At 42.4% G+C, this 256,997-nt stretch overlaps 4 protein-coding genes, 1 long non-coding RNA gene and 2 pseudogenes across 19 annotated transcripts; 3 read left to right on the top strand and 4 right to left on the bottom strand.

Moving 5' to 3' along the window:
- Nucleotides 1-13,893: 13,893 nt before the first annotated feature.
- On the top strand, nt 13,894-54,235 carry LETMD1 (LETM1 domain containing 1). 6 transcript variants are annotated; one of them, XM_058308224.2, is made up of 9 exons: nt 13,894-13,972; nt 46,084-46,235; nt 47,884-47,999; nt 48,612-48,694; nt 50,529-50,715; nt 50,839-50,940; nt 51,045-51,197; nt 52,102-52,198; nt 52,551-52,858. In XM_058308224.2, the coding sequence occupies exons 2-9, from the start codon at nt 46,157-46,159 to the stop codon at nt 52,745-52,747; spliced, it is 1,014 nt and encodes a 337-aa protein (XP_058164207.1). In that variant the 5' UTR covers nt 13,894-13,972; nt 46,084-46,156; the 3' UTR covers nt 52,748-52,858. The 6 variants fall into 6 exon arrangements, with proteins under 6 accessions (XP_058164207.1, XP_004453734.1, XP_004453737.1 ...); XM_004453677.5 differs by lacking the exon at nt 13,894-13,972 and adding an exon at nt 45,397-45,547; XM_004453678.5 differs by lacking the exons at nt 13,894-13,972; nt 52,551-52,858 and adding exons at nt 45,400-45,547; nt 53,167-54,235.
- A 682-nt stretch (nt 54,236-54,917) lies between these two features.
- CSRNP2 (cysteine and serine rich nuclear protein 2) lies at nt 54,918-69,933 on the bottom strand. Of its 6 annotated transcripts, none has more exons than XM_058308221.1 (6): nt 69,628-69,879; nt 65,203-65,395; nt 64,799-65,035; nt 63,314-63,573; nt 59,900-60,196; nt 54,918-58,348 (listed from the first exon to the last, which is right to left on the bottom strand). In XM_058308221.1, exons 3-6 carry the CDS (start codon nt 64,947-64,949, stop codon nt 57,425-57,427), a joined length of 1,632 nt encoding a protein of 543 aa, XP_058164204.1. In that variant the 5' UTR covers nt 64,950-65,035; nt 65,203-65,395; nt 69,628-69,879; the 3' UTR covers nt 54,918-57,424. The 6 variants fall into 6 exon arrangements, with proteins under 6 accessions (XP_058164204.1, XP_071074987.1, XP_058164206.1 ...); XM_071218886.1 differs by having other exon boundaries at nt 64,799-64,873; nt 69,628-69,875; XM_058308223.1 differs by having other exon boundaries at nt 65,271-65,395; nt 69,628-69,875.
- A 7,559-nt stretch (nt 69,934-77,492) lies between these two features.
- On the bottom strand, nt 77,493-199,220 carry TFCP2 (transcription factor CP2). 4 transcript variants are annotated; one of them, XM_058308218.2, is made up of 15 exons: nt 198,378-199,220; nt 126,183-126,334; nt 125,579-125,655; nt 108,228-108,333; nt 105,970-106,076; nt 104,788-104,940; nt 103,838-103,948; nt 103,246-103,334; nt 85,325-85,385; nt 84,850-84,943; nt 83,884-83,974; nt 81,471-81,592; nt 80,872-81,014; nt 79,381-79,432; nt 77,493-78,995 (listed from the first exon to the last, which is right to left on the bottom strand). In XM_058308218.2, the coding sequence occupies exons 1-15, from the start codon at nt 198,497-198,499 to the stop codon at nt 78,958-78,960; spliced, it is 1,518 nt and encodes a 505-aa protein (XP_058164201.1). In that variant the 5' UTR covers nt 198,500-199,220; the 3' UTR covers nt 77,493-78,957. The 4 variants fall into 4 exon arrangements, with proteins under 4 accessions (XP_058164201.1, XP_058164202.1, XP_071075003.1 ...); XM_058308219.2 differs by having other exon boundaries at nt 85,337-85,385; nt 198,378-199,200; XM_071218902.1 differs by lacking the exon at nt 104,788-104,940 and having other exon boundaries at nt 198,378-199,200.
- LOC131280592 (uncharacterized) lies at nt 80,254-82,042 on the top strand. The gene is made up of 2 exons (XR_009188239.2): nt 80,254-80,348; nt 81,461-82,042. It is a non-coding gene; the product is annotated as an uncharacterized lncRNA (long non-coding RNA).
- LOC139440193 (glyceraldehyde-3-phosphate dehydrogenase-like) lies at nt 91,078-94,684 on the bottom strand (annotated as a pseudogene).
- LOC139440192 (uncharacterized protein C6orf62 homolog pseudogene) lies at nt 95,240-99,603 on the top strand (annotated as a pseudogene).
- Nucleotides 199,221-202,730: 3,510 nt separating the features above from the next.
- Nucleotides 202,731-232,252, bottom strand: POU6F1 (POU class 6 homeobox 1). Of its 2 annotated transcripts, XM_058308216.2 has the most exons (11): nt 232,010-232,252; nt 221,613-221,700; nt 219,587-219,782; nt 216,450-216,571; nt 215,462-215,687; nt 214,672-214,934; nt 213,994-214,122; nt 213,208-213,411; nt 208,619-208,760; nt 207,909-208,077; nt 202,731-206,244 (listed from the first exon to the last, which is right to left on the bottom strand). In XM_058308216.2, exons 2-11 carry the CDS (start codon nt 221,658-221,660, stop codon nt 205,899-205,901), a joined length of 1,845 nt encoding a protein of 614 aa, XP_058164199.1. In that variant the 5' UTR covers nt 221,661-221,700; nt 232,010-232,252; the 3' UTR covers nt 202,731-205,898. The 2 variants fall into 2 exon arrangements, with proteins under 2 accessions (XP_058164199.1, XP_071075002.1); XM_071218901.1 differs by lacking the exon at nt 232,010-232,252 and having other exon boundaries at nt 221,613-221,722.
- Nucleotides 232,253-256,997: the final 24,745 nt, after the last annotated feature.

Genomic DNA, 256,997 nt, shown 5'->3' with positions numbered 1-256,997 from the left:
GTTCCCTAAAACTTGACAAACAGTACGTATAAGTCCCAAAGATTTTAAATCAAAGATACCTACCAACACTGAAGCATTCACATAAAGTTTAACACATTCTTTTTTTAAAAAAAATCACTCTTGCTATGTGAAGAAAATTAAAACTAATCACTATTTAAGACACTTAAACATTCTTTAAAAATATTGTAATTTCCAGAGATAGAGAGACAAGGTGGCAGCTGAATAAGGAGTTCCAAGAGTCAGTTCATCCTACAGTGCAGTTAGTAATCACCCAGAGCTATCTAAAGCACCTGTTTGGGAGACCAGGAGACCAGAAGAGTATCCTGCAACATCCTAGAAAGAATAGAAGGAGAAGATTGCCCATCTGCAGGGAAGATTCATGAGCAGAGCACTCCAAACCACAGAGGCGTATGCCCATCCCCTGCTGGCAGCAAAAGTTGGCTCAGGAGCTATTCCCTGGCTGGGTTGGAAGCTATGTTTCCCAAAAACAGGGGAGGAAGAGAACAGTTGGGTACCAATTTCAGCAACTGATTAGTAAATTCAGCTGGCTAAACTCTAATCCTAAGAACTGCTAAAATTTGAATCTCTCCAAGTCAGAAAAAGTCCAGTAGCCTCCATTTTAACTCTGCCCCCTTCATGAGGGGAAGTGGAGTTGATTGAAAGGCACAGTGACAATAGAAACAAGTTTCTTTCCACCCAGGTCAGATTGCAGCCCTAGCCTAGCTCCAGCCCTACCTCCAGCAGAGAGGAAGCTAGGGTGGCAGGGTTCTGCACCAGCCCCTCTGGGCAGCGTAGTCCCTTTTGGCCTGCACAGACTAGATTGTTGGGCACCTGTGGCTACATCCCCACTTCCTGATAGGATAGGAGGGGGGTTGTTTCCTCAACCTCTCTGGGCAACTGCAGGCACTTTGGCTTGCATGGAATAGATTGTTGGGCACTCCTATGTTTCCATCTCTGCCCCTGAAAAAGTAGAAGGGACATGTTCCCTAAGCCTCTCCAGGCACCTGCAGCCACTTTTTTTTCTTTTTCTTTTTCTTTTGTCTTTATTTATTTATTTTTTTTGTCTTTATTTTTTTAATGTTACATTAAAAAAATATGAGGTACCCATATACCCCACCCTTCTACCCCCACTCCTCCCCCCATAAAAACAACCTCCTCAATCCTCATGAGACATTCATTGCATTTGGTGAATACATCTCTGAGCACCACTGCACCTCATGGTCAGTGGTCCACATCATAGCCCACACTCTCCTGCAGTCCACCCAGTGGGCCATGGGAGGACGTACAATGTCCAGTAACTGTCCCTGCAGCACCACCTAGGACAACTCCAAGTCCCGAAAATGCCCCCACATCACATCTCTTCCTCCCACTCCCTAAACCCAGCAGCCACCATGGCCACTTTCTCCATACTAATGCTACATTTTCTTCAATTACTAATCACAATGGTTCATGAATAGAATATCAATAAGTCCACTCTAATCCATGCTCTATTCCTCCATCCTGTGGACCTTAGAATGGTTGTGTCCACTCCACATCTCTATCAAGAGGGGGCTTAGATTCCACATGGATGCTGGATGCAATTCTCCTGCTTTCAGTTGTAGGCACTCTTGGCTCCCTGGTGTGGTGGTTGACCTTCTTCACCTCCATGTTAGATGAGTGGGGTAAGTACAATAAACCAGAGCGTAGGAGTTGCAAGTCTGTTGAGACTCAGGGCCTGGCTATCACATGGTCAGTTCAGAGATTCAGGTTCCCTGGGTATACATTAAACACCAGCACCAAATACAGTTCCAGTAAAACTAACAGGAGAGACTTATGGACAGAGATCGCATCTGAATCCAGCTCCATCACACAGAAACACAAACTCCAAAGCAGGGTCAGCTGACATGGCACTGAATTCCATCTGCCATGACCATAGAACCTGTGGGTCTCTGTAGCCCTCAGAAGAACCAATACCTGGGGTTGTATTTACTTTAGCTGTCTCTGGGACTCTGCTGAGGTGTGCATAAGGGCAACCCCTCTGATAACCTCCCAGCTCTTTTTGGAGACTCATAGCCATATAAACTCACTTGTCCTTTCCATTTCCTCCTTTTATTCAGGTCAAAAAACATTTTTAACTCCTGGTATATGTAAACTGAGATATTCTGCTGGTCTGAGTTGACCCTTTTATTCAAGGTCATTTTCTAGTTACATCATCAGCTGGTACTTGGTAGTAATCCCTCAGTGCCAGGGAGGCTCATCCTGGGAGTCATGTCCCACAATGGGGGGAAGGCAACACATTTACATGCTGAGTTTGGCTCCGAAACTGGCCACACTTGAGCAACACGGAGGCTCAACTCTAGGCCTTGTTCTTATTTCAGGTGCACAGGCTCACAAGCATAGTCATTAGGATCAAGGGCTCATTGTTGGACCTTCCTTCTTTTTTGGTCTTTGCCGTTGCACTTGGGGGATTGTTGCTGTTCCTTTAGGAACTGTGATAGAACTCCCCTGGCTAGGAACTCAGCACTCCCTCAGTTGTTGTTTTTAATTGTAACCACTATGAAAACATCCAAACATTTTTATGTACCCTGGATATATGCCCTGGAGAACTCCCTGCCAACCATGTGTCCCTGTCAATAACATCCCACACCAGTATTCCTCCCCTGCCATTGTTGAAACTCTTTGTGATCCAAAACTTCTTCAAAAGTGAAGCCCAATATATTGCCAGGTTCCATTAATAGTAAAATGGAATATAGTGATTAGTTTAAAGGTTAGATATAGAATACATATTAATTTAGAAAAATTAAGGTAAAAATAAATTGGGGTATCAAAAAATTAAAAAATGCAAAAGCTTTGTTTTTGATGTTTTGCCTTCCATCACTGCAATAAGTGTAGCCCTGTATGCAAATTGGCAAGGCAACTACTTCCGTCTTTTCCTCAGTGTCTACATCCTTTCTTTTTCTACCTGCAGCCACTTTTGCCCCACAGGGACTACACTGTTGGACACATCTGTAGCTCCATCCTTGCCCTGATAGGAAGGAGAAGGGATAATGCTCCCTCAGCCTCTCTGGGCAACGGCATTTGCTATTGGCCCACATGGACTAGATTATTGGGCACTCCTGAGGTTCCATCCATACCTCTGGCATTGGAGAGGGGGGATAGTACCTTGTCAGTCTGCCTGGGCAATTATGTCAGTTTTGAACCACATGGGTTAGTTTGCTGCCTACACCTGCAGTTCCATCCCTGTCTCAAGCAGGGAAGAAGGGGTGTGGAGCTTCATCAGTCTTTCTGGCAACTACAGAAGGTCTTGACCTGCAATGGATTATAGCACATGCCTGCGGCTCTGTCTGTTGGTTTCATTGGTTCCTAGGCCAACATGGGAAGCTTCAGCCTCATAGCTCACAGTACCAACCACATCCTTGGATTCTACTATGCAACAAGAAAGGGAGAAATGACAAGAAACAGATGAAAAAGAGCTGAAAAAATTCAGATTGGCTAACCATCAGCCACTATAAAATTCTAAATTAAGTTCAGCTAAGTATCAAAGAGGGACTATACACAAAGCCAATCAAATAAGAGCACAAGACTAAAGAATAAATACATCTAGTAAATCACCCACAAAAACTTATAATCCATACCAAGAAACAGGAAGATATGGCCCCATCAAAGGAACAAGCTAAGCCTCCAGATGACATAAAGGAGTTGAGAAAACTAATCTTAGATGTTCAAACAAAGTTCCTTAATATATTCTACGAGATGGCTGAAGAGAGTAAGGATATTAAGAAGACACTGGGTGAACACAAAGAAGAAGTTGAAAGCATACATAGAAAAACAGCAGATCTCATGGAAATGAAAGGCATAATAAATGGAATTTAAAATACACTGGAATAAAGAAAGGAAAAAAGGAAAAATAAAATATAAAAATAAACAAAAAACAAAAACAAAGAAAGAAAATTTTAAAACTCAAAAAGAAAATAAAAGAAAAAGATAAAATACACTGGAGTGGAATGGATGTAGCTCAAGCAGCTGAGAGTCTGCCTTCCACAGGGGTTTGGTTTCCAGTGCCTCCTGAAAAAAAAAAAAAAATACAAGCAAAACAAATGGTAAAACCAACTCACAAAAGCAGATATAGCTCAGTGTTTGAGCACCGGCTTCCCTGGTTTCTGGTACCTCAAAAACAAAAACAAACAAACAAAAACACTGGAGGCTTACAACATCAGATTTGAAGAAGTAGAAGAAAGGATAAGTGAGCTTGAAAACAGAGCCTCTGAAGGTGAGCACACAAAAGAATAAAGAAAAGAATGGAAAAAATGGAACAGGATTTCAGGGAAATAAATGACAGCAAGAGATATGCAAATATATATGTTACGGGTGTCCCAAAAGAAGAAAAGGGGAAAGGGGCAAAAGGAATATTTGAGGAAATAATGGTAGAAAACTACCTAACCCTATTGAAATACATAAATATATGTGTCCAAAAAGCACAACATAACTCCCATCCAAATAAATCTGCATAGGCCTACTCTGAGACACATACTAATCAGAATGCTAGATGTCAAAGATAAAAAGAGAATCCGGAGAACAGCAAAAGAAAAGATGTATCACATGCAAGGATGCCCAATAAGAGTAAGTGCTGATTTCTTATCAGAAAACATGGAAGCAAGAAGGCAGTGGTATGATATGTTTAATATACTACAAGAGAAAACTTTCAGCCAAGAATCTGGAAAGATCATTGAAGTTTGTCTTTCAAAACTCAGGACCAGTTTAGAATATTCACAGATAAAGAGAAACTGGGAGAGTCTGTAACCAAGAGACCAGCTTTGCAGGAAATACTACTGGGAGTGTGTGATGGTTAGGCTAATGTGTCAACTCAGTCAGGTAATGATGCCCAGTTGTTTGGTCAAGCAAGCATTGGGATAATTGTAATACAAGGGCATTTCATGGACTTTAATAATCGGTGAGTTGACTGCATAGATGGCTGGTTACATCTACAATCAAATGAGGAGATTGCCATCAGTAGTGAGCGATGTCTCATCCAATCAGTTAAAGACCTTAAAAGAGGAAGTGATTTCAGCTTTTGGGGAGAAAATTCCTCTCTTTACTTCAGACAGACAGCATCTCCTGGGGAACACAACAAGGACCTTCATCAGAACCCCTGGTTTGCAGCCTGCTCTTCTGAATTTGGACTTGTGCATCCCATGGTTGCATGAGACAATTTTATAAAATCTCATATTATTTACAGATATCTCTGGTGAGTTCGGTTTCCCTAGAGAACCCCAACTAATACAGTTTGGTACCAAGAGTGGTTCTTGAGAAACAGAATCTTAAAGCTGGGATTTCTGAATTGGTTCTGGAATTTTTGCAATTGGCTCTCTACTCTGATTAGATTCAAGGACACTAATGACTCTCTTTCCAATAATCAAGAGGCCACTGGCTGTCCATGGCAAGAATTGGCAATAGAGATATGCAAAATATCACCACTGGATATGATTGCTTCCATGCTTATAAGAAGCTGCAGGGAAGCTGATGTGGCTCAAGCAATTGGGCTCTCATCTACCATATAGGAGGTCCAGGGTTCAATACCCAGGACGTCCTGGTGAAGGCAAGCTGGCCCCTGTGGTGAACTGGCCATGCGAGGGCCGCCCCACACAGGAATGCTGGCCAATGCAGAGAGCTAACACAGCTAGACGATGCAACAAAAAGAGACACAGAGGAGAGACAATAAGAGACTTAGCAGACCAGGGAGCTGAGGTGGCACAAGAGAATGATCGCCCCTCTCCCACTCCAGAAGGTCCCGGGATCAGTTCCCAGAACCTCTTAATGAGAATACAAGCAGACATAGAAGAACACACAGCAAATGGACACAGAGAGCAGACAATGGAGGGGGGTGGAGAAATAAACAAACAAATCTTTAAAAAAAAAAACTAACAAGATCATTAAAAAAAAAGTGGGGATCTTGGTGAGACTGTTGTTTAACTTAAAAAGGTTTTGCGGGGTTAAAAGGTACAATGGTGTTGACTTGCTTTTCCTAAATATGATAGATACAGCTACAAAAGAAAAGGATGAGCCAAAGGCTTCAAATTTGCAACTTAAGTACTGCATAAATAATGTGAAAGTTTCTATGTGTGCTCTGAAAAAAATTGTCTAATGCAACTGCAGACTTGAGATCTCTGAAAACAACTCATGTATGAGTAGCAGAGTCTCCTGTGTGAGTAGCAGAGTTACAACAGCAACTAAAATCTCAACCTTGCAGGATGTCTTCTGTTAAAGTGAGAGCATTGATTGAAAGGGAGTGGAACCCTGAGGATTGGGATGGAGACATATGGGTTGATGATGATATTGGTGGGTACATTGAAGCCCTAAATTCTGTTGAAATTTTGCCAGGTAAGCGTGTAATGGTCTGCTTGATAAAGACCAACCAATGTCAGGCTTGCATCACCCAATCTCTAGCCTGCCCTGATGCAGGTACCACCCAACCTCAAGCCTGCACTGCCCAATCTCCAGCCTGCCCCAAGGAATCTGACTTCTTCCCTGCCCTGACACAGGTACCACCCAACCTCAAGCCTACAGTATACAATCTCCACCCTTCTCTAAGGAATCTGCCACCCAACCCTTCCTGCCTGAAGAGATTAATCCTGTCTCACCAGATGAAATTGCAAGGGAATGTCATGAGGTAATCAGCTTGCAAAACACTTCTAATTCTTCTCCATACCCACCCCACCACCTCTCTTCTCTTCCAGGCCTATCACTAGACTAAAATTACAACAAGCCCCGAAAGGTAAACTCCAAAATGAGACCCAAGAAGAGGTATGCTACACTCTAAAAGAATTACATGAGTTTTCTAATTCATATAAAGAAATCAGAGGAATATGTGTAGGAATAGATACTAAGGGTATAGGATAATGGTGGAAGGAATATAAAGTTGGATCAGGCTGAATTAATTGATATGGGTCCACTAAGCAGGGATTCTGGATTCGATGTTGTAGCTTGAGGGGCTAGAAAGGGCTCTAATGGTTTAGCTGGGTGAAACATGGACCAAAGGATGGCCTACAATGCCTGAGGTTGAGATGCCCGATTTACCTTGGTATACTGTAGGTGAGGGGATCCAAAGGCTTAGAGAAATTGGAGTGCTAGAGTGGACCCATCATTTACCTGCCCACCCAACCCAGGAATGTTCAGAAGACACAGCTTTTACCGGGACTGTGAGGAATATATTTGTGAGAACAACTCTATCTTTCCTGAAGAACTCTGTATTTGCTCTTCTCTATAGATCAGATATTATTGGGGGAACTGCTGGCATGGAAATAGGATCCTTAAACACTATGGGAGTGATCAGATCCCTGGCAGGAGCAAAATAGCAGTACTTAGTCGCCAAAGACAAGGTGGGTGTGGCTATCACAACGAAAGGCAGACTCAAAGCAGCAGTCAAGAGTCTGAGTACCATAGACATATGGCATTGGCTAATGGATCATGGGGTACAAGAAGTAAAATAGATGGGCAGTCTACTAAATTCCTACTTGATCTGCATAAGCAGAAGTGTTCTAGGTCGAGTGAACAAAACCCTAACTTGAACTACAGAAATACAGAGTCACGGCCCCTTAATCAATTCCCAGACTTGAAATAGTTTACAGACCCAAAGTCCCTTGAATAGGGGAAGGCCAGATCCCCCTGAAAAAGGATCCTGTTACACTGCCAAAAATTTATACTGTTATCTTCCTCCCTGCTTTCCCCAAAGAGACCTATGACCTTTTCCTGGGTAACTGTGCATTGAGCAAAATGAAGTGATGAGACATTTTGAGGATTATTAGATACCGGCCCAGAAGTGACATTAGTTACAGGAGGCCCAATATGTCACTGTGATCCACCAATCAGAGTAGGGGCTTATAAAGGTCAGGTGATGAATGGAGTTTTAGCTCAGATCCATCTCATAGTGGGTCCAGTGGGTCCCTGACCCATTCTGTGGTTATTTCCCCAGTTCTAGAATGCATAACTGGAATAGACATACTCAGCAACTGGCAGAATACCCACATTGGCTCCCTGACTTGTGGAGTGAGGTCTAGGAAAGGCCAAGTGGAAGCCAAGAGAGTTGCCCCCTACCTAGCAAAATTGTCAATCAAAAGCAATACTGGATTGGGAAACAGACTTGGCCCAGTGGATAGGGTGTCGGTCTACCACATGGGAGGTCCACAGTTCAAACCCCGGACCTCCTTGACCCATGTGGAGGTGGCCCATGCGCACTGATGCACGCAAGGAGTGCCATGCCATGCAGGGGTGTCCCTGCGTAGGGGAGCCCCACACGCAAGGAGTGCACCCCGTAAGGAGAGCCGCACAGTGCAAAAGAAAGTTCAGCCTGCCCAGGAATGGTGCCCCACAAACGGAGAGCTGACACACAAGATGATGCAACAAAAAGAAACACAGATTCCTGTGCTGCTGACAACAGAAGCAGACAAAGAAGAACACGCAGCAGATGGACACGGAGAACAGACAATCAGAGGGCTGGGAAAGGGAAGATAAATAAAAAACAAACAAACAAAAGCAATTCTGGATTCCTGGAGGAACTACCACCAAGGATGTAAGGGATACAGGGGTGGTGACTCCTACCACTCCCCATTCAACTTCCTACTTGGCCTGTGCAGAAAAACAGATACATCTGGAAGCATGACAGTAGATTATCATAGACTTAACCAGGTGGTAACTCCAACTGCAGCTGCTGTTCCAGATGTGGTATCATTGCTTGAGCAAATTAACACTTCTCTTGGTTCCTGATATGCAGCTATTGATGCAGTAAATGCTTTTTCCTTAATTGCCATTAGTAAGGACCACCAGATTCAGTTTACTTTCAGCTGACAAGGTCAGCAATATACCTTCACTGTCCTGCCTCAGGGGTATATCAACTCTCCAGCCCTCTGTCATAATATTTTCTGCAGGGAACTTACTGCCTTGCCCTCCCACGATACATCACACTTGTTCATTATATTTATGATATCATGCTGATTGGACTTAGTGAGCAAGAAGTAGCAATTACTCTAGATTTATTGATAAGGCATTTTCATGAGAGTGGATGGGAGATAAATCCAACAAAAATACAGGAGACTTCCACCTCAGTGAAATTTCTAGGTATCCAGTGGTGTGGGGCATGTCAAGATATCCCTTCTAAAGTGAATAACAAACCGTTGCATTTGGCCTCTCCAATGACCAAAAAAGAGGCACAATGCTTAATTGGTTGCATTGGATTTAGAAAATAACAATTCCTTATTTGCATGAGTTACTCCATCCCACTTACCAAGTGTCCAGAAAAGCAGATAATTTTGAGTGGGCACCAGAACAAAAGGAGACTTTGTGACAGGTGCAGGTGGCTATGCAAGTTGTACTGCTACGTGGGCCATATGATCCAATAAATCCAATGGTGCTGGAAGTGTCAGTGGCAAATAGAGATGCTGACTGGAGCCATTGGCAGGCTCATATAGGAGAATCACAACACATACACTTGGGATTTGGAGCAAAGCCCTGCCATCTTCTGCAGATAACTACTCTCCTTTTGAGAGACAGCTTTTGGCCTTCTACTGGGCTTTAGTAGAGTCTGAATGCTTAACCATGGGCCACCAAGTTACCTGGAGACCTGAGTTGACTTTCATGAGCCGAATATTGTCTAACCCACCAAACCATAAAGTTGGGCATGCACAGCAGCACTCTATAATAAAGTGGAAGTGGTATATATAGGGCTCAAGCAGGTCCTGAAGGCACAAGTAAGTTACACGAGGAAGTGGCCCAAATGCCCACGGTCACCACTCCTGCCATGTTACCTTCTCTTTCCCAGCCCACAGCTTTGACCTCTTGGGGAGTTCCTTACAATTAATTGACTGAGGAAGAGAAAACTCGGGCCTGGATTACAGATATGCACAATATGCAGGTACCATCCAAAAGCAGACTGCTGCAGCACTGTAGCCCTCTTATGGGACATCCCCAAAGGACAGTGGTGAGGGCAAATCCTCCCAATGGGCAGAACTTCGAACAGTGCACCTAGTTGTTCATTTTGCTTAAAGGAGAAATAGCCGTAGGCATGCTTGTACACTGATTCATGATTGTTGCCAATGGTTTGGCTGGATGGTCAGGGATTTGGAAGGAACATGATTGGAAAATTGGTGACAAAGAGGTCTGGGGAAAAGGTATGTAGATTACCTGTTAAGACTGCTGTAGGGCTTTTTACTCAACTATATCATTGAGGCATGACTCGGGTTGAGTTCCCACCCCCTTGCTGCATCTGATATAAATGGACTCACATAGATGGACAGAGAGAGGAAAAAAGGAACTGCCATGTTTGATCCTACTGTGTAAGATGAGGCCCCAAGAGGCTGGGCCGATGGAGGAACTCAAGAAGAGATGAGCCTTATGCCTGATGATTTGCAGCTGAAATCAGAAATAAAGCAGAGCAGCTGAGCCTGAGATAGGAAGCCCGGAGGGAAAGGCAGAAACCTCAGCAGAAAGCACATGCCTGCCTTGCTTCACCTCACGGCAACATGCCAGAATCAACAGCTGACTTTGGTGAGAAAACACCACTTGAGGCGCCATGAGTTGGACTTTTCATGGCCTTGGAACTGTACACTTTTACCCCAAATCAATACCTTTTATAAAAGCCAACAGATTTCTGGTACTTTGTATCAGCAGCCCTTTGGCAAACCAAAACAATACGATGCCTAGAAAGTCCTGAAAAATCTACAACAAAGCTACTAGAGTTAATAAACAAGTTCAGCAGAGTGGCAGGATACAAGATCAATATGCAAAAACCAGTAGTGTTCCTATACACTAGTAAGGAGCACTCTGAGTCCAAAAAAAATTTCCATTTACAATAGCCGCTAAAAGAATCAAATATTTAGGAATTAACTTAATCAAGGACATAAAACCCTTGTATTCAGAAACTAAAGTGTATTGCTAAAAGAAATCAAAGAAGACCTAAATAAATGAAAGGACATTCCATGTTCATGGATTAGAAGACTAAATATCATTAGGATGTCAATTCTACCCACATTGATATATAGATTCAATGCAATCCCCCAAAAATTCTAACAGCCTTTTTAAAAGAAATGGAAAACAAAATTATCAAATATATTTGGAAATGTAAAGGACTCCTATTAGCCAGAAACATCTTTAAAAGGAAGAATGGAGTTGGAGGACTCTCATTTCTAGACTTTAAATCATGTTACCTAGCTACAGTGGTAAAAAGAGCATGGTACTCAGACATTGTGTATCCTCCCATGACCCACTGGGTGGACTGTGGGAGAGTGTGGGCTATGGTGTGGACCATTGACCAAATGGTACAGCGGTGCTCAGAGATGTATTCACCAAATGCAATGAATGTCTCATGATGATGGACGAGGTTGTTGTTATGGGGGGAGGAGTGGAGTGAAGGGGGTGGGGAGTATGTAGGGACCTCATATATTTTTTAATGTAACATTAAAAAAATAAATAAAAACCAAAAAAATAAATAATAATAATTTTAAAAAGCATGGTACTGGCATAAAGTTAGACAAATAGACCAATTGAACCAAAATGATTGTTCAGAAACAGACCCTCACATCTATGGTCAAGGGATTTTTGACAAGGCTATCAAGCCTACCCAGCTGGGACAGAACAGACTATTCCAACAAATGGTGCTGGGAGAACTGGATATCCATATGCAAAAGAAAGAAAGAGGACCCCTATCTCATACCTTATACAAAAATTAACTCAACATGGATCAAAGACCTAAATATAAAAGCTAGAACCATACAATTCTTAGAAAAAAAATTGGGGAAACATATTCAAGACCTGGTGGATTTTTAAACCTTATACTGAAATCACAAGCAGTGACCAAAAAAGTATAAATGGGACCTCCTCAGTTATAATTCAAAAGACTGCCAAACAGTTTTTTTAATTTAAAAAAAGACTGTCAAAAGGTGAAAAGGCAGCCAATTCAATGGGAGAAAATGTTTAGAAACTACATATCTGATAAGGGCTTGATTCCATGCTATATAAAGAGATCATACAACTCAACAATAAAAGAGCAAGCAATCCAATTAAAAAATGGGCAAAAGACTTAAATAGACATGTCTCCAAAGAGGAAAAACAAATGGGAAAAAAGCCCATGAAAAAATGTCCAATATTATTAACTATTAGGAAAATGCAAATCAAAACTACAATGAGGGGGAAGCAGATGTAGCTCAAGCAATTGAGCTCCTGATTACCACATGGGAGGTCCCAGGTTCGGTTCCTAGTACCTCCTAAAGAAGAGGAACAAGACAGCGAACTGATGCGATGGGCTGACACAACAAGATGATGCAACAAGAGATACAAGGAGGAAAACATAATGAAAGACATAACAAAAGTAGGGCGTAGAGGTGGTTCAAGGAATTAGGTGCCTCTCTCCCACATGGGAAGTCCTGGGTTCAGTTTCCAGTGCCTCCTAAAAAAAAAAAAAAAGACAAGCACACAATGAGGGGGTGGGGGAAATAAATAAATAATTTAAAAATCAATAGTTTCTAAAAACTACAGTGAGATATCTCACACCTCACAGAATGGCTATTATTTTAAAAAAAACAAAACAGTAAATGCTGGAGAGGATGTGGAGAAACAGGAACACCCCTTCACTGTTGATGGGAATGTTGAATGGTGCAGCCTCTGTGGAAAACAGTTTGGTAGTTCCTCAGAAGCTAAATATAGAACTGCTGTATGATCTGGCAATCCCTTTACTAGGAATATATCAGAACAGAAAAGAGTGATGCAAACAGACTTTTGCATAGCAGTGTTATTCACAATTGCCAAAAGATGGAAACAACCCAAGTGTCCATCAACCAATGAATGGATAAAATGTGGTATATACATATGATGGAATACTATGCTACTGTAAGAAGAAATGAAATTGGGACACATATAATGACATGGATGAAGCCCAAAAATATTATGCTGTGTGAAATAAGCCAGCTATGAAAGGACAAATACTGTATGGCCTCACTAATAAGAATTAGTTACAAAAAATAAGCACATAGAGTTAAAACCTAGAGTATAGGTTACTAGGAGATAGGATGAGGGCTGAAAAGGGGTAGTGATGCTAATATAGAAGTTTTAATTGGCTTGACTGTAAAAGTGTGGAAATAGGATGATAACACATTATAGTGACTATAGTTAAAACAGCTGGTTTATAAATGGGATTGTGGCCGAAAGGGGTGGTCTAGGGTTGTAAATGTCAATTGAAAGAAAGCTAGAGAATAATCTAAGGACTGAATAACATAGTGAACCCGGGTGGATGAGGACTGTAGTTACGTATAAATTCTACTTACTATCTAGATAGTCAAAAGTCAGAAAGAATTACATGAATTGCAAGGTACTTTAACTTACATGTGGCCATTAAAATCCAGTAAGTTGGGAAGCAGATGGTGGCTCAAGTGATTGGACTACTGTCTACCATATAAGAGGTCCTGAGGCCTCCTGGTGAAGGTAAGCTGGTCCGTGTGGACAGCTGGCCTGCACAGGAATGTCGGCCCATGCAGAGTGCTGACCTGGATAGCGTGCTGGCCCACACAGGGGTGCTGGCCTGTGCAGGAGTGCTGGCCCACATGGAGCGCTGGAGCAGCAGGATGACACAGAGGAGACACCATAAGAGACACAGCAGACCAGGGAACTGAGGTGGCACAAGAGATTGAGCACCTCTCTGCTGCTCTAGACGGTCCCAGGATCGGTTCCCAGTGCCTCCTAAAAAGAAGACGAGCACACAAAGAACAGACACAGAGGGCAGACAGTGAGCACAAACAATGGTGAGGAGGGATAAAAAAATAAGTTTTAAAAAATGTCGTTATAGAGGATTGTGGGAAGACAGTGGAACAGGAAGCTCCGGAATTCAGTCGCTCTACCAGAACAACTACTAAACAGGCAGGAACTGTCTGAAGCAACTATTTTGAAACACCAGCGGCCAGGAGAACACTGTACAGCATCCAGGGAAGAGAGGGAAGAAGAGTGAGAAATTAAGGTAAAGACGAGTAAAACCTTACATGGCGGTTACCAGCACCTACCCCCTACTCTTGTGGCAGGCTACCACGGGGTCTGTCCCGTGACCAGCTCCCTGGTGACAGAAAGGGACTTTTATGTCTTCTCCAAGACCAAGGGAGGGCACAACTGATTGCTGATCATGGCTTTTTTTTTTATTTTTTATTTCTCTCCCCATCCCCCTCCCCCAGTTGTCTGCTCTCTGTGTCCATTCGCTATGTGTCCCTCTGTGACCGGTTCTATCCTTATCAGCGGCACCGGGAATCTGTGTTTCTTTTTTTGTTGCATCATCCTGCTGTGTTAGCTGTCCATGTGTGCAGTGCAGTTCTTGGGTGGGCTGCACTTTATCCACGCTGGGCAGCTTTCCTTATGGAGTGCACTCCTTGTGCATGGGGCTCCCCTACATGTGCCTGTGTGGCACGGCACTCCTTGCGCGCATCAGTGCTGCACATGGGCCAGCTCCACATGGGTTAAGGAGGCCTGGGTTTTGACCCGTGGACCTTCCATGTGGTAGGTGGACGCTCTATCCACTGGGCCAAGTCCACTTTCCTGATCATGGCTTTTGATCAGCAACTTCAGATCACTGAGGACCCAGCATCTCTGAGGGCAGTTATGGTTTCAACCACCCCAGACAAAGGTGGCAGAGGAGGAGACTTAAAGATCCCACACTTGCTCAGAGCTGTGAGGGACAATTAGCTGAAAGGCTGCCTTTGTTGGGCAGGTATAGAAAGCTTAGCTTTGGGGACCCAAGGAAGAAGCTTTTGGTGCCTTCCCTGATCTTTCCCTCTCCCCCGGGCACTTTGGAGCCAATCTGTACTGATTTGTGTATCTCTGGCCCTGTTTGGGTGAAGAAAGACTGACTTGGGAACTCCTCTCCAGTGTTCCCCCTTCCCAGAATTTACCTTCCAGACAAAAGCAGCTTGAGACAACGAAAGGAATGTTAAACTATGGAGGCAGACAGTCTGGGGCAAAGGCTTGTCTGCTTTAAACACCCAGGAGAGGAAGGTCTGCCTCTTAGGAAAGCGAGGGGGCATTCAAACTCCTGTAAGCAGGGGAATACCAAAATGATGAACAAGGACAAGCTCAGGACAAGTCACAGGCCCAGAAAAACTGGGGGGACTCTGCACACTGCGTTTGCCTTGGGTAGACCTCCTTGACAGGGCGGGTGAAGTTCAAGAAAATCTCTGTTTATTAACCAGCTGGTTACAAAATCAAGAAACAGACATATCCAGGAATAAATCTCAGGTTATCATTTTAAAATATTAAAATGTACAGAGTGCAATAAAAGAATACAAGAAAATTGAAACAAGAAATGTTGACCCATCCAAAAGAAGTATATAAAAATCTAGAAATCATCAATAAAGACAAACAGAATGTGGACATACCAAAAAAAGACTTTTAAAAAACAATCTTGAAAATACTCAAGGAGATAAAGGAAAATACAGAGAAAGAACTAAAGGGTATCAGGAAAACAACGAATGAGCAATATGAAAATCTTAGTAAAGAGATAGAAATTTTTGGGAAACGGACTTTGGCCCAGTGGTTAGGGCGTCCGTCTACCACATGGGAGGCCCGCGGTTCAAACCCCGGGCCTCCTTGACCCGTGTGGAGCTGGCCATGCGCAGTGCTGATGCGCACAAGGAGTGCCGTGCCACGCAAGGGTGTCCCCCGCGTGGGGGAGCCCCACGCGCAAGGAGTGCGCCCGTGAGGAGAGCCACCCAGCGTGAAAGAAAGAGCAGCCTGCCCAGGAATGGCGCCGCCCACACGTCCCATGCCGCTGACGACAACAGAAGCGGACAAAGAAACAAGACGCAGCAAATAGACACCAAGAACAGACAACCAGGGGAGGGGGGGAAATTAAATAAATAAATAAATCTTAAAAAAAAAAAAAAATCTTAAAAAAAAAAAAAAAAAAGGGAAACGGACTTTGGCCCAGTGGTTAGGGCGTCCGTCTACCATATGGGAGGTCCGCGGTTCAAACCCCGGGCCTCCTTGACCCGTGTGGAGCAGGCCCATGCGCAGCGCTGATGCGCGCAAGGAGTGCCGTGCCACGCAAGGGTGTCCCCCGCGTGGGGGAGCCCCACGCGCAAGGAGTGCGCCCATGAGGAGAGCCGCCCAGCGTGAAAAAGAAAGTGCAGCCTGCCCAGGAATGGCGCCGCCCACACTTCCCGTGCCGCTGACGACAACAGAAGCGGACAAAGAAACAAGACGCAGCAAATAGACACCAAGAACAGACAACCAGGGGAGGGGGGGAAATTAAATAAATAAATAAAATCTTTAAAAAAAAAAAAAAAAAAAAGAAATTTTTAAAAGGGACCAAAGAGAACTCCCGGAATTGACCACAATAACTGGAATGAAAAATCCCCAAGAGGATTTAAAGAGCATTTGGAGCTGACAGAAGAAAGAATCAGTAGACTCGAAGACAAGACAATTGAATTGGGCTGAGGAGCAGGAAGACAAAAGAATTATAAAAAGTGAAAATATCCTAAGAAACCTCTGGGAAATTATAAAGTGTACCAATATAAACATTATGGGAATCCCAGAAGGAGAAGAGAGAAAGGAGCAGAAAGAGTAGTCAAAGAAATAATAACCAAGAATTCCTCAAACTTAGCATAAGACGTGAGCATGTACATCCAATAAGCCCTGAGAACACCAAACAGTTTAAATATGAAAAAAAAATTACATTAGCCATATATTGATCACACTATCAAATGTAAAGGACAAGGAGAGAATTCTGAAAGCTGCAGGAAAAAAGTAACACGTTATGTACGTGGGAGTCCCACTTTGATTGAGTAGTGCTGATTTCTCATAAGAAAACATGGAAACAAAAAGGTAGTGGGTTGAAATACTTAAAGGGCAGAAAGAAAACAACTACCAACCAATAATTTTATATCTGGTGAGAATTTCTTGTATGAGGTCCTGGGTTCGATCGCTGGTACCTCCGAAAAACAAAACAAGCAAACAAAACAAACAGAACAACTCTCATTGGGAAGCCAGTGTAGCTCAGTGGATGAGCACTGGCTTCCCACATACAAGGTCCTGGGTTCAATCCCTGACCCCAATACCTCCAAAAATATATAAAATGAAGGAGAGATTAAAACATTTCCAGATTAAAAAAAAAAAAAAAAAGCTGAGAGAGTTCATCACCACTGGATCTGCCCTACAAGCAATGCTAAAAGGAGGTCTTTAAGGCATCCTTTAGTGAAAGGAAAGGACTCTAGAAAGTGGTGCAATGTGGCATAAAGAAATTAAGACCAATGGTAAATGTAATCACTTAGGTAATTATAAATGCCAGTATTATTGTATTGTATAATTTCATATGTAATTACACTTCTTACTTCCTACAGATATTAAAGTGCAAATGCATAAAAAGTAATGATGTATCTATTGTTTTGGACATACAACGTACAAAGATATAAGTGGTAATAAGTACAAAAAATGCAATGGGATGGAGGGGTATAGGACAAGTATGTGTGTGTGCTAGTGAAGTTAAGTTGTATCAAAACAAAAATGATTACTATATATTTAGGGTGTTAAATTTTAACCTCACAATAACCAAAAGAAAATATATGAAAAATATATCTAGATAGAAAAGAGAAGGCATTCAATGTGGTACAACACAAAAAATCAAATAAATATGAAAGTTGGCATTAATGGAAGAATTGTGGGACAAAAAATGCAAAGAATTTAAAAGACTAAATAGCAAAACAGCAGAAGAGAGTCCTGCATTATCAGTAGTGACTTTAAATGTAAATGGATTCAACTCTACAGTCTAAACACAGACACTGGCAGAACAGATAAAAAAGCGTGACCCAACTAAATGTTGTCTTGCAGACAGCCACATTAAATTCCAAATGTATAAGCAGGTTGAAAGTGAAAGGATGGGAAAAAATATACCATGCAAGTAGTAATCAAAAGAGAGCTGAGGTAGCTATAATAATATCAGATAAAATAGACTTCAAGTAAATAACAGTTATAGGGATCAAAGCTAGTCAATATATACTGATAACGGGGGAAATTTAATAAGAAAATATAACAACTATAAATAAACAAACATCTAACACAGAGCCCCAAAATATACGAAACAAAAATTGATAGATTTAAAGGGAGAAATTGACAGCTCTTCATTAATAGTAGGAGAATTTAATACACCACTTTCAGTAATGTATGGAACATCTAGTCAGAAATACTGTAAGGAAAGACAAGGCTAGAATGATACTATAAGCCAACTAGACCTAACAGATATAGAGAGAACATTTCACCCAACAAAAACAGAATACATATTCTTCTCAAGTACACATGGATCATTTTCCAGGACAGACCATATGTTAGGTCCGAAAACAAGACACAATAAACTCAAAAATAAAATCACACAATATATCTTCTCTGACCACAATGGAATGAAGCTACAAAACAATAACAGACGGAGAAATGGAAAATTCACAAATGTGTAGAAATTAAGCAACATATTCTTTTTTTTCAAGATTTTTATTTTATTTCTCTCCCCGCCCCCGCCAGTTGTCTGCTCTCTGTGTCCATTCACTGTGTGTTCTTCTGTGTCCACTTGTATTCTCGTCAGCAGCACTGGGAAACCGTCTCTTTTTTGTTGCGTCATCTTGCTGCTGCATCTTCTTGCTGCGTTAGCTCTCCGTGTTTGTGGTGCCGCTCCTGGGCAGGCTGCACTTTTTTCGTGTGGGGTGGCTTCTCCTTATGGGGAGCACTCCTTGCACATGGGGCTCCCCTATGCAGGGGACACCCCTGCGTGGCAGGGCACTCCTTGCGTGCATCAGCACTACACATGGGCCAGTTCATCACACAGGTCAGGAGGCCCTGGGTTTGAACCCTGGACATCCCATGTGGTAGGCGGACACCCTATCAGGTGAGCCAAATCTGCTTCCCAGCAACATATTCTTAAACAGCCAGTGGGTTAAAGAGGAAATCACAAGAGAAATTAGGAAATATTTTGAGGAAAATGAAAATGAAAATGCAATATACCATGACGTATAGGGAGCAACAAAGTCACTGCTGAGAGGCAAATATATAGCTCAAAATAGAACCATCAGAACAGAAAGATATAGATCAAAAGGTTCTATTAGAGATTACTTGAAGATGAAAGTGGCAGAACAACTAATAGGTCTGAGAAGAGTTTATCACATTTGATAGATAAAGATCTTTGCAATTTCTCTGGGCCAAAGCTTCAGGGCCATCTTTGCATTCTTTTCTTTCTCTACCTTGCATTCTATCTCTCAGCACATCCTAATGATTTCAGGCCATTTCAATCATTGCCTCCAGTTTCAATTGCTTTTTCCCCACTTATTCCTAATTTCCTTCAAGATTTTGCACATATATCTTCTTTTTTAAAGTTAGAATTTACCTGTCCTTTTTTTAAAAATTGCAACTTATTTTCACTTTGGAAAAACTAATGCACCGTATCCCATCCTACTCTTTCCCTTAGCAATTTTAACCTTATAAAATCTCATGCAATGCCTTTATTATTTATGATTTGGTTCTGTCCCTCACATTAGAATTTAAGCTCCCAAGAGTTAGGAATGTTTGATTTCTCTGTTAACTGATGTATCTCAAGTGCCTAGAATAATCCTGCTGATCTAATATATTCTTAATAAATATTGATTCGAAACCATTTGATTCACTGGAAAATAAAGATTTTTTAAAATGAAAAAAAATGCTTACATTAAAAAAGAAGGAAGAATTCAAATCAAAGCCCTAATGTTAAAACTGGGGGAACTAGAAAAAGAAAAGCAAACCAAACCCAAAGTGAGCAGAAGGAAAGAACTAATAAAGATTAGAGCAGATATAAGTGAAATAGAGAACAGATACACACACACACAAAGAAACAGCAAAGTCAAAGTTTGGATCTTTGGAAAGATCAATAAAATTGGCAAACCTTTAGCTAGACTGACAAAGAAAAAATGAGAGAGGATACAAATAACGAAAATGAGAGGGGGCATTCCTACCAACCTCACTGAAATGAGAAGGCCTGCAAGATGGAACTATGGAAATCTATACACCAAGATAATCTAGATGAAATGGAAAAATTCTTAGAAATGCAGAAACTACCTACATTGACTCCAGAAGAAGTAGAAGATCTCAACAAACCAAGAAAGCCAATAAAGAGATTGAATCATTTATCAAAACATCCCAACAAAGAAACCCCAGGACCAGACGGATTCACAAGAGAATTTTAACAAACATTCCAAGAAGACTTAACTCCATTTCTGCTCAAAGTCTTCTGAAAAAGTTGAAGAGGACATAACACTCCCTAAGTCATTCTGTGAGACCAGTCTTACCCTCATACCAAAGCCAGATAAAGATACCACAAGAAAAGAAATTATAGACCAATATCTCTTATGAATACAGATGCATAAATCTTCAGCAAAGTACTTGCAAACTGAATCCAACAGCATATTGAAAGAATTATATACCAGGATCAAGTGGAATATATGCAAGGTTGATTCAACATAAGAAAATAAATTAATGCAATACACCACATTGACAGAATGGAGGGGAAAAAACTACATGATCATCTTAATTGATGCAGAAAAGGCATTTGACAAAATACAGCACCTTTTTTGGGGAGTGAGATACCGAGGATTGAACCCAGAACCTTGTACATGGGAAGCAGGCACTCAACAATTGAGCTACATCCACTCCCCAGCACCCATTCTTGATAAAAACACTTAGAACACTAGGAATAGAAGGAAACTTCCTCAACATTATAAAGGACATAACATCTTACTTAATGGGGAATGACTGAAAAATTTCTCTCTAAGATCAGGAATAAGACATGTCCACTGTATTAGTCAGCCAAAGGGGTGTTGATGTACAATACCAGAAATCAGTTGGTTTTTATAAAAGATATTTATTTGGGGTAGAAGTTTGCAGATACCAGGCCATAAAGCATGAGTTACTTACCTCATCAAAGTCTATTTCCACATGTTGGAGCAAGAAGGCTCCTAGGTTCAGGCTTCCTACGTTCTTCCCATCCAGGGTTTTGCTTCTCTCTGGGTTCAGGGTTCCTCTCTTTCTGGGGCTCCAGCTTAAGGCTTCAGCATCAAACGCCTTCATCAAGATTCCAACATCAAAAACCCCCAACTCTGTCCTTTGCCATGCCTTTTATCTTTTATCAATGCCCTATTGGTGCAAGAGGTTTACCTGATTACTTAATCAAGTAAACCTATGAATGCAATATAATCTAATATGCCCAGAGAAAAAGATCAGTTTACAAACATAATCCAATATTTCTTTTTGGAATTCATCAATAATATCAAGCGACTATATCCACTGTCACCACTTTTATTCAACATTGTACTGGAGGTCCTTGCCAGAGCAATTGGAAAAGAAAAATAAAGAAAAGGCACCCAAATTGGAAAGGAAGGACTAAAACTTTCCCAAAGTAGGGAGAACATGATCCTATATGCAGAAATTCCTGAAACATCTATAACAAAGCAACTACAGCTAAAAAATTAATTGAGCAAAGATCAATACCACAAAGTCAGCAGTGTTTCTATTCACAAGCAATGAACAATTGAAAGAAGAAATCATGAAAAAAATTCCATGTACAATAGTAACTAAAAGAATAAACTTTCTAGGAATAAATCTACCCAAGGATGTAGAAAACTTGTACATAGAAAACTACAGAACACTGCTAAAGAAATCGAAGACCTACATAAATGGAAGAACATTCCATGCTCATTTATTGGAAGGCCAAATATTTTGAAGATGCCAGTCCTACCCAAAGTGATTTATAGATTCATTTCATCTAGGTTGTCTAATTTGTTGGCACACGGTTTCTCATAATATCCTCTTTATAGTCATTTTTATTTCTGTGGAGTCAGTTGTAACTTCACACCTTTCATTTCTGATTGTATTTATTTATATCTTCTTTTGTCAGGGGTTTGCCAAGTTTATTGGTCTCAAAGAACCAGATTTGGGTTTTGTTAATTTTCTGTATTGTATTTTTGTTCTCAATTTCATTTATTTCTGCTCTAATCTTCATTATTTCTTTCCTTCTGCCTGCCTTTGGAATGGTTTGCCGTTCTTCTTCTGGCTTCCCCAGTTGTTCAATTAGATCTTTGATTTTTGCTCTTCTTTTTTAATGTATGCATTTAGGGCTATAAATTTCCCTCTCAGGATTGCCTTCTCTGTATCCCATAAGTTTTGATAAGTTGTGTTCTCGTTTTCATTCATCTCAATTCATTCATCTCAAATCTTACTAATTTCACTTACAATTTCTTCTTTGACTCACTTTTGCAAATTTGCTAATTTAACTCTTTCCTGCCTATTCTTGATTTCCAGTTTCATTCCATTATGATTTGAGAAGGTGCTTTGTATAATTTCAGTCTTTTTATATTTATTGAGACCTGTGTTGTCATCTAACATGTGGTCTTTCCTGGGGAAAGATCAATGAGCACTTAAAAAGAATATATTACCTGCTGATTTGGGAATTCAACATTCTGTATATGTCTGTTAGGTCTAGCTCACTTATCATATTGTTCAAGTTCTCTAATTCCTTGTTGATCTTCTGTCTAGTTGTTCTATCTAATGATGTTGAGTGATGTATTGAAGTCTCCAACTATTATTGTAGAGATGTCTATTTCACCTTTCAGTTTTGCCAGAAATTCCCTCATGTATTTTGGGGCACTCGGTTAGGTGCAGAGATATTTATGACTGTTATATCTTCATAGTGGATTGTCCCTTTTATTAATATATAATGCCCTTCTGTATCTATTATAACTTTTCATTTAAAATATGTTTTGTCTGATATTAGGACAGCTACCCCTTTCTTTTTTGGTTACTGCTTGCATGGAGTATCTTTTTCCAACCTTTCACTTTCAGCCAATTTGTATCCCTGAGTCTAAGGTGAGTCTCTTGTATGTAGTATAACTTACGTTTTTTAATCCATTCTGTCAACATATATCTTTTGATTAGGGAGGTTAATCCATTCACATTCAATGATATTACTGTAAATGCATTATTTACTTCCACCATTTTATTCTTTGGTTTTCATGTCATATCTTATTTTCATCTCTTTTTACTATTTTGGTTATCCTTCTGCTATTTTTTCTTCTAAGTTCTCCTGAAAGCCTGTCTCCCCAGTCTTTTCTTTCAGGCCATAAGCCTTCCTTTAATATTCCCTGCAAAGGTGGATTCTTTTTTACAAACTCTTAGTTTCTGTTTGTGAATATTTTAAACTCACCTTTATATTTATCTTTGGTGTTTGACATTCTGAATAGTTTGTCTATTTGGATTTATTCTCATTGGGGTATGCTATGCTTCTTGGACATGTAAGTTCATTTTTTTTTCATGGAAGTTGGGAAATTTTCAACCATTATTTCCTCAAATACTCTTTCTGCCCCTTTTCCCTTCTCTTCTCCTTCTGGAACTTCCATAACATGTATGTAATTGCATTATCATTCAACTCTCTGAGCCCCTGCTCAATTTTTTCCATGCTTTCTTTTCTCTCTTCAATTTCCACTGTTCTTTCTTCTTTCATTTTGAGTCTGCTGTAGTATGCCTCTAATTTTCTTAAACGGTACCAGGGATTGAACCTGGGACCTTGTACGTGGGAAGCAGGTGCTCAACCACTGAGCTACAACTGCTCTCACTAATTTTTTTTTAAGATTTATTTCATTTATTTATCACCCCCACCATTGTTTTGTGCTCACTGTCTGCTCTCTGTGTCCATTTGCTTTGTGTTCTCTATGTCTTCTTGTTTTCTCTTTAGGAGGCCCCGGGACCCAAACCTGGGACCTCCCATGTGGTAGACAGGAGCTTGCTTAATCACTTGAGTCACATCCACTTCCCCCACTAATGTGTTTTTTATCTCAACTATCATGCCCATTATTGCCATGTGTTCTGTTACTTTTCTATTCAAGTTTTCAGATTCTTCTTTGTACTTGTTCAATGTCTTCTTGATGTCCTTTATTTCTTTAGCCACATTGTCTTTCAATTCATTAATTTGATTTTGGAAATTTGTGTGCATCTCAGTGATTAGTTGTCTCAAATACTCTGTCTCTTCTGGGGCTTTGATATAATCCTTTTCTTAGGCCATATCTTCCATTTTCTTAGTGTAGCAGTTTGATATGGTTATGAATTCCAAAAATAGATATTAGATTATATTTGTAATCTGGTATATTACTGGGCATGATTGATTTATGATTAGGGCTTTGATTGGACCATGTCATTAGAACATCGAGATAAAAGAAAAAAGGCATGGCAAAGGACAGAGTTGGAGCTTTTTGATGTTGGAGTTTTGATGTTGGAATTTGATGCTGAAGCCTTAAGCTCGAGCCCCAGGAAGTAAGCTCACAGAGGAAAGAGAAGCCAGCCCCAGGAAGAGCAGAACCCTGAACCCAGAGAGAAGCAAGACCCTGAAAGGGAGGAACACAGGAAGCATGAACCCTTGCAGACGTGGGCAGCCATCTTGCTCCAAAACGTGAAAGTAGACTTTGGTGAGGGAAGTAACTTATGCTTTATGGCCTGGTATGTAAGCTCCTACCCCAAATAAATACCCTTTACAAAAACCAGCCAATTTCTGGTATTTTGCATCAGCAGCCTTTTGGCTGACTAACACACTTAGTATGGCTTGTAATTTTTTGCTGATATCTAGGCATTTGATTCTTGGTTCAACCTGTTCTGGGTCTTTGGGATTGTCCCTGTTAGTTGCTCATCCCTGGACCCTTAACCCAGAAATGGGCTGCAGACCTACTTCCTAGGGCCTTGGGGAGGGAGGCTGTAAAGGCTGGCAAAAGCCTCTCTTATTTATTTACTTGTAGTTTCATCTCATATACTTCCTTGGTCAGACAGCAGATTACGCTCTTCAACAGCCCTCACAGTTGAAACCGTGGTTGGAATGTGTTTGCTGCAACATGGGCCTGATCGATGTGATTGAGAATGCTGCCTGGAAGCTAAGAGCCTCGTAATTCAAATTTTCTCCGAGACCATCTCCAATCAATTATAAAAATGTGCTAGTGGAAGGCTCTGGGTTCTGGGCTTTCAGGTTCTGGCTTAATATCACATAAAAGAATTTAAGGACGGGAAACGGACTTGGCCCAGTGGTTAGGGTGTCCGTCTACCACATGGGAGGTCCGCGATTCAAACCCCGGCCCTCCTTGACCCATGTGGAGCTGGCCCTCGCACAGTGCTGATGTGTGCAAGGAGTGCTGTGCCATGCAGGGGTGTCCCTCGCGTGGGGGAGCCCCACGCGCAAGGAGTGCACCCCGTAAGGAGAGCCGCCCAGCGCGAAAGAAAGAGCAGCCTGCCCAGGAATGGTGCCGCCCACATTTCCTGTGCTGCTGACAACAACAGAAGCGGACAAAGAACCAGGATGCAGCAAATGGACACAGAGAAGAGACAACCGGGGGAGGGGGGGAATTAAATAAATAATCTTTAAAAATAAAAAAAAAGAATTTAAGGACATGCCATAGGGCAGGCAAGGGAGTAAGCGTTTATTAAGAAACAAGAGTACACTGTCCTAGACCTGCACCGCAGTTGTGCTGCAGGGTGAGTCGTGTGCGTGGGGGCCCAGGTCATTCCTCTCCCTTCCTAATGCTGGGGAGGGGCCCCAGCTGTTTGCTGCTCTATTGGGTGCCTTATGATCTCTGCCTGTTAGCTCTCAGGGGCTCCATGAGGAAGCCTGTTTGGGGTTAACTGGGGCTTCTCGACTCCGGAAAGAGTTCCAAATGGGATCTCACGGCCAGGGGCTCACAGGACCCCTCAGAGGAGTTTTCTGGGGCGGGGTCTTGTGGCCATGTTTTCTGCCGGGTCTGCTTAGCCTTCCCTCTTTTCTCTATACTAACCTGCCTCAGAATGACGAGGAATTTTAACTACAGCTAAAGCGTTTGCTAACAGTATAGCTTCTAGCAATTCTATAACGTAAGAGCTTTTCCCCTTTCCTCCATTGGAGGTTTAAGACAAGCTCTTTGTTTCTGTAACATTTCAAAATCATGAATAGCCCCAAAGGCATATCGACTATCAGTGCATATATTTGTGTTTTTCCTTCTGCAAGTAAACAGGTTCTGGTGAGGACAAAAGGTACAGCTTGCTGGGATGAGGTGGCATTGGGTAAGGAACTTCTGTTATTTGAGGGTTAGAGGTATTAGCACATCCAAAATGATAGATTATTGAGTTGTCTTTAAGGAAGGATGTGTATACCAGATAACATCAGCATTATTGACTAAGGTTTCTCGTAAATCTATTTGAGGGTTTCACAATTGTCCAGTTAAAGCTATGCAGTCATGAGGAATTTTGTCTGAAATAGTAGGAAATAAAGTAGCAGGATTAAGGTTGTGACAACAAACAAAGGAGACAAGAAAGAATTTCATAAGAAGTTAATTTGTTGGTAAAAAGGGATTTAACAGAATGAGGGACATCAGTAGTTAAAGGAGATCCCATAATTACTTCTTACTTGATTCTAAAAGTTTAGCTGTCACAGCAACTGACCACATGCAAGGGGGGAGTTCCTTGACCTCGCTATCTAATTGCTGGCTGTAATATCCTAGAGGTCAATGTTGGTCTCTCGGTTTTTGTGTAAAGAAACCTAAGGTATCCCTTCTCATTCATAGACAAAGAGGAAGAGGGGTAATTTGTAATTAGAGTGTCTCAGAGCAACAGTGTTGAGCAAAAAATGCTTTATTTCCTTACAGGAATTTTTATTAGTTCATCCCAAATAAGGAGCTCAATTTCTTCAGCCTTAAGAAAGGCACATAAAAGTTAAACCATCCAAGAAAAATCAGGAATCCAATTTCTACTATATCCTGCAAGGTCTAAAAATCTTCTTAATTGATGTTTGGTCTTGGCAAGAGGAAAACTGAGAATGCTTTAGGTTAGGACAAGGTCTAAGAGGAGGCGGTGGGGGCAGGGAGAGGCGGGGCAGAAAGAATGAGGTCCGGCGCGTATCAGTAGGTGATGTAGACCATAAATGGGCTGGAATCGTATCTAAAAGAGGGTGGTGTTTAAATTTTATTTCCTTCACTAAAAGGGTGGGAATATGTATGGGATTTAATTCCTTCTCCTGGTCTGTTGAATTTTCCAAGAAGGCAGAGATTAACAGCAATCGATGAGTGCCTTGTAAAGTTCCTAATTTAAATGGAATTGGAAGGGATTCAAAGATGCTCCTGGATTTATGGGAGACTTTCACCATTTGAATTGTTTCTGTACTCTTGGGAGGAGGGTTAATGGAGGGTGGGGCATTTAAGACAGAGAAGGTGGCTCCAATGTCTATTAGAGCCAGTGTACCTTCATTTCCAATTACCAGGTCTATTTTGCCTAAAGATGTGATATGGACAATTGGGGGGAAAATCTGTCATACCCCTGGAGCAGCCCTAGCAGTGGCATTGAAAGTCATCTTGCTTTCTTAGAGAGCAAAGAGCATTTGGGGGCTTCTACTGGATTTGGATAGTTTGAGGCAGTTCTCTTTTATAAGGTCCAGGTTGTTTGCAGTAATTATTAAGTACTGGCGCCCTAAACTCTGGTGCCTAAGTGTTCATTGGGGGCTGATTTAGCTGGTCTAATTGGAAACTCTTGGTTTGTGCTAATTATATTTGCGCTGTTTTAACTTGGGAGGCTTTCTCTTTTTTTCAGCCTTTTAAATGTGTGGTCTAATTGAGCGGCAAGATTTACTGAATCATTAGGTCCTGTTGTGGTCCAATTTAGTTTAAATTTAGAGTGATGCTTAATTCTTCTGAAGGCCAAAACCAAAAGTAGAATTAAATAGAATTACCAGATTTTATTTAGGTTCTTGACTATACTGCAGAAATGAATTTCATGAGCACATCATGTGAGGTAGGTCAGGAATTTATTCAGGCATAGAGGGAAGAGAAATGGGAGAAAATAATAGATCAGGGGTCCCAGGTAGAGAGAAAGGGACTGAAAAGTGATAAAAAGGACTGATTTACAGGCTTTAATTTCACATTATAGGTTATAAATGCCCCGGTTTTACTTGCGTGGCCACATGGCAGAGGAAAAGTGGTGAGAGCAGTGCACAGAGGGCAGGAACGGGTCCACAGGTGAGAAAGAGCACGAGTGAGAACTCAGGCCTGGTGCCTGCCTTTTTGAACTGTGGATTATCCCACCCCTTTGCTAATGGCAGGGGAGGTGATCCAGCTGTTTACTGTTTTGATTGCTTATTTTTCCCATCAATCTCCCAGGAGGGCCCAATGATAAAGTCCTTGGGGAATATCTGGGGCGTCTCCTGGCTTCCATAGAAGTCTTCTTCTGAGGGGCTGAATCCTGGGGAGGGTCTGCTAGCAGCCATCTTGGGGTTACTGATGTCCACGTGGACTTCTTGCCAGGTTCCAGATCCGTCTTTTGATTCCCTATCTTACTAGGCTGCTTCAAGTTTCATAGTTAATATGGTCAAGGCCTGAGAATGGTTTAAAGTTTTTTTCAAGCCTATTATAATATTCAAACATTGGCTTAACAGGTTTCTGGGTACATTGTTGGATTTTTCTCCAATCAATCATTTGGGGGAAAACTTCAGGTATGACCTTATGACATTCCTTAGCTAGCTTACATGCTTCTGTTTGTCAGTAGGTTTTCATTTTGAAAAGTCATTTAAGGGATCTTTCCACTACCTTTGTCTGTCCAGATTTTGGCATGACCTTTACTGGCAGTCATGTAAATTAATTAGTAAAGGTCTGAGTATCCAGGCTTATAAGTCTGAATGATGAGACTGAATTCTTTTGCAAACCCCCCTGGATCTTCAGTAGGATTTGGGAAATCTTATTCTAGGAGGGGATTTTGGCTAGGTTATAGAGGAGGACAGGAGGGGTTTAAAGGAGAGTTAGAACAGTCAGGGTCAGGAGTTTTGGATACTTTCTCAAGCTTGATAATGCATTTAGACATGTCTTTCTTACTCTTTATCCATTAGTATTTGTTTCTTGAAAAGAGGTAATTTTAGAATTAGCTATGTTACTTAGCAATGCCCAATGTACTCAAATACCAATTCCTGAGATACTGAGGTCTCAAAGAGAGAAAGAGTTTCTCACCAAGTGTGAAGCAGGAGATCAGATGGCCTATCAGCCTAAAATCTGTCTCTCTGAACTGCAATTAATTCTGATAGTTTTATGTATGCCAATGAGTCTATTGGCTTGAGATGATGAAGTTAGAAATGATGTAATTATTGAGAATGCACAGGCCAATTTCGATTAGATCTAGCTCTTTCTAGTAATAGTTTAGGAATTGGGGTGGGTTAGTTCTGGACTGAATCAAGTTCCTTTGTTAACAAATATTAGGGGGCTATCTAGTGATCATAAGGATTCAAAGTTGTAAAACAGGATAGAGGGGGTACAAGTGGGTGTCAGTCACAAGGTTTTAAAAATTACGAGATAAAGGTTATATTATTTTACAATCATTACAAAAATCAAGGCGTCTGGGTTCCAGTTTAGTGAGTTGCAGTATTTTCAGGTATTTACTTCTGGCTATTCCACAATCTGTTAGAAAGTAAAAGTCATAATCGTGTTAATTCTTTTTAAAAATTGTTTATTATTAAACTTTATTTCAACCTCAAAAAATAATAACAGACAAAAGGCAGTTAACAAATTATGGAAACATTACTTTTAAAAATCCTGTCCACAGTGTGGAGCTGGCCCACGCGCTGATGCGCAAGGAGTGCCCTGCCACACAGGGGTGTCCCCGTGTAGGGGAGCTACCCAGGGTGAAAGAAAGTGCAGCCTGCCCAGGAATGGCACCGCACACATGGAGAGCTGACACAACAAAAAGAAACACAGATTCCCGTGCCATTGACAACAACAGAAGTGGACAAAGAAGACGCAGCAAATAGACACAGAGAACAGACAACTGGAGCGGAGGAGGAGGGGAGAGAAATAAATAAATAAATCTTTAAAAAAAAAGAAACACAGATTCCTGTGCTGCTGATAAGGATAGAAGTGGTCACAGAAGGAAACACAGCGAATGGACACAGAGAGCAGACAACTGGGGGTGGGGGAGGGGAGAAATAAATAAAAAATAAATCTTTAAAAAAATCCTGTCCAGTTAAATTTGTTTTATTTAATCCTAAAAACAAATTCAATTATTCCTCCAATTTTCCAAAAGATGAATAACTGAGCACAGATTGGTTAAATGACATGACCAAGGTTCCCCTTGTTTTTCATTTTTTAAAAAAGATTTATTTTCCACCCCCACTCCCGCATCGTTTTGCTCTCACTGTCTGCTCTCTGTGTCCATTTGCTGCTTGTTCTTCTGTATCTGCTTGTCTCCTCTTTAGGCAGCACTGGGAACCGATCTTGGGACCTTCCGGAGTGAGAAAGTACACTCAATCTCTTGCACCACCTCAGTTCCCTGGTCTTCTGTGTCTCTTATTGTCTCTCCTCTGTGTCTCTTTTTGTTGTATCATCTTGCTGTGCCAGCACTCCATGTGGGCCAGCACTCCTGCTTAGCCCAGCACTCCACATGGCCCAGCTCTCTGCTCAGGCCAGCTCACCTCACAGGTCAACTTGTCTTCACCAGGAGGCCCCAGGAACTGAACCCTGGACCTTCCAATGGTAGACAGGAGCCCAAATGCTTAAGCCACATCTGCCTCCCAAGGTTCTCCTTGTTAATGAAGAAAATGAAAGAAAAAAAAAGCTTAATCATATTCACATCTCATAAAACTAACTCCCTTATTCTGTTTTTTACTTTTAGCATTTTTTTAAAGAAAATTTATTTATTTATTTTTCTCCCCTTCTCCCCCACCCCGGTTGTCTGTTCTCTGTGTCTATTTGCTGCGTCTTCTTTGTCGGCTTCTGTTGTTGTCAGCGGCACGGGAATCTGTGTTTCTTTTTGTTGTGTCATCTTGTGTCAGCTCTCCGTGTGTGCGGCACCATTCCTGGGCAGGCTGCACTTTCTTTCGCACTGGGCGGCTCTCCTTACGGGGCACACTCCTTGTGCCTGGGGCTCCCCTATGCGGGGGACACCCCTGCGTGGCAGGGCACTCCTTGCGCGCATCAGCACTGCACATGGGCCAGCTCCACACGTGTCAAGGAGGCCCGGGCTTTGAACTGCGGACCTCCCATGTGGTAGACGGATGCCCTAACCACTGGACCAAGTCCGCTGCCTACTTTTAGAATTGATATAGTACTTTCTTTGCCTTTGCTAGAAAAATATTACAATATTATTTTTCACTATGGTCTATAAATTACATTAGTTGTATTTTTCCTATATATCACCATATTTTTTCTTTTCTTTTTTTTTTAGGAGGTACTGGAGATTGAACCCAGGACCTTGTACATGGGAAGCAGGCACTCATCTACTTGAGCTACATCCATTCTCCTCATCACATTCTTTTTTTTTTTAAGTTTTTTAATTTATTTCTCCCCACCTCCTTATTGTTTTTCACTTGCCATGTCTGTTCATCTTCCTTGTTTTAGGAGGCGCCAGGAACCGAACCCAGGACCTCTGATGTGGGAGAGAGGTGCCTAATTGCTTGAGCCACCTCTGCTCCCTGCTTTGTTTTGTCTCTCATTGTGTTTTTCCTCCACATTTCTGTTGTATTATCTTGCTGTGTCAGCTTACTGTGCCTGCCTGTCAGCTCGCTGCCTTTTTTCGGAGGTACCAGGAACTTCTGCTCCCTGCTTTGTTGTGTCTCTCATTATGTATTTTTCTTTTTGTGTTTCTTGTTGTGTCAGCTTGCCACACCTGCCCATCACACCAGCTCACTGACTTCTTTTGGAGGCTCTGGGATCTGAACCTGCGACCTCCCATGTGGTAGTCAGGAGCCTGGTCGCCTGAGCCACATCCACTTCCCACCATATTCTTAACACCTTGTATTAGAGGAACATCCTTGTATTTGTATTAATAACCACAGTCCTCATCTACTTCTGAAATCACTATATTATACAGTCCCTAGACATCCACTAGCTGTATTTCTGTTAACATTAGCCTCCCTAGATTACAACCCTCTCAGCCACAATCACATTTATAAATCAGCAGTCTTGGTTATACTCATTATAATGTGCTACCATCAACTCTATCCATTTCCACATATTTATAATAAACCTTATTAAATATTCTGCATACATTCAGTATCAGCTCCCCCCTCTCAATCCACATTGTCTCCTACTAACCTATATTCTACAGCTTAACTCTATAGCTTTACTCATCGTATTAGGTCCTATCAATGGACATACAGTATTTGTCCTTTTGTGTCTGGCTTATCTCACTAAACATACTATCCTCAAGGTTCATCCATGTTGTCATATGCACCCAAAGTTCATTCATTTATTAATTCTTTTTTTTTTTTTTAAAGATTTATTTTTATTTATTTATTTCCCCTCCCCTCCCCCGGTTGTCTGTTTTCTGTGTCTTTTTGCTGCGTCTTGTTTCTTGTTTCTTTGTCCACTTCTGTTGTCGGCAGCGGCACGGGAAGTGTGGGCAGCGCCATTCCTGGGCAGGCTGCTCCCTCCTTCGCGCTGGGCGGCTCTCCTTACGGGTGCACTCCTTGCGCGTGGGGCTCCCCTACGCGGGGGACACCCTTGCATGGCAAGGCACTCCTTGCGCGAATCAGCACTGCGCATGGGCCAGCTCCACACGGGTCAAGGAGGCCCGGGGCTTGAACCGCGGGCCTCCCATGTGGTAGACGGACGCCCTAACCACTGGGCCAAAGTCCGTTTCCCTCATTTATTAATTCTTAACTCTTAGTTACAGTTATACATTTGGAAACTTCCAAGTACCAATTAAGTTAATTGGTTGCTTAGTTTTAGAGTCTATTTTTTAGTTGAGCGAGCAAATATACCAATTTCCGCATAACGAAAGGTCCCTATTGTGGCCATTACAATGAAAGATTTTCTCTAGTGTGTAAGATCCAGCAGTATAAGATTTTATATGAGGCAGGATCATAATTTTTGTACATGAAACCAGCTGGTGTGCTAGATGGTGATGCACCATTAGAGTTCTTGATGGATTGGAATACATTCTTTTAGTTAATTCTGGTTGTAAGCAATCCTGATTCCTAAACCTGAGAGGAATTATCCAGATTTTGGATAAGTGTGATGTTTTACAATATGCCTTTCATGGGATACTTGTTTTACCTGGCAGCCTGTGTTCTAGATGTCCGGCTTGGGCACTAGACCAGTTGTCTCATCTTGAGGGTAGAGGGTAACACCTTGTGTTAGCCTAGCCCATCCTTGAGCACCTTTCACAGGAGTCTTGGTCTTCAGAAGTTGAGGCTTTTCATCAAAAGATGATGGGCACTCAAGAGAGTTTTAAGTGCTCATCTTATGCTCACCAAAATAATTATTTGACTGCTCACAGTCAGAACAGAGGTCAAACTAATTGTTAGAGAGGCACCCCTCCACTGAAAAGAGCTCAATATGAAGTGGGAATTTTTAAAGTCCCATTTGAGTATTCACCAGACAAGGAAAGGTGCCTTGTGTACCCAAAAGGGAAAACACAAAAGGACTGCTGCCATCAGCCCAAACCAGGAGAACAAAAGTTCAAATTCACAAAAGGACCACTGCCACCAACCCAAACCAAAAGTTCTGAAGTTCAAATTCCCTTTACCAGAAGGCTCCTGAAGAAAGGTGAGAACCTCAACCAAGAAGAGGGAAGTTTGGAATTGAAAAGACTCACCTACAGGAACCCAGGGCCATCAAGAAATAACAGATCATAAGGGGCTCTTGCAGGTACCTGTGATTGAATCCAATAGCAGCTCCAGAGTCAGGTCAGTGGTTGCTTCAGATCCCACCTCTGCTGACACCATGTTATGTCAACTGAGGAATAACAAACTAAGCTACAAGGCAAACAACTCACAGCTCAACCTCTCCTTTTGCCTAGTCTTCCTTACTTTCCTTCTCTTCCTTCCTTTCCCCTCCTTTCTTTGCTCCTCCCTCCTCTTCCCCTTCCTTTTCCTTGGTATAGATCCCAAGATCACTTCCTAATAAACCTCCTGCCTTCTCAGAGACTGCTTCCCAAAAGATAATTTACTTCTTACTTCTTCCTGTATCCCAAAATCTAAGTTTCTGAGAAAACAAAACAAACAACAATGCTAATCTGTATTCACTCTTCTTCCTTACCACTCATTTATTTTTCCACCCTTTGCAATCCTCTCTGGAAATCACTTTTTCATTGACCAAAGGAGATTATCATTAGCTATTGTACCCACGTCAGAACCACCTGACTTTTCAACTTTCACTATATTCAAAATGTTATACCACTCCTCTTACAACTCCATCTTTCTTGGCTTCCATCATACTGTGCTCTCTTGGTAGTTCTCTTTGTAATGCTCTTTTTCTTCTTCCTTCATTTGCTACTTTTCCTTCTCCTATTCCTCAAATGTAAGCATTCCTTAGGTTCAATTCTTAGTCCTCTTCTAATTCTACATTACATTATTACATTATACCCACTATTAAAGGAATTCATTTGGCTGGGAAGAGTAATGGAAAAAAACTGTAATGGTTAACTAGACCAGGATCCCAAGCCTACCAGCTGAGAAACCCATGGGTAAGTTAACAAATCATGTTTCATTTCTTCTTCTGGGAAATGGGTATGATACCAATCTCACAGAGATACTTCCTAGGTTTTCAGTTCTCCAAATGTACTGTGCTCTCTCTTGCCTTGTCTTTTCACATGCTATGCCTATCCTGGAACATTCTTTCCCTGTCCATTCTTCCACTAGCTAACTGCTACCCATCACTGAGGTCTTAGATGTCCCTTCCTCCAGGAAACCTTTCCTAACTCCGATGGCTCGGTAAGCCTTCCATACAGTCCTATAACACACTGTACTGTACCGTACTCTTCCATTTCCCCACTGTCCCACTGAGTTGCTTTTGCTGTTTATTTGTCTGTATCCCTTTTTCAGGGCTAGAACTTGGTCCTGCTCACTGTTGTGTATCCAGGGAGGACTCTGAGGCTGCAGCCGCCCTTCACTTCAATGGCACCATTTCATCTTCATGACCATGACTCCCAAATGGCACTCTGAAGCCTTTCTCTCTAAGCTACAATTGCCTGTTGGGCTTCTTCCCTTGATGTCCAACTGGAGCATCAAAATTGGTATATCCCAAACCATCCTCCTCTCTACTCAAACCAGCTTCTTCTTTGAACTTACCCTTGTTCCCTGTTTCTGGGACTTCAAACCTGGATGTCACCGTGGACTCCTTGTTCTCCCTCACATCAAATAATGCCAACTACTAGAGAGTTTTCCTACACAAGGTTAGTTGTCTCTATTTCCACTGCTACCTTCCTGTTTAGGCCACCCCACCCCCCCCCCCTTTACCTCGACAACTATAATACCCCCCTAATCAATCTAATCATTTCCCTTCCCCCCTCAGAAACTTTCAGTGACTCCCTATTGCCCAGAGTTTCTGGACGATGTCTCAGGGTTTCTGGACTATGTCCCAGGGGCAAGAATTGTCATAGCCTCTCCTGACTTCCACTTCCCACTGCAATTGCTAAAGGCTGTTTTACTCGTAAAAATACATAAATAAGGAGCCGGGAAACATCACTATAATACAGATGCATTATTTCAGTCAGTAGATTATTTCAGTCAGTAGATGACAAGCTCTTTGACAAGAGAAAGCAAATCAAGCAAACTCTTTAACCTTACGGTCAGGAAGAGCCAACCCCTACTCTGAGCCCCATTCATTCCAGGAAATCCTAGGAACAAAGAGAGAGACTCAAGTCTCTACCCTTAGGGAACTTAAATGCTGTGGGGGAGACAAATAATAAACAAGTTGTTTTAGTTTGCTAACGTTGCTCAAAGCAGATACCATAAATGGGTTTGGCTTTTAACAATAGGAATTTATTAATTTATAAGCTTAGTTTTAAGGCTGGGGAAAACGTCCAAAACAAGGCATCATCAAGGCGATGCTTTCTTTCCAAAGACTGGCTGCCCATGATTCTGGGCTCCTCTGCCCCATGGCAAGTCACAGGGTGCTGTCTCCTGGTCTCGCCCTTCTCTTCTGGGTTTCAATGCTCTCAGCTTTTTGCTTCTGTGGCTTTCTCTTTTTCTCTCCTTATTCATCCCATTGATAAAGGACTCTACTAAGAGGATTAAGACTCACCCTGAATGAAATGGGTCACATCTTATGTTAAGATCCTACTTACTGGTGCCACTAGTGCGTGCTTTACATATTTGGTTGTGTTACTGAAGCAACTCGACATGCGCAATCAAGGGGGTTGTGTTCACACTAACACCGTGCCCACGTCCCTGCCTCTTCAGATTTTAATTTTTGTTATCCCCACTTCCCGTTAATCCATTTCTTATATTGGCCTACCTTAATGAGGAGGGGGATTAAAATTAAATTTAAAAAAAAAAAGGTCCTACTTATAATAGGCCCACACCCACAGGAATGGATTAACCTTAAGAACTTATTTTTCTGGGGTACATACAGCTTCAAACCATCACACAAGACACTAAATATATGTTAGGGAGTGATAAATTCTATTTATAAAATAAGTAAAGCAGGGTAAGGAGTAGCAAGAGCCACAGGTGGGGGATAAGGACTGCCTCAGGAGGATTGTTAGAGAAGACCTCATTTGTTTTGAAGCATAAATTTTACTGAAGTGAGAGTGCAAATCACATGAATATCTATCTGGGGGAAGAACTTCCAGGCAGAGGGAACAGCAAATACAAAGACCCCGAGACAGGGTCAATCTCCCCCTGGAGTAAAACACACACTTGATATTTATGTTCTCAAGTGTATGTGAATATGTTAAAGTGTCTACATTAAAACAACCAAAACCATAATTTTCTTTCACAGTGATAATAGACTTTAAAGTCCTTGTAGCTTTCTAACATTGATTCAGCTAGATAAAACACTTATGAATCTTACTATGTGTGCAAATGTGCCTAGATTGAGAGTACCCTGAGGCACAGGCTTCCTTTCTCCTGTAAGAACCAAACGGGAGGCGGGTGCTCAATGACCATGCACCACAGTGAACATCAAGACAGATGGCAGAGGACAGGGTGACCCTGCAGAGCCAGGTGGGGAGAACTTCCCTCCAGGAGTTTCCTGAACTCTGTCCTTTTGCTCTAATTGCTGCGGACGTGCCAGGCAGCACAAAGTGGCTCCTGAGGGTGGTTCCTGCTAACGCTGGGTAAAGGTCCCATTATTCTGAGCCACGGACTAACTCAAAGAGAAAATTCCTCTGATCTCAAGCCTTAACAAGAGTTATGTTGCCTGGGAGGGGAAAAGTGTGGGGTGGGGCATGAGTGGGGAGGGTGAAGGGAGGTGAGAGAAGGCAGAAGGCAATGAACTTGGAACCCCTATAGTCAATTACCACTAGGAACTGCTCTTCATACAGTGATGCCCTTTTCCTTGAATTGCACTGACTTTTGATGTGTTTGATGTTATTCCTTTACTTTTTACAGTAGTTCTAGATTGGTCTACTCTTTTTATTGTCATATGGCTATGTTCTTTGTTTACCAGTTTACATTAATTTTCCTAGATTGTAAATTCTTAGACCATGTTCTTATACAATGTCTTCTAAATTTAGTTTAGTGTCTTTATCTTAATAGCCTTTTACAAACAGACACTTGATGGAGGCTTTTTGATGATTACTATGACTACAATGATTTATGCCAGAAATTAAAGGCTACTTCTTGAATTTTGGAAAACTGCTCCTCTGGAGATGCTGACCTCCTCTCTCACAATTTTTCTCTCACAAATTGGTTTGAGCTGAACTCACCTGACAGCCCTTTCAGCCTGATGGTCAGGAGACCTGAATTCTAACCTTACATTCACCAACTTCTTTGTGACTCTATGCCTTAGTCTCACAAACTCCTACTAAAAGACGACAGATAGAAGGACCCAAAAGGGCTCACAAATAGGGGGAGTGAAGTAAAATTAGAAAGTAGATGTAGTAGAGCTTTAAAAGTAAGACATAGAAGTCGGGTCAGAAGTATATACCTCGTTCCTCTCATGGGTAGCCCTTGGACACACTCCTTTTCTCCTCACAAGCATAACTTTTCTTCCAGGATTCTCAGGTTGCTGTTGTGAAGGATGAAGAACCACCCTTGGGTATCATCTTTTGCAAAGTCCTCCTGGAAGACTCTTTCCCTCCTTCTTACCACTTAATTTTTTACAGGCTTTCAGAGAACCACTCCTCTAAGCTTGATCTATCATTTATGTTCCCATTCCGTTCTTTCCAAGAGAAAGATTCTGAGGGAGGAGGGCAGGATGCCTAGAACACCAGAGACAATTACTAGAGTGAGAGAAATGGTAAAGAGTTACATAGTGAGCCCAGAAGTTTCAGAAGACAAAAAGGAAGGGGAAAAAATTAATTCCAGGTGAGAAAGACCTAGAGTTGTAAAAACAGCAATAAGAACAACAAAAACTTCAAAATCATCTGAAGAAAATACAGAATACCTTTATCATCTTAGGATATAATTTTTAAATCAAATTATGAAAAAACAAATCAAAGAGGAAATTTTTATTCAATTTGACAATAAATTTTAAAAAATTCTATACAACAGAAGACGTCTTAAACGAGGTTAAATTACAAATGACAGATGGAGAAAAGTACCCACAACATGTATATCAGAAAAAGATTGGTATCTGGTATTTGTAAGGTAGTCCTACAAATCAATATTAAGAACAAATAAGAGACAAACCACCAAATAGAAAAATGGGCAAAAGTATGAACAGACAATTCATAAAGTCCAAATGACCAATAGTACATATAAAAATCGATTTCATCTCCTAGTAGAGAAATGCAAATTAAACCAACTGAGATTCATTTCACATCTATTTTATTATCAATAACTTAAAACAATCAACATTTTAAGTGTTGATGAGAAGCTAGGATTTTCATACTCTATAAAGTTGACATAACCACTTTGGAGAGCAACTTGACAATATCTATGCAAGTTGAAAACACACATATTCTTTGGCCCAGGAACTCTACTTCCAGATATTTACTTTAGAGCAGTATTTTTCAATAATGAATAGGTCACAAAATCAATTTAGTGGGTCATGTCCAGCATTTTACAAAGATAAAATAGAACAGAATGCAACAGAATAAGGACTAGAGGACACAAAGAAAGGGTATTTTTGCTAAGCTTTTATTTCATATATGAACTGGGTCCTGGTATTTCTGAATTGAGATTTAAAAGAAAAAAAAAAACTCTAAAAACACTGCTTAAGAAAAACTCTCATACATAAGACCAAGGAGACCTGTTTGAATATGTTCCCTGTAATACATGGTTTGCAATAATGAAACACTGAAAACAATGCAAATGTCTGTGAATACTGAATAGTGACTGGATAAACAAATTGGGGTATATTCATGTGATGGAACACAACACACTAGTTAAAACTAATGACCTTAATGTACATGGACGAATTTTTTTAGATGAATTTTTAAAACATAAAGTTGACGGAAACAAAACAAGGTGCAGAATATTAAGTGCTGCATGAAACCAATTATGTGAATTTTTGAAACATTAAAAAAAAATACTATACTCTATGTGGGTACATATATATGTAGTCAGGGTATTAAAAGTGGCCTGACATAAAAGGTATGACTTATGGGAGAGAGGAAATGTGGGTAATGGGACTTTGAAGGAAAAAATTAGTATGACAGTGCTTATTCATTTTGGGTGATGAATATGTAAATGAATGTTATAGTATTCCTTGTATTTTTCCTTTTAAGAGATTCAGAAGTTTTTGTTTTTTTTTTTAATCTTAGAAGTCTGAGAGTATTATAGAGTATCATTCCATTTCTGGAACTTTTGGGCTTTTTGTTGTTGTTTTTGAGTGCCTTGGGAAGAACAATCTGCCCCAAAGGAGCCTGTCAAACTCAATGAATTATTATCTAAAGGTGGCAAATCACTATGTTATCTCTGCTGGCAAAACAGGCCCCTGAAGTTTCATTCTTCCTTATCTCTGCAAATGCTGTTTCCTTGTCATATAAAGCACTTCTCCCCAGTACCTGTCTGCCAGGCCTCTCCAATATTTTCTCCAAGATCTAGTTCAAACACGTCTTCTCTTCACCTGGATGCCCTCCCCCACCCCCAGAACTGATCAATTTATTACTCCTCCTTTTAACTCTCCGCGGGACATTTGTACATCATGTATCACATGATAACACAATTATTTTCGAAGGTCAACCTTGTCTACTACACCTCTGAACTTTTTATTTCCCTGGAACCTAGCAGAGTAACTGCAGAGCAGGCCCTCAAAGCTTTGCTGAATCAACAGCAAATGCTGATGACAAGCCCTATAGATGACTAGGGAAATGAGCCATGGACTGTGGTGGGGGGCACATACTTTGGTTTCCATTTATTCACCACAAATCTGGGACCATGGGTATAGAGAGTTTGTAAATTTTTGAAACTTTTAAATAATAAAAAAAATCCTCATCATGTTGGGGCAGTCTGGTGGTTCCTCACCATTTCTTATCCAGATCCTTATAACCTTACTGGTATCCAGTCTCTTCCCACTTTAATACCTCCAGAAAAAATTTTCTGAAACATCACTTTCATCTTGTTATTCCCTTGGGAAAAATGCTTTAGGGTACCTAAAAATCCCAATCAAATCAATCCAAATCCCTAGCATCTTGACTCCCTTTAGTATTCCAAACATATTTCTCAATCATTTCGAAATGTAGTCTAGAGCCACAATCTTTATCTGTCCAATCTTTTATTTATCCTAAGCAACAAGAAGGTGCTTAGCCAAGGGCAAATGCTCAATAACTGGGGGATTAATGAAAACATGAACTATCTCTAATATGTAACAATTTGTTACAGTCAAGCTAGTTTTATTCTGGTTCTCCACATGGACCAAGCTGATAGCACTCCTTATTTCTGTTCCCCACAACACCTAATAAAATATATTGCACATTTTTATTTTTGTGGTCGAATATAAAGCAATGCCTTGTTTTCCCAAGAAGAGTTAAGAAGTAGTTTTTGGTCAATCTGAATATATATTAAGTCATCATATGTCTACTGTGCTTAATAATTTAGTAAGAATTCTATTTTATTTAGGATTACTTAGCAACATATTTAAAATCACATGTAAAATATTAATTCAGAGATAATGCTTTTCACTCAAAATTTATAACACAATTTTATTAAAGTTTTACTAAAATGTATCCACTTTTATCAAGTATGCCAATCTCCAGAAGATATCATCTTCTTTCTAGATCACATCATCTTCATAAATATCTAAGTTGTTTCAAGGACTGGCTGCATAACATGAAGATGGTTGTTTTGCCTTTTTAATTCATGCTATACTTATATTTTCCTGATTGTCACAATATAACCACTTCCTATTGCTTAAATTTTTTTATTGTGGTAACATACATATAACATAAAATTTCCCATCTTAACTATTTTTTAGTGTAGTATTAAGAATATTCAGGGAAACGGACTTTGGCCCAGTGGTTAGGGCGTCCGTCTACCATATGGGAGGTCCGCGGTTCAAACCCCGGGCCTCCTTGACCCGTGTGGAGCTGGCCTACATGCAGTGCTGATGCTCACAAGGAGTGTCGTGCCACGCAAGGGTGTCCCCCGCGTGGGGGAGCCCCACGCGCAAGGAGTGCGCCCGTGAGGAAAGCCGCCCAGCGTGAAAAGAAAGAGCAGCCTGCCCAGGAATGGCGCCGCCTACACTTCCTGCGCCGCTGACGACAACAGAAGCGGACAAAGAAACAAGACGCAGCAAACAGACACCAAGAACAGACAACCAGGGGAGGGGGGGAAATTAAATAAATAAATAAATCTTTAAAAAAAAAAAAAGAATATTCACAATGTTGTGCTACCATCATCACAATGCGTTACTAATACCTTTTCATCACCCCCAAACAGAAACTCTGTACCCACTATTCCTAATGCTTTTTTTTTTTTAAGATTTATTTATTTATTTAATTCCCCCCCTCCCCCGGCTGTCTGTTCTTTGTCTTGTTTCTTGTTTCTTTGTCCGCTTCTGTTGTGGTCAGCGGCAGGGGAAGTGTGGGCGGCGCCATTCCTGGGCAGGCTGCACTTTCTTTTGCGCTTGGGGGCTTTCCTCACGGGGGCACTCCTTGCGCGTGGGGCTCCCCTACGCGGGGGACACCCTGCGTGGCAGGGCACTCCTTGCGAGCATTAGCACTGCGCATGGCCAGCTCCACACGGGTCAAGGAGGCCCGGGGTTTGAACCGCGGACCTCCCATGTGGTAGACGGACGCCCTAACCACTGGGCCAAGTCCGTTTCCCCCTAATGCTTTTTAAAAGGCTTATTTACAACAACATCTTACATTTGAAATTTTAAGGTTCTAACCACAGAGTAAATCACTAAATCTGCTTTAAATTGTTTTGCCTCCTTTGGTTTTTAACTCATTTCATCAAGTGACCTCCAAAGACTCCAAAACTAGCATCAGTTGAATTATTTCAGCTGCAGCTTCCCCAAATGGTACTTTGATTCAAAACAAAATATCCTACCAAAAAAAAAAAATCAGGCATAGACTGGAATGGGAGATTTTATAAAATATCTCAAAATATAAGGCAACTCAAAATATAAGGCAACTTCTTTTTCTGAGGGATTACTTTGAAAGGAAAAATATTACCTTATATTCAGGTATATACGGTATTTATCCATTTGATACCTTTTTTTAGGAGGTACTGGGATTGAACCCAGGACCTCATATGTGGGAAGCAGGAATTCAACCACTGAGCTATGCCACTCCCCTCACCACATTCTTAATACCTTGTATCGGAGGAACATTCTTGTATTTGTATTAATAACCACAATCCTTATCTACTACTGAAATCACTATATTATACAATCCCTAGATTATCTACTAGCAATCTTTCAATTAACTTTTTTTTTTAGGTGGTACCAGGCATTAAACCCATGACCTCTTACATTGGAAGCAGGTGTTCAAACACTTGAGCTATATTGCTCCCCTTGACACATTTTGAAAAAGCACCTCTTATGTTCCAGGTACTGTGCTGGGAACTAGAAATACAATGTGTGTCCTTTGGTGAGCATAACTTTAGATAGAATCCAATGGAAAACACGGTCATTAAATGTGTAATGACACAGCTAATTAATCATGATCATGCTAACTACTATGAAAAAGATAAATTTAGCTAGCTAAAGATGCGTAAGCCTGCGGGGTTAAGAGTTTCCTGTACTTATGCTGTTTATATAGTGCAGCAGTAATTAGCAGTAATTTAATTCCAGTCCGCCTGTGTTCAAATCCTGCCTCAAACATTGAGGTTGCTTAACTTCACTGTTCTCACTTGTGAAGCAGAGAAAACAATATTATCTGCCTCATGAAGTTATGGTGAAGATTAAATGAGTTAATATGGGTAAAGCACCAAGAACAATGACAACACATACTCTGTGTTCAATAAAAGTTAGCTATTATCATTTCAGCTGGAACCTGAAAGACAAGCAGGAGTTAGCTAGAAGAGAGGTAAGATGGAGGAAAGAAACTCCACAGAGAGAGTAATGTGCAAAAATGTTGAGGCAGAAAGTTGTTTGGCCCACTGTAGAACTGAAAGGCAAAGATTCTAAGCATAGAGAGCTAAGGGGAAATGACACCATGAGATGAGGTTGGAGAGTCTGGCTGAGGTCAATAATGCAAGGCCTTGTAAAGGCCAGGTTAAGGAGTCTGACCTTTATTCTAAGAGATAGAAAACATGAAAGGTTTTTATAAAGGGGAGTGACAAAGCTCAGACTTGCCATTTTAAAAAGCTCTCTCCAGCTGCAGCATAAACTGGTTGGAGAGAGGCAAGAATAGATGGCAGAGAAACAAGGAAAGAGGCCATCAGTAATCTAGACCTGAGGCTAGTAGCCTGGACTAGAGAAGTGACAGCGAAGATGGAAGGAAACTGGCTGAGTGAAGAAACAGTTAAATGGGATTAACCAATAAGACTGTGTGTGTTGGGAGGAAGTGGCAGGATGGGGAGAGGCAGCGGTCAATTATTTGAGAAAGGAATGAATGAATTCCTGCGTTTCTGCCATATTCTTTTACTGCATGGAATGCCTTTCCTCTTCTCCAGTTCTCCAGGCACAGTTCCTTCCAATTTCCTCCACAAAACTGTCCCTTGATTGATCTTGCCCTCTTCTTCCCAGGATTGTTCTACAATTTTAGAGCTGAACAATCTTGAGACATACATAGTTTAGAGGACTTGGAAACTGCCTGAGGACAGAGACCTTGACTGAACTTTTCATCCCACCTACCTAGTAGAGACTTTACCATTCCCATACTTACAAAAATTATGGAACGATCATAAAATAGCCATGCTAATATCTGTGACCCATGAAACACTATACAGATGTGCGAACTTTCACAACAATTTTCTTCTTGGGTCCTCACAGAACTCCTTTAAAATTGGTACTATTACAGAGGAAATAAACTCAGGGCTAAAGTGACATGTCCAAAGTCACACACACTGAAGGAAATGGTAGAGCTAAGATTTGAACCTAGATCTGGTTCCAAAGGGGACGGTCTTTCTCCATGTCGGTTAAATATTCCTATGTACCCAAGAGGACTGTCCATTCTTGAAGGCAGCTAAGACCCAGTTCCTGGGAATCCTTCCCAGTTTCAAGCATTAACTAATTTATTTAAAAAATGTTCACCGAGTACCCACTATGTGCCAGGCATGATGCTAGACCTAATGTCGGAGGAAGAGCAGTAAGCAAGACAGAGAAGGTGATTGTCCTCAGCCTAGTTGAGGGGGCCGGCCGAACAAGAAAACAAATGAATAAACAATATAAATGATAAGAGCTATAAAGAAAATACCCAGGGTTACATGAGACAAAGTGTGTCCTTCTGGAGGGTGCCACTTATGATAGGGTTATTAGAAAAGGTCTCTCAGAAAAGTGATATTAAGCCAAGATCCGAGCTACAGTTTCAGGAGGCGCTTAACGAAAGGCCTTCTCCCGCCGACCTAGTTCGGGAAAAGTCAACAAAATGAAAAAGTGTACTTAGGCCGCACGGGGGCCGCTCCCAGGCCTCCAACCTCCGCCGCCAGGATGTGACTGGGATTCCCTGCCTAGTGAGGCTGCCACCACTAGAGGGCACCGCGGGTCCTCCCAGACCCCAGGGGGCGCCACGGCCTGAAGAATTGCCAAACTGGCACCGGGCACTTAAGATGAAAGGGATCAAGGCCCCGACGACCCGGGTATGGGCGGGCGGAAAACGGCGGAGCTGGGAAGCTCTGAGACCCCAGGGAGTCGCGAAGGGTCACGAGGCTCTTGAAGGAGGGGACGTCCACGGGATCACACGACCCACCACTGGCATACACCCTCGCTCCGTCCGGGACAGCCCATTTCCGGCGCCTTTAATCCAGGACGTCCAGGCTGTGTCCAATCCTGGTTCTTCTTCCGCATTTAGTACTTGAGTCCGTCTCTCGCCGGGCTTGCTTCTGAGCCGAGAGGCCTATGGCTACCAATCAGCAATCAGAAGAGGCGCATGCGTCTTCGAAGGAACGCGACGCACGGTGAACTTTGACCTGAAAACAACCTCGCCTCACCCCCTCCTTCTCTATTAAGATGGCGCTCTCCAGGGTGTTCTGGGCTCGCGCTGCTCTGTGGGACTCGGCGGTCATCCCTGGACTTTTGGTCACCCGGAGGCTTCAACTTGGTCGCTCTGGTCTGGCCTGGGTGGGCCCTCGGTGAGGGACCTGCAGAGAGAAAAGCATTTTTGACTTGCAGACCCTTCCAGGGGCTTAACCTTGCTTGCACGCTGTCCAGAGCCCCCTTAATTCTCCGGGTTCTTCGGCCGGGCCCGGGATTTTTATTTTCCTGCTTATGATTCGCACCCTGGTTCCGGCTAATAACCTGGCCTTCTAATTCTCAGTACACCACATTGTCTGATTCTGCGCATGTCTTGAACTCATCTTTCAGCCTCGCGTTTTTCGGCTCAGGTTATTGTTAATATCTCGCTCCCACCTCTCTCTGGCCTTAGCCTGCGACCCAAAGTGCCCCCCAGGCCTTGCGCTCTCTCCACACTCAGAGCACTCCCTGACACTGCCTGAGTCTCCCTCAGTTTGATTGCTTATCTCTCCATGGCATCATGACCATCTTTGGATTTCAAAAGTTTCAGGTCCAGGCATACATTCTTCGAGGCTGGTGTTCTACAGTAGGGATTTGAGGTCTGAGAGGGCTTCCAGGGCTGGTTCCCAGACAGTCTCTCTGATCTTCCTTGTAGGTCTTCAAAGCTTCATCTCTCTCCAAAGGCAGACCAGAAGAGCTGGATTTCTTATGTCGTGACCAAGACAAAAATGATTAATGAGAAATACCATCGTTTCTTGGATCGTCATTTCCCCCGCTTCTATATCCTGTACACAATCTTCATGAAAGGTAAAAACAAATAAAATAGAAATCCCTTGAGTCAATGTCAGAGAGTTAGATTCTAAGTAAGATTATTTGCAGGTTCTGCTTTGGGGGTGAGAGCTGGAATATCTTCTGCTTCATAAATGCTTGAACAGTAAACTAATCCTTATACTTTAGTGCTTCTTGAGGATGTTTCTAGAAAAATGTCATGGGAAACAACTGACAACACCCCTGGGGGCAATATAGAATATAGGTTATTCTCGCATTTAAGTTTTCTTAACCATACATTTGAAACCATACATAGTAGAAATTGTAATGCACGGGCAGGGATCCGTGGCTGCACAAACCTGCTCTGTGATCTGTCAGTTGACTGGCCCATAAAAAATTTGGTTTGCTTGTCACAAATCTATATCCTATTGGTGGAAATAGTGCTGCATATATTTGACTTCTGAAGGTCTTGGCTCAAAGCAGAGTCCAGCCAGTTACTAGGAGATAGTACAGTGTTGAGTGTCTGCTCTGGAGCCTTACTGCCTTGGTTCAAATCCTGGCTTGTTACTGGCCGTGGAATTGGACTAGTTACTTAACCTCTCTGTCCATTGGTTTTCTTATCTGTGAAATGGAGATAATAATAGAATCTAGCTCTAATAGTAGAACAAGGCTGTGAGAATTAAATAAATCAATACATGTAAAGTTCTTAGAACAGGTCCTGGTTCATAATAAGTGCTCAATAAATGTTAGTTATTAGTTGTTATATTCTATACTTTTTACCATAGCACCAATTACAATAAACTACTACATTGTGAATTCTGAATATTATTATAGTTATTACTAGTTTCATGCATGCACAAATTACTTATCCTTAGCTGTAAAGTAGAGATAAGAATGCCTACTTTTCTGCTCCCATATCTACCCCCAAGTTTGTAATTTAGGATCAAATGAGAAAAGAGTCTGAAAGCATTTTGGTCAGTTTGTTTTTAACCTTTTATTATAGACATTTTTTGAAAGTATGCAAAAGTAGAGAATATATAATGAACTTCTGTGTGCTGAATCTCACTTTAACAATTATCAACTCGTGGCCACCATTCTTGTTTCATCTATATGCCTGCCTTCTGGATTATTTTGAAGCCAATCTAGATACCATAACATTTCATTCATAAATATTAAAGCATTTTTAAAAACTAAAGTACTAGATAGATGTACGCATCATCATGAATGATGATTTAATATGCAAATCATAGAAATATATTGAATTACAATAGTTATAAAAATATTCCAGAGAGGAGATGAGTAAATGATATTTAGTTGGGGAATACATAGAGTTAATTGAGCAAGGCTTCCTGGGGGTAGGGAGTTTTGAATCTTGAATTTTAAAAGTGAGTGAGTAATTAATGAATCAGAAGAGGGATGTCATTCCAAAGTAGGTCACATAAGCCTAATCTGGCTGGAAGAGAGGTGATGTACTCGGGGTGGACTGGGGTGTATGAAAAAAGAGATACGGGTTGAAGTCAGAAGAATTTCAAGTTACCTAGTTTGAAGCTTTAATTTATTTTATTAAGAGTAGGGTTGGGGAGGGACAAATGTGTGTGTGTGTGCATGTGCGTGAATATGAAGTAGGAAGCTGAGGTAAGATTCAAACTGGGATAACATCACACTCTGCTCTACTTTAATGAGGCAGGATTGCAGATGTTATGGGCTGATGCCAAAAAGGCTAGAAGAATAAAGACAAATATGTTGAAGCACAATATAAAGTTTCATCAACTTTCATACCGGGAGATGGAGCATTTGAGACAGGTATGGGCCAGGGAGCAGGTATCCAGAAGTTCATGGTGAGATAAATAAAATGAATGAGATCTCAAATTTTTTCTTTCCTCCATTGTTCACTACTGATAAGCTTTTGCTTTTTGCTGTGAGATCAAAGTATTGAACTGAATGAGAGCTTCAGATCGTCAGAATTGGGTTAATTCAGAGTTGTAACCCTCCATAGAAGACCTCAAAAGAGTTTCTGGCACACTTCATGAATGAAAGTATAAACGCTTAAGTGCAGTTGATTTCTATACATATAAAAATCTGGAAGGATTCAAAGGGCAGCAGGAAAGTAGTATTTGGTGGTGACTTGGTGGATAGTTTTGGAGCTGCAAGTAAGAATAAAGGACACATTTTGCAGATCAGAAGAATTCACTGAGGGATTTGGTTTGTCCAGCCTACTTCTAGACATTATTTGGGATACAAAAGAGAATAAATCAGAGTTCTTTCCTCAAGGAATTTACTATCTAGAGGTAGATAGAAATAACCTTGATCCTTTTGTGGGTTTTGAAAGAAGTTTATTGCACATCGGGGTGGAGGGATTGTCCATGGTTTTAAGAGCTTACCTGGTTTAAAACTGCCTCTTTTTTTTTTGCTTAGTTCCGCCGAGACGTTGCCAAGTGTCTTTTCCTAGGTATCATTTCCATTCCACCCTTTGCCAACTACCTGGTCTTCTTGCTGATGTGAGTACAGACTTTGTTCTCCCCAGCATTTTGAAGATATATAGCTTTTTTGTTAAAAATTATTTTAGGAAGAGCTCTTCATTTCAGGAGCTAGGCAGAGATTATCACACTTCCCATTCTAATCTTGTCATTATCTCAAGGTTTGTAAATGCCACTAAGTAACACCTGGGTGACCGGGATATATCACAGCCATAGATACAGAAGGCTAGATTCTCCCTATCTTTTAGCTGCCCTTGTGTGATGTGAAATAAGATAATGACCCTCTCTGTAATCCCTAGAAGCAGTAGTCTAACCCCTGAGGGGCATAGCAATTTGAGACAAAGGTTTTCTTCAGGAAAAAAAATGCATTTCATATTTTGATAACTTATATATCTTTATTATTATTCTTCATATCCAAAGGTGATACTTCTAAACTAAGACCTCATATATTGTTCCACTTATAATTTGTTGCATAACAACTCCAAAGCTTAAAAGCATAAAACAGCCACCATTTTCATGATTTTGTGGGTCAGGAATTTGGGCAGAGCTCAGATGGATGACTGATTTTTCTTTTCCATGTGGTATTTTTTTTTTTAAGATTTATTTATTTATTTATTTCTCCCCTCTACTCCCCTCCATCCCAGTTGTCTGTTCTCTGTGTCTATTTGCTGCATGTTCTTCTTTGTTCGCTTCTGTTGTTGTCAGCGGCATGGGAATCTGTGTTTCTTTTTGTTGCATCATCTTGTTGTATCAGCTCTCCGTGTGTGCGGTGCCATTCCTGGGCAGGCTGCACTTTTTTTTTGCGCTGGGCGGCTCTCCTTACGGGTGCACTCCTTGCGTGTGGGGCTGCCCTACGCAGGGGACACCCCTGCATGGCACGGCACTCCTTGCGTGCATCAGCACTGTGCGTGCGCCAGCTCCACACGGGTCAAGGAGGTCCGGGGCTTGAACCACGGACCTCCCATGTGGTAGACGGACGCCCTAACCACTGGGCCAAGTCCGCTTCCCTGTTTCATGTGGTATTGACAGAGGTCCCTCAGTGGTATTTAGCTAGTGAATGGACCACCAGCCTGGGGGAGGGGTCCAAGGTCATGCGTATGTTTCGTGCATTTGGCTGGAAAGACTGGAAGGTTGGAACTGTCCAGAAAAATGCCTACATTTGGCCCCTTCCATATGGCGACCACAGGGTATGTGGACTTTTTACCAGACAGCTTAGAACTCCCAGAGTGAGTGTTCCAGTGAATAAGAGAGAAGTTGCATGACCTTTTATAATGAGCCTTGGAAGGTATGTAGGAACCACTTCTCTTCTCTTCTGTTGGCTGAAACAGTCACCCAGATTCAAAAAAAGGGTACATAGATTCCATTTCTAAATAAGAGAAGTGTCATAGCATTTGTGGCCATGTTATAAAACCATCACACTTTGGATCATTTTGTTTTAAACAGATTTTTTATCTTTTCCATACTGAGTATTCATAAGGGCTCTGCTACAGTTCGAGATGGTCAGCATCACATTCAGTGTCTAGCTGTGTCTGCAACTCTGCCCAACTCTGTCCAAAGCATGCTCTGCACTTGCTTTAGTTCAGAAGGAGTCATTTTACCTGATTGTGGCATGCCAAGGTGTTCCACTACTGCTTTCTTTCACATACCTCAGCAATGTTGCTGGAAATTGTGTTTCAGTGTATCTTTAGACTTTGTCTGAGACTCACTTGGGAAAAAGAACAGTGAGACAGAGAGCTAGTGTCTCCATCTCTTCTTCCTAGTATTCATGTCTGCCAAATGCTTTCTTAGCTCACTCTGAAAGATGCCACTTTGAGCAGGAAAGTGTGATTCCTTTTCCTTTTCCTTTTCCTTTCAGGTACCTGTTTCCCAGGCAACTACTCATCCGGCATTTCTGGACTTCAAAGCAACAAATCGATTTCTTAGATATTTATCATGCTCTCCGAAAGCAGTCCCACCCTGAAATCCTTAGTAGTTTAGAAAGGGCCATCCCTCTCATTTCCGATGCAGGACTCCGGTGGCATCTAACAGAGCTATATGCCAAGGTATTGCCCTAGCTAACCACTCCTACAAAACAGGAATCGTGTTAGATCCAGCTTGTACTGAAACTAGGTAAGAGGGTTAGTCGAGACCTTCCTAACATCTAACAATCTTTTACCTTTCCTAAGCTCCAGCATGGTACCCACCCAGCAATAAGTGATATCCTGGCTCTGAGAGAGTGCTTCTCCAATCATCCTTTGGGCATGAACCAGCTCCAGGCTTTGCAAATGGTGAGTGCTTTGAGACCTCCTTTCTACACAGCATTGCCTTGCTTCACACCTTTGCTTGAGATAATAGTATGTTGACTGTCTCCTCCTGTTCTGTTGGGTCACAGAAATCTTTGAGCCGGGCCATGCTTCTCACACCTCACCTGCCTTCTTTCTTGTTGAGACACCGTTTGAAGACTCATACCACTGTGATTCACCAACTGGATAAAGCTTTGGCAAGGCTGGGGATTGGCCAGTTGACCGCTCAGGAAGTGAAATCAGTAAGAGCTTGAATGTAGCATCACCCCTCTACTCTTGGTGGACTTTTTAGCTTAGATGAATCTGGACTCCTTGTCTTGCTTGTTATATCAAAGCCCAAGCTCTTTATTCTCTCTCCTCATTGCTATGTCTTTTTTTCAATGACCTTAGCTAGTGAGAGGGAACTTCCCACAGTAATTTTGGTTTGTGTTTTTTCCTTCTGGCACTTCAGAAACCAAAGAGACTATATTTTAGATTATATAGGCTTCTTTCCTTGTCATTTCATCCATTGCCAGTTCGTGGACTCTGACTCCAATGTTTGAGCAGTCAAGGGAAACTGAAACCTTTCCAAATTGCCATGGTGAAAGTTTTCTTGTGGGGATGGGTGTTTTAGTTTCTTAGGCTGCTTAAAGCAGATACCATGAAACGGACTCGGTTTAAACAATGGGAATTTATTAGCTTACAGTTTGAGACCAAGAAAATGCCAAAATCAGGGCAGCATCAAGGTGATGCCGACTGGCTGCTGGCAATCCTTGGTGCCTCTGCTACATGGCAAGGCACATGGCAGCATCTGCTGGTCTCTCCCTTTTCTTCTGGGTTTCGTTGCTTTCAGCCTCTTGCTTCCTTGTCTCTCTCTCTCTCTCGTATTCATTCCATTTATAAAGGACTCCAGTAATAGGATTAAGTCCTATTCTGAAAGAGGTGAGTCACACCTTAACTGAAGTAACTTCATCAAAAGATCCTCCTTACCCCACAGGAATGGATTAGATTTAAGAACGTGTTTTTCTGAGGTACATACTGCTTCAGACCTCCACATTGTGCTTGTAATTTTTTAAAAGGAGATTTAGGATTATATGTGAATTTCTTCTTTCTTCCTTCGCATATTCACTCTGTGGTTATTAAGGACTGTTTCTTCTGGGCTTGTAGGCTTGTTACCTCCGTGGCCTGAATTCTACCCATGTTGCTGAAGACAGGTGTCGAACTTGGCTGGGAGAATGGCTGCAGCTTTCCTGCAGCCTGAAAGGTAAGACAAATCCCTGTGGTTATGCCACTGAATTCGAACCGTATTTCATTCTGAATAATTCTGAGGTTATTTGGGGGGTTTCTGTTGAGTACTTGTGAGGCCCTGCCTAACATGTGTCTAATTGGAGTGGTCAAGACTCCCATGCTTAACAGGGGCTGTCAGGTAACCAGTAGACTCTAAGACCAGAGGGAGTGGTGGGAACTGTGGGGAACCAAGAAAGAGGCCATGCTGGTTGAAAGCAGTTTCTCAGCCTAGCACTACTACTGACATTTTGTTGGGGGGCAGGGGGGTGGGGGTTGGTGCCCAGTGCATTACAGGATGTTTAACATCATCTATGCTCTCTACCCACTAGATTTCAGTAGCACCCATTCATCTCCAGTAGTGACAACAAAAAAGGCTCCCGACTTTACCAAATATCCCCTGGAGAATGGGGGAAGAAAGCGGCAGGCAAAAGTGCCCCAGTTGGCAGTCACTAAAGGCATGCAATTTCAAAAGAAAACAAAAACACTCTATTGGCTAAATAAAACAGTATCTGAGTGTTGGTATTAGGCCTGTGTGTCTCCTGAGTACAACCTTTGGCTAGGTCTTAATGTTTTCTAACCCTTTGGGCATCAGGGAAGGCCTCCTAATCTCATTGGAGCTGAGAAACATCCCCAAAGCACCAGCCTCTACCAGAAGAAGTGCAGTGTGACAGTGGTGGTTAGTGCCATTAACATCTCTGAGTTCTCTGTGCCCATCACATGAGAATCAAAGAATAGAGGATGAGCTGATATGAATACATAGTAGAAGGAAAGGAAGCAAGCACACTGGGGCTGGAACGAAGCAGGGAGACTTTGAGAGCAGTAGCCTCTCATTGCCACACCTCCCCGCACATGGCTTCCTGCCTCCAGTACCAAGCCCTGTACACCAAGGCAGTTAGAAGGCAAACTACTCCCTGGCCAGATCACTAACATTGATGGTGTTTGCAGAAGCCGAACTGTCCCTTTTGCTGCACAACGTGGTCCTGCTTTCCATCAACTACATTGGGACAAGGCGCTGAATGAACTATGGAGTGGATGGCATTGTCCTGCAGTCACATAGTTATAGCAGCGTGGGACCAAACAGCACTTGTCAGCAGAGTCTGTGTGCGTTGCACTGTTAAGTGTGTGGGAGGCAGAGGAGCAGGTGCCAGTGGCCTCACAGTGTGGTACCTGTGTGGGAGCTGTAGGCATTCCCCTCATAGCTAGAGAGTGAAACAAACCCTCTTTCCAGGGGTGGCCCACATGAGCTATCATTTCATCTCCCTCACAATTAGCTGGAGCTAGCAACCAGTGTCCTGCGAGTTTACTTTGTGTTAAGTTCAAGTCCTAGGACGTGAGCTTTTTCCCCAGGTGGGGATCCTTATTTGGCCTAGGACCATCACTGCCATGTGCTTTACAGCTGTGTTTGTTAATGAGCAGTTTTGGCTGGTGAGGGGAACAGCTACTTAAAGTGGGGCACTTACATCCATGCATGTACTTCGATGCACCCCAGTCCTTTGTAATATGACCAAAAATAGGGAATTTTCTGGTCCCCCTCACTGGCATGAGATAACCACTTCCTTTCCTTTCCAAATCCTTTAAACAGTATGGTTAACCTTGAATTTTTTTTTTAAAGTTCATAACTTGTGGGAACATTCTACTAGAACAGAGAAAAGGAAGGATGAGTGCTTCTTGAGCCCTCCCCCAGTGTTTACAGCCTTTACTCCTCTTGTCTTAACTTCTGGGCGCAGTACAGCCCCTTTGGATCTTACAAATTCTTTGCTACCTCCACTGTGTTGCAGTGAGCCAGCTGTAACTGTCAGTGGCTGCCTTCTTTGGGCCATGGATCAAACTCGTTAGGTACGAACTATTGTGCAGCCCGGTGAGACTGGAGAGGTCTGCATCAAGAGCGAGAGAGATAGTAAGTTGGGTTTAGCTTTTGTATGTGTACACCAATGACTTGTAACTTACTGTAAATGCATGAAACACTGTTTTTAAACCTAAGTAAAGACTGACTGGAACCAGTTGCTGGAAATTACTTATGCATACTCTAATCATTTTGCTAAGGCTCCTTTTACAAGACTGTTGTAACCTAACTCATGGGAAAACAAGTGGTTAGACTAGAACCTTCTGAGGGGTTGGCAGTTATAAAGGAACTGATTTGAAGTTGAGCCACTTGATGGACATTTTAAGGTGTTAACCAAGAATGGAGAACTTCATGTTTTTGAAGTAAGTGGAATTACTAAATGGAAAAGAGTAAGGACTAAAGATAGGGCAGAGCTCGAACAGGAGTGAAGCCTGCCTAAGCTGAAGAGGTGAGCGACACATGCACAGGCCAATCAAGCAAGTCAAGCTCTTGTCTCCAGAGACTATTGTATTTTTCCACCATAAAATGGATTATTCACGATTTCTATTTTAACTCCTAACTGAGTTAGTTTTATGTACAAAGCTGGAGAAGCATCCTTTCTCTAACACAAGGGTTCTTAACAAGGGGTCAATGAGCTTGAATTTAAATTTTTAAAAAACTATTTTTCTCATGGGGGTGTGTTGGTATGGGTGTGATATATTTATTAAATAATACACAGGATAGTGTGGACTTAGTAAGGGGTCCATGGTTTTTACCTGACTGGCAAAGGGGTCTATGGAACAAAAAGGTTAAGAACCCCTGCTCTAACAAGTAACTGAACTGTGGCCTGCCAAGATAAAGAATAACACATCAATCTTTTGAATATTTCTTTAATATTACATTTAAATATTCTCTTTTAAATACAGCATTATCACAAAGTAAAGGACCTAAAAGGCAAAAAAAAAAAAAATTTTTTTTTTTTTTCAGAGAACCAGACAAGCTTTGGATTCACATTGAAAATACTACCTGTATACAGTATGTAAGAAAGGAAATAAGAAAATAATAAGAGTTGCAGTCATTTCTTTTATCTAGACAGAGCAGGTTGAAGTTATCTGCTTCTGTGGTCAGTGGCCTAGCTTCCTAGCAACCATGAGCTACAATTCTCCTGTCCAACTCAGGTAGCACCAGAACTGAGATGGACTAGGCTGTGAAAAAGGCCCTTTGCTTGACAAGACAGTTAATGCTAAATATTAATATTTAGCATTCAAAAGCTTGGGATCAGTGTAAGTTGCAATTATGGTTAATGAAGAGATGGACTTACATTAAGAAATTAGTTTTTCAGAAAAATCAAAAATATCTTGTGAGTTGTAAAGAGATCTAATAATTACAAATTCAAACTCCTGGTCTGATCTCAAGGCTCATGGCTCTTGCTGAGCAGCTGGAATCCACTGTCCGGGAGTAGGCTGGAGCCTTACTGAGGCAGCGCTATGTAGAGCTCAACAGCCCCTTCCAATGCAGACTTTCAAAAAGATTTGAGGGTACCAAGCTAAAGTGGGGGAGTATAACTCAGTTTGTAACAGCATCTAAATTTCAGGTGTAAAAGCACAAAAAAATCTGTTTTGTGAGGCTTGGGGATGGGGGGAGATAAAGACCTATGTCCTTAAGAACTTCCCTGCAAACATAAAACCAATCAAAAACAGGAATGAATAGGAGGCAGAGAGGGTTGAAAAAAGATTTGTCTCTATTAAGTACAAGACCTTCCAGGCTCAGAGTTTAGAGATCTTATAGATGAAATGCTGCTGTGACATACACAAATGTTTAATGTACCAGGACTTTACTATCCCTCAAGAAATGGCTTTATGAGCAAGATATATAGGAACAATTCTTTCCCCCACTCCCCCAAAAAAAAGATTTTCACTTTTTTCTTTTCTGATTAAAAAGCCATACCAGAAATGAAGCACGATATAAAGGATGATGAAGTATTTTGCTCCCTACTACACCCAATTTAAGAGAGGCAAAGATAACTTTGCTAACAAAAGAATTCAGTGGTATTCGATGGAACAGATCCTTGAACATAAGCTGGACACAAGGACAGGAACCATATCCTCCCTGACAGAGGTAAGAGCTGAATTCAAGTCCCATTCTATAATCTTCAAAGGCTATAGTCAGATTTGAATCGTTTGGGACCTGGAAGTTGCATGTGGGATTTTGGAATGGGTTTGGCCTCCAGTTTTTAATATATCATCAGGGTGTAACAAGTCCAATAAACATTTGCAAACCGCCAGTTCTTTGGGATGAACTGGAATAGTTTAAGGATTCTCTAACCCTGTATATCCAAGGACTGTGAGGGTAGATAAAGAAAAAACCATAAACTAGCTGGTAACCTTGACTGCCATATCCCACATTCCATTAAAGCTCAGATCTCCTGGGGGAAGGGCAACAAAAAAACCTGGGTGGAAAGCAAACATGGCACAAATAAAGGCATCCTCTTTCCAGATGGCAGCCTGTTCCTGCTGCCTCCTTTGGACATAGATTTTAATGCTCCAGTAAGCCTCCCATGGGATGTGTGAGCCCCGACCTGAAGCTGCCTGACAGCTTGTGTTAGACACATACAGAAGACTCAGGCTCTTTATGCCACATTCCCATCCAATTTCTCTCTCTCTTCAAAGGATAAAGGACCGGGAGTAAAAAGACAAGTTTAATTCTAGTACCTACGAACATGTGAAAGAAACAATTCAAGTTACAGACCAGGAATCCCCACTGTGGGGAACAGGTCAGAGAACACCAAACATGTCAAATATTAACTTATTTACCAAACAGGGCGGGAGAAGGACAGGTTCTATTTGTATGAATTCCTGGAAGCTTTGTACAGAAGCAGCAACCCTTCCACCCCCCTCCCCTCAAGATTCAACTAGATGACATTTCCACTTGTATACTGTGATACTCCGAAATGGGCTATCAGAGTAACCACTGAGAAAAATGTGCTTGTACCCCACCTGGAGCTCAGGAGAGGAGAAGGGATGTCATGCTGCCATGCTGTTCTTCACGTTCTGGTCCCTATGTAAAGAATAGCTGCTTGAATTACCCAGCTTCTGTGAGATCCCAGTTCTTTGTTCCAATGGCCCAGAAAGAGTATCCGGCACTCTGCAGACTCATCTGCCCCAAGATCCTGCCCCCAGACCAGAAATGGGGCCGGTCTCCTTGGTTCTGTATCCGTTTTAAAAAATACTTGTACAAACAATCCTTTCCCACCCGCTTCCCATAGACCCCAATAAAATAACGGGAGCAGCAGCTGCTTCTACAGTTTTGTTTTGAAATGGCGTTAGATAAAATAAGGGAATAAATAGAGAAAGGGTACGAGGCTGAATCTCCATTCCCACATCACACTGTCATAGGGAGTCCTAGGGAGGTGTCCTCGGGGGGCCGGTCCTCGCTCTGCTGTGAGGTCTTCTCTACCCCACAGCCCTCTTCATTGTCCGTGTGGAAGGGAAGGTTTGAGGGAGCCCAAGAGGAGTGGAAGTCATCATTCTCAATCTCCTCAGGGTTACAATCTTCAGGCAACAGGGCTTCCAGAGTGGGGCTTGTCCCCACCTCTGATTTACAGAGGGCAGCTGGGTCTGTGGGGCTACAAGCCACCAATGAGGTAACAGGGAGAGAGAAGACACTCAGATCCTTCTCTTTGGGGAAAGACGGTGGGACTTCATCTGTAGCAGGTTCTCCTTTCACCCCCAAGACTGGCCTCTGCTCCACCTGATAATAGACCAAGGGCCCACTGTTCAAGTAGGATGGGCTGTTCACCGTTGAGGCAGCTGGGTGGTCTGAGTTCTCAGCAAAGCACAGGACGGAGGAGCCTGGGGGCAGCTGAGCCTGGATGAGAATGGGGGCTGTGAGACCTGGGCACAGCTCTTCAGGAACTGCCAAGGGCTCCTCCAGGATGCACACACCCAGGCTCTCAATGCTAGAGTCCAGGCTGGCACTAGAGCCGCTGGAGTCTTCCTCCGCCTTGAGCCGCTCCAGTTCCTCTGCACTCTGCAGGTGCATTACTGCTGTCTCATTTTCAGCAATGAACTCCTGGAAGTCCTGCGTCTCAGAACCCTGTGCTCCTGTGAGGCTGCAGCTGGCAGCAGGTGAGGGCTCCTCGTCTGGGGCTGGCGGGCGGCTCACCTGCCGCTTGCTCTCCAGCTCCAGCTTCATGATGGTGTGGAGGTAATGAGTCCGGACCCGGATTGGGTTAAATTCAATGCGCCCAGCCATGTTCCCACAGCCATCGCGGGAGCAGCCGCATGGAAAGGACATACGATCCACCTAAGGAAGGAGACAAGGGAGTTGAGACGTTCGAGATTGGAGACATTAGCTGGCAAACAAAGGCAGATGGGATTGGAAGTCTTTTAAGAAGAGAAGCAACCAGTTCAAAACGTAACATGCAGAGCACTAGATGGGCATTATCAAACCACTTGCATTTTAATTCCAGCTCAGCCATTAATTAGTGGTATGGCCCCAAGAAGGTCATTATCTTTCTGGGACTTGGTTCCTCTTCTAAATAAAAGGTGGGCAAAACTCAGGTCAAAGGGCCCTTCCAATTAAAAAGTCCAGGGATAACCACTGAAATTGAATTGCCTCAGAGACCTTTCCAGAGCTTAACTGGTTTACTGAGACGAAACAAAAAGGCTGGAGCCCAAACCTACTGTCATCTACAATCACAAGCATGGCAAAGTGTCTGGAAGATCTTGCTAGTCCAAAGCAAAACATTCTGGGGGAACTAAGCAGAAGTGCCTTAGTTTGCTAAAGTGCTAGATTGAAGGTTCAAACAAAGTTAACAGCCAGCTTTTCACTACCTGTTCATTTCTTCACTGAGGGTTGACGAGGGCAGTTTATTTCTGAAACAGTTACCAAGAAAATTAGCTTGCAAACTAGAGATATCTGGAAAGAAAATGCTTTTTACCACCTTATTTCCCTTTTGGATCCCCAAAACAGAAAGAATACACATACCAAATAACAGTATTAAAAAACTGAGTAGGCAAGTAAGCATGTACAATTACACAATGTCTTCCTACAACATCAACTTGTAGAACTCTCCATTCCAGTTCCACCAAGTCTTAGGACAGTTCTCAAGTCTGTGTTTAACAGACTGATTCATTAAGGGACTTCAGTCTGAAAAGCACATTTGGCCAGATCCACTATAGCTATTTGTTACCTATCTAAAAACAAAAAGAAAAGGTTGGTTAGGATAAATTCAACCACAAGGAGTCAGCATCCTTTTCTAAGACATCCTCAGTATAAAAGTTCCTGATAAATTTCATTCTTTAGGATGGTACTGCTGATTTCAACTGAAATAGGTCCTCTCCCCTTGCCAGAAGACTAGCAAAAGGGAGATGATTTCTCTCTTGCAGGATACTATGGATGTAAGCTCTGCCAGACCAAGTGTGATTCTGAATTATAGGCTCTGAAAGCTATTGTGATTTCACAAAACTGAAGTAGAGGCACTGTGAATAAATGTTTGCAGATAGAATCTATAGGCCCACCTCATTCTTCTATACTTCCCTTTATATCAAGGAGTCATTGAACATTTAAGGAACAGCAACGAAATGTTAAAGGTACTAACCCCTGTTCCTTCATTTGCTGACAGCTGCTTCCTATCACCCCAGAGATGTGAAATGCAGAAAAGATAATAGGTTATCTCCACAGCCTGACAATCCCATTTTCTTTGTTGGTGAAGGAGGGCTGTGGAACTGGGGAGTGAGCAGTCACAGTTCTGAGGAACCCACCCCTGGATGGGTGGCCTGTGTGCTCATTAGCACCCCACCACACTGCTCTGACCCTGGTTCAGCTCTCCCTCTCAGGCTGCCTTGCACTTACCTGGCATTTAATCCCAGCCTGGCTACAGGCACACGCTTCTGGGTCACAGTACAGTCGACAGTCACAGCCACATTCTTCCCGTGACAGGCGGATGGCGCGAAGTTCTTGTTTCTCTTCAGCATCAATGCGGTGAACCCCAGAGGCCCTCAGCAGGGCCCGTCGCCGTTTAGTGGGCAGAGGTTGCAGGAAGAAGTAATCATCCACCTCCACGTTTTCCACATCGATATCTTCATCTGAAACGTCATCCAGGGTCAGGCCATCAGCCTCCACTGACTCTACTGTCCCATTCTTGGTCAGCTGACAGGAGAAAGGAAAGGTTAACCTGTGGACAGCACAAGCGTCCTCATGGTGCTCTAGAGCAGCAGTGTCCCACGGGCCGTTCTGCTACAGTGGAAGTATCTGGGCTGTCCAGTACAATAGCCACCAGCCACATGTGGCTGCTGAGCACTAAGATTGTGGCTAGTGCAACTGAGGAACTGAAATTTTAGTTTTTTCAGTTTCAAACTTCTTTTTATGGATAGAAAGATCAATATTTTAATATCCTCCCCAAACTTAGTTTCTTTTTTTTCCCCTTTATTTTTAAAGAAGATTTAGATTACATAAATGTTATATCAAAAATATAGGGGATCCCCATATCCCTTCCCCCCTCCCCCTCAATTAAACTTAAAAAGCTGCATGTGGCTCCTGGCACCCTACTGGATGGCACAGGTCTTGAGCAGGAAGAAGGAAGTCTTGTGCAGCTCTAACACCATCGACCAAGAACATCACCTGAGTCTAAGTTTCTCAAACCCCTGCCTCATCTTCCCTCTCAGACGATAATCTATACCCATAAACGTATCCTCTACTCCTGGACTTGTCTCCCTGAGCTTAGGCTCACTTGCCCTCACCACAGGGAGAAGGTGGTATATCACCTGCTGGATGCTCCTCAGGCTGCAAGGTCAAGGGAGGATTTTGAGGAAAACACCCTTCAACCTGTACCTTACAGACCCCCAACCACAATCTGGGGAAGAAAATGGTACCTTCAAGTGCAATACAAGGCACCAGATTTTCTTCAATGACACTGAATCCCTATAGTGTGAACAACTATCTGTACATACACATAAAGAGCTTCATTTTATTGGGGGAAAATGCGCCAATTATTAACAGCTATCAAAGACCTTGCTTCTAACCCAGGGCCTGGAAAAAAACTTACTCTTTCTCCTTTCTAATCTTTTTTTTTTTTTTTAATTTCAAAGAAAAGCTGAATCTGAGTGTAGGGTATTATATATAATACTGACTGTACTACGTACAGGCATAATTCTGGGTTTTCTGGGCTAAGGTGGATAGAGAAACCTGGAGAGGGAATCTTAGTGAAGGTCAGGTTGAAGACAATCTATGGCTAAATGAGTTTTGAAAACTCACTGGAGAATTCAAGCACAGAAAATGAGGCCTCATAATCCCCAGAGTTCTGGAAGCTACAAGCAGGATAAAGCCAAGTGACTAGAGACTTTGGTCTATTTCATCAGACAACCACAACGTAGTGCTGGTAAAGGAACAGTTCCTGGGAGAGATGAGATGTGATGCAACAGACCTGGGTAATAAGCTACACACCAGGGTTTTGTTTTTTCGGTTTTTTTTTTTTTTTTTAGGGAAATGGTGAAGAAATGAGGAAAAGACTAAAGCAGGGTTTCTTGGGGTTTCCCGGGCTGTTATTTCTATCCCACAGGCTAACTACAAGGAGCCCTTTTGTAGACTTAGAGTTGGTTCCTGTCTGTCACCAGGGTGGGCCTCCTCTGGATTACCATCTCTCCTGTTAGCCTCTCAAAGGAAAGAGATTAGAGATGCAAGAGAAAAAAGTCCATGTAGACATGAAAATTTAATATATCATGATAGAGGTGGCATTGCAAATCAGTAAGGAAAGAGTCTTTTAGCCATTGGCAATACCATTTCAAGATTCTTTTGAAAAGAAATAGATTCTCAATTCATACTACTCATAACAATGAATTCCATATAGATAAAAGGCCAAAACATAAAAAAATAAAATAATATTAGAGAAATTTTAGGTAACTAAACTGTAGAACATCAAAGAGGAATTGGTGGTGGCAGCCCAAAAGAAAAATAAACAGATGGCATATGAGATGTGAATATGTATTTTTCAGTCCGACTGCCTCCCCTACAGAGTGCTATAGATAGGAAAAATTTTAAAGAAGAGAGTAAACTGGGCCTTGGGAGGACAAAGTAAGGGTTTTCTCTTGACATAAAAAGATATGTTAGATGTTGCCATAGCTGCTGTTGGCTAACTCCTGTAACTCAGTCTGGGTTTGCCTGCCTTTGCCCCTAGTTGGTATCCTGTTTTGACAGGTCATTCCACTACCAGATTTAGGAGATTGGATGTTTCTTCTATAAAAAGGAAAGAAAGCCTTCACTGCAAATGATGAAACAGTGTTCATTTGCCCAGCTGTTGCTATAGCAGCAGGAAGGTGATGGCATCAGGGATGGAATTTCTCAGACAGAAGTTAGGGAAGCCTGTATGTTCTTCTAGTTAGAAAAACAGGTGTAAGGCTTTAGGAGTAGGTTGAGGGAAGCAGACATAGAGCTCTCCAAGGGAGAAAGGAATGACATCTGGCTAGCTTATAGCCTGTACCTCCAGTTCTCCAACCCTACCATCTTCTGGTGTATCCATCAGAATTTCATCCAAGACCCTAGACAGGATGCAGTCAGCTGTTTTAATATGGGTCAGCATAATCTGGGCCCCAGAGAATGTTGGCCAGGCCTAAAGCAGTGCTCTCTAAAGTTGGAACCAGGAATTCTGGGGAAATTTTGGGGGACTGGTGAACAGTGGTAAAATGGCAAATGGGCAGCTTATAAAGTGCCTTCTGAGAAGCTTGATCTTCTCCCAGCCCCTTGTCCCTCCTAACTTGAGGAGTTGGCACTATACCAGATGGCAGGCACAGTGCTACACAACTCTTAACTACTTAGTAATATTGTTGCACCTAGAAAGAGATTATCTAGAGTTGATGAGGGTTATAGAAACAATAGGACCCCTTCAGAGAATGTAAAAGATCTAAAGCTTGTTCTATGCATCAGGGCAGTGGACAAATATTTGACAAGAAATTGAATGTGCTTCCTCGAGTTCCAGGAGTGGCAGACTTAAATGCCTTCAGGTATTCACACTGATACTTCTACAGATTTTGTTGGCGGGAGTAAGGGTAGGGAAATCTAGGGAAGCCATTTTGCTATCTCTGGTAGACTCCCTGCCAGAGACAACAAGGGAGCTCTGGATTGAGATTTGATTCCAAATCCCAGACTCCTCTTTAGAAAAACCTGGGTGGGAATCTCTTCATGCCAAGGACAACAGTCAAATCAAAAGACCTGAATGGTTCCCCTCTGTATCCTGGCACGTGGAAAGGACTAAATCCCAGGCCCCTTAGGCACCTTCATCTTCTTGGCATGCAGTTTCTCCTCTTTCAGGTGCTCCCGAAGAATCTCCCGATGGTTCACCTCCTGCTCTTGCGCAAACTCACAGAGTGTATAGCTCCGTACAGAGTTATGGCGCTGGGCCATGCCCAGAGAGCTGCCACCCTGGCTGGGCACGCTGGTGAATCCCTGGCGCCGGGCAAAGTAGTACACAGTCACCTGGTCAAAGCGTACATTCTTCCTCCGCAGCTGCTTCTGCCGCTTCAGGATGGATGTGGCTGAGAGGAAGGGAGCAATAGCAGTGTTACCAACCCAGAAACGGCCTGTTTGGGGACCTCCCTCTTTCTCGCCCACCTAGGCTCTCAATTCTTCTCCTCCAAATGAGCTCCCTGTACCTACAGGCCTTTCTAATTTTCAAAATCATAAATACATAGTTGGTTAAGACCTGGAACATCAGCGGCTCCATACCCCTGCCTCCAGACTGACTTCTACTTAGATGACCACGACAACTACTATTTTCAGACATCAGCTGGGAAGATGATCTCTAGGGAATCTTTCCAGGATATAATAGTATGTTGCTGCACCATTCAATACAGTAGCCAATGGCAGTTTAAAATTAAAACTAAATAAAATGTAAAAATTGAGGGAGTGGGTGTAGCTCAGTGGTTGAACGCCTGCTTCACATGTTTGAGGTCCTGGGTTCAATCCCCAGTTTCTCCTAAAAGAAAAAAAAATTTAATTCAGTTCCTCAGTCACACTAACCACATTTCAGGTGCTCAACAGCATATATGGCTAGTAGCTCCACAGAGGACAGTACAAATACAAAACATCTCCATCACAACAGAAAATCCTTTCGGACAGCATGAATCTACCACAAACATTTTCTAAGGGGCCAAAGCTTTTTTGGTTAAGATTTGGAGGCCATAAGGTCTCTGTTGCAACTGTTCAACTCTGCTGCTGTAATGTGAATGTAATCACAGACAATATGTAAACAAATGGACCTGGCTATGTTCCAATAAAACTTTATTTACAAAAGCAGGCAGCTGGCCAGATTTGGCCTGCAGGCCAACCCATGATCTATAATATCAGAAGTTCTTTCCAAGAATAAATTGAACCATAAGAACTAAGAACTCTGGAGTTGCCCAGTTATCCAGGCAGTGAGCATTTAAGTCCTGCTAGAGCTACTATTTCTAGAACTCTATGGGACTCTAGTGGGAAAGGGTAGAGCCCCAGACTCCTTCTTCAACTGAATTCAACCCATTCAGACACCCACTAACCACAGCACAAGTAATATCAGCTGGAATAAATCAGGCTCGAGTTCATATTAGAGCAAAGAGGTCCCAGAAAGCAGGATTGTGCTAAGAGTAGGAAAGATTATGGTTAAGGCCAGATCCCCAAACTGGGTAGAAACTGTCTCAAGGACCTACAGAATTAGAGTTACCAGCTGGGCTCCTGATGCTTGGGGTATATGGGTGCGGACAGTAGGGGGAGCAGCTCACTCACGCGTGAAGCTGGCAGTCGTAGGAGGGTTGAGGCTGTCGCAGCTGTCAGCACTGTCGCTGCTGGAGATCTCATCATCTGAGTTGGAAACCGATGAGCCCACATCCACATCATCAAACTTCCTTTTGAGACCCGAGCCCGTGAATGCATCCATTGGTTTCAAAGGGGTTTCCTTGGGGAGCCCACCACGTTGGCCCCAGAGCCCCTGCTCACCACCAGCTAGCCAGGCGCATTAGGACTCTGCCCAGGGGAGAAGAGGAATCAGGATTCCTGTCTTAGGAGAGTCCCCTCCCAAGTCTACACGCATGCTCTCTAACTGAAGAAAGCAAGCACCTGAGCTAGCACTGACGCCTGGGTCTCTGGAGACTAGGTCATTTCTCTCCTGACTGCGGCCAACATTCTCCTACCTTTTGTTTCCCCTCAGCCCCTCCAGTCTCAGTCACTCTTAGAATAATGAGATGAGTAGCAGCACCACCTCTCCCAGAGGATTAAGGCCTTTGGTTCCAAGCCAGCTGGGCTCTAGGCTTCATTAGCCCAGGGATACCAGTAGCTGCTCTTCTGATCACACAGGAGATCTCTCCAAGGGGCCAGTAGGAGGAACTGGGGATCAAAGGCAGAATTAGGATTTGCCTAAACCTAGACTAGACCCAATTATATTTCCTGATAATATAGTCTGGCAGTTCCCAAAGTGTATACCTTAAGCACACTAGTTCCACGGATATTAATAGCTTCTCCATGGAAATAGGTCTGTGTCAAAACAGTAGAAAACTGTTTATGGCAGAACCTCTTGAAAGTCTTTAAATTTACAAATGAGCATGTGAAGGGTGAGGGGAAACAGAGGATGCAAGGTGTCAAACCTGAATATGGAACCCTTTGTTTCCAGGGTGTCTTTGGGGGCAAATGATTCCTGGAGTACACTTTGGGAAATACTGCTCTAGGCTCTCAATTTCTAAAGACAGCAACAGCCAGGAAAATTCACCCAAAGCTTCACAAGTGTAAAGTATCTCACCACACTCCTAAAAAGGTCAAGTTGGGTACTAAAGAACTGATGGAAAATTAGAATCTGCACTGGCTCAAAACCCAGAATCCTTCCCAGTCTCGTACCTCTCCATAAAATAGGGGCTATCATCATCCTCTGTGCAAATAAAAACTTAGCTTTATAATCCTAGCCCTCTGCGAAGAGACCAGGAAGGGAGAACAAATAGCAAAAGAATGAATTTATTCTGGCTGCATCACTGTGGCAGGCGGCGTTTTCAACGTGTGGTCACACCGTCACGGAGCCTGAGATCGTCTACCCCCGAGGTACAAATCTTTCTCCTCTATCTTTGGATTTAAGTTCGAGCAGGACATGAATCTGCTCCGCAGAAATGCTGTCAGAGCTGGAGCCATGTGTGATGAGGTATGAAGCCTCCCTAGCTTTGCCTCAGTAATGCCAGAATCTCCCCAGACAATGATCTCACTAGTTGCTAATTATGCAGCAGGAATAACAACACTGCCCAGAAAGAAAGGGCTGCATTACTGCAGAGCAGCTACCCAGAATATACTGTGGTGTCAAGAGATGCCTGCTACAGAGCTATTCTTCTGGATTCTCTCTCCTGGAAGTGATTTACCTGCTCTTGGCTCAACTTGGACCTAGTAAGTGCTTCAGAGAAGATATTTCCTACCCTAATCCATCTATGCAGATTTCATCAAAATGTACCTAAGAAACCTCAGCCAGCATAGGTCTCAGTCAAGCACATTCCTGAAATCTGGCCAGGAAGGAAAAAATAATCAAGAATTGTAATTAAATTTTAAAATGAGCCCAAAATACCAGTTTTGTTCTTCAGGTTACTGAGCCTACGATCAGAAGTCAGATTCCTAGGACATGGTAAGAATGGAGAGAGCCGAGGGCATTTTCATGGGCTACAATTTTAGCTGGATTTAAAACTTAAGATTTCTCATTCCATTCTACTACTGGGGGAGGGGCTTGCATTTTCGTGCATATATATGGTGGGATTTTTCTCCCCCATTTAATAGATACCTTGTTAACCACATGAGAACTCAGACTGAGCTAAAAATCTGCTTTCCCAGAAAGGGTTAAGTCACTGCTTCAGTTTTAACTGAGCTCCAGTTAGTGTGGCTACTAGGAAAGGGGCTCCTTCCTCAGTCTGGAAGCACTCAGGGACTTATGATTGCAAGCAAATGTGCACGCCTGTAGTTTGTTCAGGTGTCCTTTGCTTCCAGTAGTGTGTGGGTCCCCTTTGAAAATTTCTATTTAAGACCCAAATGAGCTTGGGTCTGGTCCAAAATCACCTTTCTTGCTAAATTTCTCTGCTGTTTTAACCCAGTTGCCCTCAAAACTATAATTTCTCTCGAGGTTACTTTTTGTGCACTTTGGTGCAGCAAAGGATTGTTGACTGTTTGTTCCATTCTCCTCGTCCCCTTCTTCTATGTCTTCCCTACTTAGACTTCTGGAATAGTGGTTTCTGGACAAAAATAGGAGATAGGCGAGAAAGAAGAGAAAAAGAGAAAAAACGATGTGAAACCTAGGGAAAAATTTCCTTAAACCGCCTAATAAGCTGAATCTATGGCTATATGTGTAAATAATGGGCATGATGTCCTATGATCTAACTACTCCCTTAACTTAGATGCACACAGGAAAATCCTCAAGGAGACCTCACTGCTCTAGGTATCTCTCCGTCCTACCCAGGAGCACTTTTTCTGTCATTAATCCCATGGGGGGAGCAGGGATCTATTCTGCCCTGACAACCAATGTAACTGTAACTTCTAACCCAGCTCTCCTTGTCCAACTCTCTGATGTGAACTTGTCTCGTTGGATAAAGATGTTCACTGGGCACCACGTACAACAAACTCCCATCCACTTCCACAGTGGCCTGAAGAGATCTTTCTCTGCAGTAACTAGAATAGGTTTTACACTTTCTACTTGACCAAATTAATCTTTTTTCAAGCCACAATTAGAAATCAGTCCTTCTTTCTTCTCTTAACTACATTTGTAGAGGGATCAATGCCTGTGTTCAGAGATACACTTATCACAAGTTATACTCCAAGCACTTAAACTCATATAATCAAGGTGAAACTAGGGGTACAGGTTATAACTGACAGTTAACTGTCAAAATGACCAGCTCAACAAATGCTTTTGTAGAAAATGATGCAAACTTCGATAAAAGGTTTTAAATGCCAGTGAAAAGAAAGGTCAGCTGACATTCCTGGCTACATGCCTTATGGTCTTTTCTCAAGTGCTTCTAGCTGAACACGTCCCAAGGTGTACGAAATAGTTCAGACCCCCAGTATATAGAAGACATTAGGCCAGCACCACATGAAATACATCTGCCAGCGCCTCTGTATTTTAGGACTAGGTCTACGGTTTGTTTCTTTTTTCAGGGTGAGGTAGATTCCTGCAACCATTAACAAGCATCATAGGAAGACTAACAAAGGGATACACTATATGAAAAGTTTAGGTAATGTAAGTGCCTCTCTTACGTGAGTCCAAAATAATAAAACAAGGTCCATCTCTCAAGAGAAGGCCTCTCCACTGGGCTGGAACCCAATCTTTTACTAAAGGTCAAGGGACCAAAATCTCTGAAGATCATCAGGGCTACCATATTTAGCTGGGTTAGAGGAAGGAAGACTTACTAGGTGTTATGATAAACCTGAATAAAATGAACTGTCCTGGTTCTCCTTTTATAAGACACTGAGAATCAAATACTGAGAATTTCATAGATGCATGTGTCCTTGTGATCCCCATATTCAAGAACTTACTAAGCACTCAAGTGAAAGCATCCTAAGTTAGGTATTTAGAAAGCCCTCTCCTTCCCATTTTATCTATTCCAACACAAGGTTGGAATTGGCTTCCCATGTCTAAATACAACCGGGGGAACACTAAGATGTTGGTGGGAGAACTGAACATGCTGCTGCAGGAACACTGACTCTCAAGGAGATCCAGTCATTTATAACTGGCACACACCAACATCCTGGCTTTGGAGATTTGCAAGATGGAAAGAAAATTAGAATCAACTATGGGTTTACCTTGAACTGAAAACTACAGGACAAGGGGACAGTGTGACTCTTGGGGACTACTTCTAACGTGTCTTACTTTAGAATGATCTGTGTGTCAAACTGCTACTCTAATCCTCATTTAAAAGAATGAATCAAGACCAGGGCACTAAAAGGGATGGATGGCAGTCGGCTGCGTGTTAGGGCCTGTGAAAAAAAGATCAAGCTAGCAACCAGGGTAAGTGATGCTTTCATTTTCCCACACAACGCCAGAAAAAAAATGGGAGACGTCAGGAGCCTGAGCCGAAGGGACATGTCAAGTCACCAGTTCCTTTCAATGGACACCTCTGCTGAACCCTTCAGCTCTCGGCCCGTTTTCCTTTGATTCCTGCTCACCTTCCCGCTCACTCCGATCGTCTGCAGCCCCTACCCAGCTTTCCTCATCCCTTCCTGCTGCTGCTCACAAATTCCCAACCACTCCTCCCACATTTTCCTCTACTCCCCCTCCCCTTCCTTCACTTCCCTCCATCCTACATCATCTCCACTTCATTACGACTCGACCCTCTCCGCAATCTCGCCGGCTCCCGAGCCGCCCGCGGGCGTCCCCGGGCTGCCCCCGCAGCCTCGCCCGCGTCCCCGGTGCCCCTCGTTCCCACGCCTCTTCCCGGCTCTCTTCCTTCCCAGCTCCCCGCCCCCCGACCGCTCCCGTCCGAGCCTCCCCGTTTCTGACCCCTCCATCCGCAGGGCTCTGGGCTTGACCACTCCTCCACGGCCGCCAAGGGCCGATCCCGAGAAAGGACGAGGCGGCACCCTCCGCCCCGCACCCCCAGGCCCATTACCGGCCCCGCCGCAGCTGCCTCCTCCCGTGACGGTCTCGGCCGCCCCCGCTGCCGCCGCCGCCCTCGCACGGGTGGGCAGGAAGGAGGACAGAGCGTGTCCCGGCCCCGCGGCGACAGTCGGGGAGCTCCCAGGGCGGGCGGGCGGGCGGGGAGGGCGGCCGGCAGGCGGCGGAGGAGGCGGGCGGCTCCGGCACCTCGAGCGCCCCAGGCAGCAGCCGCCCAGAACCGCCCCGGCTCCGGCTAACAATAGGCTCCGGCTGCAGCGCTCTGGCTCTTATAGGCGCCGGCACGTCTCGGCCGAGCCTCGGGGCAGGCTGGGAAATGGAGTCTACGTACCGACCCTGCGCCCCGCGGCATGTCGGGAGTTGGAGGCGGCGAGGAGCGCAAAGCCTAGAACCGGCCGGCAGCCGGCTCAGAGGGCGACGTCACTGCTGCAGTGGACCCTGGGAAAGCGAGTTTGGGGCCGCTGCAGCCTTTTGAAGGGGAAGAGAGGAGACCCTCAGCTATAGATCTTCAAAGGACTAAACGAATTCTCATCTGAAGCTCCCATTTTCCTTTCCCCGGGGCATCGAGCTGCACTTCCTTGCCTAAGGAACAGAATCCCCCTTGTATCTTCTGGGGTCTTAGTGTTCAGCTTAGTCTTGCTGCAGCCTGCCCAAGATATATAGAGAAAAAATTACAAGCAACTGTCATTTATTGAGTAATCTCAATAATGTGAGACATTAAGTCTCTCATAATGTGACAGACTGATTTAGATGTTTTCTTTCAAAAAAAATTTTTTTTACACATTATCTCATTTTCACAACTTTGCAGTCCATTCTTGGGGACAACAAAGACTCAGATGTGGTAAGTTATGTGTGATTTGCTAAGAACACACAGCTTTGGTTTGTTATCTCATTCAGACTAGACGTGTATGTTCTTCCTTGATTGTAAGGCCCTATAGGATCTAGGTAAAACCGTCTAACTCCTCACCTCATTCCTCATCCTATTGGTCATCTTGCTTCCTTCTACTTCCCCTGCCCACATCCTGCTTCAACCACACTGGCCCACTGACCTCCTTGCAATTCCTTCAACAGACAATCATGTTCTTCCCTCAGGGCCTTTTCCCTGGAACACTCTTTCACCTATGAGCTGCATACTCACTCCCTCACTTAATATCTGCTCAAATGTCCTTATCAGACTTTCCTTGACTATTTTTTTTTTTAAGATTTATTTCTATCCCCTTCCCCCCCCCCCCCCCCCCCCCCCGGTTGTCTGTTCTCTGTGTCTATTTGCTGCATGTTCTTCTTTGTCCGCTTCTGTTGTAGTCAGTGGCACGGGAGTCTGTGTTTCTTTTTGTTGTCATCTTGTTGTGTCACTTCTCCGTGTGGGCGGCACCATTCCTAGGCAGGCTGCACTTTCTTTCGCGCTGGGCGGCTCTCCTTACGGGGTGCAGCGCATGGGGCTCCCCTACGCGGGGGACACCCCTGCATGGCAGGGCATTCCTTGCGCGCATCAGCACTGCGCATGGGCCAGCTCCACACTTGGGTCAAGGAGGCCCGAGGTTTGAACCACGGACCTCCCACGTGGTAGACAGACGCCCTAACCACTGGGCCAAGTCTGCCCGGCCTGACTGTATTTTCTAAAATGTTGCTTTCTCTCTTGGTTTCTATTCCCTTGCTTCATATTTCTTCTTAGCACGTACTACCTGACATATATTTGTTTTCAGTCTTCTCTTGACTAAATTACATGACAGCAAGGAATTATTTTGTTTACTGTGTCCTCAGCTTTCAGTACAAAAACTGGTATTTGACATTTAGGAGCTCAGTACAAATTTATTGGATGGATAGAAGGATAGATGAATAGCAGGATGTGAAGTCATGTTAAGCTAGTTCCAAAGCCTGGTGTATTTGCACTGCAACAAAGAAACCATGGAGCGAAATCTACTGGTTACAAAGCCATCTCCATCTTGGTTATAAAGGTTGGATAGCTTCGGAAAAAAAAGCCAAGAATTCCAGTCCTCTCCCCGTGTGACATCAATGACTCCAAGAACCCAGGTGGGAGACTACACTGCAAAATGAAAAAGCAGTGGGTCACAAAAAAGCAATTCATAGGGTGCCATGAAGAGTTCATCTTCCTATCTGCTGAAATTTAGGATGATATAATGTGAACAAGACCATGGGCCTTGGAGCCAGACTGCCTGAACATAAACCCCAACGCCTCCACTCATTAGCTGTATGACCCTACGCAAGGTACTTAACCTCTCTATCTTAATTTCCTCATCTGCAAAATGGGGGCCATAATATGTATCTCACAGGGTTTTACACAGATTAGTTAATATATTACAAAATGATTAAACACAGTCAATGCTGTGTAACCTTTAGCTATTTTTATCGTTAAGTGTCTTGTTCATTTGTTCAAGAGATTCTGTTCTTACTGGACACAAATAAAATAAAAAAGGGAGAGAAGGGAAGCGGATGTGGCTCAGGTGATGGGCTCCCACCTACCACATGGGAGGTCGCTGGTTCAGATCCCAGAGCCTCCTAAAGAAGACAGGGAGCTGGCCTGACGGGCAGGTGGGGCAAGAAAACCCAACAAGATGATGCAACAAGAGACACAGGAGGAAATACAAAAATGAGAACTACACCAAAGCAGGGAGTGGAGGTGGCTCATGTGATTAGGCAACTCCCTCCCACATCAAAGGTCCCAGGTCGGTTCCTGGTGCCTCCTGAAACAAGATGAACAGACATAGCAAGTGAAAAACAACAAGGGGGTGGGGTGAAATAAATTTTAAAAAAGGAGGCCTCAGACCACTTTACAATCGATGGTGTGAGTGACAAAAAATAAAAAGACAAAACACTTCCAACAGCCTAAAGGCCATGTTGGGAGGTTAAAGAAGTGTCTCAGATGACTGCACACCCAGTTTCAGCAGCTGTGGAAGACCCTAATACCCGAACTCTGCTGGTTAGTGCTGCTAAAGCAGAAGACAGCCAACCAGGGTTAACACATCCTTGGAGAAGACAACAGAATACAAATCGACAGTATGCTTTGGATTAGTCAGAAGATGCGAGAACAGTGTAAATGTCGAAATTATAGGGCTGTGACATCTGGACCTGTAATGAACATTGCCGCTACTTATTCCATATTTCATTTTCATGATAGAATCACTAGGTGAGTTATCACAATGTTGCCAGTTTTCCCATAATTGAAATTCTGCTCCAGCCTAAGCAGGGTCTATGGAGGGCAAATGTCAGGCAGTAGTTCTCCAGGAAGCTCAAGTGCAGTAGAACAGAAACTCCAAAGAAAAATGAGAATAAATGCTAATAATATTGATAACACTGGATGTCTGATCCCAAATGTTACTGCTCTCAGACCATGTTGCAATATATGCATGGAGCAGCTCAGAATGCACAGATCATGGACGGGTGGTTTGTTTTAGGACAGAGAAGTCAAAGCAGAGTAGGAGGAAGAGATATATGACCAAGAACAATCAGTAGCTGCAGATAAAAACCAAAGGTCAGATTTCATGCCCTGGGCAGTGTTTATACATCAGTATTGCGGTTCTGTCTGCCTGTGGAAGTAGTCTTACAGGTAATAGGTAATAATCTCTTGGACCTACAACACCCCCTCTGCAGTCACAGTAAAGTGTGCCATCAGGAGACTGCAGGAACTCAAAGACCAGTAGGAGCACCACAATTTGGACCATATCTAGCCTGTAATAAATGGGTTAAATTATGTAACACCAAAAAAAAAAAGTATAATCTCTTTTTTAAGGCTTGAGAGATTATTTTGTACAAATTCACCTCCAGAAAGAGCAAGATCTGGGATCTGAACACAGGCCTATCTGATGTCCAAGTGTATACTATATCAACTACTCTTTCCCACCAAAAGAGAAGAATACACTTTCCATAGTGGTGAAAATAAATAGGACAGAATATTATGTGCTGAGCTTCTTAGCGAAAAATGTTAAACTAGCACACCTTTAATTTATAAAATAAACAAAGGCGTGTCTTACAATTATTGTCAGCTGAAGAGAGCAATGATATTTTCCAAATCATAGCACTGTCATATGCTTGCTCTGAAATCTTCAGATTCTTCATCTGTACATGAGGATACACTGCCTCATAACAGACAAAATAGTTATAAGTGAGAAAAATACACTAAGCATAATGCCTGACACGAAGTATTTTAGCTGTTATTATTTTCCAGCTTTACATTTTCATACTGGTGGAAAAATGAAAGAGATTTGATTATAGAAAAGACATAAGGTTAAAAAAAAAAAAAAGGTAAGATAAAACTCTTTAAAAAAGAAAACAAAAAACAAAAAACTAAGGCATAATATTTGTTTTTCTGGTATGGAACCTATAGATTAAGCCCTGAACTAGCATGTTACTTCACTGATTTACACTTAATTATATTCCAGATCTAGAGAGAGAGGTACCTCTTTGTGACTAATTCTACCCTATCAGAAAGAGTTCAGTATGTACAAATCTGGGGAAAAGACGGCACGACAGCAATCTTGAAAGCACAAATAACAAAGAAGCTGTATTAGTGGCAACAAGAAAGAAGTGGACAAAAAAGACATACATAAATTTACCTACATAAGGAGGCAGACTTGGCCCAGTGGTTAGGGCGTCTGTCTACCACATGGGAGGTCTGCGGTTCAAACCCCGGGCCTCCTTGACCCGTGTGCAGCTGGCCCATGCGCAGTGCTGAAGTGCACAAGGAGTGCCCTGCCATGCAGGGGTGTCCCCATGTAGGGGACCCCATGCGCAAGGAGTGCACCCCGTAAGGAGAGCCGCCCAGCACGAAAGAAAGTGCAGCCTGCCCAGGAATGGCGCCACACACACGGAGAGCTGATACAACAAGATGATGCAACAAGAAAATAAACACAGATTCCCAGTGCCACTGATAAGGATAGAAGCGGTCACAGAAGAACACAGCGAATGGACACAGAAGGCAGACAACTGGAGGGTGGGGGTGAGAGAAATAAATAAACCTTTTTTTAAAAAAAAAAAAGAGTTCAGGGACAAATTTAGAGAGGGCAAGGTAAATAAACAAGAGGTGAAAGAAAATCTGAAGCAAAGTTATAAAGGTGTCAAGGGAAAGATGTTAACTAAATCCTTCAATGGAAAACCATGCAACAGAGCTGAGGAAGAAAACAGGAATCTGCATTGATTAAAATGAGGAATTTTAAATGCTCATCTTAAGCAAATATATAATAAACACAGTTTCAAATAAGTAAACCACTCATGTTCCAAAAGACTCCATGCCGTTCAAAATGGAGACAGTAGCATTATTTTAAATAGCAAGTTTTCTAATAATTGCCATTAATCCAATTGAAAAAATTAATTCATATGTAACTTCTAAACCTTTGCATTTCAGAATGCAATTAGACCTAGTTGCAATTGTGAAGGTAATATTGTTGAAGATTTTAGCTTATGTCTATGTTAATAGGGAACAACTTAGAGGAAATCTGAAAGTGAAGAGGAAAGATGTAGGAAAAAAACAGAAGTGGAAATACATGGAAGTTCAAGGTCAAAAGTAAAATACAAAGTCATTAAAAGAAACAAGGAGAAATTAAATATTCATGATTTAGAAAAAATAGGTGCTGACAGCATTAATTTCAGGTCACACAGGGCACCTTTTCCAGCTTGTTCTATTTTACAATGGTACTATACTCGTCTCCCTGTAAGTCTTAGAGTTGGTATAATGAAACAAAACAAACCACAAATTAAAAATAACTATAAGCCTTACCCCCACTACTCAGAAAACAGCATTACAGGAGAAGCAGAAAATTGATGCAGAATTATATGAATTAATATATAAGTGATATAGCAAGGTGGGGCATCTATACAGTGCCTTTGAGAATAGAGTTCTCATAACAGACCAGAAGGGGCAATCGTAGCTTAAATTCCTAAAGAGGAACAATCCACGGCCAAGGAAGCAGACTAATGATTCAGGAAAAATATAAATAGCTCCAGTTCCAAACTATCTGGAACTGTTCGACTCTGGCCAGAGGAAAAAAGCTGGAGAAGAGGGAGAAGCTCAATCCTAATCGCAAATACTTGCACTCGTAATCTGTGTTATTTCCAAAGCTGAATGCAGAAGCTTTGTTACTCCTTCAAGATGGTTTGCAGGGTAGTCCAATTCACTGCAGCAAGTTCTTTCTCAAAGAGCACTCCTTAAAGCATAATCAGAAACGGGTGGTTCAGTTATCCCACACGTTCTTCATTGCTAGTCTTCTCCATGCCTTTAGAGGCTACACTGCTGCTCTAGATCAGTGTGGAGTCCAGTCCCGCTCTGTCCTGGTAACATACCCAGCGCCTGCCTGATGCCTTCCAGGAATCCGGCATTGTCTGCCCCCTCACGTGGACCTCACTTTCTCAGGTCCTTCACAGATTTTGGGTGTCCGTTATTTGTTCTACTGTAATCTCTTTCCAGACAAGACCACCCCTATTTCTCTACCTTTTAAATGGCTTCTTAATTCATTTAGTGGGCAAACATTCTTGTTGGGCAATAACATTGGATGAACAATCTTATTACTTAATAACAGTATTTCATATAGTAATTAACCCTCAATCTTTAGAGCTCTGCAATCTTTAGAGCCCCCCTGCCATCTTTTCTCTGATAACTTCCTTTTAACTATAAGGTTGTTATGTAGCAGATTCTTCTATACAGAACCCATTATACTTCAAGGGAATATTACAGAAATACTAAGTCAAATAGGATGCTACTCCACTTCTCAGGAGGGCCCAAAATCTAACCATTCTGCTCCTCTTATACCCACATTTTGAACAGAAATAGTAAATATTAGTATTTCTTTTAAATGTCAACTATCACATTGTTAAATAGGAAAAAATCCAGCAATTTTTACTTCTAGGAGTATGTCTTAGACATATGTACAAAAAACGCATGAAGATGCATGTACTAGGACGTTCAAAAGGACCCAAACTAAATGGCACCCATAGGGGATGGACATTAAAAAAAAAAACTGATGTAGAATTCTAATAAAGAAAGATACTCAAAATATGTTAAATGCAAAAAGCAAATTGCAGATCACTAGTTTAATGTGAGTCTATCTGTGTATTTGTATGTATGTGTGTATTTGTGATAGGAGAAGAGTGAAACATTTTGCAGTGATTATCTCTACACAGTGGGGCTAGGAGGTAAGGAGAAGAAGTTATATCCTCTTTCTTGTTTGAATGTGTCACTTTGTGTATTGTTTTATAATGAAGAAGCTAGTTTAAATTTTTCATTTAATTGAAAGGATCATATGCAAATTTTAGAAAAGCAAGTTGAATCATTACAATGTTCTATCACAATACCAATTCTTATCAATTATATAGCATTGGCAATATAAATATTTTTTTTGGAGCTAAAGAAAGCCTGAGAGACTTTCTAGTAAATTTAAGGTTCTGTGACTACAAAGTTATGTAAATTTATTTCCATAAATTTGAAGACTATTCTCCAAAAATCCTGACTCTAAGTAAAAATTAATAAATGTAATTCATAGTGAATAATTAATATTCTGTGTACCATTTGCAGTAAGCAAGAGTTACATATTTGCAGATTTGGAAAGGGACCTTAAAAGTCATCTATCCCCACCCTCCTAACCTATCATTCAGACAGAACAGGGGAAAAAAAAAGTAAAAGCAGCCTATTGAGCAGAAAGCTGACTTCTCAGAAGCCAAGAACCATTCCTAGGAACATAATTCAACTAGAAATGTCCCCCCAAAATGGGGACCTCTGGTAATCATCCACTGAAAAGGTATTTTTTGGCTTAGTATGTAAAGTTGTCCAGATCAGTTTTAGACAAGTCATTGACCTACTTTAACTTTAAAGTTTTTAAGTTTTCAATTTGTTTCAAACCAAGAAGAATTAGACCATGTTGCAGGCTGATTTTAATGCACAAAAATCTCTGTATAAAAACATGTAAGCTTTATCAAATGCTTTAAAAACACACACACGCATACACACAAATCCAAATCCAATACAGAGTCTTTGAACATTATCTTTTTTCACCTGAACATAATCTGTAAAAGGATTTCTGGATAAAACTTTACATGTGAAAAAAGAAGACCCATGGTCTTTTACACTTACACCACACACATATATGCACACAATTATTCTTGAGGAAGAACGAAAACAAAGGGAAAGAGTATGAATAGGTTCGGAATGAATTTCTTGTGAAGCTTAGATAAAGAACACTACATGAGTGAAAATAACTTTCTATAACAAGAGGATGCAGAGAGCGGAAACAAAGCATGGGTTAGCCTAACTCATTCATAAATAGTGTAAGAAAGTCATTCAAGAACAGTGAACTTTGGGAGTTACAGACAATCCCTAATTTTCATCACCTCAAATTCTACAAAGCTGATAACTGATGTTTAGAAAAACATCTATGCTTTTATTTTTTAGAGGTCTTGATTTTTTCTTCATTGTATAGGTGTGGTTTGTACCTTTCAGTGGTTGATTCCTCAGTTCTCATTCAGTGTTATGTCCTCCTCATCAGAAGAGCCACGGTAATACACAATGGCGAGCACAGGCCACACAGGGTGGCAGCGCTGTATGGTTAGGAGCCGATGGCCTGGGTTTGGATTTCAGCAGCAATACCTGCTAACTGCTTGTTACTTAGCAAGTCACTTAACCACTACTGTGCCTCAGTTTCCTCATCTTCCATTAGGGATGATAATATCTATTTCATATAGGGTTATTAAGAGAATTAAACAAGATAATCCACTTAAATGAATTTATCACACTGCCTATCACAAGTAAATGCTCAATAAATGTTACCTAAAATTACTATTAGTAGCAGTATTACAAGGGAACCAAAAGAAAAATTCTATCTGTATTTTTCTTCTTTGATGAGGTTCTCAGGGTCCAATTGTGGCAAAAAGCAAAGATGTCTGTTTGATGCAAAAGGGATTCAAGAACTAGTTTTATGAATATAGATTTTTGTTTTCATATTAGAAAAAAATTAGATGGCTTCATATCACAAAATTTAACATCTTTCCATTAACATCACACAATTTCCATCATCATTATGCCCTACATACATCCTAACAAATGATGTGGAGTTTTATTGATATTGAACAACAACAAAGTCCAGAAACTATAACTAAGAAATAGCTGCAGAACCGTATGTTGGACAGTAATTTGTGGGTGTCACAAGAGCTGGGGCCAATACAGAGGACTGGGGTTCCTTCTCCACGGCCCAGCCTCCCCCACACACAGTCAGATGGGTCAGATTCCTGCAGACCTTCAAATCTCCATTCACGTTCCACTGCAAGAGGGGAGTTTCCAAAAAGTGAAGGAAGCAGCAGCTATGCAGCATCAAATGCCCCACTCCTACTTCAGTATGATATGGTAGCTATCATTGGTTTCTGCTGTAAAAAAAAAAAAAAAGAGAGAATGATCTTTACTCACCCCTAAACCACAGTAGAAGAAAAATATGTATATTGTAACCTTGCGGGGAGAAGGGGAAAAAAAAAACAAACAAAACAGAGTAGGACAAAGGGCAGCATGTCCCGATTTCTTTAGTTGTTAATGGAAGATGAAAAAGAATGGTAGAGAGTTATCAGTTACATGCTGTCTAGTCTGATAATGGCAAGAAACAAACACACACACACAAAGGAACAAACTCTAACAGTGTTGCTTTCAATATCTCAGATATGGTGGTTGATACTGTCCCTATCTTTCCTCAAAGAAGTACAGTACAAAAAAAAGCCTTTAAACTTCTTAGAGAAAGGTGTTTATCTTATTATTAGTTACCTTTCATTGTGTCCAGAATAAAACAGGCTTCTTCCTGAAAATTTTGTATCATCTGAAAACAAACACAATCGCCAATTATTAAAAACTTTGATTTTTTCCACTTATTTTGACTATGTGGCATTTTATTATATCAGATTTAAGTGAAAAATAATTCCTCTCTAGTTCTAAGTTCCTGAGGACTATCCCATACCCAGATAAATTTAGATAGGATGTTTTACAGATCACAAACATAGGATTTTATGGATATCACATCAATTTTTTTCTCCCAACTTTAAAAAGTATTCTTCAAAAACCTGTTTTGGTTTTGGCTCCCCCATCTCCACTCCATGTTTGATTTTTAAGTTTTAAAAGCTGAGCAGTCTAGAACAATGACATTAAAATGGGAACATGCATGTCCCTGGGTTAAGCCTAAGACTTTCCAAGGGGTACAGGGACACTGCTATTCCCATGCAGGAGATCTGATTTCCAGATCTTCAACTTCTCTATGCATCCTTTGCTAAAACTGCCTAAGAACCTCATCCTTCTTCCCCTTCTCAAATCCCCTTTTTCCATTTTATAAATAATGCATGCGTCACCTTCCTGGCATCCTACTAAGGTGCCCTGCCCCGTTGTGTAAAAAGCTTCCAGAGTACCAAAGTATAACTGCAAATGTGGGCTCTAATCACTAACAAATCCTTGTGAGAGTCACCTGGTTTCTAATTCTTTCCTTTCACCAGAATTGAAGAGTGGCCTAGTCAAAAACTGTGAAATGATAAATGGTACAAAATTTTTGGTAACATCACTATGTAATTTTTAGCATATACTCAGAAGTTCAAAAACCGTCCAGTGATGCTGCTCTAACAAAACTCAATTTACATGAATCTGGTTCCACAGCATTTTTCTCTAGGAGGAAAAACGTAGAACTCTATTTCACTCTCCCAATCAGCAGGCAGCATTCATGTACGGATGACTGTGTGAAGGGAGTCCAGGTAAGGAATGGGACTATCTCGTTTACAGAGGCACTTTTTTCCTTATGTTGAATAATTATATATCAAAATCTGTGGTATATTTATATTGTTTTAATCAATTGTATAATAATCAATTCTTTTCAGAAGAACTAATTTTTCACTTTATAAACAAATTTGTGTTATAAGGAAGTATGATAGGATAATCAATAAAAGATGTTCTGGCAAAAAATATGTTACAATAAAATTCTATGGTGGAAGTGAATGGAAATGAGTTCAAAGAAACCAAGGAATGATATAATATTTCTCGTAAAGAAAAGTGTTTTCATACATATTTTTTTAAATTGGATGATGGTGGTATTAAGTTGCTTTTGTATTTAAGTTCCATGGAATACAATTAGAATAGTGATGTTACCGTTTCATTTTTAAATGTCATAAGATATCTTCAGAAATGGCATCTTGTCCTAATAAAGCTGCTCTTATCCAGTCACATGCCCTGACATATGAACTGAATCATGTGGTGATTCAGCTGTACAGAAAAATCTACCTCATCACTGATGAGCACATGGATTCCCGTTGGCCCCTGTTTGTAGATCTGGCTGATCTGCCGAGGGGAAATGCTGAAAAGCTGAGCAATTTTTTCTGTCAGCTCAACAGCTGTTAATTCTTCTAGATAGATGGCATGATACACTGCGAAAGGGAGAAAGAGCAAGGCAGTCAGTACATTTCTCCACTCTAAAAGTAATCTGATCACAGGGAATGCCCACTTTTCTGAGCAAATGATAAGTCAGGTTGCCTGACTGCAAATCCTGGCTCAACCACGTGCAAGTCATGTGACCTAGGGTAAGTCACGTAACAGTCATGAGCCTCATCTTCCTCATTTAAATACTGGGGAGAACAATAAAATTGAATGCAAAGAAGAGGTAGTTGTAAAAATTAAAGCATTAAAAGTGCCAAGGAATACATAAAATGAATCTTTAAAAAGTGCTGAGGAGTGCCTGGCATATATTAGGCACTCAATAAATGAGCGATTACCACTCCTTCTAGTAAATGCCAAATCTGCTGTTTGCTGGATCCCTATCACACATGCTCATAAGTCATCTGTTCACCTCTCTTCATCTCTCCTGTGTGTCCAGAACGACCTACCGAAGAAAGTACCATTTGAGTCTCCATCCTCATGCTTCTGCTGCTGCTGCTGCTGCTGCTGCTGCTCCCTCAACTGCAAGGATTCTTGACAAACATAAATGGTTAACCTGGGACGCACCATCCTAGGGGGAAAAACGGCCTGTTAGCCTCGTATTTCATGATAAGCACATTTTAAGGAAGAACTTGTGTGTCTACATTAATAGTATAAAGCAGGGCAGTGCATGGGCCAAATGCAGCTTTATTAACTCTCCAGTGGTGTATTTAAAAAGAATCAGTTTCCATAGGAGACACCATGTAAACCTCTGAAGTTCTGGCTTTCTTGAACAATCAAATCTGGTGATCTGAGGCCCACATTTTCACATGAAACTGTCAGTTGCTCTCCTTACATGGTGCAGGCATTCTTCAGTACAACACAGATGTGAATGTCACTCACTTACTTTACCTATGTGGCTTCTATAGTCATCTGAGTTTGTGACCATTGGTGTAAAGGTTAGAAATACTCAAAATGTGTGGACTACTGCTTTATGGTCAGGTTACTTAAAATCTAAAATATAGTACACTGGAATATCTTATTTCCCTCATTACCTTTTCCTGAGTGGCCTAAGCTTTCTTTCTTTAAGCAAGGGTATTCAATGACTTCTTGATCTGATCATCTTATTCTTTCCTACTGCTAAACACTCTTAAACAATATACTGACAATGGAAAATCCATTCTTTTTTCCCCTGAAGCCATCAACAGCTGAATTTTCTGAGATTATAGCCTGCCTGATTCATTCTATCTGGTGATGAACACAAACAGAAATACTTCAGTCTGTTTTATTATTTAGTCACTGATGTGGCTCTGTTGCCATTAACCTCTGTGTTTTTTCCATCAGTATTATTACTTCCTATATGAAATGATAATCCAAAAAAGGAAGGGACTACAAATTACTTTGTTACACTTGCAAGTGGACACTTAAATAATTTTTACCCAAATTTAGGAATGACCTTTTCTTCAATTAAAACTGATTCAGGGGAAACGGACTTTGGCCCAGTGGTTAGGGCGTCCGTCTACCATATGGGAGGTCCGCGGTTCAAACCCCGGGCCTCCTTGACCCGTGAGGAGCTGGCCATGCGCAGTGCTGATGCGCGCAAGGAGTGCCGTGCCACGCAAGGGTGTCCCCCGCATGGGGGAGTCCCACGTGCAAGGAGTGCGCCCGTGAGGAAAGCCGCCCCGCGTGAAAAGAAAGAGCAGCCTGCCCAGGAATGGCGCCGCCCACACTTCCTGTGCCGCTGACGACAACAGAAGCGGACAAAGAAACAAGACGCAGCAAATAGACACCAAGAACAGACAATCAGGGGAGGGGGGAGGGGAAATTAAATAAATAAATAAATCTTTAAAAAAAAAAAAAAAAACTGATTCAGGGCCTTTGCACTTGCTGTTCTGCCTGGAACACTCTTCTCTCATATGACCCCACAGCTTCATCCTTCTCACAATCACTTTAAATATCCCTCCCCAGAGAATGAGAGAGGACTTTGCTGACCACACTTCTGGGTACTCTCTAGCCTACAACCTTTGTTTTGCTTATTTGTTAGTTCTGTTTTTCTTCCAAGCACTTATCACAATCCAAAATACTTATTTACCTATATCTTTACCTTTCTTATCATGATAAAGTAAACTCCACTGTACTGGGTACCTTGTGTATTTTGCTCACCAATGTTATCTTCCCAGATCCTAGAATAGTATCTGGCTCATAAGAAGGATACTGGGTATTTGCTGAATTAAAACCCTACCTAGAAATGGAAAATGGGAGACCATGGGGAATTCCTTGGATCAAGTGTAAGAAAGAATATTGGGAAGTAGATATGGCTCAAGCACTTGGGCTCCCGTCTACCATATAGGAGGTCCAGGGTTTGATACCCAGGGCCTCCTGGTGGAGGCAAGCTGGCCTGTGTGGTGAGCTGGCCCACATGGAGTGCCACCCAGCACAGGAGAGACGCCCTGCACAGGAGTGCCGGATAACACAGCTGATGCAGCAAGATGACACAACAAAAAGAGACACAGCAGATAGACAATAAGAGATGTAATAGAAAGGGAGCTGAGGTGGCATAAGAGAATGATCGCCTCTCTCCGACTCTGGAAGGTCCCAGGATCGGTTCCTGGAACTGCCTAATAAGAATACAAGCAGACACAGAAGAACACATAGCGAATGGACACAGAACAGATAAAGGAGGGAGGAGGGAGAAATAAATCTTTTTTAAAAACTGGCTTAAAAAAAAGAAAGAATATCTCCCATCTTTGTTTATTTGGTATATAGCTGGCATTCTAAAAATGTTTGGAAAAGGTATATTTAGTTGTGCGAACTGAGTTGTGAAGAGGCCCTGAATCCAAATCCATTTGAAATCCAACTGATATCATGACAATAATTACATACCGGCCTTTTAATGCATTAAAAAGTCTGATTCCATCTGCAGGGCCACAGATTTGGATCACATCATCTCTAGTTAGTTTCAGTAAGTCTGCCCCTAGAATAAATAAAAGAAAATGAGTAAGGCAAAGGTTTTCTTTGACACTATTAAAATAGGCTCTGTTACAAGGACAGCTCATTACTAGTATATTAGGGACCATAATCTTTTGCCTGGCATACAAAGCCCTGGCCCCTGCCTCCTCTCCAGCCTCAAGTCCCACCGAATTAATTTCTCCTCTTAACCCTATTCTTTCATCACACTGATACCTGAACCTCAGTGCCTGATGAGATATTGTTCCTCCTGCCTGAAATATCTTTCCTCTATATGACCAACAGAGACTCCTCCTCATCCCTCAAAATTCACCTCACACATCCCACATGTTCCCTAACACCAGATCTTTGCCCAAACACCTCGCCTGGTACACATCTCTGTCATAACACTTATCTACTGCATCACAACTATTTGTTTATCTGTTTGGGGCAGTTTAGTTTGGTTTGATTTAGCTTATTTTTTTGATACTAGATGATGGATGAACTATTTGATCAGGAATCATGTCTTATCTATTTGTATATTCCTACCACACTTGGTATTAAGAAGGAACTAAATAAAAGTGGAATGGATAAGTAAAACACAATATGGTGATATGAAGTAGAAGATTTGAGACTACCTTTAAAGGCCCCTTGATAAAATACTGTATGTAGTATGTATTTTAAAGACAGTCATATTTTAAAATTAAAGTGAGTTTAATTTTACAAGATCTTTGTTTTTCAAGTATTTCATAGCATAGTTGCAACTGATGGGAAATTTTGATGGGCTCTATAATTAATCTAATAAAAAAGGACTAAGATCTCACCAAAAAATATCTCACATAGATACCAAAAAGCCCTAGAATGCAAAGGAATACACCATGCTGGAGGGGGAGGAAATTTAACCTGAGAAGTTTGTGAAAAGCCTTGTGAATGTAGAAAACCGGTTTCGGTGTAACCACTGCTGAGCTTCCTGAGGTGTGGTTGTTGGCAAGAGGTTCTGAAAGAGAAAAAGCATTTTTTTGGGTAAGTAAATAGACTCATCTATTACCTTATGAAGTAGCACACGGCCAAATACACCCACACTCAGACAGAACTCCTTTGCGTTGGGGCTGTTTACATGGGCGCTCTTCTCCTTCTAAACAGGCGAAGCCAGCGGAGCTCACGCCAACTTCCCCGCTGGACTGGAAGCTGCTCAGACGCACGGGCCCTGAATTACTTGTTTCATTCCCCCTGTTCCTACAGCAGTATCTGTCTGGTTCATAATGAAAATTCAAAAATGTCTACTTAATGAATGAATATTACTTCCCAAAAGTTGGGCATTTCTACCAAATTGCGTAGTCACAAGTATTATTAGACACTGCAAGTAACTGACATTCACCTTTAGACTTACGTCTGTGACTGGAGCAGGTGGTTCTGGCTGGTGATTTGGTGAACCATTTCTAAAGAGACATTTAAAATGAAAGGATGAGTCCATGACACAAAGTTGGAACTTGGAAAGTTCATTATCTCATTCATAATAAGTCTGAATCTAGAGATTTAAAAGAATCTGTGTTCTCGCATAAACAATTTTCTCTTCTGCTTGCCCCAATACTTCTGAATCTATTAAACCTAGGAGAAGAAGTGGCATTTACTTCATTATTTATTACTAGGGAAAGTAAAAAAAATCTAAATTTCAATAAGTTGAGACTGGTTAAATGATTATTTTTATGAAAATAAAAATATTTAATGGGAAATTTCGAAAATAAACTAAAAATATGAGACTATATCGGGAAACGGACTTTGGCCCAGTGGTTAGGGCGTCCGTCTACCATATGGGAGGTCCGCGGTTCAAACCCCAGGCCTCCTCGACCCGTGTGGAGCTGGCCATGCGCAGTGCTGATGCGCGCAAGGAGTGCCGTGCCACGCAAGGGTGTCCCCCGCATGGGGGAGCCCCCACGCGCAAGGAGTGCGCCCGTGAGGAAAGCCGCCCAGCGTGAAAAGAAAGAGCAGCCTGCCCAGGAATGGCGCCGCCCACACTTCCCGTGCCGCTGATGACAACAGAAGCGGACAAAGAAACAAAAGCAAAGAAACAAGACACAACAAATAGACACCAAGAACAGACAACCAGGGGAGGGGGGGAAATTAAATAAATAAATAAATCTTTAAAAAAAAAAATATGAGACTATAAAAGTATATAAATACATTACAACTGTATTAAACAAAATATGCACATACACTCAGGATAAAACACTGGAAGAAAATTAATGTAATGCATACACTTTTAAAATGGAAATTCTTATTATTTTTAAAGCAGTTTCAAAAATTAGTGGTGGGAAGTGGATTTGGCTCAAATGACAGAGCATCCACCTACCATATGGGAGGCCCAGGGTTCAAATCCAGGGCCACATGCACAGTGCTGATGCACGCAAGAGTGCATGCCACGCAGAGGTGTCCCCCCGCATAGGGGAGCCCCATGTGCAAGTAGTGTGCTCCTGCAAAGAGAGCCACCCCGCGTGAAGAAAGTACAGCCTGCCCCGGAGTGGTGCCGCACGCATGGAGAGCTGATGCAGCAAGATAATGCAACAAAGAGAGACACAGATTCCCGGTGCTGCTGACAAGAATGCAAGCAGACACAGAAGAACACACAGCAAATGGACACAGAGAGCAGACAACAGGGGGCGGGGGAGAGGGAAGGGGAAGGAAATAAATAAAAATAAATAAATTTTAAAAATTAATGGTAACTTGTCATCTAAAGGCCACCTGCATATTGATGGTTCTTACTTATACTTCCTTTTGCTATATGGATTGTCCCTCTTACCTAATGCTTACTTCTTCTATGGAAGATAAATTTGAGCCTAAAAATGAAGTACAAAGAAGTAAAAATTTGAAAAACACAACCCCTTAAACCCTTATATAATATTTAAAATTGCCTATAAGTAGAATGCATCAGGCCCATGGATGATAAATTTCTTTTTACAATTTGCAAAAACAATTTTTATTGTGGTAATATATATACAGTCTAAAATTTCCCATTTTAACCATTTTCATTTGTACAATTCAGGAATATTAAATACATTCACCATGTTGTCCTACAATCACTACCATCTATTAACAAAACTTTTTCATTACTCCAAACAGAAACTCTACTATTTAAGCAATAACTCTCCATTTTCCTACCCTACTAGCGCCTAGTAAGCAGTAATCTTTCTGTCTCTATGTATTTGCTTATTTTAAGTTATTTCATATAAGTGAAATCATACAATATTTGTCCTGTTACATCCGGTGCCTGGCTTATTTCACTCAACATGATGTCTTCAAGGTCCATTTATTTTGTTGCATATATCAGAACTTCATTCCTTTTTATGGTTGAATAATGCTCCATTGTATGTAAATACGACACTTTATTCATCTGCTGATGGACACTAGTGTTCTTTCTACCTTTTGGCTATCGTGACTAATGCTGCTATAAATATGGATATATAAATATCTGTTTGTGTTCCTGCTTTTAATTTCACTATTTCTGAACTCTGAATTCAATTCCATTGGTCTATAAGTCTGTCCTTGTGCAAGCACCATGCTATTTTGACCACTGTAGCATTGTAGTACTTTTTTTTTTTAATTTAAGCTTTTATTTATTTATTCTCCCCCTTGCCCCGTTTTCTGCTCTCTGCGTCCATTCACTGTGTGTTCTTTTGTGTCTGCTTGTATTCTCATTAGGCAGCTATGGGAACCAATCCTGGGACCTTCCAGAGTGGGAGAGAGGTGATCATTCTCGTATGTCACCTCAGTTCCCGTTCTGCTATGTCTCCTATTGTCTCTCCTCTGTGTCTTTGCTTGCGTCATCTTGCAGCACCAGCTCTCCACGTTGGTCAGCACTCCTACGCAGGGTGGCATTCCTGCGTGGGCTGGGACTCTGTGTGGGCCAGCTTGCCTTCACCAGGAGGCCCTGGGCATCGAACCCTGGACCTCCTATATGGCAGATAGGAGCCCAACTGCTTGAGCCACATCCATGTCCCTGTAGTAAGTTTTAAAATCAGGATGCGTGAGTCCTTCAACTTCATTCTTTTTCTTTTTTATAAAGAAATCAATTTTATTGATAGATATTAATAAAGCATACAAGTCATCCAAAGTGTATAATCAATGGTATTTGGTATAATCACATAGTTGTGCATTTATCACTTCAATCACTATTAAAGCATTTTTAAAATTTCAATAATTCATTCTTTTTAAGGAAGGTTTTGGCTATTCAGGGCCCCTTACCCTTCCACATAAATTTGATGATTGGCTTTTCCATTTCTGCAAGGAGGTTGGGGAATTGTGACTGGAATTGCATGGAATCTACAAATCATTCTGGGTAGCATCAATATCCTCGTAATATTTAGTTTTCCAATCTCGGAACATAGTATATCCTTCCATTTATAAAAATATGTTTTAGCAATGTTTTGTAGTTTTCAGTATATAAGTCCTTTACATCCTTGGTTAAATTTATTCCTTGATATGTGATTCTTTTCGTTGCTACTGTAAATGATTTTTCCCCCCTTAATTTAGTCTTTGGATTGTTCATTACTAATGTATAGAAACACTACTGATGTTTGCGTGTTTTAATTCTTCCTTTCCAGTTTGGATGCCTTTTATTTAATTTTCTTGCCTAACTGCTCTAGCTAGAACTTCCAGAACCAGGTGGAATAACAATGTTGACTGTTGGCATCGGTGTCTTGTTCCTGATCTTAAACGATGTTAGCTTTGGGTTTTCGATATATGTTCTTTATCATGTTAAGAAAGTTTACTTCCATTCATAGTTTTCTATATGTTATTATCAAGAAAGGGTCCTGGATTTTGTCAAATGCCTTTTCTGTATCAATTGAAATGATCACATGGGGTTTTTTTCCTTCATTCTATTAATGTGGTATCTTACATTAATTGATTTTATGTTGAACCACCTCTAAATACCTGGGATAAATCCTACTTGATCATGTACTGCTGGGATCAGTTTGCTAGAAATTTGTTGAGGATTTCTGCATCTATATTCATAAGGAATATTGGTCTATAATTTTTAAAAAATTAATTCTTACATCTTGTTGAATTGTTCACTTTATCAGTATGTAATGATCATCTCTGTCCCTCATAGTTGTTTTTGGCTTAGTCTATTTAATCTGATATTAGTATAGCTATCCCAGTTCTCTGTTGGCTACTAATTGCATGGTATATTTTTTCCCATCCTTTCACATTCAACCTATGTGTATCTTTGAATTTAAGGTGAGTCTCTTGCAAACAGCATATGGTTGGATCATGCTTTTTTGTCCATTCCGTTGATTTCTACCTTTTGACTACAGAATTTTTTCTATTTACAATTTATATGTCACTACTAATAAGACAGGACTTTCTTCTTCCATTTTAATATTTAGCCTTTGTAATCCTTATACCCTTTATCTTCCTCACTTCCATTAATGCCAACTTTTATATTTATTTGATTTTTTGTGTTGTACCATATTTAATGTCTTCTCATTTCTATCTGGATATGCATTCCATCTATTTTCTTTGTGGTTATCATGGGGTTAAAATTTAATATCCTAAATATGTAATAATCATATCTGGTTGCTACTAAGTTAACTTCAATAACATGCACATGTACTTTTCCTATTCTCCACTGTCCTCCCTACACCATTTTTTTAAACTTGATACCGCTTCTATCTTTGTACTTTGTCCATAAACAGACTTGTCATTACTTCTTATGCATTTGCATTTTAGCAGCTGTAGGAAATAAGAAGTAGAGGTACATATCCAACAATACACTGCAATAACACTGGCATTTAAAATTACCCAAATGGTTATCTTTATTGTAGGTCATTATTTCTATATGCCACTTTGAACCACTGTCTAGTGTTCTTTCGTTGCACTCTGAAGAACTCCCTTTAACATTGCTAGTGGTAATGAATTCCCTTAGCTTTTGTTTATCTGAGAATGTCTTGATCTCTCCCTCATTTTAGAAAGAAAGTCTTGCCAGATACAAAATTCTTGGTTGATAGTTGTTTTCTTTCAGTACTTTAAGTATTTCATCCCACTGCCTTCTTGCTGCTTTGGTTTCTGATGAGAAATTGGTATTCAGTCTAAGTGGAACAGCTGTAGCTGCCTTTGTCTGGGGTAGGTTGAAATAATAGCAGCCCTCAGAACCGGGCTCTCAGCAATCCGAATTCACTAATCATAAGCTATCATCAGTGATCAGTCATGCCCTACCCTGTTCTTGGGGAAGAGGATATATTTTTTTTAAGATTTATTTCTCACACACACACACACACACCACTGTCTGCTCTCTGTGTCCTTTTGCTGTGTGTTCTTCTGTGTCTGCTTGTATTCTCATTAGGCAGCTCCAGGAACCAATCCTGGGACTTATGAGAGAGGCGATCATTCTCTTGCGCCACCTCAGCTCCCTGTTCTGCTGCGTCTCTTATTCTCTCTCTTCTTTCTTGTTGCGTCATCTTGCTGCGCCAGCTCTCCATGTCCACCAGGACTCCTGTGGGGGGGGGCACTCCTACGTAGCGTGGCATTCCCGCACAGGGTAGCATTCTCACATGGGGTGGCACTCCCATGTGGGCTGGCACTCCACGTGGGCCAGCTCACTACACGGGACAGCCTGCCTTCACCAGGAGGCATCAAGCCCTGGACCTCCTATATGGTAGACAGGAGTCCAACTGCTTGCACCACATCCATTTCTCGAGGAGAGGATTTTTATGTCCTTTCTGCCACCAGCAGCTAGCCAGGGGCTGGACTCCATGGTGATCTGCTGTATAAGTGGGAGTATGAGTATCAGCAGCCACAATGCACAGAAAGTAATTTACTATTCTTTACCTTAATTTATCAGCTTCTTCCTTCCGCTCATCCTTGGATGCTGTACAGTGTTCTTCTGGCCTGTGGAGATTCAAAATAGTTGTTTCCAAGAGTTGATTCTTGTTTAACATTCCTTTGGTGGAAGGACTGAGTCACAGCACTGCCTGCCCTGCCATCTTCCCACAATTGTCCTGGACTTTTCTTTGTTGGAATGTTTTTGATTCTGATTCAATCTCTTCACTTGTTATTGGTCTGCTGAGATCTTCAATTTCTTATTTTTCTTTTGGCTGGGTACTATGTATTTTATTGATGGTACATGACAAGGTGGAGTCCTCTGAGGCCCTCCCCTTTTTCTGGGGGTCTGGGACATATTTTCAATATTGGGGGAATCGAGTTGGGGCTAGGACATCCCAGCACCTGACTGCCCCTCTCTTTCTCTCATGCTGTTTCTAGGGCAGGTGTTCCAAGCAGTTCTTACTCCTTGGAGGCCATGTGGACCATAAGGTCCATCACCCTGTTACAGTAGCAAAATTTATTTTTGTACCAGGAAATGAAGTTGACAAAGTGGTTGTTGAGGGCAATGCCAGCCCAGTATGGAAAATGTTTAAGAATGGGTGTCACTGTGAAGGCCACAGGAGACAACCTGGTCCTCGGCATAGCCCAGAACGCCCTTCAGGGGGCCATCTGATGCCTCTTTACCCCTTCTTGATGTCACTGTATTTGGTTGCTTTCTCCTGATAGCAAGTCAGATCTACAACAGACCCATTGGGGGTGGGGACATGGAAGGCCATATCAGTAAGCTTTCCATTCAGCTCCAGGATAACCTTACCCACTGCCTTGGCAGCGCCAGTAGATATAGGGATGATGCTCTGGGCAGCGCCATGGCCATCATAACACATTTCTCCCAGAGGGGCCATGGACAGTGGTCACGAGGCCATCTATGATGCCAAAGTTGTCATGGATGAACTTGGCTGGGGGGGCGGGTAGGCTGCTGCCCATCTTCAGAGAGCTGTCATACTTCTCATAGTTAATGCCCATCACAAAAATGGGGACATTGGCTGAAAGGGTACAGATGATGACTCTCTCTCTTTTTTTTTAAAGATTTTTAATTTTTTATTTATTTCTCTCCCCTTGCCCGCCACCCCCAGTTGTCTGTTCTCTGTGTCCATTTGCTGCATGTTTTTCTTTGTCTGCTTCTGTTGTCAGCAGCATGGGAATCTGTGTCTCTTTTTGTTGCATCATCTTGCTGCGTCACTTCTCCATGTGTGCAGCGCCATTCTTGAGCAGGCTGAACCTTCCTTCGCGCTGGGCGGCTCTCCTTACGGGGCGCACTCCTTGTGCGTGGGGCTCCCTTACGCAGGGACACCCCTGCGTGGCAGGGCACTCCTTGTGCGCATCAGCACTGCACATGGGCCAGCTCCACATGGGTCAAGGAGGCCTGGGGTTTGACCTCCCATGTGGCAGAGGACGCCCTATCCACTGGGCCAAGTCCGCTTCCTGATGATGACTCTCTTGGCACCACCCTTCAAGTGAGTCCCAGACTTCTGCAGAGGCATGAAGACACCAGTGGACTCCATAACATATTCAGCACCAGCATCACTCCATTTCATGTTGGCAGGATCTTGTTCCTGGAAGATAGTGATGGGATTCCCATTGATGACAAGCTTCCCATTCTCAGCCTTGATGGTGTCTTTGAATTTGCCACAAGTAGAATTATACTGGAACATGCAGACCATGTAGTTGAGCTCAGTGAAGTGGTCATTGATGGCAACAAGTTGCACTCTGCTGGGTTAAAAGCAGCTCTGGTGACCAGGTGCCCGATATGGCCAAATCCATTTATTTCAAGTTTTACCACTGCATCTCAGGGATGTAGGCAGCACTGCACCAGGAGCTGCGGCTATCTGTCTAATGGGGAGGAGCAGAGAGCCTTCTTTCTTCTTTAGTCAGTTTAAGTAATTTGTGTTTTTCTAAAAAATTTGTCCATTTCATCTAGATTATCTAATTTGTTGACATACAGATGTTCATAGTATTGTCTTAAAATCCTTTTATTTTACTGAGTGAAATAAGTTGGCACGAGACAAATATTGAATAATCTCACTGACTGGAGATAATTAGAAGAAGCAAACTCACAGAGTCAGATTCTAGAACACAGGTTAACAGGGAACAGGGTAGGGTTAGGAAATGGGAAATTATGGCTTAAAATATACAGGGTTCCTATTTGGAATGATGGAAATGTTTAGGTAATGGATAATGGTGATGGCAGAACAACAATGTCTACATAATTAACAACACCGAAATACTTATCTGAATGTGATTAAAAGGGGAAATGTTATTCTGGTAACACAACAAAAAATTTTAAAAATCCATGGAACTACACTACACAAACAGGCAACCCTAAGTTAAATCATGGACTATAGTTAATTATACAATTACAATTACAAAAATGTACTATCATCAATTATACCAGATATTCCAAGCCAATGCAAGGTATTAGTAAGAGGGTGGTATATTTTATGCTTAATTATCCAGTAAACCCATAATTTCTCTAATAAAGAAAAAAATTGAAATAAATATATGATTTGAGATCTTCCTTTTTTTTGGAGGGGGGGCAGGTACTAGGGATTGAACTTGGAACTTGGTACACGCACTGTAGATGCTCGACCACTGAGCTACACCTGCTCCCCTCTTCTTTTTTAATGTAAGCATTTAGGGCTATAAATTTTCCTCTCCGCTAAGTCTCCTAATTTCTGTTGTGTTTTCATTCTCATTTGCCTCAAGATCTTTCTGGTCTAGCCTGGAGAATGATCTAAATGCACTAAAGAAGAATGTATATTATGCTACTATTGGGTGAAGTGTTTTATATGTCTGGTAGGCCTAGCTGGTTTAGAGTATCATTCAAGCCTTCTATTTCCTTATGGATCTTCTGTCTACATGTTCTAACCATTATTGAGAGTGATATATGGAAGTCTGCTACTATTCATGTAGAATTGTCTCTTTTTCCCTTCAAATCTGTCAATATTTGTTTCATGTATTTTGGGCTCTGCCATTAGGTGAATGTATATTTATAATTATTATGTGTTCTTATAGAATTGACCCATTTAGCAGTATATAGTGACCTTCTTTGTTCCTTGTAGCTGTTTTTAACTTAAAGTCTATTTTATCTAATATTAGTATAATTACCTCAGCTCTTCTTTGGTATATTTTTTTCCATCCTTTCACTTTCATCCTATCCATGTCTTTGAATTTAAGGTGAATCACTTATTAGTATCATATAGTTGATCATGCTTTTTATCCATTCTGCCAACCTCTGCCTTTTGAAGAGAGTTTAAACTATTTACACTTAAAGTAATGACTGATAATGCAATACTTTCTTTTGCCATTTTGCTACATGGTCTGTAAGACTTATACCATTTTTTTGTCCCTCAATTCTTTGGTGAACGCCTACTTTCATAGTCATTTGATTTTTTTATATTGTACCATTTTGAGTCCTTTTTTATTTCTTTCTGTATATTTTTCATATATTTTCTTTGTGGCTCTCATGGGCCTAAACTTTAACACCCTCAATCTGTAACAATCATGTTTGATTTGCATCAATTTTTTTTTCTCCCCTGCTTCCCCACCCTGCTATTTTTGCTGTCTGTGTCCATTTGCTATGTGATCTTCTATATCTATTCCTCTTTTTTGTCTTCTCTTCTCATCGTCCTCCTCTAGGATTCACCGGGATTTGATCCTGGGGACCTCTGATGTGGAGAGAGGTTCCCTGTCAATTGAGCCACCTCAGTTCCTGGTCTCTGCTGTGCTTCACCTTGACTCTCCCCTTCTCTCTTTTATTGCGTCATCATCTTGCTGTGTAACTCACTTGCGCGGGCACTGGCTCACTACAGGGGCACTTGGCTTGCCTTGTGGGCACTTGCGTGGATACTCGGCTCGCCATGTGGGCACTCGGCTTGCCATACAGGCCCTCACATGGGCACTCAGCTCACTGCGCAGGGCACTCAGCTCACCATGAAGGCACTGGCATGAACACTCGGCTCACCCTGTGGGCACTGGCTTGCCGTGCAGGCACACTCTCTCTTCTTTTTCACCAGGAGGCCTCAGGAATTGAACCCAGGTCCTCCCATATGGTAGGTGGAGGCTCTATCAGTCACTCGAGCCACATCTACTTCCTGAACCAATTTAACTTTAATAGCATACACCTACTTTGTTCTTATAACACTCTGTCTCCCTTGCTTCTATTTGTAGTTGTTACAAATCATATCTTTATACTTTGTATTTCCCAAGCCATGGAGTGCACTGTACCCCTATCAGAATAAATCCGAGTAGACACATACTATTCAGAATGGAAAAAGTCAAAGATAAAGAAAAAATTCTGACAGCAGCAAGGGAGAAGCAAACAATCACATTCAAAAGATGCCCAGTAAGACTCAGTGTAGATTTCTCATCAGAAATCACTGAGGTAAGAAGATAATGCTATGATATAATTAAGACAATGAAAGAGAAAAATTGCCAGCCAAGAATTCTTTATCTGGCAAAATCATCCTTCAAATATGAAGGTGAGTTTAAAATATTAAAAAATAACCGGAAATTAAGATTCTGTAAAAAAGAATTTGCCTTTGCAGAAAGCATAAAAAAGACCACTACAGGTCAAAAGAAAAAACAGGAGAGAGGGGTTTGGAGGAGAGTATAGAAGAAAGGAGTAGAAGAAAAGATAACCAAAAGAATAAAAAGTGTTGGAGAGGATGTGGAGGGAGAGTAACACTTAACTCACTGTTGGTAGGAATGCAGAATGGCATAGACACTATGGTAAACTGTCTGGCAGTTCCTAAAGAAGTTGAATATATTTTCCACGTGACCCTGCAATACCACTACTGGGTATATACCCAGAAGTACTGAGAGCAGTGACATGAACAGACATCTGCACACCTATGTTCATAGAAGCGTTATTCATGATTGCCAAAAGTTGAAAACAACCCAGGTATCCATCAACCTATGAATGGATAAACAAACTGTGATGTATTTACACAATGGAATATTATGTAGCTATAAGAAGAAATGACCTGGAGGACATTATGTTGAGTGAAGCAAGTCAGACACAAAAGGACAAATAAGTATGATTTCACTAACGTGAACTAAATACATTGTGTAATGCATTCTATGAGTCCATTTATATAAAATGTAAATATGAATCAATTTGTAAAGATAAAGTTAGATTATTGGTTATATAGGACTGGGAAGGCATACTACTAGATGTGAATTTTTTCTTTTTGGAGTAGTGAAATGGTTCTAAAATTTTTTGTGGTGATGAAGGCACAACATTGTGATTATACTAAAAGCCATTGATTATACACTTTGGATAGATTGCACAGTATGTGAACAAATCTCAATAAAACTGCTTAATAAATAAAATAATTGTGCAAGAATAGTCAGAAATGGTAGCTATGTAGAGCAGGGGAAACAGAGAAAATGAGAGGTGAAGATTTTCTTGTTTTTTGTTTATTATTATTATTATTATTGAAATAGTGGGCGGCAGACTTGGCCCAGTGGTTAGGGCGTCCGTCTACCACATGGGAGGGCCGCGGTTCAAACCCCGGGCCTCCTTAACCCATGTGGAGCTGGCCCATGTGCAGTGCTGATGCGCGCAAGGAGTGCCGTGCCACACAGGGGTGTCCCCCGCATAGGGGAGCCCCATGCACAAAGAGTGCGCCCCGTAAGGAGAGCTGCCCAGCGCGAAAGAAAGTGCAGCCTGCCCAGGAATGGGGCCGCACACACGGAGAGCTGACACAACAAGATGACGCAACAAAAAGAAACACAGATTCCCGTGCCGCTGACAACAACAGAAGCAGACAAAGAAGATGCAGCAAAATAGACACAAAGAACAGGCAACCGGGGTAGGGGGGGATGGGGAGAGAAATAAATAAATCTTTAAAAAAAAAAATAGTGAAAATATTCTAATAATGACTGAAGTGATGAATGGACAACTATGTGATTATACCGAATACTATTGATTGTAAAAAAAAAAAAAAAAAAAAAAGACACTATGAGATACCATTTTATACTTACTTACCTACTGGACTAAAATAATTAGGAATAATTAGGAAGTCTGATAATAAACTAAAAAAAAAAAAAAAAGAAAAAAGAAACAAAAAACTGCCCTGCCACTTTTGCCCAACACAGTTTGGAACAATGGCCTTCCTCAGTGCTGGGCCACTGTCAACCTGAGGCAGCTGATCAAAAGCATTAGGCAGTGATCCGACTGCACATTCCCAGATCTTAGGGAACTAAGTCTTTATACTCCACCCTGGCACCAGCAAGTTGCACCAGGAGCCCAGATTGAAGATCCCACTGCTGCCTGCCATGAGGCTGGGGGATGGGGGTGGTGGCCACTGCAGGAAGAGTAAAATTTACTGGTATTTACTGCAATTTACTCGCCTCTTCCTCCAACTCTTCTCTCAATGCCACATAATGTTCTACTTAGATTACAGAGTTTCAAAATAGTTGATTCAGTTAGTTCCTGCAAGTTCAATAACTCTTTTGGTGAAGGGACTGATTGCTGGAGCTTCTTACTCCCCTATTTTAACACAATCTTCTATATGCAACTTCTTGATAATGTCCTTTGATATTCAAATTTTTTATTTTGAGAACTTCAATATATGTAATTTTCTTTTGGTATAAAGTCCAAGAATCCATTGTCTAATAGAAGATCCCTATGTTTTCTTCTAAGGGTTTTATGGTTTTAGGTCTGATATGTAGGTTGTTGATCCATTTGAATTAATCTCTGTATATATGGTATAAGGGAAGGGTCTAACTTCATTCTTTTGCATGTGGATATCCAGTTTTCCCAGCACCATTTGTTGAAGATACTAACCTTTCCCCAGTGACTAAACATGATGTCAAAAATCATACAGGAACTGGGCACGGGGGTGGGGTGGAAGGCAGGTGGTCCCCAGGCATTGCCTGGGATTTGGGTGAAGAACCGGCCACCTTTGCCTCAGCAATGCTCACAATAATTAAGAAGATAAATTGCACTCCCCATGTGGAATGGGGGCAAATTCATTGAGAAGACTTCCTAGAGGAATGCAGGACTCATTGTAGGACTGGAGGTGCTGGGGTCCCAGGCATTAATCCACATAATGTAGCTAAAGAGCTGCAATAATCATTGTATCATATTATATATCCCCTTTCCCTCTGCCGTTACGATTCTCCTTGGTAGCAGCATTAGCAGCTGCCTGAAGGTGAAAATGGGGGTGATGGGGAAACTGGTAACGATTTCACTGTTTCTTCTCACGGCTCCTTTAGGTCACAGCTGCCTGAACCTGGTAAACACTACCAGTGTTTGCAGGGAAACCTCTCTCCCTTTCCTTCTCTACTGATTTTGTACTTTTCCCTCTACTCACCACCAAGTGTGATCAATAACAAGCACTGACAATATAGAGCAATAGTGAAATCTAATAACTAAAAATTAATTAGGTACTACAGCCACAGATTTGGATGGATATTTCAGTTTCATGTACCTATGCTGTTTCAGTGTATTTTGTTTTTGTTTTGTTTTGTTTTTTAATTTGGAAAGCAAGGATCACACTTCTCCCTCCCCATTTTTTTTCATAACCCCTTGTCTAAAAAGAGTGGAAAAAAATACAGATGGATTTTAAGAATTGGACTGGTGTCAGCTGAATTGTATTGCATACCTAAATCCTGACAATAGGCTTTTCATTCCCCCTGTTCCCAGCCTCTATTTTGGCAGTTAAGCCAAAATGTGTTTTCCAAAAAGAGTTAGTTCAAATATTTTCTCCTCTTTCTTTCCTTCCTCCCCTTCCTTTTTCCCACCCAACCCTGCGCATTACTATCCAATATGACTGAATAGCAGCTTTTTGTTTCTTGACCCTGTAATATAAGTTTGCTAATATAGTCAGAAGGTACAATTTTGGGGTCAGAGTCGAGATTTTAGCTATTCAATTGTATCAGCAAGGGAAAAAAGACCTGTTTCTGTTGTACTTAAGTCTTAAGAAAAAGTGCCCATAGTTTAGTGATAATTTCCAAAGGATTTAGTAGCACCTGTATGTCAAAATAGGGGATCCGAACTCCCAGAAGAAACAAACTCTGAACAGACTGTGCGCTCAGCTTAGAAAGAAAAAATAACCTCTAGCTGGCCAATTACTTCAAGATGTTTATTACCTTAGTATTCAAGGAGAAGAAGAAAAAAGCAGCACTTTTTGAAGTGTGAGATTATACCAGTTATGCCAAATAATTATGAAGAAAATATCCTGAAAGTCATTGAGATTCTAGCTATTCCCTGCAAAGTTCCATAGACGTTTTTACAGAAGGATGTAGTACAGCTCCATACTCCTTGATACCGGTCTATGAGAAAGGATGTAATTGGCTGTACTCAGGAGATAGATTTCATTCTTTGGCCTCAGAATGATATTGAAAAAATGGTCTGTCTCCTGTGTTCCAAGTGGAAGGAATGTGATGAGCCTTTTAGGCCTGTTCAAGCCAAATTTGAGTTTTATCATGGTAACTATAAGAAATAGTTTCTGCATGTTCTGAGCTACAAGGACAAGACTGGAATTGCTGTCAACAATCCTAACCAGTCATGTTTCTCTTCATTGACAGATAGGACTTGCAGACTCCAAAAAACAAAGCTACAATCTTTAAGTCATGCAGCATCTGCCTCTATCTGCCACAAGAACAGCTCACCAATGGGCAGTCGGCACCACAGAGGACCACCTCCTGTCCTTATGTACAAGAATAGAGCACTGACTGACCAACAAAATGGAGAAGATCAGAGAATGCAGCAGCACTTTTTTGCTTTCTTACCACTTTATTATTTCAGAGTTTAAAGAAAACAGACTCATGCACAGAACACTATGTATTTTGAAACTTGTTCATCCTGGATTTTTAAAAAATCATGTTTATTCAGAACTTAAAAAATTAGATACCTTCTGTGTGGACTGAGTGAAGGAAGGTACATTGCATATTTGCTGCAATCTATCAGCACCTTGTGAAACATGTGAAATGAAAGGATTACTGTAGACTGAAATGCTTAAATGTATCTGAAAGCACAAGGTGATACTCATTATTGATCATCCTCCCATTTGTGGTTTTTGCCTCTTTGATATCAGTCATCAGTATTGAGAGGGTGAAAACTGAATGTAACAGGTATAAATACATTTTAAAAATCTTAATAGCTTTGCTATAATCACCCTTGTTCCTGAGCATTGTCAGATTCATTCTAATGGCCAGAAGTAGTTGTTTAAAAAAAAGGACAACCATGGGAAAGAAGTCTTAGATGAAAAAAAGCATCTCATTGTAGGCATTTTTTAGGTTCCAGGGGCCAGGGATTGAAACTGTGACCTCATATGTGGGAATCCAGCACTCAACCACTGAGCCACATCATCTTCCCTGAGTTGGTTTTATCAATTTTTTCCCTTGTTGTTTGTTTTTTTCAGGAGGCACTGGGAACAAACCTGGGACCTCCCATGTGGGGGTGGGTGTTTGATTGCTGGAGCCACATCCACTCCCTCACTGCAGGCATTCTTGCCTCATATTTTACTAGGCCATGTTTGTTTCCTGGTACTCATAGATATGTGTTTTTGTTTTTTCCAGATCTCTTTCCCCAAGTTGCTGTTTATAGAGTATTCTGCTGAGTGTAGACATGGTTAAACACATTAAAGCAGATCTGGAGTCTGAAGTAGCTACAACAGCTATGAAACTAAGAAACAGAGTCATAGCTGCAGAAACCATGATAAGTAAGGATTTTCCTTTTTGGTTTTTTGTTTTAAAGAGAAGGTATTTTATTACAAAGAAAAAATTCCAGTGAATTGTGCAGCAATACTGGTTTTTATGCCATCCTGAAGAAAAACTTATGAGCGGGTTTTTTGGAGTAGAAAAAGTTATAAAAGCTGGGATCTTAAATTGTAAAAAAAAAAAAAAAAGTGTCAAAGTTCTAAAAGCAGAAGTCATTTTGTACAATGAACATAAGGAAAGACTACTGCATAGCTGTTTTTGCTTTCCTTTTAAATGAAGAAAAGCTTTGCTTAAGGGTCGTATACTTTTTTTGGAGTAAATATGAATGATCCTAATTCCTTTGGAGAAAACTAGTGCTTACTGGTTTCTGATTGCATTGAGCTTTTGGTTGGAATTTGAAAAAAAATGAAATCCTAAATAGAAGGGGGAAAGGTCCCTGACTATTCAGGTGAATATACACATACACAATCAACTGGCCAAAGATGTGAAGAGTTTTTTTCTGAACTCTCAGTTCTATTCCATTGGTCTATTTATCTGTCTTATGCCAGGACCACACTGTTTTGATTACTACAGGTTTGAAGTAAGTTTTGAAATCGGGATATTGAGCCCTCCAAATTTCTTCTTTTCAAGGTGGTTTTGGCATTCGAGGTCCCTGCAATTCCACATGAATTAGATGACTGGCTTTTCCACGACTGTAAAAAGGCTGCTGTAATTGTGAACAGGATTGCAGCTGGATCTGTAAATCACTTTGTGCAGTACTGACATTTTGAGAATATTAAGTCTTCTAATACATGAACACAGGGTATCTTTCCAATTTCTTTTGGCAATGTTTTGTGGCTTTCAGTGTATGTAACTTTGGTTAAATTTATATCTAGAGGGAAACAGATTTGGCCCAATGATAGGGCATTCATCTACCAAGTGGGAGGTCCAAGTTCAAACCTAGGGCCTCCTGACCCATGTGATGAGCCCACCCATGCACAGTGCTGATGTGCACAAGGAGTGCCGTGCCACGCAGGGATGTCCCCCGCGTAGAGGAGCCCCACGTGTAAGGAGCGCACCCCTAAGGAGAGCTACCCTGCGCGAAAAAAGTGCAGCCTGCCCAGGAATGGCACCACACACACGGACACAGCAAGACGACACAACAAAAAGAGACACAGACAGATTCCCACAGAAGAACACACAGCAAATGGATACAGAGAGCAGACAACTGGGGTGGGGGCGGGGGGGAAGAGGAGAGAAATAAATCTTAAAAAAAAATTTTATATCTACATATTTTATTCCTATTTTATTTTAGATTTTAGTTTGAGATTTTTCTTTTAAAAAGAACTTTTTCTTTCTTTCTTTTCTTGCCTTAGCTAAAAAATTCAAACTCAGTATTCAAATTTATTTATTAACCTAGCTCAGAGCCCTAGTTATATAAATTCTGTCTACAACTTCCATGTCTTTTTATTTGTAATCATTACATATTAAATATTTAAGCTACCTTAAATTCTTTTGGAAGTAGGCTTAGCAAAAGTCTAAATAAATCCAAAAACAAACATCACAACCAAGCATTATACTCACATTTTTGGTTGCCTAACTATCTTAAGCTTCAATATAGCCTATATGGTATACATGTTAAATGCTAGGGTTAAAAGACAGCTACTTTTTAAAACTAGAGTAGGCATCTGTACCAACTTTCAAATATCTTTGATGATACAGGACAACAAGGGAAGATTAAATGCATACCATAGACAATCCTAAAACTTCAATTAAGCCATTAGTTTCAACTTTCTTCCCCTAATTATCAAAGAGCCATGATAATTAGATGGTTAGGAACATTCTTCCCTTACCCTATAGCTCCCTTGTCTGTTTGCTCGCTGTTTTTGCCCATTGCTTTGCTCACTGACTGCTTGCTGTCTGTTGTTTTTTTTTCTTTAGGAGGGACTGGGAACTGAACCCAGACCTCCCATGTAGGAGGTGGGCACTCAACTGCTTGAGCCACATCCACTACCAGTTAGGAGTGTTCTTAACAAGTAACAAATACATTTTCGTGTTTGTACAACTACTTCCAATTTCCACTGACCACAGAAAGTAAAATAACCACAAGATAAGCAGCAATAGGGAGAAGCAAAAAGCCTATAAAATCAGTCCCTGAAATCACTAAAAATTGACCATAAATGCTATTTTCTACTGGGAGGAGGGGAGTAGAAAAGGCTATATAGGAAACGGACTTTGGCCCAGTGGTTAGGGCATCCGTCTACCACATGGGAGGTCCGCGGTTCAAACCCCGGGCCTCCTTGACCCGTGTGGAGCTGGCCATGCGCAGCGCTGATGCGCGCAAGGAGTGCCGTGCCATGCAAGGGTGTCCCCCGTGTGGGGGAGCCCCACGCGCAAGGAGTGCGCCCATGAGGAGAGCCGCCCAGCGTGAAAAGAAAGAGCAGCCTGCCCAGGAATGGTGCCACCCACACTTCCCGTGCCGCTGACGACAACAGAAGCGGACAAAGAAACAAGACGCAGCAAATAGACACAGAGAACAGACAACCGGGGGAGGGGGGGAAATTAAATAAATAAATAAATCTTTAAAAAAAAAAGGCTATATAAAAACTCTTTCAGTCTCTTTTGAAGACATTCTAAACTTCAGTACATTAATCCATCAAAGATTGACCAAATATAAGTACTTGTTGACTTTGAAAGACCTTGTTTATCAAAAGATAATGAAAGAATATGTAATTGGGACAAACAGAGGACAATTTTATTTCCAAGACTTACCCTTCCCCAAGAGAAAAACTGCTATGGGAACTGTTGAAGCCAGGTGATGGAGAATTATTGACATATGTGATCTCAGGCCATGGAGAACACTGAAAACAAAGGAAAAGTTAAGATACTGAAAAAACACATGTGACCCCAGTGTTCCACTAAAACATTATTTCTTGAATAGCACATCTTAATTAGTAAATCTTAACTCCTCAGAGGCCCTGATAAGCAAGAAAGAATATGTCCAGAATCAGTAAGTGTCTTTTGTGAGTGTGTTAGGGTTGTTTTTGGGGTGTTTTATGTGGCAATTCTACTGATAAATTTCACACACCATACAATCATCTAAGGTGTACAACCAGTGACTTTTAGTATAGTTCATGGTGTTGTGCATTCATCCCCACAAAAAATTTTAGAACAATTTCATTACTCCAAAAAGAAAAACTTCACACCCATTATGAGATGATTGCTAACTGGTGTGGAGTTTTTCTTTTTGGACCAAAAAGTTTTGACTGAGCAGGAACTGATGGCTTTTTCTTCTAAGAGGGAAAAGTATCAGTATACAGACTTTAAAACAGACTGGAATTAGAAGCAAAAGAAATCCTTTTACCTCTGTGAGTATCGTTGTCTCATAGGAAGGTTGATATTTCTCCTTTTCATGAGGTGTTCTTTTTTCCATTTTCTCCCTATCTGTTTTTTGCTTTCTGTCTGCACCTTTGGGCTGAAATGAGAAGTATTTTGTTTTAAACTCAAGTTCCCACTCTTTGACCCAACAATATTATTTCAGAACTTAAATATTCACATATGCAACAAAGATGTATGTACAAGGGCATTAACCATATCATACATCTAATTCTGAAAATAGGAAATCTAATTACTTGATGGAGTTGAAAAAGATCTGTCTCTACTGACATGAAAAGATTTCTAGAGCACACAATTAACTGAAAAAAAAACTGAAAACAATTATATAGTATAATCCCACTTATGTTTCAAAGAAAATTAAACAATTATATACCTATGTACATATATATATATAAAAGCATAATAAGGAGACTAGAAGGATACAAACCAAATTATGACAGTGGTTACCATCTGGGGAGGGAATGAGGAGTCAGGGTTAAAAGTGACAAAGGGGGACTTCAGTGCTGTACTCTAAACAAGTTTATGTAATTTAATTTTTTGCAATGAGAACATATTTTTTATATATGATAAAATTAAAGAACAAAATAAGGAAAGAAAATCAAGTACGAATATAATAAAAATTGTCAACTTTTAATAATTTTTTCTAAGCATTTACAAGTACTTATAACTTCAATGGGTTCTAAAAGCTTTCAAAGAGAATCCACGTTTCTGTTCCCCTTTTCCAAGTTCCCCTTCTCCCGCACCATCAACATGTACATTTCTTTACCAGGCATCTTGGCAATAAGTTCAATCACTCTAGCTTAGACTGAGTTTTCATAGTTTTTGAAAAAAAGGCAAGACTTTCTGATTTGGTAACTAATGTTAAAATAGAGAGCCGAGGAAAAAGGATTCCGAGGCCAGCACAGTGCCCAGGAGTACCTTGAAGACTTTGATCTGGCAGCTGGCTGAGTGTAAGTGCTCAGTATATTCCCCACTCTCATTCTCCTTGAAGGTATCAATTTGTACTCGGAATGGCACACCCTTTTCTCCACCATGTTTCCTCATAGTAAACTCTGTGCTAATACAGTGCACCTGAAAAGAATACAACATCAGGGGCTTCAGTACTGCCAGCTAACCAAACCAAATCAGCAACACTTTCTGAGCAACTACTAAGAGCAAAACCTTTAACAGGCACCTACAAGAAAGCCTTTTACCCTCTTCGCGATCTGGAAGAACTTACATCCTGATAGAGGAAATGGGAAAAACTTAAATGATTTACAAATGCAAATACAGTAAATGTTTGAATCTTAACACAAACAAAAGCTACTGTGAGGAACTAAATGCATTAACTGGCTTCAGAAAAAGTAGAGTTAACATAAAAGAGAAATGGACTTCTGTCAGCAAAGGTTTCCTGGATTTGAAGTTAGATTTTAGAAAATGAAGGAATCATACACGCTGGGTAAAACGGTAAATATCAATGCTCACAGGCAATAGGGAGAAAAAGGTTTACTTGGTTACTGCATAACATCTACACCTCGGTGAATCTTAGTAGTGGAACCTTGCCCAATCATGCACTTGGCTTGGCTAAATTAATCTTTCTAAGCCCCAAGGACTATTTCTACTCCACAGGATTATTGTTGAAAATATTAAACAAAACCATGTATACTAAGTGTTTACTTAACATAGTATCTCATAGTAAGCATTCAGTAATTTATTTGCTTTCATTATAAATAAAGATTTTCCAGGAATCTATCCAATGGACATAACTACATATGCAAATCAAAATTTAAGTATAAAGATATTCAAAGTAACTTTAGTGAAAAAAGTAAAAAATTGAGACAAGCTAAATGCTAAGTAATTGTTAGGTAAGTTATGGTACATCCAAAGACTAAAATATTATGTAGTCATTATTATTTTGTAGTAAATAAATAGGTTGAGGTAATTAAAAGAGCAATTCAGAAACTCCTCACTGTTCTAAGGCACATGTTGAGGAGTCTGGACTCGACAGTCAGGCTGGAGCACTGGAAAGATTTCAAATTCAGTATATTTTATCCTTTAAGAAACAAACTGGTAACAAAAGATAGGATATTCATAACTGGAACCTCATCTGCAATGCCTTACCTGAATAAACACAGATGTCCTCTTTGCAGGGTCCCATAGGAACTCCACTGTATTTAGTTGTGTTGGATTAGCCCTAGGATCGATTATACCCACAGACATTGGGATATCTGAGAAACAAAATGAACAATCTGAGGGCTACTGGGCTTAAATTAAAAAGCACTGGGGGCAGATGTAGTTCAAGTGGTTGAGTGCCTGCTTCCCATGTACAAGGTCCCAGGTTCATTCCCAGGTACCTCCTAAAGAAGGGACAAACAAAATGAGAAAATCAACTCTCACTGGGGAGCAGATGTGGCTCAGAGTGATTAAGTGCCTGCTTCCCATGTACAAGATCCTGGTTTCAATCCCTCATATTGCACCCTCCCCCCCAAAAAGGAATCTGAATTTTATATTCCTAGTCACTAATTACCAGGATTCTTTTATATTGCATCCTAAATCTCTTTTTGTCAATAAAAAGGGTTAGATTAGAGCTAAACCAGATCTAAGTACTTTCCTTCTGAGTATCTTTTTTGGCTTTAAAAGGTCTTTGTTAAATAAGGCAATTTAAAAGGAGTTTCTTTTAATTTGCCAAAATTCTGTTTAATAATTGACTAAATCTACACACTAGCTCTAGTTTCATGAAAGCTATAATTTATAATCTGCTTCACCTACAGTTTTAAGATGAGCATTACTGCTAGAAGCATATTAAAAGGATTACTGTAGAAGAGGGAAACAGAGAGTCCAAATAAAGGAAGAAAACATTGTATCAAGGACAGAAGTGGACAACATCTGACAAAAAATTGGTCCTGATTTCTCGAATCATCAAATAATCCCCTAACAGAGTGAAAAATTTTATACTTGAGAGAAGCTAAAATTAATAGGCTTTAAGAAGGAGAAATCTTCCATTCCACAAGGCAGACACTAAATGCCATTTCCTGATATCTGTTAATAGTCATATGTACAGGTGAGGCCAAGCTGGTAGTATTTATTGCCACAACTGTGCTACACCTATACTTCTATTTTGGTATTGATGACTCAAACAAGCATTAAGTGAGCCCTACTCCACAGCGTTAGCTGTGTTGGATTCATCCTAAGGTCAATTTATCAAATGGATATCAGATGTATGAGAACCACTGTTTTCTCAGGCAAAACGACTAGTTTTTAGCTTTGTTTAAAATGATGTTTACCAACAGGAGATAATGACTTTGGAAAGTGAATAAAAACATAGATGCTGGGACTCAGTGTGCCCATGAAGTGAGACTGTGTGTTTGTAAAGCTCCTTCCCTTATGCCTCATGATTTAGGAAAAACAAATTCTACTCAATGTAGCAAAGTAGTAGAAAGAACTCTTTAACTGTAAACCAAGAGACACAGATTCAAATCCCAGTCTTCCACTTCAGGTAAGATAAAGCAATGAAATGTACATTTCACAGTGGTTAAAATGGGAAATTTATGTTGTGTATATGTTACCACAATAAAAATAAAATTTAAAAACCCCATAGAGGGAGTGGATGTGGCTCAAGCTGTTGGGCGCCTTCTTCCCACATGAGAGGTCCCAGGTTCACTTCCCAGTGCCTCCTGAAAAAAATCAAAATAAACAAGCAAAACCAAGAGAAAAAAAAAAAAAATCAGTGAAGCCCACGTGGCTCACTGGTTGAGCTCTGGTTTCCCAGATATGAGGTCCTGGGTTCAATTCCTGGCCTCAGTACCTCAAAAAGCAAAACAAAATAAAACAAAAAAAACCATAAAGCTGTAGAACACAAAGACTGAACACTAATGTAAACTACAGGCTTTAGTTTATAATATAATAATAAAAATATTGGTTCATCAATTGTAAACAAATATACCACATTAATGTTCAATGTTACTGGCAAAATTCTTTAAGAGGGGAATATATGGAAAGTCTGTTCTTTCTGTATGACTTTTCTATCAACCTACAACTGCTCTAAAATTAAAAAAAAATAAACAAATAAAAGACATAGCACTAATCTGGCCCTCAGGCAGTAGTAAAATAAAGGGATTTGCAGCATGTTGGGAGAAAATCCGACCCCTTTTACCCACTATACAAAACAAAATATCACCCTGAAGCAATGGCTGCAATTGTTATGGAAATATAGTGTTTACAATTACAACTTTAATTTCAGTGTAATTTTATAAGTATTCCAGGCTCATGCTGACCAAGCTTCGGAAGCATTCTGAATCAAGGTAAATGCCAAGTGAGGAAAACCAATTCTTAGTCCACGGTTAATAGCACTTCCAGGTCAACAGATTCTCTCAACTTACCAATGTCAAGAATTCTATCTCCAGGTCGGTTCCACCTCCAGCCCTCCAGCTGCTGATGTTCGGTGTATTGTAGCCGTCTGTCATGGAACACTACACGAAATATACTCTAAAAGGAAGCAACAAAATATAATGATAACAGGATCTCTTGAAAGTCAGTGTGGACAGAGGAAAACTAGCAGGAATCATTCCTAGTTGGTATCTAGATAGAATCTAAAATTTATTTCTTAAGACTTGTTTCACTCTAAAACCCATTTAATACTGGGCACCATTTCAAGATAAGTTTTATAATTACCAGATATAATCTTCATATCTAATAAGTATCACGTTTAACACTTGGCTTAAATACCAGTCCTGATGGTAACCAGACTCTGGCCCAACTGTGCTGTGAAATCTCAGTCATTCTTTTCAGTCTAGATTAAAAGAACCACTACTTAACAACTGTAGCTTGTTTTCCTTGCCACTAGACCAGTATCAGAAGAGACACTGGAGCATCTCTAAGGATCTCAAAGAGGTCTCTCAGAATATCACTGAGGCATGAGACTATCCTGGAAATGGAATGGTGATCCTTCTGTTTCTGCTGTTCTGAAAAATCCATGTGAATAGAGAAGGGCTCCCTCCAACTCAATAAATTGTGTACTAGATACCAACCAAGCCCTCTATGGAAGAAAAAGAATATTATCCAGTCAAGAGGACAGACTGAAATGATTCAGGACTCTGTACCCCTGGAGAAACTTTGAACAACCCCCAGAGAAACTTTGAACAACTAGCAAAAACTGGCAGAAATGTCTTTTTCTCAAAGCTCCAGAAAACAGTCAAAGGACTGCAGTAACAGGGCAAGCACTGAATTAAGAAAAGTCCTACTTAAAACCTGTGGAAATGCGTAGAGTTGATGGTAACACATTATAATGAGTATAACTAACACTGTTGATTTATAAATGTGATTGTGGTTGAAAGGGGGTAGTCTATGGAGGTTAATGTTAATTGAAAGACAGCTAGAGGATAGTCTAGAGACCATATATAATGATCTGGGTAGTAGATGAGGGCTGTGGTTAATAACACAAACACAAGAATGTTTCTCTATTACAAGATAGTAAAAATAAACGCATGGGAAAAACACAACTAATGTAACAAAGATTACAGTTAACAATAATATATTATTTTAAAATTATTATTAATTTATTCATTTCTTTCTCTCCCCTTCCGCTGCCCGTTGTTTGCTTTCTATGTCCATTCGCTGTGTGTTCTTCTATGTCCACTTGTATTCTTGTCAGCAGCACCTGGAATCTGTGTCTCGTTTTGTTGCGTCATCTTGCTGTGTCAGCTCTCCGTGTGTGTGGCACCACTCCTGGGCAGGCTGCGCTTTTTTCATGCTGGGCAGCTCTCCATACAGGGGCACACTCCTTGTGCGTGGGGCTGCCCTACACGGGGGACACCCCTGCGTGGCATGGCACTCCTTGCGTGCATCAGCACTGCACGTGGGCCAGCTCCACACGGGTCAAGGAGGCCCAGGGTTTGAACCGCGGACCTCCCATGTGGTAGACGGATGCCCTATCCATTGGGCCAAATCTACTTCCCAATATATTATTTTTATAGCAAAGGCAAAGAAGGTACTTTATCAATGCTAAGTGTCAAAAAAAATAATATGGGGTTTAGTTTTATGAGATATGAATATGATCAAACATTTTATTTTATTTTTTCACTTTCTTCATTAACAAGAGCTTGGTTGTGTCATTTTACCAATCTGTGCTCATTTATTCAACTTTCTGAACATTGGAGAAACAATCAAGTTTGTTTTTAGGATTAAATAAGGTAAATGTGCCTGGACAGGATTTTTTTTTTTAAGTAATGCTTCCTTAATTTTTTAAGCTGCCTTTTGTCTATTATTTTATTTTTGATGTTGAAATAAAGTTTAAAAAAAAAAAAGGTAGGCTCTCATAGCACTCTGGCTGACTCCTCTCCCATCCCTCACCTACTCAGCAAAGAGCCAGCCCATGCTTACAGAGGAGATCCCTGGCCCCAGTTCCAGAGGTTGCAGAGTAACCCTTATGCATATATAGGAGTATGTCTGGCCCAATCTCTCTGGCAGTGGCCTGAGGAACTCCTGATCCCAGGACTTACCCTGTGTGTACAAGGCCGTTCATGGTACTCTCCTACGGAATGCTGTGGAGAACAGTTAAGTTATGCTGTGTGGGGTAAGGGATTACTGGCTGTAGGATACACAGTGCAGAGCTAGGGACCATAAAGAACTGTTTCCAGGGAAACGGACTTTGGCCCAGTGGTTAGGGCGCCCGTCTACCACATGGGAGGTCCGCGGTTCAAACCCCGGGCCTCCTTGACCCGTGTGGAGCTGGCCATGAGCAGCGCTGATACGCGCAAGGAGTGCCGTGCCACGCAAGGGTGTCCCCCGCGAGGGGGAGCCCCACGCGCAAGGAGTGCGCCCGTGAGGAGAGCCGCCCAGCGTGAAAAGAAGTGCAGCCTGCCCAGGAATGGCGCCGCCCACACTTCCCGTGCCGCTGACGACAACAGAAGCGGATAAAGAAACAAGACGCAGCAAATAGACACCAAGAACAGACAACCAAGGGAGGGGGGGAAATAAAATTAAAAAAAAAAAAAAAAAAAAAGAACTGTTTCCTGAGGAAGAGTTGACATTTGTTTCATATAAATGGGGGAACTCCCAAGGCAACATGCACATGCCCAAGAGAAGAGGTGCGTGCAGAAAGGATCAGGGAGGCCCCTACGCTCTGGCATGGAACAATTGTCCAAACTCGTTGTAAGGATAAGACCAGAAGGAGAGCTCTCCCATAGGTCAATCTGCAAAGATAGGAAAGGTGCTTCCATTTTTCCTTTTTTTCTTAGCTCCTAACATTCAAGAAATACTCTATTATAACACTAATGGAAAGCAAGCTTAAGGAAAAACCTCAAAGTCTAAATTCCAGCAATAACACACTAGAACATCAAAATGTCCAGGTTTCAAAAAAGATTTCAAAACATACAAAGAAATTGAAAGTGATGGTCCAGGCAAAGGAGAAGATTAAAGCATTAAAAATCACTAATAAGGAGGACCAAAGCTGGGACATATCAGAAAAAGACTTTTTAAAAAATGGTTCTACATTTGTTCAAAAAGCTAAAGAAAAACATGCACAAAAAACTAAAGGTGATGAGAAAACTATAGATGAACCAAAGAGAATATCAATAGAGAGATGGAAATTACAGAAAGAAGCCAAACAGAGCTAAAGACCATGGAAAAAATAAACGAACAAAGAGAACCCACTAAGTCTCTGGAGGGGTTCAACAGCAGGTTGCACCTGGCGGAAGAAAGAATCAGTGAATCTGAAGATAAGACAACTGAAATCATCCAGGCTGAGGAGCGAAGGCTGGTAGTCAATGATGGGTAAGACTCTCAGAGGAGGGCAATTTCCCGCTTTTTGTTTTAGTCAAGGTGACTGTGCCTGTCATGTCCCTGCCCACTTCTCTAACATCCCTTAAGACTGTTGACGCAGATGCCTTTGTGAAGATCCAGGGCCCTACCACTGAAACCTGAGAAAAGGCGAAAGTGGCTCCACTGAAAAAGCAAACATTGATGAAGAAACAATAGCGATGGCCAGAAGAAGGAAAGGCATCTGGATACCAGTGAGAATGACACAGATTTGGCAATTGTCTTCTGAAAGTCAGTTATTGCTACACAAGGATTCTTGAAACGAACTAGACACTTTATTGGACTGCTTATTATAAGCATTTTGGGACTGACTGGAATCATTACAACTGCTACTACTGCTGTGGTAGCTTTACGTGAAAGTACAAACACAACAATATGTACATGATTGGCATAAAAATGCTAGTGATTTGTGACATAACCAAGAGCACATTAATGAACAGTTAAATAATCGGGTTAATAATTCAGAATGGACTGTTTTGCATATTGAAGATCAATTGTGTAATTTAAACTTGTTAAGGAAATTGAAATGTGATTGGAATGAAAGCAACACCAGATATTTGAGATTTGGACCCGAAGGGTATCGGGAATGAAAGAAAGAGAAAAAGGAGAGTGAAAGGGAAAGGAAAGGAAAGGGGAAAGGGGAAAGGTGAAAGGGAAGGGAAGGGAAAGAGAAAGGAAGAATGAGAGAGCTGGGATCAGGGAGTCTGCGAGTAATGACTCCTCAGACAACTTTATTGTTTACAAGGGGCTCTCTATATACCCCAGTCTATGTGACAGCAAGCAGCAACATGCAGTTAACTATTAGCATTACTAAGGAACTCAAAAAATCCTATCTCAAGGTACAAAGTCTAAGTGTTTTATTTACTACAATATTATGTGCTCATCTTTTCTTTCAGCCTTTAACAGCATCATCCTGTTTGCCAGGAACTCTTAATTACCACATTCCTAAGGGTGCAAGCATAGCCATAGAAACAGCACGTCTCTCCTTGTGAGACTACTGTGCCACAGTTTCCAACAGTGAAGGAGGAAAGAATAAAGGAAAGTGAACAGAGTCTGAGGAACCTTTACAACACTATCAAAAGTACCAGTATTTGCATTACAGGAGTCCCAGAGAAAAAGAGACAAAGGGTCAGAGAGAATATTCAAAGAAATAATTGCTGAAAATGTCCCCAATTGCATGAATATATACAACCAAGGTGCTCAAGAAACTCTCAACAGAATAAACCCAAACAGATCTAAACCGAGGCATATTACAATCAAACTCTTCAATGCCAAAGATAAAGAGAGATTTCTAAAAGCTACAAGAGAGAAGCAAAGTGTCACAATCAGGCAGTTTCAATAAGATTAAGTGCCAGTTTCTCATCAGAAACCATGGAGGCAAGAAGGCACTATGATGACTTAAGGGTCTGAAAGCTAAAAATTGCCAAACAAGACTTCTTTATATGGCAAAACTGCCTTTCAAAAATGCACAAGAAAAACAATGAAGGGGAGATGGTGGAGTAGGAAGTGCCAGGACTCAGTCCTTCCACCAAAACAGCAATTAAACAGGAAAGAGCTGCCTGAAACAACTATTTTGAAAAGCCAGAGGTCAGAAGAATACTGTACAGCCTGGAGGGAAGAACGGGAGGAAGAGGTCAATAAATTACAATAAAGAACTCTATAAGGGTGGCTACTGTTGCCCATCCCCACTTTCACAGCAGGCTGCCATGGAATTCAGTCCCTGGTTAGCTGCTGCTGATAGAAAGGGGAAAAAAAAAAATCCTCTCCCCCATGAAGCAGATGTAACTCCGTGGTTGAGCACCTTTCTCGTTGTACAAGGTCTCAGGTTTAATCCCTCGTACCTCCTAAAAAAAATCCTCTCCCCTAAGAACAGGTGTATGCATGGCCAATCACTGATCATGGCTTTTGATTAGCGAATTTGGTCACTAGGTCTTGGCTCAGAGGGCAGATATTATTGTTTCAATGTGCCTGGGAACGAAGGCAGTAACAGCCATTATTTCAACCCTCCATGGAGAGGGGCGGAGGCAATGGCAATTTAAAGATGTAGGACTTCCTCAGGGCTCGGGGAAAAGTTAGCTGTAGGACTGCATTTGCTGGACAGGCCAGGAAAGCTCAGCCTTAAGGAGGCATCAGAGAAGTTTCTGGCGCCCTTCTTGACCCCCTCCACAGGGCACTTTGGAGGTCATCTATGCCCCATTCACGTATCCCTTGCCCTGTTTTGGACGGAAAAGACCAAGTTGGGAAAGTTCTCCCTGGGGTGAACTCCTCGCAGAATGTGCTCCAGGAAAAAGCAACATTAGACAATGAAAGGGGTATAAAACTATAGAGGTCAACAGTCTGGGACAAAGGCCTGCTGGCTTCAGATACTCTGGAACAGAGGGGACAACCAAACGCCTATAAACAGGGGATCTCCAAAACAACTAAGAAGAACAAACGCAGGACAAGACAGAGGCCGAGTAAGACAGGGAAAACCCTGCGCACGACATTCACCTTAGGCAGACCTTCAAGATGGAGGAATGAAGGTCAAGAAAATCTCTCTCTTATCACCAGCTGTTTACAAAACCAGGAAACAGATATTCCAGGGAGTAAATCCCAGAATTAACATTTTAAAATATTAAAATACACAGTGTGCAAAATACAAGACAAAGAAACAGGAAATGATGGTCTATCCAAAAGAAGAGGATAAAAATACAGGAAAAATATAAAACAATGAAGGAAACAAGAATGTGGCATACTGAATAATGCCTTTTAAAAAATGATCTTAAAAATGCATAAGGAAGAGAACAGACAACTGGGGCGGAGGGTGGGAAGGGGAGAGAAATAAATAAAATAAATCTTAAAAAAAAAAAAAAAAAGCATAAGGAGGGAAGCAGACTTGGCCCAGTGGTTAGGGCATCTGTCTACCACATGGGAGGTCCGCGGTTCAAACCCCGGGCCTCCTTGACCCGTGTGGAGCTGGCCCATGTGCAGTGCTGATGCACACAAGGAGTGCCCTGCCACACAAAGGTGTCCCCATGTAGGGGAGCCCCATGCGCAAGGAGTGCGCCCCGTAAGGAGAGCTGCCCAGTGCGAAAGAAAGTGCAGCCTGCCCAGGAATGGACTGCCCACATGGAGAGTTGACGCAGCAAGATGATACAACAAAAAGAAACAGATTCCTGTGCCACTGACAACAACAAAAGCAGACGAAGAAGAACATGCAGCAAAAAGACACAGAGAACAGACAACGGAGAGGGGGGAAGGGGAGAGAAATTTAAAAATAAATAAATCTTAAAAAAAAAAAATCCAGCATCCCTTCTAAAAGAAAAAACAAACGGAGATGAAGAATAGAGAAAGATCTAAAGGTTATCATGAAAACAACGAATGAACAATATGAAAGTAGAACTAAAGAGATATAAATTTTATAAAGGAAACAAACTGATCTACTGGAGTTGAAGACCACAACCAATGAAATGAAAAATGGCCAGGAGGGCTGCAAGAACAAAATGGAGTGCACAGAAGATAGAATGAGTGAACTTAAGACAAGACACATGAAATGAGTAAGGCTGAGGAGCAGAAAGATAGAAGAAATATTAAAAGTGAAGATAGCCTAAGGCAGTTATGGGACACCATTAAACACTCCAAGTTATACATTATGGGAGTCCCAGAAGGGGAAGAAATAGAGAAAGGGGCAGAAGTGATACTCGAAGAAATAATGACAGAGAACTTCATAACTTAGCAAAAGATGTGAATAAGCACATTCAAGAAGCTCAGAGAACACCTACTAGGATAAACATGAAGAAAAATATACCATATCATGTATTGATAAGGTTATCAAATGCAAAAGACAAAATTCTGAATGCTGCAGGAGAAAAGCAACATGTTACACACAAGGGAATCACAATAAGACTGAGTGCCAATTTCTCATCAGAAACCATGGAGGCAAAGGGCAGTGGGTAGAAATACTTGAAGGGCTGAAAGAAAACAACAGTCAGCCAAGAATTTTATGTCCAACGAGACTCACTTTCAAAAATGAGGGGGAGAGTATGACATTCTCAGATGAACAAAAGCTAAAGGAATTCAATACTACTAGCAATGTTAAAAGGAGCTCTTCAGTTTCAAACAAAGAACACTAGACAGTTGTTCAAAGCAGCATAAAGAAATAAAGACATACAGTAAAGATAACCATTTGAGTAATTATAAATGTCAGTATTATTGCAGTGTATTGTTTGGTATGTAACGCCACTTTTTACTTCTTAAAGGTGCTAAAATGCAAATGCATAAAAAGTATTGCCAAAAAAAAAAAAAAAAGCTAAATCTAGTTTTTTGGACATATAATGTACAAAGATATCAGTGGCAACTAGTCCAAAAAAAACATGGAGAGATACAGAGGTATAGGAAAAGTATGTACACATTATTGACGTTAAGTTGGTATCAAACCAAATATATTTGTTATATGTTTAGGATGACAAATTGTAACCCTATGGTAACCATGAGGAAAAGAGATGAAAAATATATCCAGATAAAGATGAGAAAGCTTAATATAGTACAGCACAAGAAAGCAATTAAATATAAAAGGTTTAATGGAAGTGAGGGACAAAAAAGGTATAAGACTTAAAAAGGCTAAATAGCAAAATGATAGAAAAAGTCCTGTATTATCAGTAGTGACTCTAAACATAAATGGATTAAATTCTACAGTCAAAAGGTAGACATTGGCAGAATGGATAAAAGCATTATCCAACTATATGCCGTCTGCAAGAAACTCACCCTAAAGTCAAAGATACCAGGGAACAGATGTAGCTCAAGTGGTTGAGCACCTGCTTCCCATGTACAAGGTCCTGGGTTTGATCCCTGGTACCTCCTAAAACACATAAAAATAAACAACGGAAAAACCAACTCTCATTGCTGAGCATCTGCTCCCATGTGCAAGGTCCTGGGTTCATTCCCTGATACCTCCTTAAAAATAAATAAATAATTAATTTTAAAAATTTTTAAGTCAAATATACAAGTAGGTTGAAAGTGAAAGGATGGAAAAATATATACCATGCAAGTAGTAACCAAAAGAGATTTGGAGTGGCTACACTAATATTGGATAAAATAGACTTTTAAGTCAAAAACAGTTGTAAGGGACAAAGATGGTCACTATATACTGATAAAGGGTACAGTTTAAGAGGAAGATGTAACAGTTATAAACATATATGCAGCAGAGCCCCAAAATATATGAAGTAAATACTAACATATTTGAAGGGAGAAATTGATGGCTGAGAAATTGATGGCTCTATATTAATAGACTTTAACATAACATACTACTTTCAATAATGGATAAAGCATCTGGTCAGAAGATGTATAAGGAAGTACAGGACTTGAATGATAAACTAAACCAACTGGACCTAACAGATATATATATAGAACACTGCACCCAACAAAAACAATACACATTCTTCTAGCATATACATGGATCATTTTCCAGGGTAGAACACATGCTGGGTCACAAAACAAGTCTCAATAAATTCAAGATACTGAAATCATACAATGTATAGTCTCCAACACAATGGAATGAAGCTGGAAATCAATAATAGAGAATGGGAAAATTCATGAATACATAGAAATTAACCAACATACTCTTAAACAACCAATGGGTTAAAGAGGAAATCAGAAGCAAAATTAGGAAATATCTTGAGGTGAATGACAATTAAAATATAACAAATCGGGAAACAGATGTGCTCAACCAACTGGGCTCCCATCTACGATAGAGGAGGTCCAGCGTTCAATGCCCAGGGCCTTCTGATGAGGGCAAGCTGGCCCACATGGTGAGCTGACCCATGTGGGAATGTGGTCCCACGTAGGAGTGCCGCCCTACATGGGAATGCCACCCTGTGTGGGAAAGCCATCCTGCACAGGAGTGTCAGCCAATGTGGAGAGCTGGTGCAGCAAGATGACACAACAAGAGACACAGAGGAGAAAAAATAAGAAGACGTAGTAGAAAAGGAGCTGAGGTGGCACAAGAGAGTAATAGCCTCTCTCCCACTCTGGAAGGTCCCAGGATTGGTTCCCGGAGCTGCCTAATGAGAGAATACAGCAGACAGAGAAGAACACGCAGCAAATGGACACAGAGAGCAGGGGGAACAGGGTGCGAAGGGAGAAACAAATAAAAAACATATCTTTTAAAAAATAAATTAATTAAATAAAATAAAACAAAATACAACATACCAGAACTTATGGGAAGGCAGTGCTGAAAAGGAAATTTATAGCTCTAATGTTTACATTAAAAAAGAAGAGACTTCAAATCAGAAATCTAACCTCAAACAGGAATTCTAGAAGAAGAAGAGCAAACTAAACCCAAAGCAAGCAGAAGGAAAGAAATAACTAAGATTAGAACAAAAACAAACATACAATCCACAAAATCAAAAGTTGGTCTTTGAGGGAAGCAGATGTGGTTCAAGTGATAAGGGCTCTGCCTACCACCTGGGAGTACCTGGGTTTGATCCTTGGGGCCTCCTGGTGAAAAAGAGAAAGAATATCTGTGTGGCAAGCCAGTGCTTGCATGGCGAACTGAGTGCCCATGCAGTGAGCTGAGTGCCCGCGTGGTGAGCCAAGTGCCCATGTGAGTGCCTGCATGGTGAGCCAATGCCGACACAGCGAGCCAGTGCCTGCGTGGTGAGCTCAGTGCCCACGCAAGTGCCCATGTGGCAAGCTGAGCGCCAGTGCAAGTGCCTGCATGGTGAGCCAGTGGCCGTGCCAGTGAGTCACACAGCAAGATGAAGAAGCAACAAAGAGAGACAAAGGGGAGAGTCAAGGTGAAGCGCAGCAGAGACCAGGAATTGAGGCACAATTTACATGAAACCTCTCTCCCACAGGATCCAATCCCGGTGAATCCTAGAGGAGAAAGACAAGAAGAGAAGACAAAAAAAGAAAGAGACAGAAGATCACACAGTGAATGGACACAGACAGCAAAAACAGCAGGGTGGGGGAGAGGGGAGGGGAGGGAAAGAAAGAAATTTTTTTTTTTAAGTTGGTCTTTGAAAAGATCAAAAAAGCAACAATCCTTTAGGATACAAATAACAAAAATCAGAAATGGAAAGAGGGATATTACCACTGACCCAATGAAATAAAGAAAATCGTAACAGGATATTATGAACAACTGTATCAACAGTTTGTATCAACAAATTCAATAACCTAGATGAAATGGACAATTTTTATTTTTCAAAAGAGGTACCGGGGATTGAACCCAGGACCTAGTACACGGGAAACAGGCACTCGACCACTGACCTACATCCACTCCCCAACAAATTCTTAGAAACACACAGACTGCCTATATTGACTCAAGAAGAATCAAAAGATCTAAAATCAGTCAATCACTAGTAAAGCAATTGAGTCAGTATCAAAAACCTCCGAATAGAAAAGCCCAGGACCAGATGACTTCACAGGGAAATTCTACCAAATATTCAAAAAAGACTTAACTCCAATTCTGCTCAAAATCTTCCAAAAAACTGAAGAGGAGAGAACACTCCCTAACTGATTCTATAAGGCCAACATCTCCATCACACAAGCTGTATAAAGCTACCACCAGAAAAGAGAATTACAGGCCAATATCTTATGAATATAGATGCATAAATCCTCAAAAAATTATTTAGACAATTGTAAAACATAATCAAGTGGAATTTACTCTTGCTATACAAGAGTAGTTCAACAAAAGAAAATCAACTAATGTAATTAGTAGAATGAAAGGAAAAAACCACAATCATCTCAACTGACAAAGAAAAGGCATCTGACAAAATATAGAATCGTTTCTTGATAAAAACACTTAGAATTCCATAAATAGAGGGAAACTTCCTCAACATGATAAAGGACGTATATAAAAAGCCATATACTACTAACATGCTACTTAATGGTGGAAGACTGAAAGTTTTCCCTCTATTACCAGAAAAAAGACTATTTAACATTGTAAGTTCTTGCCAGAACAATTAGACAAAAAAAGAAAAAGGCTTCCAAATTGGAAAGAAGTAAAATGTTCTCTATGTGCAGATGACATGAACCTATACACAGAAAATACTGAAAAGTCTACAAGAAAACTTTTACCTAGAGTTAATAAATGAATTCAGCAAAGTGGCCGGGTACAAGATCAGCATTCAGGGGAGTGAATGCAGCTCAAGGGGTTCAGAGCCTGCTTCCCATGTACGAAGTCCTAGGTTCAATGCCCGCTCTATCAGTTGAGCCACATCCGCTTCCCGGCATTGACATCTTTTTCTTTTTTCCTTTCTAAAGATTTATTTATTTATTTATTTCTCTCCCCTTCCCTCCCCAACCCAGTTGTCTGTTCTCTGTGTCTATTTGCTGCATCTTCTTTGTCCGCTCCTGTTGTGGTCAGCGGCACAGGAATCTGTGTTTCTTTTTGTTGCGTCGTCTTATTGTGTCAGCTCTCCGTGTGTGCGGTGCCATTCCTGGGCAGGCTGCATTTTATTTCGCGCTGGGCGGCTCTCCTTACTGGGCGCACTCCTTGCGCGTGGTGCTCCCCTATGCGGGGGACACCCCTGCGTGACATGGCACTCCTGGGGCGCATCAGCACTGCACGTGGGCCAGCTCCACACGGGTTAAGAGGCCCAGGGTTTGAACCGTGGACCTCCCATGTGGTAGGCAGACGCCCTAACCACTGGGCCAAGTCCGCCGCCAGTAATGACATCTTAATCATATTTAGTGTTCCAATCCATGAACACAGAATAGCCTTCCATTTATTTAGATCTTCTTTAATTTCTTTTAGCAGTGTTTTGTAGTTTTCTGTGTACAAGTCCTTTATATTCTTGCTTAGAGTTATTCTTAGGTATTTGATTCTTTTAGTTGATGGAACTTTTTTCTTGATTTCTTATTTTGATTGTATATCACTTGTGTATAGAAACACTATACAGACAGAGCATCTGCCTACCATATGGGAGGTCCAGGGTTCAAACCCAGGGCCTCCTTGACCCGTGTGGTGAGCCGGTCCACATGCAGTGCTGATGCCTGCAAGCAGTGCCATGCCAGGCAGGGGTGTCCCCCGCATCGGGGAGCTCCACGCACAAGGAGTGCACCCTGCAAGGAGAGCCACCCCATGCAAAAAAAGCACAGCCTGCCCAGGAGTGGTGCTGCACACACAGAGAGCTGATGCAGCAAGATGATGCAACAAAAAAGAGACACAGATTCCCGGTGCCGCTGACAAGAATATAAGCGGACACAGAACAACACACAGTGAATGGACACAGAGAGCAGACAATGGGGTAGGGGGGAAGATGTCAATACCACCCAAAGAAATTTACAGATTCAATGCAATACCAATCAAAATTTCAACAACTTTCTTTGTAAAAAGAGAAAAGCCAATCATCAAATTTATATGGAAAGGTAAGGGGAATGAATAGCTAAAGCCATCCTGAAAAAGAAGAATGAAGTGGAGGACTCACACTTCCTAATTTTAAAACTTATTACACAGTCAAGTAATCGTGAATTCCCCACTGCTATCTCACTCTCCCTCAACCACTATCATGAACTTGGGATATATCCTTCCAGTACAATTTATACACTTCTGTACCATATAATGTGGTGTATTTTTCTAATTTTATAAATGGTATGTTGATGAATGTTAAAAAAAAAAACATAATTTTTTACAAAGCCACACTAATCAAAACAGCTTGGTACTGGCACAAAGACAGATACAGAATTGAGAGCTCGGAAATCAACCCTCACATTTATGGCCAACAGATTTTTGACAAGGTGCCAAAGACCACTCAATTGGGAAAGAATAGTTTCTTCAACAAACGGTGCTGGGAAAACTGGATTGCCAATTGCTGAAAGAAAAGAAGAACCCCTACCTCACACCATATACAAAATCAACTCATTTTGGATCAAAGACCTAAATATACCTAAATATGAGTCAAAACTATCAGACTCCTAGAAGAAAACATAGGGAAGCATCATCAGGCCCTTACTTTAGGTAATGGTTTCTTAGACTTTATACCCAAAGCACAAGCAGCAAAAGAAAAAACAGATATAAGGGAGCAGATATGGCTCAAGCAGTTGAGCGCCCACCTCCCAAATGGGAGGTCCCAGGTTCAGTTCCATGCCTCCTAAAGACGACAAACAAACAACAAGCAGACAACGAGCAGTCATCAACTGCTCATCAGCTTATGAGCAAGACTGAGCAAAAACAAATGAGCAAGGAGTAGATGTGGCTCAAGCAGTTGAGTGCCTGCCTCCCACATGGGAGGTCCCCGGTTTGGTTTCTGGTACCTCATAAGGAAAAACAAAACAAAACAAAAAACAGCAATGAGCAAAAACAATGAGCAGACGACAAGGACAAACAATAAAGAAAACCAACAACAACAAAAAAAACCAAATAGACAAGGGAGGCATCTGGGGGGGGGGGAGGATAGATAAATGGGACCTCATCAAAATAAAAAACTTTTGTTCCTCATAGGACTTTATCATGAAAGGAAAAAGACAACCTAAACAATGGGAGAAAATACTTGGAAACCACATATCTGATAAAGGAATAATATCCAGTATATATAACGAAAATTTTCAACTTAACAACAAAAAGACAAACAAACCAATTAAAAAATGGGCAAGGAAGAAGATGTGGCTCAAGCAGCGGGGTGCCCACCCTCCACATAAGCGGCACCAGGTTCAGTTCCCAGTGGCTCCTAAAGAAGTTGAGCTGATGGCGCAACAAACAGACGCTGCAACCAGCAGACACTGCAGCCAGCCAATGATACAGCCGGCAGGGAGCAGACATGGCTCAGGCAGTTGGGCACTCGCCTCCCACATGGGAGGTCCTGGGTTTGGTTCCCAGGGCTTCCCAGAGAAAACCAGCAGACAATAAGCAGAGAGATGAGGGAGACATCTCGGGGAGGGTGGTTGATTTTAAAAATAAGTAACTCTGGGAAAAAAAAAGGGCAAAAGACTTGAGCAGACATTTTCCGAAGAAGATAAACAAATGGCCTAAAAGCACATGAAATGATACTCACCATCATTAGCCATCAGGGAAATGCAAATCAAAACCCCAATGAGATACCGTTTCACACTATTAGAATGGCTGCTATTAAAAAAACAACAAAACAGAAATTAACAAGTGTTAGAGAGGATGTGGAGAAATGCAAACACTCATCTCTTACAGGAGGCAATGGAATGGTGCAGCTGCTGTGGAAGAGTTTGGCAGTTCCTCCGAATGCTAAATATAAAACTACCATGCAACCTGGCAATCCCGCTACTAGTTCAAAAGAACTGAAAGCAGGGGCTTGAACAGATACTTGCACACAGATGTACATAGCAGCATTATTCACGATTACCGAAAGACGGAAGCTACCGAAGTGCCCATAAAATGATGAATGGAAAAATAAAATGTGATCTATACATATAATAATATTATTTGGCCAAAAAAAATGAAATTCTGATATATGCAACAACACAGATGAGCCTTGAAGACATCGTGTTGAGTGAATCAAACCAAATACCAAAGGACAAATGTTGTATGATCTCACTGATTTGAAACAATTAGAATAAGCAAACTCAGAGTCAGAATCTAGTATATAGGTTACCAGTGGAAAGGGTATAGATAGAGAATAAGAAGTTAAGGCTTGGCCGGCAGACTTGGCCCGGTGGTTAGGGCATCCATCTACCACATGGGAGGTCCGTGGTTCAAACCCCAGGCCTCCCTGACCTGTGTGGAGCTGGCCCACGCGCAGTGCTGATGCGCACAGGAGTGCCCTGCAGCGCAGGGGTGTCCCCCGCATAGCACGCAGGGAGTGCGCCCCAGAAGTTAAGGCTTAAAATGTACAGGATTCCCAAATGGAATGATAGAAATGTTTAGATAATGGATGGTGGTAATGGTAGCACAACACTGTGAATGTAATATATATCTGAAATATATATCTGAACATGATTAAAGGGGGAAATAATAGATTGTATATGGTAACAGAATAAAAAATTTGTTAAAAGTCCATGGAACTATACTACACAAACAGTGAACCCTATGTTAAACCATGGACTTTAATTAATAATACAATTACAAAAATGTGCTAGCATCAATTGTTCAATTGTAATATATTTCACAACAATGCAAAGTGTTGGTGGTGGGGTTGTATATGGAAATCCTGTGTTTTAGTTATGATTGCTCTGCAAACCCACAACTTCTATAAAAAGGAAAAAAATTGTGAGAGAAATTAACTCATTCCCAGATAAAACAAAAACTGCGGGAGTTAATCATCACTAGACTAGCCCTACAAGAGATGCTAAAGAGATGCTAAAGAGTATTATGCAAGTTGAAAGGAAAGGACAATAGACCATAGATCAAAGTCACATGAAGAAATAAAAATCACCTACGAGGGTTACTGTTTCTAACTCTACTTTTTACTTCTTACAGGACTTAAAAGACAAATGCCTAAAATATAATGATCAATCAAGGTATTTGGACTCATAATGAATATACATGTAATTTATGACAAGCGCTACATAAGTCTGGGAGGATGGAAGGATACAGGAACAAAGTTTATGTATATTACTGAAGTTAAGTTGTTATCAAAGCAAATGATTTGATACATTAGATTTTAAGTCCCAGGGTAACTACAAAGAAAATACCAGAGAATATGCAAGCTCATAGACACACAAATTAGAGCATAGGTTGCCAGGCACAGGGGGCAAGGGGACTGACAAGGTAACTTAAAATGAGTCTAAGGTTTCTGTTTGAGGAGAGGGGAAAGTTTTAGTAATGGAAGGTGGTAAGGGTATGGCAACATAATGAATGTGATCAATGGTATTGTTGGGAGTGGTTGAGATGGGAAAATTTCATTATATATATGTTTCCAACACTAAAAAAAAGAAAGAACTAAAGAGGCAAAGACTATTAAAGGCAATACATAATCCTGGATGTACTCTAACAAGGTAATAGAGAAGGTTCAAAAGGACATTACTGGAACATTAAAAAATTGGAATATAGACTATAAGCTTTACATCAAAGTTAAATTTCTTTAATTTGATAATTACGCTTAAAGTGGACACATAAGTGAACGTCCTTGTTCTTAAAAAATGCATATGGCAATATTAAGTATTTAAGAAGAATGATGTATACAACCTACACTCAAGTGTCAGAAAATGAGTTGATAAATAGACTATTTGAATTTGGTGAATCCCAAAAAAAGGCTCTGTTTTTAAACTAATCCATTCCTGTGGGTGAGACCCTTTGATTGTATTAGATTTGGTAAGGGAACTTGATTAGATCACTTTTGATTGGACTAGTGAGGCATGACACTGGTTGGGTCTCTGAACTTTTGCTGGGTCTGATATAAATGAAGACATAGAGATACACAGAAAAGGGAGCTCTTCCATTTTGACCTGGCCATGTGAGAGAGAGGACTTGAGGATTGACAGCAGCAAAGCTGAAGCATAAGCCTCAAGAGGCTGGGCCCACAAGCAGCTCAAGGCTGAACTGATGGTGAGCCCAGAGGGGAAAGCAGGGACGTCAGAAGAGAATGGCTGCACTCTTGCTTTGCCACATGGTAGGACATCCTGATTACCAGTAGCTGATGTTGCCTTGATTTGGACATTTCATAGTCTCTGAACTGCAAGCTTCTACCCTAGTAAATTACCCATTATAAAAGCTAACACATTTCTGATACCTTGCATTGGCAGCCCTTTGACAAACTAAGACAGACAGATGGATAGACTGATGGGTATATAGAATGATAAGGCAAACATGGCAAAATGTTAAAACTGGTAGATCTAGGTATCTGGGGAATTAAGGCATATGGGAGTTCTCTGTGTGGGGTTTTAATTATTTTAGTTACTCTCCTGTAAGTATGAAAGCATTTCAAAATAAAAAGTTAAAAAAAAGAATATTTTCTTCCCCCAAAATCCAAAAGGGTCATTGAAAGAATATTGTTCAGAGGAATGGTTTACTCATTTTTTTTTTTTTTACCTTCACCAATTTGCCATTAATTTCTGGAAGCTCTCCTAGTTTCCTGTTGTCTAGCATTCGGATTTCATATGACTGTCCTGGAAGAAAAAATAATTACATATTATATTCATCACAAATTAACTTTTCCAAGCTTCAGAAAGAAATAAAATTTGGTTGTTTGAATAAGCAAGTATATAATGATATTATTAGCACTGGTAACAACTATAACCCTTTAGTATATGCTAGGCACACATTTATTTGATACAACTCTCTAAGGTATTATGAATCCATTTATATAGATAAAGAAATTATGAGTTTATGATCAAGGTCATATAACTGGTAAATAATAGAGTGGGGTAGGGTAGTATTTCTCATACAGTACCCAGTGGGGAGATCCAGGAAACAAGGATTAGAAAGAAGGAAATAGGAACCAAATATTGGCAGGGACACAAAAGAAACTAGTAATACATATCAAATATGCCATTGCAATTAATCTCTGAAGTAAGGCTTTTAATCTGAATGGATACACTAGAAAGACACAACTTTTTACATGTAAGTGTACCTAATAAAATGCCATGAATACAGTGGATCTGCACTAACATTAATGAATGAGAAAGTATCTAACCTTGATTGAGATATGTCAGTGTTTCATCATGGAGTTTCACTGCTGGAGAGGTAGCCGCACAAAGCACATACTGAAAAGGTAGGATTTTATTCTCATTATCAGGAGGCAAACTTGACTCTTCCTGCTTGAAAATGGGCAATGCAAGGACATCGCTGAAATAAAACAAATGAATTAAATTAATATCTAACAATAGTGCAAAAGCTGATTTATTGCTGAAACAATTTAACTGTAATCTGCTTTGGAAAACCATATACATTTCTCACTTTTGTGGAGTTTCTTTAACCCTTCGGTTCAGATTATCTGCTGATATCCCCCTGACCACACCAAAGTGAGTAATGAGAGAGATTCACTGGTAAAACAGAATAAGTATCCAAAGAGAGTGTTTATAGGAATGATAGACAGAGTCCTAAAGGGACCCTGAAAATTGTGGATGGAGTCCCAAAATTTAGATTTATGTAATTCATTAACAGTACTGTATTTGTTCTCAGGTACCAACTACAATATCTTTACAACTAAATCAGTTGATCTACTCTAAGGACTAAAACTAGGGCCAGCATTCCAATAAGCCACCTGAAAAGGACAAATCAATGACAAGTATATATCTCCAAATTAGCTAATATTCTGTTGAATGTAACTAATATTGAGCTGTCCCTATCAGTAATCTCTTCCAAGAAAAAGCTCCTTATATTTCTGTCTACCAGTTTGTGTAAATTTGCAAACCAAAGACACACATACAGTAATTCTAGCAAGTTAGTCATTCCAAGGTGCTAGTGGAAGAGTAAAGCACCAAGGCAGAGGTCCTAGGTTCCAGTACCTAAAACCTTAACTTAGGCAAGTGTTAGGTAAACACTCTGAATCTTCATTCCTTCATCGATAAAATGGGAATTTCATTTGCTATAAGAGCAAATATGTAAGAAAATATTTTTAAAAACCATAAGAGGGAATCCAAGATGTTGGAATAGGGAATGGCAGGCTGTGCTCCTCCTCCAAAAACTGTGGGAAGGTAGGCAGGCTTGCCTGGCATAAGAACAATTAACAGAAATAGTGAAAGCACATCACAGATTTTGTAATTAGTAGTGTTAACATATGAACATGATAGTACTTTTTTTGTTTTTTTTTCTTAAAGTAATGAAAATGCTCTAATATTGATTGAAGTGATGAATGCACCACTTGGTGATTACACCAAATGCCATGGATTGTACACTTTAGATGAACTGTACGGTTTATGAACCAAAAAATAAATAAATAAATAACAGGGTGGTTTGAGGGGAAAATACACCAAATGTAAAATGGACAATAGTGAATAGTAATGCTTTGATATGCTCTTTCATAATTTGTTATAAATGTTTCGCAACAACACAAGGTATTTGTAGTAGGGTCATGTATGGGAGCCCTGAATGATGCTATGCATGTTTGTTTTGCAAGTTCACAATTTTCATTATATACTTATTATGTATGTTCATGTATGAATGATAAAATCAATAAATTATTTTTAAAATGAAAAAGTAAAATAATTTTTAAAAACCTCCCAACCTAGAAGAACCCAGGACCAGATGGCTTCATAGGTAAATTCTACCAATCATTCCAAAAAAAAAACCTAATACCAATCCTGTTCAAAGAAGAAATTTCAAGAGAAATCAAAAAAATATCTCAAGATGAATGACAATGAGAATAAAACATATCAGAACCTATGGGATGCTGCAAAGGCAGTGTTGAGAGGAAAATTTATAGCCCTCAATGCTTGAATTAGAAAAGAAGAGCTAAAATCAATGACCTAACTACACAGCTGGATGAACTAGAAAAAGAACAGCAAGCTAATCCCAAAGCAAGCAGAAGAAATGAAATAACAAAGATTAGAGCAGAAATAAATGAAATTGAGAACAAAAAAAACAATAGAGAAAATTATTAAACCAAAAGTTGGTTCTTCAAAAAGTTTAACAGAAGACAAACCCTTAGCTAGACTGATTAAGAGAAAAAGAGAGAAGATGCATATAAATGAAATAAAAATGAAAAGGGGAACCCCACTACTGACCCCACAGAAATAAGAGAGATCATAAGAGGATACTATGAACAAATTTATGCTAAAATACTAGACAATGCAGATGAAAAAGAAAAAGTCCTAGGAATGTACAAACAACCTACACTGATGCTAGAAGAAATAGAAGACCTCAACAAACCAATCACAAGTAAAGAGACTGAAGCAGTCATCAAACAGCTCCCCAAAATGAAAAGCCCAGGACCAGATGGTTTCACAGGTGAGTTCTACCAAGCATTCAAATATTTAATACCAATCTTACTCAAGCTCTTCCAAAAAAATTGAACAAGAAGGAATGCTACCAAACTCATTCTATGAAGCCAATATCACCCTAATACCAAAGCCAGATAAAGATATTACAAATAAAGAAAATTACAGACCCATTTCTCTAATCTTTATTGAGGATGCATAAATCCTCAATAAAATACTTGCTAATCGAATCCAACAACACATTAGAAGAATTATTCATCATGATCAAGTGGGTTTTATACTAAGCATGCAAGGCTGGTTCAACACAAGAAAATCCATCAGCATAATACATCACGTTAATAAATCAAAGAAGAAAAATCACATGATCTTATCAATTGACACAGAAAAGGAATATGACAAAACACAGCATCCTTTCTTGATAAAAATACTACAAAAAATAAGAATTGAAGGAAACTTTCTCAACATGATAAAGGCCATATATGAAAAACCCACAGCTAACATTGTACTCAATGGTGAAAGACTAACAGCTTTCCCGTTGAGATCAGGGACAAGACAAGGATGCCCACTTTCACCATTGTTGTTCAATATAGTGCTAGAGGTTCTAGCTAGAGTGATCAGGCAAGAAAAAGAAATAAAAGGCATCCGAATTGGAAAGGAAGAATTAAAACTTACACTATTCACAGATGATATGATTATGTATCTAGAAAGTCCTAAAAAATCTACAACAAAGCTGCTAGAGCTAATAAATGATTTCAGTAGAGCATCAGGATACAAGATCAATACACAAAAATCAGTGGTGTTTCTATATACTAATAATGCACAATTGGAGGAGGAAGTCAGGGAAAAATTCCATTTACAATAGCAACTAAAATAATCAAATATTTAGGAATAAACTTAACCAAGGATACAAAGCACTGGGATTCAGAAAACTATAATGCAGCGATAAAAGAAATTTAAAAAGACCTAAATAATGGGAAGAATATTCCATGCTCATGAATTGGAAGACTAAATATCATTAAGATGCCAATTATACCCAAATTGATATACAGATTCAAAGCAATCCCAATAAAAATTCCACCAGCATTTTTTAAGCAAATGGAAAACACGATTATCAAACTTATCTGGGAGGGTAAGAGGCCCTGAAAAGCCAGAAACATCTTAAAAAGGAAAAGTGAAGTTGGAGGACTCTCACCTTCCAGACTTTAAATCATATTACCTAGCTACAGTGGTAAAAACAGCATGGTATTGGCATAAAGATAGACACATAGACCAATGGACCTGAACTGATGGTTCAAAAACAGAGCCTCACATATACAGCCAAGTGATTTTTTTTTCTCTTTCCCTACCCCCATTGTCTGCTCTCTGTGTCCATTCGCTGTATGATCTTCGTCGGCTTGCATTCTTGTCAGTGGCACCGGGAATCTGTGTCTCTTTTTTGTTGCATCATCTTGCTGCATCAGTTCTCTGTGTGTGCAGCGCCACTACTGGGCAGGTTGTGCTTTTCTCATGTGGGGCGGCTTTCCTTACAGGGTGCACTCCTTGTGCACACGGTTCCCCTATGCGGGGGATACCCCTGCATGGCACTGCATTCCTTGTGCGCGTCAGCACTGCACATGGGCCAGCTCACCGCAGGTCAGGGGACCCTGGGTTTGAACCCTGGACCTCCCATGTGGTAGGTGGATGCTCTATCAGTTGAGCCAAATCCGCTCTCTACCATGTGATTTTTAACAAGCCTGTCAAGCCCTCCCAGTTGGGGCAGAAAGTTTATTCAACAAATGGTTTTGGCCAAAAGAAAGAAAGAAGACCCCTATCTCACACCTTATACAAAAATTAACTCAAAATGGATCAAAGACCTAAATAGAAAAGGAAGTACAATAAAGCTCCTGGAAGAAAATTAGGGAAACATCCTCAAGACCTGGTGGTAGGTGGTGGATTCTTAAACTTTACACCAAAAGCACAAGTAATGAAAGAAAACATGGATAAATGGGACCTCCTCAAACTTAAACATTTCTGTGATTCAAAGGACTTCATCAAGAAGGTAAAAAAGCAGCCCAATCAATGGGAGAAAATATTCAGAAACCACTTATCTGTTAAGGGTTTGATTTCCATTCCATACAAAGAGATCATACAACTCAACAATACAAGAGCAAGCAATCCTATTTTAAAATGGGCAAAAGAGGGAAACGGACTTTGGCCCAGTGGTTAGGGCGTCCGTCTACCATATGGGAGGTCCGCGGTTCAAACCCCGGGCCTCCTTGACCCAGTGTGGAGCTGGCCATGCGCAGTGCTGATGCGCGCAAGGAGTGCCGTGCCACGCAAGGGTGTCCCCCGCGTGGGGGAGCCCCACGCGCAAGGAGTGCGCCCGTGAGGAATGCCGCCCAGCGTGAAAAGAAAGTGCAGCCTGCCCAGGAATGGCGCCGCCCACACTTCCTGTACCGCTGACGACAACAGAAGCGGACAAAGAAACAAGACGCAGCAAATAGACACCAAGAACAGACAACCAGGGGAGGGGGGAAAATTAAATAAATAAATAAATCTTTAAAAAAAATAAAATAAAATAAAAAATAAAATGGGCAAAAGATTTAAATAGCCATTTCTCCAAAGAAGAAAATACAAGTGGCCAAAAAGCACATGAAAAAATGGTCCATATCACTAGCTATTAGGGAAATGCAAATTAAAGCAACAATGAGATATCATCTAACATCACATAGAATGGTCATTACTAAAAAAACAAAACAATAAGTGCTGGAGAGGATGTGGAGAAATAGGAAAACTCCTTCACTGTTGGTGGGAGTGTAAAATGGTGCAGCCTCTGTGGAAGACACTTTGGTGGTTCCTCAGGAAGCTAAAAATAGAACTGACAAATGATCCAGCAATTCCTCTACTAGGAATATATCCAGAAAGAACTAAAAACTATGACATGAACAGCTATCTGCACACCAATGTTCATAACAGTGTTGTTCACAATTGCCAAAAGATGAAAACAACCCAAGTGTCCATCCACCAATGCATGGATAAACAAAATGTGGCATATACGTACAATGGAATACTATGCTGCAGTAAGAAGAAATGAAATTGGGACATATGTGATAATATGGATGAGTCTTGAAGACATACTAAGTGAAATAAGCCAGACACAAAAGGACAAATACTGCATTGTCTCATTAATATGAACTAAATACAAATAATAAACACATGGAATTAAAACCTAGAGTATAAGTTATTAGGAGATAAGAGCAGGGTTGAGAAGAAGTATGGATGTTTAATGTATGTAGAAGTTTTAATTAACTTAACTGTAAAAGTGTGGAGATGGATAGAGTTGATAGTAACACATTATAGTGAGTAACAACTGGTTTATAAATGGGATTGTGACTCAGAAAGGTAGTCTGGGGAAGTAAATGTCAATAGAAAGAAAACCAAAGAATAATCAAAGGACTGAATAAAACAGTGAACCCAGAGGCAGTTGAGAATGGTGGTTAAGGGTACAAATGCAAGAGTCCTTCTGTGAGCTATAGCAGATGTACATCACTATTGCAGGGTGATAGGAATATGGAGAAACATGGGAAAACTACAATTGGTGTGACCTATAATATGGTTAACAGCAATACTATAATATTCTTGCATCAATGCCAAAGCTGTACTGGTTGATAATGGAGGTGTATGGAAAAAGTGTGCCAAATGTATGCTATAGACCATGACTGGTGGTAATAGTCTGATGATATTGTTTAATAATCTGTAACAAATGTTCCACCAGGGTATGGAGTTATATGGGAAATCTACATATCTGAATGATTGTTTTGCAAGTTCACAATATCTGTAACAAAAATATATTTTTAAAAAAATGGGTTGGGGGGAAAATACACCAAATATAAGTGAATGACTATAGTTGGTAGTAATATTTTGACGATGTTCTTGCATAGTTTGTAACAAATGTTTCACAACAATGCAGAGTTGGTGGACGGGTAATGTATGAGACCCCTGTGTGATGTTATGTATGTTTATTTTGTAAGTTCACAATCTTTACTATACACTCATTGTTTATGCATGTTCATGTATGAATGATATACTTCAATTTTTACAAATTGTTAAAAAAAACCCAACCAAACAAAAAAACCTCCCAACCAAGAAGAACCCAGGACCAGATGGCTTCATAGGTAAATTCTACCAATCATTCCAAAAAAAAATTAATACCAATCCTGCTCAAACTCTTCCAAAATATCAAATAGGAGGCAACATTACTTAGCTCATTCTATGATGCCAACATCACCCTAATACCAAAGCCACATAAAGACATTAAAAGGGAAAGAAAAAAAAAGCTTCAGACCAATCTCTTTAATGAACTTAGATGCAAAACTCAACAAAATACCTGCTAAATCAATCCAACAACACATTCAAACAAATTATACACCATGATCAAATCGGTTTTAACCTAGGTATGTAAGGATAGTTCAACATAAGAAAATCAATCAATGTAACACACCACATCAACAGACTGAAGGGAAAAAATGATGTGATCAATCTCTAGCGATGCAGAAAAGGCATTCGACAAAATACAGCAGGATAGTCTCTTCAACAAATGATACTTGGAGAAGCAGATATCCATACCCAAAGAAATAAAAGGGGTCACCATCTCACATCGTATACAATAGGAACACTCATCCACTGCTGGTAGGAATGCAGACTGGTGCAGCCACTGAGGAGGAAGGTTCAGTGAATCCTCAGGAAGCTAGTATAGAATTGCCATAAAATCTGGCAATCCCACTACTGAGAATATACCCAGAAGAATTGAAAGCAAGGATGCAAACAGATATATGCACACAAATGCTCATCACAGAATTACTCACAATTGCAAAAACATGGAAGCAACCCAAGTGTCCATCAATGGATGAATGGATAAACAAAATTTGGTATAAGAAGGAATGAAGTATTGATACATGCAAGAACATGGATAAACCTTCAAGACTTTATGTTGAGTGAAGTAAGCTAGTCACTAAAGGACAAATACAACATGATCTCACTTATATGAACTAAGGACATTAAGCAGACTCATGGAGGTAGAGAACGGATGATAGCTCACCAGGAGATAGAAAGGGAGCAGAGTGATGAGCTGAAGCTTAATCTGGGCAGAATATATAAGATGGATGGTGTCAGTTTGGCAATTACAGGGGTGATGTTGGTACAACAGTGTGATTAGGGTTGATGGTGCTGGAGTGTGAGTGTGAGCAGGACTGGGGGGAGGGGTTGATAATACAACTGTGGGAGAATTCTTTTGGTATCTATGGCAGGGGAGGGTCACTGGTGCTAGGTATCAGTGATAAGGGGATGTATAGGGAAGGTAAAATTGGGACATGCCTCTATGGAATATGAATGTGTTCATGTTGTCAAAAGATGTTATCTCGGTGGGTGGAGACCCACAACAATAATCAACAAAATATTAAACTGGAGAGTCCTGCTATGTTTTCAAATAGAGTAGCAAGAATCTCTAGAGTACATAGGTAGCACCTAAAAGGAAAACAATATGCCAAGCCTATGATATTAATGCTTGTATTTATGAGGCTTATTCTTATGAAATTGAAACTTAGACTAATCATTAATATTGCCTAAGAGTTACCTCCTGGAAACTTCTGTGTTACTCAAATATAGAGAGCTTCCCTCTAAGCCAAACTCAGCAAATACTCACTACCTTCTCCCTGCTATGAGACAAGACTCCCAGGGATAAGCCTCCTTGGCACTGAGGAATTAATACAATACCTTAACCAATGATGCATATGGAAAAATATCTTGACCAAAAGAGGGAAACATTAAATACAAAAGAGTTTTTATTTTTATGCCTAAGATACTTCAAAGTGAAGTGGGAGGGCGTTTCAGAGTTTACACTTATGTACACCCAGGCAGAACTCACTAACTGCCATAGTAAACAAAACTGAAACAGGGGTATTCCTAAGGGCTCTCAGGCAAGACACACAGCCCCATGAAATCAGCAACCTGGAGGTAGGCCTTACCTTGGAATAGATGAGAATCTATTTCTCTAATGAACAGAGTTAGACACATTTGTATATTCCCTACACATGATTTTTCTATCCCTTTTATTTGAACCTACAATTAGCACTATACTGGTTAAATATGTGCCCCAGAGACTTAACTCTTTGATTTGATCATATGATGGTTGAACCCTGAACCTCAGCAGAGTTACCGCCAACACCTACCCTCCAATTCATAGGATTAATCAGAACAACTAACAAAAAGATAATGATCAGCAACCCCCCTGTCAAAAAACAAAGAGTATCTACAATTGCAAGCAAAACAGTTCCTTCAATCTACCCCATAAGATCTCAAACCCTTCTCAATCTGAAGCAGAACAGGCATCACCATCCCAAATCCTCAAGACTGAAGAATGAAAAAGCATTAAGGGAGACTACAACCATGGATCAAAGTAGACTTACTATTATTGTAGCAATGGAAGAACCTGTAACATTGATATAAAGATAGTGATGACCAGAGGTTCTTTGGGGAGGGGAGGGAAAGAACAGGTAGAACATATGGCATTGGAATTGTACTACATGATATTGTAATGACAAATACAGGCTATTATACATTTTGTCAAATTCTATATTTTGTACAGTGAAAAATGTAAACCATAATGTAAACTATAGACCATGGTTAGTAACAAAGCTTCAATATTTGTTCATCAAGCGTAACAAATGTACCACATGATGTAAGATGTCGTTATTAGTGGTGAAAAACGTGGGAGAGGAAGGGCATAGAGGTATATGGGAATTCCCTATACTTTCTATATAACTTTCATGCAATCTAAAACTTCTCTATAGTTATTATATGGAAAAAATATATTAAATATAATAGAGAGGGAAGCAGACTTGGCCTAATGGATAGGGTGCCCGCCTACCACATGGGAGGTCCACGGTTCAAACCACGGGCCTCCTTGACCTGTGTGGAGCTGGCCCATGAGCAGTGCTGATGCGCACAAGGAGTGCTGTGCCACACAGGGGTGTTCCCTGCATAGGGGATCCCCATGCACAAGGAGTGCACCCCGTAAGGAGATCCACCCAGTGTGAAAGAAAGTGCAGCCTGCTCAAGAATGGCACTGCACACACGGAGAGCTGACACAAGATGATACAACAAAAAAACAGAGATTTCCGGTGCCACTGATAAGGATAGAAGCAGTCACAGAAGAACAAACAGCGAATGGACACAGAAAGCAGACAGCTGGGGGGGTAAGGAGACAGAAATAAATAAAAAATAAATCTTTTAAAAATAAATAAATAATAGAGAATATCAGAGTGCAATACACATTTAAAAAAATAAAACTGAAACAAGACGCAGCAAATAGACACAGAGAACAGACAGCTGGGGGGGAGTTAAATAAATAAATAAAAATCTTTTTGAATAAATAAATAAAATAAAACTTATTTCAGTTTAAAAACACCATAAGGTGCTAAAATAGATATAAATGATTGGAAATAATTTCCCCTCATAAGTTCTAGCCCTGGATTAGTGGGAAAGAATATCCTGGTCCCCTAGAGAAGTAATGTCCTGATCAACATTTACCCCAAATCAAATTTTAAAAGGATCTTAAGGGGAGCCGGTGTAGCTTAGTGGTTGAGTGCCAGCTTCCCATATACAAGGTATGAGGTTCAATCGCTGGCCCTGGTACCTCAAAAAAAAAAAAAGAATCATAAAATACTTACAAAGTGAAAAAGACTGACAATGCAAATGATGTCAGAGTTGTAGAGCACCCACAACTCTCATACTTTGCCAGTGGAAATATAAAATGATACAACTACTTTAGAAAAAGTTATGGCAGTTTCCTGTAAAAGGTTTGGGAGGATGGTAGATTAGAAAGACACAGGACATCCTATTCTCTCAGAAAAATAGCTAGAGGACAGGCAGAAATGACCTGGGAAAAATATTCTAGGGTTTAGGACACCAGGGGAAGGCTGGTAACACCCTGAAGAGACAGGGGCACAGAAAAAGAATCTTGAGGGAAAGACTGAGTAGAAGCGAAAGCTGCAGCCGCTGGCACCCTTCCCCCACCCTAGGAGCGAGAATTTTGAGTTCTCCAGCCTCTGGCTAGCAGCTACAGAAAAAAGGGACCACAGGGATCTACCTCCCCAGGACAGGGGAGAAAAAACGATGCAGTCTAAGTCTGAATCAGCTTTTGTCTCACAAATTTGGTCTGCTGTGTCCTACAAGCACTTCCAGGAAGGGTGGGGTCTTGCCATTGTTGGCCCTGGAAGCAATCACCCTCTCAATCATCACCCTCCCTGCTGACCAGAACTGATTACTAAAGACACAGAGAGGAATGGAGGTATTTCCAAACACGGTAAAGGGAGGGGGCTGCCTGGAAAGGCTGGAAAACCTTTGAAAATGTTTGAATTGCCAGGCTCTTAGCCTCAGGAATGATGCTCTGTGACACTGATCTTTTCCATGTTTCAGTAAACACTCGCCAACCAGGCTTTGAACTGAGAAGGTTACCGAGAAGCACCATCTCCTGGCTGACAAAGGAAGTGCATGTGAGGAATTGAAAAAAAGTAAGTAAAAAAGGCATTTTTACTCCTTTACAACCTCCTTCCCTAAGGCCCTTGGAAGCAGGTATGCAACCCATTACTCGGTCCTGCGTCCAGATTTGAGCAACTAACACGTACAATCCTAAAGACCCAGAACATGTGGAGCCAAGAATCAAAGAACAGCAGTAACACAGCCTCTCACCACTATATCCCTATGCAAGAGAGAAAAAATTGAGCATCAGAGTAAACTCACCATCATAATCAGATCCCATATACCAGCAAAAAATTACAAGCCACACTAAGAAAATGGAAGAAATGGCCTAAGAAAAGGAATATTCCAAAGCTCCAGATGAGACATAGGATTTGAGAGAACTAATCAAGATTCATACAAATTTCCAAAATCAAATTACTGAGTTGAAAGACAACATGGCTAAAGAAATAAATGAAATCAAGGAGAAACCAGGCAAGCACTAAGAAGAATTTGAAAACCTGAATAGAAAAGTTTGTAGGAATGAAAGACAAGATAGATGAGATCAAAAATACATTAGAGGGAAACAGAGTTGGCCCAGTGGTTAGGGTGTCAGTCTACCACATGGGAGGTTCGCGGTTCAAAACCCAGGCCTCCTTGACCCGTGTGGAGCTGGCCCATGCGCAGTGCTGATGCGCACAAGGAGTGCTGTGCCACACAGGGGTGTCCCCCGCATAGGGGAGCCCCACGCACAAAGAGTGCGCCCCGTAAGGAGAGCCGCCCAGCGCGAAAGAAAGTGCAGGCTGCCCAGGAATGGCGCTGCACACACGGAGAACTGACACAACAAGATGACGCAACAAAGAGAAACACAGATTCCCGTGCCGCTGACAACAACAGAAGCGGACAAAGAAGACGACGCAGCAAATAGACACAGAAAACAGACAACCGGGGTGGGGGAGGGAGGTGACAACAACAGAAGTGGACAAAGAAGATGACAGAACAAATAGACACAGAGAACAGACAACCAGGGCGGGGGGGAGGAGGAGGAGAAATAAATAAATAACCCTTTAAAAAAATACATTAGAAGGCAGCAGGTGTAGCTCAGTGGTTAAGTGACTGCTTCCCATGTGTAGGTCCTGGGTTCAATCCCTGGTACCTCCTAAATAAAAAATTTAAAAAGCAGCACATTAAGGGCTACAACAGCAGACTCAAATGATAGATGAAAGAATAAGTGATGCAGAAGATAAACAGCTGAAAGTGAAAAGAGAGAAAAGAATGGAAGAAATTGAGCAGGGACTCAGGGAGTTGAATGATAACATGAAGCACAACAAAATACATGTCATGGGAGCTCCAGAAGGAGAAGAGAAGGTAAAAGGGGCAGAAAGAGTATTTGAGGAAATAATGGCTGAAAATTTCCCAATGCTCGTGAAAGAAATGAATTGACATGTCCAAGAAACGTAGCATACCCCTATCAGAATAAATCTGAACAGACCTAAGACACATACAATTCAGAATGTCAAAGGTCAAAGATAAAAAGAAAAATCTGAGAGCAGCAAGGGAGAAGCAAATCATCACATACAAGACATGTCCAGTAAGACTTACTGCAGATTTCTCATCAGAAACCATAGAGGAAAGAGGATGTAGTGGGAGCAGATGTGACTCAAGCAATTGAACGCTCACCTCCTAGTGGATTTGGTTACCAGTGCCTTCTAAAGAAAATGAGTAGATAACGAGCAGACAACAAACAAAACAATGAGCAGGGGGAAAAAAACAGTGAGCAGACAACCAGCAAAAAAACAAACAAACAAGGAGAAGAGCAAATACAATGAGCAGAAAATGAGCCAACTACGAGCAAAAACAACAAAAAGAGGGAAAAAAAGGCTGTAGTATGACTTAATTAGGATACTGAAAGAGAAAATTGCAAGTTGAGAATTATTTATCTGGCAAAACTATTCTTCAAATATGAAGATGAGCTTAAAATCACAGAAACCCAGGGAGTTTGGAAAAAAAAAACAATTTGCCTTTGCAGGAAATATAAAGGGAACCTTATAGCCTAAAAAAAAAAGATGAGAGAGAGGGATTGAAGGAGAGTATAGAAGGCAAGAAAAGCAGAAAGGATAACCAAAACAGTAAAAAGACAGATGAAAATTAAAATATGACATATGAAAACCAAATAATAAAATGGTAGAAGTAAATAATGCATTTACAGTTATATCACTGAATATGAATGGATTAAACTCCCCAATCAAAAAACATAAGCTGACAAAAAGGGTTAAAAAAAACAAACAAACATGAGCCATCCATATACTGCCTACAAGAGACTCACCTTAGACCCAGGGATACAAACTGGTTGAAAGTGAAAGACTGGAAAAAGATACTCCATGCAAACAGTAACCAAAAAAGAACAGGGGTAAGTGTACTAATATTGGACATAACAAACTTTAAATGCAGAAAAGTTATAAGAGATACAGAAGACCATTATATATTAATAAAAGGGACAGTCCAACAGAGAAAAGTAATAGTTTTATCTATGCACCTAACCAGGGTGCCCCAAAATATAAGAGGCAAACTGGCAAAACTGAAGGAAGAAATAGACATCTCTACAATAGTAGTTGGAGACTTCAACACACCGCTCACATCAGTCAATAGGACAACTAGACAGAAGATCAACAAGGAAACAGAGTAAATGAACAATATGATAAATGAGCTACCCCTGAAAGATATACACAGAATGTGACATCCTAAATCAGCAGGTTATACATTTGTCTCAAACACTCATGGATCTTTCTCCAGGATAGACCACATGGTAGGTCACAAGGCGGTCTCAATAAATATAAAAAGACTGAAATTATACAAAGCACCTTCTCAGATCATAAAGGAATGAAACTATAAATCAATAACAGATGAGAAAGGGGGAAATTAGCAAACTGTAGAAGCTAAACAACAGACTCCTAAATAATCAGTGAGTCAAAAAAGAAATTGTTTGTGAAATCAGTAAATACACTGAGATGAAAGAAAATACAACTTATCAAAACATATGGGATACAGCAAAGACAGTAGTGAGGGAAAAATTTATAGCCCTAAAACCCCATATTAAAAAAGAAAAAAGAGCTAAAATCAAAGATCTAACTGAACAACTGGAAAATCTAGAAAAAGAACAGCAAACTATACACAAAGCAAGCAGAAATAATAAAGATTAGAGCAGAAATATAGAAAATTGAGGGGAGAAAAAAAGAGAAAATCAACAAAACCAAAGCTGGTACTTGAAGATCAATAAAATTGACAAACCCTTAACTAGACTAACAAAGAAAAAGAGAAGATGCAAATAAATAAATCAGAAATGAAAGAGGTAAGTTATGACTGACCCCACAGAAATAAAAAGGACCATAACAAACTAGATAACTTAGATGAAACGGACAAATTCCTAGAAATGTAGAAACAACCTACACTGATTCTACAAGAAATACAAGAAGTGTCCCAAAAAGGGAGCAGATGCAGTTCAAGTGTTTTGAGTGTCTGGTTCCCATGCCATATATGAGGTCCTCGGTATACCCTGAAAAAAAATCTCCCAACACAGAAATTTCCAGGACCAGATGGCCTCACAAGTGAATTCTTCCAAACATTTCAAGAAGAATTAAGACAGGTCCTATTTAAACTCTTTCAAAAAATTGAAGAGGAGGGAAGCAGACTTGGCCCAGTGGTTAGGGCGTCCATCTAGCACATGGGAGGTCCACGGTTCAAACCCCGAGCCTCCTTTACCCGTGTGGAGCTGGTCCACGCACAGTGCTAATGTGCGTAAGGAGTGCCCTGCCATGCAGGGGTGTCCACCGCATAGGGGAGCCCACCACGTAGGGGAGCCCTACACGCAAGTAGTGCGTCCCGTAAGGAGAGCCACCCAGTGTGACAGAAAGTGCAGCCTGCCCTAAGAATGGCACCGCCCACACGGAGAGCTGACACAACAAAATGACGCAACAAAAAGAAACAGATTCCCATGCTGCTGACAACAGAAGCAGACAAAGAAGAAGATGCAGCAAATAGACACAGAGAACAGACAACTGGGGCAGGGAGCAGAGAGAAATAAATAAATCTTTAAAAAAAAAAAATTGAAGACGAATTTTACCCAACACATTTTATGAAACCAACATCACCCTAATACCAAAGCCAGATAAAGATAATATAAGGAAAAAATCTTACAGAACATAGATGCAAAAGTTCTAAATAAAATACTTGCAAATAGAATCCCAGCAGCATATCAAAAGAATTATACACCACAACCAAGTGGAATTTATTCCCAGTACACAAAGATTTTTTGTTTGTTTGTTTTTTAAAGATTTATTTTTAAAATTTATTTCTCTCTCCTGACCCCCACGCCCCAGTTGTCTGTTCTCTGTGTCCATTTGCTGTGTGTTCTTCTGTGACGACTTCTATTCTTGTCAGTGGCACCAGGAATCTGTTTCTTTTTGTTGCGTCATCTTGTTGTGTCAGCTCTCCACGTGTGCGGTGCCACTCCTGGGCAGGCTGAACTTTCTTTCACGTTGGGCAGCTCTCCTTACAGGGCGCACTCCTTGTGTGTGGGGCTCCCCTACACGGGAGACACCCCTGCATGGCACGGCACTCCTTGAGGGCATCAGCACTGCACGTGGGCCAGCTCCACATGGATCAAAGACGCCCTGGGTTTGAACTATGGACCTCCCATGTGGTAGGCGGACGCTCTATCTGTTAAGCCAAGTCCACTTCCTGCAAAGGTGTTTTAACATAAGAAAATCAATAAATGTAATATATGACATTAACAAATTGAAAGGAAAAAAACACATGACCATCTCAACTGATGCAGAAAAGGAATTCAACAAAATCCGGCATCCTTTCTGTTTAAAAAAAAAATAATTTCATTGAGATATATTCACATACCATACAATCTACACAAAGTGTACAATCAATGGCTTTTAGTATAATCACAGTGCAGTGCATTGATCACCATAAAAATTTTTAAAACAATTTCATTACTCCAAAAAGCAAAATTCTACCCCCATTAAGAGCTATATTTAGAGAATTCTGAAATGTCTACTTCAAAGCTACTTGAGCTAATAACTGAGTTTGGCAAAGTGGCAGGATACAAGATCAACATGCAAAAATCAGTAACGTTTCTGTACACTATTACTCAACAATCTGAGGAGGAAATCAGGAAAAAAAATTCCATTTACAATAGCAACAAAAAGACTCAAATGCCTAGGGATCAAGTCAACCAAAGAAGTATAGGACCTATATTGAGAAAACTACAAAACAATGCTAAAAGAATTCAGAAAAGAACTAAACAAATGGAAAGACATTCTGTGTTCATGGATTAGAAGACTAAATATTGTGACAATGGGGAGCAGATGTGGCTCAAGCATTTGGGGGCTTGCCTCCAACATGGGAAGTCCCAGTTCAGTTCCCAGTGCCTCCTAAAGAAGATGAGCAGGATGGTGAGCTGATGCAATGAGCTAATGCAATGAGCTGACCTGATAAGGAGACACAATGAGAGGCACAACAACTAGGGAGCAGTTGTGGCTCAAGTGATTGGACTTCCCTCCCAAATGGGAGATTCCAGGTTTGGTGCCTGGTGTCTCCTAAAAAGAAGACTAGCAGGCACAGCACACAATGAACTGGCACAGAGAGCAGACAACAAGTGCAAACAACGGGGTGGGGTGGAGGGGATAAATGAATCTTTCTTTAAAAGATATCACTCCTACCCAAATTGATTTATAGATTCAATGAAATACCAGTCAAAATTATAATGGACTACTTCACAGAAATAGAAAAGGCAATTACCAAACTTATTTGGAAAGGAAAGTGTACTTCAATAGCCAAAAGCATACTAAAAAATAGGAACAATACAGGAGGACTTTTACTGCCAGAGCTTGAAACATATTACAAAGCTACAGTGATCAAAACAGCATGGTATTGGCATAAAGACAGAGACATTGATCAGGGGAATAGAACTGAGGGTCCAGAAATAAACCCTCACCTCTATGGTAACTGGTTTTCGACAAAAAAGTCCAAGTTAATGGAACAGTCTCTTCAAAAAATGGTGCTGGAAGAACTGGGTATCTATAACCAAAATAATGAAAGAGGATCCTTATCTCACTCTCTATAAAAGAATCAACTCAAAATGGATCAAACATCTAAATATAAAAGCCCAGACAGTAAAACTACTAGAAGAAATGCAAATCAAAACTACAATGAGGCGGCGAACTTGGCCCAGTGGTTAGGGCATCCGTCTACCACATGGGAGGTCCACAGTTCAAACCCTGGGCCTCCTTGACCCGTGTGGAGCTGGCCCATGCGCAGTGCTGATGCATGCAAGAAGTGCTGTGCCACGCAGGGGTGTCCCCCATGTAGGGGAGCCCCACACGCAAGGAGTACGCCCCGTAAGGAGAGCCGCCCAGTGTGAGAGAAAGTGCAGCCTGCCCAGGAATGGTGCCGCATACACAGAGAGCTGATACAACAAGATGACGCAACAAAAAGAAACATAGATTCCTGTGCCGCTGACAACAACAGAAGCAGACAAAGAAGACACAGCAAATAGACACAGAGAACAGACAACCAGGGTGGGGGGGGATGGGAGAGAAATATATAAATAAATCGTTTTTTAAAAAAGCTACAGTGAGGTATCACTTCACACCTATTAGAATGGCCACTATTAAAAAGAGAGAAAATAGGGAAGCAGATGTGGCTCAAGCAACTGGGCTCCTGTCTCCCATATGGAAGGAACAGGGTTCGATTGCTGGGGCATCCTGCTGAAGGTGAGCTGGCTTGTGCAGCAAGCTGGCCCGAGCAGACAGCTGGCTCATGCAGAGTGCTGGCCCATGTGGGAGTGTTAGCCCACAGGGCAAGCTGGCCTGTACAGAGAGCTGATGCAGCAAGATGATGCAACAAAAAGAGACAGAGGAAAGACAAGGAGACACAGCAGAAAAGGGAACTGAGTGGCACAAGAGATTGGGCAACTCTCTTCTACTCCGGAGGGTCCCAGGATTGGTTCCCAGTGCCACCTAAAGAGAGGACAAGCAGATACAGAAAAACGTACAGCAAATGGACACAGAGAGCAGACAATGGGAGTGGACGAGGGTGAAGGAATAAATAAATAAATCTCTAAAAAAAGAGGACAGAAAATTACAAGTGCTGGAGAGGATGTGGAGAGACAGGAAACTTATTCACTGTTGGTGGGAATGCAGAATGGTACAGCCACTGTGGAGGATGTTTCGCAGTTCCTAAAGGACTTGAATATAGATTTGCCACATGACCTGGCAACACTGCTACTGGGTATATACCCAGAAGAACTGAGAGCAGTGATATGAACAGATATCTGCACACCGATGCTCACAGAGGTGTCATTCATGACTGTCAAAAGATGGAAACAGCCCAGGTGTCCATCAGCCAATGAATGGATAAACTAACTGTGGTGTCACACACGATGGAATAGTATGCAGCTGTAAGAAGAAATGAAGTTGTGAAGCATGTAATAACATGAATCAACATGGAGGACACTATGTTGAGTGAAGCAAGTCAGACACAAAGGACAAAAACTGTATGACTGTGCAATTGTGAACCACTTATATTATATAAACTCATGGAGTTAATAACTAGAATAGGGGTCACCAGAAAACAGAATGAGGTTAGAGAATGGAAAGCTGAGGGTTAACTTGTGTAGAATTGGTAAAAAGGATGTGTGTTAATCTTTGAAAATGAATAGAACAGGTGAAAGCACAACATAATGTTTATGACTAGTAGTACTATTATGTGGGTATGGAAGTGGTTTAAAGGGAAAGTCTAAGGTCATATATGCTACCAAAAGGCAAGCTAAAAATTTAACATGTAACTGTATGGCATAGAAAAACCTCACGTGGGGAAGTGGATTTGGCTCAACTGATAAAGCGTCTGCCTACCACATGGGAGGTCCAGGGTTCAAACCCAGGGGGAGAGGAAGGGGAGAGAAATGAATTTTAAAAAAAAAGAAAAATCTTATATGAAATCTGAATATAGGCAATATTGCATATATGTCCGTTTTCCTTTGAAGCAGAACAAATGTTATATACGTTAATGTTACAAGATGTTAATATCAGGCAAGAAAAACACAAAAACAAAAACAAAGCCATTTTGCTAAGTAAAGGAAACCAGATAAAAAGTATTACATACTGTATTACTCCATTTCTAATTTCATTTATATTTTTTGCTTTTATGTTTTGTTTGTTTTAGTGTTTTCCATTTATTTTAAATGTAAATATAAACCAATTTATAAAGGTAAAACTAGATTAGTGGTTACATAGAGCTGGGGAAGGATAAAGGGACTGAGAAGTGATTCCTAGGGAGTATGGAGGTTTTATTTATTTATTTTTTAAAGATTTATTTATTTATTTATTTCTCTCCCCGTCCCCCCTGCCCCAGTTGTCTGTTCTCTGTGTCTATTCGCTGCGTGTTCTTCTTTGTCCACTTCTGTTGTCAGCAGCACGGGAATCTGTATTTCTTTTTGTTGCGTCATCTTGCTGTGTCAGCTCTCTCTGTGCGCAGTGCCATTCCTGGGCAGGCTGCACTTTCTTTCGAGCTGGGCGGCTCTCCTTACGGGGCGCACTCCTTGCGCGTGGGGCTCCCCTATGCAGGGGACACCCCTGCATGGCACAGCACTCATTGCACATCAGCACTGTGCATGGGCCAGCTCCACACGGGTCAAAGAGGCCCGGGGTTTGAACAGCGGACCTCCCATGTGGTAGGTGGACGCCCTAACCACTGGGCCAAGTCCGCTTCCCGAGGTTTTATTTTTGTAGTAATGAAACTGTTCTAAAATTTTTTGTGGTGATGAATGCCCAGCACTGTGAACAAAAGCCAATGATTGTATACTGTACGGTATTTGAATAGTAAATAGACTAGATATCTATCCCAGGATCCAGTAATTCCACTCATAGTTATCTATCAAAGAGAAAACATATGTTCACCCAAAGACCTGTACATAGCATAAAAGCAAAAACTCAAAACGACCCAAATGTCCGTGATTAAGAGAATGCCAGCACAAACTGTGGTGTATTCATGCAACAGAATACTACTCAGCAAAACAAAGGAACGCAACAACATGGATGAATCTCACAGATATAACACTGAACATCAGAAAAAGCTAGACACAAAGAATACATATGGTGTGATTCTATTTATATGATGTTCTAAAATAGGCAAAACTAATAAGTACAGTAGTTTTCTAGCCAGGCAGGGATTGACTTAGAAGGAACACAACTTCCTAGGGAGATAAAAAAAATGTTTTATACTATAAAATGTGTGCATTACATGGTTATATCCATTTGCCAAACTATATGGCTAAAATATGTGCACTTCACCAGTGTAAAAAAAGAACTATAAAAAAATTTATTGAGTGGAAAATGGGGGATGGGTGGAGGCATATAAAAGACAGTAGTAGTAGCATGTTGATCATTTTTAAAGCTGGGTAATGAGTACAATCACGGGTTCATTACACTATTTTGTTTATGTTTAAATATTTGTTTAATCTGTTTAAATGTTTTATACTATATGCATAAATTTTTCTATAATAAAAAGTTCGTTTTTTTTTTTTTAAAAAAGGGAAAAATATGTATATGCCATAGAGTATTTCTGGGTACAGAATAAAGGGTAAAAGTACATGAAATTAAATAAACAACTGTGATTCTTCCAAAAGGTTAGAGATCAGGGATCTAGTGATTCTCATCAACATTCCCCACATTAAAAAATCTAAAATTGAAATATTATACTTATAAAACAAAGAAACCAAAATCAATTTTACTATACGTAGACAAAAAAGCAATTCCAGGGAAACGGACTTGGCCCAGTGGTTAGGGCGTCCGTCTACCACATGGGAGGTCCGCGGTTTGAACCCCGGGCCTCCTTGACCCGTGTGAAGCTGGCCCATGCGCAGTGCTGATGCGCGCAAGGAGTGCCGCACCACCCAGGGGTGTCCCCCACGTAGGGGAGCCCCACGCTCAAGGAATGCACCCATAAGGAGAGCCGCCCAGCGCAAAAGAAAGTGCAGCCTGCCCAGGAATGGCGCCGCCCACACTTCCTGCGCCGCTGACGACAACAGACGCGGACAGAGAAACAAGACACAGCAAATAGACACAGAGAACAGACAACCAGGGGAGGGGGGGGGAATTAAATAAATAAAAATAAATCTTTAAAAAAAAGGCAATTCCTTATATATACCTATATCCCTCAGCAGTATTCAAATATTCTAACCCCCTCCCATGCTAAATTATAGGTACCTTACATTTAGACACAAACAAAGATGACTATGCTCATGTGAACCTTACAGACATTATAAATTCTTATAGGAAAATCAAACAAGCAGCCAGTGTTCTGATTTCTGACCTGATCCATAAAGGTAGAATTTAATGACACAAATAATTTAAAAACAAAAAAAAAGTAGGGGGGGGAAGAAAAGAAAGAAATTTCTTTTTCCACTGATATCTAAATAGCAAGTCTATTATGTTATTAGTTGAATTCAAGCAGTCTAGATGCAAACCCAGTTTTTATGAAACACATGTTTCTTGTTGCTATAAAAGTATTTCAAAGGACAGGAAAACAAGGATGCTTTCCCCTTTCTTAGGCCTGGAAGTGTGTGTGCTTTGTCCATTTGGGTGGAGTTAAGAGTAGAGGTGGGAAATCCCTCTTCCTGTCCATATTAATTTGTCAGGTGAAACATGTTATTGTTCCCTTGAGACTATTTAAAACAGTGGAAGCACAGGGTTAGAAAAGTACTATTGCTCCCTTGAGACTATTTAAACTATAGAAGCACAGGTTTTTCTAAAAGGTACTCTACCAAATCTTTTACTTGTCAAAACATGGAAGTTATCACTGCACCCACAGTAAATGGAACAGAACATAAAGCAGAACACTACAAAATTTAAACATAGCACTGATCTTAGGATACAAACTGGAGGTTTTACTGCCATATCATTCTTAAATATATCACATCTGATGATTCCTTGAAAGATCAGCAAAAATTACCAGGAATCAAGGCAATCGGATTTTGCAACATGGCAAGAGCTCGTCTTTATGAAGGCAGGGTTTTGGGGTTTTGTTTTTTGTTTTTTTTTCCTTCTTCAATGTCAGTGCCAAGCAAGGTTTCTGTAAATGCACAGTTCCTAGTCTTCTCAATGTAATGTGGTATTATACCTAACACTCCCCACCCACATGACTAAACACTATCTATCATTTCCAGCTGAATTCTTAGGATTCTAAAAGCTACCCCCAAATTAACTTAAAATGCTACAGACAAACCAAATAAACAAGACTACATTTCCTCATCTACAAAATCTAAATATATTTCAATTACTAATGTCCCTGTTACACTGTATCTCTTTTACTCTGTTTTAGGAACAAGAGTACCATCAAAAGTTCTGCATCCTAGAGATGGAAGCTAAAGGTCACTCTAGCAAATACAGTTCTAGTCTCCTGCTTATACAAAAACAAATACAAGCAAATTTAAGGAACAATTTTGGAAATATAAAGTCTGCTCCTTTCTCAATGATAAATTGAGAAAAGATTAGGAAAACCCACTCTGGTGGACTCTAGGTAGTTGCTGCCAATGCATAATTTAGCATTTTATTTTATTCTCTGATTACTTCATGTATTTTAACCACTGGGCCAAGTCCGTTTCCCACTTCATGTATTTTAATTCATTTCAATGAAACATAAGCTATTTGAAGGAATGACTTCTGTTTTACATGCTTAATAAATAATTATTGATGTATACTTTGTTTGCATTCTCCAGAATGCTCAGCACTATATACACTGTGGTCATTTTGGAATTTTCTTTTTTTTTTTCTTTTTTTTTTTAATTATTTATTTATTTTTTAAAAATTACATTCAAAAAATATGAGGTCCCATTCAACCCCCCCCCCCCCCCCCGCCCCCACCTCCCACTCCCCCCACAGCAACACTCTCTCCCATCATCGTGACACATCCATTGCACCTGGTAAGTACATCTCTGAGCATCACTGCACCCCTAGTCAATGGTCCACATCATAGCCCACACTCTCCCATGTTCCATCCAGTGGGCCCTGGGGGGATCTACAATGTCCCGTAATTGTCCGTGAAGCACCACCCAGGACATCTCCTCGTCCCGAAAACGCCTCCACATCTCATCTCTTCCTCCCATTCCCCAAACCCAGCAGCCACCATGGCTACCCTTCCCACACCCATTCCACATTTTCTCTGTGGACATTGGATTGGTTGTGTCCATTGCACATCTATGGAATTTTCTTGATATCTCACCCTACCACTGATCAAAAAGCACTATCAGGATATAGAAATCTTACCTGTTAAAATGATTAAGTAAATGTTAAAAATATGCACCCATATATTCATATATAGCAGATATTATTTGGGTAGAGCCAAGAAAGGAACAGAAGTAATATCAGGAGTGATCTTTCCTGTATGAAACTGGGAAAGAGCTGCTCAGGCTTTTAAGGTTCGTTGAGGTATAAATCACCCTCTTGAGACAAGGCAGCTGGTGAACGATCTCTACTAGTTTACAACTATGGTTTAACCTTCTCCCTTCAGGCCTACCAGGTGTTGAGATGCCCTCTCCTTCAAAGAGCACAGAGAAAGGTGAGGGTGGGGTAGGGGGTGGGGGAGAGTTTAATGAGCTCTACTTTGAATAAGAGGTGTCCATAGCTTCTAGGGGAGTTAAAAACTAACTAAGCTGGGAAAATAAGAAATGAATCTCTAACTTATCTTTTTGTAACTCATTTAGCCTCCACTAAGATGAGAATAAAATATCTGAAGGGAGTGGATGTAGCTCAAGTGCTTGAGTGCCTGCTTCCAATGCATGAAGTCCTGAGTTCAATCCCCAGCCCTGGTAACTCAAAGAAAGTTTTTTTCTCTTTTTAAATAAAGCATGCCCATATCTCTATCTTAACAACATCAGTAAAGAGGAAGAACTGAAAAGACTACACCCTTCTGAGGTTAGTTCCAAAGGAAGAAAATCTCCAGTAAGTACTTGGTGTTGACAACTAATGAAGAGGGTTCAAGGAAAGTAGACTGATTTCTGGAATTTGTGAGGAGGGTTCAAAGGGTAGATCTGAATCGACCTGGCAAGATTAACATGAACAGTGACATGTCCCAATAATGGTGAGAATTAGCTTACTTTCTTGGCAGGAGCCCACAGTCACAAAATAGTTATAATTTGTGCTACCTGAACACCTACTGAAAAATCTAATTCAACTGAAAATGCAGTATGTAGGATAAATTTTTGCCTTACTAATTATTCTATCACTGAGAAGGCAGAAGAAATGTGTAGTATTACAATTCTGAGTCTAATTTGACCAATAAAAAGAAATTAATCAGAAAAAAGGAAATGGCAGGAGCCTCAAAAGAAAGCATCCAAGCCAGATGGGCAGAAGAAGAACATGAAACACAGCTGGATGTGGATACCAGACTCAGAGAGAGTGGGCTTCAAACAGTAAAGACAAGAACCAAGCCCATGGTCTGAGACACCAAAAGGAAGACAACAGAATAGATTCTCAAAAATGAAATTCTTGGTAATCTCACATTATCTCGGTCAGAGGGGGAAAAAAGAGGAAAGATAAAGAGACTAGATGGAAAGCTAACCTGTCAACTCAGAATTAGAAGGACATGCACAAGAAAGATATATATAAAAGAAGGACATTTTTTTTTAAGTAGCACAAATGTATATAAGAAGCAAGCTTGAGCTGAAGCCCAGAAGGTGCTGAGACATACAAAAACTATAAGGAAAGCACAGGCCCACTCTTTGATATAAATGGCATGTTACTAATTAATATAAAGCAGGGACAGAAGAACAACTCAATTCCTGTTTTACTTCCGTCTTCTCTGTAAGGAGAGATTGTCTGGAGAGCAGAAAGAAAAGAAGAAATATTGGGAAGAGTAGATTAATAGCCAAAATAAATAAGGATACTATCAAACACTGCCTATATGCCTAACAAAAGAAAATCCCTCCTGGATAAATGATGTACCAGGAGAATTACCTGACATGAAGCCCAGGCAAGATTGCAGAATGGGTATTAAAAGAATAGTTTTTAGTATCTAATATTTAAAGAAGGGCATCAGGGATCACTAGAAGCCATGACCAGACTAACTCCAATTCCTTCTTTTATATGATTTGACCAAGGAATGCTATAGGCAATATATATATATATATCTGGATTTCAGCAATGCATTTGATAAAGTTTCTCTTTTTTTAAAAAAAGATTTATTTATTTCTCTCCCCTTCCCCCGCAACCCCCGCCCCGGCTGTCTGTTCTCTTTGTCTATTTGCTGCATCTTCTTCTTTGTCCATTTCTGTTGTCAGCAGCACGGGAATCTGTGTTTCTTTTTGTTGCGTCATCTTGCTGTGTCAGCTCTCCATGTGGGCAGCTCCATTCTTAGGCAGGCTACACTTTCTTTCGCGCTGGGCAGCTCTCCTTATGGAGCGCACTCCTTGCACATGGGGCTCCCTTATGCAGGGGACACCCCTGCGTGGCACGGTGCGCGCATCAGCACTGCGCATGGGCCAGCTCCACACGGGTCAAGGAGGCCTGGGGTTTGAACCGCAGACCTCCCTGTGGTAGACAGACACCCTAACCACTGGGCCAAGTCCGCTTCCCAATAAAATGTCTCTTGATATTCTTGTTCAAGGTGAAAAAATATGAAACTTGTAACAGTTAATGATTTCACAAATAACTCTAGAACTGTATCTAAAAAGTACAGATAAATCTGGAAGAAGATTTAGTGGTGTGCCACAGGGCCCCAGAGCAACTTGTACTCTGCAACATTTTTAATAAATGACTGGATGAGGACACTTAAGAGGGAGTTTTATCAAATTTGCAAATAACAGCAATCTGGGGTGGAAATGCAAATACCTTGGATGATAAAATCAATTTTTAAAGTAATTTTAATTGGCTACGGCAGGAGGCGAAATCTAACAGGATAAGATTTAATAAGGAAAAATATACAGGCATACCTCATTTTATTGTGCTTCACAGATACCGTGTTTTTTTACAAATTGAAGGTTTGTGGCAACCCTGCATTGAGCAAGTTTTTTTACAAATTGAAGGTTTGTGGCAACCCTGCATTGAGCAAGAAAAAGTTACCATTTTTCTAACAGCTTGTGCTCATTTTGTGTTTCTGCATCATGTTTTGCTAATTCTCGCAACATTTTAAACTTTTTCATTATCTGTTATGGTGATCTGTGATGTTACTATTGTAACTGTTCTGGGGCACCATAAACCACATCCATATAAGACAGCAAATTTAATCACTAAATGTGTGTGTATGATTATTCCACCAACCAGCTATTCCCCGGTCTCTCTCCCTCTCCTTGGGCCTCCCTATTCCCTGAGATACAATACTGAAATTTGGCCAATTAATAATCCTGAAATGGCCTCTAAGTGTTCAAGTGAAAGGAAGAGTCACATGTCTCTCATTTTAAATCAAAAGCTAGAAATGATTAAGCTTAGTGAAGAAGGCATGGCAAGAGCTGAGACAGGCCAAACCCTAGGCCTCTTGCACCAAATAACTAGCCAGGCTGTGAATGCAAAGGAAAAGTTCTTGAAGAAAATTACAAGTGCTATTCCAATGAACATATGAATGATAAGAAAGCAAAACAAGCCTTACTGCTGATATGGAAAAAGTTTTAGTGGTCTAGAAAGATCAAACCAGCCACAACAAAGCCTAATCCAGAACAAGTCCCTAACTCTCTTCAATTCTATGAAGGTTGAGAGAGGTAAGGAAGCTACTGAAGTAAAGTTTGAAGCTGCAATTCCTGATAGAAATATTGGTCATCTGACAACCTTTCCTTGGGAATATTATTTCTGGAGTTTTCCAGATCTCAAAATTAGGATTAATGTTCTATAAGCACTTTTTGTTTATTTTTTGTTTTTAGGAGGTATCGGGGGAATCAAACCCAGACCTGGTACATGGGAAGCTGGCACTCAACCACTTCATCTACATCCGCTCCCAATAAGCACTTTGGAAAATGTGCTTCTGGGATATAAATCACTTGTTTCCTCAACACAATTATGAGAGACCAGAGGTTTGAAATTAGAACAATTGTCATTCATCATGTTCATCTCAAAGCTTTCCCAAAAATGAAGCTCAATTCCTTTCTTCCTCCAAGCCTTTGAGCCTCCATCATTTCTACTCTGCTGAATTATTTGCCAATGACCACCTATTTACCTCTGAAGGAATGTGTTTTAAATTTTCCTTCAGGTTCAGAAAGTCACTGCTAACTTCTAATTTCAAATCTATCTACTTATTTTGAAAGCTGATAAGTATCTGATTAATGCCAGAATTAAATGTACTTCCAGAGAGCTTATAAGATACTAAAACTTTAATCAAAGAACTCTGAATCAGCAAAGCCCTACCTCAGGAGACTTGCCAGATATAGGCCTGCTTTCTCAGGTTTTTTCCATACATTACAGGATTAGCTCTTATCAGCCTACAAATCTCATTAAAACAATCTAATTGAAAACATCACCTGTGGCATCATTAGTACCAGGCTTTTTTATTAAAATTCTGAAATGAACAGCTCTTCCCATTTAGGTGAGAAAGGGAAATGTGGAACAATATTCTAGGGTTATATATTTCTGGAGAATCTGAAATTTTTGAAATAGAAAGCAGAACCCCCATTTTAGTATTCAAAGATAAGATATCTCCCATCATAGTATGACCTAATTGGGAAAACACCAGGAGAAATTTTTTTCCTTGTGACTAGGGGAAACCAAAGAGAAAACCAAAAACAAAAAACCAAAAACAAAACACACAAAAAAACAAAGCTGCTTTTCAGGTCCAAAATGTCTCCACTATCATTCCCAACCTCTCTCCCCAACTCCATCTGCTTTCCTCTCCACTGCCAGGCGTCACTAACTATCCATCCTTTGGGGTTCTTCTCCCTTACCTGTTCCATACACCGTACCAAACCACAGCTTTAAAGCAAGACAACCTCCCTAGTCCCCCATTCACCCCTACTGAAAGACAAGTACACACATCTTTCTGATTTTAATGAGCTAATGACTCTAGGGAAAACAGGGCAGCACTGACAAAAATAAGCATGGGAAAATTCTAAAAGTACCAGAATACTGGTCCATGAAATAGTAAACAGAAATTAGTCTTCACTTTCCCTTTTATGCTCACGGTGGTAGAGTTTATGAAAATTTCTCCTCCTCCTTCTTCAGACCACGCCTTTGATGAAGGCCCTTTTTCCTAAAGTGGCCAGCACATCCTGTAAAGATGCCTACAGTCAGGCCTGATGATGCAATCAAAGCAAAAGTTTTCCCTCCTTTCTTTTATAGATAGATAATACAGATAGAGATAGAGAATGAAATTTCATTTCTAAGGATATGCAGAGCAGAAGACAGCCAGTTTACTAAGCTTCAACCCTTCTCAGGAATAAGTAGCTTTTTATCATTATCCTCCAATCTGACTCGAAAATAATCTTTTAAAAACGTAAATCTTAACATGTCATTTCTCTCTTTATAATGTTTTAGGAGCTTCCCAACACCATCGTGATAAAGCACAGCCCCTCAACAGGCTTTCCAAGGTCCTTTAAAAACAATTCAGTTTAGTCTTTTTCAGTCTCATCTCTCATTATGCTTCCCATCTTTCTTTTCCTTTTAATTTCAGGCTCACGAACTATAGCTCCTTTCCCTTGTCCCTGGGCCTTGGGTCCACCTGCTATCCTCCATCCCCATTCAACTATACTGATTTTTTTTTTAATCATGGTAACATATATATAACACAAAATTTCCCATATTTACCATTTTTAGGTGGCAATAATTATATTTACAGTGTTGTACAACCATCACCACCATTCATTACCAAGACACTACCACTCATTTTTTCTTAATATAAATTTTCATTTAATCCACGCAAGACTGTGGTGAGCAGGAAGAGTTGTCTTTCCTCCCCTGCTCCCTCATCCCCATTTCCCAGATGTAGAAACTCAGGTAATTTCAAGTTACTTGACTCTCAGGTTAAATAACTTGCCCAAGGTCACACAAGTTAAAATGTATTCATTCAATAAAACTTTGTAAGCACCTATGTGCTGCCTGGCACTGTTTTAGGTAATGGAGAAACAGTAAACAAACAAATAAATTTTATCCAATTTCTGTCCTTCCCTGTCATCGTTCAATACCAGGCATAAAGGAGCACCTGGTTCAAACATTCCTGAACAAAAAAATATATAATCAAAAGTTTCCATTCAACACTCCATGAAGATATTTCTAAAGGTTCTACACCCTAACACTTGCAAATGGCCATATGTGCAATTCAAACTAATGGAATGACAGCATAAATTAACTGATTTCTAAAAGGACTCAAAGCTTTTGCAATGGCTTATCCCTCTGCCCAAAAGGCTCATTTTCCATAGATTTCTGCACAGCTGATTCTTTTTCATCACTCAGGTCTCAGCTCAAGTGTCACTTCTGCAGAGAGAACTTTGCTGATCACATGTAGACTCCCACATATACCTGGTCCACAGCTCTCTGACTCATTACCCCATTTCCTTTCCATCATGACACTTACTGAAATTCCTCTCTCTCTCTCTCTCTCCCCCCCTCCCTCCATCCATCTACAGTCTCTTCTCCCCATTCCCTCCATAACAATGAAAGCTTCATGAAAGCAAGGACCTTATTTGTCTTGCTCACGCTGCTACCAACAAGGTCGGGCCATAGTAGGTACTTAGTAAACAAGGTTTAAATAAAATAATTTTGGGAAACGGACTTTGGCCCAGTGGTTGGGGCGTCCGTCTACCATATGGGAGGTCCGCGGTTCAAACCCCGGGCCTCCTTGACCCGTGTGGAGCTGGCCATGCGCAGTGCTGATGCGCGCAAGGAGTGCCGTGCCACGCAAGGGTGTCCCCCGCGTGGGGGAGCCCCACACGCAAGGAGTGCGCCCGTGAGGAAAGCCGCCCAGCGTGAAAGAGAGTGCAGCCTGCCCAGGAATGGCGCCGCCCACACTTCCCGTGCTGCTGACACAATAGAAGCGGACAAAGAAACAAGCCGCAGCAAATAGACACCAAGAACAGACAACCAGGGGAGGGGGGGAAATTTAAATAAATAAATAAATCTTTAAAAAAATAAAATAAATTAAAATAAATAAATAAATAAAATAATTTTTAAAAATTAGAAAACCTGGGTCATTATAATTTGGCTACTCAGTAAGCATGACTAGGTCACTCCTACATATGGGTAGTAAAAAAAACACATTTATTATATTAAATCTGTTTTGCGCACTTGGCTGTCTATAACCCCTATGAAGAGCTCCTGAGTATTTCCACATTACTTACAATTGCCTCTCCACATATATTTTACCTAATTAAATCCCTCATATAAAATAAAGCATCTTCTACCACCAAATCTACAAATCTACCTACCCTTGAACCCATCTTCTCTTTTGCTCCTGATACAATGAAGGCAAAGCTCTTCCTATGAAAGGCTGATCCTTCCCCCTTGGAAGGGATCCCATCCCTTCTCAGTTCCCAAGAACCTTATTTCCTTCATTGTCCCAAATCCATATAATCATAAATCTCCTTCCAGACCATTCCCATCACAATACAGTAATGTTTAAATATGTACCATTTAAAAAAAAAATCCTTCACATTGCTCTTCAATTAATGCTGCTGCATTTCTCTGCCCTTTCATAATTAAAATTCTCTGTCTATAACTAGGGTCTCCATTTCCTCACCTCTGATTCAAATCACTACAGTCAGGCTTTCACTTCACAGAAAGTGCTGTCAGGGCCACCAATGACTGCCATGTAGCCAAATTCCGTGATCTCTTCTTAGGGATCATCTTACTTCAACTCTCAGCAGCCTTCAAGACAGCTACAGCTCCTAAGCTTTCCAAACACTCTCCTCTCTGGCCTCCTGAATACCTTTTCCTGATTTTCTTCCTATATCTTTGACGGCATCTTCTCAACGCCTGTGTGGCAACTCTTTTTCCTCTACACACTTCAGGACTTGACTTTGGCTTAATACTCTGATGATTTCATCAATTCCATACATTTAAACACTATTCTGAAGAGTCCCAAATTTATCCAGGTTTAGAGTAGAGAAGAATTTCTTAGACATAAACTCTAATATACTAAATTAAGAACTTTAGAATCAAAGACATAAAAAGAAAGTGAAATGACAAGCCACAAACTGAGATAACTGCTACACACATAAATGATGATAGATGAGTATGCAGATTAAAAAGTCCTATAAATTAATATGGAAAAGACAAAAAAAAAAGGCAGTAAAAAATCTCGTACACTTACTTCTGAGGAGAAAATATGAACAGCCAAGAAACACATTTTAAAAAATCAGGAAAATACACATTTCATACCACTGGATTGACAAAAATTTAAAACACTGACTAAATAAAGTATTGGCTAGGATAAAAAACATCCAGAACACAAAACTCCAAGTTTACCAGGAAAAACAACTTAGCATAATACTTTTTAAAACAGTTTTATTGAGATATATTCACATACCATACAATTCATCCAAAGGGTACAATCAATGGCTCTCAGTAAATGACAGAGTTGTACACTCATCATCACGATCAATTTCAGAACATTTTCACTACTCCAAAAAGAAAGACCCTATACTCTTAAAACTCCTTATTATTGACACTTAGCATTGGTATGGTACCTTTGTTACAGTTAATGAAAGAATATTAAAATATTACTGTTAATTATAGTCCATAGTTTGTATTAGGTATATTTTTCCCATATACCACCCCATTATTAATACCCTATAACAGTGACATACTTTTGTTCTAGTTCACTTAGCATAAATCTTGTATGAAGATGCACAAACCCCATAATCCAGCAATTCCATCGTTCCTATAACCCCTCTGCCTGAAATACATTCTTTCTCCATCTTTGTGTGGTCCAATCTTATCCTTCTTTTAGGTACCACCTTCAGGAGGCAGAAGTAGTATTTCTATCTTCTGAACTTCTATAGCATTTTAAATGGTTTTGTCACATCAATTTCTAGCCTGTATCATATTTATAGACATGTCTTATCTTCTCTACTAGATTGTTAGCAACTGGAGAACTGGAGAACTGGAGTCTGGATGATCTGCTTTTTAATCACTGTAACACTATGCACAGAACTCGCATATGGGAAAAGATGGTAAAGACTCAAAGCTATAGAACCAAGCCGCATAAATCTTAGCACATAGTATGCACTCAAATATTCGTTAAATGAATGAATCTGATTAGTGAATGAATCAACCAGGATTTGCTGTCCATACAAAACATAAACTAGTGATAAAAGGAAAATCAGAATCCAAACTCAATTTGTAAATCCAAAGACAACCACATTTTTTTCCGTCCAGATTCTAACCTGAGGCATACTGATAGTCAACTATATTTACAAATGGAAATTATGAACAAAACAGGTAAAGAGTTAGGACAGAATAGGAGGATGTGGAAAAAAGAAAGGAAAGGTAAAGTAGAAAAAGGAAGGAATGGCAACATGATTAATTTGTGGGTCATCTTCCAGAAGAATTAGGGAGCAAGAAAAATATAAGTAAAGAAAAATCTTTGAACTTGATTAAAAAGACAGGAATGATAGGACAACTTAAAAAGATGAAGAAAACTAGCCAGCAATAGATTATGTGGTAGTCACTTTTTCCTTAAATTTATTATGCAGTATTTTTTTTTTCCATCCACTTCTGTTGTTGTCAGCAGAATGGGAATCTGTTTCTTTTTTTTGTTGTGTCATCTTGTTGTGTCAGCTCTCCCTGTGTGCGGCACCATTCCTGGGCAGGCTGCACTTTCTTTCGCACTGGGCGGCTCTCCTTACGGGGCGCACTCCTTACGCGTGGGGCTCCCCTACGCGGGGGACACCCCTGCATGGCAGGGCACTCCTTGCGCGCATCAGCACTGCGCATGGGCCAGCTGCACACGGGTCAAGGAGGTCCGGGGTTTGAACCGCGGACCTCCCATGTGGCAGACAGACGCCCTAACCACTGGGCCAAGTACGCTTCCCGATTATGCAGTATTTTTGACATTCAGAAAGGTTAAAAGGTGTAACAAATAATAATGTACACCCCATCATGCTTAAATAGATCATTAACTAATACAGTGGAAGGTCTCTGTATCCTTCCTCAACTATAATTCACCCCCAAACCCCAGGGGCAACAGTATCCTGAATTGGTTAATCATTCCTACGCATTTCTTTATGTTTTTACAGCAGTGCCATCTTTAAAAGGCAGTGAAAACTTTGCACAAAGTGGGGGACCTCATCTAAATACACAGTATATCATAGGAGGATCAGAATAAAGGGGAAATTAAGAAACAAAAGGATAAGTGTTTTATGACCTCACTGCTACAAAATAATTAGAATAAGCAAACTCACAGAGTTAGAAACTAGAATACAGGTTACCAGGGGCTGGGGTGGGGGTAAGGAATGGGGAGTTCATGCTTAAACTGTATAGAGTGTCTATTTGAGTTGACAGTGAAGTTTTGATAATGGATGGTGGTGACAGTAACACAACATGGTGAATGTAATTAACAGCCCTGAAATATATATCTGAACATGGTTAAAGGGGAGACTTTTAGTTGTATAGATATACTACTAGAATAAAAATTTTTTTAAACTATAGGACTGTATAACACAGTGTCCTCTATTGTAAATGATGGACTACGGTTAAGATTCGGCACTATTCTAGCATAGGGATACGGAAGAGGAAAAGTAAACAAAGTCCCTGCCATCATGAGGTATTTACTCTCCGGGAGAGAAGCAAACATGGTGTTGGGGATTAAATCACGTCCCCCAGAGACGTATTTGAGCCTTAATCGGCATTCTTGTGGGTGTAAATCCATTTGTAAATACTGCCTTTGAAGATGTTATTATGAGTTAAGGTATGGTTTGTGTGAATAAGATACTCAGAGATTCCACTTAGATAAGGCCAGACTGTACCAGGGTGGGTCTTAGTCCATATGACTGGAGTCCTTATAAGCAACAGAAATTTGGGCATGGTCCAAGCAGGAGAAGTCAGAAAAAGCTAGAAGTCAGTGGACATCAGAAGAGCAGACACAAGGAGAGAGAAATCATCATGTGAACTTTGGCTTTTATTCAAATTATGATGGGAAACCACTGGAGAGATTTCAGGAGAAAAGGAAACCAATCTCATCTACATTTTAAATAAGATGATCTATATAATTTATCATTCAAACCAGAACACTTTAGTGCATAAATGAGGGAATTATGAGTAGTTATGTTGGGACAATATCAATAAGATATTAATTTTAAAAGGCTTCTGTGGCAGCGGACTTGGCCCAGTGGTTAAGACGTCCATCTACCACATGGGAGGTCCGCGGTTCAAACCCCGGGCCTCCCTGACCTGTGTGGAACTGGCCCATGTGCAGTGCTGATGCGCACAAGGAGTGTCCTGCCACACAGGGGTGTCCCCCACGCAGGGGAGCCCCACGCACAAGGAATGAGCCCTGTAAGGAGAGCCACCCAGCGCGAAAGAAAGTGCAGCCTGCCCAAGAATGGAGCCGCACACAAGGAGAGCTGACACAACAAGATGACGCAACAAAAAGAAACACAGATTCCCATGCTGCTGACAACAACAGAAGCGGACAAAGAAGACACAGCAAAAAGACACAGAGAACAGACAACCGAGGTGGGGAGTGTGGAGGGGAGAGAAATAAATAAATCTTAAAAAAAAAAAAAAAAGGCTTCTGTGTGGGAGCCAGCTTGAAGGGTTTACCTAGCCAAATCTAGGACATTATGATAAAAAGAAATAGAAATAGAGACAACCAGCAAGATGGTGGCAGTGTAAGGAGTTCCTAGAGTCAGCTCCTGCTACAGGGCAGTTAGTAATCACCCAGAGCACCTGTCTGGGGGCTCCAGGAGACCAGAAGAACACCCTGCAACATCGTTGAAAGAATGGAAGGAGAACTGTCTTAGTAAAGAGAACATTTTTAAGTACAGCACTCCAAACCCAGCAGCCCAGTGCCCATCCTCAATTGGAGGCACAAACCACCTTGGGAGCTATTCCTTGGCTGGAAATGGAAGCTCCACTTCCCAAAACCAGAGGAGGAAGAAATGGTTGGCCACCAACTTCAGTTACTGATTAGTAAACTCGACTGGCTAAGTATAACCCTAAGAAGAGCTAAAGTTTGAACTTGTCCAAGCTGGAAAAGGCCGGTAGCCGCCATTTTGATTCCACTCCCAGCATGACAGGAAGCCCAGCTGATTGAATATCACAGTGACAGTACAGATCAATTTCTTTCATCCAGATTGGCCTGCAACCCTAGACTAGGCTTCAGACCTACCTCTAGCAGGGACGAAGCTGGTGGACCCTGCACCAGCCTATCCAGGTAGCTGCAGGTACATTTGGCTGTTGCAGACTAAATAATCAAAAGTCTACTTGGGCAACTGCGGTCATCTTGGACCCGCACTGCATAGATTGCTGCCCACACCTTCAGCTCCACCTTTGCCCCAAGCAGGGAGAAAGGGGCGAGAAGCTTTATCAGTCTCTCTGGGCAACTACAGTCTAGGCCTGTACAACTTGGATTTTTCAACACAGATGTAGCTCTGTCCCTACTCCTGGAAATGGAGAAAGTTGGGAGAATCTTCACTGGTCCATGCGGCAATGAGGACAGCTTGAGCCTCCACAACTTATAGCACCAACTACATCCTTGGCTCCTACTTACCAACCTGCAAGGGAGAAAGGGCAAGAAGCCCTAAACTAAAGAGAAAAACTGAAAGCAGAATAAATACTCTAGTAGACCGGAAGCCAAGACACCGAAAAAATTACAATCCACACCAAGAAAAAGGAAGATAAGACCCAGTTAAAGGAACAAGAGAAGCCTCCAAATGGCATAAAGGAGTTCAGACAACTAATCATAGATGTTCAAACAAATCTCCTTTTTTTTTTTTTAAAGATTTATTTATTTATTTTATTTCCCCCCCTCCCCTGGTTGTCTGTTCTTGGTGTCTATTTGCTGCGTCTTGTTTCTTTGTCCGCTTCTGTTGTCGTCAGCGGCACGGGAAGTGTGTGCGGCGCCATTCCTGGGCAGGCTGCTCTTTCTTTTTCACGCTGAGTGGCTTTCCTCACGGGCGCACTCCTTGCGCGTGAGGCTCCCCCACGCGGGGGACACCCTGCATGGCAGGGCACTCCTTGCGCGCATCAGCACTGCGCATGGCCAGCTCCACACGGGTCAAGGAGGCCCGGGGTTTGAACCGCTGACCTCCCATGTGGTAGACGGATGCCCTAACCACTGGGTCAAAGTCCGTTTCCCCAAATCTCCTTAATAAATTCAATGAGATGGCTAAAGAGATTAAGGGTATTAAGAAGACACTGGATGAGCACAAAGAAGAATTTGAAAGCACACATAGAAAAACAGCAGATTTTATGGGAATGAAAGGCACAATGAATGAAATTAAAAATAAACTGGAATCAGAGAACCAGCAAGATGGCGGCAGAATAAGGCGCTCCTAGAGTCAGCCCCTGCTACAGGGAAGTTAGTAAACACCCAGAGCTCTCTGGACATAGCTGAAGCACCTGTTTGGGGCTTCAGGAGGCCAGAAGAGAATCCTACAACATCCTTGAAGGAATGAAAGGAGGAGACTGCCCATCTGCAGAGAAGACTCATAAGTAGGGCGCTCCACACCACAGAGGCCGGTGCTCATCCTCCACTGGAGGCATAAGCTGCTTCAGGAGCTGTTCCGCGGCTGGAATTCAAAGCTCCACTTCCGGGAAGAGGACTTGGCCCAGTGGATAGGGCATCCATCTACCACATGGGAGGTCCGCAGTTCAAACCCCGGGCCTCCTTAACCCATGTGGAGCTGGCCTATGCGCAATGTTGACATGTGCAAGGAGTGCTGTGCCACGCAGGGGTGCCCCACACGCAAGGAGTGCACCCCGTAAGGAGAGCCGCCCAGTGTAAAAGAAAGTGCAGCCTGCCCAGGAATGGTGCTGCACACACGGAGAGCTGACACAACAAGATGGCGCAACAAAAAAGAAACACAGATTCCCATGCTACTGACAACAACAGAAGTGGACAAAAAGAAGAACATGCAGCAAATGGACACAGAGAACAGACAACTGGGGCAGGGAGCGGAGAGAGATAAATAAATCTTTAAAAAGAACATGCAGCAAATGGACACAGAGAACAGACAACTGGGGCTGGCGGGAGGGAGAGAAATAAATAAAAATAAATCTTTAAAACAACAACAACAACAACAAAGCTCCACTTCCCAAAAACAGTGGAGTAAGAGACAGTTGGGCACTAATTTCAGCTACTAAGGAGTAAATTCAGCAGGCTAAGGTATAATCCTAAGGGAAGTGGACTTGGCCCAGTGGTTAGGGAGTCTGGTCTACCACATGGGAGGTCCACAGTTCAAACCCCAGGCCTCCTTGACCCGTGTGGAGCTGGCCCACATGCAGTGCTGATGCACGGAGTGCCGTGCCACGCAGGGGTGTCACCACGTAGGGGAACCCCACGCGCAGGGAGTGCACCCCGTAGGGAGAGCCACCCAGAGCAAAAGAAAGTTCAGCCTGCCCAGGAATGGCGCGGCACACATGGAGAGCTGACACAAGATGATGCAACAAAAAGAAACACAGATTCCCGTGCTGCTGACAACAATAGAAGCAGACAAAGAAGAAGATGCAGCAAACAGACACAGAGAACAGACAACTGGGGCGGGGGTGTGGGGGGGATTAGATAGATAGATAGATAGATAGATAGATAGATAGATAGATAGATAGATAGATAGACAGATAGATAGATAGAAAGGAAAAAAAAGGTATAATCCTGAGAACAGCTAAAGTTTGAGCCTGTCCAAGTCAGAAAGAGGCCAGTAGCCGCCATCTTAACTCCGTGCCTGGCATGAGGGGAAGCAGCTGGTGGGTACCAGCTTCTTTCTATCCAGATTAGATTGCAGCTCTAGCCTAGGCCCCAGTGCCACCTCCAGCAGGGAGGAAGCTGTGGGGACCTGCGCCAGCCTCTCTGGGAAATTATGGTCCAAGTCGTGGAGGCTGGCGATTATCCTACTCTGGCGACACAAGCTGCCCCAGGAGCTATTCTGTGGCTGGAACTGGAAGCTCCATTTCCCAAAAACAGGGGAGAAGGAGACGGTTGGCTGCTGATGTCAGCTACTGATTGGTGGATTCAGCTGGCTAAAATATAACCCTAAGAACCCAGCTAAAGGTTGAACTTGTCCAGGTCAGAAAGAGGATAGTAGCTGCCATTTTGTCTCCGCCCCCAGCCTGAGGGGAAGCCAGGCTGACAAAAACTACAGTGATGGTAGGAACCAGTTTCTTTGACCCAGATCAGCCTGCAGCCCCAGCGGAGGCGTCATCCCCACATCTGGCAGGGAGGAAGCTGGTAAGCCCTGTACCAGCCTATCCAGGTAACAACAGGTACATTTTGCTGGTACAAACTGAATAATCAGAAGTCTACCAGGACAACCACGTTCATCTTGGACCTGCACTGCATAGACTGCAGCCCACACCTGCAGCTCCAACCCCACCCCAGGCAGAGGAGAAAGGGACTTGAAGCTTCATCAGTCTCTCTGGGTAATTAGAGTCCAGGCCTGTGTGGCTTGGATTATTCCACACAGCTGTGACTCTGTCCCTACCCCTGGCAAAGGAGAAAGGTGGCAGAAGCTTCATCGGTCCTTGGGGCAATGAGGACAGCTTGAGCCTCCACAGCTCATACTACCAACTACATCCTTGGTTCCTACTGCACAACCAGCAAGGAGAAATGGCAGGAAGCACTAAACTAAAGAGAAAAACTGCACCCAGCATAAATACTCTAGTAAACCAGGTGCCAAGGGTCCAACAAAAAATTACAATCCGCAACAAGAAACAGGAAGCTATGACCCAGTTAAAGGAACAAGATAAACCTCCAGATGACATAAAGGAGTTGAGACCACTAATCATAGATGTTCAAACAAATCTCCTTAATAAATTCAGTGAGATAGCTGAAGAGATTAAGGATATTAAGAAGACTTTAGCTGAGCACAAAGAAGAATTTGAAAGCAAACATAGAAAAATAGCAGATATTATGGGAATGAAAGGCGCAATATATGAAATTAAAAACACACTGAGGGAAGTGGATTTGGCCCAATGGATAGGGTGTCCGCCTACCACATGGGAGGTCCGCAGTTCAAACCCAGGGCCTCCTCACCCATGTGATGAGCTGGCCCACGTGCAGTGCTGATGTGTGCAAGGAGTGCTGTGCCACACAGGGGTGTCCCCCGTGTAGGGGAGCCCTACGGGCAAGGAGTGCACCCCACAAGGAGAGCCGCCCAGCGCGAAAAAATTGCAACGTGCCCATGAGTGGTGCTGCACACACAGAGAGCTGACGCAGCAAGATGACACAACAAAACGAAACACAGATTCTGGGTGCCAGTGACAAGAATACAAGTGGACACAGAAGAACACACAGAGAGCAGACAACTGGGGGGGTGGGGAGCAGGGAAGGGGAGAGAAATAAAAATAAATAAATAAATAAATAAATCCTTTTTTAAAAGGAAAGGCAGCTGCCACAATGGGGGAAATATTTTTTTAAAAAAACACACATTGGAATCATAAAATAGCAGATTTGAAGAGGCAGAAGAAAGGACTGGTGAGCTTGAAGAAATGGTCTCTGAAAGTGAACATATAAAAGAAGAGATGAAGAATGAAAAAAATTGAACAAGGTCTCAAGGAACTAAATGACAGCAAAAGATATGTAAACATACGTGTCATGGGTGTCCCAGAAGGAGAAGAGAAGGGAAAAGGGGCAGAAGGAATATTTGAAGAAAATTTCCCAACCCTATTGAAGGACACAGATATCCATGTCCAAGAAGCACAACGTCCTCCCATTCAAAAAAATCCGAATAGACCAACTCCTAGACATATACTCATCAGAATGTCAAATGCCAAGGACAAATAGAGAATTCTGAGAACAGGAAGAAAAAGGCAATGCATAACATTTAAGGGATACCCAGTAAGATTAAGTGCCAATTTCTCACCAGAAACCATGAATGCAAGAAGACAGTGGTGTGATATATTTAAGATACTACAAGAGAAAAACTTTCAGCCAAGAATCTTATATCCAGCAAGACTGTCTTTCAAAAATAAGGGCGAAATTAGAATATTCACAGATAAACAGAAACAGAGAATTTCTAAGCAAGAGACCAGAATTTTAGGAAATACTAAAGGGTGTGCTAGAACTTGAAAAGACAGGAGAGAGGGGCCTGGAAGAGAGTCTAGAAATGAAGATTATATCAATAAAAGTAACTAAAAGTGTCAAAAGAGTGGTGAAAATAAAATATGACAGATAAAACTCAGATAGTCAGGAATAAACTTAACCAATGATGTAAAGCACTTATTTTCAGAAAACTGCAACTCAATGTTAAAAGAAATCAAAAAAGCCCTAAATAACTGGAAGAATATTTCATGCTCATGGACTGGAAGACTAAACAACATTAAGATGTCAATTCTACTCTAATTGATATATAGATTTAATGCAACCCCAATAAAAATTCCACCAGCTTTAAAGAAAAAATTGAAAACATGATCATTAAATTTATTTGCAAGGGTAAGGAGTCCTGAATAGCCAGGAACATCTTAAAAAGGAAAGGTGAACCCTCATCTCCAGACTTTAAATCACAACACCTACCTATCATGGTAAAAACAACATGGTACTGGCCTAAAGACAGACACAATAGACCTATGGAACCATATTTATGGTTCAGAAATAGACCCTCACAGGTATGGTCAAGTGATTTTTGACTAGGCTGTCAAACTCACACAGCTCAGGTAGAAAAATCCACTCAACAAATGGTGCTGAAAAAATTGGACATCCATAGCTGAAAGAAGGAAAGAAGACCCCTATCTCACACCTTATCCAAAAACTAACTCAAAATGGATAAAAAAACTAAAAATAAAAGAACCATAAAACTTCCGGAAGAAATTATTGGAAAGTATCTTCAAGACCTGGTGGTAGGTGATGGATTCTTAAAGGAGGTAAGAGAAGGACTGAGTGGACTACTGATGTTTAATGTATGTAGAAGTTTTAATTAGCTTTACTGTAAAATTATGGAAATGTATAGAGTGGATGGTAACACACAGTAAGAGCTAGTTTATAAATGAGGATGTGACTGAAAATGGTAGTCTAGGTTTGTAAATGCCAATTGATAGAATGCTTGAGAATAATCTAGGAACTGGATAGCACAGTAAACCAAGAGGTGGGTGAGAATTGTAGTTAATGGTACAGATGCAAGAGTGTTCTTTGTTAGCTAGAACAAATGTATATCACTACTGCAGGGTGATGGGAATGTGGAGAAGCATGGGAAAAATACAGCTGGAGTGACCTATGGACTGTGGTTAGTAGTAATAATAAAATATTCTTGCATTGATGCAAAGGTGTACTGTGTTGATACTGAGGCAGTATGGAAAATGTGAGCCAAATGTACACTATGGACATGGTAACAATCAGATGATATTATTTTATCTGTAGCAAATGACACACCACATTGTGGTGTGTTGATGGAGGGATGTTGTTTGGGAATTCTGCACATGTGCATGATTGTTTTGTAAGTTTACAACTTCTGTCATAAAAAATATATTCGAAAAATAATAATAGGGTGGGTTGGGAGAAAAACACACCAAATGTAAGATAAGGATTATGATTAGTAGTAAGATTTTGACAGTGTTCTTTCATAGGTGTAACAAGCATCTCATGACAATGCAAGGTGTTGGTGGAAGGCTGATGTATGGGACCCCTGTATGATGCTATGCATGTTTGCTTTATAACTTCACAACTTCTACTATACACTTAATTGTTTAAGTACGTTCATATATAAATTATATAAAGATAATAACAATCAGATTGATTAGAAGAAAACTACTTATGTTTAATAGTAATATTTTCACAATGCTCTTTAATCATTAGTTTAAAAAGTTTAAAAACAATGCAAGTTATTGGTGGTAGGGTGAGATGTTATATATGTTTGATGTTTATATGTTTGGTTTTTAAGTTCACAACTATTATACACTTACTGTTTATGTATGTTTATATATGAATGATATATTTCAATAAATTTTTAAAAAGATGGCAAAATAAAATATGCAATATAATATAATAAAAAAAAAAAGGAGGATGAATTTAGAATATTAACAGATAAACAGAAACTGAGAGAATTTCTAACCAAGAGACCAGATTTTCAGGAAATTCTAAAGGCTGTGCTAGAGCCTAAAAAGAAAAGAAAGGAGAGGGAGGCCTAGAAGAGAGTCTAGAAATGAAGATTATATCAATAAAAGTAACTAAAAGTGTTAAAACAGTGGTAAAAATAAAATATGACAGATAAAACTCAAAAAGTCAGAAATAAACTTAACCAATGATATAAGGCACTTGTATTTAGAAAACTGCAACTCAATGCTAAAACGAAATTAAAAAAGGCCTAGGGAAGTGGACTTGGCTCAATGGATAGAGCATCTGCCTATCACATGTGAAAAAAGCATAGCCTGCCAGGAGTGGCGCCACACACACACAGAGCTGACACAGCAAGATGACTCAACAAAAAGAGACACAGGTACCAGTTTCACTGACAAGAATTAAGTGGACACAGAAGAACACACAGAGAATGGACACAGAGAGCAGACAACTGTGGGGGGGAAGGGGGGAGGGAAGGGGAGAGAAGTAAATAAAAAATAAATCTTTAAAAAAATAAAAATAATAATGGGGTAGGTTGGGGGGGGAAATACACCAAATATAAGATAAGGACTATAATTAGTAGTAAGATTTTGAAAATATTCTTTCATAATTTATTACAAACATCTCATGACAATGCAAGGTGTTGGTGGAAGGTTGATATATGGAACCCCTGTAGGATGTTATGCATGTTTGCTTTGTAAGTTCAAAACTTTTACTATACACTTACTGTTTATGTATGTACATATATAAATGATATAAAGATAATAATGGGGGGGTTGTAGGAAAATACTTTGGTTAGTAGTAATATTTTGACAATGCTCTTTAATCATTAGATAAAAAGGTTTAATAATAATGTAAGGTATTAGTGGGAGGGTGAGGTGAGAGAGTACTGTATGATGTTATATACGTTCACAACTATTACTTATGTTTATGTATGTTTATATATGAGTGATATACTTCAATAAATGTTTTAAAAATATTTAAAAATAAACTAGAATCATATAATAACATATTTGAGAAGATAGAAGAATTAGTGAGCTTGAAGAAATGGCCTCTGAAAGTGAACATACAAAAGAACAGATGAAGAAAAGAATGGAAAAAATTGACTAGATCTCAGGGAATAAACAACAGCAAGAGACATGCAACATACATGTCATGGGTGTCCCAGAAGGAGAAGAGAAGGGAAAAGGGGCAGAAGGAATATCTGAAAAAATAATGGTAGAAAATTTCCTAACCCTATTCAAGGACATAGATATCCATGTCTCAGAAGCACAACATACTCCCATCCAAAAAAATCTGAATAGACCAACTCCAAGACACATACTAATCAGAATATCAAATGCCAAAGACAAAGAGAGAATTCTGAGAGCAGCAAGAGAAAAGCAATGCATAACATATAAGGGATACCCAATAAGATTAAGTGCCAATTTCTCACCAGAAACCATAGAAGCAAGAAGACAGTGGTCTGATATATTTAAGATTCCACAAGAGAAACATTTCCAGCCAAGAATCTTATATCCAGCAAGATTGTCTTTCAAAAATGAGGGTGAGTTTAGACTATTCACAGATAACAGAAACTGAGAGAGTTTGTAACCAAGAGATCGGCTTTGCATGAAATACTAATAGGGTGCACTACAGCCTGAAAAGAAAAGTCAGGAGAGAGAGGCCTGGTCGAGAGTCTAGAAATAAAGATTATATCACTAAAAGTAACTAAAAGTGTCAAAGAGTAATGAAAATAAAATATGACAGGTAAAACCTAAATATTTAGGAATAACCTTAACCAACAATGTAAAGCACCTATATTCAGAAAACTACAACTCACTGTTAAAAGATGTCAAAATAGGCCTAAATAATTGGAAAAACATTCCATGATCATGGATTGGAAGACTAAATATCATTAAAATGTCAATTCTACTCAAATTTATATACAGTATTCAATGTAATCCTGAAAAAAATTCCACCTGCATTTTTTAAGTAAATAGAAAACACGATTACTAAATTTATTTGGAAAGGTAATGGTTTCCGACTAGGCAGGAATATCTTAAAAAGTAATAAGAGGGGCTCTCTTCTCTCTCTTCATCTGCCATTGTGTGTGCATTTGACTTCCAGCTTCATCATGTCTTCTCATAAGACTTTTAGAATCAAGCAATTCCTGGCCAAGAAACAAAAACAAAATCGTCCCATTCCTCAATGGATTCAAATGAAAACTGGCAATAAAATCAGGTACAACTTCAAGAGAAGACAGTGGAGAAGAACCAAGCTGGGTCTGTAAGGAATCACACATATAATAACTCACATGTTTATGCTGTATTGAGTTCACTTAACATCTTGTGGAAGGAGATCCTTTCTTTCTTAACAGTTGGACTTTATTGGAAGAAAAAGTTGGGGTTTTTTTGTTTTGTTTTGTTTTTTATGCTTTGGCATAAATAAGTTGGTTCAGTAATAAATATGTGAGACTTTTTGTTTGGGGAAAAAAAAAGAGTAGTAAGTGGAGAAGCGGATGTGGTTCAATCAACTGGGCTCCTGTCTACCATATGGGAGGCCCTGGGTTCGCTTCCCAGGGGCTCCTTGTGAAGGCAAGCTGGCCCATGCCTGCAGGGAGCTGACAGCCCACGCCTGTGGAGAGCAGGCGCAGCAAGATGATGCAACAAAGGGAGACAAGCAGACACAGAAGAATGCACAGCAAATGGACACGGAAAGCAGACAGCAAGGAAGTGGCAAAGGAGGGATAAATTAAAAAATTAAAAAACTAAATCCTAAAAAAAAAATTTTTTTTTAAAAGATTTATTTTTATTTATTTAATTCCCCTCCCCTCCCCCGGTTGTCTGTTTCCTGTGTCTTTTTGCTGCGTCTTGTTTCTTTGTCCGCTTCTGTTGTTGTCGTCAGCGGCACGGGAAGTGTGGGCGGCGCCATTCCTCGGCAGGCTGCTCCCTCCTTCGCGCTGGGCGGCTCTCCTTATGGGTGCACTCCTTGCGTGTGGGGCTCCCCTACGCTGGGGACACCCTTGTGTAGCACGGCACTCCTTGCGCACATCAGCACTGCGCTTGGGCCAGCTCCACACGGGTCAAGGAGGCCCGGGGCTTGAACTGCGGACCTCCCATGTGGTAGACGGACGCCCTAACCACTGGGCCAAAGACCGTTTTCCCTTAAGCAAAGTTGGAGGACTCTCATTTCTGGACTTAAATCATATTACCTGCTACAGTGGTAAAAATAGCACGGTACTGGCATAAAGACAGACAAAATAGACCAATGGAACTGAACTGATGGTTCAGAACAGACCCTCACATGTATGGTCAAGTGATTTTGACTTAGTCTGTCAAACCCACTCGGCTCGGGCAGAACAGTCCATTCAACAAATGGTGCTGAGAGAACTGGATATCCACAGTTTAAAAGAAGGAAAGAGGACCCCTATCTCACACCTTATACAAAAGTTAACTCAAAATGAATGAAAAACCTAAATATGAAAGCAAGAACCATAAAGCTTCTGGAAAAACATGAAGGAAAATATCTTCAAACCCTGGTGGGAGGTGGTAGATTCTTAAAGGAGATAAGAGGAGGACTGAGATGGACTACCAATGTTTAATGTATGTAGTTTTAATTAGCTTTACTGTAAAAGTGCAGGAACGTACAAAGTTGATGGTAACACAATACAATGAGTAACAGCTGGTTTATAAACAGGGATGTGGCTGAAAATGGTAGTCTAGGGATGTAAATGCTAATTGACAGAATGCTAGAAAATAATCTAGGGACTGAAAAGCACAGTAAACCCAGAAGTGGGTGAGAATTATGGTTAATGGTACAGATGCAACTGTCCTTTGTGAGCTAAACATCACTATTGCATGGTGGTGGGAATGTGGAGAAGCATGGGAAAAATACAACTGGAGAGACCTATGGACTGTGGTTTAACAGTAATAAAGTAATATTCTTATATCTATGCCAAAGATATACTATGTTGATAATGGGGAAGTATGGAAAATGTACGCCAAACATACACAATGGACCTGATAATAACTGGATGATATTATCTCATAATCTGTAACAGTGTGGTATGTTGATAAGAGAGGGGTGTTGTTCGGGAATTTTGCACATGTGCATGATGGTCTTTTTAGTTTGCAACTTCTGTCATGACTATAATTAATAGTAAGATTTTGACAATATTCTTTCGTAATTTGTAACAAATGTGTCACAACAATGGAAGATGTGGGTGGAAGGTTGAGGTGTAGGACTGCTGTATGATGTTATGCATGTTTGCTTTGTAAGTTCACAACTTTTACTATACACTTATTGTTTATGTATGTTTATGCAAAAATTATATAAAAAGAATAATAATAGGGTGGGTTGGGGGAAAAATACTTTGGTTACTAATATTTTGTGGATGCTCTTTAATCATTAGTTAAAAATGTTTAACAATACAAGGTCTTGTTAGTAGGGTAAGTTATGAGAGCCCTGTAATGTTATGTATGTTTGTTTCGTCAGTTCACAACTATTAATATTCACTTATTGTTTATGTATATTCATGTATGAGCAATACACTTCAATAAATTTTTTAATTAAAAAAAATAGAAAGAGTAAAGATAAAACTTACTGAATAAAGTAAGACTCTGAGTCTATATTGATAAAAATAAATATGTAAGAAGGAAAAATTCTTTCTTACATCATATAGCAAATAAATGTAGAAGGAAGAATTAGAAAATTATCATTTGTCAGCTATCATAAAGATAACTGATTTGGACAAGAATTATCAATAAATGTTAAAACTAGTGGGTGAAAGTATGAAAAGTGATATGATATTTACATAGTCTCAAAGTATCTCCCCACAAGATACTTACTCAGTAAAAAGTGCAAAATAATAACTTCCCAGTGGAGGAAATTAGCTGCACACCACTTTAACTATTGATCACTGTAAACACTGCCAGTAATGAGACCAATCAATAGCACGCACATCCTAACACAATACACAAAAAAAGAACTCAGTGCCATTTCTTAGGTATTACCGCCTAAACTAAATAACTTGAATCTAAACATGAGGAAACATCAGACAAACCCAAACTGAGGGATATTCTACAAAATAACTGGTCTGTATTAATCAAATTGTCAGTCATAAAAATACAAAGACAGAAAAAGAAACTCTTCCAGATTAAAGGGGGCAAAAAAAGACATAACAACTAAGTACAGTGCAATCTTGCACTTTCTTTTGCTATAAAGGGAATTACTGAAACAGTTGGCAAAGCCTAAATAAGGTCCATAGATTAGATAATAGTATTGTGTCAGTGTTAAGTTCCTGATTTTGATCACTGTATTGTGGTTATGTAATATAACTTGTTTTCAAAAAATACACAATGAAGTAGTTAGGGGTTAAGGGGCATCACACCAGCAATTCACTATTAAAAGGTTCAGGGAAAAAATAACATTTTATACATGAAGAGAAAGAAAAGGCAAATGCAGTAAAATGTTAGTATTTTACTAAATTGGGTGAAGGATATTCACAATTTATTTGTATTTTTCATGCAAATCTTCTGTAAGCCTGAATTTTTTTTTTTCAATGAACAAAACACATACACATCACAAAAAGGTTTCTGTGTGAACAGATTTGGAGGTGGGAGCAGTAAGTGCAGAGCTGGAAGCAGGGTTGGACCAATTAAAAGCAGCCTATTGTGGGGGGAAGTGGATGTGGCTCAAGCAGCTGAGTGCCCGCCTACCACATGGAAGGTCCCAGGTTCAGTTCCCATTGCCTCCTAAAGAATACAAGTAAGACAGTGGGCTGGTGCAATGAGCTGACACAACAAGATGATGCAACGAAGAGACAAAACAAGGAAACACAATGAGATACACAACAAACAGGGTGTGGTTTTGGCTCAAGTGACTGGGCGCTCCCCTCCCACATGGGAGGTCCCAGGTTTGGTTACTGGTGCCTCCTAAAAAGAAGACAGGCACACAGCAAAAAATACAGACAGCACACAGTGAGTGCAAAATGGGGGCGGTGGGGCAGAAATTAATTTTTTTTTAATTTTTAAAAAGGCTATTGTGGGGAACAGATGGGGCTCGAGCAGTTGAGCACCTGCCTCCCACATGGGAGTTCCCAGGTTCCGTTTCTGGTACTGCCTGAAAAACAAAAACAAACAAACAAACAAGAACAACAAGCAAATGAAAAAAACAACTCAAGGGAACCAACCTCCCACATACGAAGTCCCAGGTTCATGGTCCCAGTACCTAAAAAAAAAAAAGGCTATTGTAACTATCTAGGGAAGAGATTACAATGGCTTAAACAAGGATGGTAGCAATGAAAGGGGAAAGCAATAGTTGAATTCTGAATATATTCTGAAAATAGTATCAACAGGATTTACTGATGGTTTGAACATGGTATGTAAAAGAAAGAAAAGAATCAAGGATAACACTTAAGATTTTTGGCCTGTGCAATAGGAAAAATGGAGTTACCATTTACTGAGATGGGGAAAATGTGGGAGAGGCAAGGATTTTTAGGGGGTGGAAAGCCAGTTTGGTTTTAGGCATATTAAATTTAAGGTGCTAATTAGACATTCAAGTAGAAATTTCAAGAAGGCAGTTGTTTAACAGTCTGGAGTCCAGGCTGAAGATTTAGATTTGAGAATTGCCACTGTATAGATAGCAATTAAAGCCAAATGAACCTGAAAACCTAGAGAGGACGTATATAGCAAAGAAAGGATCAGGGGTAGAACAAAACACTCCAGATTTTATTTAGTGATTAGGGAGCAAAGGAAACCAAAGTAGTAGCCAGTTAGGTAGGAGAAGAACCATAAGGCAATAGCATTTGAAAGCAAACAAAGAAAATATTTCAAGGAAAGAGTAATTAATTTGTCAGATGTTACAGGCTGAAGAAGATGAAGACTCAAATTGATCATGATTTTAGCTGTGTGAGGGTAATGGTGACTCTAAAGAGAAAAATCTTCTAAATTCAGGCTAAAAATGCAATGAGAAGTAGACTTCAGGAAGATGGAGGATTAGAGAGGCAGAGGGTTCACTCCTCTCCCAGAAAAAATAGCTAGATGACAAGCAGAAACTGTCTGGAAAACTGTTCTAGGGCTTTGGACACCAAGAGAAGGCTAGATGCTACCCACAAGACAGAGGGCAAAGGAAAGGCATCTCAGCTGGCTGGAAAAATCACAGAAGTAAAGCAGCAGCAGCAGTTCGCACCCACCCATTCCCCCACCTTCAGAGCAAACAACACAGCGTCCTCAGGCCCCTTACACAAGGGGCGCTCTCCCCAAAGAAAGAAGACAGCCTATGGCAAACAGGGTGCACACTTCCAGGCTGGGTGGGGCTGCAAACACTATTTGCCTTGAAGGGAGCTAAAGATAATCTGCATTCTCAAACACCCTCCTACTGCCCTGTGCTGGCTGCAGAGGGAGGGAGGGTGAAATCAGCAAAGGGAGAAGAGCAACTTCTGACAAAGTTTGGGAGGCTTGGCCAGCCCTGAGGACACTGCTTCTGCACTGCCTGCCCGCCCAGAGGAGTTACACTGAATACATTACCCTACCTTCTGGGGTCTGAGCTGAGAAGTCTGCCAAAGAGCATCTTCTGTTGGCAAGACCAGAAAAGTGCATGCAAAGAAGGAAAAAATAGAAAGAAATAAAAAAGGTAAGCCGTGCCTTTACTGCCCCACTCCCCAAGGCCCTTGGAGACCAGCCTGTACCACATTACTGGGTCCTCAGCCCTGGTTTAAGTAGCTAAACAGAGGCAATCCTAAATATCTTTAACAAGTTGAACCAAGAGTCAAAGAACAGTGGTAGTACACAGGTACTTAACAGTCAATCCCTAGGCAAGAGAGAGAAACTAAACGGTAGAGTAAACTGAACATCAGAATCAGATGATAAGACATCAGCAAAAAATTACAAGTAATACTAAGAAAAAGGAAGATATGACTCAGGATAAGGAACAAATCAAAGATCCAGATGAGGCACAGGACTTGAAAAAATGAATTAATGATGTTATTACAAATCTCCTAAATAAAATCATAGAGTTGAAGGATAATATGGCTAAAGAAATAAAAGAGATTAAGAAGACAATGGGGGGGAAGCCAATGTGGTTCTAGTGATTGTGCTCCCATCTACCACATAGGAGGTCCAGGGTTCGATCCCCAGGGCCTCCGGTAAAGGCAAGCTGGCCCACATGGAGTGCTTACCCATATGGAGTGCTGGCCCACACACAGTTCTGGTCTATGCAGAGAGCTGGCACAGCAAGATGATGCAACAAAAAGAGACACAGTTAAGAGACAATAAGAGATGCAGCAGACCAGGGAGCTGAGGTGGCTCAAGAGATTGAGCACCTCTTCCCCACTCCAGAAGGTCCCAGGATCAGTTCCCAGTGCCGCCTAAAGAGAAGACAAGACACAGAAAACACACAGCTAGAGAACACAGAGAGCAGACAGCAAGCACAAAATAATGGGAGGGTGGGGAATAAATAAATCTTTAAAAAAAAAAAAAGATACTAGGAAAGCGGATGTGGTTCAACCACCTGGGCTCCCGCCTAGCACATGGGAGGTCTGTGGTTCAGTTTCTGGTGCCTCTGAAAGAATACAGCTAGCTGGCACGAAGGGCAGGCCAAGCAAGTTGACAAAACGATGATACAACAAGAGACACAAGAAGTAAAACATAATGAGAGACACTAGAAAGCAGGGAGCAGCAGTTCCCAGTGCCTCCTAAAGAAGATGAGCAGGACGGAGAGCTGGTATGACAAGATGATGCAATGAGAGACACAACAGGAGGGAAACGGATGTGGCTCAAGTGATAAGGCCTCCACCTACCATAAGGGAGGACCTGGGTTCGATTCCTGGGGTCTCCTGGTGAAAAAAAAGGAAAGAAAGCGTGTCTGGGTGGCGAGCCAGTGTCCACGTGATGAGTCAAGTACCCACGTGGTAAGCCAAGTACCCACATGGGTGCCTGTCTGGTCAGCCGGGTGCCCACGTGAGTGCCCACGTGGCTAGTGAAGTGCCCGTATGGTGAGCCAAGGGCCCGTGCAGTGAACCAAGTGCCTGCACAGCAAGCCAAGTGCCTGCGCAAGTGCCCACAAGGTAAGCCAAGCATCCGTGTGGCGAGCCAGTGCCTGTATGGTGAGCTAGTGCCCACGCAAGTGAGTCACACAGCAAGATGATGACACAACAAAATAGACACGAAGGGGAGAGTCAAGATGAAGCACAGAGAGACCAGGAACAGAGGTGGCACAATTGACAGGGAACCACTCTCCATATCAGAGATCCCTAGGATCAAATCCCAGTGAATCCTAGAGGAGAAAGACAAGAAGAGAAGATGAAGAGAGAAATAGATACAGAAGATCACACAGTAAACGGACACACACAGCAAAAACAGCAGGGGGTGGGGGAAGAAAATAAATAAATAAATAAATATGCATTTTTAAAAAAGAGAGATACAGGAGGAAAATCATAATGAGAGATAAAACAAAGCAGGGAACAGAGGTGGCTTAAGCGATTAGGCGCCTACCTCACACATCAGAGGTACCAGTGCCTCCTAAAAAACAAAGAAGACAAATAGACACAGGAATAGTAAACAACACGGGTGTGGGGAGAGATAAAAAATAAAAAAATAATTTAAAAAAAGAAGCCACTGGGAAAGTTTAAAGAAAAATTTGAAACCCTGGAGAGAAAAACAGCAGAGCTTATGGGAATGAAAGAACACAGTAAGTGAGATTAAAAATACAATAGAGGGGGAAGCGGACTTGGCCCAGTGGTTAGGGAGTCTGCCTACCACATGGGAGGTCCGCGATTCAAACTCCAGGCCTCCTTGACCCGTGTGGAGCTGACCCATGCACAGTGCTGATGTGCTCAAGGAGTGCCGTGCCACACAGGGGTGTCCCCCATGTAGGGGAGCCCCACGTGCAAGGAGTATGCCCCATAAGGAGAGCCGCCCAGCGCAAAAGAAAGTGCAGCCTGCCCAAGAAAGGTGCCACCGCACACATGGAGAGCTGACGCAACAAGATGACACAACTAAAAGAAACACAGATTCCTGGTGCTACTGATAAGGATAGAAGTGGTCACAGAAACACAGCAAATGGACACAGAGAGCAGACAAACGGGGGGGGGGGGTTGGGGGGGGAGAGAAATAAATAAATAAATCTTTTTAAAAAACATACAATAGAGGGAAGTGGAAGTGGCAATTGAGCTCCTGCCTACCACACAGGAGGTCTAGGGTCCAGTTCCCGGTGCCTCCTAGAGAAGACAAGCACAACAGCAAGCAGATGCAACAGGCTAGCACAGTGAGCTGACACAACAAGAAGATGCAACAAGAGATGTGGAGAGGAAAACATAATGAAAGACACAACAAAGCAGGGACCAGAGGTGGATTAAGCGATTAGGCATCTCCATTCCACATGGGAGGCCCTGGGTTCAATTCCCAGTGCCTCCTGAAAGGCAGATAAGCAGACAGCAAGCACAAACAACAAAGAGGTTGGGAGAAATAAATAAATAACCAATTTTTTTTAAATTTTAAAAATACAATAGAGGCTCACAATACAGAATTGAAATCATGGAAGAAAGAACCAGTGATGTAAAGGACAGAATATCTGAAATTAGAGAGAGAGAAAACAGAAAGTTTAAAATATTTGCAGATAAACAAACTAAGAGAGTATGTAAACAAGAATCCAGCTCTGCAGGAAACATAAAGAGAGTTTTGCAGGCAGAAAAGAAGTGACAACAGGGCTGGATGAGAGTGTAGAAATGAAGACTATCAGAAAGGGTGACCAAAAGGGCAAAAGGACAGACAAAAAAAAAAAAGATTTGACATATGAAAGCCAAATGATAAAATGGTTGAAGTAATGCCCTTACAGTAATAACATTGAATGTTAATGGATCAAATTAACCAATCAAAAGACATAGGCTAAGAGAATGGATAAGAAAACACAAGCCTTCCATACTAACCTTAGACCCAAGGATGAAAATAGACTGAAAGTGAAAAGTTGAAAAAAGATATTTCACACAAACAGTAACCTTGTGTCAGACAAAACAGACTTTAAATGTGAAAGAGTGATAAGAGATGCAGAAGAACATTATATATTAAAAAAAAAGGGATAATCTACCAGGAAGGAGTTAACAGTCATAAATATCTGTACACCTAACCAGGGTGCCCCAAATTATATGAGGCAACCTCTGGCAAAATGGTAAGTAGAAACAGACGTCTCTACAATAACAGTTGCAGACTTCAACATGCCACTCACATCATTAGATAGAAAAACTAGACAGAGGCTCAATAAGAAAACAGAGAATTTGAGCAATATGATAAATGAGCTGAACCTAACAAACATATATAGAACACTGTACCCCAAATCAGCAGTTTATAAATTCTTCTCAAGTGCTCATGAATTTTTCTCCAGTAGAGGCCACATTTTGGGTCACAAAAAAGCTCTCCCTAAATTTTATAAGATTGAAATTACTCAAAGTACCTTCTCCGTTCATTATGGATTGAAGCTGAAAATCAGTAATGGGGGATGGTTAAGGGGAAAATTCACAAATATACGGAGGCTAAACAATACACTCCTAAACAATCATTGGGTCTAAAAACAAATTACAAGAGAAATTATTAGATATCGCAAGACAAAAAAAAAAAAAAACAAGAACACAACTTATGGGATACAATGAAGGCAGTGTTGAGAGAGAAATTTATAGCCCTAAATGCCTACATTAAAAGAGAAGAAAGATCTAAAATCCAAGAACTGAACAAATGGAGAAACTAGAAAAAGAACAGCAAACCAATCACAAAGCAAATGGAAAGAAAGAAAGATTAGAGCAGAAAGACATGAAATTGAGAACAACAACAACAAAAAAAAACAGAAAATCAACAAAACTAAAATCTAGTTCTCTGAGAAGATCAATAAAATCAATAATCCCTTAGCTAGACTAACATAGGAAAAAAGAGAGAAGATGCAGATAAATAAAATCAGGAATGAAAGAGGGTAGACATACAACTAACCCCACAGGAATAAAAAGGGTCATGAAATGATATGAGAAACTATATTCCAACAAATCAGACAACCTAGATGAAATGGACAAATTCCAAGAAATGCAAAAACAACCTACACTGACTACAAGAAATAGAGAAGTCAACAAACCAGTGACACATAAAGAGACTGAAATAATCATCAAAAATCTTCCAACAAAGCAAAGTACAGGACCAGATGGCTTCACAGGTGAATTCTAGCAAACATTTTGGAAGAATTGATACCAATACTGTTTAAACTCTTCCAAAAAATTTAAGAAATTACTCAGCACATTTCATGAACTCAACATCATCCTAATAACGAAGCAAGATAAAGACACTACAAGAAAAAAGAATTACACACCAATCTGTCTAATGAACACAGAAGCAAAAAATTCTCAACAAAATACTTGGAAATCAAATCCAACTGCATATTAAAAGAATTATACACAACAATCAAGTGAGTTTTATTCCTGGTATGCCAGGGTGGTTCAACATAAGAAAAATCAACTAACATAATACACCATATTAATAAATTAAAGGAAAAAAATACATGATCATCTCAATTGATGCAGAAAAGACATTTGACAAAATCCAGCATCCTTTCTTGATAAAAACACTTTGAAAGAGGTACAGAAGAAAAGTTCCTTAACATAATAACATATGACAACATGAATGAACCTGGAGGACATTATATTGAGTGAAGCAAACTAAGAACAAAAGACAAATATTTATGATTTTGCTATTATGAGCTAAATATAATGAGCAAACTCATGGAATTAAAATAAAAATCCTTGGGAGCATATATGGCTCAAGTGGTTGAGCACCTGTTTCCCACTCAGAAGACCCCATGTTCAGTTCCCAGTACCTCCTTAAAAAAAACAAAAACAAACAAGGAAAACAAATGAAAACACCAACTCAGGGAAGCTGATGTGGCTCAGTGGTTGAGGGCTGGCTTCCCACATACGAGGTCCCAGGTTCAAGCCCAGCCCCTGGTACCTCAAAAAAAAAAAAAAAAAAAAAAAATCCAATGAAAAGGGAGAAAAATTTTTGAAACTGTAAAGAGAAAAACTTTTAACAAAGTAATCTTATTTTTAATAAATTATCCTTAAAAAATGATTTTTAAAAATAATCTAATATAGGCAGGTAAGTATATAATATATATACTGTATATGCACAGAACTGTTCTGGAGATTTCCAATTAACATGTAAGACTGACATATACCTCTCTCCCAAACTCTACCGTAAGGCAGTAAGGATAAAATTATCAGTAGGCAAAAGTAACAGACTTTGGAAGACAAAACATAGCAATTTCATTCTAAGACGTACTATCATAGCAGGTGATTATGAGCCAATATTTCTCATAATTCTGAAATCAAGTTATTCGGTTATACCCAGTATCATCCTCTTTTTTTTTTTTTAACTTTTTTCTTGTAGTAACATATACACAACTCAAGTTTCCCTTTTCAACCACTTTCAAGGGTACAATTAAGTAGTATTAATTATATTCACAATATTGTGCTACCATTACCAATTAGCACAGCTTTTCCATCACCTTAAACAGAAATTCAGTACACATTAAGCAAAAATTCCAAATATCCATTTTTTAATTAATTTATTTTTAGTTGTGGTAAAATATATATAATATAAAAATCATTTTAATCATTTTAGGTGGATCTCTAATATATTCTTAGAGAAGTCGTGAGCTTACAAAACAATCATGCAAATGTGCAGAATTCCCATATATCACCCCTACACCAACATCTTGCACTGTTGTAGAACATTTCTTACAGATTATGAAAGAACATCATCAAAATATTAATACTAGCTATTAATATGTGCACAAGGAGTGCCGTGCCATGCAGGGGTGTCCCCCGCACAGGGGAGCCCCACGCGCAAGAAGTGCACCCCATAAGGAGAGCAGCCCAGCGCAAAAAAAGTGCAGCCTGCCTAGGAATGGTACCACACACACGGAGAGTTGACTGCAGCAAGATGACGGAACAAAAAGAGACACGGATTCCGGGTGCCACTGATAAGAATACAGGAAGACACAGAAGAACACGCAGGAAATGGACACAGAGAGCAGACAACTTGGGAGGGGGGGCGGGAAAGGGGAGAGAAACAAATAAAATATAAATCTTAAAAAAAAAAAAAAAAGACAACTCACCCCAAACAGAAGAAATCTGAATAGACCTACTACAAGACACCTACTATTCAGAATAACAAGTATCAGAGATAGAGAGGATTCTGAAAGCAGCAAGAGAAAAGCAAAGCATCACATACAAGGGAAACTTGATAAGATTAAGGGTGGACCTCTCTCATCAGAACCATGGAGAGAAAAAAGAGGTATGATGTATTTAAGGTAGAAGGAGCGAAAAACTGCCAACCAAGAATTCTGTATCTGGCAAAGCTGTCCTTCAAAAAAAAAGGATGAGCTGAAAATCTTTACAGAGAAACAAAAACTGACAGAACATGTTACCAAAAGAACAAATTTACAAGAGATACAAAAGGGGGTGCTGCAGCCTGAAAGGAAAAAACAAGGGTCAGAGATTTGCAGAAGAGTTTAGAAATGATTATTGGGAAGAGTAAACTAAAGGATAAGCAGACCATAGAACGGTATAACTGAGAACCAAAGGACAAAACAGATGAAGAAAGTAATGCCTTTACAGTAATAACACTGAATGTTAATGGATTGAAATCCCAAATCAAAGACACAGACTGATAGAATGGATTAAAAAAAAAAAAGAGCCATCTATATGTTGTCTACCTCAGATGTTAAGGACACAACCAGGTTAAAAGTGAAAGGTTGGAAAAAGGTATTCCATGCAAGCAGTAACCAAAAAAGAGCAAAAGTAGATCAGATAAATGTACTATATGAACATCATACTAAATGAACAATAATTACTCAGTGCAACTAGCAAATTGTTCCTGTAAGATCAGTAGTCTAAATTTCTTCATAGAAATAAACACTTGCTTTTAATTGAGGAGGACTGGAGAAGAGATAAATTTTTGGATACTGCATTTTTCTTTAATCCTTTCTTATGCATACCATTTGGACTGATAATGATTTAAAATGGTTACTGTTGAAAAAAATGTTGAGTTTTTCTGCCTCACAAAATTATGACTTGGCATATTGTTATCTGCTGTTTCATTCCAGTAAGGTGCAGAATTCCCAAATAGGAATTTGATTATACAGAAAGAATTATGGCCTAAATGGAAATTGAGTAACTAACCCAATAATTTATTTCATTCTTAGAGACTGTTATGCCCAATAGATCTGTAATTTAAAATTAGAATTGTTATAATTAATTTCTATTACATTAGAATTATTATTTACACTTATAAATGTTTGTTGTTATACTATTTTTTAAAATCCATTTCCTTTTTTTCCTTTTTCAACATTTATTTATTTCTCTCCCCTTCCCTCCCCTGTCTCCCGTTGTCTGCTCTCTTGTGTCCATTAGCTGTATGTTCTTCTGTATACACTTGTATTCTTGTCAGGCAGCACCAGGAATCTGTCTCTTTTTGTTGCATCATCTTGCTGCGTCACCTCTCCATGTGTGCGGCACCACTCCTAGGCGGGCTGCACTTTTTTTGCGCTGAGTGGCTCCCTTTGCAGGGCGCACTGCTTGCGCATGGGGCTCCCCTATGAGGGGGCCACTCCTGTGTGGCATGGCACTCCTTGCACGTGGCAGCACTGTACACAGGCTAGGAGGTCCTGGGTTTGAACACTGGACCTCCTGTATGGTATGCAGATGCTCTATCAGTTGAGCCACATCCGCTTCCCCTATTTCTTATAATTGATTATATTAAATCTAACCTGGCCTTGCACACTCTTTTAAAATTTGTAATTTCTTTCAATCTATTCTTCTATTTATTTTAATTTTTTACATAAAGGTCTTTCTAACATAAAAAAAAGCCACTGATTATATACTTGGGTAGATCATATAGTATATGAATATATCTCAATAAAACTGCTTAATAAACAAATAAATAATTGTGCAAGAATTGCCAGAAATAGCAGCTATGTACAACCGGGGAAACAGAGATTGAGAGGGGAGGAATTTCCTTCATCTGTTTTTTGTTTATTTTTATTATTATTGAAATAATGAAAATACTTTAAAAGTAATTGAAGTGATGAACACACAACTACATGATTGTACCAAATACCACTGATTGTACACTTTGGATACACTGTACTTTATTAATATGAATCAGTAAAATTGATTTGTTTAAAAAAAAATACAGTGTGTTGGGGGGAAAATACACCAAATGTAAGAGAGGTACTATAGTTAGTAGTAATATTTTGATGATGCTCTTGCATAGTTTGCAACAAATATATCACAACAATGCACAGTGTTGAGTGGAGTGGTGATGTATGGGTCCCCTGTACAATGTTATGCATGTTTATTTTGTAAAGTCACAACTTTTACCATACACTTATTGTTTATTTATGTTCATGTATGAATGATACATTTCCATAAAAAATAAAAAATAAAAAATTCCCTTAATTGTAAATGGATTAAATGCTCCTATCAAAAGGCAGATAATTGGTAGACTGGATGAAAAAACATGATCAGTCTATATGCTATCTAAGAGAGACCCATGTTTGATACAAAGAAGTTGAGTGTATTAATAAAAGGATAGAAGATATTCCATGCAAATAGTAACCAAAAAACATACTGGAATTGCTTTACTACTGCCAGACAAAATAGAATTTAAGTCAAAAAAATTTATAAGAGACAAAAGAGGACTTGCGGGAAGATGGCAGATTAGATAGACAGGGGACTCACTCCACACCCAGAAAAATAGCTAGAGGACGGGCAGAAGAGCCTGTAAAAACATATTTTAGGATTTAGGACACAGGGGGAAGGCTGGCATTACCCAGAAGGGGAGCACAGGAAAAGAATCTCAACAGAAAGACCCGAACATACTCCAACTAGGCTTTGAACTTAGAGGGCAGCCAAAGAGTATAAAGTGAGTGTTTAAGAGAAAACTAGGGTGGCGGACTTGGCCCAGTGGTTAAGGGGTCCGTCTACCACATGGGAGGTCCGCGGTTCAAACCCCGGGCCTCCTTGACCCGTGTGGAGCTGGCCCATGCGCAGTGCTGATGCACGCAAGAAGTGCCGTGTAGGGGAGCCCCACACACAAGGAGTGTGCCCCATAAGGAGAGCCACCCAGCACAAAAGAAAGTGCAGCCTGCCTAAGAATGGCACCACCCACATGGAGAGCTGACAGTCACAACAAGATGACTCAACAAAGAGAGACACAGATTCCCATGCCACTGACAACAGAAGCGGACAAAGAAGACACAGCAAATAGGCACAGAGAACAGACAACCGGGGGGTGGGGGGTGGGGAGAGAAAGGAAAAAGGAAGAAAACGAAAGGAAGGAAAAGGAAGGAAAAGGAAGGGGAAGGGGAAGGGGAAGGGAAGGGAAGGAAAGGGAAGGAAAGGAAAGGAAGAAAGAAGAAATCTTTTTAAAAAAGTCTTAAAAAAAAAAAAGAGAAAACTAAAAAGAAATAAGAGAGCCTTTTTCTGGCCTATACAGCCTCCATTCCCACAGCCTTTGAAGGTGGGTCTACAACCCATTAGGTCCATGGCCCAGATCTGAGCAACTAATACGGAAATTCTGAAGACCTAGAACAGGCTGAATCAAGAATCAAAGAACAGCATTAACACACAGTCTCCCACCCCTAAATCCTGAAGAGAGAGAAACTGAGCACCAGAGTAAACTCACCTTCATAATCAGATGTCTAGACATCAGCAAAAAATTACAAGCCATAATAAGAAAATGCAAGAAATGGCCCAAGTAAAGGAATATATCAAAGCCCAACATGAGATATGGTTTGAGACAACAAATCAATGAGGTTCATACAAATCTTCAAATTCAAATTAATGAGTTAAAAGACCATATGGCTAAAGAGATACAGGACATCAAGAAGGCACTGAGCAAGAAGGCAGAAAACTGAATAGAAAAATTACAGAGTTTATGGGAATGAAACAAAGTAAGTGAGATCAAAAACACACTAGACATAACAAAAACAAAGAAAATTTAAAAGGAGAAAAAATACATTAGAGGTATACAACAGCAGAACTGAAATGATAAAAGAAAGAATAAGCGATACAGAAGACAAAACAGCTGAAATTGAAGAGAGAAGAACAGAGAGAAAAGAATGGAAAAAACCGAACAGCAAACAATTCCCAAAGCAAGCAGAAGGAAAGCAATTATAATTAAGATTAGAGAACAATAAATAAAACTGAGAATAAAAAAAGAGAAAATCAACAAAACCAAAACCTGGTTCTTTGAAAAGATCAATAAAATCAACAAACTCTTAGCTAAAAAAAGAAAGAAAGAGAAGATGCAAATTAAAAAAAAAAAAAAGGAAAGAAGGGAAGTCACAAATGATCCCATAAAAATAAAAAAGACCATAAAAGGATATTATAAGAAACTGTACACCAATAAATGAGACTACCTAGATGAAATGGACAAATTTCCTAGAAACACACAAACCACCTACATTTACTCTACAAGAAATGTAAGAACTCAACAAACCAATCACATTTAAATGAGTCAGTCTTCAAAAATCTCCCAACAAAGGAAAGTCCAGGACCAGAAGCTTCACCAGTGAATTCTAACAAGCATTTTGAGAAGAATTAACACCAATTCTGTTTAAACTCTTCCAAAAATGTGAAAAAGAGAGAAAAATTACCTAACACATTGTTATTCAATATAGTGCTAGAAGTGTTCTAGCAATTAGGAAAGGGGAAAAAAAAAAAAGGGCATCCAATGGGAAAAGAGGAAGTAAACCTCTCACTGTTTGCAGATGACATGATACTGTATTAGAAAACTCTGAGGGAAACGGACTTTGGCCCAGTGGTTAGGGCGTCCGTCTACCATATGGGAGGTCCGCGGTTCAAACCCCGGGCCTCCTTGACCCGTGTGGAGCTGGCCCATGCGCAGTGCTGATTCGCGCAAGGAGTGCCTTGCCATGCAAGGGTGTCCCCCACGTGGGGGAGCCCCACGCGCAAGGAGTGCACCAGTGAGAAAAGCCGCCCAGCGTGAAAAAGAAAGAGCAGCCTGCCCAGGAATGGCGTCGCCCACACTTCCCGAGCCGCTGACGACAACAGAGGCGGACAAAGAAACAAGACGCAGCAAATAGACACCAAGAACAGACAACCAGGGGAGGGGGGGAAATTAAATAAATAAATAAATCTTAAAAAAAAAAAAAAGAAAACTCTGAAATGTCTATAACAGGTTATAAACGAACTTAGCAAAGTGTCAGGATACAGTATAAACACACAAAAATAATGTTTCTGTATACTCGTACTGAACAATCTGAGGAGGAAATCAGGGGGAAAAATTACATTTACAATAGCAGCAGAAAGACTCAAATACCTAGGAATCAATTTAACCAAAGAATTACAGGACCTATATTCAGAATACTAAACAAAGATCTAAACAAATAGAAAGACATTCCATGTTCAAGAATTTGAAGACTAGATATCATGAAGATATCAATCCTACCCAATTTGATTTACAGATTCAATGCAATACCAATTAAAATACCAAGAGCCTGCTTTACAGAAATAGGAAAGTCTGTTACCAAATTTATTTTGAAGGGACAGGGGAACCAATTAACCAAAAACACCCTATAAAAGAAGAGCAAAGTCAGAGGACTCAGGATTCTTGACTTTGATGTGTATTACAATGCAATAGTGGTCAAAATAGCATAGTACTGGCATAAAGACAGAAACATTGATCAATGGAATAGAACTGAGAGTCCAGAAATAAACCCTCACCTCCATAGTCAACTGGCTTTTGGCAAACCTACCAAGTCTACATTACCAGAACAAAGTAGTCTCTTCAACAAACGGTGCTGGGAGAACTGGATATCCATTACCTAAAGAATGAAAGAGGGGAAGTGGATGTGGCTCAGGCAATTGGGCTCCTGCCTACCACATGGGAAGTTGCTGGTTCGGATCCCAGTGCCTCCTAAAGAAGACAGTGAGCTGGCACAATGGGCAGCTTTTGTGCCAGCTTGCTGACACAAGAAGAAAAGAACATAATGGAAGACACAACAAAGCAGGGAGCAGAGGTTCCCAGTGCCTCCTAAAGAAGATAGCAGGCTGACGTGAGCTGACGCAACAAGATGACTCAGGGAGGAAAAACAGAATGAGAGACACAACAAAGCAGGGAGCAGGGGTGGCTCAAGCAATTAGATATCTCCCTCTCACAAAGGAGATCCTGGGTTTGGCTCCTGGTGCTGCCTAAAAAAACAAGGAAGACAAACAAACTCAGTAAGTGAAAAACAAGGGGTTGGGGAGAAATAAATAAAGTTTTTTAAAAAGAATGAAAAGGGACTGTAGCAGTTTGATATTATTGATGAATTCCAAAAAGAAATATTGGATTATGTTTGTAAACTGATCTTTTCCTCTAGGCATTAGATTATATTTGATTGAGAGGTTTACTTAGGTAATCATGCAAACCTCTTGTGCCAGTAGGGCGTTGTTGAGGCCCCATCCCTTGGTGGGTGGGAACTCATAGAAAAAACACATGGCAAAGGACAGAGTTGGGGGGTTCTTAATGTTAGAGTTTTGATGCTGGAGTTTGATGCTAAAGCCTTAACCTGGAGCCCCCGGAAGTAAGCTCACAGAGGAAAGAAGCAAGACCCTGGAAGGGAGGAACCCAGGAAGCCTGAACCCTCGCAGATGTCAGCAGCCATCTTGCTCCAACACATGAAAATAGACTTTGGTGAGGGAAGTAACTAATGCTTTATGGCCTGGTATCTGTAAGCTCCTACCCCAAATAAATACCCTTTAAAAAAACCAACCAATTTCTGGTATTTTGCATCAGCACCCCTTTGGTTGACTAATACAAGGACCCATATCATACTCCCTACACAAGAATCAACTCAAAATGAATCAAAGACCTAAATATAGGGAAGTAGACTTGGCCCAATGGATAGGGCGTCTGCCTACCACATGGGAGGTCCGCAGTTCAAACCCCGGGCCTCCTTGACCTGTGTGGAGCTGGCCCATGCGCAGTGCTGATGCTGCAAGTAGTGCCCTGCCACGCAGGGGTGTCCCCCGCTTAGGGGAGCCCAGGCGCAAGGAGTGCACCCCGTAAGGAGAGCTGCCCAGCATGAAAGAAAGTGCAGCCAGCCCAGGAATGGTGTCGCACACACAGCGAACTAACACAACAAGATGAAGCAACAAAAAGAAACACAGATTCCTGGTGCCGCTGATAAGGACAGAAGCAGTCAGAGAGGCACACACACAGCGAATGGACACAGAGAACAGACAACTGGTGGGGGGAGGAAAAAAAAAAGACCTAAATATAATAGTGAGGACAATAAAACTACTACAAGAAAATGTAGGGAAATATCTTCAAGATCTTGTGGTAGGTGGTGGTTTCTTAGATCTTATACCCATAAGACAAGCAACTAAAGAAAATATAGTGGGAGTGGATGTAGCTCAGGTTGTTGAGAAACCTTCCTATTTATGAGGTCCCCAGGTTCAATCCCTGGTAACTCCTAAAAACAAACAAACAGAAAACTACAAACAAAGGGCCATCTCTCATTGGGGAGCAGATGTAGATGAGTGGGTTGAACTCCTGCTTCCCATGTATGAGGTCCTGGGTTAAATCCCCAGTACCTCTTAAAAAGATAAATGGGACCTCCTCAAACACTTTTGCACCTCAAAAGACTTTGTCAAAAGGGTGAAAATGCAGCTGACTCAATAAGAGAAAATATTTGGAAACCACATATCTGATAAGGGTTTAATATCCATGACATATATAAAGAGATGCCACAACTCAACAATAAAAAGACAAACAACTGGGAAGCGGATTTTGCCCAACAGATAGGGCGTCCGCACACCACATGGGAAGTCCGCGGTTCAAACTCCGGGACTCCTTGACCCGTGTGGAGCTGGCCCATGCGCAGTGCTGATGTGCGCAAGGAGTGCTGTGCCACGCAAGGGTGTCCCCCGCGTAGGGGAGCCCCACATACAAGGAGTGTACCCCATAAGGAGAGCCGCAGTGTGAAAAAAGTATAATCTGCCCATGAGTGGCACCACACACACAGAAGCTGACACAGCAAGGTGATGCAACAAAACGAGATACAGATTCCAGGTGCTGTTGACAAAAGTACAAGCAGACATAGAAGAACACATAGTGAATGAGCACAGAAAGCAGAAAACGGGGGGGAGGGGAGAAATAAATAAGATATTTAAAAATTTTTTAAAAGACAAACAACCCAGTTAAAAAATGGCCAAAAGACCTGAATAGACATTTGTCCAAAGAATAAACACAAATGATGAAAAACACATGAAAAAAGGTTCAATATCACTAGCAATTAGGGAAATGCAAATCAAAGCTAAAATGAGATATCATTTCACATTTATTAGAATGGCCACTGTTAAAAAGACAGAAAACTACAAGTATTGGAGAGGATGTAGAGAGATAGGAACACTTATTCACTGTTGGTGGGAATACAGAATGGTACAGCCACTGTGGAGGACTATTTGGCAGTTCCTAAAGAAGTTGAGTATAGATTTGCCATATGACCCAGTAATACCCCTATTAGGTATATACCCAAAGACTTGACAGCAGTGACACGAACAGACATCTGCACACCAATGTTTATAGTGGCATTATTCACAATTGCCAAAAGATGGAAACAACACAGGTGTCTATCAACTGATGAATGGATTATTATACAGTTGTAAGAAGAAATGAAGTTGGGAAGCAGATGTGGCTCAAGTGACTGGGCTCCCATCTACCACATGGGAGGCCATGGGTTCAATTCCCAGGGCCTCCTGGTTAAGAAAGCTGGCCCACACCACAGAGGGTTGACGACCTGCGCCACAAAAAGCTGATGGCCTGCACCGCGGCGAGTGAGTGCAGCAAGATGACACAACAAAGGGAGATGTAGAGGAGAGACAGTGAGAGACGCAGCAGATCAGGGAGACGCAGAAGACAGTGAGAGATGCAGTAGATGCAGTAGACTAGCCACACTGAGGTGGCTTAAGCAACTGAGTGCCTCTCTCCCATGTTGGAGGTCCCAGGATCATTTCCCGGTGCCTCCTAAAGGGAAAACAAGAAGAGAAGAGAAGCAAACACAGAACATAAAGCAAATAGACAGAGAGAGCAGACAGCGAGCACAGGTGGCAAGGGGGCAGGGAAGAAAGAAAAGAAAGGAAGAAGGAAATAAGAAATGAAGTTGTAAAACATATGACAACATAGATGAAACCTGGAAGACATTATATGGAGTGAAGCAATTCAGACACAAAAGGACAAAAACTGTATGACTGTGCTATTATGAACTAAATATGTTGTATAAAATCAAGAAGCTAACAACTAGAATATAGGTCACCAGAAAATAGAATGAGATTAGAGAATGGAAAGCTGAGGGTTAATCTGTGCAGAAATGGTAAAAAGGTTGCGTGTTAATCTTTGGAAATGAATAGAAAAGGTCAAAGTACATCATAACACTTGTAACTAGCAGTGCTATTATATGGGATGACAGTGGTTGAAAGGGAAAAGTCCAAGGTCATGTATGTTACTAGAAGGAAAGCTAAAAATATAGCATGGGACTGTATAACGTAGCAAAACCTCATGTGAAATATGAATATGAGTAATATTGCATATGTAAGACTTTTTCTTTGAAACTGAACAAATAAATGATATTAATATCAGACAAAAAAACATTATGCTAAATGAAAGAAACCAAACACAAAGTACTACATATTGTATGATTCCATTTATATATAATGTAAATATAAATCAATTTGTGGAGATGAAATTAGATTAGAGGTTATGTAGAGCGGGGGAAGGATAGAGGGATTGAGAGGTAACTGCTAAGGCGTGTGGAGGTTTTTTCTTTTTTTTTTTGAGTAATGAAATTGTTGTAAATTTTTTGTGGTGATGAATGCACAACATTGTGATTATACTAAAAGCCATTGATTATACACTTTGGATATATCATACAGTAAAAAATATATATATTATCAAACAATTATATCTAATCGACATAGACATTCCACCACCAACCACAGACTACACATTCTTCTCAAGTGCACATAGATTGTTCTGCAGGATAGACCATATATTAGGGAAGAAATTAAATCTTAATAACTTTACAAAGATTGAAATATCTTCTTGCCCACAATGGAATGAAGCTAGAAATAAATAACAAAAGGAAAAATGAAAAATTTCCAAATACACAGAAATTAGACAACACACTTATAAAAAACGAATGGGTCAAAGAAGAAACCACAGGGGAAAGCAGAAAATACTTAGTGACAAATGAAACAAATAAAGAACATACCAAAGTGTATGGAATTCAACAAAGGCAGGGATCAGAGGAAAATTATTAGCTGTAAATGCTACATTAAAAAAGTTCACAAATCAATAACCTAACGTCACATCTTTGGAATGAAGAAAAGAGAAGCAAACTAAACCCAAAATTAGCTAAAGGAAAGAAACAGTACAGTTTTACGTGAGAATAAATAAAACAGAATAGAATCAAGAAACCCAAAGTAACTTTTTTGAAAACATCAATAAAATCAACAAACCACTAGCCAGTTGACAAAGGAATAGAGAGCAGAGAAGTAGCCAAAACCATCCCCAAAAGAACAAGAAAGTTAGAAGGCTCACATAGCCTGATTTAAAATTTATTACAAAGCCACAGTAATCAAAACAGTGATACTGGCACAAGGACAGACATATTGTCAAAAGGAATAAACCCTAACATCTATATCCAGTAGATTTTTGATGGGGTGCCAAGTCCCCTCAAGGGGGAAAGAACAGTCTCTTTAACAAATGGTGCTGGGAAAAAAACTGGACAGCCACATGCAAAAGAATGAAAGTAGACCCCTACACTTCATACCATATACAAAAATTAACTCAAAATGGATCAGGGATCCAGATATAAGAACTAAAACTATAACAACAGAAGAAAACATAGGGAAACATCTTCAAGACCTTAGATTAGGCAATGGTTTCTCAAATTTTACACCGAAAGCATTATCAACAAGACAAAAACAGATAAAATGCACTTCATCAAACTTAAATATTTGTTTACATCTAAAGACATTTTCAAGAAATTGAAAAGACAACCTACAGAATGGGAGAAAATATTTGGAGACCATATATTTAATAAGAGTTTAATATTCAGAACACATAAAGAACTCCTACAATTCAACTACAAAAAGACAAACAACCCAAATAAAAAATGGACTTGAATAGACATTCCCTAAAGAAAATATATAAATGGCCAATAAGCACATAAAAAGATGCTCAACTTCACTCGCCATTAGGGAAACGCAGATCAAAACCATGACATATCACTGCACACCCACTAGAAAGGCTATTACTTAAAAAATGAAAAATAACAAATGCTGGCAAAGACGTGGAAAAACAGGAATCCTTGTACATTGTTAGTAAGTATGTAAAATGGTGCAGCTACTGTGGAAAATAGTTTGGAAGTTCCTTAGAAATTTAAGTATAGAACTACCACAACCCAGCAATCCCACTTTTAGGTGTATACCCAAAAGAATGGAAAGAAGGAACCCAAACATGTGCACACTGATGTTCACAGCACCATTATTCACAATTGCCAAAAAGGAAGCAACCTAAGTGTCCATCAATGGAAGAATGGATAAACAAAATGTGGTATATACCTACAATGGAATATTATTCACTCATACAAAGGAATGAAGTTCTGATACATGTTACAACATGAATGAACCTTGAAGACATCGAGTGAAATCAGCCAGACACAAAAGAATAAACATTGCATGATCTCCCTTCCATAACATAATTAGAACTTGCAAAATCAGAATCAAAAATTAGAATATAAATTGCCAGGGGCTGGGGTGGGGGTGGGGAATGGGGAGTTATTGCTTAATGGGCATGAGTTTCTGTTTGGGATGATGAAAATGTTCTAGAAATAGTGGTAAATGTTACACAACACTGTTAATGTATTTAATGTCAGAATTGTACACTTACAATGCTTAGCATAATTTTTATATATATTTTACCACATTAAATTTTTTTTAAAAAAAGAAGTGAAGAGAAAGATAAAATAGAATTTAAGAAGGTGACAGATATAGAAGATAGGCAAAATAATGTTTTACACAGGTATAAAAGGAGTCCCAAAGAAAGCTAAGGCATTGAACAAGACAAACACTATAATTTAAGAAATTTCCTAAAATAAAAGATTACTTGAAACAAAGAGTATACCATGTATCTTGAGGAAACCAATGCAGAATGGCCAATAAGAGACATTCTCAGGAAAGCTGATGTGGCTCAAGCAGTTGGGTGCCTGCCTACCATATGGGAGTTCCCGGGTTCAGTTCCCATTGCCTCCTAAAGAAGACAAGCAAGACAGCAAGCTGACACAACAAGCTGGAATGGCAAGATGATGCAATCAGGAGACACGACAAGGAGACAAAGTGAGGACAAACAACAAATACGGAGCAAATGTGGCTCAAGTGACTGGGCACCTCCCTCTCACATGGGAGGTCCCGGCTTCGGTTCCAGTGTCTCCTAAACACAGGACGAGCAGACACATAGAGCAGACAGCAAGTGCAAACACCGGGGGAGGAGGGTGGATACATTCTAGAAAAACTACTGGATTTGGGGCATCAAGGCAAAAATATCGAATCATTCATAAGGAAAACTAAAGGATTGTGTGAGATTTTTTTAATGCAGCGCATTGCCAAAAGACAATGGAAAGACAAATTTAAGATACAGAAAGCAAATGTGTGCCACAGATTGTTCATCCAGTCAAACTGATAAAACATAAAGGCTAAAGACAAACTGTTATGAATTGGCTTCTTTCACTTAGTATAACGTTTTCAGTAAATTTCCTTTACTTTTACTACAAAGTTTGTGCTATGTAAAAACATGTAAGGAAAAAACATAAAGAAATTATTAAAGGACCATGTACAAAAAGAACATTACTGAATATAATGGCAGATCAAGAATTAAAACCAGATATCCAGTTAAGGTGAATCTTTATAAAATATAAATCAATAGATTTGAAGACAAAGCTTTTATAGAATGCAGCACAAAACAACAGCACTAGAGTAAAGCAAATATGTTATGTAAACTACTTTATAAAACAATTGCCAAAGTGAACATTTTCACTTATAAAGGTGTGGGAAAGAAGCAATGCTCTGACTCTTAAAACAAGTTGGAAAAGATTATTGGTAGAGGGTAGTAGCAAAGATCACAAGGACTTATTAAAAGAAGACACAGAAAGAGCAAAAAAGCATAGACTTTGTGTATAAAAACTCCTATAACAGTGTTTCTCAAAATGTGATCTCTGGCCTACCTGTATCAAAGTCATCTAAAAGGAAGTGGCTTTGGCTCAACTGATAGTGCGTCCACCTACCACATGGAAGGTCCAGGGTTCAAACCCAGGTCTCCTTACCCGTGTGGTGAGCTGGCCCAAGTGCACAAGGAGCGCCCTGCCATGCAGGAGTGTCCCCCGTGTAGGGCAGCCCCATGAGCAAGGAGAGCAGCCCTGCGTGAAAACAAGCGCAGCCCACCCAGGAGTGGCGCCGCACACATGGAGAGCTGACGCAGCAAGATGATGCAACAAAAAGAGACACCAATCCCCAGTGCCACTGACAAGAATGCAAACGGACCCAGAAGAACACACAGCAAATGGACACAGAAGGCAGACACCAGGGTGGGGGGAAGGGGAGAGAAATAAATTTAAAAATAAATCTTAAAAAAAAATTGTGTGATGGAGCTGGACTCAGATGTGATCTTTTTTCACAAGCCTCTCCTGTTACTTTTACCAGAACTATAGTTGGTGCTGGGGTTTAATACATACCCAGGGGACATGAATCTCTGGACTGACCATATGATAGCCAGACCCTGAGCCTCAACAGACTTCAGCTCCTATACTCTGGTTTATTGGTCTTACCCCTCTCAGCTAACATGGAGTTGAAGGTCAACCACCACACCAGGGAGCCAAGAGTGCCTACAAGTGAAAGCAGGAGGATTGCTTCCAGCATCCATGTGGAATCTAAGCCCCCTCTTGATATAGATATGGACTGGACACAACCATTCCAAGGTCCACAGGATGGAGGAATACAGTAAGGATTAGAGTGGACTTACTGATATTCTATTCATGAACTATTGTGATTAGTAATCGAAGAAAAGGTGGCATTGGTGTGGAGAAAGTGGCCATGGTGGCTGCTGGGGGTGGGGAATGGGAGGAAGAGATGAGATGTGGAGGCATTTTTGGGACTTGGAGTTGTGCTGGGTGATGCTGCAGGAACAGTTACCGAACACTGTGGATCCTCCCATGGCCCACTGAGTGGAACGTGGGAGGGTGTGGGCTATGATGTGGACCATTGACCATAATGTGCAGCGGTGCTCAGAGATGTATTCACCAAATGCAGTGAATGTCTCATGATGATGGAGGAGATTATTGCTATGGGGGGAGAAGTGGGGGGGGGGGTATATGGGGACCTCATATTTTTTTAATATAATATTTAAAAAATAAAGACAAAAAAAAAAAGACCAAAAAAATTCTCTAGAAAATTTATTTTAAAAAATCACAGGAAATGGTACCCTGGAAAATACATTTTTAATAAACACTTCAAATGATTCTTATGAATACTAACATTTGAGAATCAATGGCTAAATTAATACAAATGCATAAGATTAAAGGGTGCAAGAATCAAGAGAACAGGAACAAGAGTAAAATGTATGAAGAAGAGGAAGGTGAAAAAAGCAAAGGAAAAAACACTTAAAAGGTTGGCACATTGTGTTTTCAGAAAAAAAAATATGCAGCAATGTCTGAAAAACTGTTGCAGATTTGATGTTGAAAAGAATTCTATATGTGTAAATATGCAAGCCATTCTATGAACACCTGTGAGGATATGCCATGGGAAAGCACTCAAATGTAGTACACAGCATCTAGTAGTACCCACAGTAGATGCACAAATACTCACTGATAATGTCAACTTTTCTTAGCGAGTCCAGTTGCATGTTATCACTTTTATCCTAAATTCTGACAACCTTCAACAAACCAAACTTTTTGCTGCAGTAATATGTGCACAAACAACAGCATCGATTGTCAAATATTATGTCAGATACTGATGTGCAAAGCTCAGAGTCGGAAATTTACTTTCAGGCCAAGTTAATCTCTATTTTTATGGTCAGACTTACATAAATAAGGAGAGGCAAACTTATGTTGAATTTCTCAAGGCTGGGTACACTGCATGACGGAACTCAAATTTTCCTGAAAATCACTAATATTTGTACAAGAGTAGCCTTTATTATTCTACTTGTAGATAAAGACTGCTGAAGATGCTGAAGTCATCAATCCTGACTCATTTTACTTCAGTGAGGAAAGTCAATTTTTATTTAGCAGGGAGGGATAAAGAAAAGAACTTTATATTACATAATTCTCAAAGGATCTCTCTATTGGAATGCAAACTTTCCCCATAGAAGGCATCTTTGCTTTAAAAACTCATAAACCCAATGAAAATGTGAAGTTGTAAAGTCTTTTTTTGACTTAGAGTAAACATTACAATGCACCAAGAAATCAAATTACATTTCTTTTAATCCTAAAATGCAGATGTTTCAACATTTCTAAGCATGATTCTTGCACATCTATAAATGAAACAGTACTGGAAGATAAGGTAGTCAATTCATGCAAATAAGTTATATAGGAAGTAAAGCTGCTTTCAAAGATTTTTATTTATCATCGACATTCGTCTTGATTCATGAAGGTCTAGAAACATTCTAAAAGTTCTCTTTGCCACGTTTTCATTTCGCAGCTTGTTTCAAGATTCAGAAACCTTAAAATTAAGTAAAGCCTTAAAAACTTTACAGTGCTAAGATAGAGAAGTGTGAACTTCTTTACCAAGGTCTCACATTTCCTTCCAACAAGCAGTCAACCAACACAGACTAACCTCAATTCCCCAACTCTCTCGGCATCCCTGACATGCTCAGTGCGGCTCCATCCTCACATACGTTCGAGGCAGTCTATCCACACCTACACATACACAATATGTCTCCAAGTCACCCACGTTAGCACAGCAGCTTCTCAACATTCGTCTGGTTGCTAAAAAGGAAGAGCCATTCTTTCTTCTTCCAATGACTGGACACTGCCCACAATCTCTTGTTACATTTCTTCCACAACACTCACTAATCAAAGCAACAAAAGAAACAAGTCCCTTTTCCACACAGACAACTTCTCTGACTCTGTACACTTTTTTCTTTTTCTCTCTCCTTCCTTTGTTATTCAGAAGGTGCAGGGTCTGAGAAAATCTCACTCACCTCATGCTATAGGCACCAGCACCCAGTTCCTGGCCGATCCCGGACAGACTAGCATCAAAGTCCTGCACCAGCCCGGATTCAATCACTTCATCGGCCAGAGGCAGCTTCAGAGCCCAGGCCATCCTGGCGCCTTCCTTGCCCCCAGGAGACACCGTTTCTTGTACAAAGGCGAGGAGGGATGAGTCTACCCAACACGGGCAAGACTGTAGAAAACTCCAAACCAAGATCTTCCACGCAGTGCCGAAGCCCGACCCGAACTGCCCGCACAACTAATCTCTCGTGCCCTCGGTTCTCCGCCTTCGGCTGCCCCCGCTTCCTAAAACCCTCCCCCACAGTTCTCTGGAGAGCGAGGTTCCCTTTGCTCAACTACTCCAGACTGCCCAGAGGCAGCCCTGGTCTCCCACCCTGTCACGCTTTGGTACCCTCTTGAGCTCGTGGTGGTCGTTAGCCGCTTTCCATAAACCAGACCAGCAGCAGCGACGTGCAACGTGCCAAGCGCTCCCTCCCCGCTTTCGCACCTTTTCCCCCGCCCCTTTCTGCTGGAAACCCCTTCCCTCCCGGGACTTGCTCTCCCTTTCCCCTCCAGGCCTCGTTTCCGGTCAGCCCCAAGATCACTTCCGGCCACCCTTTCTGAACCCCACGGCCCTTAGAACCAAGTCCAGGTTTCCGCCGGGCCGGCTCCCATCCTCCTGAAGCCCCCCACGGCCTCGAAACGTTGAAAGAGACAGTCCAGCACTGGCTCGAAACCAAGACTTGCCAGGCCCCTCCACGGCCCGGCCGCCCCAGCGCCAACCAATCATGACACCCGCTTCCCTCGCCGGCCGGGCGAAGATGACGTCACCCCCTCTGACCAATGAAGAGGAGTCATTGGTCGGCTTCCGCAGTGATGATAGGCTGGCTACGCCGTGGCCTCCGTGACTCCCCGCCCCCGGAGGCGACGCTGGGCGTTCTCGGGAAGGACTTAGCAGTTTGAAGTGTCTTGTTTTAAGCGTCCTTGCGTGTGGCTACCTGAATTCCTTGCATCCGCTACCTCCCATCTTAAGGCACGGGGGGAGCCTTCCTTCCAGTCTTAACCACCCCCCTCCTACCCGTAGCGTGCTCTTGGCGGTTTACCAAATGGGCCCGACACGTGCGTCTTCGCTCCTGCTCATCCCCATACCTGGAATGCTCTCATTCCTTAACCTCTCCCGAGGTCAAGAACTTGCTTAAATACCACTCCCTGGATATTCATTTTATTTTTAGGTATTCCCTCTAATGCATTTGAAAAGCAAGACAGCCTGAGATAAGTGAAACGGTGCACGGCATCTTCACTAACTAGCTGTGTGACCAGCTAAATCTCGCTCGAATTTAAATTTCCTCATTTGCAAAGTAGGAAAAACCATACCTGCCTCCTTTGAGGATGAAATTATAATGGCCATTGTTTACCGAAGGTCAACTATATATCAGGAACTTTATTACATTGTTGATAACCAACTGCACAATCTTGTAACAGAATTTTAAGTCCAAAGATAAATTCTATGACCCTCATTTTACCAATAAGGAGATGAAACTAAGGGCATAAATTGGCCGGAGCAAAATTGGTGAAGCTAACTTCAGAGCTGACTTTAGAGCTGATTCTAAACAAGTCTGGCATTTTTCACTATAACACCTCCTGTATATGTGAAGCTAACAGTACATTATAGTTGTATTCCATTACTCAATGTTTTACAATCTCCCTTGAGTTAAGATTTTGTATATATCTGCCTCTCTCTCTAAACTGATTAAGGGCCAGGTCTGTTTCAGGCTTATATTATATTCTAAATATCTATTATAAGACTTTTTTTTAATGCTTATTTAATTTAAAAAGGAAAAGGAAAGAAAAAGGAATAAGAAAATGAAGAAAGAGAAAGACGCTGGCATTAAATTACTGGCAGCAGGCACCCATTTTCAGCCATAAGTTACTTGCTTTCCTTAAGGGCTCTAGGCTTAAATCCATTTTACCTTAATAAGCCCTGGAATCCACCTCTTGGTACATTCCTGGTACATGCTTCCATTCAACATTCACTATCTCATCAAAACATTTTTTCTTCTGTGAGGCATGTACTTTCCTTAAGCCAGGCATTTATCTCAAAACATATGCCTGTGGGAAGGAACGGGCCCTAGGTTCAGAGACTGGAAGAGAGATGTCCCATATGGAGGGCTCAAAATCCTACATACACCAGCGCGGTATGCAGAGTAAGTATTTGAAAAACACCTATTAGGTCAGTCATACACCAGCTCCACCATTGGTTTCATAATCTTGAGCAAATGACTTTACCTCACTGAGGCTCGTTATTTTAATCCATAAATTAGTGAAAATAATACATCCTTCTAAAATCATTGTGAGGATTAAATGAGGTGTCAAAATACCACATATATAGTAATTATTCAGTAAATGTTAGCTCCAATTTCCTGCTTGCTCACTTCCACTTCTCTTTTAAGGTTGAGTGAGTATTTTTATCCTAGTTTAATAACATTAACATTTGTATGCTATGTTATGGCTTTTAACAGCACTTTAATGTATATCATTATGTATAATCCTCATAGAGGTTTTTGTGTTGTTTTGTTTTGTTTTTTAATATGAGGAAATAGACTCAGAGAGGACATGAGTGGTCAAGATCAAGCAGACTGCAGCCTCTTTAGAAATTGGCTTAAAAAGTATCCAGTGTCTCAGCAACTCCACTCAACATATATACCCAGGAGGCTTAGACGTGGATGTTCAGGGCAGCACTGTGTATGGTGACCAAATAAAACAAATATCCAACAAAAAGAGAATGGATAAATCAGAATGGAATAGAATATTATGTAGCAGTGAAAATGAATAAACTGAAACTGTACTCAGTTATATGAATAAATCAATCTTAGAATTGCGGGGGAAATGCATAAGTGTAATACAGTGTGTTACCATTTTATAAAGGTCAAAACTAAGCAACGCATCATTTCGAGTGATACATACATTCCTTAAAAAAGGAATGAAATTATAAGCACAATTCTAGGTAGTGATCACATCTAGGAAAAGCAGGGGGGACTTGCCTAGGGGAAAAACTCACAAGTAGCTTCATCAGCAGTAGTAAGTTGAGTGGTAGGTTTGTGGGTGATTATTTTATCATTACGCTTCATAACTTATGAAAAACTATATTCTTGAATATGTAATGATACTACATAAATTAGCATCTGAGCCAGGAACTACAGCCCAGGTTTCCCAATTCTCTTAGCTCTTCTTAACCTACAGTGATGCCTCCCTACTCATGGAAGGGGTTCAGATAGAGAGCAAATAATAGCTAATAATAAAAATAGGCTCATATTTACTGAGCCCTTCCCAAGCGCCAAGCCGGGACTAGGTGACTGTATACATTATCTCATTTCAGTCTTACATTACTGCTGTAACAAAGGAACCATTATTGGGTCCATTTCATAGATAAGAACACTGAGGCTTAGAAGAATTCATTGGCTTGTCCAGGGTCACCAGCTTGAGAGTGGTGAAACCTGACCCCATAGTCTGTGTATCTAACCAGCATGCTATCCCTTCTCTGTCGAGGGTTACAACGTAAAAGTGATCTGCTTCCTACCTATTTCTTCCTTTCAGGGATGAGTTTTGAAAGTGGTAGAGGCAAGAATATTGAATTTTCAGAAATGTAACGATGCCCACTAAGGAATATTTGATGAGGCAAGTTTTCTCATCCACAGAGTAGCTCCAAGGTACTGAATTTAAAATGAAGCACCAAGTGTTCACATGAGGTGTCCAGAAGAGGTAACTGTGCCACATCCAGGAACATCACCGAGCCCTGTCCTCTGGAGAATATTTAGAAAAAGACAGACAAGTGTATCTTGGAAATGTTTGAGCCTAAGTTTAAATTTGGAAGCAAAAGGAAGATTTCAAAAAGATCCTCCTTACCGATTATTAATCCTAAAATAAACTGAAGTGAGAGGAGATTCCTAAGCCTCGCCCCACCCTCCACCCCCACTGGAATGCAGATCTGCTTCCGTGATATTTCTGTCCCGGGGCCCAATTCCACCTGAGGGGAGAAGACCATGCAAACGTTTTACCCCTGGAGCTCAGCGAATGGGGGCAATGGACTCCCCCTCCCTTCTCCAGCGTAGCTAAGGGCACGGTAAAGCTCCTCCGACCCCAGAGCCTTTCGTCAGTCTTGGAAATCCATTATCCCCCGTGGGGAGGGCTCTGTAGCCCAGGTCACTGGCCCTCTTGCACTCTTGCGATGGGATTTTCCAGGCTGCAAGTTCTCTGACAGCAAAATCAGCTCCCTGCACTTCCCTGGCCTCTGACACTGGTTCCCCTGTATTCCTACCCTGAGAGGTGAAAAACGGGCAGACCCATACAAAAGAAAAAATACTGTTTATTCACACAACTACGTCCAGCGCCCCCCATTCTCCACTTGCCTGCCCTCTCTCCAGCCCTCAGCAGGCTTTGCCCCGTGAGGGAAGTGGGGGGCAGAGTCAGAACCTCAGTGTCATCGTCCTATGAGGCAGGAAGGAACTCGGGGCTTAGGAAGGTGGCTGGATTTCCAGGAACCCGGAAACGCCAGGGTCCCTCATTTCCAAACTTAAGTGCAGCCCCTAGACCATTTGGCCGAATTCTTTCCCTGGAACCTCAACTGGATAAAATGCCATAGTTAATGCAGCGCCAAAGGCCCCAGCCGGTTTACAGGAAGATTTGGTCTTTCTGTCATTCAAAACAAGAAACAAAGCCACACACGAACAGTTCAACCATTCCTGTGCTTTCGACTGCCTTTCCATGGCAAAGGAACCGCTGAGCTCTGGCTTAAATCCAGAAAGGTGCTTTCAAACCAAAATTTATCTCAAATCCCTTTGGAACCTGACACTAACTACCCCCCACCCCCCACCCCCCAAAAAAAAAAAAATCCTAAGCAAGTAGCCCAGGCCCCAGCTGCTTCCCGGTGGCTCTTGGGTCCGTCCAGGAGCAAGGGCAGGGATCACGAGCCGATCAGCTCAGCTTTGGGCACACTTCCAGCACCCACCGCACCCCTGCAGCCTCCTGCAGCCCCCTGTGTGGAAAACCTGGCCTGCAAACATTCTGCCCCTGATATTATTTCTCAAAAAGACTGACCCATCCTTCCAGCAGAAATGACGCTCTCATTCTAGCCTGGTTTAGGGAAGACAGATTTAGATGGAGGGGCTGAGAAAGCATGACCAGGCCTAATTTAGACCAGCAGTTCATGATCTTATTCTTGCCACGACACAGGACAGATGGTGTCCTCCTGCGTGACCACCGTCACAGACACACCCCAGATTACAGGCTGCACTCCCAGGGCACCAGCTGTGACCCACTTGTCTCTCCAAAAAAAGAAAGTGTATCTGAAAGCAAGTGCTTGAAGGTGAGAACCTGAATCTCTCTAATTTATTAAGGTGCGAGTCACAGAATCCTTTATAAATTCAGTACTTTAACTACTCTTTCTGAACACTTGTTGACAACACCTCTCCCAGGTGACCTCCCAGCATCTTCTCATCGAGGCAGGTAACCCTACCTAGAGGCTGTGACGCCTCCCCCTTGAGACTTGATCTTCCCTGGGAGGCCAGCTCAGGCAAGGGGCCCCCACCTCCTCCTCACACCCACCACGCTCCGTAAGGTATGGCTGGGCCAAATGCAGTTGGGCAGGCTGAGGGTGAGGGTCGGGTAATCCAGCATACAACTGTCCTCCTGTCACTGGCTGGGCTACCAAAAGGATGGTCACGCTGGCATTGCAGGGCCTGGGGGGGACTGGTGGGAGGCAGGAGAGGAAGCAGGGCATGCCAGAGGAAGCTGCGCTAGAAGGTGGCTCTGTGCTAGTGGCTGACAGAGGTGCGACGTGCCCTTGGCTTGGTGGGCAGTCCCCCAGGTGTACCCCATATGAGGCGCAGTGGAGGGCAGCTGCCAGAGAGCTGGCTCTGTAAGGACAAAGAGGAGTGGAGAGAGGGGGTAGCTGACCCCTGTGATTGTGGCCCTTTGGGGACAGTCTACACACCAAGCCTGGGCTCGTGTAGGCAAACAAGTCTCTTAGATCTTTCCTGGCCTCCTGGGGCTGCCCAGCCTGAAACTCAGGAAGGTGGACGAGATGCCACCCTTCAAGGTGCCAGCACAACACCCCATTCGCTTGAGGAGACATCCATCCTGATGCTAAGGTATTCTTGACTCTGAGAAGCACTGAGGGGATTTCTTACACACTTACATGGTCCAAGACTCTGGACAAAATAAGATTTCTTCACCGGTATCCAAGGCTTAATGTGACGAGGAAAATTAGACTTGTCATCTTCCACAAGAGACTGTCCAGGGCTGCCACCAGCTCTTTCTGGATTTTGTCCTTTCCCTTAGGGCCTTGCTGTCTGGTTTATTGTTTAATTTGCTCCTTCTGAGCAGATCCCAGTATTGGGTTAGTGTTGGGTATGGGGACAAGAAAGAGAGACAGCATTCCTTTTGTCATTTCTCTCTCCAGAGTTTTCCTGCTTGTTTGGGCAGTGAGATTTTCCAGGTTGCAAGTTCTCTTAACCCGCCCTCATTTGTGGGGGAAGGCGGCCAGGTACAAGGATTAAATTAAAATCTGGGAGGATCGACCTGCTGATCCAGGACAAGTAGAGTTCACTGTTGCTTTCTTCCAACATGAATGAAAAAGAGAAGGTTCTGGGGAGCAGACGTAGCTCAAATGATTAAACACCTGCTTCCCATGTATGAGGTCCTGGGTTCGATCCCTGGTACCTCCTAAAAATGAATAAACAAGAGAGAAAAAAAACAACCAGCTCTCACTGGGAAGCAGATGTATTAAATAGCTCAGTGGTTGAGCACCTGCTTCCCATGTATGAGGTCCTGGGTTCGATCCCTGGTACCAACTTAAAAAAAAAAAGGTTCTGCTTTAGTGCAATGCCCCTCCCTCTGCCCCACCCCTCCCCCAGGGAGACGTAGGAGAGGAGATCATATGTTCTGGTCCTGAGGCTGTGAACATCTTCTGACTGTGAGGTCAAGGCAGACAGTCTGACCTTCTAAGCAGCACATCACACTTTCATGAGTTTTCTCATGGTTCCTTTCAGGGGGACAGGGTGCCTGCAGGTGAGGGGGGTGGCGAGGCTGCAGTTCTTCCAATGGGCTGCCATCTGGCACACACACACGGAGGAGCAGAGGAGAAGGGGGGGAGAGTGACTGCCAATGACAACCAGAGCTAATGGGCAGCGGTGCTTAGGAGCTGCTACAACCCTGCCCCAGAGAGGGGAGTTTCTGGTTCCCTACCAGAATTCACCCTTCAGAAACCATGTTAGCAAAGTGCTTCTTCTCTAGTGACACCACAAATGCCCTCCCTTGGCATGACCAGCCCAGAGCTCAGGGCCCTTAGCGGGGCCCCCTGCCCTCCCCAGATGTGAGTCGCGTGGGGCAGAGGAGGGAGGCGTCCCACCGCATGCACACAGCGGAGCCTCCTGACTCGGGACAAGCACAGCTGCACGTGGCAAAATGAGAGGGGGAAGTACAAAGTGCAGGAACACAGGGCTAGGGGCTGAGCCCTACGGGATCTGAAAGACATTCAGCTTGCTGGTGTTCTTGAGCGTCTGGCGGCGATTGCAGAACCAGACCCGCACCACCTCCCGGTCATAGTTGAGCTCCTTGGCGATCTCCGTGATCTCCTGGCCTGTGGGCAGTGGGTTCTTCTCAAAGTAGGCATTGAGAGCCTCGATGGCCTGGGGGGTAAAGGAGGTGCGGCGTTTGCGCTTCTTGGAGGGCTCGCCTCCCACAAACTCCATCAGGTTCTGCTGACCCTCCTGGTTCCGGAGTTCCGCCTCATTCAGCCACTTCTCCAGCACCGGCTTCAGCTTCTGCGCACTCTTGGGTGTGATGTCCAGCTTCTCAAACCTGTAGGCAACCAAGGCCAGGAAGGGTCAGCGAGAATGCCTTGGTCTCTTCAGCAAACCCCACACCTGGGTGTAAGCACTACCCTCAAGGGGCTGCCACTCTTTAAGGCTGTAGAGACCTCACCTGGTGATCCCCCACCACACACACGTCCACCAAGACCTCCTCTAGCTCCACTAGGCCCAGACTGCGCCGACGCTCCTGCCTCTCAGGTCGGAACCGGGAGACCATTCCCATGCCTTCTGCTCAGGAGGGTGAGGATAAGAATCCAACTTCTTTTTAAGCAATCACTCCAGAACTATTACACCCACAGGAGTGAAGCCTGCGGAGGAGTCATTTTGAGAGGCTCTCCGGAGATGGCAAGCGAAAGGCGTGAGTGCTGGCCTCCTTCCACTGTACTCTCACAGCAGCGTCACTAACAGCCAGGCTCCTCTTGCTAGCTGAGCCCGGATGTAACTTCAGAACACCCAACATGGCACTCTAATTACGGGGTTGGCAGACAGATGAAACCTTCTGGCCATCCCTGAGCCATGCACGTATTCCTATTTGAAACCTTCTGCTGTCCTTTGATACTGGTACCAGAACCAGTTTGTAAGCTTCACAAGGAAAAATCAGCTACGTTCCTTTATAGTCACCCTTCATGAGAGAGGGAGTTGGAAGCATGAGAGGGGTGCAGTGACTTAGAGTTGAGGGTCAAGCCAGAAGTTCCACTTCTGTGACTGATTTCATAAGCTATACTCCTTCTCCCTCTAGGATTCCTGAATGGATTCAGGTCTTAGGTTCCCCCCCAAAAGACCATATAAATGCTCAGAATTGGGAGAGAAACTTCAGAGGGCCCCTGGTAGGCCTGGCTCAGTCTTTGGAAACTACAGGTGTCCGTATCTGTGACAGTTTGATATTGTTTAGGAATTCCAAAAATAGATATCAGATTATGTTTGTAAACTGGTCTGTCCCATATTAGATTCTATTGGTTTCAGAGGTTTCCTTTTTATTGGATTAAATAATGATTAAGGCTTTGATTGGGCCACATCAGTAGGACGTTGCATCCCCACCCCCTTGGTAGGTGGGGACTCAGAGAAAATGATTAGGCTCAGGAGTTAGTTGGAGTTTGGAGCTGAAGCCTGGGAAGTAGACACACAGGAGAAGAACACAGAGGAATAGAGACAGCTCCACAGACACGGGAGATGCCTCAGGAAGAGACCAGCCGTGTGCCTGATCGTGGGCAGCTGCCCTTGTGGAGAGAAGCAAGCCTGAGCCTGGAGATAATGAACCCCCGGGGAGCGAGACAAAGCCTAGAGAACCTGATGGCCTACAGCTGATATTGGAAGACGCTGGGACCACAGAGCCTTAAGAGGACAGAGGAAGGCTGAACGTCGGCAGCCATCTTGCTCCAATACATGGCAACAGACTTTGGTGAGGGAATAACTTATGCTTTATGGCCTGGTAACTATAAGCTCCTACCCTCAATAACTACCCTTTATAAAAGCCAACAGATTTCTGGTATTTTGCCTCAGCAGCCCTTTGGCTGACTACTGCAGTATCTACCCTGAAGAAAGGCTTCCTGAAATGGAGGAAGGCAGGAGAATATGGGAAGGGGACAGCTTCCCCTTCCCAGCGGCCCCAGCACCGAGGCGGGCCCTGACCACGTCCAGGGCAGCCTTACTCACCGGCAGATGGCTGACTGGCTGTAGGCCGGGCCTTCTGTCGCGGTCAGAGCCTGACCCACCTGGGTCTGCGTGAGGCCCAGGGAAAGCCGCCGGATCTTAAAGTTCTTGGCAAACTCCCGGATCTCTTCTAAGTTGATCCCATCCTCATCCAGACTTGGAGTATGCGGCTCTAAGCCAGAGGAAGGGACCAGGGGTGAGTGTGTAGATGAGAATCATCATCACTCCTCTGGCCCATTGGTCCGGCCTGGGGCAGCAGTGAGGGGTGAGGACTTTGGCCAAAGGCTCCATCCTTGAGACCCCTGCCCCCCAGGACAAACAAGACTTGGAGGAAGGACACCTGGACCAACCTGTCTGAATTTAGGTGTCTATTTTCAGTTTCCTCCAGCTCGAACTGCTGGCCCTTCTCCATGCTCCCTATGCCTGGCTCCAAGCTCACCCGTTGGCCATCCGCATTCCTCAAATACTGGGTGAGAGACCACAGTCCAAGAAGCCAATGGCTTCGCCTCTCAGAGAAGCAGCCTCCTCTACCATCATGCCCAGAATCCAGCTCAGCGGAAGGCGAGTGGGAAGACCAACCCCTTGCATCAGGCCTCTGCCCTTCCCCTTCAAACTCTGGGGAGCTGATTAAGGAGAGCAGCATCTGAAGAAGCTGGGGTGCCCAAAGAAATGCCTTCCCCCTTCTCTACACTCCCTCTTCAGGAGCCACTTACTGGAAACCAGCTGGCTGACAGTAGGAGTCTCTGAGCAGGTAATTGGGATGGGAGCAGAGGCAGATGGCTTGGCCGCTGGGGCTGGGCTGGCGATGACCACGGCAGGCTGGGGCACCGTTGGAGTGGGCTGGATGGGCTGCACCTATGAGGAGAGCACCAACAAGCCCCTGCTGCCCACCTGCCCGACTCAGAGGTTGGATTCTCTAAGTGGACCAGAGGCAGGGCATGAAATCTTCACTTATCCAGCTCACTCCCATCCATGTCCCTTCAAAAAGCAAGACTAGAAGCTTCTTATCAACACTGCCCAACAATAACAACACCCTAGGTAAGCACAGGGGCAATATGCCCAAGCAAGCTTGAGCCTGGCAGTCACCTGTGACACAGGAAGGTGGGTCAGAGGCTCAGAAAAATTCAGTACACTTGACCAAAGCACAAACAAGTGTCAGTCCCTGGCATAACTGCCCTCAAATCTCTGCCCTCAAGAGAGAAGCCGAAATCTGATTTTAGAGCCAAGGCCCCAAATGTCCATCAATAGGGAACTGGTTAAATGATTTCTGGGGCCACTCTACAATGAGATCTGTGCAGCCAATAAAAAGAATAAGGAGGGGAAACGGACTTTGGCCCAGTGGTGAGGGCGTCCGTCTACCACATGGGAGGTCCGCGGTTCAAACCCCGGGCCTCCTTGACCCATGTGGAGCTGGCCCATGCGCAGTGCTGATGCGCGCAAGGAGTGCCGTGCCACGCAAGGGTGTCCCCCGCGTGGGGGAGCCCCACGCGCAAGGAGTGCGCCCATGAGGAGAGCCGCCCAGCGTGAAAAGAAAGAGCAGCCTGCCCAGGAATGGTGCCGCCCACACTTCCCGTGCTGCTGACGACAACAGAAGCGGACAAAGAAACAAGACGCAGCAAATAGACACCAAGAACAGACAACCAGGGGAGGGGGGGAAATTAAATAAATAAATCTTTAAAAAAAAAAAAAAAAGAATAAGGAGGGAAGCAGCTGTGGCTCAAGCAATGGGGCTCCCACCTACCACATGGGAGGTCCTGGGTTTGGTTTCCAGTGTGTCCCAAGGACAAGCAAGACAGTGAGCTACTGTGGCAAGTAGATGCAACAAGATGATGCAACAAAGAGACGCAAGGAGAAAACACAATGAGAGACACAACAAAGCAGGAAGTGGAGGTGGCTCAACGATTAGGCTCCTCCCTCCTACATGGGAGGTTCCTGGTTCAGTTCCAGTGCCTCCTAAAAAAGAAGATGAGCACACAATGAACAGACACAGTGAGCACAAACAATGGGGGGTTGGAATAAATAAATACACAATTTTTTTTTTTTTAAGAATAAGGCATATCTCTTAACTGCTGACATGGAAAGAACTCTGAGTCACAGTGTTAAGTGAAAAAAAAAACCAGGTGGAAAATAGTTGTTGTGTTTTTTTTAATGGAATGTTTTAAAAATACATATGGGGAAGCAGAGGTGGCTCAAGCAATTGGGCTCCCGTCTACCATATGGAAGGTCCAGAGTTAAATCCCAGGGCCTCTCGGTGAAGGCAAGCTAGCCCGTGCAGTGAGCTAGCCCAAGTGGCAAGCTGGCCCAAGCAGAGAGCAGGCACAAGAAGATGATGCAGGGAAACGGACTTTGGCCCAGCGGTTAGGGCGTCCGTCTACCATATGGGGGGTCCGCAGTTCAAACCCCGGGCCTCCTTGACCCGTGTGGAGCTGGCCATGCGCAGTGCTGATGCGCACAAGGAGTGCCGTGCCACGCAAGGGTGTCCCCCGCGTGGGGGAGCCCCACGCGCAAGGAGTGCGCCCGTGAGGAATGCCGCCCAGTGTGAAAAGAAAGAGCAGCCTGCCCAGGAATGGCGCCGCCCACACTTCCCGTGCCGCTGACGACAACAGAAGAAGACAAAGAAACAAGACGCAGCAAATAGACACCAAGAACAGACAACCAGGGGAGGGGGGGAAATTAAATAAATAAATAAATCTTTAAAAAAAAAAAAAAAAAAAGAAGATGATGCAACAAAAAGAGACACAGATGAGAGACAGTAAGAGATCAGCAGACCAGGGAGCTGAGGTGGCACAAGAGATTGAGCACCTCTCTCCCACTCCGGAAAGTCCCAGGGTTGGTTCCCAGTGCCGCCTAAAAGAAGACAAGCAAACACAGAAGAATGCACAGCAAACAGACACATGGTGTGTGTGTGTGTGGGGGGGGAATAAATAAATAATTTAAAAAAATTTTTTTAAAACATATGAATTGGGGGAGTGGGTGTGGCTAAAGCAGTTGAGTGCCCACCTCCCACATGAGAGGTCCTGGGTTTGGTTCCCGGTGCCTCCTGAGAAAACAAAAACAACAAGCAAAACAAATGAAAAAAGAAAAAGAAAAACAACTCAGGGGAACCCATGTGGTTCAGAGATTGAGTGCTGGCTTCCCACATACAAGGTTCTGGGTTCAATCCCCAGTCCCTGGTACCTCAAAAAAAAAAAAAAAAAAGAATTTATGGGAAAAAATCTTGAGGCATATAAATTCATTGCTGGGGATAGAATTAGAAGAGATGTATACTTTTTACATTAGACGTAAGGTTGGGATGTTTATAAAATCATGCCTTATATTTATAATCAGGAGAATCTATAAATATATATATATAAATCGGATGGATCCTATTCCCTGAATTCTGCCTCTAATAGCTCTCAAGTCCTTCTCCTCTTCATCCTTGGTTCAGAGTTCCTGTCTCTTGCTTGAACTGTTTAACCTGCCTCCTAAGAGGTGACAAGAACACAAGTCTCACCTCAGTCCAGTTCCTCGCTATTTGAGGGATTTTTTTCCAATGCAAATCTGGTCATTAATTTCCCTGCTAAAAACTCTTGAGGGCATCCACTATCAGTAATAATATAAACAATAAGAGCTACCATTTATCGGGAAGCCGATGTGGCTCAAGCGATTGGGCGCCCATGTCCTGTATGGGAGGTCCAGGGTTTGATTCCCGGGGCCTCCTGGTGAAGGCGAGCTGGCCCACGTGGTGAGCTGACCCGAGAGAAGTGCTGGCCTGCATGGCAAGCCGGCCTGAGCAGAGAGCTGGAGCAGCAAGATGATGCAACAAAAAGAGACACAGAGGAGTGACAATAAGAGATGCTGTGAAGGGAGCGGAGGTGGCACAAGAGATTGAGCGCCTCTCTCCCACTCCGGAAAGTCTCAGGGTTGGTTCCTGGTGCTGCCTAAAGAGAAGACAGGCAGAGAAGAACACACAGCGAATGACAAGGAGAGCAGAAAATGAGGGGTGTGCGGGGCAGGGGTGGATAAATAAATCCTTGGGGGGAAAAAAAGAGCTACCGTTCATCAAGTGCTTTCTGGGCACCAGAGTGTCAACCACCTAACGTGTAATATATCCTTCCCTGTTCCTAACAACCTTCTGAAATCAGTATTCTTGAAATACCCATTTGCAGGTGAGCCCAAGAGGTTATTCACAAAGCTCAGCAGCAGCTTCCCCTTCTTCCCCTTCATGAATCAAAACGCAAGTAAAACCTGGGCATTTAGAACCTGTAAGGGGGAATTTCAGTCTGTAAATCGGCCCTCTTGATCACTCTTCAACCCCTTCCTCTCTACCTGGAACCCATGATCTGTTATTTTCTCCCATTTCTCTTCTCACCATTCCTTAATAAATTACTGGTCTAACTAAAAAAAAAAAAAAGCAGCAGCAGCTCACCACCTTCAAGAACCACTCGCCTCAACGCGACCTGGGAATAACCTACTAAGAAACTCTGGGGGTGGGGCCCAAGAATCTGCATTCCAACAGGCCCTCCATGCGATTCAGATGCACCTTCAAGACCGAGTCCCACTGCCCAGCACACTAGCCTTCTTTCAATTCCCTCGAGGGGGAACCCTCTACTACTCTCACATCCACCTCTGCGCGGGCCTGTCTGGCACTGCTGGCTCGGCGGGGGCTGCCCTTCCGTCCGCTCAGCCCTTTAGATGAGTTCAGTGGCCCCTGCTCTGGAGCCTGGCCTAACCCCAAGGCGGTCAGGACCTCCCTTCTCAGAGTTCTCCCTCAGAGCGCCCTGCTCACGCCCATCACCGTCTTTGTCCCTCTGCCTTGTACCTGTCTCCGGCATTGGGCTACCTAAGGCTAAGAAGAGTATCTGATTCATCTTGATACCTTCAGCACCTGGAATATAGTAGACACTCAAAATATGCTCCTAGAATGAAAAATAAATGAATTACCAAAGCCAGGGCACAGAGTGCAGGGGTGAGGGGTAGAGAGGTGAGGGCAGGGGGTGGGGGGGACAGAACTAACCTCCACGGCTCTTCCAGCCGTTTGTTCACCCTGGAGCTAACCCAGGCCTTCTCTGACCACCACCTCCCTGGCCTTCTCAGGACGCTGGCCTCAGGGGACACACACACATGTTTTTGGTGTGTGGGGGCAGGGGCTGCGGGACGGGGCTGTTTCCCTGGGCAGAGCATGTGTGGATTCTCGTGGGCCTTCGACCCCGGGACCTCGCTTTGCTCTCAAAGAATGTTCTCCCGAGCCCAGCAGTCTGGAGGGAAGCAGTCCATGCCAGACGGCGGCACTGCCCGGCCCCCCACGCCCCAGCCCCTGTACCTCACTCTTCGCAGGGCACTCAGGCGTGCTCGGCTTCCGGAGAGCTGTGGGCGGAGGCAGGGAACTGCTGGCCAGCGTCGCGATCACTTGGCCCTGGGCGTTCAGCAGCAGCTGCGGGGTCACGGCCTGCACCTGCAGGCTCTGGGCCGGTGCTGGGGCTGCCACACTAGCTGAGTTCACCACCCACGGAAGTGTTCCAATAACCTGGGAGGAAATAAGGCCGGGAGCCCGGGGGTGAGGGCTGTGGCCGCCTCCACCCCGACCCAGATCTCCACCATGGCAGGGGGAGGAACCAACTTGGACAAATCCCTTAAGCCCTCCGGGTCTCACTTTCCTCATCAATAAAGTGAAGGACTTGGTCTCTAGGGGGTTATTCTATCCCCAGAGCTGTGGGGGAGCAAGGACTGGTCTGGATGTGGATTTTGCCAGACCCCGGTGCAAATGCTCGTGCTGGCACATCTTAGCTGTGTGACAATTTCTCCGAACCTCAGCCTTCCTCCTTGTAAAAGAGTAATAAAAATCTCCACCTGATAGATCTGTACTCACATGGAAGCGGGATACTATATGAGAAAGCACTTGGAAACCAAGGTTGGGTCACAGACGGGTGCTCCATACAGGGAATCCGCACCCCCCACCCCTCACTAGAGCGAGAGCTGCCACACAGGAGAGGGGAACGGCGCCTTGGCACCCCGCTTGAGTTTCTGCCAGGCTCAGCCGAAGCCCTGGCCCCCTCCCGGCCAGCCTCGCCGCGCCCCCTGCCCCTCGGCCCTGGCTGGGGCCACTTGCCTGCCCCTGAGCGCTGGTGAGGATCTGACTGCTGATCCCTGGCACGCCGGGAATGGCGCTGGCAATGACCGGAGCGGTCGTGAGGGAGCCCAGGATCTGAGTCTGCCCCCCGAGGGAGGCGGCGCCGATCTGCAGGTGGAGGAGGCGCTGTGCTCAGAGAGGCCACAGGGAGAGAAAGAGCCCGAGGCGGAGGGCAGAGGGCGCGGGGCGGGGAGGGAGGGGTGCCGGGCAGCCGTGGACAGGGGCTGCAGGCCCGTGGCCACCAACGGAATAGCATCCAGGGCTGGGGGAGGCGGGGGCCTGGGAGAACGGGGCCATAGGCGTGGGAGAGCCACTCTGGCTTCTCCTTTGGGCCGAGAGGGTGGAAGGGCCGGACTGCAGACACGCTCGTGATACGATCACGTCTAACAGCGCCCACTGCCCCGCCGGTCATGCGGAGGGCAGGCCGGGGGCTGCGAGCCCCCAGCTCACGGGCTGCCGGTCCCCAGACACCATCCCACCCTCAGAGGCTGGTCCTGCGGTTCAGGGTCTGGAGAATCCGCCCAGCCCACCTCCGCTGAAAGGTTAAAAAGGGACGGTGCTCCACCTCCTTCCTCCCCCGTGGGAAGGGTCAGTACCACCCTCGGCCCCTGCTTCCAGTCCAGCCCTGGCCAGCCCCGGGCGCAGGCGGCAGCTTACGATTCCCGGGCTAAACGCGAAGCCCGCAGGCTGGACGGTGATCTGGGGGGGGGCGTCCACCGGCTTGGGGGTGGGGGCGGCCGCGGTGGCCGCGGTGGCCGCGGCGGGCTGCGGGAGGATGGCGGGCGCGGTCTGCAGCAGCGGCTGCGGCTGGAACAGCGGCTGGGGCTGGGCGGGCGGCCGAGGCTGGGCCGGAGAGGAGGCCTGGACTGCCGGGGCGGCGGGGCCGGGCGCCGGGAGGGCGGCGTTCAGCACGGCGGCCGCTGTGGAGCAAGGCAGAGACACAGGAGCTCAAACGGCCCGCCGCGGCCCGGGGCAGCTCCAATCCCGGGGGGATCTGGCACCAGAAGGAGAGGGCATCGGGGGGGCACAGGGGCCTGGGGGGCCAGGCAGCAGCAATGCCCTTGATCCTCGAAGGGGGCAGCGGGAGCCGACATCTCATCCCCCCTCCCTGGGGCCTGGAGAGGTGCAGGGTCCAGAACCAGACGCCGACTCTTCTCGCAGTCCTCAGGCTGGTCGAGGGGGCAGTTCTGGTGTGGGGAGACAGGGGCAGTCGCAGGCAGTGGCTGAAGGAGCAGAGGGCCGGCGGGCCAGCTCGGCGCTGTGGCCTGCATGGCGAGGTGGTGCAGGAGGCTCGGTGGCTGGGTGCCTGGCACTCGGGATCCAGACTCCAAGGCTGTCGCCCCGGCTGGGCTGCGGGTTCTGAGTCCAACGGGGCTAGCACGCGGGCAAGGGTGGCAGTGTGGAGTGGTGGGGGGCCTGGTGCGGTCCTGGGGAGAGTTGCGGTTACCTTGGAGACTGGCTAAAGGTGGCTTGAAAATCCCCCCCGTGGGAGGAGCAGCGGTCAGTCCTGGGAGGGCAGCCACGGTTGCTGTAGGAATTGTCCACACGGCCAGCCCCTGCTGACCAGCCACTTGACCTGCAATACTGATGGGGATAAGAAGAGGTTGAGTAACTGCCCCTGCTGGAACCATAACTCCTGTCAGAACTGTGGCTAAGTTTTCCTGAGTCAAGACCTGCAAAAGCAAACAAGATTTCAAAAAGAAAAGAAAAAAAAAAAATCAACATCCACAGCGCAAACACTGGGTCTCTGAGACCCAGTTGAGCACAAACAAAGCATTCTGAGGGCAAAGGGAAAAAGGCAGACGAGGGCGGGGTAGAGCCAAGCCCTAGCCAGAGGCCCAGCCCTGAGGGGGGGCCTGGCAGGGACTACCCTGCCTCAGGGAAGCAGCCGGACCCTGGTTTGCCGCCTCCCCAGCCTTTCCGGGGCCCTGCCCACAGGACCCCAGCTGGAGGCCCAGAGAGCAGGATGGGCCCGCAGAGGCCTCCCGGAAGCTCTGTTGGGGGACACCCTTAACTGTGTGCAGGTGGCCAAAGGTCACAGGGGACTGGACCTCCTGGAGGCAGCTTCTCACAGTGCTGGAGCTGCTGCCCGGCTCTAAATGAGGCCCGCGGGCAACCCATTAACTCTTCCAGGCACCTACTGGAGAGGCTGACAAGGGTTTTCCCTTGTTTAGTTGTCAGATAAACAGAAACTCCAGGGGCAGGAAAGAGTTAAGGTCATCTCTACAATCCTTGGGGGCCCCAAGGGGATGACCTGGCCTGATCTGGGGCAGGGACAGGATGGGGTGCCTCCTGGGAAAGTCCCTCCCTCAAGCCAGAGCCCCCTCCCTGTCCTGCCTCCTTAAGTTCCCAGATCCCGTAGGTGCCCCATGCTGGCTGTCCCATGCCTTGCTCCTGCCCACTGCCCTCTGCCCAACCCCCCTGATGGCCCTTACCTGGGGGGCAGCTTGTACAGCAAGTGGCGTCAGGGTCTGCGAGGCCTGAGGCTGGCTTGGCGCTTGGCTGAAGGTGGCAACGGCAGGGGCAGGGCTTGGAGGGATCCCCGGGAGTGATTTTCCTTCACGTGGCATTGAGAGAAAGAAGGACACGGAGTGAGCCTGCTGTGAGAGGGGGTGCCGGAGAACAGCTTGCCTGCAGCCTGAAGGGGTACCTCTCTGCACTGAATTTCACACTGCATTTCTGCATGAGCCTTCCCTGGCCCAGGAGGCAGCTTCCCAAATGCTACTGGTAGGAGGAGGCCTGGGAACCCTGGGCCAGACCTGGCAGGTAAGCCGCCTAATCGTGCCTCTAGATGAAGGACACCAAGGCTGATGCAGTTAGATCTCAGCTCTGTGGGATCCCGCGGCTGGCGGAAAGGAGCTGGAGTCAGTAGGAGCAGCTTCTCCGCTCCTCCAGCAACCCGGTCATGGTTCACCTTCAGGCATCTCACCAGCCCACCCTCAGGGTTCTTTTTAGAAGCAGACCCGAGGGAGCGGAACCAGTGAATTAGATAGCCTTACGGTGCCTCCCAACCCCGCAGCCTTAGCTCACGTTTTCATTTGGAAAGGGTCCAACTCAATCAGGATAGTACCGCTCATAGTAAGTTATAAATAAAATCCAGATGGCTTAAGGAGTTAGAGACAAGCCACAACAAAAGCCCTAATGGCATACTAAAAGAAAATGAAATGGCAGATATGCCTCCTCTGTGGAGGGGAGAGGTATTTCTAGGTATTGAAAAAAAAATCAGAAGATAACCTAAGAGAAGGATAAGCTGAACACAGGACAATTTTAAAAACATTTTGATTGACAAAATGAAATAAAACATAACAAGTGGGAATGTGACAAATATAAATGGTAAAAGCTTACTATCTAAAAAATGAAGTATTTATTTTATTCACATACATTTGCAGGGTCCAAGGCTTTCCATATTTCTGCCTTTTGTTGCTTACTGCTAGACAGAACCATCCAGAATGTACCTGTTTCTCCACAGCACCATCCAATTTAGCTTTATCACTGTTTATTTTTCTGGTATAACAGGCATGTGACACCTTAAAGTCAATTAAATTTTCCTCTCACTGACAGCAAGGTTTTGCATTATCATTTTTTCTTGTTAAGACTTCTTCCTATTTAACCAATTAATTTCTCTTCAGAAGGAATTTGAGTGCTCTGTACCTCAGAGAAAAGCATTTTAAAAGGGACCAGGGCAATGCTTTTCAAAGCAGCACTGTTTATGACAGTGAAACACCAGACAAGTTGAGAATGGCCAAAGCCAGAATGGAGAAACAAACTGGTATTATCAGGCATGTAAACCTCTGTCATTAAAGGAAAAGGTATACGAAATGGGATGGTCATCAGAGTCATGCTGTACCTGCGGTGTCTGTAGCTATTAAAATAGGTATATGTGACAAGGACTGGATTGTAATTTAGAGTGACACAAATTACTAGATTCTATTTTCACCCTGAACAAGTTTCCTATTAAGTTTGTTTTAATAAGTGGAAGCTCTCATTATTGCATATCTAGGAAGATTCCATGAAGGCGACAATCTAAGCTGGCAGCTTCTTAAGAGTTACCACCAAAATACTTCCCTTACCTGCTTCACAGTGACTAAACTTCCTTTACAGAGAAAAGCCTTTTGTGAAAGGCTTAAACATTACAAACCTCCGGAAGAAGATGCACAGTGCCGTAACACTCATGCTAAAGTGTAAAGTTTGGTTTAGGATCCATTCCTGAGAGCAGCCTTAGAAAAGGAGTAGATTTAAGGAGAAAAAGTCTTTGGACCCCAGAAGATGTGAGACATGGAAGGTGGATAAAAGGATGGAAAGGGAGTCGGGGCACTTTGGATAAACCTGGGAGACCTACCACATTTTCTGAAGAGGGACTCCACCCCCACGATGGCCAGGCTGAATGGAAAGGGTAGGAGGAAAGGGCAGAAGCCTGCCTTCCCTGCCTGCTCTCCAGGACACTGCCCCTTGGGAGCGGGTACCACCTCAACCTGGCCTCAACATGGAAGCAGAGCATTTCCAGGCTAGAGAAAAATGGCCATGTCTCCCAGCATTCCTCTATTCTAAAGGGGGAGGGGGGGATAATCCAGGTTACAGGGCTCCAAATGACTCTGCAGACTGATTTTCAAGTAGGAGTAGCGTGAGGACTTTCCATTTCCTTGTCAAGGAGTCTCTATTTCTCTGTGGAGGGGGTACGGCCCAGTGGTTGAGCTCCTGCTTCACATGTAAGGAGTCACTGTTTCTCCGTTTTCATTTGCTCTCTTCTTGGCTCCTCCCCAGCCCTCATCGCCCCTCCACCCCAGATCTCCAGCCTAGGGAAGGGGCGAAGTGTGGCGGAAGGTAAGGGGAGGTGAACCATGGCAGATTCTGGGGGAAGTGGCAATGGAGGTCCGAGGCTTCCGGCAGAAGGAGACGTCTACTACACAAGGTGCGAAGGAGAAGAATCAAAGGGATGGTATCCTGTGGCCAGAGGACAGGGCTTCGTCCACAGCGCCAGCCTCTAGCTAGCTGTGGGGTGATCCATCATCTTCCGAGTGCAGAAAAACCAGGCTCATGCCCCAAGGTCATCTTTGCAGAAGGGCAGCGCCTGTAAGTCCCGCAGGCTTGGCTCACGCCAGCCCAGCTGGAAGAGGGAGCTGGACGTCTGCACCATCCCGCCCCCCTGCCGTCCTTAGTCTGAGACAGGGAAGACGCCCTCCATCCTAGCCCCTGGGACCTCCCAGCTCCACCGCAGAAGCAACTTGCTGGAAGGACAGGCAGGATCCCGAGTTAGCCCCGAGGGTCTTGTATTGACCTCTGAGATTGATTCAATCCCCCAAACTAAGCCCTGCCACTCTCCTCACCGCACCCTGCCCCATCCCACTTGAGGCCTGGGAGTGGCTGAAACTAGCACTATGGTTCCAGGGAAAAGGAGTGTGGGCTAGCCCTGGTGGCTGGCCGGGATACAGGCGGTGGCCACAGGCTGTCCGGTGGACAGGAGGTCAAGACCCTGAAGCCACCTGGGCCCCAGGGGCTCACGCTGGCTCCTCAGGGAGACCGCAGGAAAGGAATTCAGGCAGAGCAAAGCCAGGTGGGAGCGGTGGCCGCGTACCAGTTGCCTCGGCAGAGGGGCCTGGGTGGTCTGGCCCGGCTCCCCCCGCAGGTCCGCTGGTCTGGGCGGGGCCTCCGCTCTGGGAGCCCTCGGGGGCCACTCCCTCCGGCCCTTTGCTCTCCTCCTCGGCTGGGACCTGGGCATCCACTCCGACTTCCAGCACTCGGATGGTCTCGTGGCCCGACATCACGATGACCTGCAAACAGAGGTGGGGACACTGCTGAGGGACGAGCCGAGGCAGGGCCTGGGGAGAGGGGAGAGGGCACTTGGGGCTGCACATCTCCTTTGTGCTCTGTGTGTTGTGTGAGGATTGCAGAGCCTGGGGCAGCCTGATGTTCCCCCGACTCCAGAGAAGGAGCTGCTAGGAGCAAGGAGACCCCGGTGATGGCAGAAGGGTCTCCTGCAATCTGGAAAAAGTCCCACAGAGCCAAACCACCTCTCTGCTCCCCCTCCTCGCCTCGGTTCTGAGGGTGGTAAATGGCCCACCCTACAATCGTACAAAGACGTCCTCTCAGCTGCGGGAATATCAGAGTGGGGTGATGAGTGCCCCCAACACGGCATCCATAGCTTAAGCTGGGCCAGGGGCAGATCCCTCTTCACTTCCCATGGAACCACCTGGAAGTTCCCGAAAGGTAAAGGGGAACTTTAAATTACTTTATGGGACGTGGACTTGGCCCAGTGGATAGGGCGTCCGCCTACCACATGGGAGGTCCGCGGTTCAAACCCTGGGCCTCCTTGACCCGTGTGGAGCTGGCCCACGCACAGTGCTCATACGCATAAGGAGTGCCCTGCCACGCAGGGGTGTCCCCCGCATAGGGGAGCCCCACGCGCAAGGACTGCACCCCACAAAGAGAGCTGCCCAGCGCGAAAGAAAGTGCAGCCTGCCCAGGAATGGTGCCGCACACACGGAGAGGTGACGCAGCAAGATGAAGCAACAAAAAGAAACACAGATTCCTGTGCTGCTGACAACAACAGAAGCGGACAAAGAAGAAGATGTAGCAAATAGACACAGAGAACAGACAACTGGGGGGTGGGGAGAGAAAGAAAGAAATAAAAATAAATCTTAAAAAGAAAATTACTTTATTTGCGGTGTAAATTTTTTAAGCTCTCATGATTCTTTTTATTCCTGAAGTTGTGAGGTGAAGACCCAGGATTTCCCTGCAAGCTAACTTCCTGCAGGACAGGCCAGGAATTCTGAAGACTTCGCCTCTCCCTTCCCTCCTTGTCCCCGCACCTAAACCCTGTAGGCGGGTGGCTGTAACGCTGCCACCTGTGTGGCCATACTCAGACCTCCAGGGTATTCTCCAGGCACTAATGACGCAGGTGGTCGCCTCCCTAAACGCTTGCCCTTCTTCCCCTGCTCAAACATCCAGCACCCAGCTCTGTCCCCAACACTGAAATGCTTCTAATTGGACCATTCAAGGATAGAGACCAACTCTGTACATCACAAAGCTTTGTGTCAGAACTTCCCTGCCCTTCGTCCCTGCCCAAAGCCACTCCCACAATACAACACACTCCTTACACCCGCAAACTGGATCCATCCAGAAAGATTCTGTGGGAAAAAGTGACATTGTGACCTAGAAGGGGAGTTATGAGTGAAATAAACCCCCAAAAGTAGTTTCCTCTCTGCCTCAAACTTGACCTATGTGGGACTTTATTCCACTTACATATTAAGAGATTTTAATGTTTTTTTTTTCTCCTTTTAAAAATTACATAAGTAATAAACGGACATTGCAGAAAACTCAGAAAATATATGTCAGAGAAAAAACAAAGAGTAAATTATCTGCTGTCCAGACCTTTCCCCATGTAAACTTAACACAAACTCGTGCATTTTAATTTCACTCTTAAAAATCACAGCTTAAATCCCAAACTCAGCCCCTGAGAAATCCCAGCTGGCAACTACCCGTGATAGTCAGGTGGGCTGGCCCTGAGCCTTGGTAAGAAACAGTAAGGGGCTCTGTGGACTCTCCTCCTTTACCAACACCCTTTAGTCCACCAGGGATGTGACCCCACCCCAAAAACATACCTGCTCATTGACAGTAAGAGACGTATCTGGCCCGGCTCCAGGATCCATGGTCAGGACAGGGTGGGGGCCGACTCACGCCTGGTGCATCCTGTGGGGTGAGACCGGATGGGAGAAGCAAAGGCTAACGTGAAACAGTAATACAATTCCTGTACCATCCAGAAAAGTCAGAAACGGAAGAACAGCAGGCTGAGACAGACACTAAGTTCTCTTGAGTATCTGTATGCTTGAATATAGGAAACAGGATCCTAAGAACTTACTGAATGGATGGGGGAGACTGTACACTACAATGTAAACTATAATCTATGCGGTGCAGCAGTGCTCCAAAATGTATTCACCAAATGCAATGAATGTGCCACACTGATGGAAGAGGTTGTTGATGTGGGAGGGGTGGGGTAGGGAGCGGGGTATGTGGGAACCCCTTATATTTTTTAATGTAACATTTTGTGTGATCTATGTATCTTTAAAAAAAAGCCAATAAAAAAATTTACTGAAAAAGTGTCTCACTTCTTCTGGCATCCCAGGAGAGCCTACACTGTGGAGGAACCAGGAATATCTGGGCATGAGGTGACAAGAGGAAGAAAAGAACCAAGTATCTGTCCCCAGGAGTACCTCAGACCAATGGGAGAGAGCACAACCTACAGAACCCAAGGTGCACGTAACCCAAATACCCAGAACTTCACACATGCTAAGGAGGACTATGAGTATCAGAATGGTTCTTGGGGCGGGGGGGAATCTGGGCAGACTTCCTGAAAGAGATGGTAAAGGTAGGAATAAGTTAATAAAGTGGTCTCAAACCCTAATGTGCGTGATCATCACCTAGAACACTTATTAAAAATGAAGAACCCTAAATCCTCCCCCCAGATCTCCCAGAGATTCTGATTAAGCAAGTGGGTCCCCCAGAATCAGAGCTCAGGTGATTCTGAGGCAGTGAGTCAAGCACCACACTGGCCTGTAACACAGGAGGCTGGAAGACATCCCAGATGGTAGAGTAGTCTGCCACATGCAGTGAGGAGTGGGAAAAGCATGTGTGAGAACAGGTGTCAGTCTGAAGCCACAAACCACAGCCTAAGAAATAAAGGTAACAAAAGGGGCAAACCACTTATACAGGAAAGAAAATAACTGACATAACAAACATTTATTGTGAGAGCCTACGGTGTGCTAACTACTTTTTGTTAACACTAATTCATGTATTATTCATGCCGGCTTGATGTGTGTGTGGGGGGGGGGGGGCGGGGGATTAGTATTATCATGTTACAAAGGAGAAAACTAAGCTCAGAGAGATGTTCTGGATTCCTTACCTTTCCCTTTCGCTTCTTCTCTTCTGGGACTTTTTTTTTTTTTTCTTTCAGTTAAGGTAAAATTCACCTAACATAGAATCATTATTTTAACCATTTTAAAATATGCTGTTTAGTGGCATTTAGTACATTCACAATGATGTGCAACCATCACCACTATCTAGCACTAGAACATTTTTGTCACCCCAAAAGGAAACCCTATATCCATCAAGCAGCTGCTCCCATTCTCCCCTCCCCTTAGCTCCTGGCAACCACTAATCTGCTTTCTGTCAATGGATTTGCCCGTTCTGGGTATTTCATATAAATGGAATCACACACCATGTAGCCTTCTGCGTATCAGGCTACTTCCACTTAGCATGAAGCCTTTAAGGTTCACCTCTGTTGTAACAGTATCGCATGTTGTAACGTATCACTTCGTTCCTCTTTATAGCTGAATACTATTCCCTCATAGGGATAGACCACATTTTAATCATTCATCAGCTGAAGGACATTGGGTTGTTGTCACCTTTTGGCTATTGTGAATAATGCTGCCATTGAACAACCAGGCACACGATTGTTTTTGGACTCCTATACTTACTAACAGAAGTGAAATTGCTGGGTCACTCCTGGGGTTTCAGGATTTTAGCAGCTTTGCCCCTTGGCAGAATGTTCCCTGGTCAACCAGGCAAGGAAATCCATGAGGTTCCTTCCTTCTCCTCCCTCCCCTGACCCCCTAGAATGGGGATAAAGGGGAGAGCAAGCAATTCAAGACATCTAACAATTTGAAATAAGAGTAAAAGAACTCCTTCCATTTGAGGTAGGATAAAGGGGTGTAGGAGGGGCAGGGAAATTTACTAGAAGACCTAGTGGGCATCTGCCCACCTCATGGGGGCTCTAGCCTTAATCCCAGGTGAGATTTTATAATATCTCCCATTTAATGTAATATCCATGGGAGCCTTCCATGAGTTTTGCAGACAGTTTAGCAATTTACCACCACTTCTGGGTGGGAACTGAGATGAGCCATGAAAGTTGTTTCCTATAAAAGTCAAGTAGCAGTCATTTAAAAACAAAATCAATGAAGAGGCAGAGGCAAAGCTGAAAGGGGATGTGTGCAAGGTGGGTTTGGGTCCATAATAGCCTGATGCATACATTTCATAGGGAAAGGAATTTTACAGTTCCAAAGACGGCTTTTAGGCAGGGGAGAGCTGTAGCCAGTCGTTATGGGACAATGGGTCGTCTGCGCAAGGAGGGTTGAAGTCTACTTGTAGCCTTGTTGTCTCCTCTGGTTACCTGCTGCCAACCACGGCCACTCACAGGGAGTGGTTAAGCAGGGCCCAGGTGTCCACTCTGTGGCTGTAATTGGGGGGATTTAAGCAGCAGGTCAGGCCTGGGCGATGCTGACATCCCTGTGACCCTTGAGATTCCAGGAGCCTATGGATATCAACCCAGGTCTCAGGTGTCCAGTCCTTTGTGTCGGGGGCAAGGTCAGTCCTGGATCAGAGCCTCTGACCACTTCCAGGTTTACCCTAATCCACTAACCGGCCCATCCTTTACCTGGAAATCCAAGCAGAATGGAGACAAAAGCCTCTCTCGTCTTGTTTAGTCTTATCTTCAAAGGGTGCCTATCGGAGATCCGTAGGTGATACAAACATCTCTCCAATAAGCAGACACTCACCGTTTGGATTCTCCTCTAGCTCTTGTATGTTCCCCTTGCTTGGTGTCTGCAGACTTTCCCCTGGACCCACTCCCAACCACCTTGCCAGAAGCCTGCCACAGGTTTTCAGGCCTCAGGCAGTGGCTTGCTCTCACTGACCAGGCAGCCATCTTCATCTTGCCTTTTGGCCATTTCCCCAGTGACTGGGGTAAATAGGACATCTGGATGGCCTCCTCTGAGCCCAGGATGCCACGAGTGTCCACAGCTGGCGAGGAGAGACAGTCAGCCATCTGTTTTAGGAGAAGGGGCTCCTGTACCCACCCCTGGCAGTAGAACCCCAATACGTAAAAAGATCACAGCGGGTCTGCTCTGGTTCAAGCTTCCCCCTTTGCCTTCTTTCTCCAGTGAGTCAAGTTTGAAAAACACAATCTGAATCAAACCTGGCAAGGCATCCAAACTGGCTAGCAGATGGCTCACTGATGCCCTGCTCTTCAGCACTAACATCTGTAAGGCCAGAGAACCTCAGAGGGAGAATAAACCCCCTGGATGCCGACACATCTGCCCACACTTGGAGAATCCAGAGAGGGCCAGGATTATCCAGCACTTTCAGTGGAGGGGCTTGAGCTAGAGGAGTCATTCTCCTCTGGGAAATGCTTTGAGTTTAGGGCAGCATTCCAAAACACCCAAGAAGCGCTTTGAAAAATCCCAAACAAATCAGAACTCCCTAGTATAGCCTGAGAGCCTAGTAGGAGAAATCCTGAAATGCCTCGACCTTCATTTATACAACAAATATTTCAGTGGCTACTAGATGCTGGCACTGGGGACACTGTGAAGAAAAAATACATTCCCCACCGTAGTCAAGAAGCCTACATTCTAATGTGGGGAGTCAAGGAAATAAAAAGAACTACATACAAAATGGTTAAGTGCCAAGGTGGATGGAGAAAAGGAAGAAGGTCAGCCCGAGGAGCAATTAACACAGTTTTGTGCGGTCCTTGTACTTTGCTTCCACGGTGGTGTGTTTCAGATACAAAATTGTGAGTAAGAAAAATCTTGTCTTATGTAGAGGAAAATGGAACTTGTGTGATATTCAGCCATTTAACTCAGACCTATTTCCGTGGTGTCAATCACTCCCTTAAAACTCAATGTGGTTGAAGTTTTTTTGCTTTTTTTTTTAAAGATTTATTTTTTATTTATTTCTCCCACCCCCACCCCCACCCCAGTCTGCTCTCTGTGTCCATTCGCTGCATGTTCTTCTGTGACTGCTTCTATCCTTATCAGCGGCACCAGGAATCTGTGTTTCTTTCTGTTGCGTCATCTTGCTGTGTCAGCTCTCCGTGTGTGCGGCGCCATTCCTGGGCAGGCTGCACTTTCTTTCGCGCTGGGCGGCTCTCCTTATGGGCGCACTCGTTGTGTGTGGAGCGGACTTGGCCCAGTGGTTAGGGCGTCTGCCCACCACATGGAGGTCCCGTGGTTCAAACCCCGGGCCTCCTTGACCCATGTGGAGCTGGCCCATGCGCAGGGCTGATGCCCGCAAGGAGTGCCCTGCCCTGTGGTTGAAGTCTTTGAAGCGTAAAACATGTTCTTATTATACAGGAATTTTTTGATGTGGAGAGTACTTTGTGACTTTAGCAGACTCCAAGGAATGGCTGGTGGAACCGAATTTGGTTTTGTCATATTCAATAGAAATCGCCCTTGCATATTTTTGTTAACACTAAGTTTCTCTTGCTGGGATGTTGACCTCAACTCTAAACCACGTTATGTATTTAAACTGTGCACCTGCCTAACCTCCTGCAGAGCTGCAATTTAGAACGGCCACAAGGCCAGGAAGGAGGAGATTGTGTATAATGGAATAGTAGCTGGGGCTGAGGTGACTGATGCAGAATCCACTCTCTACTTCCTGGGTGGTCTCACTCAGTTCGACAAATACTAAATCTAAAGCCCCACTTTGAACCTCACCCCGGAGCTTCAGACTCCTCTATCCAACTGCCTACTGACTGTTCACGTATTCTCACGCTCAACACCTTCAAAACCAAACTCCTGTTTCCACCCTACACCTGCTCCACTTGTCTGTAGCCTTCACCATCTTCCACAGTTGCTCAGGTCAAAAACCTTGCATTCACCTTTGCTTTTATCTTTCTGGTTTATTCTTTTATTTTCCTTATTTCTCCCCCTGCCTCATTTGCACTCGCTGTCTACTCTCTGTGTCTGTGCTTTGTATGCTCTGTGTCTGATTATCTTCTTTTCTTTTCTTTTTTTTAGGAGGCACCAGGAACCAAACCTGGTACCTCCCATGTGGGAGGGAGAGAGGTGCCCAACTGCTTGAGACATACACACCCCACCCCCCGCCACTCCCTGCTTGTTGATCTCTCATTGCGTATTCCTCATTGTGTCATCTCGTTGCATCAGCTCATTGTCTTGCTCATCTTCTGTAGGAGGCACTGGGAACCTAACCCGGGACCTCCCTTGTGGTAGGCTGGTGCCCAGATGCTTGAGCCATATCTGCTTCACTGTCTTTCTCTTACATTTATTCCTTCAGCAAGTCCTGTTGGCTCTATCTTCCCATATACATAGAATCCACCACCCCCCTTCTTTTTTTAAGGAGGTACAGGGGATTGAACCCAGGACCTTGTACACGGGAAGCAGGTGCTCAAACTACTGAGCTATACCCACTCCCCTCCCCCCTCTTTGTACCACTATCACACCGGTCCCTGCGGCTTCAGCAGCTGATGGGAAGGAACACCACACCCTCTCCTGTGCTATTATCTGCCCTGATCTTAAATTGCCAGACTCCAGGCAGGCTCCCTCTTTCAAACAGTCATTATTCAATGGGTGATGTATTTTTTTTTTCTGTATATCCTTGTGACCCTCTCTATTTCTGGCACCAGGACAGATTTCCCTTCCTACCATCTGAAGGATAATAGTCATTAGTTTATTGGGATCCAAGCCCTTTGCACATAGAATTGGGGTTAAGAGCACAGAATCTGGATTCACAATCTCAGCTTTGATATTTACTATCTGTAAGATTTTGGGCGAATTATTTAATCTCCATGCCTCAGTTTCTTCATCCATTAAAAATGAGAATAATAATAGCACCTACTTCATAGGTGACTGAATGAATTGGTGCATGTAAAAAGGCTACTTAGATCAATGTCTGGCACAAAGCAAGCACTCAGAAAATGAAGACTATTGTAATCATCAATATACATTATCTCATTTCAATTTAATGTAGCAATTAAGAACCTAGGTTCATCTCCTAAATTCATTATTTCTCAGCTGTGAGATCTTGGGCAAGGCCCTACCTCTATTTGAAATGGGAAAGTACTATAGTAAGCCATAATAAGGGTTCAATACATGTTAACGATTATTATTCAATTCTGACACCAGCCCCACGAGGCCATGTTGCTCAGTGGTTAGGTAAACAAATACTGGAGCTTGACCAGCTATGAGACTCTCTGCAGATGGCAGGTTACTTTATATCTGTTTTCTCATGGGTAATTCATCATAATAAAAGAGCAGAAAGCTTACCTGGGAGTTGTTGTACAAAACTCTAAGAAAAATGACATTAGCTATTATTATACCTATTCTTTTTTTTTTTTTTAAAGATTTATTTATTTATTTCATTCCCCCCCTCCCCCGGTTGTCTGTTCTTGGTGTCCATTTGCTGCGTCTTGTTTCTTTGTCCGCTTCTGTTGTCGTCAGCGGCACGGGAAGTGTGGGCAGCGCCATTCCTGGGCAGGCTGCACTTTCTTTTTTTTTTTTCTTTTTTTTTTTTAAAGATTTATTTATTTATTTAATTACCCCCCCTCCCCTGGTTGTCTGTTCTTGGTGTCTATTTGCTGCGTCTTGTTTCTTTGTCCGCTTCTGTTGTTGTCAGCGGCACGGGAAGTGTGGGCGGCACCATTCCTGGGCAGGCTGCACTTTCTTTTTTTTTTTTTTTTTTAAAGATTTATTTATTTATTTAATTACCCCCCCTCCCCTGGTTGTCTGTTCTTGGTGTCTATTTGCTGCGTCTTGTTTCTTTGTCCGCTTCTGTTGTCGTCAGCGGCACGGGAAGTGTGGGCGGCACCATTCCTGGGCAGGCTGCTCTCTCTTTTCACGCTGGGCGGCTTTCCTCACAGGCGCACTCCTTGCGCGTGGGGCTCCCCTACGCGGGGGACACCCCTGTGTGGCAGGGCACTCCTTGCGCGCATCAGCACTGCGCATGGCCAGCTCCACACGGGTCAAGGAGGCCCGGGGTTTGAACCGCGGACCTCCCATGTGGCAGACGGACGCCCCAACCACTGGGCCAAAGTCCGTTTCCCAGGCTGCTCTTTCTTTTCACGCTGGGCGGCTCTCCTTACGGGGCGCACTCCTTGTGCGCGGGGCTCCCCTACGCGGGGGACCCCCCTGCGTGGCAGGGCACTCCTTGCGCGCATCAGCACTGCGCATGGGCCAGCTCCACACGGGTCAAGGAGGCCCGGGGTTTGAACCACGGACCTCCCTTTGTGGTAGGCGGACGCCCTAACCACTGGGCCAAGTCCGTTTCCCTACCTATTCTTATAAAGGAGGAAGTTGGGGATCAAAGAGAGATAACGGCTTAGACTTCAGGGGAAAACCTGGATTCAAATCCCAGCTTGGCAACATTTGTGAATGCAATTAATGGCACTGAATTATATTTTTGAATGTGGTTAACAGAGGAAATGTTAGGTTGTGGATGTAGTAATAGAATAAAATTTTTTTTAAAGTCCATAGAACTACACAACCCTAAATTAAACCATGGACTATAGTTAATAGCACAATTATAAAAATGTGCTTTCACTGATTCATTTTTCACCATTTTAAAGATGAGGAAATTGAGGTTCAGAGAGGTTAAAATGGTGGGTGATTAAATGAGCAAGCCTTATGGGGTTGTTATATTGTGATATGGGGTCCTACAAGTGAAAAGCTCAGCACGGTTCTCTTACTGTGACTCCTATTTTTATCCACAGGGAAAGGGAGGTAGCAGTAGCAGGTGGTCAGGGGACTTGCCCAGGGGCACACTGAAGTCAGGATCAGAGCCAACCTCAAATCCAAGACCACCTGCCCCAAACAACACAGGTAGCCTCCTCCAGGAAACAGGAGGAGGGCTGATGGGCCATTTTGGCCCTCAGCAATCAGAACATGTTGAGAAACTGAGGTGCTCGGTTCTGCTCCAGACCCCCAGAGACTCTGGACCCAGGGTCAGAGATAAATGGCTTTCCAAGCTGCCGGCAGGGCGGCTAGGCTCAAGCATGGGCCATAAGAAGGGAGAGACCGAGAGGCAAAAAGGGAAGTAGCAAATAACTGCATTTCCCCTTTCCCAACCGACCATTTGCAATCTTAGACATTCCCTTGTGCTCCAATCTGATTCATTCCCAGAAAGGGGAGGGGAAGAGGCACATGAAATACAAAAAACAAAATATATATATATGTTCCCCAGTATGAGCTCAAAGAGGGCAGGGACCATGTCTGCTTACCACCACCTCCCCAGTGCCTAGCAGAATGCCTGGTACATAGCAGGGGGTTCATGAAAATGGACTAAAAACATAAATTAAGATACCAGGTCATATCACAGCCTCAGTAAAGCCGCCTCATATTTCTTACCTTCTCACTCAAAGCACATATCCCATTTCAAAATTTAGCCCCCATTCCCAGAACTGGGGCTACTGAAAATGATTCCAAAGAAGCGGGAGAACCTGCTTAAACCTACCCCTTCCGAATGTGCCAGTCCACCTCCTCATTCCTGAGCTTCCCTCCCTTGGCCAGTTTGTCCCAGGGGGCCACTCCATTTATGGCTTCATTCTAACATACAAAGAGCATGGAGCTTAAAAGCAGAAGACCCAGTTTCAGCACAGGTCATCTCTGAATCTTGGTTTCATTATATGGGCCTAAATCATAGCACCCACCTCGTGGGTTACTGTGATGATTAAATTAGTAATATTTAGGTAAAGAACTTAGAACAGAGCCAGGCATGTAAGTATCATAACTATTATTGTAACATATATATAACATGCTATTTTTTAAAAATCTGAATACTTGCATATAAAAACTGTAAAGCATTATAAAAATGTAAAAGAGTCCTTTTGTTATTTAAGAGTGGGAAAATACAGGGAGGGGAAGGCTAATATCTGATCCCAGGTTTCTTCACCATGTGGAGAGCCCTTAAAAGAGCAAATTCCTTCTTGTTCACTTTTTAATTGTCAGATAGTACCTCAAGGAAGAGAAAAAAATGCCTGTCACACACACACGTACACACACACACAATCATTATTTGATATTATTTTGTTCATTTTCACGTTTACCATCTGCCTACTTCCCCCTCCCGGCCCCTGGATATAAACTCCACGAAGCTTTATCTAAATTATTCAGAGCAGGGCACATAGTGGGTGTTTTTAGTGAACCGATGAATGAATGAACGAAATTTTACAGCAAATGTGCAAAGAAGTACCAGGTCACAGAAGCATCACCCTAAGCACCAGGGCTTCAATCAAAATGGAATTATTTCCCAATGGTCTCCACGGGTCATGTTATAGGCTCCCGAGGTAAGCGAAGGAGAAATATATGCCTATGACCACCTGAAGACCAACCCTCTACTTTCAGAACAAGGAATCAGGAGCAGATACTGCTAATATCTATGCAGGGCTTCTTTTCGGTTGCCTTGGAAGGGTTCCTGGCAGATTTTATTTCCCCCTGCCCAGCAGCAGAGGCTTTTTTTGTGAAGGTTTTAGGCAGAGTGAGGGTCACAATCCTGAAGTGGAGGTAAGAAGGCAACCTGGGGCTCCACCGGCCTTGCCCAGTGAAAATGCCCATTATGATGATTATTTATTAATAATAATACTGCTGTTAAATATTTATGAGAGCTCATGCGCTGCTTGATGGTGACCCTCCCACCGCTCCCCGACTCCCGCAGCTCCTCCCGAGTCCTTAATACCAGCCAGGCCCCCAGGCGTAGGGCTGGCTCGGGAAGAGAAATGTGACAGGTCCCCCTGGCCGCTTCAGCTGTCCCTAAACGCGGGGGCCCGGGCGTCCGGGTTCTCCGGTCAGGCGAGAAGCCGTCCCCCCGCGGCCACCGGGGCTGTGGATCAGGCGTCCCCGTGAGCCGGACCCCACCGGGGCTTCTGGGGCGTGATCCGGGAGCGGCCAGGTCCAGGCTCCCCAAGGGGTCCACCTGGCGGCCGCCCCCTCCCCACCCCGGGTCCAGGCTGGCCCGCGGGCCGGCGAGGGCGCTGTCCCCGGGGTCCCGGCCCCAGGCGGGCGACCGCGCGCAGTCCCGCTCCCGGAGCGCCCCGCCGCCCCGGCCCAGCATCCCCCCGCCCCGGCCCGGCGGCTTTTTTTTTTTTCCCTCTCTTTATCATAAATATATAAATTATGCTAATTACGGGCATTGCATATTAACCAAACCCGAAACCTCCCCTGCCCGGCCCCCTCCCCCTCCGTGCAAACCCCTCCCAGCCCCGGACCCCGCTACTCACCGGAGCCCGCGCCCGAGCTCCTGCGCCCCGGTGCCCGGCGGCCACCGATTAGAGATTCATCTCACAGCCCGGGCCAGGGGGCCGGGGGCCGGGGCCGGGGCGGCTGCCGCCCGCAGACAAAGAAGCTAGTGCGGCTGGACTGGGCTCGGCTCGGCCCGGGAGCCGGTCAGGACCCGCCGCCGCCCCGGGGCCCCCAGCCCGGACTGGGCAGCGCCGCAGGGGGCTCCGCGGGCTGAGCCGGGCGGAGGGGGACGGCCGGGAAGCGGGAAGGGAAGGCTGGGGGGGGGGGTGTCAGGTATATATTTTTCTTCTTTTCCCCTTCCTCGGCCCCCCTTTTTCCCTCCCCCCCCTCTTTTTTCCCCTCCTTCTGCTACTTGGATTTTTTTAGCTGCTGCGTCATGAGCATAATTTATGCAAAGAGCTTTGCCGCATGCTGCACCGCCCGCGCCAGCCACCGGGGGCGGCGGCCTGGGCGGGCGGCGGGGAGGGCCGGGGGCCCGGGGGCCCGGGGGCGCGGGGGCGCGGGGGGCCGGGCGGCGCGCGCGCAGGGGGGCCCCTCAGTGCTCGGCCCAGCGGTGAGGCCCTGGGAGCCCCCTCGGGGCCGGGGCGGGGCTGGTTCCGTGGCCCCCTTCGAGGCGCCTCTGGAGGGCGTTTTGTTTTGGAAGGTGCGAGAACGGGAGCGCGGGAGTCGGCCCGGGGGACCCTGTGCCCCTCTCCCTTCTGCCGTGGGCTGGGGCGGGGACGGCGACCACTCCCACTCTCCGGGTTCGTCCTCGCGACGTGGGAAGTGGAGTCCCCGTCTCTTCCCGAGCCCCCAGGCCCGGGCTCGACTGGGAGAAAGGGGCGGCGGACCTCGGTGACCGCGCCTGTGTCCTGCGCCCCAGCTCCACCCCAGGGGGGGCCCGAGGCTCTCCCGCGGCTCGGGCCACTTCTGCCGCCGCCCCGCTCCGGGCACGTGGTGGGGGCTGTGTTGTCTAAACACAGCTGCCTCCCTTGCCTTCTCATCCAAGTCGGCGAGGAAACGCGAAGAGAAAGTTGGGTGGAATGGTGGAAAACAGTGCTGTGTCTTTGTGGTAGTGAGGGTGGGGGGAAGGGTTTGGTGTCTCTGGTGGCTTTTGAAGGTAGGGAAAAAGGGAGAAGAAACGAAAAAACCAAGGTTAGGGCTGAGGGAGAGCAGATGGGAGAAGCAGCTGGCCAGCGGAAGGGGAAGGAATTGGGACACCAGAGGGGAAGAGAGGAATGAGGGGAGAATTGGGGAAGATGGGAGTTCTGGAAATCCAGGGAGCGTGGCTCTCAATCCCGAGGCAGCCTTCAGCCCAGGCCGCTTTCCTTCCTTTCCCCCTTCTCCCCCACATTTGGTGGTCTGATGATTCACAGGAGAGCCCGCGGTAGTGTGCGGAGAAAGGAAGCCTGGGACCCTCTCCCTGGATAGAAGGAGAACTCAGCCCTCCCCAGCCCCCTCCTCCGGCCCACCTGGTGGAAGGACGCTGCAGGAGGTGGAGGGGAGAGGGCCACAGCGCCAGGTGGCTCCAGCCCGTCACTACACCCTGTTGGCCAAAATGTTATCTGGAGCTTGCTCACAGCCGGAGGCCCGGCTCACAGAAGCTTCCTGCTTGAGACCTGGCATCATCACCATTTGCCTGGCCTGCCGAGCTCAGGCATCAGCTCGCTTTTCCCTCTGGAGATGTGGAGGCACTGCTGGTAGCAGATTTATGAATTATCAGTGGATTACGGGTCAGAATACTTAGGTTTTAGTCTCAGCCCTTCCACCGGTATTCCAGACAAGTAATTTAACATCTCTATTACCTATAAAATGAGGATAATATCTACAATGACTGCTTCACAACGCTTTCAGGAAGTTTATTTGTGAGCCTGTGAGTGAAACTTTGGAACTTTGAAAACCGTGTGTGAAAAATCTTTGAAAACTGTAAGCTTTTAAAATGTTGTTACCTGCACACTAGTTTGAATCTTAATGGCCCTGTATCGTAGCTCTTGAAGTTCTTGTGTGCTCTCCCCTCCTGTCAGTTCCTTGACAGTCTGAATTGTTCCTCATATTTGTACTCCCTGTTACTTTTCAAGTGAAGAAGGGACTCAGTAATGCTATTGAACGTACACATGGGCTGAAACGTCTAGTCTGTGTGACTCAGTTTGGTGCTACACACAGATTGATCAAGGGCTTTGGATAATGTGGTTATCAGGAGTCATCTGAGGACAAATACAGATGTGATCAGAGGTGTTCAGAGAAACATACATCAAAATGTTAATCACATGATTAAAAAAGAAAACAAAAAAACAGATTGTTGATCATGGTTTTCTTTGGGAGGAGACTGAATTTATATTATACACACTTCTGTATTGCTTGAATTTTTGACAATGAGCATATATTACTTCTATTTTTTGTTCGATTTTTAAAAAAGATTTGTTATTTATTTATTTATTATTTCTTTCTTTCTTTCCCTCCCCCCCAGTTATCTGCTCTCTGTGTCCATTCGCTGTGTGTTCTTCTGTGACCGCTTCTATCCTTATCAGGGCACCAGGAATCTGTGTTTCTTTTTGTTGCGTCATCTTGCTGTGTCAGCTCTCCGTGTGTGCGGCGCCATTCTTGGGCAGGCTGCACTTTCTCTCGCGCTGGGCGGCTCTCCTTACGGGGTGCACTCCTTGCGCGTGGGGCTCCCCTACGCGGGGACACCCCTGCGTGGCAGGGCACTCCTTGCGCGCATCAGCACTGTGCGTGGGCCAGCTCCACACGGGTCAAGGAGGCCCGGGGCTTGAACCGCGGACCTCCCATGTGGTAGGCGGACGCCCTAACCACTGGGCCAAGTCCGCTTCCCCTGTTTGATTTTTTATTGGGGGTATAACATGCACATACTAAAGTGCACAAATCTTTTTATTGTGCTTTGTTTTGTTTTTGATGTACTGAGGCTGGGGATTGAACCTGGGACCTCATATGTGGGAAGCCCTCACTCAACCACTTAGTTTTATCGGCTTCCCCTAGTTGGTTTTGTTTGTTTGTTTTGTTTTTAGAAGGCACTGGGGATCTAACTGGGAGCTCGTACATGGGAAGCAGGCACTCAACCACTTGAGCTACATCTGCTCCCGGGTACACGAATCTTAAGGGTACAACTTGAAGAATGTTCAGGCACACACACATCAGCACCCAGAACAAAATGTAGAGAATTTCCAACACTTCTGAAGGCTCCCTTGTCCTCTTTGCCAGTTGATAAACTCCCAGAGTAACTCCTACTCTGATTTCTATCACTGTGGATTAGTTTTGCCGGTTCTTGAACTTCATATAAATGCAATCAGACCCAAAGTACTCTTTTTTTTTTTTAAAGTGGATAGAAGGTATCCTGACCACTTTTTAAAAAAAGATTTATTTTATTTATTTCTCTCCCTCCCCCCCTTGTCTGCTTTCTGTGTCCATTCGCTGTGTGTGTCTGCTTGTGTTATCCGGTGGTACCGGGAAACTGGTTTTTTTTGCATCATCTTGCTGTGTCAGCTCTCAGCGTGCGCAGTGCCACTCCTGGGTGGGCTGCACTGTTTTTCACGCAGGGCAGCTCTCCTTGCAGGGCACACTCCTTGCGTGTGGGGTACCCCTACACAGGGGCGCCCCTGCATGGCACGGCACTCCTTGCGCACGGTAGCACTGCGCATGGGTCAGCTTACCACACAGGTCAGGAGGCCCTGGGGATTGAACCCTGGACCCTCCATATGGTAGATGGACGCTCTATCAGTTGAGCCACGTCCGCTTCCCCCAATGTACTCTTCAGTGCCTGGCTTCTGCCACTCAACATGTTTTTGAAGTTCATCTGTGTTGTTGTGTGCCACAGTGTTGTTTGTTCTTTATTATTATTATTATTATTATTATTGGGTAGTATCCCATTGTATAATTATACCACAATTTATTTATCCATTCTATTACTTTTGGGCATTTGGGTTGTTTCATGTTTTGGCTGTTATGAATAAAGCTGCTACCAGTAGTGTACAAATCTTTTGGTGAACATATGCACTCATTTCTCCTGGGCAAATATTTAGGAGTGGAATTGCTAGATTTGGGATATATATTTAGCTTTTTTAGATAATACTAAAAAGTTTCCAAACTGTTGGAACCAATTTATATCCTTCACAGTAAATTATGAAAGTTCTGGTCAATACTTGGCATTGGCACTTGTTTTGCAATAAACATATATTACTTTTATAATACAAAAAAAATACCAACAATATAACTATTTCCTTAGGTGAGCTGGGAAAATATGCCACCAATGACTTCCATCTCCTTCCCATGCCAAATAAGACTGTGCAACAGGATCCTCAGTACAGCACATTTTCTCCTTCACTCCCACTTCTCATGTCTTCTGAGCTTTAATTTATTCAACAAATACTTTTTTTTAAAGATTTATTTTATTTACTTATTTCTCCCCACCCCCTCATTGTTTGCACTTTGCTGTGTGCTGTCTTTAGGAGGCACCGGGAACTAAACCCAGGACCTCTTATGTGGGAGGGAGGGGCCTAATCGCTTAAGCCACCTCTGACTACTGCTTTGTTTGTGTCTCTCATTGTTTTTTCTTCTTATGTCTCTTGTCGCATCATTTTGTTACACCTGCCCATCACGTCACTTGCTGTCCTGCTCGTTTTTTGCTTTAGGAGGCACTAGGAACCTCTGCTCCCTCCTTTGTTGTGTCTCTCATTATGTTTTTCTTCTCGTGTCTCTTGTTGAGTCATCTTGTTGTGTCACCTTGCCGTGCCTGCCATCACGCCAGCTCACTGTCTTCTTTAGGAGGTACCAGAACTGAACCATGACCTCCCATGTGGTAGGCGGGAGCTGAGTTACTTGAGCCACACCTGCTTCCCTCAACAAATACTTATTATCTACTTTGTGCCAGAACTGAGTTGGGTGCTCATTGTCAGTGGAGAGCAAAACAGATTGCTCTCTTGGAATTAATAGTCTCCGGGGGGGAAACAGATATAAAACAAAAAACAAACATAAATATATCAGTGAGACTAACAATGGGGAGCAGAAAAGACTTCTCTAAGGAAATCATAAGACCTGAGAGATAAGCAGGAAGACTAGCAAAGGGAAAGGCAGTGAGGCAGGAAGGAGCTTGGGGCTCAAGAAACTGAAAGAGGATCAGTGTGGCCAGAACACAGCAAGTGACAGAAAGATGCATAAAATGAGGTTGGAAAGGTAGGCAGGGCCCAGGTCAAGTTGGCTTAGCTTCCCTCTTATCTTTCTATTTAACTGGGTTTGCAAACTCTGTTTTGCAAACTCTACTCAAAACGTACCTCCCTGGAGAAACCTTGAACAATTCCAGAATGTCCTAATTACTTTTATAATTTTAATTACACCATTGCTCCAATAACCTCATTACATAATTTCTACTAATAGGCCCTTCATTTGTACTTTTCTTTTTATAGGCTTTTTAAAAAAAATTTATTTCTCTCCTCTTCCCCCACCCTGTTGTCTGCTTTCTGTGTCCATTTGCTGTGTGTGTTCTTCAGTGTCTGCTTGGATTCTTGTCAGTGGCACCATGAATCTGTGTCTCTTTTTGTTGCGTCATCTTGCTGCGTCAGCTCTCAGTGTGTGTGGCACCATTCCTGGGCAGGCTGCACTTTTTTCGTGCAGAGTGGCTCTCCTTACGGGGCGCACTCCTTGAGCGTTGGGCTCCCCTACGCGGGGAGACACCCCTGTGTGGCAGGGCACTCCTTGCACGCATCAGCACTGCGCATGGGCCAGCTGCACATGGGTCAAGGAGGCCTGGGGTTTGAACCCTGGACCTCCCACTTGGTAGGCGGACGCTCTATCAGTTGAGCCAAATCCACTTCCCCATTTGTACTTACTTGACTCTGTTTCCTGAGAATGTATATGGTTTACCTAAGAGATGCTGGACAGGGCCTTCTGTTTCCTCTTTCATCTGATCTCCCCACACACGGCATATCAGGGATGCTCGGTTGACAGGAAGAGTCTCCCTTGGCACTGTGCTTTATTCCTAGAAAGCTTCTGAAAGCTAAACGGATAATCTATAGGGTCCCATCTTCTCTGGCTTCAAATTGGCATGGTTCCAAGTCTTGAAATACTTGTCATGATTCCATCCATATTTTCCAAAACATCTTCTTTACTCCCATAGACAATCTTGTCATTCCCTCCCCCATGACCAGATGAAAGGCATCCACTGCTGTTGCCAAAAGACTAAAGCTAGAACAGGTGGGATGAGCTAAAGGATGAGACAGCAGGGAGCCCAGATTTGTCAACAGGAAAAACCTCAGCTGTCAGGAGAGGGAGCGTAGCAATGCTTCCAGGCCAGATTTTATTAATCAAGGGAGCAGCTGTCAGTTGTAGCTGGTCACGTTGAAATCCTGTGAGGAGACTGAGTCACGGAGGAGAGATGGTTCTGAGTGCTGCTAACAATGCAGGGATATTTTAAGGTGAGAAGCCAGAGTTTCTGAAAACTTGTATGTGACAAGGAATGTGACTGTGCATGCTCATTTGTTACAGATTTCCCCCACTCACCCTGAAATACATATATTTTATTCTATTTATTTTTATTTTAGCCGTGATGTAAAACTTTATTGGTGGTCTGCTGTCACTCTCTGTGACCAATCACCCTACCAGCTCAAAGTGTAAATATGGTTCCTTTTTTTCCCCATAATTTTTGTACAGTAACAAGGTGAGGAGCATTTTAGCTCATAAATTATTTACCAAACCTCACAGACATAATAGGCTGTGTGCATATTCATCAGGCTATCATCCATTATTCATAAGAAGTTCTCAACTGTTAGAAGAAAATGAGGTTGTTGACTGAAATGCTGAAGAAATGTGGGCTTTTGTTCTCCCCCTTCTTCCTCCCATCTGAGTAAGTCTGGAACTTTCCATCAAAAAATGACATTGCAGAAAAAAAGAAATTTCATTCCTGGCATGCAGATGTGTGGAGATAAAGAGGGAAAGAAAGCTTGGAATAGGAAATAAATTGGCAGAATCAACCACTATTCATTTAACTTGGTTAATGGCCCTGGATTCCTGCTTCTAAAGAGACTGTGCCCAGGAAATGGCTAAAGAGATCCCCCTTTCTTGCAACGAAAGAGCAACTTCAGCATATCTGGTAGAGTAACACTTATAATATTATCTAAGAAAGAGGTCACGTTTTGCAGTCTAAAATGTGCCTATTTATCTTCTTTAGTTTTCTTGTTTGACCCTCACAATCACTCTGTGGAGTCGGATACCTCTCAAGATGAGAAAACTGAGGCTCACGGAAGTGAAGTGGCTTGTCCAAGGTCAAACAGCTAGTGAGGAGCAGAACTAGGACCAGAACCTAAATTTCCTTCTGTATTGCACGTTCTTTATATTCCTCCGGATGGTAAAAACCACCCCAAGATACAGGCATGTCACAACGTTTTTATGAGCCACTGATTTCACTATTTTCCCTTGTTCATATCTTTATTATTTCTGTGGGATACAAAAGCAGTATAGGTTTGACAACATCATAGAATACAGGGATCTACAGAAACAAAAATGATGAATGTCCTTGGTATGTGGACAGGCAGTGTACGGGCACGACTGCCAGTCTCAAAGGCTACCTCCATTGCCATGGGAACAAGTGGCAGGTGTTATGACTGAGTCAGACCCACAAATCTGAGTTCAAATGTGGACACCGTTATTTACTAGACTTGTAATCTTGGGAAAGTTAGGCTCTTTAAACCATTGTTTCGCCGTTTCCAAAATGGGGATGATACCTACTCAGGGTTTTTGTAAGTATTAAATGAGATAATGGGTATGAAACCCAAGTATTGGCATTTTCCTCTACCTTAAGGGTCATCTCTCTCTAGTATCTTTGGGGAAGTGAATTCAAGGAACAGGATTTGTCTCATGTCCTTTAATTGATACCTATTAATAAGGCATACAGTCCATCCAGGGTGTACAATCAATGGTTGTTGGTATAATCACATAGTTCTGCACTCATCACTTTAATCATTATTAGAGAGCATTTTCATTATTTCAATAAACAACAACAAAAAGACAAACAAGAAAAGTCTTCACCTCTCAATCTCTGTTTCCCCTTCTGTACATACCTGCTATTTCTGGCTATTCTTGCATAATTATTAATTTATTAAGCAGTTTTATTGAGATATATTCACATCCTATATGATCTATCCAAAGTGTCTAATCAATGGCTTTTAGTATAATCACAATGTTGTGCATTCATCACCACAAAAAATTTTAGAATAATTTCCTTACTCCAAAATGAAAAACTCCACACCCTTTAGCATTCCTTCTTCAGCCCTACATAACCACTAATCTAATTTTATCTTTACAAATTGATTTATATTTACATATTATATAAATGGAACCATACAATATGTAGTACGTTGGTTCTGATTTCTTTCACTTAGCATAGTGGGGTTTTTTTATTGTCTGATATTAACATTTTGTAGTATTAACATATATTTGTTCAGAATCGAAGAAAAATGGTCTTTTTTTTGCAATTTTACCCATATTCATATCTCACAGCATTTTCACTCTGCTATAAAGTTCCATGTTACATTTTTAAACTTTCCTTTTAGTAATATACCTAACCTTAGACTTTCCCTTTAAACCCCTTTCATACACACATAATGGTACTACTAGTTACAGACATTATGTTGGGCTTTCACCTTTTCTATTCATTTCCAAAGATAATCACACATGCTTTTTACCAGTTCTGCACAAGTTAACCCTCAGCTTTCCATTCTCTAAACTCATTCTATTTTCTGGTGATTCATAATTCAAGTTATTAACTCCATGTGATTACACAATATATTTAGTTCATAATAGCACAATCATACAGTATTTGTACTTTGCTGTCTGGCTTGCTTTACTCTGACGTAAGGTCCTCCAGGTTCATGCATGTTGTCATACGCTTTATGACGTCATTTCTTCTTATAGCTGCATAATATTCCATCGTGTGAATACACCACAGTTTGTTCATCCACTCCTCTGTTGATGGGCACCTGGGTTGTTTCCTTCTTTTGGCACTCATGAATAATGCCGCTATGAACATCAGTGTGCAGATGTCTGCGTGTGTCACTGCTCTCAGTTCTTCTGGGTATATACTCAGCAGTGGTATTGCCAGGTCAAATCTATATTCAACTTCTTTGGGAACTGCCAGACAGTCCTCCAATGTCTGTGCCATTCTACATTCCCACCAACAGTGAATAAGCATTCCTGTCTCTCCACATCCTCTCTAACACTTGTAGTTCTGTCTTTTTAACAGTGGCCATTCTGATAAGTGTGAAATGATATCTCATTGTAGTTCTGATTTGCATTTCCCTAATTACTAGTGATGTTGAACATTTTTTCATGTGTTTTTCATCATTTGTATTTCTTCTTTGGACAAATAGACAAATGTCTATTCAAGTTTTTTGTGCCTTTTTTAATTGGGTCATTTGTCTTTTTGTAAGTGAATTGTAGCATCTCTTTATATATCATGGATATTAAATCCTTATTGGATATGTGATTTCCAAGTATTTTCTCCCATTGAATCAGCTGCCTTTTCACCGTTTTGACAAACCCTGTGAGGTGCAAATGTGTTGAATTTTGAGGAGGTCCCATTTATCTGTTTTTTCTTTTGTTGTATGTACTTCGGGTATAAGGTCCAAGAAGCCACCACCAACCACAAGGTCTTTAAGATGTTTCCCATGGGAAGCGGATGTAGCTCAGACAACTGAGCTCCCACCTACCACATGTGAAGTCTGTAGTACAGTTCCCAGTGCCTCCTCAAAAAGGCAGCAAGCTGGCATGATGGGCAGGCATGGCAAGCTGACACAACAAGATGATGCAACAAGACACAAGAAGAAAAAACATAATGGGAGACACAACTAAGTAGGGACCAGAGGTTCCCAATGTCTCATAAAGAAAAAACGAGCAAGACAGCAAGCTGATGCAGCAGGCAGACGTGGCAAACTGATGCAACAAGATGACTCAACAAAAGACACAGGAAGAAAAAACAATGAGAGACACAACAAAGCAGGGAACAGAGGTGGCTCAAGTGATTAGGCACTTCCCTCCCACATCAGAGGTCCCAGGTTCAGTTCCTGGTGCCTCCTAAGGACATAGCACACAGCAAGTGCAAACAATGAGGGGGTGGGGAGAAATATATAAATAAAATAAATCTTTTTAAAAAAAGATGTTTCCCTACATTTTCTTCTAGTAGTTTTATAGTCTTCGAGTTTATATTTAGGTCTTTGATGTGTTTTGAGTTGATTCTTATATAGGGAGTGAGATAGGAATCCTCTTTAATTCTTTGGGTTATAGATATCTTCAACATTTGTTGAAGAGACTGTTTTGTCCCATCAATATGGACTTAGTTGGATTGTCAAAAACCAGTTGACCATATGGGTAAGGGTGTATTTCTGGACTCTCAAATCTATTTCACTAATCGATATGTCTATGTTTATGCTAGACATGCCTTTTTGACCACTGAGCTTTGTAATATGTTTCAAGGTCAAGAAGTGAAATTCCTTCCATGTCGCTCTTCTTTTTTAGAATGCTTTTGGGGGAAGCAGACTTGGCCCACTGGATATGGTGTCCATTTACCACATAGGCGGTCCGCGGTTCAAACCCCGGGCCTCCTTGACCCGTGTGGAGCTGGCCCACATGCAGAGCTGATGCGGAGTGCCATGCCACGCAGGGGTGCCCCTGCATAGGGGAGCCCCACTCGCAAGGAGTGAGTGCCATAAGGAGAGCCGCCCGGTGCGAAAGAAAGTGCAGCCTGCCCAGGAATGGCGCCGCATACACGGAGAGCTGACACAACAAGATGATGCAACAAAAAGAAACACAGATTCCTGTGCCACTGACAACAACAGAAGCGGACAAAAGAACACGCAGCAAATGGACACAGAGAACAGACAACTGGGGTGGGGAGGGAAGGGAAGAGAAACTAATAAAAAATAAATCTTTTAAAAAAAAAGAATGCTTTTGGTTATTTGGGTGCACTTCCCCTTCCAAATGAATTTGGTAATTGCCTTTTCTATGTCTGTAAAATAGGCTGTTGAAATTTTGCTTGGTATTACATTGCATTGAATATATAAGTCAGTTTGGGCAGGATTGACATGTTCACAATATTTAGTCTTCCAATCTATGAATACAGAATGTCTTTCATTTGCTTAGGTCTTTTAAAATTTCTTTTAGTGGGAAGCAGACTTGGCCCAGTGGATAGGGCGTCCGCCTACCACATGGGAGGTCCACGATTCAAACCCCGGGCCTCCTTGATCCATGTGCAGCTGGCCCATGCGCAGTGCTGATGCGTGCAAGGAGTGCCATGCCACACAGGGGTGTCCCCCGCGTAGGGGAGCCCCACGTGCAAGGAGTGCGCCCCACAAGGAGTGCGCCCCGTAAGGAGAGCCTCCCAGCGCGAAAGAAAGTGCAGCCTGCCCAGGAATGGTGCCGCACACACAGAGAGCTGACACAACGAGATGATGCAACAAAAAGAAACACAGATTCCCATGCCTCTGACAATAACAGAAGCAGACAAACAGAACATATAGGAAATAGACACAGAGAACAGACAATGGGGGTGGGGGAAAGGGGAGAGAAATAAATGAAAAATAAATCTTAAAAAAAAAAATTTCTTTTAGTATTGTTTTGTAGTTTTCTGCATATAGATCCTGTACTTCTTTGGTTAAATTGATTCCTAGGTATTTGAGTCTTTTTGTTGCTATTGTAAATGGAATTTCCCCCCTGATTTCTTCCTCAGATTGTTTAATACTAGGGTGAAGAAACAGTACTGATTTTTACATGTTGACCTTGTACCGTTCACTTTGCTGAACTCATTTATTAGTGCAAGTAGCTTTGTCATAGACATTTCAGAATTTTCTAAATATGGAATCATGTCATCTGCAAATAGTGAGTGAGAGTTTTACTTCCTCTTTTCCTATTTGGATGCCTTTAATTTTTTTTTCTTGACTAATTGCTCTAGCTAGATCATCTAGTAAAATGTTGAATAATAATGGTGACAGTGGGCATCCTTGTCCTAGTCCCGATTTTAGAGGGAAAGCGTTCTACCTTTCCCCATTGAGTACAACGTTGAGTGTGGGTTTTCCATATATGCCTTTTATCATATTGAGGAATTTTCTTTCAAATTTCTATCTTTTGAAATGTTTTTTTTAATCTATAAAGGATGCCATATTTACTCAAATGCCATTTCTGCATCAATAGATAGGCTCATGTGATTTTCTTCTTTGATTTATCAATGCGATGTGCTGATTGATTTTCTTCTGTTGAAACACCTTTGCATGCCTGATATAAAAGTCACTTCATCATGATGAATAGTTCTTTTAATATGTTGTTGGATTCAATTAGCAAGTATTTTGTTGAGGATTTTTGCGTCCATATTCATTAGGGAAATGAGTCTGTAATTTTCTCTTTTTGTATTATCTTTATCTGACTTTGGCATTAGAGTGAAACTGGCTTCGTAGAATGAGTTTGGTAGCATTCCTTCTTGTTTGATTTTTCAGAAGAGCTTGAGTAAAATTGGTATTAAATATTCTTTGAATACATGGTAGAACTCACCTGCGAAACCACCTGGTTCCAGGCTTTTCATTTTGGGGAATTGTTTGATAACTGTTTCAATCTCTTTACTTGTGATTGGTTTGTTGAGGTCTTCTATTTATTCTAGGGTCAGTGTAGATTGTTTGCTAGGAATTTTCCATTTCATCTGCATTGTCTAGTTTGTTGGCATACAACTGTTCATACTATAATCTTATGATTTCTTTTATTTCTGTGGAGTGAATACTAATATCCCTGTTTTCATTTTTAAAAATTTTTTATTTGCATCTTTTCTCTTTTTTCTTTGTCTAACTAAGGGTTTGTTGAATTTGTTAATCTTCTCAAAAAACCAACTTTGGGTTTTGTTCATACTCTCCATTGTTTTGTTTTGTTTTTTCTTTCTTAATTTCATTTATTCCTGCTCTGATCTTTGTTTTTTCATTCCTTCTATTGCTTTGGGAATAGTTTGCTGTTCTTTTTCTAGTTCCTCCAGCTGCGTAGTTAGGCCATTGATTTTAGCTCTTTCTTATTTTTTAATACAAGCATTGAGGGCTATAAATTTCACACTCAGCACTGCCTTCCCTGCATCCCTTAGGTTCTGATATGTTGCATTCTTGTTTTCATTCATCGTGAGATATTTATTGATTTCTTTTATAATTTCTTCTTTGACCCACTGGTTATTTAAGAGTGTGTTACTTAATCTCAATTTGTGTGTGAATTTTCCCTTTTCCCACCTCTGGTTGATTTCCAACTTTATTCCATTATGATCAGTGAAAGTATTTTGTGGAATTTCAATCTTGTTGAATTTGACATCTGCTTTGTGATGGAGCAGATATGGCTCAAGATGTGGCTTCTGCCCTTTAAGGGTTAGGGATGGAACCAGAGGCACCCAACAGTCCAATCTGTGAAGGCCAAAATTGCCTGTTGCTACCTGGAAAGGCTGAGGAAACACAGCTCCCGTCCTTTCCTGTTGGGGGTGGGATGAACAGTAGCTGAGTGTTCAGTCTGTGTGGGCCCAAAGCACCTGCAGGTACCCAGAAAGGTTGGGGAAACATCACTCACTCTTGTCCTATTGGGGGTGAGGGTGGAGCCACAGGTGCCCAACAATGGAGTTCGTGCAGGCCAAAAGTGCCTGCAGTTGCCCAAAGAGGCTGAGGAAACACAGCTTCCCTCCTCTTGTGGGGCAGGGATGAAGCTACAAGTGTCTGAGTATCCAGTCTCTGAGGGCCGAAAGTGCCTACAGCTACCTGGAGAGGTTAAAGAAACACCAGCCTCCTCCTATCCTATAGGGATTGAGGGGTGGAGATGGTTTTTAGGTCCTCGACAATCCAGTTTGTGTGGACCAAAAGGGCCACAGCTGCCCAGAGAGACCGAAGAAACCCAGCTCCTCTCCTATTGGGGGGTGGAAATGGAACCCCAGGTGTCCAACTATTTAGTCTGTGCTGGCCGAAAGAACCTGCAGTTACTAGGAGAAGCTGATGTGGGTCCTGCCAGCTTCCTCCCTGCCAGAGGTAGAGCTGGAGCCTAGGCTAGAGCTGTATCTGATCTGGGTGGAAAGAAACTAGTCCCTACAGTCATTGTGATTTTTAATCAGCCCTGCTTCCTCTCAAGCCAGGGGTGGAGTAAAAATGGAGGCTACCGGCATCTTTCCAACTTGGACAGGTTCAAACTTTAGCTGTTCTCAGGATTATATTTTAGGCACCCAAATTTACTAATCAGTAGTTGAAGTCAGTGGCCCGCTGTCTCTTCCTCCCCCGTTTTTGGGAAATGGAGTTTCCAACTCCAGCCACAGAATAATTCCCGAGGCAGCTTGTGCTGCCAGTGGAGGATTGGCACCAGCCTCTGTGGTGTGGAATGCTCACTCACACAACTTCACTGCAGATGGGCATTCTCCTTCCATTCTTTTTTTAAAATTTTATTTTGATTATTGTCCATTCTTTCAAAGATGTTACAGGATGCTCTTTTGGTCCCATGGGCACACAAACAAGTGCTTTAGATAGCACTGTGTGATTATTAACTGCCCTGTAGGACAAGCTGACTCTTGGAGATCTTTACTCAGCCATTATCTTGCTTTTCCTCCTGTAATGTTTTTTTTTTTTTTTTAAATCTCACATAAATGATCCTGTCTTTCATTCCCATGAGCTATTACTTTTTTATTCAGATTCTCCAATTCTTTGTGTTCACTCAGTGTCTTCTTGATGTCCTTTATCTCTTTAGCCATATTGTCTTTCAAATCAATTTGATTTTTGGAAATTTGTATGCATTTCATTGATTAGTTGTCTCAAATTCTGCATCTCTTCTGGGACTTTGATATATTCTTTCTCTTGGGCCATTTCTTCCATTTTCTTAGTATGGCTTGTAATTTTTTGCTGATGTCTAGGCCTGATTAAGATGGTGAGATTACTTAGATGCTTGATTTCTCTCCCTTTTGCAAGCTTTTAGTGGCGGGAGGCTGCTACTGCCGTTCTTTGATTCTTGGTTCAACCTGTTCTGGGTCTTTAGGATTGTTCCTGTTAGTTGATCAAATCTGGGTGCTGACCCAGTAATGGGTTGCAGACCTGCTTCCTATAGCCTTGGGGAGGCTGTAAAGTCTGGGAAAAGGCTCTCTTACATATGTACTTTTAATACACACTTCTTTGATCTGCCAGCAGTTGGTATTCTTTGACAGCCCTCTCAGTTCCATGCCTGGTCAAGGTGTGTTTTTGCTGCAATAGGGACAGGATCAATGTTACAGAGGATCCTGCCTGGAGGCTAAATCCTCGTAATTCAAACTTTCTCAGACAGTTCTCCAACCTTGGCTGGCAGCCCCCTCCCTTTTCCTAGGTAGGAAATAATTCAACTCCCCTCTGTGTCCTCAATAACCAGTCCCTGTCAGGAGAGAGGGTGACTGAAGGGGTAAGAGCTCTTTAGCCCCTTGCTTCTCCACAGGACAACAATGGCCCCGCCTGGCCTGGAAGGTCTCCTGGGACACAGCAGACCAAATTTGTGGGTCAAAAGCTGAGTCAGCTTTAGGCTCTGTCCCTCTCTCTCCCCTTTCCTGGGGAGATGGATCCATGGGGCCCCCTTTGTAGGCACCAGCCCAGAGGCCTGAGAATTCCTAAGTGTCTCTGTGGTGGGGGAGGTGCTGCCATAGCTTTTAACTCACAGTGCTGCCATCGCAGCTCTTTCCCTTTGCCCCTCTCCCCTCTGGGCAGTGTCCAGCCTTCCCCTGATGTCCTAAACCTTACATTTTTTCCCAGATCATTTCTGCCTGACCTCTAGCTATTTTTTGGGAGAGAAGAGTCCCATGTCTTTCTAGTCCGCCATCTTCTCTCTGTTCAGTTGTCCTCAGCCACTCACTTGGCTGCTGCTCCCAGCCTAGGACTCCTGTTGTGCTTCTTCTGGATGAAAGACTACTATATTCACAGTGGGGGACAGGTATGAATTTTCCCTAACATGGGCACACAAGATTGTTCTTTACGGAAGTGTCAAGGGGAAGCTAAGGAGTTTTATAGGGAATGAGACGGCATTAGAACTTTGATGTTAACTTTCCCAATAGTCCAAGTGAAAAACAGTCAAGAAGTTCAATCTTTACTAGGGGGTTGGCTCCCTTCATGGATGGAGCCTACCTGGCTCCGTCCTCAGGTCTGTCTGCTCCCCACCACTTCCAATCTCCACTCCCTTCTGGAAAGCCCCAGTTCCTTCCTCCATCTAGCCCCACAGCTGTCCCCAGAAGTTCATTTCCCCAAATCTGACGTCTGCAGTCTAGATCTGGATTAACACCCCAGAGGGCTGTATGAGGGTGTGTGTGAGGTGGTGCCACAGCACACTTGTTGGACTGAACTTTGGCACACTGCCCCCCAGCAGAAGAGTGCAGGGAAGGCTGACAATCTCAAGTCCCAAATCCTTCCAGTCTCTGGGCAGGAGTGAAGCACAGATGAGGCTCTGAGTGTTCTGGGAAACCTTTGGAAAACACACACACACACCTCAAGGAACAAAATGGATTCTCAAAGCCCAAAGCTGTGAATTTTGGTGTGCATTAATATCACTCCATTAATTCACATTTTAATAAGCACTAGAAGATTCTGATGCAGGTGGTTTGGGATTTCATGTTGATAAAAACTAGTCCAAGTCCAAAGAGAAGAAAGAGTGCCCCAGGGTTTACTAGGCTGCCCCAGCCACAGTGGTGCTAGTGTAGTACGTTAGTGTGGAGCAACGTTAGTCCCTCTTCTGCAGTCCCTCCCTTTCCTGTGGTGCCTCTTCTGGCCTGCGGGGAGTAAGAAAGGCGGCCCCTTACTGAGCCCTATGTTTTGTAATAGGGTTCCCAGGCAAAGCTTTGAGAGGCTGCTTCAAAGAGCTTGACTGGATTCTCCCGCAAAGCTCCACCCTCCCTGTCTGAGCTGGGAAGTAGGAGATGGCTTTGTTCTTCCAGTTCCCTAAGTGAAGGTCCCAACAAATATATAATAGGTGTTCAATAAAGGTGTATTGAAAAGAACTCTACTAGAGGGGGCGGAGCTCAGTGGTTAAGAGCCTGCTTTGTGGCGGAGGACTTGGCCCAGTGGTTAGGGCGTCCGTTTACCACATGGGAGGTCCGCGGTTCAAACCCCGGGCCTCCTTGACCCGTGTGCAGCTGGCCCATGCACAGTGCTGATGAGCGCAAGGAGTGCCGTGCCATGCAGGGGTGTCCCTGCATAGGGGAGCCCCACGTGCAAGGAGTGCGCCCCATAAGGAGAGCCGCCCAGCGCGAAAGAAAGTTCAGCCTGCCCAGGAATGGTGCCGCACACACGGAGAGCTGACACACAAGATGATACAACAAAAAGAAACACAGATTCCCGTGCCGCTGACAACAACAGAAGAGGACAAAGAAGAACATGCAGCAAATGGACACAAAGAACAGACAACTGGGGTAGGGGGGTAGGGGGGTGGGGGGTGGGAAGGGGAGAGAAATAAAATAAATAAATCTTTTTTAAAAAATTCAAAAAAAATAAAAAGCTTTATTGGTGTACAATTTGACATACAATACAATGAACATGTTTAAAGTGTACAATTTGATAACTTTTTTCCCATGTTTTCCCCGCAGGAATGGCTCCCTCATCTGTCTGCTTGTTGTCTGCTCACTGTGTCTGCTCCTTGTCTCTGCTCATCTTCTTTAAAAGGCACCAGGAACCAAACCCCAGACCTCCCATGTGGGAGGCAGATGCCCAACTGCTTGAGCCATATCCAATCCCCAATTTGATAACTTTTAACATATGATACATCCATAAAACCATCACCACAATCAAGATAATGAACATAGCCAATACCCCCAAAGTTCCTGAGAGCCCGTCCACTGATCTCCTTTCTATCACCATAGATTAGTTTGTATTTTCTAGAATTTGATATAAATGAAATCATACAGTATGCACTTTTTTTCACCTGGTTTCTTTTACTTAGCATAGTTGAGATTATCTGTGTTATTGTGCTGCTCTGTAATTCATTCCTTTTTATTGTACGGATATACCACAATTTGCTTCTCCATTTACCTGTTTATTGACGTTTGCGTTGTTTCCAGTGTCTGACTACTACAAAGAACAGCATGAATATCTGTACATATGCTCTCATTTTCCTTGGGTAAATACCTACATCGAATCATACAGTAAATCATACAGATTTAACTTTTTATTTAGTTATTTATTTCCCCCTACCCCCCATAGTCTGCTCTCTGTGTCCATTTGCTGTGTGTCCTTCTGACTTTGCTTGTATTCTCACTGGGTGGCTCTGGGAACCTATCCTGGAACCTTCCAGACTGGGAGAGAGGTGATCATTCTCTTATGCCACCTCAGCTCCCTGGTCTGCTGCATCTCTTGTTGTCTCTCCTTTGTCTCTTTTTGTTGCACCATCTTGCTGCGTCGGCTCTCCACATGGGCCAGCACTCCTGCGCGGGGCAGCACTCCGCGTGGGCCAGCTTGACACATGGGCCAGCTTGCCTTCACCAGGAGGCCCTGGGCATAGAACCTGGACCTCCTATATGGTAGGTGGGAGCCCAACAGCTTGAGCCACATCTGCTTCCCATGTTTAACTTTTAAAGAGCCTGCCACTTTTCCAAAGTGGTTGTATGACTTGACATTCTCATCAGCAGTGTATGAGAATTCTACTTGCTCATATCCTCATCAACACTTGATACGGTCAGTCTTTTTAATATTAGTCTTTCTAATAGGTGTGCCAACTTCGTTTTAATTTGTTGAATAGGTAAGCATTCATATGGCTCAAAGTTTTTTAAAATATTAAAAGGTATATAGTGAAAAGTCCCACTCCTACCTGTCTCCTCTCCTCCGCTCTCCCACCCCACCCTATAACCACTTTTATAAGTTTTTTGTATCCTTCCAGAATCTCTTTACTCAAATATTAATGAATATTCTTTGTCTTCCCTCTCTTACACAAATGCATTTTTCACTTTTCCTTTATTCACTTATAAATATATATTGGAGGGAAGTAGATGTGGTTCAAGTGACTGAGCTCCCACCTACCACATGGGTCTGTGGTTTGGTTCCCAGTGCCTCCTAAGGAAGACAACAAGCTAGCACAATGGGCAGGCGTGACTAGCTGACACAACAAGATGACAAAGCAGCAAGAAACACAAGAGGAAAAACATAATGAGAGATACAACAAAGCAGGGAACGGAGGTGGCTTAAGTGATTAGGTGCCCCCCTCCCATATCAGAGGCCCCTAAAGAAACAAAAAAGATGAACAGACACAGCAAGTACAAAACAACAAGAGGGTGGGGAGAGATAAATACATAAAAATATGTGTATATATATACCTATTGGAGAACTTTCTCATTCTTTGTTATAACCAAATAGTATTTCATGTGTATGGATATATACTAAGACTTATTTTACTATTTTCTTATTGATGGCCATATGGGTTATTCCATAGTTTTGTTTTTATACACAATCCTTCAATAAACAACATTATATACAGTATTTCTCATGAGTGCAAATATATCTGTAGGAATCTGTAATGGTAAAGTTTACACGTCAACTTGGCAGGTTATGATATCCAGTTGTTTGGTCAAGGAGGCACCAGTCTGATTGTTACTGTGAGGATTTTTCATGGATTTAAATCATCAGTAAGTTGATAGCATCTGTGGCTGATTACACCTACAATCAACTAAGTAGACTGCCTTCAACAATGAGAGAAGTCTTATCCAATCAGTTGAAAGCTTTAAAAGGAGGAATGATGATTTCAGCAGTTAAAAGGAAGAATTTTCCTCTCTACTTCAGCTAGCTAGATTCTCCTGGGGAATTCACTGGAGTTCCCGGCTTGGCCTGCTCTAAGGAATTTGGACTCACCCATCCCCACAGTCAGGTAAGCCAATTTCTATAATAAATCTCATAATGTTTACATAATAAACAAAAAATATATATCCTGTCGTTCTGTTTCCTTGGAGAACCCTGACTAATACAGAATCTTTTCCAAAAGTGTGACGGTTGGTCAACGATAATGTGCATTTGTAATTGACAGATATTGCCAAATTAACCTCTGTAGGATTGTATCAATTTACACTCCTACTGGCAATAAATTAAAGTGTCTGTTTACCCACAGCCCCACAAAGAGTAATGCTGGCAAACATTTGGATTTTTGCCAATCTGATAATGGTATCTCAGGATGGTTTTAATTTGCCTTCTTGTGAGTGAAGCTGAACATTTTTTTCATACATTTGGAGCCATTTGTATTTCCTTTTCTGGAACTGTCTGTAAATGTCATCTGCTACTTTTTCTACTGGTTGGTCATATATACTTAATGATTTCTGGGAGTCTTTTATATGCAGGGAGATTAGCCCTTTGAGATAAGAGTTGCAGACATCTTTTTCCAATTTGTCATTTGTCTTTTGACTTTATGGGGTTTTCACCTCCAATACTAATCCTATTAACTGAATCCTGGACATTAATACTGACACTAGTCCAGTTATTTCTACCTCCTAATATTTCTGGAATCCCCCTGCTTCTCTCCACCCCTCTGTCATTTCCCTAGGCCAGTCCACCGTCATCACTTCCCTAAATTACTACATTGGCATTCTTTTTTTTTTTTTTAAGGAGGTACCAGGGATTGAGCCCAGAACCTTATATGTGCAAATCAGGCACTCAATCACTGAGCTACATCTACTCCACTACACTGGCACTCTAAGTGGTCTCTCAGACACTTTTCCACTCTAAACTCTTTCTTTCATTCATTCTATATTCTGCAGCCAAAGGGATTATTCTAAAATAAAAATACAATCGCAACACTTCCCTGCTTAAACCTCTTCAGGGAGCAGATGTGGCTCAAGCGGTTGTGTGCCTGCTTCCCACACGGGAAGTCCTGGGTTCAGTTCCCCATGCCTTCCTAAAAACAACAACAAAAACAAGCAGACAAGTGAAAAGGCCACCTCAGGGGAGCCAATGTGGCTCAATGGTTGAGCACCAGCTTCCTACATATGAGGTCCAGGTTCTGGGTTCAATCTCTGACCCCAGCAACACCGAAAAAAATAAAAGAAATTCTTGGGAAGCACACTTGGCCCAGTGGATAGGGTGTCTGCCTACCACATGGGAGGTCCGCAGTTCAAACCCGGGGCCTCCTTGACCCGTATGCAGCTAGCCCATGTGCAGTGCTGATGCGTGCAAGGAGTGCCCTGCCACGCAGGGGTGTCCCCCCAATAGGGGACCCCCACACGCAAGGAGTGCGCCCCGTAAGGAGAGCCGCCCTGCGTGAAGGAAAGTGCAGCCTGCCCAGGAATGGTGCTGCACACACGGAGAGCTGACACAACAAGATGACGCAACAAAAAGAAACACAGATTCCCGTGCCTCGGACAAAGAGGCAGACAAAGAAGATACAGCAAACAGACACACAGAACAGACAACTGGGGCGGGGGGAAGTGGAAATAAATAAATAAAAATAAATCTTTAAAAAAAAAATTCTTCGGTGGCTAACCAATCCAGGCAGCAAGGCCCTCCGTGGGCTCCAAGGGCCCCTGAGTGGTCTGGCTCTGGCTTCTCATTAATCCCGACCTGCCATTGCACGCACTAGCCATACAGAACTGTTTTCATGTTCTCCCCCTCTGCCAGCTCCCAAATCTCAAGGCCTGCATATGTTGTTCCCTCTTCAAGGCATCCTCTTCTCCATCTTCTTGCTTGACTTCCACTCACCCTTCAGACTTCATTTCAGACATTATTTTTACCCAGAAGCCTTCTCTGACCATTTAGAAAAGTTTAGGCGCCTCACCTACATGTTCTCACAGCACCCCATACTGTTCTTTTGTCAGCACTAATCTTGCTGTATTTTAACTATCTGATGACTTTTCTGTCTCTCTACAATTAGGTAGACTGTAAATTCCATGAGAGTAGGGACTGTACCTGCTTCTTCACCATTGTTTTCCTAGTGTTGATCACATGGTCTAGCATATAATAGGTGCTCAGTAAGTATTTGGTAAATGATGCAGGAAAGAGTTGATAAATGACTAAATGAACATCCGTATTTGGGGATGCATGAAAATGAAGGTGGAAAGGCTCTTGAGTCCTGTCCAAGAAAGCAGCCAGTTGCTCCTTAATTCCGCCTTCCAGAGAAAGCAACACCCTATAAACCCTCCATTTCTATTTGTAATTTCATTTCACTCTGCCCTAGCTTTCCCAATGTCCAAGTCCCAGGTAGATAAGCAAAATACCTAACACCCTGTAAGAGGAGGCACTAAGCAATCAGCCTCCCTTCCTTAGCTGGAGTCGGATCCAGGATGACCCTGGTGCTAAGACTTAACTTTTATTACTGGATCCTCCGGAGAAGATCTGGAGTGAAGGGGATACTTGGGGAGAAGCTCAGGGCAGTAGCTATTTACTATCCAGTAGAAATATTTGAGTACTTTAGTACATAGTAAGGCCTGACCAGAAGGTACTAGTTAATTATCAGCTCTGCCTACTTCCCCTGTCTCTACAAGGCTCCCCTTTGCTCTTTTCCTCCTCTAGAACTGAGATCTAGATTTAGAGCTAGAGGTGACACAGGGTTCGTACGATCTCCTTGTCAGATGATGAAACTGAGACCCCTGGGAGGCAACAAACCAAAAACAATGAGAGGCTTGTGAAATGAGGCAAATCTGAGTTTGAATACTGGCTCTGAAGCTCTGTAATGTAGTAGCTACTTAACTCTCTGAAGTTCAGCCTCCTTACCCGCACCTACCTCAAGAATCTGCATGGACATTAATAGGTTAATACATGTAAGGCCCCTGGTATAGTTTCTGACCTATCCATATGAGGGAATGAGTGGGACTGAATAGATGAGGATTTTGATCCTCATCTATTCATTTAGTTAGGGGCAGAGTTAGGCCAGTATTTGATTTCGGATCCACTGCCAGCATTCTCATTGCCATGGGCTACCATACAATTTCAGGATCTCTAATTGAGGGCCCAGAGAAAGAAATAAGGGAAATTTCCTTTCATAGGTTCACTCCATTATTTTCTGAGGCCCAGAGCATGGGTAAGGGTAAGAACAGATAAATGATCTCTCCAATTTCATGTTTTGGGTGGGATCCATTTTAGAATCTGATTTGGAAAAATTAGGATACAGGGAACATTTGCCTGATCTGATCTCCAAAGATTTATTCACTAATTTTTTTTTTAAGATTTATTTTTTATTTATTTCTCTCCCTTCCCCTGCCCCATTGTCTGCTCTGTGTGTCCATTTGTTGCGTGCTCCTCTGTGGCCTCTCCCATCCTTATCAGCGGCACCGGGAATCTGTGCCTCCCCTTGTTGCGTCAGGCCGCTGCGTCAGCTCTCCGTGTGCAGCACCACTCCTGGGCAGGCTGCACCTTTCTTTGCGCTGGGCGGCTCTCCTTACAGGGCGCACTCCTTGCGCGTGGGGCTCCCCTACGCGGGGGACACCCTTGTGTGGCACGGCACTCCTTGCGCGCATCAGCGCTGCGCATGGGCCAGCTCCACACGGGTCAAGGAGGCCCGGGGTTTGAACCGCGGACCTCCCATGTAGTAGGCAGACGCCCTATCATTGCACCAAGTCCGCTTCCCTATTTACTAATTTAATCACCATTTATTGATTGTAGACTTCATACTAAGAAAAACGCAATGCACTAGAGGTGATGGTCCCCTAAAAACTGTGTATTTTCAAACTGTGGGTTCTGACTTCTTAGTGGGATATGAAATCACAACCTGAATTGGTGGGGGTGGGAGGAGGGGAGAAAGAGAGAGAAAGAGTAGAGAAAATACCATGGTGCAGTGTACATAGGATAAGTACTAAGTACATAGGATAAGTACTAAGTCATATAAGTTTGAAAGTCCCTGGGCTAGAAGTAAAGCTTCAGAAGAACAAGGACACTTAATTGTGCTTTAGAACTGTGCCTGGTATTAGTTAATATCCTACAAATCAGTGTTAAATATGTGAATATGTTCCGGGAAAAACCTAAAAGAAATCCAATATTGGACTTTTAGACATCCTAGGAAAGGTGAGGTGATTCAAAACAAAACAAAACAAAACAAAACAAAAAACCCAAAACCAATAGAAACACTAACCTGGGAACCAGGGAGACAGATCTGATTCTGTAAACTATATATTTTCTGGCTTTGAGCAAATCACTTAATCTCTTCAATCAGTTCTCTAATTTGAGGATCAGAATGTTCAAACAAGCCCTGCCCACCATACAGGGCTGTTGTGAAGAGCGGATGAGAGGTGCATTTTAAACTGTAAAATACTCTTGGAGACAAAAGGAAAGGATTACTGAGTTGAAGTGAGTACAGACTCTTTTCAGTAGTTTAGTTAATGAGTCAGCAAATATTTATTGGGCTTCTAATGTTTGCTGAGGGCTTTTCTTTCCAAAGTTCTCCCTTTAAAGATGCTTTTCCAACTATTCTTACTACAATTTAGAATGTAAACTCCATGAGAAAATAGAGTTGGGCTCTCTTGTTCAGCTCTGTCTCCTTACTTGCACATATCAGGCGCTCAGCATTAATTTTCAAACGAAGGGACGGAAAGACTTATTTAGAAGCTAAAGATTTTTGGCTGATTTAACAGTGCTAACGTCCAGTTTAATGAAAGGGAGGAGCTCATGTTCTGAGCAGTCTGCAGACTGGGAAAAAAAAGTGGGGGTAAGACATGTGGCAGCAGTAGCAGATTCTGGAAGTTGTACTTCATGAATCTTTCATGAATCAAAGAAAAGGCAGTGCCACAGTGTTCCTAGGGCACCAGGAATGACCCTGCCCCTTCTTTTGATGATAAAGACGGCGACACACAAAAGAAACTGCCCTCAGCTTGCCGGTGGTATAGACAGGGCTGAGAAGGTTCCACTGAGGGTATAATTCAGAAAAGGAAAGATGTGAGCTGGACGGTAAAATAAGTCTTCACGGAGCTGAAAGACTGGGCTTGGGAGGAGAAGGCGTGAGGCCGACGCTGGGGAAGCATGTTAAGGCAGGGAAACTTGTAGAATCCATGGCCCTCTTGGCGAGGCTGCCAAGGTGAGGTGACCTTCAATTGATCTG

The sequence above is a fragment of the Dasypus novemcinctus genome, chromosome 12 (assembly GCF_030445035.2).
Source record: "Dasypus novemcinctus isolate mDasNov1 chromosome 12, mDasNov1.1.hap2, whole genome shotgun sequence".
Classification (NCBI taxonomy): domain Eukaryota; kingdom Metazoa; phylum Chordata; class Mammalia; order Cingulata; family Dasypodidae; genus Dasypus; species Dasypus novemcinctus.
The sequence above is the reverse complement of the archived record's forward strand: the minus strand, read 5'-3'. Positions and strand labels throughout refer to the sequence as shown.

Coding starts and splice junctions, on each gene's coding strand:
- LETMD1 (XM_004453677.5), top strand. CDS start 45,426: ATGGCGCTCTCCAGGGTGTTCTGGGCTCGCGCTGCTCTGTGGGACTCG. Junction 48,000..48,611: donor AGATGGAGCATTTGAGACAG/GTATGGGCCAGG, acceptor TTTTTTGCTTAG/TTCCGCCGAGACGTTGCCAA. Junction 48,695..50,528: donor TACCTGGTCTTCTTGCTGAT/GTGAGTACAGAC, acceptor TTTTCCTTTCAG/GTACCTGTTTCCCAGGCAAC.
- CSRNP2 (XM_004453684.5), bottom strand. CDS start 64,949: ATGGATGCATTCACGGGCTCGGGTCTCAAAAGGAAGTTTGATGATGTG. Junction 63,574..64,798: donor TACGACTGCCAGCTTCACGC/GTGAGTGAGCTG, acceptor CCTTCCTCTCAG/CCACATCCATCCTGAAGCGG. Junction 58,349..59,899: donor AGGCTGGGATTAAATGCCAG/GTAAGTGCAAGG, acceptor CTCCTTCCTTAG/GTGGATCGTATGTCCTTTCC.
- TFCP2 (XM_058308218.2), bottom strand. CDS start 198,499: ATGGCCTGGGCTCTGAAGCTGCCTCTGGCCGATGAAGTGATTGAATCC. Junction 125,656..126,182: donor ACTGACATATCTCAATCAAG/GTTAGATACTTT, acceptor TTTTTCTTCCAG/GACAGTCATATGAAATCCGA. Junction 78,996..79,380: donor TATTCTGGACACAATGAAAG/GTAACTAATAAT, acceptor TTTTTTTTACAG/CAGAAACCAATGATAGCTAC.
- POU6F1 (XM_058308216.2), bottom strand. CDS start 221,660: ATGGATCCTGGAGCCGGGCCAGATACGTCTCTTACTGTCAATGAGCAG. Junction 216,572..219,586: donor CCCCTCTGCCGAGGCAACTG/GTACGCGGCCAC, acceptor TGCCACGTGAAG/GAAAATCACTCCCGGGGATC. Junction 208,078..208,618: donor TGTCAGCCAGCTGGTTTCCA/GTAAGTGGCTCC, acceptor CCTCTGGCTTAG/AGCCGCATACTCCAAGTCTG.